The 217,257-nt window shown below is 39.9% G+C and overlaps 17 protein-coding genes and 1 long non-coding RNA gene across 24 annotated transcripts in view; 8 read left to right on the top strand and 10 right to left on the bottom strand.

Moving 5' to 3' along the window:
• Positions 1-2,520: 2,520 nt before the first annotated feature.
• Positions 2,521-5,059, top strand: LOC310951059 (protein Bouncer-like; the record flags this gene model as incomplete). The annotated part of the gene is made up of 3 exons (XM_083919133.1): positions 2,521-2,575; positions 4,486-4,653; positions 4,786-5,059. The coding sequence occupies 3 exons, from the start codon at positions 2,521-2,523 to the stop codon at positions 5,013-5,015; spliced, it is 453 nt and encodes a 150-aa protein (XP_083775259.1). The 3' UTR covers positions 5,016-5,059.
• A 403-nt stretch (positions 5,060-5,462) lies between these two features.
• Positions 5,463-17,338, bottom strand: msh5 (mutS homolog 5; the record flags this gene model as incomplete). The annotated part of the gene is given in 27 exon segments (XM_083918481.1): positions 5,463-5,583; positions 6,064-6,137; positions 6,233-6,370; positions 6,599-6,745; positions 8,601-8,675; positions 8,950-9,099; positions 9,801-9,927; positions 10,138-10,256; positions 10,945-11,012; positions 11,116-11,203; positions 11,309-11,401; positions 11,405-11,416; positions 11,418-11,555; positions 11,559-11,671; positions 11,805-11,877; positions 12,003-12,131; positions 12,223-12,285; positions 12,403-12,611; positions 13,298-13,334; positions 13,338-13,343; positions 13,438-13,525; positions 15,160-15,269; positions 15,498-15,619; positions 15,727-15,780; positions 16,102-16,182; positions 17,041-17,164; positions 17,249-17,338. Coding segments are annotated over 27 exon segments (2,649 nt in total).
• A 2,076-nt stretch (positions 17,339-19,414) lies between these two features.
• Positions 19,415-22,294, bottom strand: LOC310950164 (SPRY domain-containing SOCS box protein 4; the record flags this gene model as incomplete). The annotated part of the gene is made up of 3 exons (XM_083917826.1): positions 22,156-22,294; positions 19,644-20,456; positions 19,415-19,545 (listed from the first exon to the last, which is right to left on the bottom strand). The coding sequence occupies exons 2-3, from the start codon at positions 20,386-20,388 to the stop codon at positions 19,415-19,417; spliced, it is 876 nt and encodes a 291-aa protein (XP_083773952.1). The 5' UTR covers positions 20,389-20,456; positions 22,156-22,294.
• Positions 22,295-24,319: 2,025 nt separating this feature from the next.
• Positions 24,320-26,843, bottom strand: LOC310950251 (H-2 class II histocompatibility antigen, E-S beta chain-like). Its single transcript, XM_083917952.1, has 5 exons — positions 26,709-26,843; positions 26,213-26,473; positions 25,596-25,892; positions 25,405-25,506; positions 24,320-24,983 (listed from the first exon to the last, which is right to left on the bottom strand). The coding sequence occupies exons 1-5, from the start codon at positions 26,758-26,760 to the stop codon at positions 24,940-24,942; spliced, it is 756 nt and encodes a 251-aa protein (XP_083774078.1). The 5' UTR covers positions 26,761-26,843; the 3' UTR covers positions 24,320-24,939.
• Positions 26,844-27,517: 674 nt separating this feature from the next.
• LOC310949971 (H-2 class II histocompatibility antigen, A-U alpha chain-like) lies at positions 27,518-29,140 on the bottom strand. Its single transcript, XM_083917607.1, has 4 exons — positions 28,873-29,140; positions 28,497-28,760; positions 28,130-28,411; positions 27,518-28,044 (listed from the first exon to the last, which is right to left on the bottom strand). The coding sequence occupies exons 1-4, from the start codon at positions 28,943-28,945 to the stop codon at positions 27,923-27,925; spliced, it is 741 nt and encodes a 246-aa protein (XP_083773733.1). The 5' UTR covers positions 28,946-29,140; the 3' UTR covers positions 27,518-27,922.
• A 1,902-nt stretch (positions 29,141-31,042) lies between these two features.
• Positions 31,043-51,838, top strand: fam171a1 (family with sequence similarity 171 member A1). Of its 2 annotated transcripts, XM_083918129.1 has the most exons (10): positions 31,043-31,334; positions 36,884-37,111; positions 37,728-37,820; positions 40,286-40,444; positions 41,053-41,229; positions 45,710-45,826; positions 46,090-46,204; positions 47,209-47,326; positions 47,622-49,207; positions 50,046-51,838. In XM_083918129.1, exons 1-9 carry the CDS (start codon positions 31,229-31,231, stop codon positions 49,179-49,181), a joined length of 2,673 nt encoding a protein of 890 aa, XP_083774255.1. In that variant the 5' UTR covers positions 31,043-31,228; the 3' UTR covers positions 49,182-49,207; positions 50,046-51,838. The 2 variants fall into 2 exon arrangements, with proteins under 2 accessions (XP_083774255.1, XP_083774254.1); XM_083918128.1 differs by having other exon boundaries at positions 47,622-51,838.
• A 1,133-nt stretch (positions 51,839-52,971) lies between these two features.
• On the top strand, positions 52,972-61,323 carry nmt2 (N-myristoyltransferase 2; the record flags this gene model as incomplete). The annotated part of the gene is made up of 12 exons (XM_083917825.1): positions 52,972-53,081; positions 53,555-53,672; positions 54,782-54,923; positions 55,863-55,981; positions 56,362-56,453; positions 56,569-56,685; positions 56,794-56,964; positions 57,064-57,172; positions 57,268-57,438; positions 57,537-57,704; positions 57,936-58,073; positions 58,991-61,323. 12 exons carry the CDS (start codon positions 52,972-52,974, stop codon positions 59,009-59,011), a joined length of 1,476 nt encoding a protein of 491 aa, XP_083773951.1. The 3' UTR covers positions 59,012-61,323.
• Positions 61,324-61,988: 665 nt separating this feature from the next.
• On the bottom strand, positions 61,989-66,176 carry rpp38 (ribonuclease P/MRP 38 subunit). Of its 2 annotated transcripts, none has more exons than XM_083919215.1 (2): positions 66,059-66,176; positions 61,989-63,609 (listed from the first exon to the last, which is right to left on the bottom strand). In XM_083919215.1, exons 1-2 carry the CDS (start codon positions 66,094-66,096, stop codon positions 62,757-62,759), a joined length of 891 nt encoding a protein of 296 aa, XP_083775341.1. In that variant the 5' UTR covers positions 66,097-66,176; the 3' UTR covers positions 61,989-62,756. The 2 variants fall into 2 exon arrangements, with proteins under 2 accessions (XP_083775341.1, XP_083775342.1); XM_083919216.1 differs by lacking the exon at positions 66,059-66,176 and adding an exon at positions 64,754-64,853.
• Positions 66,177-66,322: 146 nt separating this feature from the next.
• Positions 66,323-68,532, top strand: acbd7 (acyl-CoA binding domain containing 7). Its single transcript, XM_083918665.1, has 4 exons — positions 66,323-66,408; positions 67,424-67,541; positions 67,638-67,700; positions 68,094-68,532. The coding sequence occupies exons 1-4, from the start codon at positions 66,397-66,399 to the stop codon at positions 68,165-68,167; spliced, it is 267 nt and encodes an 88-aa protein (XP_083774791.1). The 5' UTR covers positions 66,323-66,396; the 3' UTR covers positions 68,168-68,532.
• A 2,804-nt stretch (positions 68,533-71,336) lies between these two features.
• Positions 71,337-81,303, top strand: crot (carnitine O-octanoyltransferase). Its single transcript, XM_083917668.1, has 17 exons — positions 71,337-71,436; positions 72,529-72,655; positions 73,957-74,081; positions 74,188-74,369; positions 74,476-74,600; positions 74,695-74,803; positions 75,403-75,496; positions 75,615-75,740; positions 75,851-75,952; positions 76,306-76,389; positions 76,761-76,868; positions 76,965-77,095; positions 77,188-77,311; positions 77,412-77,490; positions 78,365-78,458; positions 79,559-79,678; positions 80,020-81,303. Exons 2-17 carry the CDS (start codon positions 72,541-72,543, stop codon positions 80,138-80,140), a joined length of 1,839 nt encoding a protein of 612 aa, XP_083773794.1. The 5' UTR covers positions 71,337-71,436; positions 72,529-72,540; the 3' UTR covers positions 80,141-81,303.
• Positions 81,304-82,157: 854 nt separating this feature from the next.
• abcb4 (ATP-binding cassette, sub-family B (MDR/TAP), member 4) lies at positions 82,158-100,055 on the bottom strand (the record flags this gene model as incomplete). Its single annotated transcript, XM_083917824.1, has 27 exons — positions 82,158-82,430; positions 83,784-83,930; positions 84,644-84,850; positions 85,414-85,611; positions 85,707-85,863; positions 87,083-87,223; positions 87,323-87,423; positions 87,565-87,768; positions 87,870-87,953; positions 90,156-90,233; positions 90,656-90,760; positions 90,880-91,026; positions 91,262-91,453; positions 91,584-91,745; positions 92,764-92,934; positions 93,026-93,229; positions 93,837-93,962; positions 94,059-94,169; positions 95,285-95,398; positions 95,532-95,703; positions 96,350-96,474; positions 96,585-96,756; positions 97,788-97,979; positions 98,242-98,290; positions 98,378-98,540; positions 99,732-99,801; positions 99,994-100,055. The coding sequence occupies 27 exons, from the start codon at positions 100,053-100,055 to the stop codon at positions 82,224-82,226; spliced, it is 3,861 nt and encodes a 1,286-aa protein (XP_083773950.1). The 3' UTR covers positions 82,158-82,223.
• Positions 100,056-107,564: 7,509 nt separating this feature from the next.
• On the bottom strand, positions 107,565-110,976 carry LOC310950918. Its single transcript, XR_014593310.1, has 3 exons — positions 110,845-110,976; positions 110,425-110,574; positions 107,565-107,726 (listed from the first exon to the last, which is right to left on the bottom strand). It is a non-coding gene; the product is annotated as an uncharacterized lncRNA (long non-coding RNA).
• Positions 110,977-117,086: 6,110 nt separating this feature from the next.
• On the top strand, positions 117,087-128,611 carry rundc3b (RUN domain containing 3b; the record flags this gene model as incomplete). Of its 4 annotated transcripts, none has more annotated exons than XM_083919098.1 (11): positions 117,087-117,196; positions 120,435-120,550; positions 122,254-122,387; positions 123,072-123,157; positions 123,357-123,446; positions 124,250-124,330; positions 124,530-124,704; positions 125,081-125,238; positions 127,587-127,733; positions 128,268-128,389; positions 128,466-128,611. In XM_083919098.1, 11 exons carry the CDS (start codon positions 117,102-117,104, stop codon positions 128,609-128,611), a joined length of 1,350 nt encoding a protein of 449 aa, XP_083775224.1. The 4 variants fall into 4 exon arrangements, with proteins under 4 accessions (XP_083775224.1, XP_083775222.1, XP_083775221.1 ...); XM_083919096.1 differs by having other exon boundaries at positions 117,102-117,196; positions 128,274-128,389; XM_083919095.1 differs by having other exon boundaries at positions 117,102-117,196; positions 120,435-120,561; positions 122,211-122,387.
• An 887-nt stretch (positions 128,612-129,498) lies between these two features.
• On the bottom strand, positions 129,499-136,565 carry slc25a40 (solute carrier family 25 member 40). Of its 2 annotated transcripts, none has more exons than XM_083918903.1 (10): positions 136,413-136,565; positions 134,976-135,077; positions 133,441-133,500; positions 133,238-133,344; positions 133,030-133,097; positions 132,561-132,685; positions 131,012-131,295; positions 130,801-130,882; positions 130,371-130,451; positions 129,499-130,280 (listed from the first exon to the last, which is right to left on the bottom strand). In XM_083918903.1, the coding sequence occupies exons 2-10, from the start codon at positions 135,067-135,069 to the stop codon at positions 130,147-130,149; spliced, it is 1,035 nt and encodes a 344-aa protein (XP_083775029.1). In that variant the 5' UTR covers positions 135,070-135,077; positions 136,413-136,565; the 3' UTR covers positions 129,499-130,146. The 2 variants fall into 2 exon arrangements, with proteins under 2 accessions (XP_083775029.1, XP_083775030.1); XM_083918904.1 differs by having other exon boundaries at positions 130,143-130,280; positions 130,965-131,295.
• A 1,665-nt stretch (positions 136,566-138,230) lies between these two features.
• dbf4 (DBF4-CDC7 kinase regulatory subunit) lies at positions 138,231-142,993 on the top strand (the record flags this gene model as incomplete). The annotated part of the gene is made up of 12 exons (XM_083917823.1): positions 138,231-138,285; positions 138,415-138,581; positions 139,120-139,323; positions 139,439-139,489; positions 139,574-139,643; positions 139,755-139,834; positions 139,960-140,005; positions 140,101-140,146; positions 140,237-140,362; positions 141,161-141,275; positions 141,923-142,041; positions 142,168-142,993. The coding sequence occupies 12 exons, from the start codon at positions 138,231-138,233 to the stop codon at positions 142,991-142,993; spliced, it is 1,905 nt and encodes a 634-aa protein (XP_083773949.1).
• Positions 142,994-146,365: 3,372 nt separating this feature from the next.
• On the top strand, positions 146,366-205,989 carry adam22 (ADAM metallopeptidase domain 22; the record flags this gene model as incomplete). Its single annotated transcript, XM_083918884.1, has 29 exons — positions 146,366-146,609; positions 146,892-147,052; positions 150,657-150,733; positions 166,126-166,192; positions 171,670-171,752; positions 175,657-175,720; positions 189,497-189,563; positions 189,677-189,753; positions 190,279-190,353; positions 191,328-191,399; positions 193,232-193,398; positions 193,485-193,569; positions 194,503-194,593; positions 194,704-194,755; positions 198,978-199,077; positions 199,156-199,227; positions 199,549-199,641; positions 200,144-200,224; positions 200,647-200,697; positions 200,788-200,851; positions 200,994-201,099; positions 201,187-201,306; positions 201,571-201,739; positions 202,513-202,624; positions 203,368-203,458; positions 204,053-204,106; positions 204,818-205,018; positions 205,433-205,533; positions 205,919-205,989. The coding sequence occupies exons 1-29, from the start codon at positions 146,513-146,515 to the stop codon at positions 205,987-205,989; spliced, it is 2,721 nt and encodes a 906-aa protein (XP_083775010.1). The 5' UTR covers positions 146,366-146,512.
• On the bottom strand, positions 183,093-187,528 carry cldn12 (claudin 12). The gene is made up of 3 exons (XM_083918883.1): positions 187,392-187,528; positions 185,319-185,566; positions 183,093-185,211 (listed from the first exon to the last, which is right to left on the bottom strand). Exons 2-3 carry the CDS (start codon positions 185,535-185,537, stop codon positions 184,363-184,365), a joined length of 1,068 nt encoding a protein of 355 aa, XP_083775009.1. The 5' UTR covers positions 185,538-185,566; positions 187,392-187,528; the 3' UTR covers positions 183,093-184,362.
• A 9,379-nt stretch (positions 205,990-215,368) lies between the features above and the next one.
• Positions 215,369-217,257, bottom strand: part of gtpbp10 (GTP-binding protein 10 (putative)) — a 6,098-nt gene continuing 4,209 nt past the window's right edge. Inside the window, exon 10 of the mRNA XM_083917880.1 lies at positions 215,369-216,085. Coding sequence (XP_083774006.1) covers positions 215,874-216,085 — 212 coding nt within the window. The 3' untranslated portion in view covers positions 215,369-215,873. The remainder of the gene's footprint in view (positions 216,086-217,257) is intronic.

The raw sequence follows: 217,257 nt of genomic DNA, 5'->3' as shown, positions 1-217,257 counted from the left end.
ACACACACACACACACACACACACACACACACACACACACACACACACACACACACACACACACACACACACACACACACACACACACACACACACACACACACACACACACACAGGCGCAGAGAGGTAGAGCGTCTACATTACTTTGCTTGAAGAGGTTTGGTTAAGAGGATGAGCCAGATTAGGTCTTAAATTAGTCTTTATCTTATCTCACACACACTGTAATCTGCTCTTTATCTGGGGAAATTGTTTCTTGGTATAAACAAGTGAAGCACACAAGGCCACTCTCCTCTCGCTCAACACCTACAGCCCCGCTATAAATACCAGCTACTGCTCTGTGCACATGCAAGTGTGGTCTCCAGTATCAGTGTTTTACTGTAATTCAACTTTTTTGTTTTAATTCACTGTGTCAGCTGCTCAGGATTCTCCCTTGTCTCGAATGCGGTGAGGCAAGATCTTAAAAGAATTTCAATCAGATGGTGGATAGAAAGAAAAGAGCAAAGACTGAAAACTACAAAAAAAAGCAAAATCTGGTAAAAAGCTGTTGTGAGTTATTCCTGACGCAGCTCAACTGAGAGAAGCGATCCTATGAGTCGTGTAACTGAAGCCTCACTCTCCCACCATCCCGACCTATTCATCTCCTCTCGCTTCATCATCCCATTCCTACGCTTTATTCAAATATCCCATCCTTCGTCTCAATCTGTGACTTTTTAAAAAAAATACAGCAAAACAATGCAGACAAAAATGTTTTTTTGGGGTCTAATTAAGCGAAAGCGAGCGTCTTTGAACAGTCTGAGAGGTAAAAATGGGGTAAGATTTTAATTATCCCCAGAATTTTCTCCTCTAGCCTCTAATTACACAGGGGATAAGTCTGAAAGGTTTTTATAGGTGCTTCAGGACCGCAGAGTATTTCCTTGTTGTTCAGGCCCATGCTGGGATCCTGCCATCCAGATGAGGACTGAGACTGAAGCGTACAGTAATTTGCAGCCACATATTTCACTCACTAAAAACAGAACCCATCTCCATCTTACACACACACACTCTCAGAGACTGTACAGGGTTTTGTGTTGATGTTATATATATATATATATATATATATATATATATATAAATATATATATATATATTTCAGCAGCAGGTATGTGTCGGTGAGATGTGTCTGAATCTTGACTATATCTTGCAACAGCCTACTTCGCACCTATCGCTGAGGAAAAGCAGCTCTCTCCTCACTCTCACACATACATCCTTCCCACTGTGAGAGATGATCTGATGTGTGTACTTTTAGAGGGAAAGACGTCAGAGCTGCAACCAAAGATCATTGCTGATCTGCAGACTAATGTCAAATCGTTTTGTCTGGACTCAAGTTGCCAGTTTGTTAGGTAGACCCTGCTTAAACTAATGAGGTTTAATTCCAACAGTCCTGAAATAAATCCTACCTTCATGAAGGTTATAATGTTCAGTTTTTGTTGAAATGTTCCAATTGGTCAAAGTTTACTATCATATTGAACAGAGGAGAAAAGCAACAAATCTTCACACTGCTGCTGAAAAAACGACTAACCACTTCAGGCATCTCTGTAGCAGTAATCATTTTTGCTTCAGCTGCTTCATATCCATGTTGCACACAGTTTTTTTTACCAGACATCAATCCTCTTTGAATCTGACACCGAACTGAGCGGAGGGGATTTCAAATGCTTTAACACGCATGCAAACAGCCCTGCAGAAACGCAAATCCAGAAAACCTTCAAGGTTCCTCACGTGTTTGTGTGCGTGTACAATGATGACGTTACATAATTCAGCAATGCAAGTCTTTTTTGCAAAAATGATGCTGCATTGAGAATATAAGTGAATCGAATCTCCCCTCTGAGAGGCGAATGTGTTCGTGTTGATACATATCTAAGCAGATGGACGGGTGGCTGTAAGCTGCTTAACCCGACCTGCGCTGACTCAGGACAATTCTTCTGTTCCTTAAAAAAAAAAGAGAGAGAGGAGCTATGATCAACATTTTTTGGTATTAAAGGACGCGAGTGACTGAGCATCAACCAGAAGGAAGATGCCAGTTTAAATAACACTTTAGTGTTTAGTTAAAAAAAAGAGAGATGAGAAGCATCAGCTGGGTGGAGAAATGTTTTCCACCACTAAGGAGGAATTTTAACCTTTATCCACATCTGGCATTCAGTATTTCATTAAAACAGAGGGACCGGTTACCAGCTTTTTATGTTACATTCACATAGAATCTTTTGTTAAAACAAGCTAATAAACCAAGTGACATTTTCTGACATTTAAAGAGACATAAAAATCTTTCTGGTGGCCAGACTCCACGTCCCAACCCCTTCCGAGTTTTCTAATTTGCAACTATTCCTCTCAAAACTTCCATTGTTTGGTCATCTTTAGCCTTTCTGCGGCTGTGATCGGTGCAGGACAAAGAGCAGGTGTGTTTCTGACTAATCCAATTTCAGCAGCGCTTCTGGTCTCCTCAACAGTCCTCATGGTGCAGTCAATGGAAGAAGTGTCCCGCTCAAAATGAAAGGACTAATGTTCTGTGTTTTTGCCGTCATGATGCTCACACCTGCTCAAGGTAAGATGATGCAGTGCCTAGGTTTATAGTAGGTGTACCTCGTCTGTCTTACAGCCTTGAAGCTGCTAGAGCTTTTATGTTTTACTCCTTAAAGACCAACGACTGGACATCAAAATGGTATTAATCTCTGGTTGATAGTTATTCACGAGCAACAGATTATTACTGGTTTCACAACATGATTAATTATCTACTTACTTACTTAATGTGAATCACAAATCAATAGCCTTCTCGACTTTATTTTATGACCATACTGCCTAATACAACCGCCCTGCAATAAATTAGGGCTGCAACTAACAATTTCCATTATTGATGAATCTGCAGATCCTTTTTTTTTTAATTTTTGATTCAGCTGTGAATTATTTGTTCTATAAAGTGAAATATGTCCATCCCAGTCTCCAAGAATCCAAGGTGACATCTTTTTTTTTTTGTCTAAAACAGAAAATTATTTCATTAACTATAATGTATGACAATGAACAGAAGCTAATTTGAGGAGTTAGAATCATCACATTTTTGGACATATTTGCTAAAAAAATGACTCCCAAGATGAATTGATTACCAGAATAGTTGTGGATACAGTGCAGCTCTGATGTGAATCCTAACACCATCAAGCTTCAAATGTTCAGTTGTTGAAACTGTTTTTAAATAGTGTTATAGTCAGTTGTTTGATCTACCCTCACTAATATAAACAGCGTTAAGAAAATATGAGAAACAGTTCAACAGCAGCAAAACAGTGCATGATACGTGATCGAGAAGGCAGGATTTACTGCAGGACAGTCGCATTAGACTACACCAGTTAGGTTTACCTAATACATTGGCAACAGATTCAGTAGGTCTGCACTTTCCTCACAATGAACCCCACCTGGCTATGCTTTTGTTTGTCCATCCGCCTGAGCTAGCACGAGCTAACAAGATGAGAGGGGATAAGGATTGAGTCTCACTGAAACTCATCTTATGACCAGAGCAGCAGATTAGTCATTTTCCAGGAGCAGCAGCCTAAAGCAGCACTGAAGCGAGCCGTTTGCCAATCTGATGTGTCATCCAAAACTACCTGGATATTCACGTTTTTGTATCCAGATATGCCGTATTTACAGTTATTTGGATATAAAAAGGAATTGTTAGTATGAGCTTGAAATGAGGACTTCAACTTTAAAGGGATTTTCAGTCACAGTTGATTCGAAAACGTTTCTGCCCTGTCACCTATTTCACACCACCAGTAAATCACTGATTTTAGGAAGAAGTCTCTCTGAATTTCAAGAAATAATATGTCACATAAATTATATTATTTTTGATGGACTGTGTTGTACAGTATGCTAGGAATAACTAAAGGTTTTGTCCCATTTCTGCACTGCGTTCTGCTGCCAACTCTTTCTATTGATTCCAGTATCTTTCTGGTTAATAAAAACACGATGCTGCCCTAAGACTTGGAGCACTCCCTAAATAACACAAGTCATCCACTCAAAGAAACTAATTCCAGACTGCTGCAGAATAAACAAAATATTTCTGAGATGTTCAAGTGCTCGGAAGACTGTGGCTCATCAGTTTGGCTTGATGTCCAGTACTCCAACACTTTCACACGTTCAGCACCCTGTGAATAATAAATGTGTCCAACAGCACATTACGTAAATGCCTGGAAATCTGAATAATTAAAGATTTTTATCCATTAAACTGTTAATAAGTGAATATTCTCTCTTCTTAGCTTGTTTGTCTATTTAACATTTTAACATCCTGTTGTCTTGGATTTTCTTGCAAAACAATATTTGTCAGTTTTACTTCGTATCCTTGACATAATTTCGATAGTACTTTTTAATTTGTTGTTAGAGAGTTAGAGGTTGTATGTTCTGTCAAATTTCATGCCACTGAAGCTTGACTTTATCAAACTGTCCCATTTCTATGTCGTTTCTCAGGATCAGGTGAGGGAGAGGAGCAGCTAGAGCAGGTCATGGAGTCAGTGGGATTTGAGGAAGAAGAGGAGTTTCTGGAGTGTTTCCGTTGTGACCTTGGCTTCTGGGATGCCTGTTATACTACTGAAACCAACTGTAGCTCCGGGCAGCTCTGCTACACGGGCCGAGGGAAGGCAGGTGTGTTGGATAAGAATGTATTTTTATTCTATTCATTGATATCTAAGCATTGGAAAGAGTGTAAAGGTCATCATGATACATTTTAATTTGATTAGGGATGTTGTACTGTATACCATCGTCTTGTCTCCACAGCTGACACTCTGGACATTAAGACTCTGGGTTGTGTGAGTGCAGACGAGTGTGACATGGAGACCAAGATGGAGCTCTACTCTAACAACACCCTCTTTGTTATGACCAAACACTGCTGCAACACTCCCTTCTGCAACTCGGCGCACAAACTCCCAATCGCCACACTTTTGTACCTCACTGTGGCTGTTGTAAGTACCTGGCACCTCACTGAAGCCTTGACGGGACCACAATAAACAACCTGCATTCATTCAGGTTGTCAAAACAAAAAGACTGTGAAGTTATGCTGTAAGGACAGCAACCATATGGAGAAGAAAAATCACCAGCTTTGCATAGTTTTTGTTTACTTCATGAGAAACTACAATTTTATATAATAGCTTGAACATATTCATTTAGGAAGATATTGATCCAACCAAAGTGCAAATCTACCTGCACCATATCTAACATAGTATTTCAACTTCACTTTTGCCACAAAATAAACCGCTGTAACATACGCAGTAGAATAAATGTTTCGGTCATACTGCAATTTAATTATGGTCATGTATTTAGATATCCAGTATCAGTACAACCCTGCCTTCTCCTAAAACCAGCTGAGATAGCATGTAGATACCAAACATGAGATAGTGAACAAACAAACTGACCACAGAACTGTAGAAACATGTTTGCAGTAGCAGCAGAACAGTTCAGCTGCGGCTCAGCAGCTCCCCAGCAGAGGGCAGGAGCTCTTCTTTCATGAAGTGCTGAAGGTCCAAATGTTTGTCCTCCAGGTCGAGGCTTAGGAATGTCTCCACCACAGACCTGCACCTGTCAGTCACACACACAAACATGTCTGCTTCACATACACTGGAGGTTTTGTTAATTATGCACATTAGGAGACATTAAGAAAAATGAAACCTTTTATTCTGCATTGTCCTTATTTTGATGAATTTAGAATATCAATATTACATGAGGTCCAATCAAAATCCAGAAATGTTTTGGTGCACCAGCGATGACTGGGATGAATGGAATAGTTGTTTAATTGTAATGCTTATAGGTTGGGTACCTTTCCTTTATAAAGCTTGGGGAAAAAAATGTCAGAATGGTTTACTTGTTTAGTATTATTTGTAATTTATGCTGCTACTCTGGTTTCTGCTGTTTTTCTAAATAACAGTGTCTTGTAAACCTGTTTGGGCTGTGTGTATTATTTGTACATGAAAAAAAAAAAAAAAAATCAAAATATGATCCCAACACTGCTTTCTTGTGTTGGTTCTCTTTGTAGTTCTGTGTTTCTGGAGCTCAACAAACCTGTTTGCCTGCTCATCTGATGATGCTTTGTCAATACGTTTGATGAGCCTTCCAGTCCTGTACAGTTCAGACACCTGGCCAAACGCACACCCACAGTCAGTCTATGTAAACATACTTCTGTGGATCTCAGTGTGTGTGTGTGTGTGTGTGTGTGTGTGTGTGTGTTTACCTCCACTCCTCTCTGCACAAGGCTAGTTGGCAGGCCTGCCAGTGTTGCAATGTTGGCAGCATAGCTGGACTGGCAAATTCCTTCCTTCAGTTGGTACAGAAACACCAACTCATCCCCGTCCACTGCTGTCTCTAGAGTCTAACAAACACACATTTATACATAACCACATACACAATAAAATAAACTTCTAATGAGGTAAAACAAATCAGAAGTGAAGTCTCATTAGCTAGGTTGGTCATTTGGAAGTTTTGCTGTCAACATTTTTTTTACAGCACGAGTTTATCATGATGAAACCTCACAGAACATTCGCAAAATGCTTTAGGCTACATTTCATCATTGTGCAACTTCAGTCGAGGATCTCAGTACCAGAAGAGACAGCAGGCCAGAGGAGGGTATCAGGCCCAGCTGCAGCAAACTGTGGAAGTTAGTAGCCAACAGGACATGAGGAACATCCACTGGAGGTTTTCTCAGCCAATGAGAGATCGATGCAGCCAGCAAGGACAGTCCATCCACCTGAAAAACGTTATACAGTTGGCTGTTTTTTTTGTTTTTTTTCCAGCACGGATGAAGCTCTTAGGTCAAACTCTTCAGTCGTATTACAGGTTAAGCTCTTTATACAAACCCTTAAGAGCCTGATTATTTTGTTGGTGTCACAAATAGACCAATTAACAGAACATTCCTGCCTATTGTTCTGCGGATGGAGGTCCACCCACCAGGTGACCCCTTTTTTTCGTGCTTGAACAACAGTATTACAAAAACAAATGTTAGCTTAACTGACGCTAATGTTGTGACCAATACATGTTTCAATGCCGACAAGAATAGCAATTATCTGGAAAGTAGAGTCTATTCTAAATTATAATAATAAAAGATTGTTTACATAGAAACTTTTGTTGTACAAATAGGTTGCATATTCTCCATGCAACCTATTTGGGGAGACGCTTTTAATGTAATGGAAAGCAGCAACAGCAGCAGCAGTAGTTTAGATCAGCAGACCTAGACCTTTTTTGGGGGCATTTTGCATTTATTTCTGATACTGTACGGTAATAAGATCAACAGGAATTGCGTGGAGAGATGCAACAAAAGTACGAGATCTTGTGGTTATATAGTATGACCTATACAGGAAAGATACAGCAGCTTAAGATTTAACACATGCCTCACTCGCAGGTAAGAGTGTTACTGTTTTTATGCTTAACTTTGGGGGTTTTACATTTAGCATTGTGTCTGAGATTTCAAATTAAAATCATCTTTATTGGCATGACGGATCAGAAACCTATATTGCCAACGCAGTAAAGACAATTAATAATGATTAGCAGACGGTTAGCAATAAATATACAATAATGCGCAAACATCAACAATCTTATCAAATACAAGACAATAAAGCCTTTAAACACTGCTTAATTATAATCAGAACACTTACAGAGATTATTTGTCTTATATTATGACAGTCAATATACTTTGCTGCTAATATTGCACACTGACTTTTCTCTCCTCTGAAACAAGTTGGAGACACAGCATTGACATATTATCACCTTTTAAGTTGATTTGGTGAATTTGTTAGCAATCAGTTACTTATTTACACACCCAGCAGTTAAGGAGCAACATTATCATTCATTTTCGAGTCACGTTTCTGACTACCTGATGACTCAGCTAAATCCTTCATTATGTTCACCAGCTGGTCACTAACTGTGTCTGTCTGCTGTTTGCTGCTGAGCAGGTAGTCTACAGTTGTTTTTCATCATTAACATCTGTGAACCGGGCTAAGACTGAACTCATTCAACCTACATTTGCAATTTTCTTTTGTTTTTCTTCTGGCCTCTACCTCCCACAACTGTATTTCTTCTTTAGACAAATAAAATTGGTTTGGACCCTCTCTGTCCCTCTCCAGAGTAACCTGGCAGACAGTGATGGAGGACAGAGAACAAAATGATACTCAGAGCAGAGTGTCTTTTTTTCTCATATAAAGCAGAAAATACACCCCAGATTCCAAAACTGAAACATCGAATGTGAAAAAAATTCACATGAAAGGGATGAATCCCTTCAACGCACACAAGGAGCAGCAAAGGAATAACAGCAGTCACTCTTTGCCTGCAGGTTGCACAAGTTTCAAAAGGGTTAGTTCTCTTGCCTGTAGATGGCGCACATCAACACCTCTACAGTATATCTGCAGGCCTGAACAGCTGCTGCTGTTTTCATGCTGATAGGTGGCACATGTTGGGCTGAACTGAAGGTCTGTTCGTGCTGCAGCTCTAAATTGGATAATATTGGCTGGGATTGCTTTCAGGCGCTTCACATTAATGACACTGTGTGTCCTTGTTATGCGTATACATATGTATTTAATTCACAAAATGCTGGAACACGTTCTTCTTACCGTGTTAGTTCCCTTTCCAAATTCGTCGATGAGAACTAATGAGTTGCCAGTACTGCTGTTGAGAGCCTGGGCCATCTGGAGAATAGAAACACACAGTGTTCACTATATCTTGTTTTATATTGTGTGTGTGTATGTGTGTGTGTGTGTATGTGTGTTATTGCTGTAGGCAGTAGTTGCTTTATAAAAAATGTCTTGACAGGTGGTGAGTGGGAGTGGAGATGGAGGACAGTAGTGTTGAAAGTTCATATCTTTTATTTTCGCACCCACACACACTGCACACTGACATACAAACAAAAACATAATAGCGGGCGTGTGTGTGTGTGTGTGTGAGAGAGAGTGTGTTAGATACCTGGTTGAGGTCTATCATGAAGGTGCTGAGGCCGACAGACACAGACTCTCTGCTTTGCATGCGGGTAAAGATCCCATCCACCAGATCAATCTCTGCCTCCTTCGCGGGCACGTCTGAGCCAATCAGAGCCATGAAAACAATGAGACCCACCTGACAAAGTCAAATCCGAACAAGTCAGGGTTGGATGACAAGTGCTGTGGTGTGAACTTAACCAAATGGGACAGTGGAGTCACATCAGCCTGGAGGTACAAACCTTTCACCTAATGGAGTGTAAAATAAAAACATTCTCATTAAGAAATGTTATTGTCTCCCTCAATTACAGTGCTCTAGATGTGTTTTCTGATTAAGTTGTAAATTATAGCTTCAGGCTTCTTCTGATACCAGTAACTAATCAAGTTTGAAAGTTTGTCTAGGGGAAATATAAGTCTTGTACATCATGATGTGGGCTACCGCTGGTGCTACAGAAAGCAGACGCTGTAAGTAGATTATTTGCAACTATGCAGATTTTTTTTAACCAGCATTGTCTTCCTCTTGTAAAGCTTCACTGGTCTTTTGTTTTTATTAAAGCTTTCTATTCATTTTGCTGTAACTGCTTGCCTGAACACAGCTTATCACTGGGTGTAAAAAAAGAAAAGAAAAGAAAAAAATCAAACGATGAGCCAATTTTAGGTAAACAGGACAATGAAGCATGAACACACTGGGTCACATACAGAAACAGACATGTCAACAGTGTCAGATTGGCAAAGTTACACAAAAGGTAGAGTCAATTAGAGCAGTTTATCATTGTAACTGTTACTGATCAAATGTGTGTGTAATTGTTAAGAACAGAGGGTTTTCTCTGACTTTTCCACCTGTTTGAGGTAGATGCTCTTGCCAGATGAGTTGGGGCCAGTGATGACCTTGACTCTGCCCTGTGACTCTGAGCTCTGGAAGGAGTTGGCCACAAACACAGGAGAGCACAGCTCTAACAGCGGGTGTCTAGAAAATGATAAAAAAAAAACTGACATTTGTCAATCCTGTAATGCATCCTCATATTAAATACAACTTATTTGTGTTTTTGTGCTCTGTGTGTGTAATTAGTAATCAAACTTATGTTATAATAGCTTACATGACCTGATACTTTAATGGAAAGTTTTCAATTACAAAATTAACTGGATAACTGTTTCCATCTAGCGTGTGAGCGCCTACCTGCCCTGTGTGACTGTTATCTTCCTGTGTCTGGCTAGTTTGGGTGAGGTGTAGCCGTACTCTTGGGAGGCGTTGCTCATAGCCATCAGACAGTCCAGCTCAGCAGTGAGATCCAGAACCTACACAACACACACATTGAACACACTCACTCTCCTAAGTAGGGCTGTTTTGACAGATGAAAGATCAGCAAGTGTTCACATACTTGAAGCTCAATTGGGTGGAAAATATGAGTATTTGAAACCTACTGAGCACACGGATACACAACAAAGAAGTGGATTATGCTGCAGGAGCAGCGTGACAATTTTCTTTGTATGTTTTGGTACTTGCTATGGGAAATCATTGGAACCACGGGGGTGGGTGAGTGTGAGTGTTAAATTCTCAAAAGACAGATTTTGGGTGGAGTATCACTTTAATAAAGCTTAGTAAGTTTGAAACCCTGCAAGTCTTTATCTAATTGTTTCTTCAACATTAATATCATTGCCACGTTGCAATTATAACGAGAACATTTTACTACAGCTACAATATTGTCAACACAATTATTCATCATCTGAACTGAAAGCTCATTCTGCTCTCAAAAATAACAATAAAATGTGAAATTACAGCCTGGGCTCGACTCTGATCATAATGGGATCAGGACTCATTTCATAATCAAAATGTGCAACCCAACCAAGAAAAAACAATTATAGCTAATCAGAACAAACTCCACCTACAAACATTAACAGAATTACTTTTCACGCACACGATTATTTTCATCAGAATAATTATTTAAAGACTGGGTCCTGGAAGTGTACAATGATGCACACCAACCTTATAAAGAGCGGCGCTCCTCTCAAGGATTGTGTTCTGCAACTGTGTCATTACTGCCGTCTCCATGTCTGAGAAACAGGAAGTATACACTTAGGACAGCCATCAGTGGTTTTGGTCATTTTTTAACAATGTCAGGCACACAGGTAAAAGTTAGTAAGAAGGTAAAAATACCTCTAATGTCACAGTGCAAGTCTCCTAGGAGGTCGTCCAGCTCCTTGGTTCTCTGGCTGCGGTAGTGCAGACGGTCCTCTGACAGAAACTAGCCCACATGCACACGAGCAAAAGCTGTTACAGCACATGAGCATTTGTAATTTTGAAGAAGAGAAACAAACACAGTAACATGTTGACAAGATCATATACAAACCATAAAATCAAGCCCCTCTATTTCAAAATCCTCTTTCTCCACCATGCTGGGCAGGCGAGGGACAGAAAGCAGGAATCCAATCTGCAAGGAGAATTAAACATATAAACACTGATATATGTGATGCCCCAGAGTCACGGTTTTCACCACATCTGACTGTTTGAACCCCATCAAATAAGAAAGTAGATGTGAGTTGAGTAAATGAAAATGTCGCTTGAAAGATCAGCCGGTAGCTGTGTATACATAAAGCTCAGACCAGAGGGATGTAGATGACGCAGCAGGAGGGAATGCGAGCGTCCAGGTGTTCCAGCTCTCTTCTGGCTACATCTGTCAGGAAGTCGGACAACCCCATCATCCTCCTCTTCTCTGACAGAGGGAGGGAGAAAAGCAGGCTTTAAATCAACCACCATATAAACATATCAACGCAGGCTCATAAAACATGGAGATTTCTGATCAAGCCTTTTCCCTCATATGACTGTTCTAGTTTTGAGTCACTTACTCTCATCGATTGCCGGGTCCACATTTGGTTTGATGGTGAAGCGGTTCTCAGCTATGCTGGTTTCAAAATCCACCTACATGTTCCGAATCAAAGATGGAGTCAAATCATTAACACTGCAAAAGAATTGTGATCTACTGGCAACAAAAGCTGAGAGATTTCTTGTATTTGCTGCTGTTTATAATTTTGTTTGCATCTCACAACTCGGCTGATGAGGGAGGCAATATGGTGGAGGTCATCAGACAACCCTTCACTGATATCACGAAAGAGGTGAATGGACTGAGGTAGGTGTCGCACAGTGTCCCTGATACACACCGCGTTGTACACCGTCTGACAAACACACACAAATACAACATTTTGCTCTCAATTAACAGAAGCTGTTAAATGGATAAGGTGCGTATGGTAGTACTGTAGCTTCAACCTTGTAGAGACTCTGCCAGTCGGACACTTTGGTGTGAGAGAGGGACATCCTACGCAGAAGAGTCTAACACACAAAAGCACACACAGAGTCTTCATTTCTGTCCATGTGGTGACACAGCACGTCAGTGGATAAATGGTCACACGTGGAGAAGAAAAGGAGGTCATTGGTCAGAGTTGTTACTGGTATGTTGCTGATGTTGCGTAGCGAGGACTGCAGGGTGCTCAGAGCGTCAGAGTTCCGAGGTGATGTGAAGAAACGTATCACTTCCTGTCTCCTGTTTAACACGGCCAGATCCTGTGTTGGCCGCAGAAACCACTGGCTGAGAGAGGAGAGGACTTCACTTATACTTCCATAAAGAAAATAGTACAAACTAGCAAACTTTAAATTTTCTGTTATCCAGACACTGTGTGTAGGCAAAAATATGGTTTTATATATAAAAAAAAAAATCAGTATTACATAAATGTACATTCCCACAATAATCCCAGCATTAAATCAAATCACATAATATAATTGGTGATGGTTCCAAAAACAGATGATGCATCATGTGGGAAAAGCTGAAATATTTATCTGGTTGCCATAGATACAAGCAGCGGTATGCAAACCTTGAAATTCCTGAGACAAACACAATTCCTTTTCCTGAGTCACAAAACAGCAGTGCTGTAGTTCCTTTGTAAACACTTGACACTTTCATTTTTATTGTTTTGGTAGTGTTTGTTTCTAATGCACTGAATGTTGCTATTAATAAATCAACTTTTATAAAGAATTAGTTTTGATTCAATAATTGTTATATTTAGAATTATTGTCTTTATGCATAATGTAGAGCATTATAAATGTATTGTTAATTCAATCTGCTATGAACTTGCCCCGCCTATTAGAAGTAGTCACACTACTACTACTATTAGTAGTGGTGGTGGTTCAGCATTACAATAGGTATCTGAAATCAATCACCCATATCAACTGCATACATTTGGCACATCTGTGGTTTAAAAAAAACGTACCACAAATTAAAAAAATAATTTCCTTCAGTATTTTTTTTGTTGTGTGATTGGACTCAAGATTGAGAGGTGTTCCTTACCGCAGCAGTTTGGAACCAAACTTGCACCTGCAGCGGTTCAGTATCCCTGCAACAAATAAGAACAAGAAAAGAAGCTCATACACGTAATAAGATAAGACAGAGTAATAATGTCTTGGATTGCTAACTTAGAAGCCACGCACCATAAAGACTGAGTCCTTCCTTTTCACCTGAATGAAGCTTATACACTGATGGGTGAAGTTCTGATTTGAAGATCTGCAGTACACTGAAACAAATACAAAGTCCATTGTGATCTCTCAACCACCACTTGTCTCTTTCTGTATGTTTTGCCTTTTTTAAGAAGGCAGTAGGAGAACAAAACTAAAATAAAAAGATCCTAGATAAGCAAAGTCTTCTTATACAAGTAAAGTTGAATTAAAGTAAACAGTTGCACTATCATTATCAGCATTTAATGACATACTGTATATAGGACAAAGACCATTTACCTAACAGAAAACACTATTACCTGTAGGTGTCTTGGTCGATGCAGACAACACCTTTACTTTATTGGGAAGAAACAATGAAAATTTAATTCAAATCACTTTTAATTCATGAAAACTTCTGCATCACACAAGGTAGCACTTTGAGATTGTTGAATGTAAAGTGCAATACAAATCAAATGTATTGCAGCCTGGAGAGGGCAAACGAGCTGCACAGATTCTTCAATAGGTTCAGCTCACAGCCTTCTGTCGTCTCCATGACACCTCCAGACTCCCACACACCCTCACTGCCCCAAATGCTTCCTCCCCTCCCCTCTCAATCCCCTGCTGTGAGCTCTTCTGTGCAGCACCTCTCCTCCTCCTCCACCTCCTCTGCCTCCTCCTCCTCCACCTTCACCTCCTCGTCCTCCACTGAAGACACCAGCAGCCTCCCCCGCATGACTGTGACTGCAGGCCAAGTTAGGAGACAGCTGGAGAGATGTGGAGGCGGTGGAGGATTACAAGTACCTGGGTGTTACCATCAACCACAGACTGGACTGGAGATCTAACACTAAAGCTGTTTACAAGAAGGGGATGAGCAGACTTTACTTCCTGAGAAAGCTGAGATCCTTCAACGTGTGCAGCAAGATGTTGGAGATCTTTTATCAGTCTGTGGTGGCAAGTGTACTTTTCATTGCTGTGGTTTATTGGGCAAGCAGCATTGGAGCCAGCGACACCAACGGACACAACAAACTGATCAGGAAGGCTGGCTCTGTGATTGGCTGCAAACAGGACACTCTGGAGGCTGTGGTGGAGAGGAGGACACTGAAAAAACTGTATCCATCATGGATAATCCTCTCTACCCTCTCCAACTCACACTGGTCAGACAGCGGAGCACCTTCTCCAGAAGGCTGCTTCAGCTTCGCTGTCGTAGCAACAGATACAGGAAATCTTTCCTGCCACAATTCATCACTGTATATAATAACTCTCTCACCTCTGCCTGACAGAGAACTCTGCTCTCTCTACTGTTTTGTTGTATATATTATTATTGTTTATAGCACACTGTGCACTTTATATATACGCTATGTATATATTGGATTCTATGTATGTTATGTACAAAATGTTTTATTTGCTGACCCACTACTGCTGTTACAAAATAATTTCCCAGTCTGGGATCATTAAAGTAATTCTATTCTATTCTATTATTATTATTATTATTGGGTTGAGTCTGCTTGTTGATAGTTCAGAGAAAATGCAAAACATGTACTATATGAAACACAATGCAACAAATGAATGCCACTGCTGCCTGTTTGACGGACTAAAACCTGTGTTGCTGAATATATAGTAAAAAAACATTCCTCATTGACAAAACTCTTTCAAGGTTCTCATTGTGGGAAATGTGTAATCACAGTCTTGTGGGCAAAGCTACATTAATGTGTGCCTTACAGCGTGTAGGCGTGGAAATGTAGGATAGGAACTCCAACACTGCTGTCTTCCAGCTCCACTCCCACTCTCCTCCTGTTCAGACATTTCAGCAGAGCACCCACTGCCCTCAGCTACCCAGCGGATGTACACACACACACACACACACACACACACACACACACACACACACACACACACACACACACACACACACACACACACACACACACACACACACACACACACACACACACACACACACACACACACACACACACACACACAAATATGAAAAAAATTACAGTTCATGATCAGATCCTGGACTGATGGATAGGGTGACATGTGGGCAGCTGGCTCACCATTAGGGGCGAGTCAAAGGAGATACAGGAGGAGAGGTAGGACATTTTATCTCTCTCTGAAATGGAGTCAGGAAGGAAAGGCAGATGGGCAGAAAGGAGCCTCTGCTTAGCGACCTCCAGACCTTCATTGTGGGAAAATAATGCAAATTGAATGAAAAAAAAAATAAAAATAAAAATCCTGCCAAACATTGATGAGGGTATTTGGATATTGTGGACAGCTTCTGTTTACCAAAGTCAACATATGGATAAGTAACCACCTCTGGTTTGTAGTGTGGGTTTGAACCTGGGATACAAAAGAAGAGAGTTTAAATTTTTTTTTAAATAGTCTGTATAATAGATTGTTGTTTGAAAGAAAATGTTAGTCATGGTAGTTGTTTCACATGCCATGAGTGTATCACTATAATCTCAGTAAAAGCCTGTTAATGTGTGATGACAGCCATACAATCACTCTTCTCCCTTATCACACTATCTTGCTGCACAGTCAAGCATTCCTAATCTCATTTAATTCCCTTGACCCAGAAACTACTTGTCTCGCACCATATCTAAACAAAACTTTTTTTTTTCCTGCCCAATGCTGAGATAATGTTTGACTCCCAGAACTCACCAAGTCTTTGCAGGAAGTGGGTCATGCAGCGCTCCTGCTTTGCACTAGTAATTATAACATGGGGACTAACCTCCTGAATGACTAACCAGAGAAAAAGGAGGTAAGATGTTCATACAGTATAGTAAGGCAAGCACAAGTGTCACTTTATGCACATAATTATCATTTCCGAGCTATTGAAAATACATGAGAACTATAAACCTTTGAAGAAGGGACTGAGATGATGTAACTATGGCAAGTGTTTTTAACATTTAATTGTATCACAGTCCTATCTGTAATTACATTTTAGATGGCCATTTCTCCTAGTCAAAATCAGATTATTACTAGTCAGAATGATAATTTAAGATATCCACAATGACATTCTTCCTATCTACAATTGTCATTTCAGATATCCATAACATTATTCTTACTAGTACAAATTAAGTCACTTTTGCTATTCATGTGTATTTGGATTTCAATTCTAGACATCCACAATTGCATTTTGGAATTCTAGGATCTAGGATAAAGATTCTGGATACATGTAAAATAATCCTTACTAGGAAAATCCGTAATGACATTTTTAGCCTTCAGAGTGTTTTGGATAGTCAAAAAAACATTATGTATATTTGGAAGGGTTTCTAATTTGGGATATCTTAAAATTAAAATTATGACTACTAAAAATGTCATTACCGTTAGGTACAACTGCAATTTGACTAGTAAGAACTATATTACATGCATCCAGAATCTTTATTCTAGATACTGAAAATGTAATTCTGGTTATCTAGAATTGAAAACCCAATACAAATTAATGGCAAAAGTGACGTTATAAGTACTAGTAAGAATTACGTTGTGGATATCTGAAATGCTCTTTTTGACTAAGAAAATCGGATTTACAGATATCTGCATACAGCTACTAAATGCGAAAACATCTTGCCATGGTGGAACAGGCTGTGTTTTGTTTACCTCTGGCCAGCAGGTGGAGCTCGTAGTTGTCAGGAGAGTCTCTCATGTAGTGTAAAGAGGAGTCCCTGCTGTCATAGTAGCAGAGCCCCATCTGTCCATGCTGAGCTACAACACTCAGTAAAACCTGGTGATAAATAAATACATAACATGTGCATCTGACTGAAACTATATCCTTTTTTACCAGTGTGATTGTGACGTCTGAACTTACCGCAGGTGAGTCTTCCTCTTCTTCTTCATCTGCATTTATGCTCGGCGGACCAAAAACTAAACCCTCTCGCAGACTTCCTAGTGCTGCCATTACAACTTAATTCTAGAAAGGAACAGTCAAACTTAACTAATAATTCAATTGAGCATAAATTAATTGGGTGTATTAAAACGTGTTTAAATTAAACTTTCACAAGACAAAGGCTAGCCAACAAAGTGGAGTTAATAACCCAGGTTAGCCGCCATTTAACGTTAGCTAGGCGAGCTAGCTAATGTAAGCTAACGTTACCTAGGATACAGGGTAACTAGTCTTCATTTACGGTAGTTAACTAACATAAAGTTACAGGGCGGATTCGGACTTTTTTAAATAGTTAATCCTAAAGTATTGCTTGTAAGGTCGAATTTGTAATTATAAGGTGTTTATTAAATATTTTCTGTTACCCTCACCTTCACGTAGTATGACGCTTGTTTGCGCGCACGCCGCGTTTGTACCCACTTGCCCCTCTGTTGTCATGACAACAGTGTTCAGTTGCCATGAAGTAAACATGTTCACTGTATTACACTTCTCACTGTCTAGAGGCTGGCTGTTGGGAAAACATGCTACAGGCAAGTTAAAGTTGTATTTATTTTATTAAAGTTGGTACTCTAGCTGCTGAAGAATCGGAGTAATCTTTAATCTAACCCTACAGATGCTCATTTAAAAATAAAACTGAAGAAGTGCGTTACCATTGAGCAATATATATGAATACAGAAATTCAACTAATTCATAGTTTTGTTTGTGAAGTATTAATTAAAAATATACGCTGCTGTACCCTCTTGCCTTAAAGTGAAATTCCGGGGTATAATCATCCCATGGTCTTTTTCGGCAAATACACTCATCAAATAAGCCATTTTGACAATTTTTTTTCGGGTAACAATTATTAATGGAGATATCATGGACAGCCGCCAACAGTCAAATGCGGTAACACAGATTAGCTCTGGGGGAACAAGGTGAAGGCATTAAAAGTTTTTTTAACCATTAATAACACCAAACCTCTGCAGTATCATGATAAGAGTCCTTACACATTTAACGAAGCACCAACAATGTAGTTAGTGAACCTGGAGTTTATTAAAAGAGTGTTTTGAAAGACTGACCTACTGGCCCCGGTACCAGCTCCTCTCATAGCTAAGTCCATTCAAGTTGAATACTAAATGATATCCAAAAGGAATGAGCCCATTGATGCTTCCTTTTATGTGTAAGGACTCTTATCCTGCTACTGCAGAGGTTTGGTGTTATTTTGAGCAATATTGGTGGTTAAAAAAGCTGTTCTAATGCCTTCACCATAATGCCCCGAGCTAATCCGTGTTACCGCATTTGACTGTTAGCGGCTGTCCCTGATATCACCGTTAATAGTTGTTACACAAACAATTTGTCTCGAAGGCTTATTTGATGAGTGTATTTGTCGAAAAAGACCTTGGGATGATTTTATACCGGGATTTCCCTTTAAAGACATCAGTAATGTGTTTCATGTTAGTCTTATAACTGACACGTTAATAAAAATGTTTAAATACCAGATCTAAGGATATCTTATGCTTTAAAGGTATCAGCACAGAACATTTTCTTACAGCTGTTTTCTGGTCATTCCTTAACCTGTTGGGAATAATCATGACTCTCTTTTATTATTTATTAGTTTTCAGTATTACTCCATTATCTCTACCTGTTTACCAGGTAGGTTTTCAATCAGCAAAAGCATTAGTACGTTTATAAACACTGCTGTGCTGCAAAAGGTTTTGGCTGCTTAATATTTGTTGTTAACCTAAGGATCGCCATTTCTTAAAAATAATAATTCCCTCCCTTGTGACTGCTATTCTCCGTACTTCTAACATTCATAAAATGATTCAAACAGTAAAGCAGCAATAGTGACAAGAGCAAAAAATTAAAATGGGAGTCCAGTTTATTTCATACACAAAGAAAGAAACAGAAAGAAAATTACTCACTGTCAATGCTTGGAAACATCAGTGAAATACGTATATATTTTATTGTAATAAATAACATAAATAATACATACATTGTCTTTTGCTATAGTACGTGTGTACATCATTCTTATAAAAATCCATGAATTCTTGGCACACTTTAGAGATTGACAGAATGTTTCCTATTGTTTGTATTTGTACTAGTATAAGTAGGATATTATTGACTAGAAAGCAGGTAGTGCTGGAGACAAGGGGGTAGAGGCAGTTTGTCCATTTGATTCTGTCTCTGTTGCCCTAAAAACTGACAAATTGACAGTCGACATAAAGCCATCAGGGGAGGGGGATCACCTAGGAAGGAGAGAGAAAGAAAAACTGTTAGATTTTGTGTTTTATAAGACTCAAGTATATCTTACCAATGCAGATCTGAGTAAAAACCTGATGCTTACGTGTAGCACCATTCAGGTATCGTAGTCGTATGCTGGCTCCTCCTCTCACACTGCTTACTGCCGGGAACAGCTCCACTCCACGAGGGAGGTCTTTGAAAGCTTGACCAAGGAAGCTGCCATCAATAACGAATCCCAGAGTCCCTGCGTCAGCATCCAGAACCAGCAGGACGCGCTCAGGGATGGGGAGAGGTGCCTGTGCCAGCTTTGTGTCTGATGAAGTGGAAGACTGTGTCCTAAAATCCTCCACAGGCCCAGTGTGGCACCTCCTCCTCTTCCCTGGGTAAAGTCCCTGACTCTGTCCTGCATGCCAGAGCTGATTTGTTTTGAGTTCCCAGCCCCAGGACTGTGAGTCTCCGCCAATCAGCACATTGTACCCTGAGGCCTGCAGAGGACAGCTCTGCCTGGAAATGCCCATCACGGCATGACTCCCTCTGTGGTTTGGACTCCACAGCACCTCCCAGACATGAAGCCCACTCTTCACCCCTATCTCCGCTCTAACACCATCACTGCTCAGCTCAGCGGGTGAACGTGTCGCTTCCTGTTTGCAGGCAGAGAGCAGGAAGTGAGGAGAGCGGTGGACCGAGCTCCAGTGTGAGCGACTGTCTCCTGGAACAACAGGAGAGGAGTTCAGAGTGACAGCGAGGCGAGAGGATGTAGGGACAGCTAGTGGAGGGAACGCTGATGGAGATGAGGGAGGGCTGTCGTCTGCCCTGCTGTACAGCCACACTGACAGTGAGACACCCATTGGTGCAAACAAGTCTATAGGTGAACACACAGTCAGGGTCACCAATGCAAAATGATGTGAGAGAAGAACTGTGGAGAAGACAGACGAGAAAGCACAGAAAAACACAGCTCCGGTCAGTTTTGTTGAATGTGGCCAGGACGGTTGTGTAGAGCAGATTTAACTATAAGACAACGGGGTAAAGTAGAGAAGTATGGTGGAGCAAAGGACAGTAGAGTACAATAATGTGGAGCGGAGTACAGCAGAATAGGTAAAAGTACTGTAATTGAGTGAAAGTATTAACAGTTCAATTTACTTAAATAACAAAAGTAAAAACAACCTACAGAGCTATACATATTATACCATTGGTTAAGATTACCGATGGATTCAGCATTTTAATGTAATTCAAGGGGAATTCTATATATTTTATAAGCCTATACTGTTGGTGGTTTTAATTTACTGTTATTACATTTCCAGTGTGTCACAAAATATATTATCATTATTGGTTTTTAAAAATCTAGCTGTCAGATAAGAGGAGTAAAATAAGATAAGATATTCCTTTATTAGTCCCACAAAGGGGAAATGTCCTTATTACAACAGCAAAGTGGATAGCAAACATAGAAAAGGTGTCAATAAGAGACAATAAAAAAAAATATATAAGAATAACCGGAAGAATATATACAATGTTTTAAATTTACACCAAAGCACAGAGGAAAATATTAGTATTGCACATTGAGATTGAAATTCACCTGAGCTAATGAAAATGAAATGAAATGTATTGTATTTGGAGTTTAAAGTAACTTCAAATTAAAATACTCTCCTACAAGTGCCTCAAAATTGTCCTGAAGTAATCTAAAATAAATGCACTTAGGCCTACTTTCCACTACTGGTGAGGTAGAGTACAATAAGATGAAATATTGTATATAAGAACATGTTGAAGTAGATATATAACATATAACACAAACATATAAAGATGACTCAGGTTGTTTCAGGTGTTGAAGCAGGTCAGTAAAAGTGTCCTTCACCTGAGCTAATGAAATGAAATGTAGTGTATTTGGAGTTTAAAGTAACTTGAAATTTAAATTCTCTCCTACAAGTGCCTCAAAATTGTCCTGAAGTAATCTAAAATAAATGCACTTAGGCCTACTTTCCACTACTGGGTGAGGTAGAGTACAATAGGATAGAGATATATTGTATATTAGAATATGTTGAAGTAGATATATAACATATAACACAAACATATAAAGTCTCCACATGCACACATATAAAGATGACTCAGGTTGTTTCAGGTGTTGAAGCAGGTCAGTAAATGCGCCCTTCACCTGAGCTAATGAAATGAAATGTAGTGTATTTGGAGTTTAAAGTAACTTGAAATTTAAATTCTCTCCTACAAGTGCCTCAAAATGGTCCTGAAGTAATCTAATTGTACTCTACCTCTACCTCTACCTGACTCGGGTTGTTTCAGGTGTTGAAGCAGGTCAGTAAAAGTGTCCTTCACCTGAGCTAATGAAAATGAATTGTATTGTATTTGGAGTTTAAAGTAACTTGAAATTTAAATTCTCTCCTACAAGTGCCTCAAAATGGTCCTGAAGTAATCTAAAATAAATGCACTTAGGCCTACTTTCCACTACTGGGTGAGGTGGAGTACAATAAGATGAAATATTGTATATAAGAACATGTTGAAGTAGATAAATAACATATAACACAAACATATAAAGTCTCCACATGCACACATATAAAGATGACTCAGGTTGTTTCAGGTGTTGAAGCAGGTCAATAGAAGTGTCCTACCGGCTCTGAATCCTCCTCTGTGGTCTTAAACCGCGGGCTGCTCCCAAACATCCTCTCTTGGTGTGTTTATAGCGGCCTCTTATCAACCGTCTCCTGTCTTATCGCGGCTCGGTAACGTAACCGTTCCGGTGTTATGGTTATGTTTTTTGGGGACGACCTCCGAGACGGGAACAGCACAGTCCCTCACTCCAGATTGACGCCAGACAGAGCTGCGGAGACAAGGACGAGAGATCAACTGACGTGTGTGTGAACAGGAAACCATGGTGACGGCACACATCCGCTGTCAGCTATCATCTATTTATGTTTTTATATTGTTTATCCGCGTTATCGCGCTCTGTAATGAATGTAAACAAAAATGGCGAAACACAAGAAGAGGATTAAACTCGGGCTTTTAAATAACAAGAAGAGAAAAATACAATAGAACCCAAACCGACTCATTGTTACAGTGCGCATGCGCATGAAGAGGGGCGATGATCAGCCCTGCACGCTGTCTTGTGAGGCACATTTCCATTTTTAGGTAAATAAAGTGCCAAGGGAATTTAATTTTTATGTTTTTTAAGAGAAGGATACCAGTAGAATCTTTATTAAAAGCTATATTAAAAAAAAAAAAACCATGGGGCGTTATGACGGGTACAGAATGAAAGAATTGCTTTTTCATAAAAATATATATTTAGTCTGAATTAATAGTTTAAGAACATTCTGACGGGTTTGACAATAACTTTCTGTCACTTTCTGTTTACATTTTACCAGTCATTAGCTGGTTGCCAGGGTTGTCTGTTGTTTGGCCCTGGGTGAAATCGTTATTTGTCCCAGCAGGCTAAACGAGAGTCAAGAGACCAAGCATTCACTCGATGGACTGAGATAAAGGAGTTCAATTGCATTAAAACGCACGCCGAAATGGCTACGTTCCTCCTTGATCGGTAAACTTTCATGTTTACTTAGCTGTAACGGTAACTGTCAGTCAAACTTCTCTGCAATACTTGTTTTTATGGTGCAATTTGCCGGAGGGGACGGGTTCAAACAGGCTCCGGTCTCTAGTAGGCGACTGGGACGGGTCTGACCAACCTGACAACACGACTGCTGGAATTATTTTCTGTTGTTGCGACTACGATCTTGAGACACTAGATGGCGGTGTTCTGCTCATTCTCTCTGTACAACCTTTAAAAGTTCAAAATATTTTGTTAAATCGTGGTAAATATTTTTTGGGGGGAATAATTGAATCAGAATTTAATTTATTGTTACTGTAAGTACATACAACACATTTAAAAATGCTACAATATGGTACAGACATAAAACCACACACATATACATAAAAACACACATTCACATAAACATCAACAGAGTAATATGAAGATAAAAAAATAGAGAAAATAGAATAATTTAACTGTATTGTGTATTATATAGGTACCATTTGTTCTATAAAATGTTCAAATGGAGCTGAAGGGGGCATCTTTTGAAGCTCTTGTTTTGTCAACCAGTAGTTAAACACCCAAATTAGTCGTACCTTGCCAGACCTATCTGGCTGCATGAGTTATCGCTAATTACAGGGGAAAAATGCTCTGGCTTGTTTGTATTTCTTAAAACCAATTACAATTGTCAATGCAGATGCATTTTGAACCAGAAGGAAATGCAGCACCAGTGTTTTATTTTTCAATTTTCAATTATTAATCAATTTTGAAATCAACCGATTGATTAATCAACTAATATTTTCAGCTCCAAGATGAAAAAAATTGCAAATTTCCCTTTCCTACCTGTAACCCTATAACCATAAAGTTAACCTGTAATCCGGAAACCACATTACATGAACACAATAATAATGGGAACTAAACTCAACATTAAGAAAGTAAACCCGTCCATCTAGCAGAATATAACCCATGCAGCATGTTTGCCTCACAACACCCTGAAACAAGGACGTAACAGGTCGGTTTTTGTTGCTTTTTATTGTCTTTCTGGTTACTACTCCCAGTTGTTTTCCTTCCCCATATTTCTTGTGAGTAGTAAACAAGGTTAGTGTGTCTAATCAGTGTAACCTTGTGGAGGGCTACAGCCATGACCGAGGGCTGCAATGCCCACAAGTCTGACCCACTTAATGAAAGTGGGTCATGTACAGTAGAAAACCACCTCATCATCTTCAGAAGAAAACCAAAGTGCTTTCATGTTTTGGTTTTGTTCTTATTGTGATTTTTATGATGATGATGATGAGGCAGTGCAAATGCTCATACAGTCACATTTTAACAAAATCTGAAACCCGTCTCCGTCCTTGAGTTGACATGTGATTATTTCCCAGCCCATGGACAGGCATTGGCTTACAAGACAGCATACGAATGTATAAACCAGAACCAAAGTGCTGAGTCTTGATTTCCAATCAAATCCAGAATACTTCCCCATTCAAGCCTTCATTTTCCAAAACAAACTTTACAAATGACTGACAAATGCATTTACAGCAATACATAGTAATGGAGAAGTCAAACTAAATAGCAGGTAAAATGTACTTCTTGCCTTATTTTTCAGGCTTTGGGGACAAAGTTAATTCATTCAAAATCAACAAACCTTTCTTTTTTGATCATTTGAACACCATAATGCAACACTCTTATTAATGTGTACAGTTTAAAAGAAAGAGTAGGTTTTCCTCAAACTTGAATTAAAGCTTACTTTTAATAGATTTATCATTAGAACATACATTTTCCATGTAGATACTGTATATACAGCTTATCAACCTTCTCCGGAAGTGAATGAAGCTCTTCATGCAGACCTTCGTGACTTCACATGAAAAACCTTATTTACTCAGTCCTCTACTCGACTTGGACTTGTTGGTACCAACCTTCGGCCTAGATTAAAAAACAAAAAGAAAAACAAAGTCACACATAGTTGATTTTGAGACACAATAAAACTACAAGGGCTACATGAACTCTGATGGACTCTGGGATGTTTATGAGTTGCACTTCAGACAACAGTAGGGACTTTAAGTAGCGACAGTTGAAGGGACGGCTACGGCGTTCTAGAGAAGTACGCCAAACCAGTCGTTCTCCCGTAGTAGACAGTTGGGCTAGAACGTCAAGAACCAATCGGAATGTTTCTCGAAGGCCGTACCGTCCCTTCAACCGTCACGGCTAAAAGTCCCTACTGATTTAATATAACAGCAGCATCAAAAGCAGCTGTTTGTTTCTTTGTAGTCTTTAGATAAGGCCTATTTATCTCTACACACTCTTTGCCTCAGCTACTAACAGTGTTGGTTCATTTGTCTCTTACCAGCAGTCGTGTTATTGTAGTAAATCAGCCCAGCAACTGTCAAAATCAGACCCAGCAGCAGCCCTGCCGTCCCGACAGCAATCTTTTTGTTAGATGTCGGGTCTGAAAACACATTTATCACAAACACTGAGTCCTCTAGGGTAACTCTGGTCTATTCAAATTTAGGTTTGTAACATTTCTGTTAATCTGACCTGTCACTCTCTTATCCCACTCATAAAGCTTGGGCTCCATGAGGCTGGCATGCTCCACCTTACAGGTGATTTTGTCTCCAGATGTGGGTGTAAACTCCAGATATGAGTGAAGCTGGTAGAACCAGTCCCCATTGGGCAGTTCCTCAGTGGACGTCACATCTGTGGTCACCTCCTCTCCGTTCCTCAGCCAAGTCACTCTGATTTGTTTGGGATAAAAACCATACACGTTGCAGAGCAGCATGCCTTGATGTTTGTTGCCCGTTGCATCAACTGAGCTCAGCCTCACCGAGGGCTCCACTTAGGGAAAGAACCGACAGACAAGACAAGTTGGCATGAAATAGCAGTTATTTCTATTATAATCCATGTACCAACAATGCTGAGAGTTTCAGTGACACTTTAGATTATAGCCTACAAATTACAGGGTACATACCAAATACACCAATTAAATACTTACTGGGTGTCAATGTAAGGCAGACGGAAAGAAGTACAGTGAATAAAAGTGTAACTTTGTAACGTCCTGCTATATCAAGTAAGTATTGATAGCCCCTGTGTACTAAATAAATATAGTGTAATTTACAAACTCTAATTTAAAGCTTAACCAGTTTCAACACACTCACCTGATCTTGAAAGGAGATCAAATACCATTGGGATATTGGATTTGCACAGCTCTTCATTTTTTTTTTCTTGTTTCAAAAAAGCAGGGCTTTTGTTGAGGCTATCTGCAATTTCTTGTGCTTTCTTTGTGTAGCCCTTATAGATTCCTAAAGTGCCGTTGTATTGCAGCAGAAGCTCCTTATTGAAGTAGATTTGCTCCAGATAAACGGCGTCATCAGAGGAAGTAAACTGGCAGTGGATCAAACCATAGCCGAAAAGGGCATCTAACATAAAATAAAGCCAACAAGTATATGGTCATCTAGAAAGATGTATTTTGTACATCTTGTTCATTACCTACATACACACACACACACACACACACACACACACACACACACACACACACACCAATAATAAGCAGTAGCTTTTTAATTTATTTAGTTGTTTGGCTCTCCAGTGTGTGCTGTTAGAAAAGTGACACAAATAAACAATGACAGCTTATATTTTAATTTTACTTACCGGCTCTTGAAAATAACAGGAGCTGCAGTGATAAGAAGCTGCGAACACACATGTCGACATGAGAAATGACCAATTGAAATCGGAAGTAAATTTCACAAGGAAGTGAAGTAGCAGGGCACTGAACAACACTTTTGTGTACGGGTGTGGCATAAAACAGTGCATGCCAGTGATCCACAAAATTTGCCCTGCCTGTTACAAGAAACTGCCGCTCTAGTAATATGACACCAACACTCACTCACCTTTATTATGTAAATGATTGAAGAAAGTTATAATTCGATCACAGCGTTGATCGACTCATTTCTAAAGTATCTTAATTAATCTTGGAATAAAGCAGCTAAAGTCACCTTTAGTGGTTTGTTACAGAAACTTGAATAATGGTCACACAACATCTACTTTGATTTGTTACATTTCCAAGCATTAGTGCTTAATGTCCTCCCATTTTATTTAGGTTAACCCTCAAGAAGACAACAGTAAGCAGCTTAACAAACTATGCCTTTTGTATTTGACATGAACGTATATAACGTGCATTTAGAGATATAGATACTATCCCGCACTATAAAAACATTACAATACAAATCGTGCATTCAGATTATTACCTGAGTATAAGATTTTGTGCTGCCTATTAAGTAATCATTAAGTACGTTATAAAATATGCTTAAAAAGAGAGCTCAATAATTTATAGTTAAAATGGTTAAACAGTAACCAAAGCTATTTTTGTACCTCAAAGTTGTACTTTGTACTTCTTCTTAACAACAGCTTGAGGACAGGGAAATGATAACAGTCAACCATGATGTCTGTTTTTATGGAGATATTCTTTATTGCCTTAGCTTAAAACAACTTTACACTTTATCATCGTGCTTTGAGGAGATAAATATCACACGTACTATTGTAGCCTACTACATATGAAAAAATAAGATGGTCCTCACTAGCAACAGGAGAAAAACATTGTGTCCTTTTTATTTATAACAAGCTGCCCCAGTACATCACTACACATTATTATATTTTAATCTGTTGTACTCTAGTCCCTTTTGAAACCGCAAGTTAAATGTACACTTAACAGTCTGTTACATGATAATAATGTTTGAATAAACAACACGGCACTAACCTAAAGACAATCAGAAATGCCAATAAATTAACTGTAAAGAACTTAGATAAAAAGCTTTATTCAGAACATAAGGCCCTTTCATATGTGGATAATCACTCTAAAAGAGCAATCACCGTCTCTGGCGTCCCTTAACTATTAAAAATGTTCCAACTGTGACTCCCAACAAGCCCAGAGTCAGGCCCACTCCACAGTAAACATCTGCTCCAAGACTCTGATGATGAAATTCAGGTTCTGCGGAGGAATGTCAGAAAATATTTAACAACAAATCAATGTATTATTTCCATATTGAAGTGGCTTCGTAAGATAAAACAATCACCCCAGATCCTTGTTTTAGGCCTGTCCAGGGCTGCATGCTCCACGGTACAGCTGTAAATGTCCCCCTCCCTCGGTGTGAATGTCAGGGTTGAGAACTGGTGGAAGGTTTGATCTTTATTTGGATAATATCGACTGAGTGACACCCCCTCCGACACCGGGCGATCATTTCTGGTCCAGCTGACTTTGATATCAGGTGGGTAGAAATGATTGACAAAGCAGATAAGGCTGTTTTCAACCCCCAGCTGAACTTCTTCTGAAGGGTAGAGGATGCTCTCAGGAGGGTCTTTAGTGGGTGAGAGAATTAAAAACCCCTCATAAGCATTTAATAAAATACGTCTCTACAGAAAGAAAGGTTGAGGTTAACTTACCTGTATTTTCTGATGGATTTTTCAACTCTGCTTTCGCGAGTGATATTATTGCTGTACATGCGCGCTTGCCTTTCTTGGCATTGGAAAATAAATGTATATTATCAAATATTTTACTTGGGTCATCCACAATCACTCTGGGCACAGAGTAAACAACCTCCTGTTTGTCAAAATCTGCATATAAAACCTCGTCTGCATCAAACTCGTACTGTACTTCAGTCGTCCCATTGTCAAAGCAGGCCACGACATAGAGAATTTCATGGGCAACTGAAAAATAATCAAATGAAAAGGAACATTTTATTAACCTATAACAACAATTATCTTTCAGGCATTTGTGTTCTCTTAGTCATATTAGTAATGAAATTTGAAACATTCTTACTTTGTGAGGAGGCACAGCTGATCATCAGGATAATGAGAGCAGAGAACTTCATGTCGGCGCTGCAGGACTTCATTATTGGAGCCTCTCAGTCTGAGCAAATACTTTTACAGCCTATCTTTTGCCAATCTGTCCTTCACAAGTAATCACATGACCACACATGCAAAAAAAAAGAAACTGGAGGAAGAGTGGTGAACAATCATGGACCTGCATCGGTGTACCTACCGTTTATCAAAAACATCAGACTGAGAAATGTAAACGTGAACTTCCCTGTTATGTTGATGTTGAGAGGAAACAGAGGTCTGACCCGTTTGACAGGAAGGAGATTCTCTATATTTGGCAACGCTTGTGGGATTGCAGTGTAAACTGTGCAGATATTTATTCTTGAAACCAGAAAATTTACTTAGATTAATTAATGAAATCCCATAATCTACTGCATTGATTCCCAACCCTTCAGGCTTTAAAGTTACTCAAATCACGAATGCATGTTATGCAATCTGTGATGACAAGTTGTGTGTGTGTGTGTGTGTGTGTGTGTGAGTGTAACTTTTTTTATTTCCTCATAAGAAAGTCCCCATGTTGAACTGCAAGTGGTGCTGGAGGTCTGTCTCTGAGGAAGAGTCTGCCTCTGGGTTTTTCTCTGGAGCATGTTAGTAACTACAGACTCAGGAAAGTCACATGACTTTTGGGTCGTTCAGAAACAACAAAAGTAGAAAAGGAAGTGAAAGGGTTTTCGAGCATTTTCAATTCACATCAGTGATGAAGTAAATCCAGGACTTATTTAATATAGTCTTTTTACAAACTGGTAAACTATAAAACATTAACATTTGTCATTATATGTTGTATATGATGTGTATCCTTACGTGTGTGTGTTTTTAACTTTGCTTGTGTAACTTTTAGTAAAGGCCTAACCAGGGACAGAGGTTGCAAATTAGTCTCAACTTAAAAACATGTATGCATGGCATCTATTTTATGTTTTATATGAAAAAATGTACAATGTATTTGTCCCTGCTCAATAAACTTCTAATCTAAACCAGGAGTTGGGGGAATTAACTTTATTGCTTAAACAAGTTTGATATGATGCCATTTCTTCCATCATGGCCAAAGTCCAAAATTAGGAGAATGGCATTCTTTGTTAATACTAAAAAATGGATGGAATTGAGTGAGTTATCGGACAAATCAAAAATATAACAGAATACATAGGCTACAATAAATAATATCATCAGTTAAACAATTGCAGTGGAGGGTGAAAAAATAAATAAAACTACTTGAGTTTAATTAATTTTATTATCTTATTGGTGGTTAAGAAAATGAAAAAAGCTGTTTGTGATTCATGCAGATTTATAATTCTTCGGTTTGCTATCTTTATATTATTAATATTAATATTTATTTATGAATTTGGTTATATTTTTGAGAAGAATGGCCCTCAAGAGCTTTCAGAAACTTCCTGTTGTTTGGCCTGCAGGTGGAGGACGTCTTTAAAGGTCTTGTTTTGTCAGAACAGTAGTTAAACACCCAAATTAGTCGTGCATTGCCAGACCTACCTCTTCACAGCACCGGAAAAAAATCTGGTTGTGTGAGTTATCATTCGTTATAGGGGGGAAAATGCTCTGGCTTGTTTGTATTTCATCAAACCGACTACAATTGTCCATGCAGATGCAGTCAGACTCAATTACCCAATTGAGTCTGACTGCATCCAATTGAGTCTGACCCAATTATATATATATATATATATATATGTTACAGATTTTCTTTTTTTTCAAATTGCTAATATTCACATTTGTAACCAAAGGGGGATGCAGAACCTGTGTTTTTTGATGGATTTACATAGGTTACAATAAATATTATCATTTGTTAAAAAATTGAAAAACGAAAAAAAGCTGTTTGTTATTTGTACAGATGTATAATTCTTCTGTTTGCTATTTTGTTCAGTAATAGTTATATTATTTATTGATGAATTTAGTTGTATTTTTGAGAAAAGTGACCCACAAAAGCTTTCAGAAACTCCCCGTTGTTTGGCCTGCAGGGGGCGCTGGAGGTCCGCAGACGTGTAACGGTGCTGCGTGTGTTCGAAGCCGCCTGTTGGTGCTGTTCTGGGGGCATGTGGCTCGGAGGAATAGGGGCCGGTCTTCTTCCTCTCTGACCCGGTGAAAAAAACCCGACCGAGCGGCACACACAAGGGCCGGGGGGATGCAGCACAACGGAACAGAGGAAACACGGTTTACTGATGCTGCTGGACATGGAGTGCCGCCTCCTTTGTGGAATAACCCGAGTGTACGCTGGTGTGGCCGGTCAGTGAGGATTTAAATAAAAACATTTGGCTCCTACTTTTGCTTTTAACCGTTGATACACATCTGCAATGATGCGGGCGGCGGACTGGAGACGAACCGCTCTACTTTGCCTTTTGGGATACCTTGTCTCCAGAGCTGTCGCCAAAACATTACCGGAGGCCACAGCAACGGAAGGTAAAAAGTGTTTTAAATATTTATCCTTTAAAAAAGAATAAATTAGCTGTCTGTTTGGTGGCTAATGGTAGCCAACTCTGATGCTGATGTGACCTAAAGTTAGCATTAGCATGTTAGCTGCTGGCAGAAAGAGAGAGAGCACGAAAACTTCCCTGACATATTTGTTATCCAGCCTGGTTTTATGTCCCTGGATACCATTTAAAATCATTTTAAGACAGTGTTTCTTCATTGCAATGTAGTCACATCTGTTTAAAATACTTTTCAAGTGTTAGTGACTGAAATTATGTTTTAATATTGTCATAATATTGCAGTAAAAGGAGTCCAGCTGCTGTGATTTGTCATATTTTAGCTTTTCAGAAAACACACACACTCACTCTTATCTAAGAAGGGGTGGCTATGATTGCACCATCATGTGCACCTCTTCTAGTCTAAAGGGGCTTTTTTGTGGAAGGAAGTTGCTGTTTTACTGTTTCTGTGCTTTTAACCAGAAGGTCCTGGTTCCAGTCAATGGCAGCAGCAACCATCTGCCTTGTTTAGGTGTCAAACAGCAAGTAGATGAATACCAACAAGATGGAAGTTTATACTTGGCATTTGAACTAGATTTGTTTTCTTGATTATTCAAGTGATAAGTTTGTCTGTAAAATTTCAGAAAATAGTGGGACATCACTTTTTCCCAGACCAATCTTCATCTTCTTGCTTGTTTTGTCCATGTTTAGGTCATTTTTTTAAAGCAAGATTGCCAAAGCCTCTCTGGTTCTAGCTCTTGTAGTGTGAGGATTGGATAAAAAGTGAAAGTTTGATTAATTTTATAATGAAAAGAAACATCCCTACCTCAAGAGCCAGGCCAATATTACCTGCCAATATTGGCCAATCAAACACACATGTATCTGTATCAGCATATATGTTTTTTGCTGTTATTTATTACAGAAGACATAATGCAGAAAAAGATGCTGTGAATCACAATTATCTGTTGGCAGACATTCAAAGCTGCCCTGTCAAAGTAACTACCAAAGTGAAGATGCATCTGTTGAATCTGTCACTTTTATCTTTCGCTTGCATGCATAAGCACACACACATCACAGTCATCTGATGTTACTCACATTTTTTATCTGACTAACATTCGGTCCTCTCACTACAACTGGGTTTATGGTACAAGTATGAATGTAAATATACAGTAACTAATGCTGTAAATCAGTCCGGGTGTTTGTTTTTATTTATATTTTATAATCTTACGACTAGTGCAGGACTTAAGCTCTGCTTTAAGGCTTGTCATCAGGTATTTTCCGCATCACGGCAACAACAAGATCTGATAAAGAACAAGGTATAGTCTGTCCTGGCCTGTCTTTGCTCTCTGTTTTCCCTTTCTTTCTCACTCTGTTGCTCTGGTGTTCACTTTGCCTCAGATTGACCTTCAGTTATCCCTCGGGGGGTTGGAGGGAGGTTATGTTCAGGTCGATACTGAGGACTTCTCGTGGTCTGTCCAGCAGAAAACATGGATGAGTGCAGCCAGACAGACAATCTACCTGCAGATATAGATCTCACTCACATTACGGCTGCCCATAATAGGCATGGCATTGCATCTCCTGCAATGCTGAAGCTGGACAAGGCCTGCCAGGAAGTAGACCAATCCAATCACATTGTCACCAGCCCGCCATGCTTGATTTTAATCACAAGATGCTGGTGTGAGCACTTACAGCAGATCCACTTTGGGGAAGAAATAACAGGTCATGGGACAGGGGGGGTTTCAACAACCTCCTGATCCAGACAACAGAACAATGTTATATAGTACAGAATGAAGACTGAAATATTTATTGTAGTAAGATGAAGCGTCCGTTTGCGCTCCGGCTTGAGACATGATGATGTAACCTAATTGCTTCATCCACTGCTTAGTTAATGGGATTGGCCATCACTATCTTTCCCTCTTTTAATCCAGATGAGGGAAAATAGCAGGCTGAACACCTATTTATAGCCCCTTTTGTTTATTTATAATGGAAGGGCATCAACAGACAGGAGTATGTTTGTGTATGCTCCACATGTTGCCTGTTGTGGCCGGTTTTACCACCTTTCTCTTTGGCCCTGTTGATGATGACTCATACTTAATTGTATTGAGTTTTTGTGAATTCCTCATTTTGTTCCCATAATTTCATTTTATTTTTTGTGTTTGAAAGGTTATTTACCTGAATGGTAAACACATAGCATAAGTCATTGTGCTTTTCTTTTTGCAGTGGTTGAACAAGTTATCATCTCCAGTCTAGAAACAGCTTAGAGTTAAAGTGACATACAGTACATTGGTGTAGGTTTGAATCTTTAAATCTGGGACTGGGCAGTTTATTTTTTTGGCATTGTTGGGCAAAAAATCCTTAATAATCTTTCATTGTATTATAATTCAAGTGGTCTGAGAGGAAACTAGACCACCTTCTTTTGGCTCTGTTTTCAGACTTTAAGTTTTAGTGCATTACATTCTTTTTGTTGTACACATATAAAATACTATTATAATATTTACTTGTATTATATTTCTTATTGCAAATGTTTCAAGAGCTTTTGCGTTCTTGTCACATGATGTCTGGCTCCTCTCGTACTTAACCATCTGCTCCAGGGAGAGCTAGTGAAAAATAGGCTTGCTTTTACCGTCTCGTCACACTCCTTAAGATTGTGGTTTGTTTATGATTTAATCTTTTCTAACAAACCTGTTCCACATGTTGAGTATGTTCTCCATTAAATAATTTCAGAAAAATAAGAGGGAAATTAAGTTCAAGTAATCAAGAAAGTAATTTAAAAGAGCGCCTGTCAACCCTGAAATGATGAAAAACTGTACAAAACATGATGGAAATATGGCATGTCTGTTTCATGCATGAGATTTTAACCCAAAACTTGTGATAAGTCACAAATTCCAATAAGTGGCAACTGTGTTGTACTAGTTGTTGTCAACAAGCAAGCGCTCCACTCAGCCTCATGTGCAGAAAGCATCTGTTTTCCCCCCTCCTCTGTTTGGAAGAACACCAAACCCCCTCACACACCCAATGGATGCCAGCCATACCGTGCATTTCCAGTTTATCACACCTCACTTTTATGGTGCAGAAATGCTTCACCTCCCCGTAACTTCTGATTAATACCACCAAATGCACATTAATTCAAGCTCTAGTGGGCTAAAAAAAAAAACATCCACGCAGTCATTCAATCTTCCCCTGTTTCTCCTCTCTTTCTACTCGATTCAAACAACCACATCCACCCTGCTGCTTTGGCTTCTGCTGCCTTGGATAATTGGTCTGAGATAGCAGCGTCCGTCAGGCAAAACTCAGTTTGATGCCTTTATCCTCCATATGGTACTCAACACACTCAGATAAGGAGTCAATACAGCGAGGAGGAGTAAAAAAGGTGCTGGTTTAGCTGCAGAATCAAGGTCGTGTGTCATTCTTCAGGCCGAACATCATCTCCTCTCCTGTGTGTCGGAGCAGAGCGGAGACTCCTAGCTTGTTTAACAATGATGTCATCACAGAAGTGATTTATTGGATGAGGATTGGGGAGGGGGACTGTTGCATTTGTCAATCTGGAGTCTCCCAGGGGAGTTCTTTTTAAAGTGAGCACAGCTGGTACCCCTGACAACATATCAGTGGGAGTGGGACGGGAAGTGAGGTCATGATCACACACACCAAACCTTATGCAATGGGGAGTTTCTGTCGGACATCTTTTTGTATTGCAGCCCCTCTAGCTGTCAGTGCAAATATAATAACTGGGAGGAATGAAGTGAAGGGTCAGAAAGCAGCCACAGAGCAGATCTTCACACCAGACCTCTCAGAGTAATGATGTGTGTGGTTTGAAATTGACACGTTGCTCTGCCAAACATCCTAACATCCACCCAGGCAAAGGTATCATTTGGTGCAGCGCTCTGTTTTTTTAGGTGGAGCCTGCTGCACTCGGGCTGAACTCTCACCAGATTTGTCAGAGTGGTTCCTTGCTGACCGCAGGATCCCTGAGTGGGGGGAGGGGGACCAGTCTAGCCAGGAGTATGTATGTGCAGCGTGTGTGTCACAGAGGGTGGGGTTCCAAGAAAGAGTTACGATGAAATTCACAGTTGTAGTTAGTATGGGGGTGGTGGGCATGTTGAGGTGAAGGGAGAAGCAGGGAGAGAAAGCCTTTCAGCCTTAATTGAAAGGTCATCATGGGTCAACCAGCAGCCAGTGATCAAACAGGTTTTAGGTTGTCATGTGTGCAAAGAGAGCGTCGGCTTGTGTGCATGTTAAATTATAGTGTTTTTGTACCAAGTTTGTTTTTATCATACCTTTTGGAGAGGAGACTGAAATTATCTTTTTGTTTTTTGTTCAGCTTGTGACATAATATACCTCACAGTGTTTGTCCTGCCTCTCTGCAGATGAGTAATTATATGTGTGCATACCTTGTTTGGCAGTGGTGGAGAGTTCATTTACTAGTATTGTACTGGATAACATTGAGGTACTTGTCCTTTTACGTGAGTTTTTTAATTTTCTGACACATAATATTTTTATGCCACTACATTTGAGAGGCTTATATTTTACTTTTTACTCCACTACATTCATTTGATAACTTTAGTTGATAACTTTTAGTTTGCAGCTTTAGATATTGAATACGGAAATTGAATCAACAAATAGGTTCTAATAAGATTAATTTGATATACACATTAATGCATCAATAATTAAATCCAGTACACATTCTGAAATGGTCCACAACAAGTTCTGTTATTTTTGGTACTTTAAAGGAGCTCTTTTCGACATGCAGAACATTAATATGGCAGCAGACAAATATTGGCTATGTAAAGATATAGTGGAGTAATGGCGTCCTGTGCAGAAAATGAAGACATCTGATTGTGTGTGTTGTAATCTGAGTTTCTCTGTTGTTTGTCTTGATAGCCGGTCCGGCTGCGTGTTCATGTGAATGCTTGTGCGTATCAGACGCTGAAGGTGACAAAGCTGTGGTATTTGACAAGTTGGGGTCTGTCAGAGCTATGTGGAGGCAATCCCTTTTTTTGCAGTATTTTGAGTACTTTTGTACTTTCAACTTTAATTTGCCGAACATTTTATCTGCAAATCATATTGGCCAAAGACATTTGATGCGGCCAAGGTTTTATTGGACCCATCTTGCACAGTGGTACATAGAGTGAACTGTTATCCTACAGTCTTCAGCACGAGTGTTTATCAATCAACAGGCAGTCTGTGTCAATTATTTTATTCCTCCCCTCCGTTACAGAAGGTGTTTATATGCAGTTGTTTTTTTCCCCCGTGGTTCAAGGCTTCTTTGAGAGACGGAAATGGACTATTGTTTTAGAGAGGAAGTGCCATTGGCAAGAGTCCAGGAAATGGTCAGATGGCTGTCTCTTTGTGATTGGACGGGATGTGGAACGCCATCTCTGTGGATTGAAAGGCAAAGGGCCTGGCACCGTAAACAAACGCAGTTAGAAACAATGACTGTATTTTGGACAGCACTAATTATAACTCCACAGTGTTTTATGTCTCTACATTCCTCGTCCGTGCAATCTCTTCACACCAACGCTCAGTAAACACTCTGTTTGTTCACAGAGGTGACTCTGAAGGTTCACCTGAGCGATGCCAGCACTCACCAGCCCCTGGGAGGAGCCACCGTACAGCTCTTCGCAAACCACACCTCTGTAACCACGGAAACCTCGTCACCTGATGGCAACACCTACCTGCGCTTCCACTACCGCCTTGGGACACCATTGGTCGTCACCGCCACCAAACAGGGATATGTGCCAAACTCTGTGCCCTGGAGTCCCTCCAGATTACCTGGTGTGTGTGTGTGATATGTTGGGACAAATGCAGGAGGGATATTATGCGATAGCCACATTTAGATTGGGAGTGTGGGCTTGCAGGTTATTGATTTCCAAGTGTGCAGCCAGTTAGTGTGAAATAGAAATAGTGTGAGTTTGTTCCAGGTGTGAGAGCTAATGATGAGTGGAGTGCTCCATTACTAATTTATTACAATAGATGCCAAAACCCAGCAAGGGGGCTGCTTAAGCTTCCCTTTCACTAACACACACACTTGCACACAAAGTGTCTGTAAATGTGTGTGGGGGGCAGTGGGAGATGCACTGGGGGGGGGGGCTAACAGAACAGCGGCCAATTGGATTAACACGCTTACCAGCTCTGAACAATGGAGGAGTGAAAGGAAGGAAGGAAGAGGAAAGAAGTGCAGTTTGCTGGGTCAGACTTATGTCCTGCACAACAGACAGGATGAAAGCAGGACTATTAAAAATGTATAAAGATGGTTTAATGACTCGTTACATCTGATAGCAATCAGTAAAGTGGCCAGGTTGATTGCTTAAGTTTGTTTCTTATCTGATTGAGGATTTATTTTGTCCGTTAATGTAGTGTGTCCACTTTGTGGTATTTATTTGTGTTGCAGTATTTTCCTCCATCAGCCTGGACCTGCTACCAGAAAGAGCTGCTACTCTGATGGTGTATGAAGATGTTGTGGAGATTGTGTCAGGTTTACAAGGTAAATGCAATGTGTGACGATTTTTTTTTTTGCCTTTGTGTATTTTGCTCATTGTTTTTAATCGTAACAGTTTTCCAACCCCCCAAAAAAGCCCCCTTTAAAAAGAGCAGATTTGATTAAAACCAGTTTCACAGTTTGTAAAACAGTTTCATCTTCATATCACACAATCTTCCTCTGCAGATAAAGTTGAGCTTGAACTCAATTTCCACCCAGATTTTATGGATCCACACATCTAAAAGTTGTGTCTATTAGCTGCAGGAAGACTTTGAATGTTGCAGCTCACAGTAAATTATGCTTTCTACACAGCTTAATACATAAGTGAGGTGAAAGAAAGTGAAGATAAAACCGTGTGCGTGCGTGCGTGCAAGACAAATACATTGTTAAACTGGAGTCATAAACAGATGTTTAACCAATTTTTTATTACAAAAATAAACACTGACACACCTACCTTTGTATTCAGTGGCCTACTGTTGAGTAAAAATCTACCCTTCTCTGTCCACACACGCACAAATGTAAATCATGAGGCTGTCTTTGTTAGTCAGCCTCTTTGTTAAGGTGTGTGTAATTATATTAGATAAGGCTTTCTCTCTCAGGCAGAATCAATATAAATTCTTTGTCTGCCGGATCTTTTGTGTATCTGTGACTGACAAGGGACTAATTTAACATGTCAGCTGTGCTGTCTGACTAAAAAAAACCTTCACAGACCCATAAATATACAGACACCATTAACATGTAAACCTTGAGTGCACACTGCCCACAGCACGTGCCTGAGTGGAGTGTCTGCCTTCTGTCCGACACACTGTTTGTCACAATGCCGTGAACTTGGGCGCCCAGGGGAGTGATAAACCTTGGCATGTTGCATGAGGAAAGAGAATAAAAGAGGGGGAAGATGAGGAGGAGAAGGATGATACAGTTTGTGCTGGAAAGTAGGGTTGTGGGTGGAGCAGTTGGAGAGAATAGGGGAGAAAGGGGGATGGGCAGAGCGGTGTCCAACAGAAGGAGGAACAGATGAGGTGAGAGGAAAGTGGAGGGAAAAAAGACAAGAAGATTTGACGAAGGGAACACACAAAGAACAGAAACCGGGTCATTTCCTTTCACAAAAACAGAGCCACAGAAGGGAAATAACACTTCATGAACAGAAACATGAAAGTTAAAAGATGCACTCGCCACAGAGTCAAAATCCATGTCGAGTACAACTAGAAACACAGTGAACACTCGTATACAGCTGTGGATCTGTGTCTCACTGCTCAGGAATGTGCACTCGGTACAGTCGGACCACAATGACATCACCTTGCTGAGTCCAGCTACATACTGTTTTCACAGTTTATTCCTCTTTACATATAATTTGTTAATGGCAGGCACAGAATGGATGAGAGGCAGTGATGAAAAGGCAACTATTAATTGTACAGCAAAATATCAGAAAGAAGAATCACACTGGCTGAGAGAAAAAGTCGAGCAAGGCATTATGTCTACTGTATTGATCCGGAGTTGCCTCCATTAAGCCTAATTTGATGGCTAGATTTATAAAAAGGCATTAGGCAAGGATGGGGAGTAGAAAATTGCCTTGTAAAACATCATGAAACAACATCAGTGTGCAAGATGGTGTGTTGCTGCCAGGTGAAAACCTCCTGACTCAGATTTCCCTGTTGAATTTAATTAGGAAAATGAAGTACATATTGTATGAGCGTTTGACTTGTATTGAATATAAATGGGGAACTGGTGATTTCTTTTGAACCCTTGTGTACTTGTGCCAAATGCCATTTATGAGTGGACAGCATTACACAGCCTACTTTGTTCAATCCAAAAATCCAAATAAGAGCCCATGGGACCATTTTCAAGGACATGTTAGCAATAAGCAATCACTAGCTTCATACGTCAAGATGCACTGAAGAGATCTGATCTGTAGTTTTTAATAAAGACAATATTATTATTAGACGTTTTAAAAGACAAAAAGTGACTAATATACGATTTGCAATACGGAGCAAAGTTACATAATGGCTAGGGGTAAAGTTCCGTTTCATAGAGGATCTATGCACAGGAATGATAATAATAATAAGAATATTAATAATAAGAACTACCTAATGCAGTTTTTTATAACGCACAGAAAAACGTTTTGTTTTGGAGCGGTAGTGCACCTTTATGAGAGAGAGGTCCCAAACACTGCGGTCACCAGGACAGTGATAGAAATTTAAGAGACTAAATAGAAAAATAAATGATATTGGGATCCTTTTGGCATGATGGTCGAAGATGCATACCAATTCATTGCAATGGTATTGTTTAATTTCAGACCGATAGATCGCATCTCCCCATGTGTCCTATCTATCTCAACCTTCTCAACAGAAGTAAAGGCACCCAAAATCTTAAAATAGCTATTTGAAACTGGTTGAAAAATGAAACTTTAACAACACTGCATATTCATTCAGCATGTCCATGTTCTGATGTTTCTCCGTCTGTCACTCTTCAAGGTTTGAGGCATCAGCCCATCGTTCATTTCCAGCGCAGAGCCCTGACTCTTCCCTCCAACACATCCTACGCCAACCTAACTGCTCTGCTCACCGTGGCTAGTTCCCCCTCACACATCCAGCACTTCCCACACCTGCAGGTCCTCAGCGGCAATGGCACAGGTAAGTGGCTCGAACTGTAGGATGGTCACATAATCGACCGTAGAAATAGGGCCAAGGAGAGTTGGGCACAGATGACAGAGGAGAAGGATGCAGACAAGGGGGAGGTGGGGAGTGAAGAGAAGAAGCACATCACAGAGACTCTACCCTGTAGAGGCCTCTCTATCTGACCTCCTGAAACACAATAACCCCTGTGTGTGCTCTGTCTAACGCAGGCCTGCACGCTTTCAGGCATCTCATCCACATCTTGATGTGTGTGTGTTGTATGAATTTGTGTGTCCTTCAGCTTGAATACTCCTCAAAAGCCCCCTACCCCCACCCCACAGCATGTATCTTCTCCCTCCTGGCACAACAAGCATACTTGTGCTTTGTAACACTTCCACTGTCTGACTTTCAGCTTTTTCACTCTCCACCCTGTTTCCTTCTTTCCTGCCTTTCCATTCTTTTCTTTCCTGTCTGTCTTTCCCCTGACAACTCTCCTTTATCTACACTTTTTCATGTTCCCCCTGCTGTCTGCTCCTTTCTCTGCTTCCCTTCCTGTGCACCTTACTCCCACTCGCTTTCCTTTCCACTGCATTTTTTCTGTCTTACACTCTACTGCTCTTTCACAGGGACCGAGAAGAGGTTTGAGTTGACTCCTGTGGTGGCCATCTCTGTTCACTTATTGGCCAGCGACGGAGTGGAGCTGCAGGTGAATGAGCCAATCACAGTCTCCGTCCCCCTGCCGGCAGACAGTGGCCTGAAGGAAAATGATCACATCCCCGCTTGGAGATTTGACCCGCGCTTGGGTATGTACTGACAGAAACCCAAAAGCTTTTCTGACTTTCTCATCTACATATCTGTTTGTATCTTCCATTAATAGTGCAGTGCTGTGATATATGATGTAAATGAGGTCTACTTGAACTTCCATGAGTGAATGATGTATGAAATGATCAGAATAGGAGCATTAATACAAACCATGTGCCAGAGCACAACACTCTAGCTGTGTCTGAGTAATGAATGAATTTATTCATAAAAAATGACCAACATGCGGCGCAACATTAATCTGCAAATCAAAACACAAATGCTGCCACACATCACAAGATCGGACCGTGGATGTATAATCTGCTGGAGCTCAGTTAAATCTTGAACTGAGCAAAACAATAGCAAAGAGCTCTGCGGTGCTGGCTCCTACAGCAGAGACCCTTCAAGCTTCACTGGACCCACTGATTTATTTCAGCAGTCTTAAATCTGTGTTGTCAGATGTCCCGCACTGTGACACACCCAGTTCTTCTTGGACATGCGAGCTGAAAGACTTCGATTAGATCATCAGTTGAGTCAGACGGGTCTGCACAACAAAACATCCTTCTCTGTGTACATTAGTCTCACATTGCCAGATCTGCTGTTCATTATGTTTGTGCTCTGTCAGGACCTATTAAAATTCTTCTGGTGAAATGAAATGTGCTGGGTTATTTGATATGGAGCTGAAACATTTAGCAGATTAATCGCTTAGTAGTAAAAGGCATAATCCGCCACCAATTTTATAATCAATAATTTAAGTACTTTTTTTTAAACTGTGGGCAGCAGACAAATAAACTTTAATCACAACTGGGTCATTTTTTAAGATTTTTTTCCCCGGATTTGAGTTTCTTATTGAATATTTTAAGCTTCTTTCCTCCTCTGTCGGTAAACTAAATAGCTTTGAGTTGTAGACAAAACAAGAAGTTCTTAAGAAGTCATCAAAAGCTTTTCGAAAACACTGATCAACATTTTAATCATTTTCTGACACATTGTAGATGAAACAACTAATAATTGACAATGGAAATAATCGTTAGTTGCAGCTCTAGTATTTAAAAATTCAGCAGACACAGAGCAACATTTGCATTCATTAGTAGTTGTTATGTTCACCAGTTTTTAGCTAACTGTGTCTGTATGTTGTTTGATACTGACCAGGTCATTTACAGTGAGATTTTTTTGTTGCTCTCTGTTGCTGAAAATTACGCTATGAGAGCGGAGATAATTAACCGAAATAGTAACATTACCGGCCAGAAAACCAAAACAATGAGCTGAAAGATGCTGAAACTCTCCATAAAGCTGAGGGGAACTGTTGTCAGAGTTACTCCTTTATAAGTTAATATTTGCTGGTTTCTTTACTCTTCTGTGGCGTTAAACTGAATGCCTTTGGGTTCAGCACTGTCAGTTGACGAAATATGCAATTTGAATATGTTAACTTTGTCAAGAACAAATTGTGAAGAACATTTTTAACTATGTCACTTTATTATCTGACATTTCTGCAGATTCATTGAAATTGAAAATAACCGTCAGCTTCAGCTGAAGTTGATCCACTAAGTCATTCTTGTCAAGGGCTTAGTTAAAGTTGTACTCCGTAAGAAATGACATACCTTGTTTCTAGCGGCCTCTTTGGCATTAAGATGTAACTGCAGGCGAGCCATTTCTTTCAGAGCCCTCCATCTTGTCACGTTCATGGCCACTGTATGTTGACTTGTTTTTTTCTCTTTTGTAAACTATTGAAACACATTCACCTCTCTACTTCCAGTCCGTTCCCTATATGTTACCTTCTTGAATCCATACGCACACACATGTTACTATTATGCTTTTGCCCTTACTACAAGCCTGACTCAGAAGTTAGAAGTTCCAGATTTCCGATTACTAATGAACACAACATAGTGACGATCTGGTCCAGCGGATCAACCGCTGTCAGCAACGTCACCAACATGGCAGGTTATTTACATCTAGAGAGGGAATGAAAAGACAGTTAAATAGATGAAAATATTTATAACTTTAATAGACTGTTACATCATTTTGAAACATATTCTCTTTTCATATCCATGTGATACAAATAAAATGAATTCCCTTTTATGTGTCCAACTAGAAGAGAAAGCTGCAAGAAGAAGTAAACAGTTGTTTCCAAATGGACTGAGACGTCCCCCTGCAGTCCGCATGAGATAGGCTGACATGTGTATATATGTATTCTTAATTAAACATGTTTTGATCTGAAAAGACTAGCATTTTGCTAAATCTACCATGAAAATATTCCTGCTAAGCAAGGAACAAGGAAGCATTTTATTGGTTCAATCGCGATGCTTTTAAGGTTCAGTTTAAAGTGCCCAAAGTATCAACATCCAGAGCTTATAAAAGGACTTTGATAAAAGCTGAGAGAGAACACACACACACACACACGCAGCCTACGCACAGCCGTCACAGTGAGTATTTCCACAACAGAAGTTATCCCCGGACCCCTCTCTGGGCTACATCTTGTGTTCCTTAGCAACCCACCAAATAAATAACACAACAGAAAGGCCCGGCTCCTGATTGAGTTTCCTCACTAAGCGCTGAAGTGTGTGTGTGTGTATGTGTGTGTGTGTATGTGGTTATGAAAGTGTTAAACTGAGGATAGAAAACAGCCACAAAGAGAGTCTTTTGAAATCCCTGTGGAGCCTTTTTTAGAGGAACACTTCAGGCCAATGAAAGCTCCCTCACAAAGAAGCTCAGTTTTATTTACAAAGTGCGTGCATAGACGACACACGCACAAAAACCTGTTTGACTTGTGTAACTGACAACTTGGGGCAAAATTATGTCATGTACGAACAGATCAAATTCACCTGTTTATGTGTGTTATTCGTAAACAGACGCACCTTTACCCTGAGAGCAGTTTGATGATGCAAATAAGCTTCTTCAGATGAGCAGACCATGTGAACAAAATAGACCCAATGTCAGCTGTGTTGACTTTGCATGAATGGGCAAGAAGTAATATGCAGGCTCTATTGACATTATAAATGTTTGCATTAGGTTGAAGCAGTTGTAGGAGAGTTCTGCAGTGTATTGTGTTTAAGCGTGGGAACAGAGTCATTAAATGTTGCTATTAAACAGCCCAGTCACATGGAGACAGGACTCCCTTATGGAAACAGACAGAAACAGGGTGAATCCAGGCGTGTGCGTGTGCGTGCGTGCTTGTGCGTGCGTGCGTGCGTGCGTGCGTGCGTGTGTGCGTGTGTGCGTGTGTGTGCGTGTGCGTGTGCGTGTGTGTGTGTGTGTGTGTGTGTGTGCTGAGTCACCTAGCCTCTCTCATTTCTGTGCCTCTGTTTCCTTGTGCCTTTTTCATTCTCTCTCCTTCCATTCCTCCTCTCTGTCCAGTCCTGTTTCCTCTCCCTTTTTTTTTTTTTACTTTCCAAGCTCTTTCTATATTTGTCTTTCCTCAGTGAATATCCCCTCCTTCCCCTTTTTTTTTCCATTTCTTCCCTCCTTGAGATCGATGCAGATTCCTGACCATTTGATGTTGTATAACTGGGAATAAACAAAGAAACAAGAGCCACTCTCACCATGGTAGCCCTGAGACCCAAAGGCGGGGAAGTGTGAAGGCACAACTGAATGTTTCCTCTTGGAACAGATTTACTGTGAACCAATCAATCAGTGACTCTGGCTTTGTTGTGGTTTGTTTGGTACTGGCACTGCTAGAGCTGCTATTGTGCTCCTATTCAAAGAAGGCCCTGGGTAACACTTGACTGAGAATGCTGCCTCCCTGTGGGCGAGTTAAGTACTGCCAAAACACTCTGCTCTGTCACACTACTGAAATTGAATCTGCGTCATAAATAAACCTTAGAAGGTATTGAAAGGTCTGACATTTAATAACAAAAGTAAGAACGTAGTTTATGAAATGTTTTTGCATCTGATTGCTGTTTGTCAGAAGATATTATGAGCTAAAAGTGGGATTGTTTCAGCAGTGGATTGTGCTCGCAGGGGGGCGTTTTGTCAGCATCATCAGACCTGTGGCAAACGTTCACTACTGCTGGTCAATTAAAGCAATCGAATTTGTTAATCCATCCATTTTATGCTTGTTATCCAGGTCGCGTTATTTAAATTAATTTATCCTTAGAAGTTAACGTTATATACTGCTGGCAAATGCTGAAATTATATAATACAAAATAAATTTTGCTGGTTTTCCATCATTGTCACACTGAAACGGGTATTAAATTGCACATATACAGTATTCAAAAGCTCATAGAAAGTCTTAAATGTAACTTGCTGAACCCTGCTGTTACCAAATTTCTTCTTAAACATAAATAACGTAAACGTGAGGGACATCTAAATGTAGCTAAGTAGAGTGGTGCTTTGTCTGTACTGAGTTAATGAGAGCCAGGTGCTGCGGGCATTGTCAGTTGTCACTTTGACGCTAATGCACTCTGTGAACTGGCACACTGGTTCTTCTACGAAATAATTGTTGACAAATTTAATTTCAAACCCTACACTTGTGTGTGTGTGTGTGCACAGGTGCCTGGATAAAGAGCAGTTGGGGTCACGTGCAGCGTGAGGGCAACCAGCTCAGTCTGACCTACATCGCTCCTCAGCTGGGATATTGGGTGGCCGCCATGTCCCCACTACACTCAGGTGAGAGACTGCTTTGACACAGATTATATTTACTGTAAAAAAAAAAACACAAAACATATTTTGTCATGTTGTATACTGTATGTGCTCATAGTCTTTTGGAAAGAGTATAGATATAAGATACACCTTTTATTGACATTTGGAACACAGTACAGTAGAAACAACAGATGAGTATCTGTCAAATACTGAAGAATTTTGCCAACTTTACAAAAAAAACAGTTTTATATCAAAATAATTTTCTTTATGACTTCTTGTCTGTCCAACAGGTCCGGTGTTTGCGGAGGACATCAGCATGTACCACACCGTGTTCCTCTTGGCTATTCTGGGAGGCATGGCTCTCATCCTGCTCTGTCTGCTCTGCCTCCTGTTGTACTACTGCAGGTTTGTGAAAAACTTTCCATGGCAGTATGCCCCATCTTAAAGACAGCTGGAAGTTGACAGATTTGTCTGCAAAAGGAAAGACTTTTTGACAGTGTCAGGAATAAACAATATTATGAGTCAAGTTCTTATGACTGGTTGTGTGGATCATGGGAATGTACAGTAGCTGACTAATTAGCCTTTTTTTTTTCTTGACGTCCAGGTTATACTAAATATTTAATACACATAAGCGCCTGAATCTTTTGTTATGACATTAGTATTGCTTTTATGACACATTTAAAGGTGGAGTCTGTAATTCTAATTTAGTACATATTTTTCTCAAATCTGGCAAATAACTTCCGTGAGCTGTCCATTCTGCGTCTGCACTGGAAAAGAAATACGTTGTTCGTACACAAAATTAACAAAGTTGCTCAGACCGAGCCACACAACATGGTTGTGTAAAGAGAAAGGCAGTGGGAGCGACAAGGATGGTAAATCTGGCACATGCTAATGTTCAAAGGAGTTCAAATATCAACAATCTTTTTCTATAATGGCTCCACATTTAATTCAACATTAACATATAAAAGAGGAGTTTAGGTTTCTTTTGATTGTAATTTATTATTATCAACTATTATTATCAACTAAGAAACTCCCTTTTAGATCTCTTCAGTGTCTATAATGTAATGTTCATCCAATAGAATAGTGTTGTAACACTAACTAAATGAGCCGTTTAAGGGTTCATTATGTTCTTCTGCATTTGGCTCATTCTCTTTGTACCAAAAAAATCTAAATTAATGTGGTTGCAGCAGAAGATGTGTAGTGACTCAAAATGGTTGGTTAATTAAATGTAAACAAAGCAGACTGATACTGCACATGTACTCAGGTACCGGTGCACTCTGGGAATTCTGTTATACAATTTTAAGTGCCTGTTTTATATCTCAGATTATTTTTGTAGGGTAGAAGCATTTAAAGTCAAACAGATTCCTCAGATTTAATCATAATCTCTGCTGTGTCTCTGTGTTGTGCAGGCGTCGCTGTTTGAAGCCTCGAGCGTCTCACCGCAAGCTCACACTGTCCTCTGGTCTGGACGGCAGTAAGAGGGACCAAGCCACCTCTATGTCGCACCTGAACCTCATCAGCAACGAGGTCAGTCTGATTTACAGAAAACGGTTCAATCACTAGTCTACAATGCAATGTTCCAGTAAATATCAGAGGAAGTACTCTTCCTAGCTGAGGGTTGAATCCTTCATCTAACATTCCTGTGGTGGGCAGGAAAAAAAAAATTACTTAAGCTATGAAGAATCAATCAGTGTTGCAAAACTGCTCTCTTATTGTGTCTGTGATACAATGTATTTAATGGATAAGTTTTTATTGCGTTATATCTCACATTGAGTATATTCAAAAGGTTTCTAACACTTAAATGTTTTGTTTTTGTCTTTAGGTTCAGCTGGAACTTGTTTCCACAGCGACTGAGCCCGACATGACCACACCAATGCTGAAGCCTTCTTCATATGAGCACCAAGACAATCACCGTCAACACAGTCTCATCCATCACAGCAAACACAGCCGCTCCTCTCTCGGCAACAACAGTCCCCACGGCTCATCTCTTGGCAATCTGACGCCTCGCAGCAGAGACTATCGGCAGTCTGCGGAGACGTTCCAACTAAAGGCCGCCCTTTCATGTGGAGCAGACAGAGGTTACCGTCAATCATATACCTCTGTCTGCTCATCAAGCAACCCGATTTCAGACACACTGTCCTCAGCCAATCACGGTCAGGTGTTGGCTAATCAGCTGAGCAGTGTCGGGATCGTCGATTGCATCTCCCCTTCCTCTCCTCCTCACTCCCCCAGTAGAGGGGAGGGATGTGAGTGCAGAGCTCCTGACTTCCTTCTGTCCCGCTCTGTGGACCATCTGGAACGTCCCAGTCCCCCGTTGCTCTCCCGGCCGGGCCAGCTGCTCTGCTGCGGCTCAGTGGACCTGCTGAGTGGAGGAGATGGCTACCCGAGGGTGCGACCTACACTGGTGATCCCAGCACACTACATGCGCCTGCCTGGGGAGCACCCTTTGTCCGGTCAGGCCCTCCTGTTACAGACTGACCAGCAGAGTGACTTGGAGACCATCCAGGCTGAGCTCAATGCCTCACATTCCCAGCAGCCCCTGGGGCAAACCGCCACTAACTCTGCCCCACGTTCCACCAAGCAGGGTGACCGAGAACGGCTCGGCCTGCCAGAGTCTATGTCTATCCCAGCAGCGCTTGGGGAAACGGGTCTGGTGGAAATAAACAGTGAGGACACCCTGTTGGCTGAAAAGACTTTAATGGAGCTAAGAGGAGGGAAGCCTCTGCCTCACCCACGGGCCTGGTTTGTCTCCCTTGATGGACGCTCTAACGCTCATATTCGCCACTCCTACATCGATCTCCAGCGGGCGGGGTGCCACAGCAACACGCCAGGTGGAGGAGGTCAGCAAAGTAACGGCAGCCGCGGGAGGCGTGGCAACGATGCCAGTCTGGACTCTGGCGTGGACCTGAACGAGCCGAGAGTGGGCCGCAAGGGGAGAGAAGGAGTGCGGGAGGTAAGAGAGACTGAGAAAGACAGGTCAAAAGGCACAGCACCAGCCATGGCCTACACTCAGCTGGTGTATGTGGATGATCTGGACGGGGGAGGCAGCGAGGAGGAGACGCCCAAATGCAGCCCACAGGACAATAAAACAGGACCCATCCTGTCAGACAAAGCAGAGGGTAAAAGAGGGGATCAGGGGGATGAGGAGGAGAAAAGGGTAGAGGGGATACAAATACAAGAGGAACCCCCCTCACTTTCCTCCTCATCCCCTGCTTCTCCTCCTCCCCTTCCAACACCAGAGGGAGAGACGTTCAGGACTGATCATGCGCTGCTTTCAGTCTCTCCTGATGACGATGCAGCACACGAGGATGGAGAGGAGGAGAAGAAGAGTCCGTGGCAGAAGAGAGAGGAGCGACCCCTGCTGGCCTTTAACCTGAAATGATCCACAAATGACCACTTCAAGGATAGGTTCACATCTTTTCTTCATTGAATACTCACATGCCCATGCATATGTTGAAAGGTCGCTGTAATTGTTCTTCTTGTACATACTGGCGCTTCTTAAAGCGATTTTAATATAAGTATTGGGGAACAAAATTCAGGCTTGGAGGCTTTAGCAGTCTGAGTTAGTCAAATCACGCGGGGATCTCACAAAATTACAGTCTTTTTAGATGGATGGAGAATTGTGTTAATCCCAATTGGAAAATGCAGCATTCCACCAACAAAAAAATAAGTGGTTATAAGTACATTAAGTAATAAAAACAAATATTTAAAATCTTTAAAAAATCTGGTTTACTGCCACAATTTGGTTCAAAGATCGAACTCTTCTTCTTTGAGTTATAGAGTCATACTTTTTTTTTAGATGCAATGTGACTTACACGTCCTGTCATCCTCGTCACTCATGAATAAAGGTCTGTAAATCTGTAAGCCAGAAGAAAAAGATGCTCCTTTTAACTTTTAGCTCCCTTTTAAATTTTAGCTCCTTTTAAACTGCCCAAGAATCATCACATTTTTCAGTTTTCTTCAGTATCAAAGTAATCCAATGATAGTTTTATGTACTTCCGTAGATAAACTGCAAATGTTGCCAAAGCAGAAATGGATTTGTCCCCCATCTCTTACATTGAAATCACCAGCGGAAAGGGATCTGATAGCTACTGTAGTGTAGACAGCAGGAACAGTTTTGTACATATGGGCATGTCGGGTTTTATTTTGAGGTTTTGAGAAAATGTGCACCTATCTTTTCCTCTGCCCAGAACGTAACGTGAAGGATACAACCATTTCAATTGAAGCCCTTTGTTTTTCTTAACAGAGCACTGAGAAAACATTTCAGCACTGGGATACTTTCTAGTCCAGAGCATGAAGGGACAATTCAGATCCTTCACGGACATCCAGATCCCGTTCATCTAATCACCACTGTTGTACTCCACTTTGTCATCCTCACGACACACTACATGAACAGACCCCTTCATCAGGATTGATGAAAACCTCGCCTGAGGGAGACAAATGGATGTCGGAGGCAAGAAATTAGAATATTTTATGCACAACAAATATATGCCTTTTTTTTTATAAATAGCCTTGTAAGCATAAATGAACTCTTGTAGCAACGGAGAATGGGTGGTTCTCGCAAATGAAAGACTTCAGGAGCCTTTTTTTCTCGAGCCATATTGGCCTCAGTCCACCGACTGTAAAGAACACACTACTCTTCTTTAAAGTGATGTTATAACGCTATTTTTTAAGATTGTGGAGCATCTGTGTAAAATACAGCGAGGGATTCTACTATTTTGCCACAGTCTGTTTAAAAGTCTTTCAGCTCATTTCTGCACATCAATCAGCCCTGACATTAACGTGTCTTTAAATGGTTTCGAGTATGTCGCTGGAACTGAATCTAGCGCGTCAGGATGGCTGTATGGGTCCCCCGTGATCTCCACAGGGGACGAGGTGTTTGGACTGAAGAAATTAAAACCACTACCCGCACTGCAACAGATAATGTGACACGCCACTATGTTGGTGGGTAAGGATGTAATACCACTACAAAACTGCAGTTCCACCCAAAACAATTGTAAGATGTGAAGGGTTTTTGTAATTGTTGAACCACTGACTGGCATATTTTTTGCTCTGGAGGCTATGCATCACTTTTATACGGCTGCTTGAGATGCCTTTTTTGTAATTTTAATCACTGATTTTAATTGCCAACATGAAGTATTTTACCCAAAAAATAGGCTATTTTTATTTCTTCAAATATGTTAAGGGCTTTTCTTCTTCACCCGCCTTATTGTTAGTTCAAAAGCAATCACATAACTGTATAAGTTTTGCCTGAAACCAAACTATTTTTGCATGCTGTGTTTCACCTTTATTTGTTTTTAACCATTTCCTCATGTTCCAAGTGCCTTTGAACAACCTGACTCTACATTGAATTTGTGGAACAGATGACCTTATTTATTTCTCACTCTTTGCCTTCAGCTTTTCTCCTCTACCTCAGTCCTCCCTTTCTCACCCACTTGTGAAGGAAAGCATGCAGTAAACTTCCCTCAGCACTAGCTCATTACAAGCTACACTGCAGACATCTGAGCAAATGTCTACCAGCCGCTGCAATCGTAAAATCCTCTACAGTAATCAGCAACGCACCAATCTGTCTTAGAGTAAGCAGTAAAGGATTTACAGAAGTTTTCAGTGTAGCACGCGATAAATAAAGCTAAGTGCAATTGTATGTGAAGCTAAACTGCAGGTCATTTCAGTGCATTTTCTGATTTTGTTAGTAGAGGGTGAATGCTTGTCTTGAATGTGTGTATGTGCACTTGCGTGGCGGCGGTGGTAGTAGTCTTCATGTGCTGGCTGTGAATTTGTGTCCACGTGAGAGCGCTGACAAATCTTCAACATACATCCACTCACGGTTCATATAGTCATAGCAATCATATTGCAGAGTGTGTATAGTTCTTTCCTTTCCTTTCCTGGTCAAAATGATGTGTGAGTTGGTGTTGTGAATGGCCTATTCTCTTTTAGTATCTCACAGCGACCTCCAGTTCTAGGGTGGAGTTGCAGAACAGCATCCTGAGTGTGTAACTTGGTTGCTTGCATTATATTTGAAGCCTATTATTCTGAATAAACAGCCAAACTGGAATGATTTGTGTTTTTTTCTGTGTTTTGTATTATTGAACATCTCATTTGCAGCCTCAGAGTTTTTAATTCTTCAATTTTCCATGTCATGTAAAAGGAATAAGATTGTGTCCTCTTTATTAGAAACGCCGTCCTAAAAGAAGATTCAGTATTGAGTTCTGGCAATATCAAACTTCTCAAACCTTAACGTGTCAATATTTTAGGGAGTGACAGTGATTTTAAAAAGTATTATAAATAAGATTAAGTGTTATTGATGGTGAAATAACTAAATGGTTCATCCGTGTTTTTCATTTTGTCAATTGTCAGATAGTTATATGTAAATTAGATGTCTTAGGTTGTTATCATTATATCAGGTGTATTGTACATATACATTCTGTAATGCTACGATGAGCAAAAAATAATTTACTTGATTGTTATTTTCCCATTATTTAAAAAAATATGTTTGGAATTTGCACCATTAAGATACAATATAACCTAAGACAGGTTTTGAAATAACTGATATTATGAATCTGTCTTATAAATGTGGTTTAAATTGAATTGTTATTGTGCTCACATGCTTCGTATTGCTAAATAAAGCTGTTGAATGACCACAAACGGACACGTAAAAACTGGGATACTGTTAGTGGTGAGAATTATTTTATTTCAAAATTAGATAAAGGTTAAATTTGGCCTGTTTTTCCACATTGAAGTGAAAACCGTGATTTTAAGGCATATATTATAGTAACAGTGATTTTGAGGCATATGAACAAGTGAAATAGGTGAAATAACTAAAAGATTCATCTGTATTCATTTTCTTAATACAGTCAGATGGTTAAATGCAAATTAGAGGCCTCCTTGAAGTAGTTTCTACCACTGTTTGAGTAACTTATATTCCATTGTTTTGTCATTATTCTAGTGTGTGTTTAGTCCACATATACACATATATATACTTGTATCTGTAATGATTCATCTGGGCTGTTTTTCACGGTGTTAAATATGGGAGTTTAGCGCTGCTGTTCCTCCACTTGGCCTCTAAGCGGTGCAGTTTCCTCCCTCCACTCTCTTTGTTTTTCCATCTCTCGCCCGTTGCCCGTGATCTCTATCTTATACGGTGGCTGACAATTATTTAAAACATTTTTATGATGGCGGAGGACAGTGAATCCGCGGCCAGTCAGCAGAGCCTGGAGCTAGACGACCAGGACACCTGCGGGATAGACGGAGACAACGAAGAGGAGAATGAGCATATGCAAGGGTGAGGATGGCCTGGGCCGGGTCCGGGTTTGGGGAAACGCAGTAACGTTATTTCAGGCAGCCTTGTTTGTGCGCTGCCCGTTTATGTGTGTGCTCGGTGGGTAACGGCTAGTTAGCTACCGTTAGCCGACACAAACACAGCCAGGCTTTTTGCCACAAGGCCGTTATTTCAAGCTAGTAACCACAGGAGAGGCGCTGACTTCAAAGCTCTCATGGTGTTGCCATTTTTGGTGTTTTTGCCGTGTTTTTGCCTCCAGGTGCAAACGTGTACTCTGAACTAACGTTAGCATCCTGATTGAATGGCATGACAACCGTTAGTTCAGCGAACGTTCGGCTAGCTCAACTGTCATTCTGTTGCTATGGTAGCTAACGTTAGCTCACTGCTGTCTTGGTCGTGTCTGTGAGAGAGAGTGTCAAGTAAAGTAAGCCCCTCTGTTTAATAATGTGACTGTGTGTTTGTGTTCACTTCTGTAGGAGTCCAGGGGGAGATTTGGGGGCCAAGAGGAAGAAGAAGAAGCAGAAGAGGAAGAAAGAGAAGCCAAGCTCGGGAGGAGCCAAGTCTGACTCTGCCTCTGACTCTCAGGAGATAAAGGTGTGAGGATGACCCACTGAAATGTCCTAAAAAAACCTAACCCACTAACCTAGTGGAGTCAGTTGCCAGGCTGGTGGTAAACAGGCTAGTAATATGTGAAGGGGAAACGCAGAATACTCTTTTTAGACACAAGCATAAACCCAAGAAAGTCCTGTCTGTTTACCATCATTGTGATCCAACCTTGGGCTAGACTCTAGATGTTGCTACCCAGCAGTTACTGAGGTAACCCTAATTATAATATGGCTGTGGCTTATAGTCAAAGAAACCTTGAAACGCCATATACTGTAAATTTCAATGGACATTACTGCCCCAGTCATATAAGCCCTAATGCAAGTTTGGAGAAACACAGATGTTGTCTGCTACCAGGAGCATGCCGATACAAAACTGGGATACTGTTGCTTTACATCTTATCTAGGTCTTTGATCACTGTCTGGCATGTGGGCAGCTGAGTTATGTGAGCAGTTATTCACTACAGCAAAATACACTGACATTAAAGTGTAGTCCGACACCCCCCCCCCCCCCCACAAGATAAATCTGAGGAGTTATCTTAATCTAATCTTTGCTTTTTTTCATGTAAATTATTGGAAAATTGTACCTGACTACAACTTATTCAAATAAAACCAGAAGAGGGTGTGGTTGACCCCGCCATAACCTAGAGTAGTGGTTTCGACATGGGGGTTTATTTGGTAAGGCGAAGAAATATAGTTCTGCTGCACTGAATAGTTTTTTTCTAAATTACCAATTTTACTCACAAGTGACTTGGTGAGTTTTACCAAATGAAAGAATGGAGGGATTAGTGTGTTTGTGAGCAGTGATGATCCAGTATTTATTAGTTATCAATAATCCAGTTATGAACAGTGAATAGGGGTTTAACTTGTGCTCAGCGTCTTAGGCACTGGGTTTGTAAGGGCAATGAATCTCACACATGCTCTCTTGGGTATTTATGGCTACATTTGAGTTATGTAGCACACTCAGATGATATGCTCAAACTGTGTTACAAGTTGCTGCATGTCATATCACACATGAAGGGAAAGGTCCATTCACGTTGCCTTCGTAGTTAAGTTCTGTCTTTGTTCTTATTTGTGTACATGTGCCTGCTCTACATGTAGAATCCTGGCTTGCCCATTCAGAAGCTGCAGGACATCCAAAGAGCCATGGAGCTGCTGTCCTGCCAGGGTCCAGCAAAGAGCATCGATGAGGCAACCAAGCACAAATACCAGTTCTGGGACACCCAGCCCGTGCCAAAGCTAAGTGAGTACCCACTTCACTTAAGCAGAGTTAGCAAGAGCATTGTTTATTTGATATATATAATATTTTTTAGTGCTGAAAAAGTAGTCCATGTCATGTTTAAACAAAGCGTTTATCAAGAAAAATCATGCATTTGCTACCTCGTAAGCTCTTAACGATTGAGTGGTTATTAATCATAAGCTTGGCCACTGGCCCAACTCAAACAGTTTAACTTAAGCTGTCAGCAGCAGTGGCTTGATTGATGTCTTTCTTGTAGACTGTTTCTGTGCACCAGTGGCATCTGCTGCTTATAATTTGTCACATTCTGTGCCGCTCAAAACCAGTGTCCCAAAACATGTCATCTGTGAAGTTCAGTGAGGGTCCAGGCATTTTAAATGGATATGCTATATGGCATTAGATCGAAGGTATAAGTATCGCTTTGTAGCGCTGTTCAGTGAGGGCAACCGCATGAATCAGGGATAAAACCTTATTTTCTAATTGTTTCACAGCGGTTAAGGTCTAAAGCATAAAGTACACACACATACCTTCTCCGCACAACCATGCTGGAAGGTGCTGCAATGTCGGATTAGGAGTCAATGCAGGGTTAGAGTTCAATTTCTCAATGATTGAGAAGGATTTCTTTAATTTTGGTTTTAAGTTGTTGTTTTTTTAAGATAATGCTACATACCATACCATTAAGCTGTTTCCATGACAACTATTTGCTTAAGAGTCATGCCTTTGCAGGAGGGTTGCTGCCATGTACTTGCCTGATCTACACGGGACCAATGGAGACAAATTTCTTTGGGGGTTATTAGTATAACTTATAATAATATAGCAATTCAAAAGAAGGCTCAGGATCAATGCCACCTGAACACAATGCCAAATGTTCAACTACACTGGAAATGGGGTGATTTACAAAATGTTTTTTTATCATCTTTGACAAGAGCTGTGCTATTTTTACAGATGAGGTGGTGACGAGTCACGGGCCGATAGAGGCAGACAAAGAAAACATTAGACAGGAGCCATATTCCTTACCTCAAGGCTTTATGTGGGACACTCTGGATCTCAGCAATGCAGACGTAGTAAGTACAGTGTTTGTCTGAGACAAAACCATTCGTTGGCTGATTAATTATTTTCTTAATAAACTGATTAGTTTTGTGGTCAGTAAAACATCAAACCCATCACACTATCCCAGAGCACCAGGGGTCTCATCTATGTCTTGTTTTGTCTGAACATAAGTCGAAGAGGAAGTGGGGATTTTTACATCTGAGAACTTAGACATTGTTTTGTTTTTTTGTTTGTTTGTGTTTTAAAAGGACTTAAATGACTTATCAGATACCAAAATAGTTGCCTTTTCATTTCCTTTGATTGACTAATTGATTAATGGCCAATAACTGCAGCTGTAGAAATACATTTTGTAGAAACCATACACAAAAGAAATTGTTTGCTGTGTCTATTTCAGCTGAAGGAGTTGTACACGTTGCTTAATGAAAACTATGTGGAGGACGATGACAACATGTTCAGATTTGATTATTCACCAAACTTTCTGAAATGGTAAGCTTTAATTTCTCATGTTGTGCTTGTTTATTGTGTTTCCTATGTTTAATTCAACTTCTCACCAATAATGTTTGTGTATATGTATTAAACAAAACATTTCCTCCCCTCTCAGGGCTCTGCGTCCACCCGGCTGGTTACCACAGTGGCATTGTGGAGTGAGAGTGTCCTCAAATAAGAAGCTTGTTGGCTTCATCAGTGCCATCCCTGCAGATATACGCATCTATGACACGTAAGCCCTCATTACTGATCATATATACGTTTGGAGCGGAGCAGTGGTATGAGTCAATAGAAACCCTTTTACTGTGATGCACAATTTCTTGTCGTTCTGCTGCTCCAGATTGAAGAGGATGGTTGAAATCAACTTCCTGTGTGTCCATAAGAAGCTGCGTTCAAAGCGTGTTGCTCCAGTACTAATCAGAGAGATCACACGAAGGGTGAACATAGAAGGAATATTTCAGGCAGTATATACAGCAGGAGTGGTACTGCCTAAACCTGTGTCCACATGCAGGTATGCCGTATGCACTATGCCAACATGAAACACCTAAGACGTGGTGTCAGAAAGTCATTTAAACCAATGCTTCTTTAACTCTTTCTCCGTCTGTGTCAGGTATTGGCATCGTTCTTTGAACCCCAGAAAGCTTGTGGAAGTGAAGTTCTCCCACCTAAGCAGAAACATGACCCTGCAACGAACCATGAAACTCTACAGACTAGCAGATGTAAACACTTATCACCTGTCAGTCCTGGACCTTTCTTTACAATTCTTCTTAATGGCAGGAACTTATATCATCTTTGCTCTCTGCACCACGTACAGAGCATCAAGACCCCAGGTCTGCGGCCGATGGAGAGGCGTGACATCCGCCAGGTCACAGAGCTGCTACAGAAGTTCCTGAGACGTTTCCAGCTTGCACCTTCTATGGGTGAAGAGGAGGTGGCTCACTGGTTCTTGCCACAGGAAAACATAATTGACACATTCGTAGTAGAGGTATCTTGAATGACTTTCTATGCTCACACTAACTGCGGCCTGTCTGCTGATTCTTCTATTTGTTTAAACTATCTGTTGGTGTGTCTGTGTATCCTCAGGGTGCCGGTGGTGTGCTGACAGATTTCACTAGTTTCTACACTCTGCCCTCGACCGTGATGCATCACCCTCTACATAGGAGCCTCAAGGCTGCTTACTCTTTTTACAACGTTCATACACAAACTCCACTACTGGACTTAATGAATGATGCGCTGATCCTGGCCAAGCTGGTAATGATACTCTTAATGGAGGGTTGTTATAAAACAAGTCACTACCAAATAATGAACCTGCTCTATTGTACCATCAGTTGTTAACTTTAAATTTAGGAAAAGGAAATGAGCTGCAAATACATCCAGGGCCTCAAAATAAATATATCAAGATTTTTTTTAGAGTTAAACTTTCTTGCTACTTTGTGATTCATCATATTAAGTTTGTGCCTTATTCTTCTATGTGTTTAACAGAAAGGTTTTGACGTGTTCAACGCCTTGGATCTAATGGAGAATAAGGTGTTCCTGGAGAAGCTCAAGTTTGGCATAGGAGATGGAAATCTGCAGTATTACCTCTACAACTGGAAATGTCCCCCTATGGACCCTGATAAGGTCAGCAGCATGATTTGTAAGATATAACGATCATCTGACTCTGGTGTTGAGACCTAATGATGAGAGGTTAAACAGGTCTAGATTTATTTTATAGACATAATTGGTAGTATTGTCTGTTATAAAATTCCTGCTTTAAATTAAGCTTGTTATGCCATTCATTCTGTAAATTGCCTGATCAGATCGTGTGGATTAAAATGCGGTAGTCAATGGGATTAGTAATACTGTAGAAAAATGGGATTAAGTTAGCTTTCCAGCCCACAAAGGCTCTGCTGTGGAGTATTTGAGGGGTAATAATATTAACAGCATTGCAAATTTATAGAATGATTTGTAAATTCTTCACTAACTTTGAAAAGTCCCTCCTGAATTATTTTGTTTCAAACTAGTGATTTACAGGTTGTACTAGAACTGTAGCATCACCAGCTGATTGACCAAATCTTTACAGTTAATCAAAATGTAGTTTAATAATGGTGTGAAGTGTCAGGTCAGATTTGTCAACAATATTATTCTTTTACTACCCACTCTAAAGCGTTATATATTAGCATGCTAATAATATATATATATATACAGTATATATAATATTTTGTCAGTTACCTTATTCAGTTAGCTTACTACCACAACAGCTAGTACACCTGGCAGATAGCTGGTGTAAACATATAATCAGTACATAATGTATAACATGTAAATCTCCAGTTCCAATTAAGAAAGGTTTGAACTAAGGCTTAAGGAAACGACAAACTCTTATATCCCAATATAGATAATTTTATATCTTGATAATGATATATATCACAATATAGCATGATTCCACTGATAGACGATAAGCGTTCATGTTGAATTATGGCCTAGCCCAAGTTTGAACTGTGTTTGTATTCTTCTTGTTTAAACTCATCTAACAACTGGTTCCCATCCGTGTCTTTCAGGTTGGCCTCGTCCTTCAGTAGCAGGTCTCTTCACGACTGCTACACAAACACTGATCAAGAGGTCGCTCTTGACCTCTGGCTATTCCTTACCAGGACATACAGGTAGCTGAAGCTAGACAATGAAAACTACAACAGTCAAATCACCCCGGAGACTGGGAGACGGTTCAAGAACATTCCCAGTTCACCTGGAGGTGAAAACTTAAATCATCAACATCCTGAATGTGAAGTCATGCTATGCCTGAGATACTCATACAGTACAACGCTCCTGTCATGCACTCACATTTAAAAACATACCGGTTTGACATACAAGAGGATGCCTTGACATTGTGAATTATGTTTAGTTCTTTTTCCTCAGCAGACACCTTGTTACAAGGGACTGGCATGTCATTTAATTTCACTGTAAATGATAATCAACAAGTAAACGTGACCACAATACCAGACGAGAAGTTACTGTGTCCCCACTGCAACTGCAGTATAAGAGGGTCTTAAAGGCATTTAAAGGGTTATTATTCCTGTCTCCTTCTCATTCCATAGTGGTCAGAAGTTTCTCTGCTGGCTGTTTTTGGCCTCGGTAGAATTAGAAAAGAACGTGTTTCTTTGATAGTTGACGTACGGAAGAAAATACTGTTTCCCCTCGAGCATTTATGAGAAAAAAAATATCAACTTAACTTTTCACACACAGAAACACAAAACATCTTCATGGAAGGACTCATTCAACTGGTGCATCGATCTACATGTTTTTTTGTTTAAATATATAGATACCTGTACATTTAAAGCCAGATCATATTTATTCCTGTAGTGTGAGTTTGGGGGTTCGGGAGGGCTGATCCAAAGTATTTTCCTCATAGGTAGTGTAGATGTCACTGAGTTTGTTCAGACAACGTGGGTTTAAAGTGGTTTTTGATGAAGAATGTATTGCATCAATGAAGCACAATTTTTGAGTTCCTAAACAAGCAAAAAGGGTTGTTTTTGTTTTTTTTCTATTAAAGCGTCAGATTTCAAATCGGATGGGTTGTGGTACAGACTGTACAACTTTGTTTTTTTACAAACAACGTGAGGTGTTTTCATGTCATTAACCGGTTTCTAGAGTAGTTTTTTTTTTTTAATAGAACATCTAAACCGACGTGCTGTTTGGTTACATTCACTGATAACACATGGCAGCTTCAGGTTATCCGCATGCGGACGGTGTGTTGAGTTAAAAGGCTGTTGAATCAGAGTTACAGTTGTTGAAAAGAGTAAGAATGACATGCTGAGCGCACGAGCAGGGCACTGAGAATCACAGCATCAAAGGCTGAAGAACAAGAACAAATACCAGTTAAACAATAACCAGGGTGGATTTTATTTAGACTTTGTGAAAAAACAAAAAGGTTACAAATAGACAGACTGTAGTTTTATAGCGTAAAAATGGCTTACTTAGTTTAAAAGAGTAATGTTCTCAGTTAAGTCTCGTTAGAAGCAGTCACGGTCATGTTTTTTTGTTTGTTAATTTAGTCATTGTCACTCACAGAAAGTGAGAAACTGACCTGTGAATAAGCAGAAACATTTCTCTTATTAATTCATACATAACCATCAGTTTCCTCGCCTACAGTATGATGTTAAACGTGTTCTTTATTAAACTGTCTCTTAAAACAAAGAGGCCTCAGCGCAACATTTAAAGTGTCTGAGGAGTAATTTAGCAGCATGTATTCAGAGCACAGCGGCTGAACGAGCAAAAGCCTGCCAGTATCCGCATCCATTTGAAATTTGAGCTTTTCGTGTTTTCCAGGTCCATTTTTATTGACTCCTGGATTATTCTTTTTTTAATGGTACTGTATTTGTGTGTCTGAAAAATATACTGTGGGTCATTTTTTAAGTGTTGTGCAGCTAAATTAAAATTCTTTGAACGGTTTTGATATTTATAATTGTACTTTGCAAAAATGTCTTTTTTCTTTCCAGTATTTCCCTAAATTTTCCAGTTAAGTCGGCAACTTCAAAACAGATTTTTGAGGGTTTGGGCGTTTCGTGAAGGTCCTTGATGGAAAAACAGACCGGTCGCTCCGTGGCGGAGTTTCTGGTGTACTCAAAAGTTTTTTTTTCAAATTGTCTTCTTGCTTTTGAGTTTGTCACTTTGTGTTTGACGCTCCTGTTCACGAGGCTCTGCATAACTTAAGAGGTAAAGGCTGCTGCCGTTCTTGTTGTTACTTTTTCTGTATGTGATGTAATTCTCTTCTCATCCCTTTATACATTCGCAAGAAAAGGACAACCGATGTGACGGTCAGTGCTTCAGGGCTCAAAGATTCTTTTTTTTATACCATTAAAAGGTTAAATGAATTACATTGACAAAGACAGATGCTACCGGCATTTATTTAACACTGATCCTGGCTGTGGAGCCAACGGTGTGCCTCATGGATGTTGATTGTGTCACAGATGTGTTGCCTGCAGCTGTTTGAATGAACTTTGAGCATGTCAGTTTTGCTGCTGTGATGATTTTTAGCGTTGATGTTACTAGCCACACCCTTTAGTGAGAACTCAACCCGAAGAACCTGCCTTATTTAAAAAGATGTTTTTGTTGGGGGTGGGGAGGGGTGTACTTTTGAAACGACATACAGCTTTCTCTAACTGAAGAACAATATTTTTATTCAGATCCATTGTAAGCTGTGAAAAAGCTGAAGAACCTGTACCAGCATCATTTAGACATGACCCCCATGCAAATAATCTGTTTCAACACACGTCGGCTCTACCAGCATGGATATTTGATTGAATAAACTCACTTTAAAAAAATGGGACAAGAGTATTGCACTTTTTTTTTTAACATGATACAAAGCATTTACCTTTTCTGTACATTACCGTTTTAACTCCAGAGCTTCTGAATGGACTCTGACAAAAACAGGTTTAATTGTTGGAGCCTGAAATCTTTGTTATATTAACATGACACCTATATCATCGCACACAGTTGAATAGGTTTAATTCAGAAACACAAAAATGTTCATGTGCATTTAAAGAATCATACCAAGGCTCATCTTGTAAATTTTAACAAAGTTATTCTAAGCTAAAGGGAATCCTCCAGACCACAAATATTAAGAGTTTAAGAGTTTTTCCTCCCCTTCATGAAGCTTCTGGTTTCCATTAAATTTAATTCCATTCCAACAAATAATGTCCGCTTCTATATTTAACTGTATTTAATTCAGTTTTCTGTTTTAATGCTGCTTTACCATGCAATACTGACATTTCTGACAAAAATAAAAGTTGACATGGTGTGAAACGTAGGGCTGAACTAACACTTAGGTTTTAACATTATCTATTAATCTGCCAATTACTTAGTTAGACTCTTGTCTATGAAATTAAATATACTTTTACTTTATATCTCCAAAAGGCGTACAAATGGTTTGTGCCAACAGTCCAAAACCACAAAGATATTCCATAAACTTTCAAAATAAAAGCATCAGATCTTCCTATTGAAGGAGCTGAAACCAGAGACTCTCCTGTCGATCGACTAATTGATTTACTGTTTCAGCTCTAGTTCACTGATGTATTATTCTAACTTCACTTGATGTGAATGAGCTAAAACAGTGGATCCTTACTTTAGGGTCAGGAGGTGAAATAGCAGATATTTTAAACTCTTTAGTCCTTAAAAATGACTGAGAAGGACAAATGTCTCATGTCCACACTGAGGCAACAAAGGCTCATAAGCCTCATTTTAACTGGTCAAAAAAAACACTGGAAATCTAAAAAAATATATATGAATGGTCCTTTTAATATCTAGGCAGAGTCTCTTCCACCTGACTGTCTATGACTTAACCTTTTTCTTCTTCTTTGCAGGGTTAGCAATGATGTTTTTCACGCTGAGAGGATGAAGAGTGCAGGAGGAGGTGGATTCTGTGACCTCCTCAGATTCACTCTCAAGTTTCCTTTTCTGGCCCTTCTGCTCGCCAACTCCCCCCTCCTCCTCCTCCTCATCTGCTGCCGCCTCTTCCACGTCAACGGGGTCTTTGGGCGTTGCTCTGGGTGCTGCACCTTGTAGCCATGCAACGTCCAGCGAAGGCACTCTGGGTGCGATGGCATCAACGGTGTCAGTGAACACCTCATGATCTCTGGAAGCACACCGTCTGAACCCCAGGGCGAGGACACTCTTCAGCCCCAGTGGCTCCGACACGCTCTGGCTCAGACGAGGTACCTGGCAGGCAGGCACACCCCTGGTTGCACTGAGCGCTATCAGGTGATCCGTCATGTGCTTCGGCTTGACGGACTTGCACACGAGCAACAGTTTGAGCTCGTTCCTCTCCAGAGCTTTGGTGACCTCGTTGATACCAATGGCCAGCTGTCTCCTCACCGCTGCATCCGTCCAGCCGTTTTTGGGAGAATCCTGCGTCTGTTCGTCACGGCTCACCTGGGGAACGCTTTCTGATGTGGCAGCAGGGTTCTGGGCTTTCTTTTTTCTCCACGGCCGAAACACTTTCACCTCTTTCTTCTCGAGACCCGTGGAAACGAGCTTGTCCTTCAGGGTTTTCAGGATGAAATGCATGTCCTCTTGGGGCAGCGGGCCCCATTTTTGAGTGAATGGTGAAGTGATGGAGGTCTTGGGTAGAACGGGTCTTTTGCTTTCCTTTTTAACGGCCTTTCCCACCGGGGCCATACTGCCTCTGAAATAGAGGCGAGAAAACAAGAAGAAAATAAAACAGACATGCCAAAGACAAAAGAAGTGTCTCCACCCATGATGTAGTTTATCCACCAGAGTTTATTGTTCAACTGTAAAAACTAGTTATAACTTTTATCCATAACATATAATCTTTAACCGTACAGCACAAAGTAAAGAACACGCTGACAGGTAGACACAGTAAAGATTTATATTTCAAAAGAACAATAACTGTTTTAAATTATACTGATGGGACACATTGTGTACCAGACAGTCGGACAGGATTTGTCCCTTTAACATTTCCTAGTGAAGCTGAAGAAGATGAAGATGAAGCTTCTCTATGTTCACAAAGGTTTTAATGTTTGATCTGAAATATCTGGACAATCAAACACTTGGTGGTAGGACATCATTTGTGAGGATCGACCAATATGGATTTTTTTGGGCAGATGCCGATACTGAGTCTTTTACATCAGCCTTAGCCGATGACCGATACGGACTGACACTTTTCTTGAGCCGATATTTTGAGCCGATACTACGTTTGCTCCCTCAATTTACATCATAAAAATGACACAATGATGATAAAAAATGTTACGAGTCTCAGTTTGAAAAATAGGAACATTCATTGAACTGTTGTCGGGGGAAAAACGGCGAACGCAGCATCGGTGTATCGGTCTATCTCTACTTATTTGTGCATTGTAGAGAGAGGATACAGTCTGACAGAGTTTGTATCCCCCTGTACCTTTTGTTAGTAAAGATGAGGTATAAAATACTTAAAAGTATCACCATATATATAAAAAATGTAAGAAATGTTCTGGGCTTTTTCAAAAGCAGTACAGAGGGAAAGGAGGAGTCTGAGTTACAGCAATAACACACATAAAAATACTGTAAACAAGATATATACAAGATGGATGCAGGAATATACAGATGACCACAAAAGGCCAAACTATACAAATCATTTATCCATTAAAATTTAAGGGATCCTGATTAAAAATGATAAATAGAATAATGAATAAATAAATACTTATGTTTTAGTGCTTGTTAATGCAATAGTGTGGCATCGTTTCGGGTGTGATCATTTGTATGGTGAAGTGTCAAACTGGTCTTATGAACGCACCAACAACACAAACACGAATGGCGTTTAGTTACTTTACCTGATTCTTAAACAGCAAAAAAATAATTTCCTTTCCTAAAAAACAGGTAATGAGCGTCTCAGTCCAACAGCACGGGTGGAGCACAGGGCGCTGCCATTTTGTTTGAATTGAAATAACTTTATTTAAAAACAGCAAAGACAGAAAGGGGCCCACAGCGCCCCCCAGCGTTCACCGGGCAGTGTGACGTTTGGGGCACGTGTCCACAAATATAACGGACTCACATGAATGGATTTCTTTTTTTTTTACATTTTTCTTTATTATTTTCAACATTTAACAATTCCAGACATTTAAACGGATACAAAATAATAGTAATAATAAAACAGAATTTTTTAAAGAAAGAAAAATGAATAATAATAATAATAATAATAATAATAATAATAATAATAATAATAATAATAACCACCAGTTGAGGTGGTTCGGGCATCTAGTAAGGATGCCCCCTGGGCGCCTCCCTAGGGAGGTGTTCCAGGCACGTCCAGCTGGGAGGAGGCCTCGGGGAAGACCCAGGACTAGGTGGAGAGATTAGATCTCCACGTGTATAGGTCCTGTTTGTGCATGTGTGTATTTCGGTCCTGTGTGTGTAACATGATTAATAATAAGAGTGAAAAAAATTAAATTTCCCCGTTGCGGGATAAATAAAGTAATTCTTCTTCTTCTTCTTCCACACTGGTCTGGGAACGCCTCGGGATCCCCCAGTTAGAGCTGGTTAATGTGGCCCGGGAAAGGGAAGTTTGGGGTCCCCTGCTAATGCTGCTGCCCCCGCGACCCGACCCCGGATAAGGGGATAAAGATGAGATGAGAGATAATAATAATAATAATAAAACAGGTTTTTTTTTTTAAAAGAAAGAAACATTAATAATAATAATAATAATAATAATAATAAGAAGAAGAAGAAGAAGAAGAAGAAGAAGAATACATATATGTAGAAACATTTATATACAATAATTAAAATAAAAACAAAAAAAGTTAAATAAGTTAATAAGTTAAAATAGAAAATAGAAAAGAAATAAACAAATTAATTAATTAAAAATGAACTATGGCCACAAAACACACGTCTCTCCTTTTCCTACAGTGGAGTCAAATCAAGGTCAGCGGGCTAGGTCAGGTCGTGGTCAGAGCTCCATGAAAGGTTCCCATGTTCTCAGAAAGTATTACATAAACCAAATTAAAATTAAAATACAGTGTTAAATTTAAGCCAAACATGACACCACCACAAAATAAAACCCCTCACCTTCAAGTCCTGTGTTCATAAACGCACTGAGGTAAAAGCAGACATGACCTTACTATTTATAGAAAAATACTTACAGTATCAAGTCAATGCAGACAGTAAATGTGCAGAGCATATATTCATTATTAGTAGAATATTAGCTCGATGCCTTCATGGGTAGATAGGATGTCATCTGTTGTGGCAGGTTGATGTTTTGCTCATTTTAACTACTGTTGGCTCGTTTATAACTAATATTTAGTGAGAGTGCAAGGAGCCAATCAGCTCCTGTGCAGCGCGCTGCTCCCTCCCCTGCAGGCCTGCCCTTGGCCGCTTTATAGTGCATTGATCAGCTGTGCTGTGGTCACAGCTGCGCAGAACCGTCCCGCTGACAGCCGAGAGATATCCACTGCACAACTACGCGGCTGCATCTGTGAAAATGTCTCCTCAGGTAAAAGATTCACTGCTTCTGTCTTCATCTCGTGTAGCGGACAGTGTCCCAGATGCGTTATAAGGCACGGATAACGGTTGTTGTAGCAGCAGGCGGTGTCCCCGTCTCCTACTGTATGATAAACTGTGGTGTCATCCATCTTTGATAGTGTGGGATGGGTGGTCTGAATGCAAGAACAGCGAGTCTGAACATATTTGTCAGCTGGCTCTCTGTTTGCAATCAGATCCCTTAAAAAAGACACAAGAAAATGATATAATCATAATAATAATATAGTAATAATGATAATAATTATAAACTGGAACTGACTTTAATTTAATTAAGAAGATGAAAAATATGTAACCGGCCATAATAAAATGCACCTTTCAACTAATACTTAAGGTTTAGAGGTGAATCTTTGTTGCATTTAAAATGATTTCACAAACATCTAAATTCACTGAGAGTTTATGAGTGTTTTCAGGTTTTCTGTGGTCTATAATTATCTGTTCTGCAATGTCCTAGATCCCTTGTGAAGTAGATTATTCAAGTAGGCACAAAGGCACTAGAGTCCTGAATAAAAGCCCATTGTTTATCCGCAACTTGTGCAACAATAGATCTCCCTGGCTCTGCACCATGACTGGAATACTACGCTCAGATTTCTTAGTCAGTGTATTGAGCTGATTAATATGCACATTCTTGTATTATGTGACTACACTCTGCTGTACCGATTACCTCAGACTGATTGACCTGTCACACTTGGCAAAGAGCAGAATGACCAAGCCTTTATTTTACTGCTAGCCTTTGCGATCCCAATCAGAAAACCTTTATAGTCCCCTGCAAAAAGCATTGGAAATGTTTCTTAGACGTGTGCAATAAAAAAAACACAAGTTAAGAATAACACAATTTAACATAACATATAGATAGATACAGAATGACACAGGTAAAGTATAGTATAAAATAACCTTAAAAGAACATAATTGTTTATCTTTTAATCATTTATCAGGAGTGACGTCTTTCTTTACCGTGTATTTATCTGCAGGCAGAGTTTGAGAAGATGGCCGAGGATGTGAAGAAGGTGAAGACGAGGCCTACGGACCAGGAGCTGCTGGACCTGTATGGCCTTTATAAGCAGGCAAACGTTGGGGAAATCAACACCGGTATGCACCTGCTGCAGAAAAACAAAATCACTTTTTCATGCAGTGTTCCCTGAATCCTGAACATGTCCTCCTCTCTGTGTGCTGTTGTGACTGCAGATAAACCAGGGATGCTGGACTTAAAAGGAAAAGCCAAGTGGGAAGCCTGGAACTCCAGGAAAGGTAACGAGTTAAAAATGCTTGTATAAGAAACACCAACACGGTGATATTATATAATAAGAGTGTCAGAAAAGTCAAAGTATGGATACTGTTCAATATCCACATGTTTTTAAACAGTACAATATCAACATGTCAGTATTGAAAGTAGATGAAACAACTTGGAATAAAAATCAGCTGTGTGTTGGTTTGTGTTCAGTCGCTTTTTGGTGAACCAGCACCGCGGGCAGATCTTTAATAAATAGATTTTTTGTGTGGCAACAACCTTTTTTGGTATCAACACAGGTATCGAGCATCTGTTTATTTTTTTATACTTGTATTATATCGAAGTTTTAATTTCTGGTATTGCGACAACCTTAGTTTTTAATCCAAATATTTTGTATTTACTCACTCTTATAGGAATGTCCAAGGACGATGCCATGTCAGCCTACATTACACTCGCAAAGGAAGTCGTCAGCAAATACGGCTTGTAAGGCTCGCAATGAGCTGAAGAGGCGGATTTAGTGCAAGAACGACAGCAGTCTGCTAACTCAATAATACATACTCAGTAACTGAAACAACGCTGCTGTCTCTTTAACTAGCGGCCTGCTTTCACAGGCCATAATTATGCAGGAAATTTAAAATGAGCTGTGGTTTCTTTTCATGTTTTTTTTTAACATAGATTATTAATCAAACAGCTTTTATGCAATATTAAATGTGCTAATTGGTATTTTATCTAATGTATGTACTTTGTTCTTGTAATCCACATATGCACGGCGACAAACGTGCACTTTGACATGTTGCTCCTTATCAAAACAGGACACACTAAATCCTGTCAAATGTGAAAATAAAACCTCTATGTACACTGTTTTGTTCTTGTTTTTATTCAGCCGGCCACCATTAACATGAATGGGATGGTCAGAATAATAGAAACACCTGTGTAAGGTAAAACAATTCAGCAGCACCACAAACGGCATCCTCCAAAATTAACTACAGTTGAATCAACACCTCCGTGAAACAGGTTAAAAACTGAACATTACAACCTGGAAGAAGGTGTGATTTGTTTGACATTAGACGCTTTGTAAAATGTAAATAGAAACACATTGTGATGATTTACATAACATTAAACCCCTATATTTAATTGAATATTAAGATGCACAAAGACAACATAATGTGCAAACTGAGAAATGTCAATGTTTTTTGAAAATGATATGCCCATTTTAAATTTGCTGCCAGCAACATGTTTCAAACAAATCGGGACAGGAGCATCAGAAGACTGGTAAAGGTGTGAAATGCTAAAAGAAAAGTGGAACAATTCACAATTAATTAGGTGCCAACAGGTTAGTAACATGTTTGGGAGTTAAAAAAGAGTATCTGAAGTAAAGTGGGGAGGGGTTCACCAATGTGGAAGACTGTACTGATGAATAGTGCAACACTCACTCACTCACTCAATAGTGCAACAATGTAACAATGATGGTTATCAACGTTATAATACAAAGAACTTGGGGATTTCATCATCTACAAGGCATACTATCATTAAAGTATCTGCACTCAAGTGACAAGGCTGAACATCAATAGTGGATGTTGGTGATGGGCTACTCGTCGTTCCTAGATCTCCAAAAGTAGAATGGGAGGCAGAGCCTTCAGCTACCAAGCTCCTCTCCTGTGGAACCGACTCCCAAGTGTTATTCAGGAGGCAGACACCGTCCCCATATTTAAGAGTAAATTTAAAACTTTCCTTTTTGATAAAGTTTACAGCTAGGGTTTACGAGCCCTCAGCTATGTTGTTAATGATCCTGCTATAATCCTAGTCTGCCAGGGGATAATCCTGTTCCTGATACTCTGAGCTTCTCTCCTCTCTGTTTGTATCATTCATGTCTCATCAATGCATTTTACTAATCCAACCTCTTCCCCGGAGTTGTTTGTGCTTTGTCGTCTCACAGGTCTCGGCTGATCGTGGTGGTGTCTGCTGCCGTGGTCCTGCATGACATTTCCTGCTACTATCCGACGTTCCCGACGTTTTTTGGAACAAACTCCCAGAAAACTGCTGCAATGAATATAGCATCTGATCAGCAATATGTTGGCAATTCTTTCCTGTGAAATGTCTTTTGATTTGAATAGATTTGTATTGTTATGTGCCCTGTGATAGACTGGCGTCCTCTCGAGGATGTACCTCGCCTCACGCTCGATGTCAGCTGGGATCGGCTCCAGCCCCCCTGCGACCCCGACAGGGACAAGCGGTTGAAGATGAATGAATGAATGAATACCACTTTATCAATGAATTGTATATTTTTGATATGATGATTTTATTTTGTGTTAACGTATTAATATGTTATGCTTTGGCAATATTGTTTATATAACATTCATGGCAATAAAGCCAATTAAATCGAATTGAGGATACAATATCAGTTGAGTTTCCTTCTGTTGCAATTTGTTCAACCGTGACCTAAAACGACTAAATCAATCCGCAGCACATACGCACACAGTCTGCAGCACACACACACACACACACACACACACACACACACACACACACACACACACACACACACACACACACACACACACACACACACTCACTCTTATCTAAGAAGGGGTGGCTATGATTGCACCATCATGTGCACCTCTTCTAGTCTAAAGGGGCTTTTTTGTGGAAGGAAGTTGCTGTTTTACTGTTTCTGTGCTTTTAACCAGAAGGTCCTGGTTCCAGTCAATGGCAGCAGGAACCATCTGCCTTGTTTAGGTGTCAAACAGCAAGTAGATGAATACCAACAAGATGAAAGTTTATACTTGGCATTTGAACTAGATTTGTTTTCTTGATTATTCAAGTGATAAGTTTGTCTGTAAAATTTCAGAAAATAGTGGGACATCACTTTTTCCCAGAGCGATCTTCATCTCCTTGCTTCTTTTGTCCAACTAATAGTCCTCCTAAACTAACCTTAACTTATCAAGTGTTAACTTTTCCATAATGTTTAGGTCATTTTTTAAAATCAAAAATGCCAAACCCTCTCTGGTTCTAGCTTTTGTAGTGTGAGGATTTGACAAAAAAAGGAATTTTTGTTTTTGTTTTCTATTTCTTGACATTTTATTAACCAAACTATCAATCGAGAAAGTAATAGTTTCACACACACACACACACACACACACAGACACACACACACACACAGCCATGGAAGGTGAAAAAGTGTTTTAAATATTATTTTGAATATGTTTGGTGGCTAATGGTAGCCAACTCTGATGCTGATGTGACCTAAAGTTAGCATTAGCATGTTAGCTGCTGGCAGAAAGAGAGAGAGCACGAAAACTTCCCTGACATATTTGTTATCCAGCCCGGATATGATTTTTAAAACAATTGCAATGTAGTGTTATCTGTTTAAAATACTTTTCTAGTGTTAGTTGCTGAAATTATGCTTTAATATTGTCATAATAATGCAATAAAAGGAGTCCAGCTGCTGTGATTTGTCATATTTTAGCATTTCAGAAAACACACAAACACACACGCACACACACACACACACACACACACACACACACACACACACACACACACACGCACACACACACACGCACACACACACCAATCTCTGCCTGTCATTTATTTCACTGATAAATGTAGGTCAGGTGCGCATGCGCAGTGGCTGCTCATAGCCGGGCTAACCCGGGTCAGTGTGGTAAAGGGAACGGACCCGAACACACTGACCCTTCCGAGACACTGCTGCTGTGTGCGGCTGCCGTGAGCTGGAGTCCACACGTCCTGAAGAAGGTGAGCTAACACACGGCACAAGGACGGGACCACAGCGTGTCCGTCTGTCAAACACTGTTGTTGACAACAGCCACAGCCGTTGTAATGGTACTAACGTTAGCTAAACCTCTTTGTTTTCATCAAAATGAGCCAGTAACGGTAAAACGGTCGGCTGCTCTCAACACGCAGGTGAAAGTTAACTTTGTTGCCTGTATTTCTATTTGAATGGGTGCCGGAAAAAGCTCAAGTTACACTAAAAACTTTTATCGAGCCTCTTTGTCGTAGAAGGTTTTTGAATGAAGTTGCATTGATACAGAAGACATTAACACTTATACACACACACACACTAACGTTATAAGCTACGTTCACAGTGACATTCAAGCTCTTGTGTTATAATGATACTCTTGTTTACTTTCTATATTTAGCTATTTATTATTTATGTTTCATTTTTCTACACAACTGTCTTGGCGGGAGTCATCCCAAAGGGATCAATAGAGATATGCCTAAGTCTTATAATGATAATAATAATTGTTATAATAACTTTGTTTATTATAGCACCGTTAATAGACAAAGTCACAAAGTGCTTCACATGAGAAAATAGTGAAAATAGTAAGAAAAAATAAACACTAATGGAATTTAGAAAAAAAAAAAATTACAAACATGAGACAAAGGCTATGTTAAAGAAGTGATCTTCAGCTGCTTTTTAAAAGCATCAACAGAGGCCAAACTGAGATACAAGGTGTGTGTGTGTGTGTGGGTGTGTGTGTGTGTGTGTGTGTGTGTGTGTGTGTGTGTGTGTGTGTGTGTGTGTGTGTGTGTGTGTGTGTGTGTGTGTGTGTGTGTGTGTGTGTGTGTGTGTGTGTGTGTGTGTGTGTGTGTGTGTGTGTGTGTGTGTGTGTGTGTGTGTATCATGTATGGGAAAATCTAGTGATCACTACTGTAGCATTACTCTCGTTTTAATAAGTGGATTTAAACTATTTATGTGACTATGGTTAAAATAACCCTTAAACTAATGCAAGTGTTTGATTTTCTTCTAAGTAGCTTCCATGTCACATTTGATTTAGGACATTATAATTATGTTTATAATTACATGTGTTTGTTTTGTGGGACCAGTCTGGAGGAGAAATGGACAATAATCTGTCAGAGTCTGTGGCAGAGCGGACCTTCCAGCATCAGAGCAGCCTGCCTCCGCTGCCTGTCCCGCTGCTGGAGCACAGCCTTTCAAAGTACCTGGATGCAGGTAGGATCGGTCACTTTGATCAACCTCCTGCGCCACGAGCTCTTCTGTTTAGGTTTTTTTAATGGGCAGAATTTCAGATATATAATCAAATACTGTAGCTCTGGGGCAGCCGACCCTGCTCCTGGAGAGCTCCTGCCCTGCATCCCTGACTCGAACACAGCTGATTCTAATGATCGGCTTGTTATCAATCAGCTGCTGCAGCTATTTGCATTCATGTAAATAATTAATGGTTTGTGAAATGTGAATGGTTATTCTGTAATTTTGCCCTTTAGCACTGCAAAGCCCTTATCTTTGGTTTTGACCTGGTACCTAACCAAAGATAAGGCGCAATAAGGGAAATGGACAACAAGTATCTTCCAAGCTGGACTTTATTACAAAAATTAGTTTGTTAGAGAAAAATAAAGTGTTGTGAGTTTGGATGAATACTGAATTTATAATTAAGTAATGTCACAAAGTCCAGTATATTGGAGGTGTTGTTATTTCCCATTACCAATATTCAGTAGGTATTTTACTCTGAATATAGTTCACGAGCAAGCTAAGATGTGTATTAGTTTTCATGTAAGACTGCGTTTTTTTTGTAAAAGTTGTACTCTGTAAGATGGATTTAATTGTCTTTTAAGTTACTATCTATCAAAGAGTGAGTTAAAACAATGGTGATTGATCATATGACCCACTAATGACAGCACTTCTACTTGCCTTTCTGCCGAGTCAGCTTTATTGTCAATTCTTCGATGAACAAGACATACAAGGAATTTAAATTTTGTTTCTCCCTCTCCCATGCATAGACTAGACAAGACAAAGACAAGACACAATTATTATTATTATTTTTTTAATATATGTGTCTGTGGAGACATTCCCTCTCTAGATGTAAATAAGCCGCCATGTTAGTGACGCTGCTGACAGCAGCTGGTCTGTCGGCCCTGATCGTTACTAACGGGTTTGCTGCGTTCGCTTGTAATTGGAAATAGGGAACTTCTAACTTCTGAGTCAGGCTTGTAGTAAGGGCAAAAGTGTAATATGAACGTATGTGTGTATGGATTTAAGAGGGTAACATATAGGGGACAGACTGGAAGTACAGAGGTTATTGTGTGTCAATAAACTTTATATATGAGCAAAAAAAAAAAAAAAAGTCAACACAGTGACCGTTATGACAAGATACATCTTACCGCCAAAGAGGCCGCTAAAAAAAGGTATCTCAATTCTTACGGATTAGAACTTTAACTGTACATGTAAGCATTTTGCAGCTGCAGTAAATCCACAGTTTCTGAAAGTCATTTTTGCATTGCCATGTTTTCCATCAGTTCATCCATTTGCTTCTGATGAAGAGTATAAGGCCACAGTGGACATTGTGAGCAGGTTTCAAGCAGGAGTTGGCAAAGAGCTGCACCATAAACTACTGCAGAGAGCCAGGACAAAGAAGAACTGGGTGTGTTATTGAGCTGTAAATATATTGTTTTTGGTTTTTACAAATGTTCTCGTCATGGATGTTTTGTTCAGCAGTTTGTTGTTGTTGTTTTTTATTTATTCTTCAGCTGGAAGAATGGTGGTTCGATGCTGCATATCTGGAGCCCCGCATCCCCTCTCAGCTGTATGTGAACTTTGGCGGCCCAGCGCCCTACCTGGAGCACTGCTGGCCTCCTGAAGAGGGAACTCAGCTGCAGAGGGCCAGTATCAGCACATGGCATACACTACACTACTGGAACCTGATCCGCACGTAAGACATGTTCACAAGCTTTGTCTTTGTAGTGTGTTACAAAGTAGAAGTGTCTCAGGTATACTGTGTATGTAATTTATGTTTTTTTTCCACTTGCATGTTTTAGAGAGAGGCTGCCTCCTCAGAAAGCTGGCCACGAACCGTTAGATATGGACCAGTTCAGAAAGCTTTTCTCCACCTGCAAAGTGCCTGGAGTGAAGAAGGACATCCTTCTTAACTACTTCAAGACAGGTAGAATAAACTTGGCTCTTATCTCTAACCTTCAGAAACACCTGAATACCTTTGAGCGCACTTCTCAGCTTACATATCTTGTGCTGTCCCACAGAGAGCGAGGGTCCGTGCCCCTCCCATGTGATAGTGATTTGTCGTGGAAGGTTCTTCGCATTTGATGCAGTCTGTGATGGACAAATCCTCACTCCTCCAGAACTATTCAGGTAATGATTACACAAAAGTACACGCTCCACTCAAGAATTTGTTCATTCACGGATGTTCTGTACCAAATTCAGTGAAGATTGTTCAAAATTTAGTGAAGATGTGAAAAAACAAAAAAATCAAAATAGATGAAATTGATCTAGATGCAAGTGGGCGTGGCTTATATGGATATATTTCTCTGAACCCACAGAATCTGGAATAAGAGACTTATGGTTCAAAAAGTACAGGCCAAAAAAAGTCAACTTTGTTGTTATAGTGCCACCATCTGGCTAAAAAGCACCGCATTCAACAACACTCCCTTGAGGCCCCACCAATACACCCGCACAATGTGAAGTAGATGATTAACAGTTCTTATGAAATGCGAAGGCAACATGAGAGAGAGCGATGGTACGAAGAGACGTGAGAAGACATTTTAACCACATAATCATAGCGCACAGCATCTCAGCTGTCTTATAATATATAGAAATAATCAAGTGTTGTGACGCCAAAGAATATGACTAATTGAACAGTCGATTCAAATTGTTTATTTTAGTGTGTTTGTTTTAGTCAACACATATATTAACTTATATCTGTTCTATCTATAATGTGTGTGTGTGTGTAGGCAGCTGAGCTATGTGAAAGAGTGCTGTGAGGGAAATCCAGAGGGAGACGGAGTGGCTGCTCTCACCTCAGAGGAGAGGACTCGATGGGCGCAGGTAGGGCTGCTCACGTTTGGAGACTTTGGTGTTCATCTTGGAGACTAAGATTCTCATACTACACAAGCATACTTTAGGATCAGTACTGTCAGCATTTATGTGTTAACTTTCTCTGCAGGCCAGGGAGTATCTAATAAGCATCGATCCAAACAATAAGACCATCCTGGAGAGCATCCAGAGCAGCCTGTTCGTCGTATCTCTGGATGAAACTAAACCCTACTCCACTCCAGACAACTACACAAATGTATGGGCTGCACAAAGTGGAATCAGTTATGATTTGACTTACTGTTTGTTGTTTCCTTTTTGAAGATAATAGTTGTGTCTTATTGTATTACTTTGAAATTGTGAACACAGTTGACCTTGGAAGCCCTTACAGGCGACCCCACCAACCGCTGGGGTGACAAATCGTACAATTCACTCGTGTTCGCAGATGGCACTTTTGGATGCAATTGTGATGTGAGTGTTGAGACACTAAATGACACGTTTTTAGATTCAACATTATTCTTAAGGCTGAATTTGGTAACTTTCTATGAAAATATGTTTGTTTTTTTTGGTCATATTTGAGAAAAAGACAAAAGTAATTTGAAAAAGTCAAGTACCTTTGCATCGAGCTGCTTCTGTCCGTCGGCCTGTCCACTGACAACAACCAATCGGACTCAATGCAGAGGTACATGACTTTATCTCGTGTTGTCAGGATATAGAGACAATTTCAACAAATATGAAAAAAAAAAAATAATGTATAGAAAGTTACCAACTTCAGTTTTATGGGTTAGAAATGGTAGATTAAAAATTGTAAAATTGTTTTGCAGCATGCACCGTTTGATGGCATGATAATGGTGTCTTTGTGCTGGTATCTGGACCAGCAGATCAAACTCACAGAAGGCAAATGGAAGGTAAACATTGACTATTTTTTGATTCTTTACAAACATTTAAAGGTGCTGTACTCGTAATACTAAAGAAAAAGTGCCCCACTCGGGTTTCACCATGGCCCTCTGCATCTTTTATCGTTGCACATGGCACTCGCAAGCACACGTGGCTTGAACAACTATCAAAACAAACACAGAAACTGGGATAACAACACACACAGAGGGAGAGTGGCTCTATTCTGCTCAGGATGTCATTACTCCACTAAAGCAAATATTTGTTTGCTGCTATATAAATGTTCTGAATATACATGACACATGTAGTCACTTTAAATAGCTCTTGGTCGTTTGATTGAAATGTGTCCATCCACTTTTCACAAATTGATGTCTATGCTTTTCAGGGCTCAGACGTCGTCAGACCTGTTCCCCGTCCTCAGGAGCTGGTGTTTACTGTGGACGAAAAAGTCCGGAGTGACATCAGCCACGCCAAACAGCAGTACCTTGAGTCGGTGAGCCAGTATTAAATAGCAAACTACAATAGAAATAGTCTGATGCAAAATGACTTGTCCATAGTCACGGCTGTGTGGGTGTCGCTGGTTTCGCAGACACAAGACCTGCAGCTGGTGTGTTACGCCTTTACAGCGTTTGGAAAAGCAGCCCTCAAACAGAAGAAGTTGCATCCAGACACCTTTGTTCAACTAGCAATGCAGTTGTCCTACCAGAAATTGCACAAAAGGTATGGGTCGGTTAAAAATTTGAGCGTGCCTTTTATGTAGTTTGAGGAATACGAAGGGAATGCCTCTCAATGTGTTGTCTTAACCGTCACAGTCCAGGAAGTTGTTACGAGACAGCGATGACTCGCAAGTTCTACCACGGCAGGACAGAGACGATGCGACCCTGCACTCAGGAGGCTGCGAAGTGGTGTGAAGCCATGATGGACCCCACGTGTGATGTGAGTGTCTGTCTGAAACCCACTGTGGCAAAATCACACAGAGGAAGGAGGTGGAAGCTTTTTGTTTATTTCACAAAGTACATAAACCTTTTTCTGTCAGGCTGATGCCAAGAGGAAAGCCATGCTGCTGGCCTTCAATAAACACAACAAACTGATGGCTGAAGCCCAGGAAGGAAAAAGTCAGTTCACGTTACACACATGCTTGATATTTCTACATATCACTGTTTAATAGTCCACTCGAGCACTCAACACATTTGTTGGACCTAAGGGAAATGCACAATGCATTTCTGTGAGAAACACTGAATGTAAACATGTTTTTGGTATGAAAACTCTACAGAGCAACTTTCAAGATGCCTTAGAAATATAACAGAAATAAAGGCAGGCGTAAAAGGACAAACATGTTACTACTTAGAATATTGTGTTAGTGATACATTTCCCTCGGACAGACGGTAGAACGGCTAGTTGGATTAGCAGTAAACTGATGGCATGCAGAGAGAGGGCAAGGGTAGGGTGACTGCCCACCTCAGATTAGAGGCTGTTAACTTTTTTAAATTTGATGACACAGGGACGTCCCAACTGGTCGACTCTACCTCAGCGTTTGACTTGCAAGGTTAGGGCTGATTTAAAACAGTAGGGGGCGTGTTGAGCCATTTACAACCCATTAAATGCTGATTTCTTAATAAATTTGCTGAGAAATTTCAGTATTAACACCAGCATCGATGTGTTTCATCACAGTACAGTCATATCATTCCGTTTACAGCTCAAAAAACACATTAAAGTGTGCAAATCATGAATTTTTAATCATAAAAAACAGCTGAGAGGACCATGGTTCAACAAGGGCAAAATTGAAACTAGATAAATGCCCGGCATTTTTTTAATTGTTAGAATAATAATGTTAGAATATTCATCTGAAACTGACTGCTGGTGGCAAATGAACATTCTTTTCATTGGGAGTATTACTGTTTGTTTGGCTCAGTGTTACATGTTTAGGTGTTAATGTCCGTGTCTCTGGTCACCCGTCATCAATCCGTCATTTTGTGACATTGTTACCAGGTTTCGACAGGCATCTTCTTGGGCTGTATCTTATCGCCAAAGAGGAGGGACGTCCCACTCCAGAACTCTTCATGGACCCCCTCTATGCAAAGAGGTACTTTTGAAACAGTGTGTCTGAACTGGTTATATGGTTGTCGTACATATAGGAGTACATGTGATCTAATAATACAATCACATACTACTTTTGATTTACGAATTTTAATGAGCCCTACCGCAAAATCCATGCAAAATCCATTTAGTTGACCTTCTTCACAGCATGTATAGAAATTGTCTCAGCAAGAAAAGCACAGGTGTCACTAATAACGTTAACAATGTCCTTGTAAGACAGCCAACATGCACAACTGACTTACCCAAATTTCAGATAGAGGACAGGATGTGAACATATGCCGGAAAACTAAACTAGTAAGAAGATATTAACTGCAGACAAAGATCTGTCTTCGATCACGAAAAAATAACCCTCAGACATCTCACAGGATACGTCGAGACACAGGAAATGACACTGACAGGAACGGGTGAAAGTTCAACTGAAAGGTCAATGATTTCACATAATTCTTTATTTACATGGCACTTTTCATACTTTTTACAGTATTAAGGCACTTTGCCTTACGCAAAACAAAACAAAACATTGTTATGTTTTCGATGTGTGGAATAAAAGAGAGCTCAGAGTCAAAAATCACATCCAGATTTTTTACAGATTTTGAGGGTTTAAAATCTTGTAACATTGGTAAATGTCTTGCCTTCAGGACCAATGACTAAAACCTCTGTTGGTACTGGTTTAGCTGCAGGTAGTTTGCTGCCATCCATGACTTGATGTCTACAATGCGTCCGAACTCCAACAGTTACTTACACATAGCCACATAAGTTACATTTTTATTTAGAAGTCTTGTGTAAAGGCAGGATGTAAGGGTAACTTTCATTCACTGTATGTTTTGATAGTTGTTCAAATATTGTTCAAATATCTAATTCTTTTTCATAACCAAATTTGAGGAATCGCTGCGAAACATTTACAGTTTTGGTAAATTTTTGACGCAAAAATATGGATATTAGCCTCAAAGTTCACATATTGGTCAAACTTTTATGTGGATGGAAAAACAGGTGTTGGGGATGAGGACCATCTGATAAATTGAACTGCATTACGGAAATGATCAAGCAGGCTTTTCTGTCTGCCTGTAACTGAGTTGTTTGTGTCTGCAGTGGTGGTGGTGGTAACTTCGTGCTGTCGTCCAGTCTGACGGGCTACACTACAGTTCTGGGCGCTGTGGTCCCCATGGTGCACCATGGCTATGGCTTCTTCTATCGCATCAGAGATGACAGGTGGGCAGACAAGACATGAGCATCTTTCCAAAATGGCCCTTCTGAAAATCTTTTGCCCAAACTGCTGCGTTATATGTGTGAGGTTGAATAATAATAACTACAAAAATGATATAACATTTGAGCAGATCAAACCCCTTTTAAAAACCCAGCGGGTCAAGCCAAATCCAAAGCTGCTTTTTGTAGTAGATTTTCAGAAATCGTAATGATGTACATCAGTGTCAGTCAACTGGATGAGTTAATTTCAATACATTTTTCACCATTAAAGTTTGAAATTGTGTGTTCCTTCCTGCTTTTTCAGCAAGCACACTCATCTCCGCACTACCTCTTTTTTCCCCCCTCAGGATTGTCATATCCATTTCGGCGTGGAAATCCTGCCGTGAGACAGATGCTGCGACACTATTCAACAACTTCTCCAGCTCCTTGCATGAGATGCGCCACTTGGCCACCATGTCTCAGCTATAAGTACTCGCACCGACACACTGTTCACAAAACCTCCGTCAGTAGCCGACAGCTAGCGATAGTCATGTTTGTTCTGAGCACAGATCAATGCAAAGATACAGAGCCAGCTTAGTGATAGCAATATGAAAGAAATCTATCAACTCTTTTGTTTCTTGTAGCAACAAATAAGACTTTTTGTGTAAATTGTTCTTTTCTGAGTATATATTTTGAATGATTCCTGTGTTAATTCCATTGAGATTGTTTAGTTTTAATTCATGGCCGTATTAATCTACATTTAAGCTAAAAGGATGCTAAAAAGTCCTCATGACATGGGTAAATATTCAACACTGTGACTGTTTTAAGGACAGCTGAAGAAAATAACTTGTAGCTTTTTTTAACTGTTAGATTTTCTGTGATATTAAAATGCATTCCAATTAAACATAAAAAAAATTAGTTAAATAGAATTGATTTGCCTTCTTTTATGTTTTGAAGTTGTAAAAATCTGCAGTAATATGCAACAACAGTACTCAACTAATAAAGTTGGACTGACTTGCCATATGTGATTCAGAAATAGAAAAAGAAGGAATTAAAGTTTTGACAGTTGGCAGGCACTAAAAATAGTTTGTAATATGCATCAGTTCCTGCAGGCGCACAGGTCTACCGCGGGTTAGCTGTTAGCCGTTAGCGCCTTACGTTACTCTGTGATTCTGTTCGGGAGTTTATTTGAATTGCTGGGTAACATACGTCGTGTAGGGGTCACATGACTACCAGTTGCTGTTTAGTTTTATGCTCTTTTTTTTTTTTAGGATTTGCCATCACTATATCAGGACTTATTAAAGAAAGAGACTAGCTGGCTTTGCAGGAAGTAACATTACTACTGTATTTAGCGAGTTGCCACCACTTGAAACTTGACTTTTTGAAACTAAGGGTTGCCTTCCTATCTGAGATGCTGCACATTGTTCTGTATACCATCATCGTTAAACCAAAACCTCACTCACTTCCTGACTTACGTTCTTGGTCACTGTACCTTATGTACACTATGCAGCTTTGCTTTATGTGAAGTTAAAGATGGTTGAATGTTCAAAGGAATATAAAGTATTTTCTGGTGACTGCTGTAAAACATACGTACAAACATTGTACTTCTTTTAAATATTCAGATAGCTCAATATTTTAAAAAATGTAATACATTTTTATTACTGCAAAATGCTAACTGTATGTGATTTTTGGAAATGTAGCCAACTGTTCTAACCAATAAAGTTGAGAGATTCCCATTTGTTTGATTGTCCTGTGATGGTAAAATGAGGTCATGGTTCAATAACTGGATGTAAAACCTTTAATAGTTAAATACAAGCATAATCTACTAAAATGTTAGTAAGTCTTTGCATTTGTAGAAACAAAATAGGATCGTTAGTGATTACAACAAATTTTCACAGCCCAGTGTTTACAATATCTTCTGTTCAGTCACTGCTATAGAATTTATGTTGCATCACGACAAAAAAGTACATATACTATAGAACATTTGTGATGAATTCAGTGTATGTACAGAGGTATACTTCATGCACTATGATACATTAAAAATCCAGTCTATTACCTTTACTGTACATTTGTCAGAAATATTTAATGGACGATGGCACCAGAAATCAACAGCTAAGGCTTTTTGTCGGCACAGACTAAGAAAGAAAAGAAGAGTGAAAACATGAGGGTGGGTGGTACAATAGGCCTTTTTCAAAGCAGACATTTTGACTTGTGATCGTAGGAAAAACGCAGGTGTTACTAGTAACATTCAAGTGTCCCAATATGAGACAGCGAGCCAGCATGGACAATAACAGTAGCCTGAAACTGAAGCAGCTAAATGGCATTCAGTCATTCGTTTTTATTATTTACCTGTGCTTTTCTGTTACATAAAAATATGTTCTGCGAAAAAAAGGCCTATAAAAGTGACGGCTAATGAACACTAGTACTTTGCTTATTGAATGAAAGGGGACATGTCTGATAAGGTCCCAAAAAGCAGGAACACATCCAGGCCCCCGTCTGTTCCACTAAAGGTGAGCAGGGAAATGCAAAGATCAACAAAAAAAATCGGCGTAGTGTCAGTCACTGTGTCCTCTTATTCTGTCCCATGGCCCATTTGTTTCGTGACCAGCATGTGGTACACTCCATTCTGGGCCAGCAGCTGGTGATGTGTCCCCTGTTCAACCACCACTCCTGACTGGAAGACAGCGATGCGGTCTGCGTTTTGGATGGTGGACAGACGGTGGGCCACAACGATACAAGTCCTGCCCTTACTGGCTGCGTCCAGTGCGTCCTGCACCACCTGGAAAGAGCAGTGATGGCAGTGACATCACATGAACTTACAGTACATAAAACATTTGGGGACAGGTAGAGCTTTTTCATCTTTATCTATTGATTTGTACATGTCTCCCTGTTTACTTTTTTACTGTTTCATATTTATAGGGTCGGAGGGTTGATGCATGTTGAATTCATTTGGATGCATTTTCCCTTAATTTCCAGTGAGCATTGAGTGCACTTTGTGTCCACTTTAACACTGTTATTACATACACACTGTATGGCATTAATACTGACTGAAGTTTCAATTTCTTTTGACAACATGCTCCAATTTGGAAATAAAAAGTACTCCTTCTACTTTTTAGCACACAAAAGGCAGACATTTTTCTTTGGTGTGCAAAATCTGCTATTAAAAAGGGTACATTAAAGACATTGTATCACACTACACACTCCATAAACTCTTTCTCCACTTGAGAACGCTGTTCTTTTAACTGTGTTACTGCTTTTGCAAAACGTCTTGTGTTATAATCTCTGGTGTAATTGTCGTGGGTTTTTATATCTTTTGTAATCTGTGTTTGTTGATTATGGTGGGAGTCATTTCCATCATTTTATAGAGGAAAAATAAATATCAGGGCCTGTATTCCCAAAACACATTTTGGCTAAAAGTAGCTCCTAACCGCTGATTTAGGAGTAACTACAAAATGGGCGAGTCAGTCATAATTCTGGGACACCTACATTTTTGGTCTAAAAGTATTTCACAAAGCATTTTAGCGCCAAAAGCAGCTCCGAAATCTGTGAAAAGTTTGTAGTAGTCGAGAGAACTCGTATGTCACTAAGAGCAAGGGTTTGCAGTTATCTCGACTAAGAACTTACTTTAAATAATAGAAGTAGAATAAAAGAATAAAATAAGCAAAAGCTGTTCTTCAGCCATGGTTAATGTAGTCAGAAAATGAGTTGTCAGACATAGAGGCTGACAGTTACCTGCACATATACTGAACGAGTCTGCAGCCTATATTACTTTGTTTCATGTTAAATCAGTGATGCTTGCACTATTTTAATTCTTTATTTGGATATGGCCACACACATCCTACAGTATTTCTAACAAAAACTCACTGAGACCCAAAACAGCCAATCATAGTCAACCCAGACTTTATTTTAGCTAAAGACTTCTCCCACTTACTTAGTAAAAGTTGGTATCAGCAGCTTTGTGAAAATGGTGTAAGTGGACCCTCTTAGTTAATAACTTTTAGTGCTATTTAGGAGGCTCCTCAACACTCCTCGTGTTAAGATCAAATGTTTTGAAAACATGGGCTTTGCATCATATGGAAGGATTTATTTAGGTCTCGGGGACTTTGTTTAGCCCTCCTCCCCCAACACTCACCTTCTCGCTCTCTGTGTCGAGTGCAGAGGTGGCCTCGTCCAGGAGCAGCATTTTGGGGTTGCGGAGCATGGCTCGAGCTATGGCTATACGCTGCTTCTGGCCCCCTGACAGCTGCGCTCCCTTATCACCTGCCTGAGTGTCGTACTTCTGCTCATACAAACAGAGAGAGAGAGAGAGGGCACATGATATTTGTTATATTGCCAAAATAATGACAATAATATAAATACTTCCTTTTGAAGAAATTATCCAGCAACACTTGATTGTACGGGTCAGTAGTTTCCTAGAAAGAACCATGTTATTGGTACTTTGAATAAAAAGAGAGAAATAGATCTGAGACTATTATACTGGAACTGCTACATTTAATCTCAAGTCAAATATTCATTAATTCAGCAATTAAACTTAATTCAATATTTAAATATATACACATACTTAACATTTTTCCATGTTTTAGTTGGTAATTAGTACTAAATTGCATATTTCATCCCAGAAAACTTCAGAGGAAATCATTAAGAAATTATGGACCCATAAAAAAAGTTTCACTTGTTGTGAAAATAGATATCTCTGTTTAATTTTTAAATAGTTTTCAATGCTGTGAGCTCAACAAACCAAAGTCCATTAACAGAGGTGGAGAAAGAAATCGGATATTGATGGACATCTCTAAACCTGGACAAATAAAGCCCAATCGACAGGTGAGAAATCCCCTTTGGTAAGTTGCATTTTTTTTGACACACTGACAGACACCATTTCCCAGAGCAGAGGGATGTTGTGAGATGTTGTAATGGTTATAACTGCTCACACTGCCCTTTTCATTTCCAGCCATCTCTGAGAACAGAGCATTAATGAAACATCACAGCAGTTACCTGTGGCAGGCCATCTATGAAGCTGTGAATGTTGGCCATCTTAGCAGCTTCCTCTATCTCCTCCAGCGTAACAGTGCGGCTGTTGTCTCCATAGGCGATGTTTTCGGCCAAGGTGCAGTCAAACAGCACGGGCTCCTGGGATACGATGCCAATCTGGGATCTCAACCACTGGATGTTCAGCTTTTTTGCATTTGTATTGTCCAACATCTGAAGGAAAAATGTCAGCAGTAATTATTATAGAGGGAGTGGATGGGCTTGTCTCCACCAACTCGTGAGTAAAATATGTTGCTCTTTAGCTGCTAAATACGCCACCATGTTCACCAGCTAGTTGCTATCTTCGTCTGGGTGCCATTAGGTGCTGAGCAGGTCGTGTGCAGTGGGTTTGTAGACTAGCCTTTTCGCTGGAAATTATGTTATTATGAGCTGTGAGCGTGAACCAAAACAGTCCATTTGTGGGCTGGAAAAGCACAACAACAAGCTGAAAAGTTTATAAAGCTCCTGTGGACTACCAAAGGGAAATCCGATGATAATTATCTGTGTGTTTCATCTAAATGTCTTGAAGTTAAGAAATCCATCAAGATAAAAAGAAACGGTTGCTGGAGTAAAGGTAAAAACACACTTGATGATACAAAGACCTCACACAGTCTCACCCAGTATAGTGCTGTCATAACCATAAACACATAACCCATGGTTTGCTGACAGTAGGTGAAGAGGCACACGTGTGAGTCAGCTAGTTACACAAAGCTTGGGCGTGGTATTTGTCTCCTCACCACTCTCCCCTCTCTGGGGTCGTAGAACCTCTCCAGCAGCTGGATGGTAGTGCTCTTTCCACAGCCACTGCTGCCCACCAAAGCCAGGGTCTCTCCCTTTTTAACCTTAAGATTCAGCCCTTGGAGGATGGGCACATCAGGGCGTGAAGGGTAGTTAAACTTCACACTGTCAAAGTGCACGTTACCATCAAATTTGTCCTGAAGAGATGACACAGAAAAGTGATTTGTTAGCATGCGTGTACAGAGCGGTATTGTAAATGTTGTGTGTGTTTGTGGGGCTTTGTGTTGTGTACCGGGGTCTCTCCTTCGTGTGAAAGATTGTCAATGGCGGGCACTTTGTTCAGCAGCATCATGAGGTGCGAAGCTGAAATCTTGGCCTGAGCGTAGTTTGGAGCAAATGAGTTGGCCTCTCCTAAAGCCATGGCGCCGTACAGAACAGCTGATACCACACTGGGGGAGGAAGTAAAACGCCTGTTAGCTTTTCCCATTTAAGAGGCAAGGGCATGTTAGATGAGATTACAAAGGGCTGAGCTAACATGGACCGATGACACCTGAAAAGGCAAAGATGAAATATCGAATAGAGTTAGAGTTCAGTTAAATGTTGAAAAGAGGACAATTTACTTTTACATTTTAGCCACCTAACATCGGCAATATCACCTTTTAATTACCTTTAATTGGATTCAAATTAGATTTGGCATTTTTTTGCATGGCCTTAGGGATGGCAATGATAGTCGCTCAGTCGGTCCACCACTTTGGGTTCAGACTGAAATATCTCAACAAATTTTCTTGGTGCCCAGAGGATAAATCTTACCGACTTTGGTGACCCCCTGACTTTTCCTGAAGCCACGAGGTTGACATTTGTAGTTTTCAGTGAAAATTCTTAACGAATATTAGATTGCCGTGAAATGAGACTCATGATCCCCTTCATTTTGCCCAATACTTCCTGCAAAACTAATAACGTTCCCACCAGCCCCAGCTGCACTTTGTGTTTAGCGCTAATTAGCTAATATAAGCATGCTGACACAAAAGTGATCATAATGTGCCTGTGCTTTGCTGATGTTAGAATTTAGCTCAACTCACCACTGTGCCTAAGTGAAGCATCAGCAGTCACTGGCTGTAGAGTCTTGTTACCACACCGATAACAAACAATATCATGTATTCTGTTTCTGCTTGTTTATGGTTACACTTAGAAATGTTATATTCTTGGAAAGACAATCAAAATTAGGGTTTACAATGCATGTGGTTGTAAAAAAATTTCCAAGGGGGTGAGGGGTTAATATTTCTGTATTTTATAGTTTTATGTTACTTTAGAGGCCCAAGGTGTGACGACCTCTGGACTTCTTCTTTGTGTAACAGTAACAGCAGAATATGAATGAAGGAGGTGGCTCCTCCTCAACAATGACACACTGAGTTGAGTTAGCGTCCTGAAACACGTGAGTGTGTGTTTGATCACCAAAGGTACATGTGCTTTGCATGAGTATGCCCTCTGGGTCTGGAGCCTGTCATAGTCGCCCCTCACATACTTCAGGGTAATGATTAAAAGCCATATAAACAGCTTCTCTCCCTTTGCTTTGGTTGATGTTACCGGCTGTAACCTACGACCGCACGCAAACTGTTCATCTTATCTATCATAAAATAAAACTCAAAGTCACGCTGGCTGTTTACTCACAGGAATACTCCTTCAACATCCATCCTTCCTTCTTTAATGAGCCATGCTCCAAAGCGGAAGCAGCCTGCATAAGCGAAGTAGATCATTGCCTGGCTGAAGGAGAAGGTAAACCCATGAACATGGGCTTTTTTCTGGGAGTTCCTGTCCAGAGAGTGAGGGAAAGATGGCATCAGAGCGAGTACTCGTCAAATGAACCCAATGATGATGGCTCTGTCGTTTGAATAATGTAATCTCTCGTACTTAAATGGTATTTCGAGGTTTTCATGATACATCGATTCAAACTTAGGTTCTCTGTTGAGTGAGACAACAGTGCGGATATTGTCGATGGCTTCTGTAGCAATCTGTAGAGACAAACCATACAAACACTTTATCTTTATATACTGAAGATTCAAGGTCAGTGGTTAACCAAATGGTTCTTATGCCATAGAGTCAAAAAAAGGAGTTTGCATGGCACTCTGGCAAATCCCATACTGAATCCTTGCCTTTCCAGCCTTCTCCAGCTCCTTCTTGTCTTTGGCAGCATGTCCGGTGAGCGCCCGCATTTCCACAGCTCCAGCCAGTACCATGAAAGGCACCACAGCCAGGATGAGCAGGGTCAGCTCCCAGCCGTACACGAAGGAGATGATCAAACTGGTGCCCATGTTGGCTATGTTCTGGGCCAACGTGGCCAAACGTACTCCTGTGGCCTGATCAGACATGAAAGAACAATGAGAACAAAGCAGACGACAAGATCACGGATTCTCTGAGATTCATTAGTCTTGTGTGTGTGACTGTTGTTGAGACTTACCCCTTGTACTTGGGCTGCGTCTGCGGCCAGTCTCGTAGTGAGCGCTCCAACACTGTTTTTGGGGTCATCAAACCAGCCAAGGTCCTACAAGAAAACAGGGATTAACATTTTCCACTGACCCTGAAAATAAATAGAATCAATTCATTCATTCATTCATCTTCAACCGCTTATCCCGGGGTCGGGGGGGGGGGGGGGGGGGGGTTGGGCTGGAGCCGATCCCAGCTGACATCGGGCGTGAGGCGGGGTACACCCTGGACAGGAAGCCAGTCTATCACAGGGCACATAGAGACGAACAGAGACAGACAACCATTCACACCTACGGGCAATTTTAGACTCATCAATTAACCTAACACGTGCATGTCTTTTGGATTGTGGGAGGAAACAGGAGCACCCGTTAAAAGGCTTTTAAAATGCAACAGCAATCAGAAATGTGTGCCGCATTGTTCTGACTTAAACATTTTCTTAATAATCAACAAAGCAAAACATTATTCGTTATTATTTCTTAGGAGTTTCTGATCCAGACAGAGATGGCATAGGAGAGTAGAGAGAAAGAGAGGCAAGACTACGACTCTGGGTTATTATTATTATACACTCAACAAAAATATAAACGCAACACTTTTGTTTTTGCTCCCATTTTTCACGAGATGGACTTAAACATCTAAAATTCATACCAGATACACAATATTACCATTTCTCTCAAACATTGTTCACAAATCTGTCTAAATGTGTGATAGCGAGCACTTCTGCTTTGCTGAGATAATCCATCCCAACTCACAGGTGTGCCACATCCAGATGCTGATCTGACATCATGATTAGTGCACAGGTGTGCCTTAGACTGTCCACAATAAAAGGCCACCCTGAAATGTACAGTACATTTTTTTGCTTTATTGGGGGTCTGGGGACTCAGAACCAGTCAGTATCTGGTGTGACCACCATTTGCCTTATGCAGTGCAACACATCTCCTTCGCATAGAGTTTATCAGATTGTCAATTGTGGCCTGTGGAATATTGGTCCACTCCTCTTCAATGGCTGTGCGAAGTTGCTGGATATTAGTGGGAACTGGTACACGCTGTCGTATACGCCGGTCAAGAGCATCCCAAACATGCTCAATGGGTGACATGTCCGGTGAGTATGCTGGCCATGCAAGAACTGGGACATTTTCAGCTTCCAAGAATTGTGTACAGGTCCTTGCAACATGGGGTCGTGCATTATCTTGCTGAAACATGAGGTGATGTTCATGGATGTATGGCACAACAATGGGCCTCAGGATCTCATCACGGTATCTCTGTGCATTCAGAATGCCATCAATAAAATGCACCTGTGTTCTTCGTCCATAACAGATGCCTGCCCATACCATAACCCCACCACCACCATGGGCCACTCGATCCACAACATTGACATCAGCAAAGCGCTCACCCACACGACGCCACACACGCTGTCTGCCATCTGCCCTGAACAATGTAAACAGTGATTCATCCATGAAGAGAACACCTCACCAACGTGCCAGACGCCATCGAATGTGAGCATTTGCCCACTAAAGTCTGTTACGGCGACGAGCTGGAGTCAGGTCAAGACCCCGATGAGGACGACGAGCATGCAGTTGAGCTTCCCCGAGACGGTTTCTGACAGTTTGTGCAGAAATTGTTTGGTTATGCAAACCAATTGTTTCAGCAGCTGTCTCAGTGGCTGGTCTCAGACGATCTTGGAGGTGAACCTGCTGGATGTGGAGGTCCTGGGCTGGTGTGGTTACATGTGGTCTGCGGTTGTGAGGCCGGTTGGATGTACTGCCATATTCTCTGAAACGCCTTTGGAGACAGCTTTTGGTGGAGAAATGAACATTCAATGCACGAGCAACAGATCTGGTTGACATTCCTGCTGTCAGCATGCCAATTGCACGCTCCCTCAATGCTTGTGGCATCTGTGGCATTTTGCTGTGAGACAAAACTGCACATTTCAGGGTGGCCTTTTATTGTGGACAGTCTAAGGCACACCTGTGCACTAATCATGATGTCAGATCAGCATCTGGATGTGGCACACCTGTGAGTGTGGGTGTGTGGGTGGGATGGATTATCTCAGCAAAGCAGAAGTGCTCACTATCACACATTTAGACAGATTTGTGAACAATGTTTGAGAGAAATGGTAATATTGTGTATCTGGTATGAATTTTAGATGTTTAAGTCCATCTCATAAAAAATGGGAGCAAAAACAAAAGTGTTGCGTTTATATTTTTGTTGAGTGTAATTTAGCATCCCGTGTTAGTCGCTCATTTCAGCTGGTTACACTCACCTGTCTCATCATGGCCTTAAAAGCCCCGAGTCTCAGTTTAAGGGTCAGAATCTCTCCAGATTTACCAAAACAGTAGCCCTGTTAAAGGTTCACAAACAGAAGATATGAGCACAAATCATAACAAAAATGATATCAGGACACCCTCCATATAAACCACACTATTTGATTTACAGAGACACAACAATTCCCCCATGAGCAACAGTGGCGAGGAAACCTTCCTTTTAACAGGCATGAATGTCTGACTTTCATTCACAACTATGATAACAGAAATATGACTTATAATAATTATGGCAGTGGATATACTAGAATGATATGAAATATAACTATTTAATATCAAGGTTTCCATATTTTAAACATTCTTGTTTTTAGTTTTAAGGTTAAAATTAAATTAGAAGTATTTTTTGGTTTATGCATATATGGAGTTTGACGCTTTGGGAAATTTGCTCACTCATGCCTGAATCTATGTGAACGTGCAAGTGTGTGTGTGTGCCCATGCATACCTGTAGAAACATGGCTACAAAGGTTACGGCTCCAATAACGATAAACATCAGAGAAAAGAATGTGGCTCTTTGCCGGACAACATCTTGATCTGGATTGGCGAACACCTGAGAGAAGAGGAGGGCACAGCCAATTTGTAGATTCCCTACAACATCTGACAAATGTTGCAATCAACATGAAGCATTAAAAAAACCTTTGTGGTACGCAGATACTAAGAGTGACATACAGTGATGATCTTGGAGAAGATGACAGCGAACGCTGGCTGCATTGCTCCGGTGATGATGGCGCAGATGGTCCCCAACAAAATGTATGGCCACTCCGGGCCGTTGAGACTCATCAATTTAGCGAAGGACACAGGGGGGACATCTTCATCCTACAGAAAGAGATTCATAAAGTCAGACTATATTGAACTGGATTTAGTATGTAACTGCTGGAATGTAGGTGAAGATGGAGGAAAAGAGTGGTTAGGAAACAGAGGAACATAGCCATCTAAGGACTTCAGGTAAAACTAATGGACTATGACAGTACAACATATTGTATAGCATGCATAGACCAAGTTGTCCTTGTTGACGCAGCCACTCAAACCCTGATGTTGCACGGCACTTCACCTCTTCTATCTCGTTGTCCTTGAACTTTTCTCTCTCCTCTGGTTCTCCCTCTGAGGCAGCGAAGGAGGAACCTCTCGTGGACTTCCTCCTGCGTAGAGAGACCCGAGAGGGGGACTTTACTAACTTGCTCTTCTCACCCTGAGACCGCTCCGGTTCTTCCTCCTCCTCTGACTCATCGGCTTTCTGAAAGGTCTGTGGCAGAGAAAGATGGGAGGAAACCACAGAAACAAACATGATCAAAGACTGAAAGTTCTGAATTGACAAAGCGCCCCAGTTGAGATGACAAATGGTGTGTCAAAGTATTGATGTGTGTCTGTGTTACCTGCATGGTGACAAGTGTATGGTAGACTCCCTTTTGTTCCATCAGTTCGCTGTGAGTCCCCAGCTCTACAATTTGACCATTCTGGAAACCAGCGATGACATCAGCATTTCTGATGGTTGAGAGGCGGTGGGCAATAACTATGGTGGTGCGACCTTGTCGGGCCTGCACACAGAGAAATGCATACATGTGTTCAAGTTTTTGTATCTTGACTTACATTTACAAGAAGGAGCTAAATTGTACATATGATTTATGAGCATACATTGCAGTTGACACATTTTAATATTAGTGAGAGACCCCACGGCTCTATTAGGCTGAAATTAGGCACAGTGGTGCTTTGAGCATGCTGCTAACACGCTCACAATGACAGTGCTAACATGCTGATGTTTGCTGTGATATTTTAGCAAATCTGATGCTAACATTTGAAAATTAACAGTCAACAAGAAGTACAACTGAGGTTGATTGAAATGCCATTAGTCCTGCCAGTATTTAGTCAATAACTTGAAGTACTTGAAGTTAAATTTCACTTGCTGGTGGTGCTAGGGAGATATTAAGAGCATCACAAATGTACATCCTCAGGGCACAATGCATATATGTACTTTATTTCGTGGATATCCATCCAATATTTGTAGAGGCCAATCCTACAGGGACAGTGCTGGGCAGTGAGGCGATTATAGGTCGATAGAATTTGAGTCTAGAGGAGCTGTGATGACATAAATGAATCCCATTAATGTGTGGGGGGGACAGGAAGTCTCTGACACGCTTGCTCTTTTGGAGAAAAAATGTAACAGCGTGAAGAAGCCCACAAGCTTTTATAGTAATGAATGAATGAAGGATGTCGGAACTTGCTAAGCAGTTTTTCTTCTTACATGATGGTCGAGCAAATTTTAAAAAAAAACCTGCTGGTGGCGCTAGACGCAAAAGTTAGTAGGATTCAGCCTCTGGGGACCATGAATGTCGTATGATATAATGATATTTCAGTGGTGGGCTGACCGACAGAAAGACCAAAATTGTCATTCTTTAGAGCCACACCATTTCTATCGCTGAAGAAAGTAGTAAAGTCTCATCTTATGAAACATTTTAATGCTTTTCTCTAAAATGTCTGCATCAGTGCCAAAGTGCAACAGAAGCCCTAAAGCTGAGTTCTGAATGAAGCAGAGAAAGTGTCTGCGTGTATTTGTACCTTGTCAAGTGCAGCTTGCACAATGGTCTCGCTCTCAGCATCAAGAGCAGATGTGGCCTCGTCCAACAGAAGGATTTTGGGATTGCGGACAAGAGCTCGTGCAATTGCAATCCTCTGCTTCTGTCCTCCACTCATTTGAGTCCCTCGGTCTCCGACCATCGTCTCAAACTTCTGCTCAACGATAAGAATCTCAGTGTCAACAAAGTGGTGGGCAGAGTTCTGGATAAGCGCAGTGGAAAGTGAGTCATAAATACACTCATACATCAGGAAGATTCATGATGAAGTCGTAAGCGTTAGCCTCCTTGGTAGCTTGTTCGATCTCCCACGGCGTCACGTCGGGTCGGCCGAATCTGATGTTGTCAGTGATGGTGGTAGCAAAGAGGACGGGCTCCTGACTCACCACTCCAATCATTTCTCTCAGGTAGCGGACGTTAAGAGAACGGATGTCGTGACCGTCAATAGTCACCTGAAATGGTGAAGACACATTATCTAAATCTAAACAAACACAGCCATTGTTGTTAAAATAATAATTAGGGAAATATGATTATTGGCTTTCTTGCAGAGAGTTAGATGAGAACATTTGAAACTACTCTCATGTCTGTGTGATTAATATGAAGCCGGGGGCAGTGGCTACCTGGGGTTTCTGACAAGACCTCATTTCAGTATAGCATGACAAAAAACAGTATTTAAAAACGCAGACATGATATTCAAATTTACTGCATTTAAAGCAAGTTTTAAGACTAATGTGAATTTTCACATTAAAGCTATTCTTACCTTTCTGGCATTTTGACACTTTTCTTTGGTAATCTTAAAATGTTTCTAATAAGCGTATTACATTTTCTGAGGGAAGCGCTGAGTATTTCTAACTGGAAAATGCCAGAACAGGTGTAGCATGCAGGGACAGAGCATATATATGGTTTGCATGAACCTTATATGAAATCTGCTCTTATTAAATGGAAAACTGTTATAGGAGTGCAATACTAAATTGTTTTATGTCCTCCTCAACTATAGTAGAATGGGATATGATGTCAAATGCTGAATGAATCATTTCAATGAAGTGAAATATAACTTACGGATCCTTCCAGAGGATCGTAGAACCGCTGCAGCAGCTGGATGGTGGTGCTTTTACCGCAGCCGCTGCTACCCACCAAGGCAATGGTCTGTCCACTCTTCACACTCAGAGACAAGTTGTTTAATATCTACAAATGATAACAATAGTAGTTATGAGATACAGGTTGAAGTGATATGATGTCTGCTTTTAGAATTCAGTAAACAGTGTCTGAGGGGGAACGTACTCTGATGTCCGGCCTCGAGGGGTAGCTGAAGTTGATGTTGTGGAAATCTATGTCTCCTGTGATGGAATCAGGCTTGAAGCCGGCCTCCGAATAGCTGTCGATGATTGGTTTCTGTTGAGACAGCAGTTCATCATATTTCAACTTTCCAAAAGCTCTGTTCTGGTTTGTAGTTTGTCCACAGTTGGATAAATAATCCGATACTTATCACAACTTCAAACAGACAATGGGAGGAAGGCTGTTAGCTCCCCCTGTTAGGGTGAGCGTATTGAAAAACGCTCATGTTTTGTCACCAGCTCCGTGTGTTTTCATTACTTCTCTTGGTGAGGTTAAACACACACACACACCACTATTCCCTCCCTTGAAGGTTAAGCTCTATATTGACGGAGAACGACAGACTGTTTAATGTCACTCTCGTGGGCCTCAACCTTCTGTATTTCAGACTACACAGTAAAGTGAATCTATAACAGACCTTTCTGGATCAGATGTAACAATGTGCTTCACAATAACATACATAAAACAGAGACACAATATAAAAGTAATTAATAAAATAGGGAGGAAATTAAAGCAAGTTGTCCATGGATGTTAAGTCCAATGGTAGAGAGCTCTAAGCATGGATTAACTAAAATGTCCTGAGAGGAGATCCCACACTTTTTCAGTTTTGCTTAAGGCTGTGTGCTAACAACTAATTTGGATTTAGGTGTAAATAGATGTACCAAAAGTACTGTTTGTAGACTATAGTTTCCTGTGAAAGGTGCTGATAAACTAATTGGAGTTTGTTGTCACAGTGAAAGACTAACAGGCGCACTGTAAACCAAATACAGGAATGTGACACAGTAGCAAACAGCTTCTCAGGACTCCGTCTCAAATCCGCTTAGAAGTAGTTCACTTCAAGAAAATGATTGTGCTGCATGTCTCTGCAGCTATATGGACCATTTTTAAACTCCACAAACATCGAACGTACAAGCTGCAGTACATGTGACGCCTTATTTAACTTTCATTCACAGTAAATTCAGGAAGGGGAGCGCCACAGCTCTGCACTATCAACCAAATGACCTGACAGCAGGTGCTCCAATTAGAGAATAATCCAACATCTCTGGCTCCGAGCTGCTGGCTTCATCAAAGCGGTTTCCCGTTGTGCCGGAGCGCAGCAGTGCATGTTCAGTAACACAAACTGACAAGTGTCCAGCAGCAAAAAAAGATCATTCAATCAATGTTGCATTCCTTACGTGATCAATAATGTTGTAGACTTTATGTGCAGCTCCCCGGGCGCTGGCAAAATTCTGGAGGTTAGGAGACGTCTGTCCCAACATGAACGCTCCAATAAGCACGACGAAAAACACCTTAACGCAAACACACACACACACACACACACACACACACACACACAGTTAGCTGCAGCAACTTTCCTTTTCAGAGTCTCTTATCTTGAATGGAAAAGATTACTAGAAGTTCTGTAGTAATGAGTCTACTCACGGTGAGTACAGTTCCAATGGTGTACTCCTTACTCAGGATGAGTGTACTCCCGTACCAGAAGGCCAGAGCGTAAGACAGGTAGATCATCAGGAAGGTGAAGCCCATGGAAAAGTTAGCAGATGCAGCCTTCTTTATTCCCATGTTCTTTGCATCCTCCAAGTTCTTATTATATCTGTGGTGCAACGCACAGAAACAAGCATGAGTGCTGGTTCAATGGAAAATGAGATCAGTGGAAACCACTAATCTAATTCTATGTTTTTTTGAACAGGTTTTATCCAGTTACAACCTTTGCAAGGGCTATTTCTGGACGTTGCTTGATTTAAAATCAAGATGTATTTGCCCTGCACAGATGTGTTGCTTTGTTGAATATAAAATAATTATTTAGTCTCAAAGCTTTCCACCAGATTAGTGCAACGTCGAAAATCGTGTTGTAATTTAAGAGCAAGCACTTCGGATATGAGTAATTCAACACTCATTTTCAGCTACCAGGTAAATGACTGAAAATACCTAGAAATGACTGATACTATATTATACCTCGCACACCCACACTATTAATCTTTTCATTTTATACTATCAATCTTTTTTTAATGTTTCTACTCTTTGCATCTGCTTTTGTAGTTCATGTTTTCGTTTGAAATGAGCTATGCAAATAAAGTCGTATTATTATCATTTTTATTATAATCTCAGATCTGTGGATGACTATAACTAAACACTTCAGATTTTTCACACTTTTGAGAGAATCCGTGTCATTGTATCCACTCAGTAATACGTTATGAATCAGCCGCAGACTACCTACAAATATAACATAGTGTACATACCTCTTGATTTCTCTTTCCTGACCACTGAAGGCAAACACCGTCCTGACAGCAGAGAGCACTTCTTCTGCCACAGCTCCAGCTTTTGCATATGCAGCCTGCTCTTTAGTAGTGAAACTCGCCAGCACCTATGCAGACAGGTAGATAGAAATAATGTTGTTAAGAGCACCTGCAACGTATGGACAGCGAGAGAAAGGCGGTAAAAAATGGGCAAAGAAAACGTGAATTTGATGCTTACCTTAGAGAAAAGCCCGGCAGAGAATCCCAGCACAGGGCTGACAGCCAGGATGACGAGAGTGAGTTTCCAGCCTTTGATGAAGCCAATGATGAAAGCTGTGAGGAAGCTGGAAAAGGCCTGGAGAAGCCTCCCGGCCTTGTCGCCAATACCCTCTTGGATCTTATAGACATCACTGCATATGCAAATATAAACAACAAGTATGTATTATGAATGAAAGGAAAATCCATTTGCTTCATGTGAAATCTGTGAAAACGTCCTACACCTTTTCCAAAGTCAAATTCAAACACTCTTTAAGCATTTCAAGGTGCATTTTCAAGTTTTTCCAGCACCTTACAGCCGTGGTAAACTACATATTTGTATACTCAGTAATCAGTGTACAGATTATTGCACTTGTTCATCACATTACAATAGATGTTATTGTCCTATAAACAACCAACATGCTGTTTTGGGACAGATTTCTACAGAAGGACGACAAATGAAAGGAAAACTAACTCGAAATATAATCATCAACTATTTTCATAATCTGTTAATCATCAGAAGTCATTTTTCATGCAAAAATGTCACAAAATGTTGTTTTCAGTCCCTCAAATATGAAGATCTTCCTTTCTTTGTGTTATGTCATATATGCCATCCCATATAAACTACATTTCAAGCAGTTTCAAGCACTTTATTAAAAATCCAAGCACTTTTCAAACCTTGAAAACCCCACCCTAATATTCACGTGTTTTCAAGGATTTCCAGCAACCCTACGAACCCTGTCTATTGATCCTGACTTAAATGTTTTAACTTCAGATGAAATTTTTATTGTATGATAACGAAAGAAATCCTGAACACAAAGATGCTTTTCTTTTCAATGTCATGGACGAGACTTTACAGAAGAGCTGAAATAATTAAAGGATTAGTCCATCGACAGAAGATTTTTCACCAAATGTTTGAAAATCATTCAATTGACATTTTTTTGGGAGGAAAAAGATGCACAAAGTTAACTGCTTTCAGCTTCTCAAATGTAATTATGTAATTATTTGCTGTTTTTGCTGTACTTTATAAAAGAAAACTGAATATCGTTTGGTTCGACTGTTGGCTGAGCAAAACAAACAAGATAAATATGACAAGTTTTTAAAAGCAAATTTTAAAAAGTAAACGATTTGTTGCAGCCCCAGCATGGCTGCATATGAAACAGAGCGTGACTCGTCTGTTACCCACTCTGTGAGACGTGTGTTGAGCTCTCCTGTCTCAGTGACATCGAACCAGCCGATGTCCTGCTGCATGATGCGGTGGAAAAACAACTTGCGGATGCGTGTGGTCTGCCGTCCAGCTGACACAGCCCAGAAGGCCACCTGCCCGTACGCCACCACCAGCACGACGCAACCCATGATGGTGAAGTTGATGGCAAACCTGAAAGAAGTATTGTGACACATGACTTTTAAACTTCTGCTTAGACCTGAAGAAGCTGTAAATTATCTAAACTGCCCGATAAGGTGGAAGTGGGCAATATATTATTTGATGCATGGAGAAGTTCCCTGCCCTTCCTGCACTTATGAAACTCTTTACAAACATAAAACCCCAACCGTTAGCATTAAACCCAACATTTTTGAGCTATGTTCACCCAACAGCAGCAACAGCTTGCTGTGTTTCTGCTGATCATGAAAAGCCTTACTTCCTCATGTCCTGCTGTAAGGTGTTGTTTCTGGGTACAAAGCTGGAGTCTGAAGGTAACAAAAGACATTGTTGTAAACATCACATCATAATAAAATATTTCAGTTGTCTATGTGTGACCATAACAGAACACTCACTGAGTTGAGAGATGTTGAGTTTGCTGATCATAGAGTCTGCTACAAAGCTGTCTGTCATGTCTCCAAACACAATACACATGAGAGGAAGCACTATGCCGTGGACCGTGGCGCAGACCGTCCCAGCCAGGATAAACACTTTGTCCAGGCCATTTGCAAACCTAAACTAGAGTCGAAAAGAGCAAAGACAGAACAGCAGAAATCAGCACCTGTACGTTGTGGATGATCCTGATCATTTGCTGGGTGTAAAGAATTTTGAATGATGCAGCAGTGGACTTTTTACATTTACATTTACATTTACTATTTACCACGTACATTCACTCGTGTACAGTTTTGAAGTATTTGCACTTGTGTATTTCCATTGTTTGGAAGAACAATGTTGTCCTTCTTACGACACTGTGTTTATTTGACAGCTTTAGTTACTTTGCAGATTTATTCATTCATTCATTCATCTATAACCGCTCCATGGGGGGCTGGAGCCGATCCCAGCTGACATCAGGCGTGAGGCAGGGTACACCCTGGACAGGACGCCTATCACAGGGCACATAGAGACGAACAGAGACAGACAACCATTCACACCTACGGGAAATTTTAGAGTCTTCAATTAACCTAACACGTGCATGTCTTTGGACTGTGGGAGGAAGCCGGAGAACCCGGAGAAAACCCACGCAGACACAGGGAGAACATGCAAACTCCACACAGAAGGGCCCCAGCCGGGATTCGAACCAGTAACCCTCTTTCTGTGAGGCGACAGTGCCACCACACCACTGTGATAATGATAATTTATCATGTGATATTAATGCAGCTTTGACTTTTTTACTTTTACTTAAGTACGCCCGTGAATCCAGGACTATTTTTCTTACATTTGTTGCTACTTTTACACAAGTAAAGGATGTGAATACTTCTTCCACCACTGGAATTATTCAATCACAATGGGGAGAGACTTCAAACTTGAGCAGCTATTATATTCTCACAGCAGGGGGACAAACTCAAACAACAGGAGGATGTGTCACACTCCCATCCTCTCTCCCTGCCTCCTCCTCTTACCTCTCTCTCTCTCTCTCTCTCTCTCTCTCTCTCTCTCTCTCTCTCTCTCTCTCTCTCTCTCTCTCTCTCTCTCTCTCTCTCTCTCTCACACACACACACACACACACACACACAAACGCACGCACGCACACACACATACACACACACACACACACACACAGCCTTACCAATAATTAAATTACATTGTATAGCAATATAAAAACATTAGAAAGAATCAGTAGAAAGTTAAATAATAATAATAATAGTAATAAAGCTACATATATAGCTTAAAATAATAGTTAGATCAGGTCAGTGTGATGACCGAGCTTACCACATCAATGGGGCCGACCATGGGCAACTTCTCCTTTTTTTCTTTCTCCTTTTCTTTCTTCTTCTTGCTTCTTGGATGATATAAGCATGAATAGCATGAATTTAAAGTCGACTTTATTATATATATTACTTTATTTATATTTTTCTGGACAATTAGCTAACAAACATATTACTTTACAGCCTCCTTATTTATTTATTAATATGATTGTCGATTTTGTTTGTATGAAATGGCGCTGGATACGGATAGAATTTAAAGTTTTTACCTTAAATTTCCATTTTGGTCCTGATTGGCTTCCAACATTTCCATCTCATCCTTCGCATCCATGTTTGGGTCCTGACCTCTTAGGGATTTTCACGTTTCAGTTAAATCAATTTACTTTATGATCCTCTCTGAGAAAAAAATAAAAATGTCCCCATCAAATCACCAACGAGCAGCCTCAGGATCCAAAGCTCATTGGCTGATTGTAAACTCATAAATCTATGACCATGAGGCGTTTCTGGGAAAAAAGCACCAGTAGATTTATCATAAAAAAAACAGAACAAACAGAAATAAATACAGTGAATAACTACAAAAAAATGACCCACCGTTTTCTCTGCCGACCCCTCCGTCCTCCAGCCTATTTTTGACAGAGGTAGTGATCACACGCCGGCCTGTCAAGACCTCCTCCTCCCACTTTTCTCCCCTCCTCCTACCACTTTTCCCCCCTCCTCCTCCCACTTTTCCCCCCTCCTCACGTGTCTCTGTCATTTCCGTCTCTATAGAGAGTGCAGGACTTGTGGTAAAAACCGAAGCACTTATTATTATTATTATTATTCTCTTAGCGGCTTCTTCTCCTTCCTGCGCATTCCTTCTGGCTCTTTCTTATCCTCCTTTTAATGCCGACATCAACACTTTTTCTGAGTTTATGACCAGTCCAATGTCCCATAGTGTAAAAACTGAGATTTCCATGTCAGTTTTGTTTATAAAGCAGGTCGAGCTGCTACATTAATACTGTGAACTTTTTATTATTATTATCACTATTATTAGACTGTTTAGTCGCATGGTCATGGGAAATCAGGAAGTACTTTTAACTATTTAGTGGGAAAATTTCCCCCTAAAATGTAGCAGAGTAGAAGTATAAAGTAGCATGAAAAGGAAATACTGAACACATTAAAACTGTAGCTGACTCATTAACAGAGTTACTGTTTTTGCTCTAGCGTAAAGACAATAGGATGACAATAGCGGATTGTCAGTTGAGCTCCCCCTCGGCCCTCAGGCTTTACATTTCTAACAGATAGACCATCAGTTTAGACTGTCTCCTTCTGCAGCAGACACACCCTCCATCAGTTCCTCACATTTTACACCATTCAACACCCCAACACAGACCCACTTTTCTTTGAAGTTTGAGGTAATTATGTTTGTTACATCATCTCTTGTCTGGCTCTTGGTTCCCTGAACCCATTTGTGACAATATATGGATACAAAAGTATACAGGAGGAAGTATTACCAGTGCTATACCTTCAAAGAAGCAGGCAACTGGTCAACTGTGCAGCTAGTATTTTGGGTTGTCATTGTAATTTTCCTGAGGCAATGTAGTACTGTGCATGTAGAGAAAACCAGCCAAACCTGTTGTTGAAAAAATATTTACACTCATCAACAAATAGGAATTGTCTGTGGGCTTAATGTATCCAACTATTCCCGAATTTTGTAAGGTTTTTGAAAGGTATGATTTTTTTAAAGGTAGTGTCAGATCATTATTTCAAATAATATGAAATGAAATCGATAAAAAACAATGATTAAATGAAACCTGAGATGTTATAATCCAAGTGTATATGGATGACCGTGGGGCCTATGTCAATATTAGACTGTGGAGACAAAAGAGCTTAAAGCTTATGCTTGACGTGAGCACACAGAAAAGTGAAATGCTCGCCTTAATATCAGGAAGTACGCAGTCTGTGATCTAATTTAAGATCACTGGAGATATGCTAGCGTCTTTAAGTTGTCTGCATTCTTACTTATTCTTATATTAGTCGTTATCTTTTATTATAGAAAATGTTTGCTGACTGAATATGTAAACATTGTGGTATACTATTTCAATGCTTTAATGTATGTTTTAGTAAAAAAGAGCATGTCATAACTATGAACACGGATGGGCAAAGAAAAAGGAGAAACCAAACTGGAGACGTGAGTCCTCGTTTCACTGCCCCTTACGGTTTGGGAGAATATTGGTTTGCTTCATAAAAATCCGCACAAAGTGTAAAAGATTCAGATGTTTCCTCGCCACAAGTTCACGTAAGCTCATGTCTGACACTGGGGCTTCACACTTTTGAGACTCCATGTGACGATCCAGCTTACCAATGAAAGATAACAAGGTTTACAAGGTACAGGGAAGAAGAGGGGTATGACAAACCCCAGGGTTCTCACATTTAGCCGTACTTGTCATTTATTTATTTTTAAATAAGCGGTTATTGTGTTGTTTGTTGGTTAGTGTTTGTTTTGTTGAGCGTATTAAAAAAAAAAAAAAAAAACAGGATACACAGGAAGTAAGAAAACCTATAGTACTAGGTACTAAGTGTAAGTATTATTAGGTCGGTAGCTAGGTAGGTTTTAATAAGCAAATGCTTCTTCCCACTCCTTTAAAACATACAAAGGGTTTTAACGACAAATGCTTTAAGTGTAATTTATTTTTCACATTTAACATGTGACAAGTCACATATGACTGGCTGGGAACCGGAGGGTCGCCGGTTCAAGTCCCTGTCTGGACCATGAATGGAGCATGGAGTGGTGGCTGGAGAGGTGCCAGTTTATCTTCTGGTGCTGTTGAGCAAGGCACTGAACCCCCAACTGCTAGGGGCGCTGGTCACTGGCAGCCCCCACGCTCTAACATCTTTCCATTAATTGCATGTAAATAGGTCCTGTCTGTGCATGTGTGTGTATTTCGGGCCTGTGTGTGTAACATGAATAATAATATTAAAGGGGAAAAATCGAATTTCCCCTTGCGGGACTAATAAAGGAATTCTTCTTCTTCTTCTTCTTCTTCTTCAGTGCTGAGCCGACTAAGAGGTAGAGTATATGGCTGATATCAGTGGGAGTGATGATAACAGCTGATGACGCCCATCCAATGGGTTGATAACGTTCAAAGCAGGTGATACAGTTTTGTGAAGAATCCTCTCCCGTTAATCATCTTACACCCCCTCATATTTATATTTTGACCCTCTAGAGGGTCCAAGATAAATATCTTGTCCAGTGGTTTCCATGTTGGAAACCACTGGACTAGAATACCTGATATAAAGTAAATAAAACCGGCTCCACTTTAAAGGATTACAACAGAAACATGCGTGGATCCAGTATCAACAATAATAATCAGTTGTTGTTCTGCACAGTTAGTATTTTTGAATGAAGGACATACACTGGAGATCAAAATTAGAGAACAAAGTATTAATACTTGACTCACTGTAAATTTTAACAAGTTGAGTTTACTTAAAGAAATTTAGGAAACCGATTACCTTGGGAAAAGTAAGTAAACAAACTTAATTGTGTGAAGTACTGTAAAATTATTATATTTAAGTGAGCTTTACGTTGTTTTGAAGTTGTGAGAACTTAATGTATCTTACTATAGTTAAATTCAAATCAAGCTGTTACAACTCAAATACTTTGAGTCATATTAACTTAGTATATTCTGCCAAAACAAGTGGGCATCACTTGAAATTTGTACTACACTTTACTTGAGGTATCTTAGTGTAATCCACTTCAATAAAGTTGACAGGAACTCAATAAAGATGAGTCACATTAAGTTAATATTACTGTGCCATATTAAGTGGACAGTACTTAAATTTAAATAAATGCACTTAACATACCTTAGTTAAGCTAACTTTAAAATAAGGATTCACAAAATGGCATTATGAAAATGTTTTTTTTTTTATTTCAGTATTTGTAAACAACAATAAGAACAATCAACATGCTGTTCATTCTGAAACTTCTCTAGACAGAGACCATTCAAACGTCAAGTTTGGCTGAACAATTTACAGGTGATAGATGGAAAGTCAGACCATCGCTTTAGCACCACATACACTTTAAACTTTTTAAATGGGGTTTACCTAATTTGACCTTTATCAAAACATTACATATACTGTACTGTAATTACATATGGCGATTTTTGCTAATACTGCGATTAATTGTTGAGCCTTACTCCAAACCCTTCTGTTAGCAGAAAACCAGGCCAGTCAATGCAGGGGAGAGAAAACGGAGAATAAATGATGCTAACCAGTTAGAGGCTAATCCTTCTTTGCCGTTTGCTGAATAATTCCTGCTAAATTATGTCTTTCTCTAAATTATTTCTTCAATATTATGTGTTTGTGAGAGAGACTGAGTATAAGAGCATGCATGTGTGCGAGTGAGTGTGTGTGTGTGTGAGTGAGACAGAAAGCGTATGTCAGTATGAGTGAAAATCAGTATGTGATGTATGACAGAATGAGTGAGACTTAAGAGTGAGAATGAGTGTGAGTGAGGTGTAATGATTGGTCTGGATGTAAGCTAACAGAAGGCTCTTGATTCACAATGGACACTTTCCTGAATGTCTCACAACAACAAACAGACTTTGCAACATTTAGTCTGTAAAAGTTTAAAACCTGAGTAAAACCCGATAATTAAAACTGTATTACATAGAACTGCACTTATACACACATCTTCAAAGCAGCTTAATTAAGTCAGCTCTTTAACAACTTTGATATATTCAACCTGTGTTACAGAGGCACACTACATTTTAATACTAAACATCACAAAATGTACGCCCTATATAACAGTTTTAACTCACTGGAAATTACATAACACCTGCACTGATGGCAGGGTCATGTGACCTGCATAAGGATGTCTTCTGCTGCCTTTAAACAAAACAGCAAACAAATACAACAAGCAGGTATCTCAACAGATACTTACAGGTTTACTTTTGGTCTCTATTAACCTTTTTTTTATACTGTGGGCTCCCCAAGTACCTGCTCCCTTTCTGAAATTATGAGGTAGCAGTAACTTAACACCCATAACGTAATACTGAACCAGATCAGTACGGAATGAAATGAGGCTGAACCAAAAAAACAAACAAAATCAAAACACTGCCATTCTTTTGACAGTTACTGTGACGATTATACATTTTTGTTAGAGGGAACACTGTGTTGTGTATTAAACATCTTTTGTTATTTCTTTAAAAAAACAACATTGATACCTCTGCAGCTCCACAAAAAGAGGCTTTCACGGTTTCATTATCAAAACATTAAAAAAAATGCAAGTGAAACATAATATTCAGTACAATAAAAATAAAAGTACGAAGTATTCAATAATGTTTTGTTTCAGCCCCATCAAACCAACACTCATTCACACACCACACTTATGTAGACAACTAGTATAGCTATCCCTAGCCACAACATCTAGCCCGAAAGAGCATTTTTTAATGTTTGCAGTCTTGGGCTGAGCTTTTGAGGTCCGAGGTTCAACAATATCTTCTGGATGAACTCAAATGTGTTCTTCATACCTTTGGGGTAATCCAGATGGAGTGCATATATTAAGCCGAACAGAAGACAAAGTGCTTGAGAGGTTGTGGGAATCTCATCCATGATGATGTTTCCTTCAAGGATGATTGCAATGCTGTTAATCACTGGTGGCGTGTCCTCAGTCATGACTCTGAGAACCCCAACAGGCACCTGGGTGAAGTCATCTGTAGTGTTCGAATCCTTCATTAAAAATAAAAGAACACAAATAAATTCAGGTAGGATGCTAAGACTCACAGTTATAGTGTGTTCACTTTGATGATTAAAGTGTCTGCACAAAATCACATAGAACAAACCACAACTCTGGAATACTGTCTTAGAGAGCTCTTTAGATTATAAGCAGGTAGAAATGGCTGCATTTCAGTACTAAACCTGCACAAAAAGCATTAAAAAAACAGATTTGGCTCAAACTTTGCATGCATTGAAAATCATTTTAAACATAAATGTGTAGTTGCAATTTAGTGATATAACCCTCTAAACCAAATTTTATATCAGGAGAAATGGAAATAAAACATTTTCACCATAGACTAAGATGGAAAATTGCTTTCCTTGAGCATCACATGTGAGACATCAAATTTGTTTGTAACTCCCAACTGATTAAAAATATGTCACTTGTTAAATGTTGTGACATCCCCATTTAAATATGTTTTGTTTGCAAAGTGTGAGTACAGGCTATAATACCTAACTTGATCTCAGTTTGGGGGATATTGCTATATAGAATGCTGTTTTTTCTGAAATGAACCGAACCTGAGGTCTGATGACGTCCTAAAATGTGCACTGTACGATGATCATATCATTACCATCATAAATGTACTTACTCGGCAACTGAGGAAGAATTCGCCTGACTTATCACCAAGAAACAGGGGCAGACATTGCAGGACAGCAGTGCGTGTTGTGGTGATGTCACTCGTCTCATGGAAAAAATGACAAAAAACAATAAGCAGAAGACTATATGAAAGCAAACTTATTTGGGAAAAAATGTCTGTGGATGAATATGTGCTCAAGTTACAATGTTAAATTTTAAAGAATTACTTGTACTGTAGTAGCAGCTGTAGGCCTAGTTGAAGCTTGCAAGCACTCTACCATAAGGTGGTAATGATTAAGAAACTGAAACAACACTTACTTGTGTATTGATTGGCTGGAGGAGGCGATCAAGTGATTGACCGACAACTCCTTTTTTGGATTTGAAGAGGTCAATGAGACGAGTGGTATGGTGGTCTAGAGCTTCGTAGAAGTCTTTCTTGAGGTTCTTACTAGCGACTCTGTAGAACTCGGCAAACACCTTAAGAAACAATAAAACACAGTCAAATAGGGTTAGGTAGCTAAATAAGGTCCTTTGGATGTCATATACAATACATTTCTCAAAAAGTAATGACCAGATTTACTCAATGATAAATCAATTAATCATTCAAATAATGAAACAGAGTAATCTATAATGAAAATAATTATTACTTGTGGTGTGGTTCAGTGTAGTGCAGTGTCAGTGGGACATACCTGACTTTCTGTGAACAGCGCAGGCCAGCGTTCCATCATCCTTTTAACTGGAGGCTGTTCTTCCACGATTTCTTTACGTCGCAAAGAAAATGTCTGGTTCATCATTTTCTTCACATCAGCTGAGTCCGGAAGCCTTTTGATTGCTTCACTTTCAGGCTGTCTTCTAACAGACTCAAGAGTATCTGCATTTTCACCATCAGGAAAATTTGGCAAGAAATTTGTCTCACTTCTTTTTGCTCTTTTTATGTTACTACATGATGGCGCTCCTTCAGGGAAATCCCTATTCCTCTTGTTGCCATTCACCGTGACATCGGCCATTCCAGATCTCCTCATTTTTGTACGGAAATTCCCCATCTTAAACCTAATGCTATTTTTCCATCCACAGTATCCAGTGGGTGATCCAGCTTCTTTCAGACAGGGATGTTTTGCAATCAGTGCAGAGGCCACTTCTTGACAGTTTTCCTCTGTGGGGTATGCTGTGTATTTGTACATTGTCTCTGCAAGTCTTTCTAAGATCACATGTTTCATGTCCCGAGAAACATCCATCCGAGTTCCATCCTTCATGTAGGCAAGGTCTCCCTGTCTCAGTCGGAAATTTACATCCACAGAGAATTCTGGAATATCAAATGCAGACGGCCAAGGATCCGGCCTCATCAACTGAGATTTTTCTTCACTTGTATACAGTATCTCTGTATCAGATGTGCTCGGTGAAGACAGTATGCTAGAGACTAAGGAGAGGGACTCAAGACTTATAATTTTCAGCGTGGCTCGATCTGGCAGTTCTGACACATCTGTCAGATTGCAGAGGGCGTTGTTAAACAGTGGGTCTTCAAACTGTAGTTTGAAATCATATGGTAGTGCCAGTTTAACTTTCAAGTGTTCCAAAAGAGACTCAAGGTTGTCTGGTTTCTGATCAAGACTGATTCTTCTAATGTCACAATCAGTGACGATGACTCTGATTGGCCACTTCTGTTCCATAGTCCTACAAAGAAGAGAGCCATAAAAGTTAGTGCGGCTAGCATAATATGTAATGTTTCAAAGAAACAAACAACGTGCCTCTGACTCGGTATGCCGACAAAGGAAAAACATCATTGAACTCAGTCAACTGAGAGGCAACCAAGCCTGCGCTGCTTTGTGTCAATTCATAGGCACGAAGATGCTCATGATACCATGCAATCATTGGTTTGCACAAGAAAACAATGTCTGTATTAATCACTAGCACTTGCTTAATCTGTCTGAATCCTGGAAGCCCTCCACATGAACCTACAGAAACCACCATATCTGCAGCATAGTTCATTCCATCAATATTGACAGACACAGCTGACAGGACTGTGTTTTGGAGACCACATCTTTGGTGCAAAATGTCTTGAATGTTCCCTGGGAGGGAAGAAATCATTATGCTCTTGACTTTGTTTGCTTGGAGTGCTGGTTTAAAAAATGAAGCACAATCCAAATGGTACGCCATCATCTTTTGATGTTGCCTTGCCAAAGTTAGGGGAACATTTTTGAAGTTCTGAGTTTCATGGATGACTTTTTTGAAGAACTTGTGCTTCCCTTTCGAATCTCATTGTCCACATGTCTATGAGAGGGCCAAAGACTTTTGTCAAGTGGGGATAATGCTCGATATAGTGATGCTTTGGACGGAGTCTGCAAGCTGGAAAAGCATTCAGTAGTAACTCTCTGTGCTCTGACAATTTAGACTCTAAATAGAACAAAGACTCATCTGTGAATCTTGGAGACACAACCAATTCAAGCACATCTTTTAAGACCATGAGCACCTCCCATGTCTCATCTCCCTCAGGAACAAGATGCCCAATCATTAAGGGAAGCAGTCTGATTAGACACCAGTTTTCATGGCCATTCCCTCCTATTGTCTTCCTTGAGGCAAATGTCTTTGGAACTGGTTGAGGTTTGTCAGTTTTGTCAGAAAAGAAATATGGGAATTCTTTGATGGCCTGATTTAGTGTCTCAAGAGAGATGTATTTCTTTTTTTATCAGATCTTGAATGCACAGGTGCAATTCAAATGGGACCACTCCCTCCAAAAAATCATGAAGAATATCTGGAGGAAATCCATCTACAGCATGAAAATATTTCAAGTTTTCACCAAGCACACATCCACCTTTGACTCCATAATGTGCTACTTTAGATGGGTCCTGCTTGACTTCCTGAACCTGTCTGTCATGGGCATCTTTGGTTCTCAGCATGTAATAACCTGAGTTGACATTTTTTGTTTGGATTTCTTCTCGTGTGGCCATACAAAACCTGCACATTCGCTGCACAACAAAGCTCTCTTGAAATCCCGCCAATGCATGGGCAGCCAAGTTATCTGCTGCAACATACAGCACAGTCCCCTTAATGCTTGCTCCCAACTTTTCAACATAAACTCCATTCTCCTCAAGTGATGCTAGGTCTTCAATAAGTGGACGTAGGACTTCATAATACCCCTTCTCCTTAACGGTGTTTACCTTGCATAAAACAGCCAACTGTATGGCATGAAGGGATGATCGGTACTTTGGGTGTAGATTGGCAAGAACCCAATATACTGCACACAATTTATGCTTCTTCTTAGATGTTCCGAGTGGGTTTGCAACCTCAAAGTCATCAATATACAACCCCAGGGTGATTCTGAATTCGTCTTCTGATAAAATGGCATTTTCACTAAAGTGAGAACCATCCCTATAGTTACTATATCCACTTCCTTTAGAGCTGCTGGTGGTGAGAACCTTGTCTAAAACATCGTCTTTGCTCAACAGTGCCTGAAGCATTTTAATCAATGGAATGTAAACTATATTTTGACCCTGCTTGTCAGTGACAAACTCCACAGGTTCCACGACAAGAAATTCTTTCGCTATGTAAGTTGCTCTCCTATTGGAAGTTGAAAGTGAGCCTCCAGCTGATGTGTGTTTCAAAAATACATTTGTGTCAGTCAATGCACAGACTACCTCCTTAACAACAGCATTATCAATATCAGGATAATGGCGTCTGAGTATCTCCTCAACCACAGAAAACATCAGGGGTTCTGAAAGTTGAAATACCTGTCGTATTTGCTGGATGATTTCTTGGAGAGCACTTTCAGATATGTTCAGTATTGTCTGCATTTTCAGGAAAAGTGAGGCTAAATTATGCTCAAGTTGAGAGTTGAGGTCATTGACATCAACACCAACATCTGTCAGATCCTCTTCTTCTAAACTAGTGACATCTTCAGCTGGGACTGGTTCAGCTGGGACAGAGGTGCTCTCCTCAGTGTCACAGAGCTGCACAGCTATTCCTGGTTTGAACTGAAGACTAGATGCAGAATACTTCGGGTCATGATTCCTATTTTTGTGTGTATTAAAAGTAGAGTAGACATTTGTCTCAAAGTCACAGTCCAGATAGGGGCACTGCACTTTCTGCATCAACTTCAGATGCTTGCGTAAATGAGTAAAAAATTCATTTTCACTGCAAGGTTCGTTAAACTCACACACTTGACAATTAAATGTTTGCACATAATCTTTTTCACTGACCACCTGTGAGTGAAATCTGGATACATGAACCTTCAGGGCATTAAATTATTTGAAAGTGCAAATACACTGCTGATAAAGACATGGTATTGGGGAGGTTCTTGTGAAGCCACCATGCTTTAATCTATAATGCTTTAATAGCTGGCCTCTTTTTGGAGTGACAAAAGTGCAGAACTTACACGTCCACTGCATCCCTCTTCCAGTAGACACTTGAAAGATGGGTAAGATGGTTATCTGGTACCCTGGTGGCCAACACAGTCTTGGTGACTGAGGGAACCTTTTTTCTAACTGCCAACAACTTCACTGCCAGAGACACCACCTAAGGTACACTATATGGAGAGAAAAAAATAAATGTAAAAAAATGTATTAAATAGTACAATTTTAAAAAGTCATTTTTAACAGCCATGTGTATTCACATATCCTTCATATCTAAGCAAGATTAAATGATGAACAGATTAATATTATTTCAATAATGTTTACAATGTTGTGTATTAAAACAGATGACAGGTACTATGAAAAACTCCTTCCAACAAAATGTATTACTTAAGCATTATTAATCTGACCTGCATTTTGAATTTCTTTATGAAAGCGGTGCCCACCTTGTCTCCTTTTCTTCTGTGTTGGTTTGTTGGTTTTAGTATGTATCAGGGTCTCATACCACCTGCATGAAATAAACAAAACTGGGTAAAATCACTAGTCAGTGCCAAGTGACACCATTAATCAAAAACAATGTAGTTATTCAAAGAGAGTCAAACTATGTTTTATCTAGGTGTATTCAACATATCCGTGTCCATAATTTCATTTGAATGTGCCCCCCCCGCACCCACCCACATAACGCTTCTCTCCCACCACAGCCCGTTAAGCTAAGCTAATTAGCTAACTCACAAACAACAGCAGCTAACAGACAGGACTCGGCGGAGACATGTTACATATTAGCACTACACTGGGGCTCAAGGCCGAGTCAAAGTACTTTTATTCAGATTCGCTCATGTTGAGCTGCTACTAACGTCTGCTCTGTGAACGCCCGGGCAGACACACACATAGGCTAACATGCCAACAAGAAGTCGAAGAATGGGCTTTAGTCCAACAACTCTCATTCCAAACATTAAATCATATTGACAAGATTACGAACAAAAGCTTTACACTTACCGAAACCACCGTAAGAGCCAACGTTCCGTGAGAGCACCGGGGCCGTGTGCATGGCTGGCTTTGACCGCTTGCTTGAGTTTAGATGCGCGCTAACCGGAAATGGACATGCGCACTGGGTGTAACTGACGTCTCATACCACAAACCATGCTACTCACTCAGAAAAATCCAGTTCATATTACTTAATGAAACAAGTATGCAGTTAAAAAGTGCAGAAAACTCGGTGTAAGAAAGTAAACTTTAAAAACTAGCATGTATTAAGTTAAATGCACTATTTATTCTTAAGTCAGGACATTGTTTGCATTTACAGTGCTTATTCTCAAATACTGTTATTTTGTATCGCTCATAATTTGATAGAATATCCGCTGTGGCTATAACACTTCTGTACTAGCATGTTTTTTGGCACTTCAACAAAAACCTTTATTTTGTGAAAAACACAGTGAGCAAAACTAGAGAACAGTAACCGTTGTGTCAGAAAAGAAGATGTAAACAATGTTTTCTTAGGGCTATAGGATTAAAAAATGAATAAGAAGTGTAGAGGACGTTGCTTTGAATGACTTCAGCACATCTGCGCCCACATGACATCGTTTTTCTCACACTGCTCTAGTTTGATCTTGGTCCGTTGTTCTTCTTCTTCAGTCACTTCCACAGTTCAGTAACTGTAGTTGGTTTTTTAGACATTACTTTGTTCCCAAAGATTTTCCAAAAATTCTCTATGGGGTTTAGATCTCCAGTGTATACTTGTAATGAAGTTTTTTTTACATTATTGTATTGGTACTTTTACTTAATGTGTATTTTAATTAATAATGAAGTCATATACATGAGATTCATGAGGATACCAGAGGAGGATGGTATATAACATTAAAAATGCTTTAATATAATCTTGTAGCGGACTTCACCATAATCTTTAGATATATAAACAGAATGATTTGTCTGATGTTTTCCTTTTGCACTGACACTGACAATTGGACACTGGTTGGTTCCCTTTCTTACACTTGTTCTGTTGTCTTTAAACAGATAAAATAAACGACACACTTGTTGTGAAGTCGAAGATAGAAGTTGTTCGTCACCATTCACCTGCGACTTCTACAATCAATTGATTCTTCAGTACCCACTATCTTTATATCGTTATATTCGTACAGTATATCAACACAATCGTAATGCTATTTTATTATAATCTTATAAAATGAGATACTTTTTATCCATTTAATGTTTTTAAATGGTGTCCTTTCCCACGATTTAATTAAATACAGTGATGTTTTCATCTTGTGTGTTAGCAAAAGGCAAAATATTATGAGAGATCCTAGTTTAAAAAAACTCCAGGAATCAAATGATAATCAAAGAGAAAAGCATGCGTCAGTTAACAGGTGACAAAAGTGTGTGTGTGTGTGTGTGTGTGTGTGTGTGTAAGGGGTGTTGAATCATCACATTACTGTCATAATGTCGTCTCAGTGTGGGTCAAAGGTTCAGTCCGACGAGTCATCAGCAGTTATCCATTAACAGCACAACAAGACACACAGGTGTCACTGAACGGTTGTGTCGGTGTAATCCTTAAATGTCTTGGACTTAGAGTTGAGACATATAATTTGCATAGTGAAATACCTGTTGAACTCTGCCATTTTTGTTGATAAAGTACCATAAAGACAGACTTTTACCCTCCAGATAGTTTTAAACTATGTAACTTTTATGGACCGTGCTCTGTTTTCTCTTTATGTCGGTGTCCTGTCTCTCTGGAGAATGAAAGCCCATGTCTCAATGAGATTATATAAAGTATAAATAAGGTTAAATGAAAATACAAATATCATGTCACATTTTGGGATAAAAGCTGGACCCAAGTGCAGAACACAACCAAGGGAAGTGTGAAGTTTAACTCATTTACTGGAAGGTTTAAACATTGATCAACTGATGAGACTTCAGAGGGAAATGTTCTTTTTTTTTACTCCATTGAATGTATTTGACAAGTGTTGTAAATTACTTTCCTGACTAAGATTTTAAAAAATTTATAAAAAATAATTTATGATAAACGTGTAATTGATTAGACCTGTAGATCTAGTTGCTTTTTATTGTTATTATTATTAATAACAATAACAATAACAACAATAATAATAGTAGTAATAACCAGTAGGCCTAGTTGCTTTTTAATAATAATAATAATAATAATAATAGATTTTATTTTTGGGTGCCTTTCATGACACCCAAGATCACTTTACAATGTATAGATAGAAATATACTCAGCAGATAAAAACAGCAAAGCATGATTATAAAGAACAAGGCAAACAAAGACAAACATGTGTAAAAACAGTTACACTTTTAAGCTTTTAAGCTTTGACAGAAAACCGTCTCTTGTTGTTTGTCACCTGTCCGTGGGTTTTTAAGCAGTTAAGCACCAAAGAGCCGTTTTGTCCCTGAACTTCTCAGATGGTCAAAAGTCAAAAGTAATGAATTGACAAAATAGCACTTGTGACCCTCAGGAGCGGGCCCTTACTGTGTGTAAAATATAATATATCAATCAGGCCGAAATGGGTTTTCTCAGGAGGGTGGCTGGAGTCTCCCTTAGAGATAGGGTGAGAAGTTCAGCCATCCGTGAGGAGCTGGGAGTAGAGCCGCTGCTCCTTTGCGTTGAAAGGAGCCAGTTGAGGCGGTTTGGGCATCTAGTAAGGATCCCACTTGGGCGCCTCCCTAGGCAGGTGTTCCAGGCACGTCCAGCTGGGAGGAGGCCTCGGGGAAGACCCAGGACTAGGTGGAGAGATTATATCTCCACAATGGCCTGGGAACACCTCGGTATCCCCCAGTTAGAGCTGGTTAATGTGGCCCGGGAAAGGGAAGTTTGGGGTTCCCTGCTAAAGCTGCTGTCCCCGCTACCCGACCCCGGATAAGCGGCTGAAGATGAGATGAGATTTGTACAATTTTCTGCATACTGAGTGTGCTTTGATACTCTAAGTGTATTTGATGATAAGTCTGTACTTTTACTCCAGTGGGGGTTTTTAATCGAGGACTTTTAACAGAGTATTTTAAAAAGTTTTCTTATTTTTTCTTACTTAATAAAAGATCTGAGTACTTCTTGGATAAAATGAACCAAAAACAAAGACTCGAGAAACTACAGCCCTCAAAACCAAGACAGGATTAACGTGTTAGAGGACGCCCAGGGCAAAATACGAGCTGTTGGTTCCCCGATAAGAACCTTTTTAATTTGGGAGGAAACTCAAACAGAACGGGCTGTTTTCTTTGGGGCCACTGGATGGTGCTCTCCTCCTTCAAGATGACAAACACAGTTAAAAGACAATAAATGATCTAAATGTGAATAGAAGCATGAAACCAACACAGGACTGTAACATGCGAACACTTGTACGGTGAATTAAGGTATATTTACATTTTTCTTCATGATATTTTAAAATTAATAAACTAAAACTAGTGGAGTGGTCAAAACTATTTTTAAGAAATGTTTGATTTGGGACACAGACTTATGGGTGTAAATGAATGTATTTAACCGTAATTAAAGATGTTAAATAATGGGTTTGTTATCCATAAATATATCTTTGAGGTTATGCATTATGTGTGATCTTCTGATTTGGTTAATTTTCCCTGTTTGTTCACTCTCCCTTGGCCGTCCTGTCTCTTTCCTGGGTGTCATCCTGTTCTGCAAAATGAATTAGTTTCATGATGAGAACAAACTCATAGATCAGAAAGACCTACACCTACATACATTAAGGTTAACTGGGCCACTAGGCTTTATGTTGCTATAGGTTGCTTCATTGCTCACTTAATATTAGTCATATTCACATTATAGGTCATATTCGCATTACTATTGATATTATTATAGTTACTGGAAGTGTGTCTGTCTCTGTCTTTGTGTCCGTCTTTGTCTTCTCCGTCCATCTGTCCGTCTTTTCTTTCTTTCTCTCTCCTTTTCTTCCTCCCCAACCGGTCAAGACAGATGTCTGTCCTCCACAGAGCTGGTCTGTCCGACGTTCCTGCCTGTAACAGGGAAGGTTTTCATTGCTGGGTCTATGTAAATCATAAATAAGTCATAAAGTGCGGTATCTACCTAGTCTATAAACTGTCCTGAGATAACTTTTGTTATGATTTGGCACTATAAATAAAATTGAATTTAATTGATTTTAATTGAATTGAATTAACACACAAGGCCAACATATGCCTTTATTATTACTAATTTATCAGGATATTATTGACATAAAAATAATCTAAAGCCCACTTTACACAGCTCTGTTAACAGCCTTTTCACAACATTGATGTTTGGTGTTGTTATAAATGTGACTTTTTCACTTTTAATCAGGTTATTTATGACTACAGCTCTTTTAAAACAGACATGGGCACTGGGAAACAAGGTGTGAAGTATGCTTTGTTGACACATAAATTAAATTAACTCTTGAATGTGAAGTTTAAAGTGAAAATTATAAGATACAGAATCTTTACATCCATTGTGTTTTGGATGAATCGGCTTTTTAACGCTTGTGAATTAAAACAGACACGTCATTCACACGAGATCATTTTAAGCAGCCACTCACACCTCTTTCATTTACCCTTCAGCTCACATTGATGACAAAGATGCTGCTAAATCTCGCATCCCACTGCTGTCAGCGCTCTCCTCACTGCCTCATACTGGGGCTGGACAGATCTGCCTTCAAAATAAAACTGGGCCAAATTAACATTTCAATCAAAATCAGTATTTAGTGGAATAGCAGCATGAAATATGGGGGCGCATATATTGCACGTGACATAAGCTGTGAAAAGTGGGATGTGGACAGGAAGCCATTTGTTTAAGCCAACATTTTTCTATGTAAAAAGTGGACATAAAAGAACATCTTATCTTAAATGCAATTTTATTTACTGTAGCTCACATTTTTATTTTTCTAAAAGTCTGCAAGAAATTGTACTATAGTAATTGTACTATTACTATAAAAAGATAATAATAATAATAACAAAAATAATAATAATAGTTATTATTACAATAATGATAATAGTTATAGTTATAATTTATGTCCTCTCTTACAAAATCTTACACATATTAAAAACCTTTTAAAAAAAAAATTAATTGACACAATTGGAGTTTTAGGCTAAGTGTGATGTAATCTAATTTTAACATTGTTTTATTTATTATTTCTATTATTATTATTATTATTAATACTACTATTATTATAATTATTGCTATTATTCTTATCATAACAATTATTATTATAATCAAAATTATTGTTGTTGTTATTATTATTATCATCATCATCAATATCATTATTATTATTATAACAATTATTGTTCTTATTGTTATTATCATCATTATTATTATTATATTTTTATAAATGGCACAATTTGAGTTTTAGGCTAATGCAGATGTAATCTAGTTTTGACATTATTTCGATTATTATTATTATTATACTCATAATCACTATTATTGTTTTTATTATTATAATAATTATTATTATTATCGTTATTATTACTATTTTTTATTTTTTTATTACGACGCAGTAGAAGCTGCTAGTCTGCCATACGGGCTTTTATTTTGAAAGGCCCAGCCGGCAGTCCTACAGCATGTGTCTTGACGGAGGTTTGTTCAGCTCCTCCTCCAGCTGAGCGGCGTGTGCTGCTCCGGTGTGACGGAGACACGGTCCTACCCTGGTCCTCCCCTGCAGCAGAGAGAACAGAGCCGGGAACAGACGCACCGCCTCCGCCAGCAGCCACGGACACGGGCCCGGGGATGGCGTCGCTCGGCGCGGGGCTGCATCTCACCCGCAAGCGGGCAGCGGGCAGGAGCGCCGCGGTGGAGCGGAGGAACCTGCTGACGGTGTGCAGGTGGGAACTCCGCACTCTGGTCTTTCTTCTCACGACAGAGAGGATGAAACAGCGTTTGTTTGAGGTTAGCTTGGGGGAGCAGGACTGCGACCCCGGGCTCTTTAGCTCTTTAAAACATATGACTTCATACGCACACAGATGAAAGTCAGTGTGTGTCTGCAGGATGAGGTGCATGAGCATATTACTGCAGAAATATCAAAATATCCGCTGACTTTGACATTTCTCTATCGTGTGTTTTTCCACATTATTCGCGTCTCTCTTTTTTTAATTCACTCAAACACACATTCACGCCCACCCCCAGCAGCCTCTGTTAAGACTACTGCAACCACATTTCACTTTTCAGTTTCCACATAATCAGCTCAGTGGAGGATTAATCCCAGTTTATTAGAAATACTCAGGTCACGAGTCCAAATTCCTCCATCACAACCGCACCCCAATGAAAATGTTTTTGTTTAAAAAAAGAAAAGATAAAGACAAAAGAGAGAAGTTTATTCTAATGGTGCGGACATGTACATTTTAAAATGGTTAAAGGTCTTGAAGCCCCTCCACTCTACCAGGAATATAGTTCATGTTTTTTAAACTATTGCCTGAGACTCAACTTACAGTTATTTTCATTATCAATCGATCTGCTGATTATTATTATTTGATCAGTTAATCGATTAGTTGTTTGGTCAATAAAATGGTAAAAAGCCTCCCAAAGCCCAAGATGATGTCCTCTAATGTCCCTTTTTGTCCACAACGCAAAGATATTCAGTTCACTGTCACAGAGGAGGAAAGAAACCAGAAAATATTCACATTTGAGAAGCTGAAATCAGAGAATTGCGACATTTCAAACTCAAAACGATTAATCGATTTTCCAAAACTGTTTAATATTTGACGACTAATCCACAATCAACATCGTTGAAGCTCTAAAGTTCTGTGTTTTTGCGATATTAACATTAAACATCCCAATGCATTCATTAATTTCTGGATTCATTCATAAATTATGGCTGGATAGATGCTGAGGTGCACACACACACACACACACACACACACACACACACACACACACACACACACACACACACACACACATACATGTCAGTTGGAGTGAACAGAGTATTGATTTGTGGTCCTATCAGAGCTGCTGACAGATGTCAGTTTCTGCCTGAATGTCCCTGTGGTGCGTTTGAGACAGAGGAGCAGAAAAGGTCAGAGAAAGGGAAGGTACAGAGACGTTTCATTTATTTTAAGTGTAACAGATTAGAAAAACCACCTTGACAATGCTCCACCTGCTCCAGCTGATGTCTGCTCACTTTACAAAAGATTAAACGTGATTTTCAGGTTTCAGAACGGTGTCAGGTGTGACTGCTGCGCCTGGTTCCCCCTCCGTTAACGCCGCTCGAATCGGATGTAAAGGGAGAGTGATCAGACGCCCGCCCCCGTCTCTTTCTGCCTCCGCTCAGATTGGTACAAGCGGAGGAGGGAGAAGACGAGGGAGGGAAATAAATGTTAGTGGAGTTAAAGGAAGACGGACGTTCTTGCATATTTTCCTTCTTTTGTTTCCTCTTAAGTAGCTTTAATGTTGTTGAAATACGTTTCTTCTGTCAACTTTAAAACAAAAATGCCAAATAATTACTTCTTCTGAAAGGTGATTTGATGCTTTTCTTGTTATATCTTTAGATATAAGTATAAAAAACCATATTACAACTTTATTTTATACTGTTATGGAGCCATATTAACGTATATATTCTGCATTGTCTTGTTGCAGTGCTTCCTAGTATAAACTATTCATGATGTTTAACGGTGAGTGAAATATCATTTTAGTTGGTATACAGTATTTGGTATAAGTTTTGGGTAACTTGAGGACCTTTCAACCACACACACCCGTCGCTGAGAAGATGCCAGTTGTTTTTCTAATTTCTAATCTCTAATCAGTCCAATCCAGATCATGTGTATCTTAACTTGTTTGAGATGCTGTGATAAATTCCTCTGGATCAAACACTTTTTCTTAATATTCAGTCTGTACGCGCAAAAGGCCTGTTTCACAGCAGACATTTGGACTTTTCATAGTCGCAAAAGCAACAGGAAAAATAACAAACGATATTCAAGTGTCGAAAAATAGATCAAAGGGCTTTCTATTTAAACGATCGAAATTAAAAGCAGGGCCGATTCATGACCTTGTGGTCCTAATGTGGTACATTACAAAAAATATACACGGCAGTTATAAAGAAGAGCCTTCTTAAAGGAGGATTTGAAAATGTGAATGACAGTTGTTAACAAAGTCCACGTGCCCAGATTTCTGTGTGAAGGTTGAAAAAAGTAAGAATCGAGACAAATAAGAGCGATATACTCAACAACACAGAGAGCAGAGTTTTTCAAAGTGTTCAATTAGCTGAAATCTGACTGTTTTCATCTTCTTGGACAAGAAGCCCGCAATCTGTGGACACTCTGCTGCTAAGCAACCGGATAGAGAGAGAGAGATGAAGTCAGATTATTTAGCTGCCGTTAAGGACTACACACGATTTGCCAGAATACACACACAACACACATTGCAGCCTTGTCTATTAACTCTACTTCCTGTCTAATTAGTTGAAACCAGATTAGACAGTCAGTCGATGCGGTTGAGTGTCATAGTGGGCAGCTCATTATGGCTTCTTTTATCACAGGATATTAATCAAAGCTCATTATGACTATGGAGGTCAGATGTGTTCATTGAATGTGTAATTAAAGAGATACATGTTAAGTTCAGAGTAAGAAAATGAAATGAGATGAGCAGTGTTTGTTTCATGACTGCTGTTTTTGTTTGTGTGTTTTTATGTTCATTCGGCAAAAACGTGCATTACAACACAGCAACAAAGAAAGTATTTTCTCATTGTGCACACTCATAGGTGTAGAAACATGGAGATAGGTAGGTAGATAGGTTATATAAGCTTGATATATACCCAAATAAATAAATAAATTAATTCATAGATCCCTCGCACATTTAAAGTAATACCCATGTCCCTAAAGTTGGAAGACTCACAAGAGACAGATTATGGAAATAAAAAAGCAGCAGGGGCCAAGATATCCTGAGTTTTTTTGTTTGTGTAACTGAAATGCTGCATCCTATAATTCCCACAATGCATCCAGTAGCGTCTTTTCATTCCTCCTTCCTAAATGCTTGCAAAGCTCCCTGCTTTGGTGAAGTTGACCTTTTTAAGCTGCAGGACCAATGTCGGATTTTAATACCAGTGTGTGCATCGTCTTTTGTCTTCAGGTTTTCAGTGAAGACTCTGCTGGACCGCTCCTGTTTCGAGACAATTGACGACACATCTCCGGAGTTCGTTAACTTTGTTTCCATCCTGGAGCACATCCTCAGTCATGGACTCAAAGGTAAAAAAAACGTAAGCAACCCTCATCTCATGCACATGAAGGTAATTAACTTACACACACACACACACACACACACACACACACACACACACACACACACACACACACACACACACACACACACACACACACACACACACACACACACACACACACACACACACACACACACACACACACACACACATAACATTTAAACTGCCTCATTTGGCTTTGCTGACAGGAGAGCAGGGAGAGGGATGATATGTGATGATGGTCCTCAGTCGGAAATGAGCAGCAGACGTTGTGGTGACATGTGTCTTAATACCATCAACCCCCCCCCCCCCCCAAAAAAAAGAAGCTGATTTCTTTTGTGATATTGTGGTGATAGATATCACAAGTTTCGGTAGTAATGGACATTTAATCTCACTTTATTGAGCTTTGTGTGAAGTTTGTACAGTGGTTGAAAATATTCTCAGTATTAAAACCAAGTATGTTATTATTACCATTAAACTGGTATAAATACTGACCTGCTAGTATAGTTGAGTGTACAGAATAGACCAACATAATACAATTACAATATACAGTAGAGACTCCATATAACAAAATGATACATGAACTGTGAACATATAAAATCAGTGAGTAAGAGGGAAGTGAGCCAGTCATGGCATATCTGCATCAGTGGTTAAAACAGAGATTATTATTATTGCAGGATAGGAGTTCAATCCAGAAACAACTTTGAAACTGATTTCCCTTCAACCACAGGTTTTGCCCACGGCCATTTTCTCAGTTTTTGTTCTTGCTGAAAGTTTCCACAAGTTGGAAGGACTGTGAATCTTGCGATGGGATCAAACCGACCGTGACGCCAAATAGGACCAGTGGCGTAAAGTGGTGAAGCAATGGCCCCTTCCCTACTTTCTACCCCCCCCCCCCCCCCCCCCCCCCCTACTTCTTATCTTTCTTTGCTCAGACCACAACCATCTTGAAACTCGGCCTTCATTTTGATATCGACTACACGCCTGCGATGTTTCTTGACTGCATCTTGCACGGTTGAGAAAAATTACGGTCGCAGTTACACAGACAGTCCAAAGACAGACAGACAGACAGACAGACAGACAGACAGACAGACAGACAGACAGACAGACAGACAGACAGACAGACAGACAGACAGACAGACAGACGGATAAACACCCGGCAAAATTCTCAAAACCGTCTCTGTGTTAGTTCCTGCTACAATGGTTAGACTCCAGGACCACACTGTGCCTTGGTGACACACACACACACACACACACACACACACACACACACACACACACACACACACACACACACACACACACACACACACACACACACACACACACACACACACACACACACACACACACACACACACACACACACACACACACACACACACACACAGACTCTCAAGCTGGTAACAAAATATGGGTCCAGGAGGAGGTCAAGCAGCTTTCTCCACCATTACCTGGAAGGCAACAGGCTACACACCTTTAACAGCCACTGAAATACATTAAAGTCCAGTGAGTGCACATTTTATGTCACTTCAGTGGGATTTCTGGGTAAAAAGCCCCTTCTGTATAACAAACCGTATCCACCAAATCAGTGTATAACAATCTTTCTTTTTGCATCTCTAAAATTCCGAGCAATATAAATGCAGATTCAAGCTTGTAAAAACTGTTTCTGTCTCTTTTATCTCTCAGGTCAGACAACTTGGTTTGGATATGAGAGTCCTCGGAGTTTCTGGGATTACATCAAAGCCTCCTGCAGTAAAGTCCCTCATAATTGCATCCGAAGCATCGAGAGCATGGAGAACGTGCGATCGTCGAGAGCTAAAGTGAGGATAAAACCGTCTTGGGATCAGATTTAATTACCCGAGTCAGGATAAAAACCGAGCGCTTGATTGAAAGAAAAAAGTGTAATTGAGCCAAAAAAGTAACTCGGTATAATCACACAGCACGACATCGTCTAAGATCAGATAAGATATTCCTTTATTGGTCCCACAAAGGGGAAATTTTCTTTTTACAGCAGCAAAGGGGATAGCAAACTTAGAAGAAGCATCAATAAGAAAGCAATATAAACGAGGAACTATAGAAAAATATGAGCAATATAAACAAAAGGAAATATAAACGCAGAGAAATATAAAGTATAAGAATAATAGGAACAGTGTATATACAATATTTATAAATGTACAACATGGCACAGAGAAAAATAGTATTAGTATTGCAACTTAAGTCTACTGTGAGTCCAAAATCATCTTGACCTACAGCACACACATACTTCCAAATCAGGGGTTTGTTATTGTGGTTTATCCCCTCAGAAAAAGAACAAAGAGAACAAAAAAAAATATTAAGAACACTCATGCACATAAAATGGGACTCAGCAAACAATTGGCGCTTATATTGTTCTACAATCAGGCTTTAGGTGAGAACAAGACACACACAAACACTCTCTCTCTCTCAGGTCATGAACTCAATAAGCTTCCACTAACAGCTCTGTGCTCTTGTGTCTCTCTCTGCAGGGCAGGGCATGGATCAGAGTGGTCCTGATGGAGAAAAGATTAGCAGAATACATCTCATCTGCACTGAGGGACTTCAAATCTACCAGGTCCTTATATACTGCAACACTACTGTTTCCACTTCAACCCAATTATAGATGTTTTGTTAAATCGAGTGTATTTGGAAAGGGTTTTATCTCCAACATCAACATGAAACCGGATCATTTAGATGTTTTTACAGCAGTCGATTATCAAACATCAGTTGACTAGACGGGTTGAATTAATGCCAATGATGCGTGTTGACTGTAGGAGGTTTTATGAGGACGGAGCGATCGTGCTGGGAGAGGAGGGGGGGCTGCTGGCAGACACACTCATCGCCCTCAACACCATAGACTTCAGGTACTAATCACATTCTGCTATTTCTTACTGTAACTCTTCAGTCCTGCTTTGTGTCCCTGCTGCTCAGTCCTTGCAGAGCTTCCTCATTTTATGCTTATTTTCAGGTTTGTGCTTGTATTCTGGGTTTCTACTAGAGCAGAGGTTTTCAAAAGGTCTTTTTATACAGAAAAGCTGTCACATTGGCGGCCAGGCAAAGGCGTGAATTTGCCGTCCTGTCCTTGTGAAACCGAGGCGTGATATTCCTCTTTTCCTCAAATAGATCAATCAAGTAGAACCTGTCTCCAGTCTCTCTCACACATTTGTAATTACTTGCAGGTTGTTGTAGTGCCTTAGATAGATATAACATTTACGATAGTAAAAGAGGTCTTGAATACTCAAAAGAAACATTTGAATGTATTTAAATCCAAAAGAATAAATACAAAATCACAAAGGATTGGAAATGAGTTGAAGTTCAAATCTGTGCATTTTGTAAAGGACTAGTTTGGACATTTTAGATAAAATGAGAAATTCTTGAATTAGGTAGAGATGCTGATGAGAAATAAACCATCATCTGACCCTGCTGAAAAAGACTTATACATCCATATACTTACACATCTATCACTATGGAAGCTTTCACATTTCACTCAAGAAAAAAAGTGATAACTCTACAAAGTGATTGAAATGAATTAAAAATATAAACAACAAGTTTGCACATGTTTGCACAAGTATCCACCTACTTAAATAGGACACACCTAATTTATCACTGTTTGTGTAAATCTGCTAAAAGATGAAACAGTGCTTTGATTTTCCACCCTGTGTTTCAGCTTCTGTCTGAAGGGAGAGGGTCTGGACGGCAGCTGCCCCGCCGTGATTGACTACACACCTTACCTGAAGTTCACCCAGAAGTATGTGAGGACAAATAGCACCCGTCACACAGTTCATCAGCAGGGCGCTGTGTAGAGGGAGTCACTTTTGTTTGGGATTCACATGATCATTGTATTTACAATGTTATCTACAGCAGAGTGACAGACGGTTTTAACTAAGAAAAGCCAGACTTCAGCTGGATGTGCACTAATATGAGGCTCACGCCGGTTCCCTGTGCAGTGCAGACAGCATCAGCAGCGACGAGGAGGAGATGAGGACTCTGGGGAGCAGCGGCAGTGAAAGCAGCACCCCCGACAAGATGGCCACCGCCGCTTCCATCTTCACCGAGCAGAGCAACTTGGTCAGCAAGTGCAAACGCTTTGAGCAGAAGTACCAAATGGCACTGGAGCAGAAGGTAGTGTGTGTGTGTTTGTTTATTTGTGTGTGTGAGACATTAATGTTAGTTTGGGATAAACATATTGGATGGTAATATATGCAAATGGGACATTTTCCATGATGTCTGCATGATCATTAGAGACTCGAACTGTGAAACACTGGGAGGAAAACATTCAGCCTGATGCCATTTCTTGTAATATACAACACCCGTAGAGTTGCTTCCCTCTGTGGCTTCAGCTGTTCAAGATGATGGAGCTGCCTGTCTCTGCTCTCCGGTTAATTTGTTTGCTTTGAGCCAAAACAAATAATGTATACATACACATCGGAATTATTTGTTGCCTTCATGGTATCAGACAAACACATGGAAAACAGTGGGTGTGTGTTTGTCGTCTCAGGGCTACCTGGAAGAGCTGGTCCGTCTCCGAGAAGCCCAGCTGTCAGAGGCTGTGTCTCATAACAAAGCCCTTCAGCAGTGCCTAGCAGACACACACCTCTCCCACACACTGGAGAAAGAACAGCTTGAGTACATCGTACTGGAACTACAAGACCAACTGTAAGCTTGAGTGTGTGTGCGTTTGTGTTTCTTTTCTGTTTGCCAGTGCATGTGATGTTGCTGACGATAAGGTGGAGAGGACTTTGCAGCAGATCCTGCTGTGAGTTTGACATTCAAGACACAGCGAGAAGTCAGGACTGTTGCAGGCGGGTTGTTATTTGTGTGTTGTTGTGGAATCAATTGCGGTTTTTAGCCAAGAGGAAAAGCCGCACCAGCGAGGTATCAGCACGGCTTTGTCTGCACCCAATGACTTATTTTTTAACAACCACTAGAACTCGACTTATTGACACAACAATGCCTCTAGTAAAGTCGGGGGTGGTATGCAACCTCAAAAACAACTGTTGCAATCTGCCATAAAAAGGAAAGAAGAAGTGATGTTGAGGCTACACTTGGATAGATGAAATAAACACGGCAGAGCTGCTCTAATACAGCCGCAAATCAGAGCGAGAAGAATAAGTAAAAGGTAGAATTTCACTCTGTACTACTAGTATTATTAGTAGTATTACGACCTCTGGTCTGAGACTTTGAGAATAAAGTTATATTACATAGGTTTCTTTAAGCCATATTATTATTTTTAGATTTTAAAAACATAAATAAAGACATTTACATCATAAACTGGTGCATAAAAAAATCCACCGAATTGCAGGAAATTAAGTGTTTGACGCTCAAAACGTTCTCTGGGAACTAATCAGTGAAAAAAACACTCATTAATTTAATGTAGGCTGCAAAGTCTGTCAAGAGGATTTGTGTCACCATCTCTGGAAACGAAGCTGCAGTCTCAAACCGGTGTGATGAGTCAGCGGATGTTTTCAAATGCAAATAGAGTGAAAAGCAAAGTCAACGTTGGTGATGACGGTGAGAAACTGTTAGAATAACAGTATGTGAGGGGGAGAGTAATAAGTAGAGTGAGGGCTTATTAAAAGGCTGTTTGCAAGAGTGTCCAGGCTGAGTAGAGATCTAATAGATAATCTCATAAGGACTTTTTTTCACTCAGGATCCCTTAAATGTGGATATTAAATAATCACGACCAACATATATATTTATATTTATCAGAACTTATTAATACCAAAAATGTAACCACTCCTCTTCAGTCTCCTCTTTTTCCTTATAGATCTATTTATTCCTGTATTCTAATATTCTTTTATACACCTCTTAATTGCTTTCTCTTCTATGTTTTTTATATTGCTGTTTTTAATTGTGGGCGGCACGGTGGTGTGGTGGTTAGTACTGTCCTATCCAGGGTGTACCCCACCTCACGCCGACGTCAGCTGGGGTCGGCGCAAGCGATACGTATGCAATACAATGATTATAAAGGCTGTTCTATCAATATTTAGTGGGGTATTTATATATTTGAAAAATAAACCTCTGTAATGGTGACACCTTTTTTCTAGTATATACAATGGCTCTAGTAGTGTCTCTGTGTCAAATAGGCATACATTGATCTATTACGCATAAATTCCAGTTGTTGATCAGTACGTGTGTGAGTCTTCGGTGTCTCAAAGTCAGAGATCCTCTTTAAACCATTTCTTGGTGACTGTTGCTGCTAACAGGACGTAACCAGTCTTCACATCAAACACTCTTCCTTGTCAGATTGCCTCGATATAACACCACAAATCTCTCCGGTAATTCATAACCTGATATTGCTTTTAAGTCTACTCATACATCATGCCATTTTTTTCTCATCATCATACATTCCCATAAATGAGTGTGATCTGCACTTTTCTTTCCACAGTCTCCAGCGTGTCTGTTCTGTTTCTGAAAATGTACTTTTTTTATTTTTGGGAGTAATCTGAAGAATCTGAATATGGTGGTTGATTTCTACATATACTATACCGGTCTTCTCTTCACAGTTATATTTTGCTTTCTTTTCCCTGTTTATCTCTAATATAGTGTGGAGATTCTCTTGCTAATCACTGTCCCTTGATACAGTTTTGAGATCCCTCCACCTGTATGATTTTTGGAAGCTTTACACAGTGACGGTCCCTCTGTTTTCTTGGTTCTCCGAGTCAAATCATTGAACTTTAACAGGATTTCATTTAGCCTTTGTCCATTATTGTGCTTAATTCTTTAATGTTCTTGTGTGGCCATTATTCAAACCTGTTATCAAGTTTACCTGGTTTAAATTTGGATCTTTTTCCTGCTCTAATAGTCTTTTTGCTTTTACTTGATAATTGAATTATTATTGTACATAATCTTTAAGAATTGTGTCTACATCATGTGTTTGGAGTAGCAGCCTTTTTGCGTTAGGTGACTGCATTGAACGACTTCATTCCATTTTTTATTTCAAGATTTTATTTATTTATTTAGTCAATAAATTGTCCCTAACTCTGAACGTCTGTTGTCTTCAGGACGGTGCTGAAGAACAACGATTTGCGGTCCAGACAAGAGTTGACAGCCCATCTGACCAATCAGTGGCCGTCTCCTGTTGCCTTGGATGCCAACGCCGTTGCCTTGGACACGCTGCTGTACAGAAAGAGCACGGGACAGTGGGAGGAGTATGTAGATGAGTTTACATCCTCCAGTGTATTGTGCTTTATTTTATAATGATTTTTTTTTTTAATTGTTCACAAACATCTTTGGCTATTGTACAGACATGAGTACAGAGCTTTCTAATTTATTTGGCAGCTTGTTGAAAACTTACAGTATCTCCTAATTGTAATCTTTGTAACTCACATCAGGGACTTTCCTGTTCCCTACAGTCATATATTTTTGGGAGAAGTGATTGGATTGCTCTTACCCTGCTGCACAAGTAATGTAAATGGGGACTCTAACTTGTATAGTGGAAAATGCCTTAAAGATGAATTTGGTTTTCTCTGACAGTCTCAAACCCAATGGTATTACATTTAAAGTGATAAAAAGAAACCCAAGAGAACCAGAAAATCATCAATTTTATGAATCGAGGGCCAGCAGGTTATTGATTGTATTAATAAATATCAGAATGTGCGTCTATTAGTTTTCTGTTGATTAATTGTTTCAGCGCTAGTTACAGTTTGTGCGATCTTTAGAGACTCTCTGTCCTCTCTTTGCAGGAAGAGTTTCCAGAGTCTGGAGCAGCTGTCTGCAGACATGAGTCTCTCCCAGACGTCTCTCGAACCGTCTCACACACTGAGTCTGGAGGCCAGGCAGCCCGGCACGCACTGGCCCCACCAAGGTACGTCCCTTCTGCGTGTAGGTTGCCAAGGAGTGCCTCTGATGTGAGTACCGATCATGTGCATCTTGTCACTCAGGTAAAGAGGAAACTCCATCTCTGAGAGGTCTGTGCGGCTCGTTGACCTCCGTCGCCAGTTACAAGTCCTTAGCCAGCCTGAAGTCCAGCGAGTGTTTGGCCAGTCCTGCAACAGAGATCAGCAGCCCGGGCTTCACTCCTTCATAAGGAAAAGTAAAACAGATCTCCACCAGGGCCAGACAATCCAGGAACTCTCTAAATCTTCTGTATGACTGCAGAGCTTTAACAGATTGAAGTTGAGAATGTGACGCAGCATGTTCTCTGTGTTAAAACTCAAGAGCAGCTCCATCAGACCAAATAACATCTTATTAATGTACCATTCAGCTGAAATGACCTCTTGTCTCTTTAAAGAGAATCTCCTGCTGTTACTTCATCAATATGTGAGAAATTAGTTTGCTTTGTTGGTTGTTTTTTTGTCGGTGGAACATCAGTATTTTTATTTCCTTTTCTAGGAAATGAATTAAAATAATAGTCAGTTAATTTAAGAATTGAAAGGCCTCCCAGGAGATCACAGCATGCTTAAAATACTGAAAGCCCCGGTGTTTAGTATTTTCACTACGCATCATTTCCTTCAGTTCAGAGTCTTTTATTATATTCTGTGCCGTTACTGCTGCACTGAGTTCTTTTGATTTATGAATGTTGCTCCGTGTTATCAGATTTTTGCATAATGCCATCCCACGTTCTGTGTAAGATGTAAATGTTTTGTTTTTTAAAATTTGATCAGTGTTAAGTTGTGAATGCATAATGCAGTGTCACACAGTTTTGTTCTCAGGTAATGATCCCTACGATTAGTATTCACCCTTTACTTTAACGTTCAGCTTTATCAGACACCCGATTATTCCCTTTAATTATTCAAATGCAGTACTTTAATGGCTAGGCACCTCAAATAGAGCATTCCTAAAACTAATGTGTGTTAGGACCCAGTAACACTGAACTTGTGACTTTGCCTTTAGCTCGTTCCAGCAGCTATTTGGACGGACACTCAGCAGATGTTTTATTGGATTTGTTTGCCTTTTTATCCTTCATTTTGAATAAACTGCACTTAGTCAAACAGTGAGAATTTGTTTTATTGTCTACAATGGACAGGTGTGGTGATAAAGCTTTTATAAAGTCAAGGAATGAAAATATTTCACACTTTTAGAAAGTTTACATGTGTCTCAGTGGTCTTTCACAGTTCATCTTCAGACTGTTATGACTTTGTATTGCGTTGTCGAAGTCAGGGGAGAATACACTGACTCAAAGTGACACACAGAGGAATAACAGAGATTAATCTTTTATCACTAATGTAACCACTTCAGGCACATGGCTCAGGATCCCAGTGAAACAACCACATTTGGAACCAAGAAAATCACATAACAAAACAGTGGCTGCCATCTGCTGGCGGTTAAATACATCAAAAAGCGTGTGATTTGAAAACCAAAGAGACAAAACATGATTTTCTTTCAGTTGTGGCACAGGATCTGTAGCGGTGAACATAAATTCAAAAGAATATTAAATCATAAATACTAATAAAAAGTAATTCCATATAAATCTTGTAATGCAGAAATGTGTCAAATACTTCATTATTTCTTTTACTTCCATTTCTGCTTGGTTTTAGTTTGGCGACATGAGCCTTTTCCCCCTCCAGGTATAGTATAGCAGTGGTTGTGATAGGGTTTGGAGTAGATATGACTGGAAAACTATCAGGTGTTACTGGTCTGCAGCGGCCCGAGTATCCTCTCCTGGTTATGTTTGCGGAAAAAGGCTTTTCCAAACTCGTAAGTGCTGATCATAATTGCGCAGGCCGGGGCCACTTTGATCAACCTTGGGATGAAACCTGGCAGAGAGATAACGGAGAAGAGGAGTGATTACATGAATTCCATGTAGTTAGGTATGAGAAGTCAAAAAATATCACAAAAGTACCTACCTGCAAACAGTCCACCAAAGCCGGCCTGCGCCACAATCCTGCTCATCACGCTGAAGGTGGAGGCAGAGACCTGACATGACACTGATGAGACAAAGACAGCAGTCGACATCAAATGAATCTTAACTAACCACAAAGTTACACAATAACAAAGAAACACGAGGCAGTGGGTTAGCAGCAAACCCCCATGTTCTGCGAGGTAAAACTGTTTTTGTCAAGTCTGGTGGATTTGATGAGAGCATAGGAGGGTTTCAGTTTGCCTCGCGTAAACTTAAACGGGGCTGTCTGGCGGCAAGGAAGATTGCTTGACTGCACAATCTTTCCAAACAAGTTCATAAGTTTCTCTGTTTGGGAATCCACCGATGTACAATATTTGCAATCTTCAGAAGCATTTACTAATGAATATAATAATAAAGAATAATGGCATAATTACAGTTCTTTGCTTGTAGTTCTCCCAGCTCCACCTGCCTTCTCGTTTTGACGACATCAAAAGGTAACGTGACGATAGAAGCAATCTGAATAAATAGAAAGGTAGATTATTACTAACTTATTGTTCATTTGTGATTTGTGATATTTTCTGTCGATTTCTGTCCCTACAGGTTAAAAAGCCATTTCAGAGGAAACAGGAGGGCGGATGCACTCACAGAGCCAGACACCGCTCCAGAAATGAAGGTAATAGTAAATGATGGTTCTCTGGTGTTATACCGCTCACACAGCAAGCTCTTGCCCTTCTCATAGTTGTACCAGTACATGGCTGAGAAGGGCACGTCTCGGAAGAGTGTGGGCCCCAAACCTCGCCACAGAGACCGCCAGCCCTCGGTCTGCACTGCAGAGCGGATGTAGTTGGTCAGCTCCCTGTACGACTGTTTCTGGGACTGCAGCTTCGTACGGATCAGCTCCAGAGGGCTGATCACAGTCGCTGAACCCACTGGTGCACACACACACACACACAGAAACAGTTCAAAATACATCTTTTATCGCTGGACGGAATAGGACAAAAACACAGCAGGTGATAATGACATTGAAGACTTTTTTTTCAGTTTGGTGGAGCGTTTTAATTGAAAAGAGTCGTATCTCTTTATGAATTATTATCAAGCAAATTGAAGTCGTCCTCATCAACTGTGCTTTTGTAAAACTCTCTTTTTTAATAACTGCACACTTCAGGGTCACAATGTCAGACTAGGTTTTCAAAATGAAATCTCGTGTTGGAGGAAATTAAAGATACTCGGGGCTGTAGGACAGTAGGTACGGGTGGCTGCCCTTGAAAATTAATCTGGAAATTAAACCACCAGTATTATTAAAATACTGCAATAAGTTAACCATGCTGAAAGGAACTCTGACTCAAAAGATGCCTTTTCAACTTGTACATTTTTTTAAATAACTAATTATTACACAGCTTTGTGGAATACTTCATTCTGATTGGTCAATTAAGGCAATCTACAGCCTGTTATTAATGACATGCAGACCGCTTTTATGAATAACAGATTGTCGCTATGGACACAGTTCTGACCATAGACTCATATAATAATTTTTATATCAATATTTTGTGCCAAATTATTGATTTCTTTAGTACGTAGCTGTGTAATTAGTGGGATAATGTAGACCTAGAGACTTAGACTTCTCTTTATTGATCCTTTGGGATGACTCCCGCAGGGAAATTGAGATTCCAGCAGCTTACAGAAACACAAGGGAGGTAAAAAAAAAGAAATACAGTATAGGAAAACCCATAAACTCTCAGCTAAATAAATACAGAAAGTATTAAAAAAAACAATAAACGGAGTTAAATATATATGAGGTCGATTAAGTTATTGCACAAAAAAGTAGATTATTAATTGCACAGGGAGAGTGAGCGGGTCATTTTTATGACTTGAACCCTCACAGGATGATGCAGGACTCCAGGTGAAGCCTGAAGGAGGTTTAATTCACAATAAAATCCACCTCACTCGACATTATCCCGTTCATGTTCCAGTCTGTAAAAAAAACTGAATGCAGACATTCAACAATAATTGATGTTAAAGCTTGGGGCAGAGCTGGAAAGCTGTACTGTTGACTGTTGCACTCTGTCACATTAAGTTAATTGGTTGATTTGATTTTCTTCCCCATCTTTGTATTAAAACTGTTGCACAATAATTTCCCTCGGGATAAATAAAGCTTCTTGAATCTTGTCTTGACGTGTGACAGCGGTCAGCTCACCTCTAGCGATCGCTCCTGCCAGAAGAGGAGCCTCCTGAGCGTAGTCCCCCATCCTGATCCTCAACGCTGCACACAGCTGGTCGTAGCAGGTGAAGTAGATCACTGTAGCTGGCACTGCCATCACACTGGAGATCACATATACAGAAGATTATGCTTACATCAAGATTATGCAAACCACAGAAACAACACCAATAAATGAATGAATCTATTAAAGAAAACTTAATTAAGATAATATTTAGCATAAAGCAGTCGTTGGTAATCAGCCCTCAAACATCAACAACGACAACAAAACAACGTAGGTGGTTTGCCACTAATTGGTACAACTTCAAATGAAAGCAAGTGCATCAGCTACAGGCTAAACGACTGCAGACCAACCACATTTGCTCAATCAATAACTCGGCTCTAAGAGGAGAGCAGGTAGCAGGAAGTGCAACGAGGGAATAAAAGACACTGAAGAATTCACACTCACAGGGTTGGAGGTAAACCGCTCCATAATGCCTTTATTCCTTCATGGCGTACTATCTTGACAAAGGCATCCTGCAGAAATACAGAGCAAGGAATCAGTGTAGGAAGGCGAGATAGTTGGCAGTCGGGACAAACAAGCTAGGGCACTTGTCTGATAAACTCCAAAGCTTTATATTTCATTTTGACATGCAATGGGTATGTGAAATAGTTACCAGTGTGCCACTGAAGTGACCGGGGGCTTTGTACCAGGCCCTGGAGTTGCCGTTTTCACACACACATATGTGGTCCATGAGTCCATTGCAGTAGACAAAGCATTTCCCTGAAAGAAGTTGAAAATAAAGCAAACACATGTGGTCATTTAACGTGTACTGTATTTAACACAACACAATACCAACACAGTTCATGATCATTATACCTTTGGGGAAGGGATTCTTCTGCGCCTGCAGCCTGATTTTCACAACATCCAAAGGAGTAACTGAAAAAAACGTGAGATATCGCATGAGCCTCCATGTTTGTAAATTAGGTACACTGGACAAATGTTGCCAAATGTGATGTTGGAAATTAAAGATCTACTGCATTTATATAATGCACAGATGTTTGTACATGTTTTGCACTGTTAGCAAAGCTTGCCAGGTGAGGTAAAATGCAACATGACACGAGTGTTTCTGCATATTGTAGCCTCTTGTCACAAATCACATTTATTTCACATCATTATCAACTATGTTCAGAAGCAAAATAGATTTTTGGGGTGTTTCCCTATTTCAGGCAACCTTTGGTTATCTTTCATTGCAGCACACTATAACCATTTTAATCTTGATCCAACTTGTGGTTTGCTCATCGGGGAGTATAGGAAATAGACCTACTCCATAAGGAAAATGTCCTGAGAGAACTTTTGTAAAGATATGACACTAAAAATAAAATGTTATTAAATTAATTCAATCTGTCAGTCACTTACTTTTTATTAGTGAAAGCAATAAAAACTATATAAATAACTTTCATTAGCATTGAACACACAACTTGGACAGACTTTAGACGTTTTGGCTGTCAGCTTCATTAACATGGCGAGAATGATACTATACCTTTATCATAAATTAAAAAGAAACAGGATGTTTACTGGGGATTACCTTTAGCACACTCGTTTGACAGGTTATTAGGTACATATCATGACAATATTATGTTCAAGGTGGAACTGTTTTAGGTGTTGATTCATTTTGGAGAATGTAGTTTGTGGTGCTGTTGTATTTGTTTGTGATATACAGAGACGCGTTTGCTAAGAGACACTTTTCAGTATAAAACATCACAATTCAGCAACAGCACAATGTACAGCCTCCTAAAATGACCAGAAACTTGAGTCAACACCACTAAAATAAAATACTGTAAAACAGTAAAGTATTGTTCTACGCTACATTCATTTTTTTAGCTATGTGTACCTAATAAAGTGGCAACTGGGAAGTAGAATTTCAAGTCTTTTAAGTTGATTTTCATAACATAATAAAATTAGTAAAAACCTGTTTGAAACCGTTGACTGTCAGGATGTAAAGGGAAACAAATGTTGTGTTATGAGAAGTGATTAACATTAATGTTGCAGTAATGTGGAAGTAAAACATCATCTCAGTTATTTTAAAGAAAAAAGGCTACACATAGGAGATGATTAGTCCTACGTATTCCACCACCAACATTGTGAGAGGTATTTAGGAAGAAAGAAGACAAATGTGTGAACGATAAAGAAAAGAAAAAGTACAATTTGATTTATGTTACAAAATAATTCAAATAAGTGCTCTCAGTTTGTATTGCATTTTCTCAGAGTAGCTTATTTGTTTGGAAGGATATAGGTTATTATCATTATGATTAGAACTTGTATTTATTTAGGTTGTTAGTCATTTATTTATTATGTAAAGTTAGAAAAATAAACACATGTATAACATATAATATATACAGTATGTGTCTCACCAAACAAAGATGTGAGGATTGCTCCAGAGCAGGACGCCACCATCTGTTGAAGTGGAGTAATGCCATTACAGGCTGGAGGACTTTGACCACTCATGCTGTCTTCTTAAAAAAAACAAAGATTTGACATTAGACGTATTTTAATTTGTATGTTACGTAACTGTATTAGCCCTATCGGGACAGGTCTGCTCTGCCGCGGTTTCTGGTCTTTTCGTGTTGCTTTTACTTGTTGATCGCCACCGAAGTGCAAGTAGAATTAATTTACACACTTCCAAGAATCTAAAAGTGAGGTTTCATATTTGTACATGAACATTTACTTGTCAAATTAGTAAAATAAAGTGACCTTGATGAGAGAAAGCAGTAAGAACTTCTGGGCGACGCTCAGCCTGAGCTCAGGTGATGGTTTACATTAAAAATGGAAACTAAGAAGACATTACGGTATATTTTAGAACTGTCAAAGCGTGTAATTGTATTGTGAAGGGCTGAAGTATGGTCCCGGATGTTTTGACAACATTGATGTTAATTTGGACGACCAGTAGCTCCCAGTGTTTACGACGGGGAAATCGGGGTGTCAGCATCCCTTTGGCCACTCTTGTAAACACAAGGATATATGGTTACAAAGTTAAGAAGTTAGAATTTAGTTTAACACCATTAAATTAACTCCAAACATTACACCATAATTTATATTCGTAGGTTAAACAGAAAATTTGATAGAATTTAGCCAAAAACTGTATCTTCTTTGTCAAAAATGATGGATGAAAGGGATTTTACAGTAGAATAAATATTGCACATAATGCCTTTTATCAATGCAAAATAAGGAACTTTGAGGCTGAATTTCTCAAACACTATACAATAAATATGCTTGATACTGAGTGAGTGAATAGACAGGAAGGCTGAGATCAACTGTATCAACCTTTGTCAGAAATTATGGATGAAAGTGAATTTACAGCACAGTAAATATTGCACATAACTCCTTTTATCAATGCAAAAGAAGGAACTTCGAGGCTGAATTACTCAAAAAACGAACTATACTTGATACTGAGTTGGCAAGCAGTAAACGTAGTCTTGAGGTGCAAAATGTCCTTTATAGTAAGAAATTAGCATGCAAGCAACAAATTATAGCGTTTTAGTTATATGGTATGTCTGTTGTTACTGCCTTCGATAATCAAGGTTTTATTTTGAAAACCGGAAGCTTGCTTGCTCCGTTCATTCAGCATAAATTCTGTAATACGGGCGCACTTGAAATGTTGGTGCGGCTGGTTTGACCACGAAAAGATAAACAGCGGCTCACTTATGACTGACTGCTGCCATAGTTCAGTTAGTTATCACTTATACAGAGCTTGCTTTGCCACATGAGCTTAAGTGCGTCCACGGAAACGTTAGTGCGTTATTACATTTAAACATGTGGGACGTTGAGAGGAGAGTTAGGTAACTACTTACCTGCCAAACCGCCTCAGCAACAACGTTTCCCATGAACACACACATTCATAGTCACATAGATCGACAGTCACTACTGTTCTTCAGGCTCCAACGGAAGCATATCTCTAACACATGTGCATGTTCTGGCCAGGTGTTGTTGTAACCTTAGCTAGCTGTTGGTTCACACACCAAAGATTACATGATGACATTTCCTACGCAATAGCAATTTCAGCACAGCACATTCGTCAGTTTTTTACGCGACATTAATGTAAACACAGGGTAAATATATTAAGAAAAAACTATACACTGAGTAAAATAAATATAGTTTTACACATTGAAAACATATTGTCTAATTTTAAATTTATCTATTCATTTATTTTTATTTTTACAGCAATGTAGAAAGATCACACGCAAACACAAAGGGGGCGTTTGCTTATTTTCGGTGTTGCCAGGTTTTAAAAGTTTCCGTAAAACGCAGTTTCTCAAAGGTATGGAAAGGATTACATTGACGTTCATCAAATAGATACGGGTTACTTATAAGATTATAATCTTAATTTAATGTTATAACAAAACTGCTAAGAGTCTAACCTGGGAATTTAAGTAGTGCTTTTAAACGAGACAGTAGTCACTTGACCGGAAAGTGTCAAACATGGCAACATAGAGTTCCTCCTCCACCATTGGGATTTAAAGCGGGAAAGACAGAGACGTTTGTGATCTAAAAAGTTTGTTCCAGCTGGATAAACAGTCGTAAAACCCTCCTGCCGGTGGATACTTTGTTGTCACAGACGCGTAAACGCAGCTCCTCTGTTGTTTATTAATGTTAACTTGCGAAATAATGTAACGTAAGTTTAGCAAAGCAGCTAACCGACAAAGCTGTTTGTCCGCCGGGGAACCGTTGACGTTAGTTACGTGACGTTAGACGGTAAGGTTAACGTTACCGTCAGTTAAATATGATTAACGGGAGAACAGTAAACACTAACATTATGCTAACGTTACACTGTTAATGCTACTATTCAGACCCCCTTTTTCCTTCGTCTTTATCTTCTTTGTAAATAACCTTTTCTTTGTTTACACACAGACAAACAAGGACGTCTGGTGCTAATATTGACTCAAGGCAGCGTTTTCTCAATGAAAGAGATGAAATGAAGCCAAAACGCACCCAGAGGCGCACAGGACCCACATGGCGAGGTAATACTGTTATTAATCACTACTGGTGTAACTTTATAATAAGCGTTTTTATTACCGAAGCCCGTTTCCGTGTTTTATAGTTAACTTAAACTTGAAATGTAGGGTGAGGGCTAATTAAACCATAATTATTATTATTATTATTATTAGTAGTAGTATCATCAACATAATTATTGTCATTATTATCATCATCATAATTAATATTAGCTATTATTATGATGATGATGGATATTATCATCATCATCATTATTACTTTTATTATTATTGTTATTATTATCATAATTATTATGATGATTACTGTTATTTTCATAGTATTTTACTATTTCATTATAATTATATTATAATTACTATATATTATTATTATCATCATTTTTATTATTATTGTCATAATTGTTAGTATTTTATTGTTTTGTATTATTATCATAATTATGATGATTATAATAATAATAATTATTGTTGTTGTTATTATTACCACTGACTTTCTAATCTCATGTTTAGAAAAGAATAGAAATACTTTATTGATCTCAAGCTGGGAAATTGTTTGTTTTTGTTAAAACTCTGCTCCCAATAAAACTAAAAACATTTTCACGTATATTTAGAATATTAGATCCCCAGCTATTTTCACTTAATGACTTTCTGCACTTAAATGCAGTCATGCCCAATTTTTACAGTTGTCCTGTTGCTCTATTGAGGATCAATCTGTTCAGTGGTAAGATCAGTGGTTTCATTTGTGATTGATCACTCAGTTGAATAGTGACCACTGTTTCAAGCCCTTCAGCAGTGATTTACCGGTGGATCTCCCTCTCTCATTCTTGGACTTTACTGATTCCCTCTTTAGCGAAAGGCGTCAGTGCTGGTGACAAGGCAACGCTGAGCCAAGCTAAGCCGACATGTGTGCCCTCTCCTGCTCAAGTCAAACCTTTTGCTGGGAAAGTCTTTTTCCTGGATCTGCCGTCAAACAGAATAGCACAGACTTTGGAGAATGACATCAGAGACCTGGGAGGGGTGAGACAAAAACACATTTTCCACATCAGAATCAGAAATACTTTAATTATCCCAGGAGGAAATGGTTTCATATGTTGTTTTTATAGCTGTCAGAGAGGTTCACATCTTTGTCATTTCCCCTGTGTCAGCTGGACATGAAGTTACATAGTCATAAGTTAGACATTTGCGTACGATGCCTGAGTTTTGGTTTCAATATTTGCAGACAGATATATTTTCATTCAACAAAATAAGCCAAACTTTTCAAAGATAAAATGTTGGCTAAATATAAGCAGCAGCACAAGACTTTGTCTTACATTTTGAGGGTCAAATTCTAATTTAAATGACAAAATATCTGATCACAAAAACTGTAAACGACATAACAGCTTTGTTACTTGACAGTTTTGGATACTCTGCGCTATGGACACATTTCAGTTAGTACCAAAACTGTATATATGTTGGATTTCAACCCTCTCCGACACTATTTACATACTCTGTGTATTGCAGTTGGTATAAAAGTCTTAGAGCTTTCCCCCTAAACCATATCCTGTTTGTCACTTAGACTGTCGAGAAGTTCTTCAGTAAGGAAATCAGGTATCTGGTATCCAACAAGAGGGAGGCTCGATATGTGCATTGCCTCAGACAGGACTCTCCTGTCCCCAGCCCGGAGTCCGGCCCAAGTTCACCTCACCCTCAGTTGAAGCAGCACCAGCCTGGCAGCCGTGGGGACAACATCAAAAACAAGTCTCAGGGCCAAACAGACGCAGTGAGTTCTCTTTCATTGTTTCATCAAATTTTTCTCACTTCTTACCTGTACAATTCCCTTCCAGATCATTTTTACTAGTTATTAATGTCATAGGTTTTATCTTTTGGTTTTGCAGTTTGTTTCAAGTCGAGGGAAGTCTTTGGTGGAGAGAGTGGTGAAAGAGCAGGTTTGTTAAGTCAACACTAATGAGTTCAGTCAGGAACTTTGACTACTTGTGTCTTTTCTGTTCTAATTCTTTGTTTGTTTTCAGGAGAGAGTGAAAATCAACAAGATCTTGTCAAATGCTCTGGAGTGGGGTGTGAAAATCCTCTACATAGATGGTATGTTGTGAATAATGGTTGATGTATGCAACGCAAATTGATATATCCTCTGCATTATTTGAATGTTTAGTAATGACTTACTGTGTTTGTTTTCGTTTATGACACTCACAGATATAAAAGCATATGTTCAGAAGAAGAAAAAGATTGCCAGCAGCCAGTGTCCTGCTGCCACTACTGTCAAAAGCTTAAAGGTCAAAATTCTTAAATGTGTTCTTTGTAAAAATAGAATTTCATTTTTGTGTTGTTATCTTAAAAAGGATGGTTTAAACATGGTAAAATATTGTTTTTAAATGCTCTTTTTTTTTATTCTTTATAGGTCAAAGCTGAGCCATTAGCAAAGCAAGGCTTTCAAAAATCCAAAGGTAAATATAATGCAGTTATTACCCAACCATTGTTTTGGATGCTTTCTAAATAGATGCTCAGATTTAAAACTGACTATCAATGATGTTTGTTCCAGGGGGGCGAGTCAGTAAACCGTTCATCAAGGTTGAGGATTCAAGCAGGTGAGAGACAGTAGATCAAAAGAAGCAGACATCCTGTCTTGGAGTTGTTTACATCTATTGACCATACAATGTTAATGTTCCCCTCCTCAGACACTACTGTCCACTCTACCTGACTATGCCTCATACACCTGAGTTCAACCTGAAGACCATTCCTCCCTGTAGTCCCTTCTGTGTCGAGGACAAGGATCCCCCTGGGAAAAAACATCCAGGACACAGGTATGATGTTTCTTCTCTGCTTTGCTTTTAGCTAAATTAACATGTGGACACACAGTATTATGTCACGGTTACACAAAGATGACCCATTTTAACCACTGGAACTAACAAATCCCAACTGAAATTCTCCTTAAGGAGCAACAAAGATACTTTAACTAATGTCAAGTGCCCACTACAAGACTTTCAAAGTCGTTAGTTTGCTGTACTCTACACACTACACAACTTGTGTCTTTAAAAGTTTGTAGATCACGCCAGAGCTCCAAGCACAGAGCCAACACCAATTTGCCTCCGATCTGGGGCTTTTTGGGGGAGCGCCAAAAGCTGTCGACAAGTGGAAAATCACGGCTAAAGTCAAGTAGTGGGCACCTGTTGTTTTTTCAATCATCTGTATCTTTTACAGTGTTGTTCATTGATGTTAATGTCTTTTCTCAGCCAACCATGTTGCCTTGTTTTTGATTTATATCGCACAGGGAAGCCAAAAACAAACTGATCATTGTGGAAAAATTGAATAACCACATTTTCATCTCTGTATTTTGACACAAATCACTGCACTGTGTTTGAACTCTATTCTACTTATTCATCTGTAATTCAGTCAGATGTGTTTGGTGTCTTTTGAAACTTTAGGATCTTGAGTGGAATTTAAAGTTCTGTGGGATTGAAAAGTGCTTGTCTGCACAATTTGAGTTGGTACTGATGGGGCCACTCAATCAAGACTGAATGAAAAAGTATCAGAATGCAGAGATCCAAACTGTTTTCAACTTACAGTAGTTTTTTTTTTATTTGTGCAACCTCTGGGAACAGAGGTGCAAAAGCCTCATCCAGTGAAGAGCGAGCAAACGGCCGAAAGAAGATCAGAGACAAGAAACGAGGCGGCTACTGCGAGTGCTGTATGGTCAAATATGAGAATGTCACAACAGTAAGTTATCAATTTTGTAAAAGTGAAAACTGATTGTACAATAATATATGGTAATGCCACATAAGTCAAAACACACACGACAACAAAGAGTTAAAGCATGGTGTTTCAGTAGTAATCACTACACTGCTCAGTTAATTAGAACAACTTCCTTTTTTAAACCTATATACGCAAGTCTGAAAATGTTTTCATCAGAGTATACCTGTGTCTAGACGTCACTTTGCTGTCATTTTTGTGTGCGTTATGAAATAATATTAAATGAAAACTCAGCATCGAATAAACTTGCAAACTATTAAACTGCTGGTGCTAGTTGATCAGTAATTCAGCCTTTAACGATTTGAACACAGTGATATGTAAGGTTTATGGAAAACAGCAAAATATCCATACCATCTGTAGTGTTGTACAACACTATTGCCACTAATGTATAATGATACATGATATACGATCCAGTGTCAAGTAGTTTCAATTTAATGAGACTGAGTCTATATTGATGTATTTGTGCTATATTAGTTTCTAATGTGGCAGAATCTTGAACAAGGAAGATTTATTTTTGTACTTAGTTGCTTGTGTAATAGAGGAAATTGGCAGCTCAGTAGCCTCCACTGGTCGCTGTAAATACATAATTTAACTGGGTAATATTTCCCGTTCAGCATCTGAAGAGTGAACGTCACAAGGCTTTCTCCAAGAGTGACGAATACCTCGTGTTGGATGAACTGGTTTCAACTCTGCAGCATTGCAACTTCATCCACATCAAAACTCAAGTTAAAAGGTAATTTCTCCACGCTCCTTTCACAAGAAAGAAATGCATGTAAATTAAATTAGCTTCTGACAGATCCAGGTCTTTTATCTTTCTGCTACACTCTACTCATGTAATCTTTTCTTTGTTTCATGTTAGACCAAAGTGCAGTGTTTCCTCTGTTCTGATTGTTCCTGGACCATGTGGGAAAACTGCGCCAAGACACCAGGGAGCTCTCGAAACCACAGAGATTATTAAAGAAGAGCAGCACCGGACTGTCTATGGGCACAAGGGACCTTATTCAGGACATACTCTAGAAATCAGATCAGTTACTGGTTCTGCTCCTCTGATTCACAAAGAAGGGGAGAGGAGGAGCTATTCCACTCACACAGACAGACCCAAGAGCAAATCTCTTGCACGTAAACGGATGTGCAGACAGAATTCTTTGACTTCTTGCGCTCAAAAAAGTGAGCTGGCTCAAAGTCCTCAGCCCAACACGGAAACAGACCCCTCTAGAGATGAATGTCTTCCCTCTTTTCCCTCCACAGGTCCTCATGTCAACAAGGTGGACCAAACAATAACCGAAGACCTAAACAACTCAACCTCTCACTTCCATAATCACAATGTTCAGAGTGAAGCTTCCTCAAAATGCCTTAATGGTTTAACAAATCAACAAGAGGAGACTGATAAGAAACATGGTTCCTCAGTGCGTGAGGCTGTTCAGGAAGGAAACCTATTGCCTGACAAAATGACTGGAAACGTCCTAACAGAAAGGGAAGAAGCAAGCTTTCCTTTACAAAGCTTCTCTCCTGAGCGAAAAATACAGAGGAGGGTGAGAGTTTATAAACGCAAAAGACGGAAAGTAGACGCACATGTTGAATGTGTAAAACCAAGTGACATTCCCGACAACTCCATGCGTGAACTTTGGGAAATTTTTCAGTCAAGTGATGACATGAATGTGGAATTTCTTGGGTTTGAGGACTGAGAGTGGAGAAATGAACTGAAGGAATAAACTGCACTATTGCTTTTTCCAAAACTTCTATACATAACAAATTCTGCGCCATGCCACCTTGTCTTCAGTTTGAAGATGGCAGAGTGACGTGCAGTGGCTTATTGTTTCAGGGATGAAAGGCAGCTGTTGATGTGTGTGAATTTTGTTCACAGCATCTTATAAGATGTGAAACATTTATAATTCTCTTCACAGTAGCTTTAAAATGACATTTTGCAAAAATGTGTTAAATACATTTATTTAGCATTTAAATCATAAACTCAACACGCATGACTGTCAAAGTGGACTGTAAATAAAAAAAAATATTTGAAACTAATATATTCCCTTAAAATGTACAAAAAGTAGTGACATCTTGATATTGATTTGCAGCCTTTTTCACTTAAACCAAATCTCTGTTTAAAGTTAAAAATACTTTAAACAAGATGAGTTAACCTAAAGCTCCTTTGTGGGTACACTTGTAGTCTAATGTGATCGTATACATCATCTCTGCCGTATATTCTGCCTTTACAAAGATAGTAATGTTCAGTTTTGATTGACACAGAGGTTTGAATTGAACTCCATGTTTAGTATTGTCGTAGTTTGCAGTGGTGTTGGACTGAACTGGACAGCATTATATTGAGAGTTTACAATATTTTGGCCACACCATCTACGTACACCAGAGGGCCAGAATATTAGAAATTATTACTAACTGAAAAAAACAAGCTTTGCAAAAGTAGAATTTATGGCAGAACAGTTGAACTGGTTTTTTTATTCCAGTGTACAACATTAAGTGGCCTGTGTGTAGAATTCCTTGCTATTCTCCAGATTCATTGTGAACTAAAATATCTACCATTACCCATGTGTCTTAGTTGCCTCACTCCTGAAATCGTTCCATAATGTATTATTCATTCTTCAGTTTCAGACAGAAGATGTTTGAATACATTATCTATTATATAAACATCCAATCGGAATAAATGCAGTTCAGCCTTTTAAACTTAAACACACAGTAACATGTACATGCTAATATTACAAAATGCCTTTTAAAACAATTTCACAAATGTGATGCATTTTATTGCCACTTCAAATTCTATGAAATATAACCGAATTCATATTTACAGAAGTGTTCATTTCCATAGTTTCCACTGAATGCTGTTTGGTGAAAAAGGGGCAGCAAATGGTGAAAATGGCAGCTTTAGTCATAATAATTGACTATATATATGACTTGAATCTTCCCACACATGGTTGTATATGTATTAAAAAGACATCTTATTGTTGCACATGCTTGTTAATGTGACGACCTGCAGGTAGGATGTGTGTTATTATATATGACATTTTAGGGATTTTTCCTAAGTGCACTTTTCATGACCTGCCTTCATGTGCTTTTTCTGATGCATTAGCTCAGCGTCTCTCTTTCCCCTGCATTAAGAGCATTAGCATACTGCCCTTGTTCCCACTGCTCTCAAATGGATGGTGAATGGGAGTCTGCGTGACTTTTAAGAAAAAGACTTGAGCAATAATGTGTTCTGAGGTACAAGCACAGATGCAAATAAACTCGCAAAGGCAACGCTGAAGACACACATTATTTTTTTTCCTCCTCACACAGATCATAGTGCACAAACTGTTCCTGCCTCATACAAACTACGGTATACCACACATTAAAGGTCCATCCATTATATATACCTGTTTATGTTTTGCAGGGGCTGGAGTCTGAATACACCTACAAGCTTACATGTCTTTAAACTTGTGAGAGAAACCCTGCAAACACTGGGAGAACATGCAAACCTAAAGGCCCGAGCTCTGACTGGATGGGTTTATTGTCGTGTAAAATGTCTAATTTTTTTATTTAACAGTATAATTCCGACATAACATTTACATTTGAAATAGTTTTGGGCCTAGAAGAAGAATTAAACGATGCAAACTCCATTTGGTCCCCACAGTGTTACTGTTGAAACCATTTGAGCAGTCAGGTTCAGTTCAGTTCACTACACACTGGAACAGTTATTTTTCTGTTTCCTTTGTCAAAAGTTGTGGATGGTACTGATACCACCCTAGCACACTGATCAGACAATAAATGGAAGAGCTTGAAACACTGCAGCCCGCGATTGGTTTTAGCTTATTTCTAAGCGCATGGCTGTCCATGGTGCTTACATCCAGTAATAACCCCGCCTCCATTTGAGCAGCATATGCGGGGAAAACGCCAAACAACACGGCTCAATCTTACCCTCTGACCCCTAAAGTCATACACACTATGTCACAGACTCACCTTTGATCAATTTTCTCTTCAGGGACCTCCAACTGAAAATGTTAAGAACAGACTTATTTTGCCTTTATATACATGTTAGTTGTCAACTACAGTGTTAGAGATAACCGTGTAGTTAGTGAAAGATCAAAATCACCACTCTTGCTCACAATTGGCTCATGAATTAAAAACTATTCCCCATTGTTTTGGAGACCCTAGAACTCCCTTCAGGACCCCTGTGTCCCCAGACCCCTGGCTGACAAGCACTGCCTTAAACGAACCTATTTCTATCTTGAAGTTTTAGGAATTGCTTTGCTAAGGCAACACTATTGTGAAACAGGAGGCTGTTCCTATTTAAACCTGCTTTCATTTTGATGAGATGATTTATTCTTATTGCCCTTTTCATTGTCAGTCTGCTTGAATCATTGTACAGCATTTTGTTTTCCAATCTACAAAATATGACCTGTTTTGGCCAACCCTTCAGACAAGATAACATATTTGTAAAGGAGACTTTCTGCAACCTTAATGTATAAAATACTATATAAACACTGATGTGTGTATAGTGTTGAATAGTCTGTTGATGCTGCCTTGTGTCAACAGTTTAAAGGTTTTGTTGGAAATAAACATGTCAAATATATGAATGGGAGGCATCCCTGTTTATGCTTGGCTTGTTACCATGATTTTCTAAACATGTTTTATTTTTTGGAGTGACCCGTGGTGATAACAGGCAGATTTGGGCAGGGATGGCGCTCCTGCAGCAGTTTACCACGGAGGAAGCCGGAGGAGGCGGGCGTTGAGCCGGTCCAGTGGTCGGCCCGTCTCCACTGCTCGCTTATATTTATGCATTAGGCGTTTCTGCAGTGAGCCGCTGGATATTGATGTGTTTTAAGGAGGTGTCCCCAGTCTCTCTCTCTCTCTCTCTCTCTCTCTCTCTCTCTCTCTCTCTCTCTCTCGCTCTCTCTCTCTCTCTCTCTCTCTCTCTCGCTCTCTCTCTCTCTCTCTCTCTCTCGCTCTCTCTCTCTCTCTCTCTCTCTCTCTCTCTCTCTCTCTCTCTCGCTCTCTCGCCTCCTCCGTGCTGCTGATCCGCGGGGTCTCTGTGCGCTCAGACGCGCTCGGCGTTCAGACTCGTAAGGACCCCGATGGCCCCCAACCAGAGGGACTGCGCTAACCAGACGACCAGCGGCGGCTTTGATCTCCCCTAGCGAAGGCAGGACTCCGAGAGCCTGCTCCTGGAATACCGCATTGTTTTATAATTTCCACCAGGAGAGGGAAAGGTGATGGTGCTGATGATGCGCCCGCGATGGTGGATTTCCCTTTTGTGCATCTGTGGATTGATGCACGTCGGTCACCAGAGCATCCCTAATGCCCAAAATGGTAACTGATGCTATTTTAGATATTACATTAATTATAACGGCGCAAACAAAGCCTTAAATTCCCATTAACAGGCCTGTGTTTGTTTTGTTTTTTTGTATAGCTTCTGCCACTTCATGGTCTCCATCTAAAATATGCATGTAGCTGTTTCGTGTTATCGAGGCAAAAAGGACCAATCGACATTTCAGATGGCGGTGTTTGTGATAAATGTGTCTCTGTATCACCTCTGTTTCCCGCACGGAGGGACAGGCGGGTAATGAAATCGGTGTTTTCCTCTCTGTGCAGGAGACGCCTTGTCGAGCTTGAAGGCTCTTCGTGATGCAGGCAGGTTTGTCGGGAAGGAGGACACGGTGCCTCTCCGCCTGCTCTACAGCAGGCACAACCACAGCCAGATCACAGAGGATGAGCTCAGCACCAGGGTTAAAGCCGGCTCCGGCTCCACACAGGTAGCTTACATGCTGTTTTCCTTGTTGTCAGGAGGGAGAGAGAAGTGTGTGCTGCTCTCTTTTTCCTTCATGTTTATGTTTGCATTGATTCATCTCCTCCTCTACCCTTGTTCTCAAAGGGAAAATTAAAAATGAGTTAATTACTAAGAAAATAGAAGAAGCTTTTGCAAATTTAGGCAGGAACAGGCCGCTCTAATTGGACTGTTTACAGGTGCTATATGGGTCATCATTGCCTTCATATGCCAAAAACAGACCACCGCCTTTAAACTGATACCAAATATTCAGCTTAAGTTTTGACTGTAGGAAATCAGATATATTTATCTGGTCAACCGGGAAAATTAATAATTTAGTGATAACTTGCATCTTGTGTGTCCAGCTAGGTTGCTGTCCCAGCAGCTGCCTCACCATGCCCGTGTCCCATCAGCAGCTTTTTTCACTTTAGTCATGAATGAAATTCACCAGAGAGTTAACTGTTAGAGCCTGATTGATTAATCTGAGTGGACAATATTATCAGTGGTTGTCAGCTTATTACAGATATACTGTGTCAGTGTATATGACAGCCAGTATGTACCCGGAAGCTGCAGTATAGAGAAATGCCAAAGTTACACTATTTTTAAGGTAAATTAAAAACAGTGTTGCCATAACAATCTGTCCACCAGAGAGCACTGATGTTGAAATTTGTTTTCCAAATATGTTGTTTTATGTAATGTGTTTATGTTAAACCACTTGGCTGATCACTATCACTCAAATATTTAGATCGCAGGGATGTACGATTTATATTATGTGTTATTCCAATAATGAAAATATAGCAGATTAATTATACAAAGCCAAATGCTTCATCGACCTAACAAGCACAGAATCTATACACTCTGATACAATGGGTGGTGGTATACATGTTTAAAGTTGGTTTGCGATCTGCAGGTTAATCCGTATTGAGTTTACATTTAATGTGTTATTTGACAGATGATGTCAAAAAAGTTAATTTGCAAGATGTGCAAGGAAATGAAATTATTGGTCATCTTATCTGTATCGGTCATGAGAAGCAGGTAACAATAGGTTATATAATCCGTATTGTGCATCTTTACAATATCTGTATTTGCCTGAAGAATCCAGCATCTTCTTGTCTGTAATAGCTGAATATCTGAATATTTACTGTGGTAATCTGCAGGATATGTGTTGTAAAGAGGGATGGAGTCCCAAGATCATGTATTCCTTTAAATATGTATACATTAATTCACAGTTATTTTATTTTGCAAACAAAACAATGTAGGCTCATAGAAGGCTATCCATTGGGTTACACTTGTTTTTTCAGTTGACACGTACCTAATTAAACCATTTAACAAAATTATGCAGACCCAATGGACAAAACAACGTTATTTGACAAGAAAGCCTACTAGTCCCATTTGGCCTCGTCTGTTATAACCAATACAGTACCGTAATATTCATAATCACTGTAAGTGTGTTCACTGACTCAGTTCAGTGAAGCAGCGTGTCTGCTGGGTTCATTTCAAGAGATGAGTCAATTAGCTTTGCGCAAACCTGTCATGCGTTTTTAATTTGTGCGGCTTAGTTTTGTGTAGGCTAGCCTATTCAGGGCTCAGAGAGTGGAGAGGGCCACAGATGGTAGCAGGCAGGGAGGTGTTAACCCTTTGTCTCTCTCACACCTCAGGCCGAGCTGCAGCCTGATGGGTAAACAGGCTAACAGGAACCATCTGCTATCGGATATAACTCTAATGTTTTCATTTTGAAGCTACTCTTACCTTTCCTAACTCTTTCTGAATGACAGTTAGAGCAAGGGAGATCATTTCTGCACAGCAGATTTTTACTTTCTACACAGATTCTTAAGAAGACTCGAATTGTGTCACATCATGCCTGAAACGTACCTACTAAAAGTACCTTCACTGGAGCCAGTTTAGATAAGAAATGTGTAATGCCTGAATTTACAGCTCAGGAGAAAATGGTATTGTGTCAGCTTATGGTTTTTAAACTAACAGCAATCAGGTACGGCCTGACAGTTCTTATTATGCTGCAAAATATACATTCCTAGTGAGAAATAGATCCAGGGTAGGATGAGGGGGAGACAGCTGCATCTTTGATCAGATGTTTTGATGTTCCGAGCCTCTTATTCTCCAAGAGTTGAATCGGCAATCAGTTGTGATGTCACTTGTACAACGTTTGATCAGTTATTTGGCTTTTTTTTAGACCAACAGCCTAAAAACAAATCTGTCAAATACTTCTGAAAATGTGTGACACACAGATATTTATAGACTTCTGCTGCCTATTTTCAGTCTCAGACACAAGTGGCTTCAACACTGAATGAAGAGGGGAGTTTAGCAAAGTGCTCATGTTGTTTTGGTGAAAACAGGCGTGTGTGTGAAGAAGACTCAAGTGTGTGTTGGATTGTATGTTTGCCTAACTGCCTCTCTGTCTGTGTGCAGTGCTTTGATAGCACTTACAGTCATACTCGGACAGTCATGAGTGGAAAGTCCGGCTTGCTATAACTCAGAAATCAATGTAAGAAGAGTCAGCAGCGGCCTCAGAATATTGGCCCGGCTCAGTCAAGCTGGGATGTGCTTTCATTAAACACAATTACTGGTACCTCCTCCCATCATGGATCCAATCTGCCAGATAAGATTTCATCACAAGTGTGCCATGGAAAGGGATTGCCCTTTATACATGCTAACACTCACAACCGACACACACCCTTTTACTCGCTCATATATGCATTGGCCATGCACAGACACACGCCTACAAACAATTGAGTCTGTGGTCTATGGGGACCTCACAGGCTAAGGTCATCCATGGGTGAGCACAGAGGCACATCTTGAGATGGAAACAAAAAAAAGACACACCCCTCCTCCCCTCGTTGTCATGCCGTGTCCGGTCTGAAATGAAGGCAGCCTGCGGGCAGAGTCTGGGGGAGGGTCAGCTGTTTTTTAGCTCAGCTCTGGGATGCCCCTGGACCTGCACAGGAATGATTGTGGGGAGTTCTCATTGACCCTAGATTTGTAATAAGGCTTGCACCATATGTGCCCAGAGCTGGGAATGAATCAGACCCTCTTCCAGCTGAATCAATCACACACAGCACATGCAGCCAGTGAAGAAAGCGCATTTGAAAATATGATTCAGTATGGGTTTAAGAATTTAAATAAATTCTTGGCTTTGTGACACCAACAAACCCAGTCTGGTAAACAGAAATGCCCTTGGTGTTCAAGGCAATATAATATGTTCATGTTCAAGTGTGTGTTTGTGTGTGAGGGGGCATTAGTAAACTTAATTCTGATTTGTAGCATTGAAGTGTTGCATGAGATTGCTGTGCTGACCCGTTCTCTCGCCCAATACATTTCATTTTACTGTTGGCGCGTTGTAAACTATGACTAATTAAGTAAAACTGAAACTTGGATCCTTTCAGAGGAAGATAGTCCTTGATGCCTTCATGAGAACAGTCTTATTCTTCCTGCTGATTGTTGCTAAAAAAGACAATACAGCCACACGTCAATGTTGATGAGAATTGATCCCTGCATATGATAACGGATTGATCCATGAATATTGTAATGGCTGCCTTTAGTCAACGTAAATAACCTGTCTTCTCTGCTGTTTTTAGGTGAACCATGTGGCCCAAGCAAGCTTTCAAGTTGATGCTTTTGGCAGAAAATTCATCTTGGATGTGGAACTGAACCAGTGAGTATTACATTATCCAATCTCCCTGCCTGGATAACTAGCTAATAGATATCTGTCTGTCTGTATAGCTGCCTGATGGTCTGGCGTTCTCAGGATCCTATGTCTCTGGATATGATATGGGTTAGTTTTGCAGTTCAAAGGAACAAAGGGATATGGACATTTTAAATGCAGTATGAATGGTAAAAATCTGTTCAGCCACTGTGGAGATATCGCTGTCAAGAAAACAAGTCAAACAAATTTGAGGGCATAGGTCTCAAGGAGTAAAACATCCGACTACGAGCTGTAGGTGGGAGATTTCAACATATTGACCCAGGGAAACAGTATACATTGAACATTTGACCTCTGGAAAAAGCATGGCTGAGAACATGAAACCCTTTTGAAAGGTCTCCTTAATGAGTCATATTAGGTGGACATTGAAATAGGGAACAAAGACAGACCGGAAGCATATCGATGTTCCCAGCTCTCTGTTTGGCTTAGCTAATAGTGATCGGTCTGTCAGGATATCTGACAATCACAATGTCAAGGAAGGTGGGTTATTTTTTTATTCCCTAAATGTAAATGTAATTCCTCTCAGGCCATAACAACACTTTTTCTTGTTTTGTGTAAAACCCCGACTCCAGTATTTTAACAGATGTTGGTCATTGTAGTTCTTCTGGACAGAGGTCATAGTTTCCTGCTCTCTGCTGTTTATTGGCTGTTTTTGGGAATGCACTCTTAGGACATAAATATCTAATGCTGGTGTGTGCCGAAGTAGGCAATTGTATAAATTAATGTATATGTATCTATGTGTGTGCATGTGTGTTTGCAGCAGGTCAGTTATTGTGTGTGTGTTTGTGAGTGTGTGATTTAGAGCCCCCTTCATAATAGGAAGTGATTTACGGTAAAGGCTGGAGCACTGCCCTGTCAGACACTGATATTGATCACAGCACTGCTGATGGAAAGCGAGCAACTCTCCCTCCTAATTTTCTCTCTTGCTCTTCCTCCGTCTCTCACTGTCTTTTTGCCTCCACCTCATACAAAACCATTCTTCTTCTTCTTCTTCTTCTTCTTCTTCTTCTTCTTCTTCTTCTTCTTCTTCTTCTTCTTCTTCTTCTTCTTCTTCTTCTTCTTCTTCTTCTTCTTCTTCTTCTTCTTCTTCTTCTTCTTCTTCTTCTTCTTCTTCTTCTTCTTCTTCTTCTTCTTCTTCTTCTTCTTCTTCTTCTTCTTCTTCTTCTTCTTCTTCTTCTTCTTCTTCTTCTTCTTCTTCTTCTTCTTCTTCTTCACACCTTTCCGTGTTTGTTTTGTTTCTGTTTCCCTCTGTCACTTTTGAGACCATGGCTTGTTTGTCCTATTTAGCCCAGAAACAGAAAGCCTGTGAACACACATACAGCGCCGCTGCTGGCTCACCACAGTGGAAGTCACTCCCCTACTGAGTAAACGTTACATCAGAGGAATTCCCACGTTTAGAGGATACGTTTCTGTGAAACCTGCAGCCCACTGTGTGACGCATCAACTGGTCATAAACAGAAACGTGTCGTCTGCACACGACGGAGCAGACCTAGATTAATGTATGCACACGCTGTCACACAAACACCAGCACTTGGTGTGATGCCGAGTCATTATTCATGTGTGACATTGTGTGCATAGGGTCGATCAGAATGTTGAAACATTACAGTGAAATCCTGTTTTTAGCTTTCTGAGAGTGAAGTAGCCTCAATCCAGACAACTCTGGGCAACAGTTTGACATGTGTGGTTCTGAATAAGAATGAGAGACTGAGATCAGTGCGATAGAGCATTGCACTGTGTAACATTCATCTCTTTTCTCTAAAAAAAATCTTTGCACTTTTTGTAAATCTTGTAATTTTTAAACAAAAATATCAAACACTTTCCAGTTCCAGCTTCTTGTGTTTGAGGATTTTCTGCTTTTCTTTGATCATAAACTGAATACTTTTAGGGTTTGGACTGTTGGTTAGGGAAAACGAGCAATTTGATGACACCCCTTGAGCTTTGGGAAACTGCGATAGTAATCATACAATTGTTTTATGATCGGTCAATTGATAGAAGATTAATCTGAAATTACAACTGTATTTTGATAATCAGTTAACTTATCAAGCAAACTAGCCAAAAAAAATGGTGGTTCTAACTTCTTAAATATGAGCATTCACGGCTTCTCTTTGTTTAATATAATTGCAAATTAAATATCTTTGAGTTTTGGACTGTTTTTGGAAAAAAACCCAGAAATTTCAGGCCCTGAGAAATCAAATTCAAACTGAAAAAAAGAGAAAGACATTCTTTTTTGGCTTATAGTTTTCCATCCCTCATGGTGGCAGATCTCCAGTCTGTCTCTGTGGAAACTGGAGAGTACACAGATTCCTCTCCTCTCTCATCATCATCATCGTTCTCTACCTCACTTCTCTGTGAACCGATCCCCCGCTTGACAGTCACACTGATTTTGTTTACAGATGGCTTTCATGCCAGACAGATTAAACCCGGTTGATGTGTGTGGGCGCAGGAGTGGGAGGTATTTTAGCTGAATGGGCCAACATTTGTTTTGTTTTTTGACCTCCAGTAACAAAACCTAGTTCTCTCATTTTGATCAATGACTGACTTTGCCGCTGTGTATTTTTTTGTGTTTAAGCTTTGGTTGTGGCTGTTTCTCTAGTGCTGCAGTACATATTATCATAATCATCTCCTCTGAGCAGCCTTCTCAGAGTCTTTGCCTATAAGGCTGTAGACAGTGAATAATAGGAGTGTAGGCGTTTGGTTATAAAATCATATGTCCTCTGAATTGGACACATGTTAGTTGTTATGTGTACATTTTCAGTTTAATACTCTTTATTTCACATGTGACTAATTCACTTGGTATGTGTTTTCCCCACTAGTTTCTTAGCAATGCTAGCAGCTCTATGGATTGTTGGACGCTAGGTCCACCCCTTTGGTCCAGACATATCTCCATAACAATGAGAAAGATTGCCACGGCATTTTGATCCCTGGTGATTAACCGTACTGACTGAGGTGATCTTCTGACTTTTCCTTTAGCGCCACCATGATGTGAAAATTTCAGTTTGTTCAGTACTTTGTCTTATGACTGTACCTGAAAAACAGATAGACATTATAGCTGCCTATCATGAGCATGCTGGTGTTATTTACAGCCTCACAGAATTGCTAGCATGACTGAAGACCAGTTTCTTCTGCTACTTATTATATTACAGTGTTTGTTTTACAAAAAAATGCATTGCATGCTATAACACATCATCCATCCATCCGTCCGTCCATCCATCCGTCCATCCATCCGTCCATCCATCCATCCATCCATCCATCCATTCATCCATCCATCCATCCATCCATCCATCCATCCATCCATCCATCCATCCATCCATCCATCCATCCATCCATCCATCCATCCATCCATCCATCCATCCATCCATCCATCCATCCAGGGTCATGCAGGCTGCCTATCCCAGCATGCACTGCACAAGAGGCAGGGTAAAACCTTAAGATGTTACTGTCCTATCACAGAACCTGCACAGAGACATTTTGCTTGGATGAGAAATTAATCAAATGAGTATCCTGTATGGTGAGAATATTCAAGAATATTATCTTTCAGGAGAAAAATGTCATATTGACACAAGTCACCCATCTGAAGTGTGCCAGTCTGTGGAGAGGAAGTCAGAGGGGGTTGGTGGGTCATGGGGTCTTTATTCCCCCCTTTGTCTTTGTCTTCCTCTTACTCCTCCATCTCAGCGGCCGACTGCAATTTACCATTCATGGGACTGGAGTGAGCAGAGAATGTGCACAGAATGGGGGGTTGCCTCTTTTTTTAAATCATCCTCAACCCCAACCTCAGCACACACACACACACACACACACACACACACACACACACACACACACACACACACACACACACACACACACACACACACACACACACACACACACACACACACACACACACACACACTCACACTCACACAGACAAGTCTCCATCCTTGATTGCCTCCACCCTCCACGCCCACTCTCTATTCAGCCATAACCCTACTACCCCTTTTCCCCTCACCCCTCCCACCTGCTCTTGCTGAATAATAGATGGTGCTTTAAGATTAAAGAGGTGTGTGTGTGTGTGCGTGTGCGTGTGTGTGTGCGTGTGCGTGTGAGTGTGCGTGCATGTGCATGTGTGTGTGTTTGTGACGGTTTCCGGCTTGTCCATCATGAGTTGAAAGGGAAACACTGAGTAGGGAAGTCATATACTGTATGTTCTATGTGATTAGATAAGTTGTTTGATAATTCAGCGAACCGAACCACTAAGTGTAGGGTGGGGCAATACAATCAATATTACAATAATTTCCTACTTTTTGATGTATCATTGTAATATATCGACAGAAAATTCTTCAGCCAGAGTTTTAATAATTGACTCATCATTTAACTGATTTTTATCAAGCAAATATGCCGAAATATTTCACCTTCAAACTTTTCAAATGTGAAGATTTGTTGTTTCTCTTTTATTTCTATACAATTAAACAGAATATTATTGGAGTTTGGACTGTTGGTTGGACAAAATAAGGACATTTTATATGCCAACTTGGGGCAACTTTCAAGATTTTCCAATATTTCATCAACCAGATTATTACCACCCGCGACAGCGCCGCTAGTATGGTTTAGTTATGAAAATTATTATTTGCAACTTTTCTTTGCAATAAAACAAATGTATTCAAACTTTTATATGAAACTATCAAATTAATGATGTCCTCCAAAATCATAATTGACATCAATACTTTTTAAAAATTACAACTTGCTTATATAACATAATATGATTACGTCGTTATGATACAAAGTTAATTCAATTTAGATACTGAATTGATTCCCAGCCCCAACTTTTTGTATTGTTGAAACAAAACATTCACCTGGCTGGTCATATTTTCATCACATTTATTAGAAACAATAGTATTCCTTCACATGTATTCAAAACATATATTCAACAAACAAAGTTTCTAATGACTAACTATTACAAGATGGAAAATATAGCTTGGCTATCTGTGCTAAGGAAATGGTGAATGAACAGAGTGGACATGTGATTGTGATTTTGAATTCATACAGTATGTAGGTTATGTACGTATGACAGTGTGTGAGAGAAGAACAGGTAGACTCAAGCGTTTCATAACCTCTTTAGTGTTACAAAATAGTCTGCTGCAGCAGCATAAAGACAAGTGGGCTTCTCCCTCTCCTCATATGGGATGTTGACACTATGTATCACTATTTCTACTACTGTGTCATGTCAGCTTTCCCTGCATGCACACAAATACTTTATGCAAATGCTGAGGGTCAATTGCAGGCAATGCTAGATGAATTATTCATCTTTAAAGGGAGGTGTGTGTGCACCAGGGGATGACAGCATTAGTAGGGAGGGGGCTGGAGGTGACAGAGCACTGATATAACCATGGGATCCTTCGTACTGCCTATGTTAGGCAAGAAGCTAACCAAACATCCCAAGGTTCAGTCGTCTGATGAATGTGCACATACAGTATGTGTTGGTGCTTCTGTGTGTTGGGCAGGAATGTGTGTGTGAAGAGGGTTGTTCCTTCCATCGCAGTCGTCAATATGATGTGAGAGGCTGCTGCAGAGTCTTTGTGTGTGTGTTGTCTTGTTGGGCCCCAGGTGCAGAAGAGGCACGAAAAGTGTTGTCTTAATTAGAGATAACAAGACTGAATCGAAATAAATGAGGCTCAGACGGAAAAGGGGAGGATCAATACTTAAGAGGAGGAAAACGAATAGAATTAGGCAAACAAATAAAGGCAAATTACTCATCTGGTTCTTTAATTTTTAAGTATTCACGCTTGTTGGTGATTTTAAATGAGTTTAATGAGTCTTGATCACCTTTTAAAGTGAACTAACTTGCATCTTATAGCAATTATTCTTTGTATTGTTAAACACAGGGATAGTGAGGATGTGTAATCTGTCAGTAAGAATGAGCAGCCTCTTGAGCTGCAGGTGTCAAACTTTCTTACAAAGTCAGGTTTACATGTATTGATATTCACCAACATGTAATATGTGAATCATTGGAGCCTCACGACTACGTTGACAGCATTTCCTTCCTCATGCAACATTTGTGAACCATAGATTTTTTCCATCCATGTTGGCTAGCAAACAGGCGTCTTCTTTTCCTTTGTCGGCACATTTACTTTTCTTTGTGTTTTACTGCCGTCTGCAGATCATCAAAACAACCTGAAAACCGCGTCCAGACTGGGGTCAAAACCTCCAGGGTACCTTTTAATAAGACAAAATACTTGGGGTAGAAATGGCCATACTTCATATCAATGTACTATATTTTCTGATTTAACACCTTGGTATTGACCTTATGACAACTGCCATTTCTATTTATTTTTTGTTTGTTCCATTTTTGGTTTTGTCTTTTTACTTTGGGTGGCTTATTGTTGTCTGTATTAAACTCATGTCAAAACAAATTCTCAAAGCTGTGAACACATCACCACGTTTTTAAGGAGGTCATATGACCCCATGCCACCACACCTGCTGCAGATATCGTATTAAAAAACACCTCAACTAGCTGACTCACTCACCTAGTCTACTGCTTTGTTGCAGCAGCATATTTGCTTGATGTGTGTATTATTATTTATATATTTTCCATTATCCAAACCAGCTATTTTCTAACATCTTGCTCATTATTTGTATTGATGACTCAACTTGGTGAGATCCTTGCCCATCCGAGCCTGAGAAACCGCTCTAAATGCCAGTCATCTAACAGAGTCTTTGTATGAAATAAATGGGATATTTATTTTGGAAACATCTCCTCCTAGTTGTATAGTGGGAGGAGTCGTTGGTTCTACAAGTATTTCTTATCCAACAATAATCTCTTGTTCACTTGTTGGACAAATATGTGCATCAAAATGCCATTCAGCTGATGTCATGTCCGTGTTGACCTCAAAACTCTGCCTGTGTTTGGGTGGATTTGGCCATCTTATCCCTAAAATGTGTGTAGGCGTCCAGCTGCCTTGAGCCGTGAATGGCACTGATGCTGTGGTGTTATTGGCGCTTATCCCTGTGCTCTGTGTGCGTGCCCGTGTGTATCTATGGGTATGTTGCCTGTAAGTACATGTGCCTGCGGCCTTATATCTCCACATATATGATTTAACTCTCTCTCATGCCCCATTTGAAGATAATTTATCATCTTCCTGTGTCTCGCTCCCTGCATCCTGACGTTGCTACAACCCAACTCTGCTCTTCCCCTCCTTTTCCACCTCCATCTCTGTCTCTTGTCCACCGTTCCCAGGTCTGTAATTTATTGCAGAGAGGCGTGATCTGAGTTACTGTGGACTTAATGAGAAAAACACAGAGAGGGGTTGTGTGTCTGTGTGTGTTAAAGAGATAGAGAGAGAGAAATAGTTAACATAACGATGAAGAGAAAGAGGACGGAGAGAAAGAGAGATATGTGAATGTCCTTCATGCACCCTTGAGTCTTGGTGGGTGGGTTGAGTACGTGCAGGAGATAGGGAGGGATGGAGAGAAGTGTGTTAGTGTATGTATTAGTGTGTGTACATGCTCGAGGGAGGTAACTACTTGAAAGCAGTACCCTATAAGGAAAATAGTTCCCCGCTTCCTCTCCTCTCTCCTCTCTCAATCCATATCTCCTACTTTCTTCTTCTTTTCTCGCCTCAGGCAGGGCTTGTCTCTCTGATCTGTGTGTCATCTGATCACACACACACATGCGCACACTTTAGCACATAGCTTTAGCTATTACATTGGGAATTATGTTTGACTGTCTGTGAGAAAATGCAGTGCTCACAAAACAACAATAGTGTATTACAGATTTTGTTTGCTAAGTGGCTCAGCGTCACATCCAGGACTGAGTATACACAGTATGTCCTGGTAATATAAGTGAGTGAGTGCATGTTTGTGTGTGTTTGTGGTGTGTGTCAGGAAGGTGGATACAGATTAACTTTATGGAGTTGAGCGGGCCTAATTTAGAAGAACAAATAGCAGCATGGATGTTAGCAGCAGGCCCTGCAGGAGTCCTTTAGGCATTTTGTTTTAAGAAGAGAGAACAGTTTGAAAACAATGTTAAGTTTAAATTAAATGACAGGGGCTTCATATACGGTAACTGCTTGTCTTCATATTACAGAAGAAATGCCTTAACTCATGGCTGTGTCCTGACCTACAGTATCTCACACCTCTTATCTTATCTTAACTTAAGAAATCAACTATAATTGTAAATTTGATTATTAAATCTGGACTCATCCTGTCATTCCTGTATCTTTGTTTAGAATCACACTGCTTGAGATGGACAAGCCATAAAATCAACGGCTCTCACTTGCTAGTAAGCTAAATTAATCGTCTTAACAGGCAGTATATACCTGGTCTGGGGGAAATTCAAAGTGTCACCCTACGTTTGAGTAGCCATTCAATCATTGTATTCCAGCATTCATGTTTTTATCCATCTTCATCGTCATTGCTGTACTGACCAAACAACAGTGTTGTTGCTATTTTTGTCAGTTATTTTGAATTAAAGACAGGCTGTGTGACATCTCAATTTAGGATTTGTTTATAACAGTTTTGTAATAGATACATTTCCATCCTAAAATATGATAGGATTGTTTCCTGACGGCAGTTAGGAAAAAACATCATGTAATATCAAAAATCCAAAATGTCATCCTAAACTGACAATTTCAGAAGGAGTTTCCGTAATGAGGCCCTAGGTTCACATTTTTTTCAAATCTGTCTTCAAACAAAACTCAAATATCCATTTGTATATTGAAGCAGGTTTTGGTTTTCTGCATACATCCTCTTGTTCATACTGCACTAGGGACTGTCTCTGGCAGGCAGAAGTCCCTGCTGAACGGAGCATCAGAGATTTCTCTCTGTCAGTTTGAAAATCAAGTGGTTATCTTATCTGTCTTTTTTCAGTAAGAGATCTCTTTTGCTTTGCAAGGAATTTTGCAATAAAAGATACCCACTTGATTCGCCTAACTCTTTTGCTGATTTAAATCCAGCTCTGTGTCATTGCAGTGCTGGGAGTGTTGTGGAAATGGATTTCCTCAATAAAGATCAACAAACAGGATCAGCTTTTTCTCCGTGGTTTATTTTGACAAAGTATTTTCCTCTGCAGACAAAAATACGTTCACCCCTGCCTCCTCACAAAGCCTAGAGTCTAGCAGAAATGAACCCCGTTCCACCCGGCGCTCGGTCTTTTAGAGGAAGAGTCAGAACGCGCTAAGCCTTGGTTGGGTGACGTCTATAGACCAAACAAAAACATGCCTTAGACATTACAATTCTGAACATTCTGAACTTCTCTCATCACAAGGTCTCTAACACAGAGTACAGATGCAGAAATAAACCATTATACCATCATGAGGCAGTTATTTGCATTATCCATTAACAAGGTTAGACAGAGGAGACACTGAAATGCATATGACCTGACAAAACTGTGATTATGAATTACAAATATCCAAAATTCCCACAACAGTAGTGTTTGCAGATAAATGGTGGCTTCCCTCCGTGGCGGCATTGCTCAGAGCTCAGAGCACTGGAGGTTTGCTGAGATCTGGCAAATTAAGTGAAATGCGTCATTCACATCATCACGATCTGCTGAAATTCACCAAATAAAATGAAATGAATGACTCTGCAGACCTCCGCTGCGCCACTCCTAGGGATTTCCGCCATAAAGGCAAGCCAAACATTGTTCACTGCTCACACTTCCACGCCACAGAGCTGGTTTATAATTTGGAAAGTATTCCTTTAAGCCTCATATTAGCTTTGGTGAACTTTAAAATGCACTTTTGTGCAGAACAAGGACTGTGGATTTCGTCTCTCACATTGAGATTGTCTTAGGATGGGATCTCTTCAGGTCCAGTATGAACATGAGTAAAAACAATAACCAAAAACTGTTTCTATGGCAATTCATTCAATAGTTATTGAGACATTTTACTCAAACCCACAATTGTTTACCTTATTGTGGTGTCAGGGTATCACCAAAGTCATTAGGATTTGTCATCTGGGCACAATGAATGTCTGTACAAAATGTCATGGCAATCCATCCAATAATTGTTGGGACATTTCAGTCCGGACCAAAGCAAATGACATCATCATCCTTAAAAATGATAAGGGTTTCTGTTTGTAGACTTTGTAGGGTGTCAAGAATTGAATTACCGGCCTCCCTTTTTATTCCACATCATTCTTTCTCCCCATCTCCTTATATTCCTTTATTTCCTCCAAATCTGCCCCCCCCCCCCCCCCCCCCTTCTGTCCCGCCATCCTGACTCAGTATGGAGGATTAGTGGAGACAAAGAGAGATTCAGTAGCCGACTCTCGCTGAAGACAGGGACGGAAGGAAAGACTGTTGTTCTCTCAGCAGGAAAAGATACTAATGCCACTCTAAAGACTATTGTCTCTTACAGATTACTCCTTTTCCTCTGTCATGCTGAATAAAAATCAATCGAAATGATGGTTTACTGTCAGGAGATTAACTATTTAACTGCTGCATAAAGTCTGATGGAGTCGGTGCAAATCTACCCACAGACGCACGCACACATAACAATGTTAGGCCAGAAGACAGAATCATCTCATCAGCTGAACATAAAAAGTAAACAAGTCGTCATAACTTGTCCCCAAGTGTACGGGGCTCCAAAAGTCTGTCTCTGTTGACCCTGTTTACATGGCGTGAGTTCACTAACAATCCACATGTTGTCACAGATACAGATCTTCATGATTTCCTTGGGGCCAACAAAATCTCTCGCCACTGCATAATTCAGGAGTCGACTCTATCTGGCTTGTATGTTGCGTGCTATAGATGCAGCTGTATAAAACACCCATGATTGCAGAGAGTAGTAATATAGGCTTTCTGCTTGAATCTTCCCTTTTTTATAATATTCTGTTAGCATCAATATTTCTTGTTCTGTGAGCGTCAATGTTCCCTGCGCAATAAGAGGAGGGATCCCAGCGAGTGTGCCGGTGGAATTGCATGTCTGATAAGTGATTGGAAAGTGAATGAATTATAGCCTGGAGACCTTTTAATGAGTCCTCAGTGGGAGGGAGGGCGAAGCTAGAGAAGGGGGTGGTAAGCAGGTGAAAGCAGCTGCAGCTTTCCCCAAAGAGAAACCTCCACCCCCACTCTGTTCTCTCCTTCAACCCTTTTCACATCTTTATTTCTCTTAACCACCTTTCCATATTGCTGCAGCTCCCCATCCCCACCGCATAATCATTTTCCAGTGCACTTTTCCTATCTCTTTCCTCAGCAACCCCCCCATCCTCATTATGGACGCCTGACACAGCACATGTTCAGTCCTTTGTGTGGCGGTGCCCTTTTTTTTATTACCGGGTTAAATGGCAAGAAATCCATATATGGAGCAGAAGTCCATTTGATGACTACTATGTTGCTTTTGTGCAGATGTGTGTGGATGTATCTGATTTGCTTATGTTTGTGTGTTTTGGGATGTTGAGTGTATTAAGAAGAGTCTTTGAAAGCAGCTAGATTGGCCTGTGCGAAAGCAATGAATAGCCTGCTACCCCAACACTTGCCTGCCAATCCACTGTCCCTCACACACACATGCACACATAAACATTGGTCCTGCCAATTTGTCCTTTTTTGTGCTGTTTTTCATCCCAGTGCCACGACGGTGCCTGGCGACACAGATCGTGAGAGGAATTTTAGACCACACGGAAACTTGTTTTGAGTTTGTGCCTGTTTTGCGCCCGGAGCAACTCACAACAAAATGCTTTAAAAGCTGAAGTTTGATGTGACTGAAAGCCAGATGGACTCAGTGAACTCATCATCACTGCTTACCTCCTGAGGAACCACTCAATAAAGTTAAATAAGTCTTTTCAGCACGACATTTTCCCAGCTGAAGTAGCATCTGTGCGTGTGTGTGCGAACTGACTGACATTAAATTGTAGAGAAAGCGAGCGAGGGATGCGATTACTATGTAAATGGATTTTCTGAAATGTTTTTAGCTGAAAGTGGAGCGCTTGTCGATCCACCTCTGAAATCTCCTTCAGGTCCTGATTGGCAGCTGGTTCAGCCAGTTCTCAAGCAAATGTTGCTGAGGTGACGGAGCCCAGAAAACTCTCCTCCGAGCAGATTATTTAAAAATCCAATGAGCTGAGAGAATTAGAGTAACAGACACTGAATGAGCAGGAGAAGAGTGCGCTGCTCACTTAGTCTCTGTTGTAGCCACACATCTGCTCTGCACAGATGCCACGCAAATATGTCTGACGTGAGATAGACCACCATAAATAATATTACTTTTCAGCTTTTGAATGGTGTGATGATGTGATATTTCATTGCATTTATAAACATAATTTCTTCTTTTTCAGTTTTCCCTTTTTTCAGATTATTCTTGTTAATGAAGTCCTCAGCGTCGGTTTACAAACCGCCTCCCTCTGATCATCGTTTATGTGGAAAGTTTGCAACATTTATGCCCACAGAGATAGATCACATGCAAACAGCGCATGAGAGTCTGGCAAAGGGGTCGCTCTGTTATACATATATCTTTGCATGCATGTTACCAGGAAGAGGTGAGTGGGTGTTGGTGGGGGGATCTCTACATTTGTGTGTCAGTGTGGGGGATGGGCTCGGGGCTGAGTTTGCGTCTTTGTCTGTCAAATAAATTATTTAAATCCTGTAACAATTAAAGCTGAAATCTGTTATCAGCATCCTCCATTAGAGGCCCGTGTGTCTGCCTTGCTACCTCAGTATGCTCCTCGCTTGCTCCCCCCTAGTCTCTGTCAGCGTGGGGCCGGATAAAGATCACAAGCTCTGAATCTTAAACACACATCCCAGCAGAACAAAGGCTAACAGCGCACGCCTGTGACCCAGGGACACTTATGCACACACCGAACGTCTTCATCTCAGGAGCGTGTGAATGTTCTGACAGTGATTTTTATTTTATTTTATGCAAAATGTTGATAAAGTGTTTCCTGTGTCTAAAGAGTCAGGGCGCGTTTAATTTGCAGGATGTTGTAAAAAGTCTGAGGTGATGTTCGAGATGTGTGATCTGAGGTTGGGGGGTGTGAAGTGTGTACAGTGGGGGTTGCCTGTTTTACACGTACCGGGTTTTCTTTTGCAAGAGAGAGCTTCAGGGTGATGCATGATGGGAGATCTGTTAGAGCCCTGATCTTTGTATTATTCACACCTCCCTCTTTTTAACTTTCACCGCCTCTTTCCTTTCCTGTCTCATTATGCCCCCCTTGACAGCCATTCTCTCCCTCTTTCCATTTTACCTCACCCTCTCTCCCTTTTCCCCTGCATATCTTTTTATTGCTGTAGCAAACTGCCCATTAGTCATCTCAGAAAGCAGCCTCCCGTGCACGTGCGCGCTGATGTTAGGGTTTTCGTTTGAACAATATACGGCACACCATCTTTGGAAACCTTTTACTTCCTGAAAGAAAGCTCAGATGATATTTCAAAAAGACGTGATGTGTCTGCCTTCAAACGCAAAACAATTTCCTACCATCTGTCTCAATATGACTCCTTTCAGAGACTGATTCTTCTTTACTTTCAATGGGCTGACCATTTGTCGAAGATATCACAGGTTTTGAAATAGTGCATTTCTCAATTCTTTTAGCTGATGACAAAATACTTGAAGAATTACATCATCGAGAGTTTGATGTGAACATTGGTACAACTCTCATGTCTCTGCCAAATATGAAGCCACAGCGAGCAGAAAGCATAAAGACTGTAAACAGGAAAAAAACAGCTGCCTGGCTCTCCAGAGTTAACAAACATGTCCAACAGCAGCCCAAAACATAAAATCCACATTACCGTGAGCAGCACATCCTCGTTATTAAGAGCTTGGAACCATGAAATATTTTCTGTTGATCGGCTAATATTTCTTAACAAATCTATTTACTTTTTGCTTTTTTAACTAAAATTTAACATGCTATCTTGTTGAGTATATTTACTGTTAATAGGAGGGTTATTGAAAACAATAATATAAAGATTAAAACACTAAACATGGATGTTTTCTTTGCTTAATTATTATTTTTTATTAACGTAATGCGTTTTTGCCTCTTCCTTTTTTTAAAATGTTCTCCAATTTATGTATTTTTTAATACATCACACTTTCACGCACATCTTCCCTACATCAAACTGCTCATGTGACACTGAAAAAGAGGCTGTTGGTGCGTAAACAAGGTGGAGATTCAATCCCACCTGCTTGTCTCTTGTAGATGATTGGATGTTGACAGGAAGATGGATCTCTCTGATTCAGTGAGGCTTGTGGCCTGTTTATATACTGCACACTGTTTCAGTTGCACATCTTTTTGTCAATTCCTGTACCAAATAAACACCGTAGCCGTGTTGTCAGTGATTTCGTTGTTCTGGACAACATTTCAAGGCTACTGATTCAGAAAATGATATACTAAATTTAATCTTGTAATAAAAAAAGAGTTTGCTAGGCTGATTTTACCATTTGAATTTGATCTTCTGGTGCAAGTTTTGGCTTTAGTTGTTCTCAGCAAAGAAAAGCCCACACTGCGTTTTGTTTTTGTATGCGTGAATGTGTGTGTGTGTGTCCATGTTCAGTTCACCTCTTTATGAGATAAGAGGGGAAAGAGAGGCTAAAACCTTTAACTGCAATGTATTTTAAAATATGCTGAACAAGGGACGAATCCCCCTTCATATGCCGCATTCCTCTGTGTGTGTGTGTGTGTGTGTGTGTGTGTGTGTGTGTGTGTGTGTGTGTGTGTGTGTGTGTGTGTGTGTGTGTGTGTGTGTGTGTGTGTGTGTGTGTGTGTGTGTGTGTGTGTGTGTGTGTGTGTGTGTGTGTGTGTGTGTGTGTGTGTGTGTGTGTGTGTGTGTGTGTGTGTGTGTGTGTGTGTGTGTGTGTGTGTGTGTGTGTGTCTTTGTGTATACTACAGCTCATACATCTCTGTCTCAGATTGGGCCTGCAGTGTGCACCTCCGTTGGGATTCTTGGGTCCAGCTCTGCTGAGAAAGCACACACAGAATGATTTCCTCTTATTTATGCCAGTCTTTCTCTTCCTTACGCTCTTAATTTATTTCCTGCCTCTTTCCAATTCTGCCCGTGTCACTTCTTTTACTACTTACTGACCTTCACATGTCCTTCATTGCTCAGACACACACACACACACACACACACACACACACACACACACACACACACACACACACACACACACACACACACACACACACACACACCAGACTTTTGCTAGAAGGCAGGATTTGTATAATTGTGTTTGTGTGAGTTTGTGTGCTGGAAATAGCCTCGTCCCTGAACGCTGGTCATAATTAGCCAGGCTGATGGTCTGAAGCTCTGTGTTGCCAAGTCCGAATACAATCATCCCATAAAATATAAGCACGCCTGCATATCCCACTGACACTTGAATGAAAATCACACATTTTCTAACTTTAATTCTCTTTTTTTCTTTCCCCTTTGTTCCCAGTGATCTGCTGTCTTCAGGGTACGTGGAGAGGCATTTGTCAGAAAAAGGGAAGAGCGTCATCACCAGTGTAAGATTCTGCAAATCATCTCCCCTCATTCTCACTCACTCTTTCATTGTTGGACTATTAGCAGTTGGGATGGAAGCTAGAGTGTTTTATTGTGCTGTGGTCTTGACTTTAAGACTCATTTAGCCCTGGTATTACCATGCGATCTATATCTGATTATGTGGATAAGGATAGAGCATTTTAACACAAGCTGTAAATGCATTCAGAATGCTATTGAAGCAGCAAAACCGCATCTGGAGCTGGTCTGGTACACTATCAAAGTTATGTGGCCACGCCTGTCCACATAATTTTTGTGTAATTTTCATAGTTTGGGCTAGCCAGGCCCCTTTAGACAGCTGTTCCCTCCTGTTTCCAGTCTCTATGCTAAGCTAAGCTAACCAGCTGCTGGCTCCAGCTCCATACTTAAAGCTGAAGACAGTTACTTTCTATGATTTTTTTTTCTTTGTTGTTGTTTTTTTCCAATTTGAAATCTGTGAAAATTCATGTATCTCTATCTCCAGAGCCCCAAACCGAGCACCACCCAGCAGTCTACCGGTCCAGATAAACTTTCTCATTTTACAGCTAAACTGTACAATGAAATATGTTTCTAAAAAACACATTATGTGAGAAATAGACAATACAGAATCTTGATTCATATTCAGTCAGTCCAAAAGTTTCATTGGTTGTCGGTTGGGCGAGGTTGAATCTTTCAGATGCTGTTAGGAGCAAACAGAGAGAAGAAGGTGGAGGTAGACCTATGCGACTTTTTCACAGATCATGTGTCTCATTGTGCTCGGGATATAGTGACGGTTTCAGCAAATATGAAAAAACTGTATACTTCAACAGCTTTAACACACACACAAGTTGCATCTACCTGATGAAAATCTCGATAAGAAAGCGTGTTTCCCAAAATGTTTAAAAATGTGAATTGTGAACAGATGTCAGCCAAGTTTAATTACAATTCTGAGCAGTTTGAACACCTTCTTTAAGCTGCTGTAATCGATATTTTTTTTATTTCAACAGTGGATAAAATGATCATGTTTAATTTGAAACCTACAGAGATTTATCAGTCAGCTCCACGAAGCATTTTAACATATTTGAGCTCATTGTTTTGATTGTTCTCTTTAGAGTCATTCTTACTGCTTCGCAACGGTCAGCGAAAAAAATCACATAAACAGACTGCACATGACTTGCTCAGTATGTAACGGCATACAGACAAAGGTAGCAACTAGCTGACAAACACACACACACTGTAGTTGAGCATTTAGCAGCTTAAGAGCCGTACTGGGTCAGTAGAGAACCAAAGCGGAGCTGAAAGGAGAGACCATATTGGGATTCTTTAGGTGGACAGGAACACAACTCCACACGAATGCTGATGTTGCTCCTTTTCTGCTGGATGCTTTACATGGAGATGATATTTAAATGTTGTGTTTGCCCCCAAGTGGACAAAAAAATCAGTGAATACAGGTTTAGGGAAACAATCCCTCAAACAAGTAGAATGAACCGGCTACACTGTTTGTTCTCAGCTGTGTGTTGTACAGCTGTGGTTTCCTGCAGACCCCAAAGGGTCATCTCCCTCCCCCCTTGAGCCTTTTATTGGTCAATCAATGTGTTACTTTGCACACACAGAGAGAAACCTCCGCCCCATCCAGTCTTATTCTGCTTAGTTTTCAGACGAAGTTGAACTGTAGCTCTGACCTAAACCTTCAACTAACATGAAGATCAGTGTGATAATCCTCTGAAATCTGGACTTCAGTTACAGGACACCCACCGAGGCGTCATGTTACATCACATAAGTGGAGGGATTATAATGTTCAGGATTTATTCAGCTAAGCAGCAGATTAGTGAGATATAAGATACCTTACAGAGAATGATCCAAGTTATTACACCACATTAATGATGGAAGTTTCATATAAAGAATTAATTCACCTTGCAGATGAATATCCAGAATGTGTCCGTCGTTTCTTTTATAAAGCACTCATTTTTAAATAGTGGAAAGAACAAGCAGCACTTAGCATCTTTATTAATGGCTGATGTTCAGGAAGGTTAATACAGGACAAGCTGCTGTTTGTTGCTCTGCTCACTGTAGAGGTCAAAAGCCATTGTAACACAGCAGCTGTTCTCGTAGATTTACCTCAGAATCCACTCTGTTAATGGAGTATAAAGGTAATACAGGTGGTATATACTCTGCTAAATACTGTACAGCTAAATGTAGTTGTTCCGTTCTGTCCACAGCTAGTTAATTGCAATGAATACGGGAAAGGAGTGCCTGTTTTTGGCCAATTCACCAAATAATTACTAGAGAAATTAAGGTTTTTAATAAGTAAGTATTTTTAATCACACTGATACATCAATTCTGTTTGTGATTATTTATTTGGGGGGTACAATGCACATTAATCAGCACAGAATTTTTTTTTAATGTGTAGGGGTTAGCATAATTTTTGCCTGTAGTCACAACTATAAAAAACTGATCAGTGAAAACAGATAAAAAACATTATACACAGTGTAGCATAGCATTATACAAAGTACACTTAAATAAAGGAAATAAACTCTTCGTCCTAACATTTTTAATCAAACAATATAACCAACAGGTTAGATATACTGTTTAAAATGTTCCATACTGGATAGATTATACCTCATAAAGATATGATGATGGTGTTACTAACTGAGTTTGTTAGAGTGTACTTTATGTGTTTGTTTATAGAGTGAGTCTACTGGCCCTAATACGGAAACTCCCATCAGCAGTGCGGCTTATTAATCTTCAGCACTGCTCACAACAGCCTTATATACCCAGAGATGTTCCAAAAGTATTGATAGAGTACATCAGTACAAAACCGACAGCTTAAAATGTTTATTGGTTCATTATCATATCACTCAGTCCTGTGCAGAATGTAATACATGAGTGGTCAGCGGGGTAGACTGAAGTATACTTCTTAAAGTGGTACATCATGTGTGAATACTGTAGCCTGGAGTCTGCGTAACTCATGTTTCATTTGTCCAGGCAGATACGCCTGTCTCCTCTTCTATTCAGACAGATTTCCAGCAGCTTGACAATGTGCAGGCCAACCACAGCCGTTAGTCTCATGTGGGGTGGGTTTAAGAGGATGATTGACTCTGCAGAGCCGTTCAGCGCATTATACCAGGCTCCTGAAACTCAGATCAAACTGATAAACTAGGCAGCGCTTGTCAACATAAAACTCAATATTCTGTTAATGTGTTGCTCATATAAAATATTTTCAGAAACACATTCAGTGAACCGTTTGGCTTTAATTGGAGAAAGTTTGTTACCAGGCTGCCATTATTTTCCATTGACCAAGCACCACAGATTCGCTGCTGTGATTGGTTATAGGTTTATCCAATTCGGTACAGTTTATTTTGCTGTGCATCGTTGATAACGCGCCTTGGAAATGAAAAATGAACTAAGAGGGCCCACACTAATGCGCACTTCAGGTTATTTGATTTTTATACTGGTGACGCCAGGCTATGAATACTGTACAGTACAAATAAACTATACACACTTTCTGTCTCATGAATAGTGACATAGCCTATGATATACAGTATATTTGTGTAATGTCCTTATGCCGCTTTTACTATTATCTAATTTCCAAACTGTCACTGTCATTCAGAGGGCAGAGTGTCCTACTTGTTTACCAGCTGTCTGACCTCGACCTTTTCAATGGGCATTGTGTTGTCCAGATTAGATGATGAATTACTCTTATACGGGTCTAAGGAGAACACAGTTCAGACCAATTTAGCAACACACACACACATACACGCACACACACGCACACACACACACTGAGGATGCACCCACATTGCTGGGTCTTGGGTGTTTCTTGCTTTGATGAGAAGTGGAGCAGAAGGTGCACGGTGACACGGGAAGGAGAGACGTTGGGATAGTGGAGCACAGCACCATTTATAAATAGCCCTCTCTGTCTCTTCATCTCACGCTCGCTTTACGTTCCTTTTACCCAACCTCTCTCTTTTCAACTGTAGCTCCATTTAGGTTTATCTAACTTGTACAACTTATTTTGTTGCAGCCCATTCATTGTTTCATCTCTCTGTCAGTATATTTATATATTATATTGTTTTTTATGGTGTGGGCTCACCAGTCAATTTGTCATTTGGGGAAATGAACTATTCACTCTCTTCCTGTCTGTATGCTTAATATAAAGCCATGGAGATGGTTAGCTCAGCTTAGCGTCAAGGCTAGAGATGGGGAAACAGCTATCCAAAAGTAAGTAAATCCAGCATCTTAAAAGCTCACAAATTAACATTATATCTCCTTTGTTTAATCCACATACAAACAAAGTGTAGTGACTTGAGTGAGTGGTTATCTAGCAACCTTTTGGTGATGACAAGACTTTTCGTTACCTTTGGACAGAGCAGGCTAGCTGTTTCCTCCTGAATTCAGTCTCTATGCTAAGCTAGGCTAACTAGCTAACTAGCTAACTGGCTCCAACTCCTGACTCCTGACACACAAACATGTGAGTTTTGTCCATTTTCTTATCTAACTCTTTGCAAGAAAGCATATTTCTCAAAATGTCTAAACTCTTGACTAAATGCCACAGCATAAAATTATATTTAAAACAATCTGCTTCCAACTTTACGGCAACAGTATTGGGGAAGGTCCTTATTGCACAGCATCAGTAATGCTCTGGTGGCTGAATGGGAGCAAATTCCCGCTCCATGATCTTGTGAAAAGTCATCATCATCATTCCTGTAGTTCAGTTTTTCACATATTTTTGGTTGTTTAAAAACCACATCAAATGAATACATGCACTTCACACATACCCATTAGTCGGGCATGTATCGGGATGGAGTCCACAGAGAGAGTTGGAGGTAGAAGTAGACGGAGCGGTGCGTTGCTGTGCACAGCAACAGACTGCAGAGCAAAAATTGATCCTTTGATAAAAGCTGAGTTTCCTCAGGGAGACCGGCTTCCTGCCTAATGGCTGTTAGGCAGTGAGAAATGGACCAGGAAGAGATGGCCTGCAGAGCACTTAGACACTTAGACATCATACACGTCTATAGAAAATAAATGTGTGTTTACGTGTGCAGAGAGGGGAAGAAACGCAGACACATACAATATAGAGAGATAGAGAGTGATGAGTATGTGTGGTTGATGGTGAGTTGTGACAGAGATGGAAAAACTTTTACAGGTGACCGATGCTTTGGCCTCCTGTTGTTGGTAGAAGTTGGGACGGAGGACAGAGTTGTCACAGAGCAGTTAACACACAGATGGTGTAAAATGGATTAAGATCAAAGTCTAAAGTACACACACACAAACATACAGTACACGCACACGCACATTCAACACCAGATCATACTTGGTTGTAAATGAATTCTGTGTGACTGATCGCTCTGAACTAATTTCCTGATGGAACATGTTAATGAGAGCACCGGGGGACATTTCGCTCTCTCGTTTTAGGGCATGAGACATTTATGAGGGCAACCATGTGAATGGTCTTAATCTGTGAATGTTTGTGTTTTGCTCAAAGGGAGGAGAGCACTGCTACTATCAGGGGAAGGTCAGAGATATTCCTCACTCCTTTGTGGCCGTCTCAACCTGTCACGGACTGCAGTAAGTACTAATACGATATGACTTTATATGTGTGCATGTGTGCGTTTCTCAGCCATCATTGCTGTTCTGCTGCTCCTCTGTGTCTCCAGGTCCTCGGCCATGCTCCCATTTATCCATTAGGTCAATGTAATTAGTTTTAGCCAGCCCTTCTTTGTCTGTCTGTCTGTTATCATTCACACAGACAGGTGCTGCTCAGACTTCATCTCTTCTCTACCTAGCGCTGGTATTTTTAGAGTTTGTGCCCTAAAGCAAAGAGACGGGTCAGAAACAAGGCCCTACGGGAGGAATGCATGCACACTGTATATGAGTTACTATAGTATAAGTGTTTGTATGCACTGTATATATCAAGAAAATAGAGTTAAAAATCTATTTTGTGGTACTGAATGTCATTGTGTGCGTACAGTGCAACACTGCATAAAAAGACACCTATGATTAATCAGGTATAACACAGGTTACAGTTTTTCACAGTTGCTTCTACACATCTCCTGAAAGGAAACAGCATTTCCCCCCAAAAAAACTGCTCTGCTTTGGCCAAACCTCTGATATTTAACACACTATATGGTATATTTTGCACTTTTTCACATTATTAATTGAGGTGTCTTTAAAAGTATTGCAAAAAAAAAACAGCCCACCATTGAAAGCAGACTTTGTAGGGCTATTGCTATCTGTAAACAAGTAAGGAGAACTAGAATAAGCTCCATCTCAGTCTGATCTACTGCTCATTCATTAACATCAATCCTTCATAGGTGTTTAATGTTTTTCATTAAGCTTGTTAGTTGTAATGACTGATTTTCATATTGAACAACAGTGATGACTCAGGAAACAGAGAGGTTTGTGTGTGTGGTGGTAAAACAGCATTGGAATAGTCTGTATATTGTTACAAATCCAAGGTTTGAGCTGAAAAGAGCAATTCGAGCTTTATTAGTATGAATTTGCTATAATACCAGAGAACACCATTCACATCAGATATGCAGATAGTTGACATTATACACTATTTCATCTAATTATCCCTTTCAGTTGTTGTGGAAACATTATGAATCATTCTCAATCCATTATGCCTCAGCAAAGCTCGAGCCTTCGACATCACATCAGGCTAAATAAGCGGTGCAGAGAAGTAAATTAATCTTAAAACGCAAGTGGGTGAATCAGATTGATACTTGCTGAATAAGCTAAACTAAGCTCGGGCTTTTAATAACGTCTGCATATTTCATGTGATTGTGGCAACATGTTGGGAAATGTGTCAGCACAGCAAATTATGTAAATAATAAAAAGTAGGGCATGAATGAATCAAAGACAAACAAGGTGAATGTGATGCACATGCATTACAGCCTCATAGGACAGAACAGGATGTGACAGACAAGAGCAAAAGTGTTTCCTGCAGACTACAGTCTGTTATTATTTATTAGTTAGTTAGACTACATTTTGATGTGTAACTGATAATTAGTCCAAAAATTAGTGTTGCATGTTGTAATACTGCTGCCATGTATGTCGTAAGTTGTAATACACCATTAATATAAGTATGATACATTTAATTGATTCATTTTATTCCCAATTTTCTTGATGTGAGTCAGAAATAAGCAAGCTGATGTTATAAAGGAGACTGTGTGTGTGTGTGCGTGTGCGTGTGCGTGTGCGTGTGCGTGTGAGTGTGCGTGTGCGTGTGTGTGTGTGTGTGTGTGTGACAGGGAGAGACAGTAAAAGCGAGGGCTTGCACAGTGGTATCGAGGGGTTAGACATTAGAGGGAGAGTATTTCTCTTATGCTGAGTCAGGTATTTATAATATACATCCTGCTCTCTACTTTACACACACACACACACACACACACACACACACACACACACTCACACTCACACTCACACACACACACACACACACACACACACACACACACACACACACACACACACACACACACACACAGAAACTTTACCCTGCAATACAAATATGGCATTAGCACCATACAGCAGAGTGGTGCTCTCAGCAGACAGTTAACCATTGACTCAGGTTTCTGTTTAGAGCATCCTGTTCACTCCGTGTGTGACTGAAATGCAAAACCTCTTACTGATTATGAAATTATCAGCCTGAAGAAAAAGTTCAAATGTTGGGCCAATTAAAATCTGCTTTAAATTCACAACATCAATGGGCTTGATCTGGGACACTTCGGATGTTGCCGCTAGCGTAAAAGTATGTGGTTTAGCTTTAAAGCCCCTCAAATGCAAAACATGTAGTTTATTTTCCCCACATGAGCATAAATATCTACTTGTAAGTGTTCTGTCTGCTGTTTGGTGCTGAGCAGGTAGCCTACAGTGGGATTTCATAGGTCGACTGAAAACACATTCCTGCAGCAGCTAAAAAACAACACTATGAAAGCTCTTTGTCCCCAGTTACCTGAGGACAAGGTGGCAAACATTTTAGGCTTAAAATAGTCTAGATTGTCTCGACTAACCTAGCAGAATATATACTGTAAGACTAGTCTAAGAGTAAAGACCAGTCGAAAATATCTTTGTGAAACTTGCCCCTGATTGGTGCACAGAAATATGTGACATCACTTCTTTCCAACTGAGCCCTGCACACTTTAAACCAGTGAGAGGAGTGCAAACTTAAATACAAACACTCATTTCTTATATGAAAAAAACAGAATTGTTCTAACTTGGCATAAAAATAGTATGTCCATGCAGGATACCATCACTCATTCTCAGCTGATTGGAAAAAAAAGGTTTTCACATCCTTTGAAGTTCAGAAAAAGGTGGAAGAATTGTGAATTTGTTGTCTCAGCAGAATGTGTTTAGTTTGCCACTAAATCTATATTAAGAAAAAGCAGTTGAAATCAGTATCACTCATTTCTTTTGTGAAGTCCAAAAAGGGTTGCATGTTACATTCTGTTTCATACTGATGTAGAAAATTACACTTTCTTTATTAAACAGGAGGACAAACTAAACAATACAGGACATTTTATAGACAGAGTAGAACACAAAGAACCAAAAGGTTGAAAGCAATATACACTTTGATATTGTGTTTTTTTCTGTGTGTAATCTGCTCTAAGTGCAATGCTGGACCTGGACAAAGAGTGTGTTGAAGGTGAATTCTGCGTGTTGAAGGCCAGAAAGAGGTAGAAAAAAAAGACAGTTGAAAGGGAAAGACAGATTGTGTGTTCCTGCAGTGTTTACCCTCACGACTTTACAGTTTGACCTGACCAATCTCCTGAAAGCTTCAGATAAAGTTAATTAATGGATGACGTCCGTTTTTGTGCACATGCGCACACGGAGGCGGGGACAGAGACGAGAAGACCTTCACCCAACTGCTAGATGAGAAATTGATCTGTGACGCTTTAAAATGATTGCCTGGTCAAAATGATGTGTGTGTGTCATGGCCTCCTTCTCTTCTAACGTCATGTGATTAAGGTATTTAGAGTTTTTAAGTGCGTGTGAAGTCATTACATGATTCAATAAATGTGAGGGAGGAGCTATAATGCATCCCTTTCAAAGAAGTCTTAGTCATTGCAACTTGTGGTCAGCCAGTTCAAACTCTTCGTTATTGTTCCAGAGATAGAATCCTGAGGTGACCTTTAAGTTATGCTGCAATGGGGTAATCTCTAAGATGATTGGATGACCTTTTGTTTCGCAAAGCCCTCGCCCCTCCTAAGTCGTGCACATGCCGAATAGAGCAAGGCAGCCGAGGATTCTGTCCAAAACTGCAGCATGTAGGAGTGCATTACAGTTATTATTCTGACAAATGCTCCAATAATACAATAAAAACCCTTGGGCAAGCGCTGAGATGGCTAATTTATCACACTGATGGCCGAGGAGGAGTTGAATTCAGACGCATTATTCCATTTAGTGATGAATAAAGACGGCCGACACTGGTGTTCATATGTGCTCTCCTCTCTCTCCCTCTCCCTTTCAGTGGGATGTTTTTCGATGGCAATCACACCTACATGATTGAACCTGGAGGACAGGGCAGTGGCAATGTAAGTACTCTAAGTGTCTGTTCTTTAATGGCTCATCTCGAGGGGTTTATCAATTTCCCTTTCTTCCATCTTTTCTTGTCCAGCCGCCTCAGCCCTTCTGAATTTTCTGTGGTCAAATGTCGTTACATCATTTTTTAAATTTTCCCTAGGGCTTGTGTCCAGCTGAGAACCTCCGTTTTCTCTCACACTCTTCTCCTTTACCTCTATACTGTCTTATCTAATAATGGCAAAAGTTCCCCCCAAAATGTAGTCTTAAATATGTTTATATTATCCTTGAATCATCAATATTAAGACTCGGTTAGGTTTTTTTTCAGAAGGTTTAGTCAAGTTTTCATCCGTACTAGAGGTGGTTTTGAGTATTTTGCCAGATTTCTGTGGACAGATTTTGTTGCCGCGATAGTGTCACAACCTCTCAGGATACAGTCATGAAACTTTACAGGTGCGCAGTTGAGAGCGAAAAGAAGACCGAGTTCAAAAATGGGTGGGGTCCGAGTAAGGGCGGCTGAAGTGGGGGGGCAGAAAGTAGGGGAGGGTCCATTTCCCCAGGCCCCATTTGACGTTGCAGCTCGTGTGATCTCTAGTAATTTGTGTATTTGTTTTACTTCTAAAGACAAGTGTGTGAATATATATTCAAATCATTATTTTTCAAATTAGCTGACCTACTCCACTATCTTTCAGTACAAACCTCACACACCTCTGGCTGAAAATCACTGTGCTACAGGATTGTTTGCGCAGCATATGATAACTGAGAATGGTTTTCTCAGTATTACAGGATTCATACAGAGGCCAGTTATTGTCCTAAGAGGAGGTTGGGACAAATTCAGAATCAGTTACAGATCACACACCAGTCGTCGCCACTTTTTCTAATGAACTGTGAGTGCGGCCCCTCAGGTCCCAGGACTGAGAGATTTGCTGGGTTACAAAGCCAGCAGACTGCAGAAAAGCCTACAGACAATTAGATAATAACAATTACAGGCATTATGGTTGGAACAAAAGGACAGATCTGAGATTGGCTAAAGACGCCTTGAGCATGAGAGGGAAAGAACAAGTCGCTGATACTGTGTGTGTGTGTGTGTGTGTGTGTGCGTGCGTGCGTGTGTGCGTTTGTGCGCGTGTGTGCGCGTGTGTGCGCGTGTGTGCGTGTGTGCGTGTGTGTGTGTGTGTGTGTGTGTGTGTGTGTGTGTGTGCGTGTGTGCGTGTGTGCGTGTGTGCGTGTGTGTGCGTGTGTGCGTGTGTGTGTGTGTGTGTGTGTGCGTGTCCTTTCTGCTCTAATTAAATGTCCAGAAGTAGTGTGTGTCTGGTGTTAATCAGTTAGGGACGAAAACAGAACAGATAAGAGAGGTCAGGGATTTGTGACTGTGTTTTTGTCTTTGTATGTGTGTGTGGAAGTGTGTATGTGCACTTATGAGTATTGGTAAGTGGCGGCCTTACTGCTTAAGACTCATTCCCATGTGACGGTTTAAGTGCCAACGGTGTTAAAAGAGTGGCTAGGACAGGAAATAAAGAAATGGACGGATGTGAAGTGCAAATGAAGATCTGAAAAAAAGAAATGTTTACTGAGGAAAAAAGAGATGAGAAGGAGGCAGGTATACAGGGGGAGGTGGAGCTGAGTAAAAAAGACAAAGATTTGGGTAATTTAAATGTAATTATATTGTTTTTCACTGTATCTCCTGCAGAGAAGTGGTAAAACAAGTTTCTATGTCACAGTTCACAAAAATAAATGACATTTGAAATTAAAGCAATAGAACATTCTGAATGTGGAAGATTAATAAAATAAGATAGAGGACAGAGAAAGAATGAGAAACAGCAATGCTTCAGCCCCATTGGTTTACTTCACATGTGTCACGGCTCTCTCCTTCCTTACACTTCTTCTTAGACTTCCTCCTTTTCTGTCTTCGTCTCCTCTCTGCCTCCGTCATTCCTCTCCAGCGTTTTTCTAGAGGGACTGAATTATTCAAGCGGTGAGAGAGAATACTGCTGCAGCACTCGTATTCAGAGATACAGTATCTTGGTCATTCACACAGGCACAGTGACGTAAAATGCAAATAAAAATTGGAAGAGATTCTCCATGATTTTAGTTTTTAAAGGCGTCATGCCAGACATTTGGCCAAAACATTGCTGCTTATCAAATATGGCAAAAAATAGCAGCACATATACAAAACCAAAAGAAAGACACCCGCTGAGGTGACAAATGTGTTTTCTAAATTAGTTGCACCAAATTGAGGAACTTAAAATGAAATTTTACCCTGATATATTCCTCATTTTCATGTAACTGTTTGACTTAAATGCTTGGTGTGTGAATAGCCAGCTCAGTGTTTGTGCATCGTACATATTTAAAAAAACAAAAAAAATGATGTCTTATGTTTTTATCATACTTAATGTGTATAGAGTAAAATATCACTGAGATGGCACATTGGCGGTGGTGGAAAGCTACTGTAATGTTGTTAAAATGTACCTTTACTTTATAGTTCAGCTTCAGTTACTTTGCAGTTGCAGATTTTATATACAGTACAAAACATATAATCTTCTTATTAAGTACTTTATTAAAGATTAGAGTACACAATAAATATAAATCCGTTAAATTAGGTCGACCTTGATCCACTATTTACTTAATGCTAACAACTGTATAACACTGACATGGGTTATTTTTCCGCCTAGTTTTTTGATACATTGGTACATTTGTCTGACAACACTGCAGACTTTTTGAACTTGTAGTTTAATATTTTTACGTTGCGATAATACAGCTTTTGCTCAAGTCAGTATTTACACATTGAACACATTTGTGCTTCTTCTTCCCGTGCGACATATCGTTCAGTTCACCATTTAGTCTAAACACACAGAATTCCCACTGGGCTAAAAAATCTATGCTTCTTAGATACATTAATTATATAATATCTGTACTGTGGCATAAGCACTAATGTGTTTCCGGAAAACATTTGGCATGTAGCTCCATTGCCGGTGTTGGTTTTGGCATTTTAGGTGGGAGAATCCTGTCTGCATGTCAATGGCTGCCCCCGAGTCCAGCAATAGCTGTCAATTTGTCAGCACTGAGCTCCGGACGTCTGATCCCTGCGGGCGGTGGTCCACACAGACTGTCTCTCACGCTCATCTCAGTGTATCTCTTTCTCTATTTCACTCTCGGTCTATGTATATCTTTGTCTCTTTGACAGTCTGCTTCGTCTGCAAACCGTCCTCTCATTTTTGTCACACAGATGTTTGCTGCGAAAACCTAAGTGCTCCTCATGTTTCCTTTGTATCAACACACACACGCACACACGCACACACACACACTCACACACTCACACACACACACTCCGAGACACAGAAAATAGATGAGTAGATTTTAGAGGGCTCTCTCGTGTTAAAAGGTTGTTTGCTCAATGTTCCTGTTATAACATGAAGCAGCCACTTATTAGTTAGTATTAAATGCACAGGCTTTGCACCCCATTATGCTCCACTAATTCCTGCTGTTATGATCAAGTTGAAAGTAATAGAAGAAGAAAAAAAAACATGGCAGGATGGGGTGTGTGTTGAGATAGAGTCGGCATGACTCCCGATGACCATATGGTAAAACCATCTGCCCTTCTTCCACCAAGGCAGAAAAAGTTATGCAGGACATTACCTGTAAAGTGTGTCCCGAACAAGCTGCTCCCGTCGCTCTGTGCAGCTGAACTGGGTTGAAAGTGTCTTATCGTGTTGTGAACAAGTAGACTACAGTTGTTAGCATTACAGAGCGCCAAAATTCAGAATGCGATGTACGTGGCTGAGAAATCTTGCACTTCTCCAGTGTGTAAGTGTCAGTGTGAGCGTGTGCATGCAGACAACTTGGAGGGAGGACGTGTGATGCTGACTAGCATATGCAAAAAACACCATATGTTGAGCGCTCTTGTTTTTTCTTGCGCTCTTGTTTTTTCTTTTCAACCCCACCTGCACCTCAGGGCCCCTGCGGCTACATCCCAACAGCTCTGTCTGTTTGCTCTCAGGGAGGACTGACACAAAGCAAAGTGCTGTGTTCCCTTGATGGTGCAGTGTGTCACAAATCTATACTTCATATTCATTTCAAGCAGGATTGTTGCATGCAGTGCGTTCACATTGGAAAAGTGACAAAACGAGGTATACTCACACCAGACAGCATGCACACTGATACTAATTAGTTGATTTTTGACTTTGCTGTTGGTGGACACTACTCCCACAATGCAGTGCACAAAGCAAATGGCTGATCCCTGCTAAGAAAAACAACTATAACAGTACTTATAAATAAATTGTGGATGGTGGTTTAACTCGCAGTTAGCAAGTTAAACCACCATCCTGCTAAAACAGTTGGCCTGTACAATCATGCTCAGTATGTAGTACACACTGTATAACATGTGCTAATGAACATCAACACAAAATGTGGCTGTGGCTGGGAGGATATGGAAGCTTTTATTCTTATTTTTTAGCCTTTTTTTCCTACAGATCGGAGGTGGTAAAATTTGGACAAAATTATACAAATCAATAAAAAAGAAGCCACAAATGTTACGTTGCTCACAAAATCACCGGAGGCGATCCACAAATATGCCAACCCAGCTTCAAATGTAGAAATGGGTCTGTAAATGCGTATGTACGTATGACTACGTATTTCAGATTAAGTGATATATATTTGCAAATGAACAAATACATATTTTTGGAAAGTCAAATATGTTTGAGTCGTACTCAACATTTACAACATTGATGTGCTTTTACAGATACTATTGTCCAAAAAAAAGCTTCCATAGGGAGAGTGCATAGTTTTGTACGTGTTGGACAAAGTGGAAATTTGACCTGATGGATATTAAGGGATCACCAACATTATTACAATCCATCCTCTGGGTTCTGTGAATTATTATTATTTTTGAATGAAAAATTCAAAACAGCCAATATCTTAATCCTTCACACAGTTGTTGAGATATTTCAGTCTGGACAAAAGAGGATACTCTGATTCCAGCTTCTCAAATATAAGAATTTGCAGCTTTTGTCTGACTGTTTTAAATAAATGTGTCTTGATTTTAGGTTCTCTTCATTTCTGTAAAATATTCCCAAATCTGGGAAGAATTAGGAAGAGGGGGGTGGGGTTGTTGAAGGATGAAGTGTTGATGGGGGTGGTGGCAGCTTGTGGGGTGGGGGGTGGGAGCATTCAGTGCCAAGATTATAGATAGATTTTTTTTTATACTAGCTCAAGCTGGCAATGAAGCTAAGGGTGAGTTGGAGCTGGGGTTTTAAAAAAAAGAAAAAAAGGGGTCTCCCTGTGGCCTCAAGCCAACTTCATGTTACTAAACCTGGACCAGTTCATTCAACACACACACACACACACACACACACACACACACACACACACACACACACACACACACACACACACACACACACACACACACACACACACACACACACACACACACACACACACACACACACACACACACACACACACACACACACACACACATGCAGGCAGAGAGCAAAAATGAAATGTGTTACCCCTCCCTGCTTTATATTCATGAGCCAGTCTGTGTCTGAGGTACCATCTCCCCTGGCAACCCAGGCTCCACCCCCGTCTCTCTTTGTAGCATAACATATGAAAGCCATCTGTGTTTAGACCCTTAATCTCCATCTCTACACACTCCCTGCCGACTCTATATGCTGTGGTTGTGTTTTTAACTGAGATGGGAGTGATTACGTGAAGAACAAAGAAGACTAGGCTTTATTATAACAGTTAATTCAGGAGTAACTGCTCTGATAATGACGTGTGTATGTGCTACAAATAATACAAAAGCTGCTGTGACACGTTTGTTAATGATGGTGTTATTATTCAACTCTCAGTTAACATGAAAGTGTCCCATCAAAGAAGGAGCTGGTTCCCATTATGACTGTTGCAGTTTAGGACGGTGTCTGTTAATTCAGACGCTCAGTCCACTTGGGCTACATCAAAGATAAGACAAAACACTGGAGTGCTAAAGGATTCATTTATTTAAAAAGTACTCACTGTTCTTAATTGTCTCTGGTTTCTCTCTGAAGTCAACGATGTGATAACTCAAAAATGTTCCCACAGAGAAATCATCATAGTTCAGGGCAACTGTCAGTGAGTTTTTTTTCCCAGAGTTGCTGCAGTGTGAAGTTGATGGTGCAATGACCACGAGTTCAGCGCATTTCAGCCAAACAAAAGGGGAAGCTATGCTGTTAGATAAATGATTAGTTGAGCACATTTGCTAATTCCACTATCTGGTTCCTGCGTCTCCAGAATCATGTGTGAAGCTGCTCTGATGCACATCTTAGTACATTTAATGTCTTTGGTTTTAGTCGGTGGGGCAAAAACAAACTCTCTGAAGACTCCACCCTGGGCTCTGAAAGCAAGAATATCATCCTAGAGAAGTAAAATGAACTTGAATGGTATTGGCCTTGCTGATCTTTGAATAGCGTCAAAATAATTTTACTGCAAGTGGTTTCGAGGTACGTTGGTATAATATCATCATGACAGTAGAAAATTAGCCTGTGTGTTTTTAAGGATGAACATATTTATACCTTTTTACTGTTAATCCATTAGTTTGATCAGAAAATGACCAATACTTTTTTTGTAATATGTGAAAGTGTAAAAGTAGGGGTTTTGAGGGAAGACCAGCCAGATTTCTTCAAACATTTTAACGTCCGCTCATCAGATATACAGATCTGAACAGTTTGACTACTCGACTCACTTGGCGCAGCTGAACAAATGTAGCTCCTATTTTAAACCTACACAGAATTGATGCCATTGAACATAGATTAGGAACGAAGCTGCTGACATTCTGTTGTCTGGCATTATGGAAAAGTAGATAAATCTGTACTGTAACTTAAACTACCTTTTTTTTTTAACTTTTACTGTTAGTCACCTAAAGGCACAGTCCTTGACAGTACGTGAAAGTAAACCAAACCAAAAGGGTGCTGGGCAGTGTTAACCTGGACACCACTGGTGCAGACAGATACTCAACTTTAATATCAAGTCATCATGAAGAGATCACAGAAGGAAGTGCAACGTTTTATGGCAAAACATTTCTGTGAAACCGGAACCTCAGGAGTCATTGATTTTCTCACACAGTTTATCAATTAAACTGTAAAAAGTGGAGACAACCATCTGAGAGCATAACTGGAACAGATATGAGCCGACTCTCTTTGCCAGTCGGTAATTCAGTCTGAGTGAAATGTTGCTTAATTTCATCTCTTAAGTCTTTTGTCAGATCCGCGAGGACGGATAAATGACTTCACATGGATTCTTTCAGTAGCTTTATTCTGTCTATTTTTGTTGCTATTATGCATATTACGTTCTTTATAGCAGTAAGTGAATATTTTTTGTTACCCCAGCACATAAACAGGCATGCACATACATTGTGATTTATCCTTTAATAAAAACAACGTGGGAAAAAAAAGAGTAGAAAATCATTTGACCTCAGCATTGTAGAATAACATCGTGAATACATGACTTTGTAGAAATGTTGATCAGTGCTCATTATTTAAAAATGCATTTAAACTGCTTGTTAAAATTGGCTTAATCGCACATCCACCACTGAACAATGTTACACTTTCAGCTAAATTGGCAAAGGTTTTAATCATCGGCAGATCTTATTCCTGCCATTTCTGTTAGTGTTTTTAACATTACAATTCATAATTAAAATGTTATTCCACACACTGATAAAAATCTGCATCTATACATTGCATTTAACAAGGCTAACACATTTCTTAGTGTTTCATAGTTTTTTGACATTAACACTTCAGAAAAGAAATTAAAGATTAATATGTTCGAAAATACTCAAGGCTACAACAAAGTCGGTGAACAAAGGCAATGTAAACTGGCACAGTATTCACATAATTAGTGCATTAAAAACTTCCTCTTCACAGGGCCATGTGACATTAACAATTCATGTTGAAAAACAAACACAAAGTACACAAACAGGTGAGTCACTTAGTAGCTGTCCATTCAGAACCACAGAAATCTAAAGTTATGTTTAGTAGTGAAAACAAAATACTTTATACTGTACACAATAGTAACAAGTTATTTTAATATAATTTGTCCAACATAAACAAATGTAACATAAAACACATTTTTTGCTGATTAGCTGTCACTAGCTTTTGGCAGCCATCATCAGGTATTATTTAATCTAACATATTAGTGGGAATTTCTATCCAGCCTAATACTAAATGCTTATAATTATTTGTATTTAGCTAGCAAGTTGGTCCACTGGCCACTTCAGCGAGTTGGGGGTTTTTGTTAAGTGGTGCTCTGCTGGTAAAATGGTGAAAAAGGCGACGTGGTTGAGGTGTCTTTAGGTATTTTAGGCTGGAATAAGTTTATTTTCTTCCCTTTTTACAATGCTAAGCTGAATACAGTGTTCGCACCAGTTATTTAGTGAACTTCGTTTTTAATAAAATCTCATCCTTCATATAGTAGCCCCAGGGTTCTTATGACTGGGTTTCATCTTCTATATTCTGCAATTTACAGTTTTGAAATGATTGATTGAATCAATCTTGGGGCTGTAAATTACTCTCATGTTATTAACTTCTATCTATCATACTTTATTAGTTTAATCAGTGTTGAACTTCAGGAAGGTTCATGGACAGAAGCCTTCAATGTGCGAGTGTTATCAGCCTCTCTTCTCTTACTGCCCCTGTGTCAGCACAGGAATGTCGATCTCTATGGCGGACATCCGTGAGCGGGAGGAGTAGCGGTGTCCTGCGTAGTTGGATGTGTAGGCCTGAGATGGTGCGTAGCTCTGCGAGGGTGCGTAGGCCTGAGATGGTGCATAGCTCTGCGAGGGAGCATAGCTCTGCGAGGGAGCGTAGCTGTAGGCCTGGGTCCCTCCCACCTCTGAACCGTAGCCTTCTGGAGCAGAAATCTGAGACATGTACACCTGTGGTGGTGCGGGGGCGACCACACTTTGTGCGTAACCCTGGGAGGTCACATATGGCTGGGCTTCGATCACTGTGGGTGGATATGTCTGTGGTGGGAAGGGCTGAGGACCATACACTGGGGAAGGGGGATAACCGTTGGCAGTGAGAGGCTGGGCAGAAAGAGAGGTAGGCATGGAGGGCAGGGGCAACCAGAAAGGAGAAGGCAACTTTTTACACATACAGTACCACATGAACATCAGCAGGGCGGCCAGCATCAGTCCTCCAGAGCAGCCTATCGATACATACACAGCAAAGCCGTCTGAGAAAATGTTATCATATCTGATGTTCATTTCCTTGGTGCGGAACAGGAACCACACTGAGGGTGCGATGGCGATAGCTCCGCCAAGGAACAAGAACGTCCCAGCCACCAGGTGGCAGCCTGCATTGTTGACCAGGAATCTGATGGTTTTAATGTCCGGTTCAGGCTTGTCTGAGCAGCAGCAGGTCTTACACATTCCTGCCATGCACAGCAGCAGGGCTAGAGAGCCGAACATCAGGCCTGCGGGCAGACAGAACTGCAGGAGCCGCAGATCCAGCTGGTCCACTTTGGAGTACCACTGGAAAAATAAGAAGATGTGATTGTGTTATTGTGTTGTGTTGACAATTTAGGACAGAACAGAAAGAAAAGCAAAGTCAGAGCAGAGCCCATTTCTCAAAGTAATACCTCTGAATCATAGTAGTAACATCCTGAATAGCCATCCTGTTTCACACATTTAGCCCACAGCCCATCATACACGCTGATATTCTTGGCATTACGATTGAAGGTGACAAGTCTCGTTACACGCCACTGTGGGATTAATGCTGCCACAGCAATCCCTCCCACAGACACGAAGGCAATGATGAAGGCAAAAGCATTGGTGGCGTGGATGTCCCGGCACGACATGGTGGTGCTGACGGCCACTGGGATAGTTCCTGTATGAACAGATAAAGAGAGGAAGTCAGACAGAATTACCGTACAGTGGAAAGTGACGAGGGCAAAATGTGACTTTAGTAAATAATTTGAACTCCTGATCATAGGAAAAAGGCACGGTTATACAAGTTTGGCCCCATTACTATTGAAGCAAGCTAACTATGCCACAGTCTGACCTAGCTATGGGCAACCCCCCTGTATTTCTATTCACCACAGCGTAGTTGACCCAATATCTGCTGTCCCCTAGAAACAATGCTCTCATTTCATTAGCACACAAAGTGACTATGACTTGGGGACTGAGGGTGCAGGGCAAGCGTGTCTATACTGCAGTGCATTACATAGACTGTCAAGCTAAACAATGAGCAATTGAATTAGATGCTTGAGGTCTCTTTATGTTGCAGCAAGCAATGACTGACGTGGCTGTGTTGAATCTTTATATTAAGAAACTCCTATGTGCTTTAATACCATCACATCTAGATATTTGCATTTTGATTTTGACTAAAGCCAAACATCTATTTTATGCCTTAAGATGATTTTAAAAAAACGCAGTTGCTCTGCTTTAAACAAATTCAGAGACACGATCAGATCACAACTGTTGTGGCGTCTCTTCAGTGGTTACCAGTCAGTTATAGAGTTATTTTAAATTCACTGATGACATTTAAAGCACTTCATGGGCTGACTACTTGCTCTTCTGGAGGTTGTTTATAACAAATTCTGGTTCAAAACTAGAAGTGAGCAAGCTTTTTGCAGTTAGGGCCCCTAATCTCTGGAGATCCCTGTCTGAGGATCTAAGACTTACAGAGTCTGCAACCTCTTCAATGATTATCAGAAATATAGATTTGATTCTTTTGAATTACTTTTTTCACTCCTAGCTGATACCTATTTTATTGTTGCATGATTTATTTTTTTTAGTTGCCTGATGTCATTTTACTATTTAATTGAATGTTTATATCTTGATTTACTCACGTTAGCATGCTGCTTGTTTGCCTTTGTCTATACAGTCATCATCCCAATAAAACTGCTAATACACTGACTAAGGCCATAATAATATAACAATAATAACTTTATTAATATAGCACCTTTAAAAACAAAAGTTTACAAAGTGCTTTGACAGCCAGAGCAAAGGCAAAAGCACATAGAAATCCATACATATATATATACATATATACACGTCAACAAGGCGAGATATACAATAGGACAATTTTAACAAGCAGTAAATACAACAAATAATAAAAATTTAATTAACAGATGATAAAGTTAAGACAGTGTAGATACAATAAACAAATAAATGGATAAAATAAACAAAAAGACATAAACATAACATAAAAGAGTATAAAGGTGTGTTTTAAGCAGTGATGTAAAAGATTTAGATCCTCGGGCGGGTCGTGCCATGCTATTATACTTATACAGAAACTGATATTATATAGAAACCTAATTGTATAATTAATGTACCATACCACACCATAACCAAGTAATAACAGATGTGTGTGAAGATATTAATTGCAGCAGCAGGTGACGCCTGTCTGAGTCGTTTCTCCAGCTAACTTGACTAACTTACTAGTTAGATTTGCTCTATTAGATAACCGGAAACACCTGTAACGTCATTTATAGTTTAGTACATTTTGTTCGATAAAATCTACCGTCAAAATATGAAACAATGAAGACGAAATGTGTACGATAGGCTGACTAACCAGCATCTGATGCTAACGTTAGTTCGTTAACAAAGCTAGCTGAAAGCTAAAAGAGTTAGCATCATAACAACCTGTTGCCTCCTGAAATCCTTTAAGCACAAACAAAGCGACTACATTAAAAAATAGACTACAATACCTTATGTTAACAGCAGTTGGGTGGTGTTTTAGATCGAAGGCGGTGTCATTTCAGCCTGGTCTTTGATTACACACTTGGTCCAGACCACAGCAGAGCCTGTGCACCGGAGTACAGTAGAGGAGAGCGTCAACAGGATGTGGCCTGTGTTTCTGTGTGTCTGCCCTCAGTGCTGTCTCACAGGTGTATCACGCATGCGCACAGAAGGTTAGAGAGGGCAGTGTTGGTAAAGTTAGACATAGAGCACTTTAAACTAGCCAGTGGTGGAAGAAGTACTCAGTTTTTTCTTAAGTAATAGTATAAATACTCTGTTACAAGTAAAGTAAAGGTTGAATATATAGAATTTTCATTAAAAGCTATATATATATATATATATATATATAACTACACCCATGGAGTGTTTTGAGGGGTAAAGAATGAAAGTTGCTTCTCCATAAAAATAAAAATAAATTTAGTCTGAATTAACATTTAAACTTTTTCTTTTTGCGGGTTTGACAATGACTTTATGTCACGTTCTGTTTACATTGTACCAGCCAATAGCGGCTGGCATTGCGGGTTGCCAGGTTTGTCTGTTGTTGGGCGCAGCTACTGTCGGCTGGCACTGGGGAAATGGAGTTTTCCAATCCTGCAGCTGCGTTATTTGTCCCACTAGATAAGTGACCACAGACGGGCAAAAACCAGAGTCAGTATAGGTCAAGCATTCACTCAATGGACTGAGATAAAGGAGTTCAACAGCATTAAAACTCACGCACAAGTGGCTGCGTTTCTCCTCGATCAGTAAGCTAACTTTCATGTTTACTTAGCTGTAACGGCTAACGGTTACAGTCAAACTTCTCTGCAATACTTGCTTTTATGGTGCGATTCGCCTGAGGGGATGGGTTCAAACAGGCTCGAACAGACTCCGGTCGACTGTAGGCTCCTGGGCCGGGCCTGACCAACCTGGCAACCTGAGTGGTGGAATTATTTTTTGTCGTTGCGACTACGATCTTGAGACACAAGATGCCGGTGTTCTGCTCATTCTACCTATTCAACCTTTAAGTACAAATACAAAGGAATTAGTATAAATGATGGACTTAATGTATAAAAAGTAAGAGTACTCATTATGCGGAATGGCCCATTTCAGAATCGGATTATAATTGTTAATAGATTCATGTAAATATCACTTTTAATGTTGCAGCTGATAAAGGTGGGGCTAATTTAATTTACTGTATATTCTGCTGTGTAGCTTAATCTAAAACAATGTATGTTATTTAATTGGTTGACAATATTTGATATTAATAATCTTAATCTGTAAAGTAACTAGTAACTAAAGTTGCCAAATAAATGTAGTGTAAAAAGTACAATATTTCCTCTGAAATGTAGTGGAGTAGAAGTATAAAGTAGATAAAAATGGGATTACTCTGGGCGGTCGGTGGAACAGTGGTCAGAGCAGTCGCCCCATGTAAAGAGCTTGAAGGTCCTACAGGCAGCGACCGCAGGTTCGACTCCGACCTGTGGCCCTTTGCTGCATGTCTTCCTCTCTCTCTCTCTCACCCGATGCCTGTCTGTTCTATCTAATGAAAGCGTTGAAAACTGCCAAAAAATGATCTTGAATAAAAAAGGGATTACTCAGTATTAGTTACTTTCCACTACTAAAAGTAGATGTGATAATGAGGTAAATAAAAATACAAATAGACAATTCACAAATTTATAGAATTGTTCAAAAATAGATTAAAAAAGTATTTTGTAACACTGCAGAGGTCGACCAAATTCTTTAATTTTCGATTTTAATGCAACCACATGTGTCTTTCTGTCCAATTAATAGTCTTCATTTGTGCGACAGGTGTCGACTAAATAGACTATAAAGACCTTTTCAATGGAATTCCATTGCTAGGCAACAGCCTGGGTCCTTGTTACCTCCATGCCATTGATGTCATTCATACACACATACATACACACTGCAACATGAAATAAACTGGGACACATTGAATCAAACAATCAGTGTATTTGCCTGGGTAAAGACCTTAGAATCCGTCCAATTCTGACAGAGGCTAGCAGCAGTTTCAACACATCTGCTTGATTTGTCTCACTGATGAACTTGATTGAATTCTGCTTTTTGTGTCTTCCAGGGAGATGTCCACATTCACATGATATATAAATCTGCAGGACATGAGGGACTAAATGATCTCCTCAATGGTAAGATGACGACTGAGGATGATCATAAATGGTTAAATCATAAATGGTGTGTATTACTGTTTTGGATATACTGTATATGAATATTTATAGCTATGAATGTTTCTGTTTCCTAGGTGATCTTCCAGAGCCGCCTTTTCCCAGCCCTCCATTTCCAGGGTCAAAAATCGTTCACAGGAGAAAAAAGAGACAGGTATGACTCCGCTGCAGGCATGTTTATTGGAAAATGATCATCATTAGCAGAGGGATACTAATGGACTCATGTTGACTTGTTTATGATGTGCACCTGAGTATATTTGTTGGTGTGAGATAATTATGTTCTGGATGCTGTTTGTCCAAAATCACGCTGTTTCCCCGCCCGTATGTTTTATGTAAATTCACAAAGCTAAAGAGAGAGTGCCGTTTCCTCAATCTCCTCCCACACAACAGCACTCCACCCATCTTGCTTTTTTAAATTCTTTTTCATGAAATATTTACCTTCCGAGCAGAGGCTGCTACCTCGCTTTTTTCTCAGACACAGTCAGACGTCTGCAGCTGTCGGTCTCTCAGCCCTCAGACCTGCTCTTTTCTTTATTTGGAATTTTGAAAAAAAAAAGACTGACCTGGTTTAGCTTTGCAAAGTTCATCCTTATTGATTTGTTCTTTCTTTTCTTCTCTTGGTGACACATGAGTTGATCTTTTTGTTTACTGTGTATGCTTTTCTGAAATGTCTTCTCAGGCTCCACACGTGTCACACAGTGTAGAGGATGAGACCAAATACATTGAGTTGATGGTGATCAATGACCATTTAATGGTAAGTAGATATAGATATACAATTAAGATAGAGAGTACACTGTGAAATTATACATTATACAAATAAATCCAAATAGTACCTTTATTGTACATGAAACAAGTGGTCTTGATTAGGGCTGCACAATTAATAGTTTTAGCATCGACACTGCAATCTGCGCATGCGTGTTAGTCACACTGCAGGATGCACAACCTCAAGTAAGGAAAATTAACTGAAAAACATCATACTACAACCTTTTTGCTGCTTAATACAAAAGGAAAAGTTGCAGGGCTCATTTTCCATGACTAATCTACTGTTTCCGATTAAAAAAATACTTTGCCGTAGCTCTGTGTCATCACAGTGTGTGCAGATGAATGGTTTGACTTTCCTCCATGGCGCCAATGCGCAGAGCTCTCCCCAGAGCGTAGATCTAGCCACTTTTCTCTCTCTCGCAAAGTACACCAGACTGATACCTTTTCAATTGAAAAGTACAGTGAAATAGTCTAACTAGCTCCGTGGCCTAGCTTGTTAGCCTTCACTAACTTGGAGCTTCGAGTCACGCTGCATTGAGCCCCCCCATTTTTGGATTAGACGGTGAAGTCATGACACTGTCAAGATGACCATGGTCGGAACCACGGAGAGCGTCCCACTTTGAACTTTATTTTGGCTCTTCAGAAACCTATGGGTGACACTGATGTCACACAGACTACATCCATTATTCATAGAGTCTGTGCTTTAGACAATATGAGAAAAATAATGTGAACAATAAAGCACATACAGATGTTCTAGCAGAAACCCAAAAAACAAGTATGAACCTGAAAATGAGCATTATATGTCCCCTTTAAATGATTTATACACAATAAAGGTGATATTTGGAGCGAATCAAATGTGCACACACTGGCTCCTTTCACACATTTTAAATGGCTTAAAATGAATTTGTTCCAGATTATGATTCCCACGTTTGTCTTCTCTCCATCCCCCTGTCTCTCTCTCTACAGTACAAGAAGCATCGGCTTTCCGTTGGGCACACGAATAACTATGCTAAGTCAGTGGTCAATATGGCTGACATGGTAAGAATTGTATTGATCCTCTTCTTGGAAAGCTTGCCACAAGCACTCCCAGGCATTAGAGCTGAGCACACATTGCACTGATTTCTCATTTAACCAACCTCACTCTCTACACTTAAAACCACTCCTGGCCCATAATATGCTGCGTGCAGTCATTAACCAGCCAGTCAGGAGTTTTCAGAGGACTGAAACACCAGTGGCATCCCAACTGTACTGAGGCAGATATTTCAATGTTTCATTATTTGTGGCCACATCTGTTTGCTGTGCTCCTGAAACCTGAACTGCCACAGGGTCATGTCTGAAAGCTGATAGGCTGGTGAAGCCGAGGAAAGGTCATGCTTTTTGTCGTGCCCTTGAAGAGGATCATATGAAGCAGACTCTATTTGGGACGGACACATTGATTTCCATGTGCAAGTAATAGTTGCCTTTTTTCCCGTATGCCATGATGCAGCCACAGCACCTCAGCCACATTCACAGTGGCATCAGATATGATAAACATTATAGCAATTAATTATATATTACAGTAGGTATCAATATACATACAATTCATTAGAGTAACATTTTTATAGTTTATAAAACGTGTGCTTTTCGGTCCTTTACGGTCCTTTTTCCAGACCACTATCCACCAACTACCAGTTGTCATATGCAGGAAACATCTGTCACCATGGTTACTGACACAGGGCGATTGATGGCTGTGATTTTTAAACCCACCATGAAATGTGTAGCTATAAATGTATGTGCATTACCGACATAATGTTTAAAAAGTAGCACAATCTAGAAGATGCTCTCTCTATTATTCACACATTGGGCTGGTTTTGGATGTTTCTAACTCCAGTTGGTGCCTCTAATGTTTTACCTTTTACCTTTAAGTCAAAAAGCTAAGTATCCCATCTCTGAAAAAAAATACATGTGATCTTTGGAAGAAAAATAAACAACAACAGTCAGTTGTTTAACAAGACTTAGTGCTCTGAAGGTATTTCCAGAAATCTCAAAGACTCATACAACCGTCTGGATGCAAAAATATTCCATCCTCTGCGCAATAAAAAATATTTTCAACCAGTCTCTCAAGTTTTAACTGTTGGTGATTTTCTAAGGGCCCGCTGTTGTTTATGTAAACGTATAAAGCAAAGCTCACTTTTGCTTAGCTTGGTGACTCAAAAATGTGTACAGGCAAAAACTAGATATAGGATGGATCTTAATGTGCAACAACAAGTGGAGCGGACAGAGTGAGGTTTGGAGGCTGCATTGGGTTTGAACCATGCATATATCAATAAACGCTGATCCTCAAAGCAATTTCACTCAAAAGCAACTGGACTTGGTTATTTGTCTAGAAAGTGGTTTCACCTCTCATCCAAGAGGCTTCATTAGTTCATGTACGCATCTGACCAGTCCCAGCCTGGACCAGTTGCTGGTGACCTGGACAAATGAGAGCATTCACAGACCCACTAACCACTTCCTCACTGCTCTCTGTCAGCTTTGTCTTGAGACTACTGGCATTCAGCTTAATCAAAGAGGCTTTGCTCTTGTCCTCTTCTCCAATGTGTGTTTCCTACCCCAATAGATTTCCATCTTATGAAAGCAAACATCATTATTTGCCAGTCCGCTCCCTCTGTGCCCTTCAGACCGCTGCCCTTATTGACTCCGTCTTGCCGCCTGTGATGTGCTGCTGTCTGGTGGCAGGATCAGGCTGATCACACTGACTGTGTCGCAGTTGATGAATATGAAGCGGCCCTTGTCACTTATATAGATCGATCGGGAGATGTCGTTTATTTATTCATTTTGGGCACTTTCAATAGATGAATAACTGATATTTAACCCTACTTTTAATTTCCCAGATTTTCAAAGAACAACTCAATTCCCGGATTGTGCTGGTTGCCATGGAAACGTGGTCAGCTGACAACAAGTTCAACATCGACGACGACCCCATGGTGACGCTGAGGGAGTTCATGAAGTATCGAAAAGACTTCATCAAGGAGAAATGTGACTCTGTTCACCTCTTCTCGTAAGTCAGAATATTTAAAATGTCTTTCTTGTTCACCCAGCATCTTTTTATTTAATACAACTTTCTTCTTCTTTTTTTTTTATCAGAGGGAATCGTTTCCATAGCAGCTGGGGAGGAGCTTCTTATATGGGAGGAGTTTGCTCCTTGACTAAAGGAGGGGGAGTCAATGAGGTGAGTCCAGAAGATACAAATTGACTTTTTAACAGTGGATTTTCTTTAACTTTAAATATCATTCAACTGAAAAACAAATATAAAATGTGATAAATGAATAATGAATGTATTAAGCACAATAAATAAATATATAATATAAAAATATATACATACATTTAAATAAATACTTTAAAAATAATAAAATAAAACAAATGAAACCAAAATGAATAAGATCAAATATACTTAAATAGATCAAATATACTTAAATAGATCAAATAGCTCCTAAATATAAACTCACATTTAGGTAAACTAACATATTCCAGTTACCGCTGTAAAAGAAAGGTGGTGCAAAAGACAAAACAAGAGCATCACTGTGACACAGAATGATGCACAATTATCATTTTATCTAGATTATCTTTTTTAATCATCACTGTAAGCCAAATGCCGAAATGTGATCAATCACCCAGCTCTAAATTACTTATCTTACTACTCTTATTATTATTATTATTATTATTATTATTATTATTATTATTATTTGCTATGTTTATACTGTATTTGTGTTTATATTCAGATTTTAGTTATGTCGAAGCACTATGTAAACTGCTGTTTTTAAAGGTGCTATACAAATAAAGTTATTATTATACGATTATTATTATCAAAGGAGAAGTTAATGAATCCTAATCTCAGTATCGAACACCACCAGCATGCTCTCTTTTGTACTATGCATTTATTCCTGAAGTTTCAGTTTATAGACATTTAGTTTCTGAGGGTGTAACACCATTTTTTTCTCCTAAGACTTGTCTAATATTTTGTTTATTATCTGTCTTCCTCCGTCTCTCTCTCTCTCTCTCTCTCTCTCTCTCTCTCTCTCTCCTCTCTCTCTCTCTCTCTCTCTCTCTCTCTCTCTCTCTCTCTCTCTCTCTCCCGCTCTCCCTTTTTCCATCTCTTCATCAGTACGGGAAAACAGATGAGATGGCCATAACCCTCGCTCAGTCTCTTGGACAGAACATTGGCATATTCTCTGACAAGAAGAGGATCCTCAATGGTATACAATTAAACCTCTTAGTTAGTTCTTACTTTTCCAGCACACATTATTTTTTTTAAGCCTCCTTTTTATGTGCGGTGGAAACATTTCAATGTTTTTTTCTTCTTTAGGCGAGTGCAAGTGCGATGATCGTTGGTCAGGCTGTATCATGGATGATGTTGGGTAAGTTACTTTTACAGAACATTTTCTCATCAAGTCATAACCTTAAAGCCACAACAAACAACTGTTTCCCCAACAAATTTGAATCACAACATCAGAGTTCAATACAATGCTGTACTTGGGCTTTGGGTGTAATCACCAAAGAGTTAAATGAAATCTAGAATAAAGGTCGTCAAAAGTAAATTTGTTTATAATTTAAACTAGAATATATTCTCCTATGTATCACAAAGCAGTTTCATTTTATAAATGGAATAACTTACATGTTTGTTAGAGTACCAGCAAAACACACACACACACACACACACACACACACACACACACACACACACACACACACACACACACACACACACACACACACACACACCATCAGCAACAAGTGTGTGTTAGACAAACTATATGGGTCTTAATCAGTGTAAATATGCTGATATCAACTGTTATTGTAGTTCAATAGTTCACCACTAGGTGTCAGACTATGTGTATTTTCCATACTTTTTACATAACACCATCTCTTTCTCTTTCATCTCTTGCTAAGATTAGAAAATAAATCAGTCGTTGTATACTTTGTGTTCCCTTTAGATACCCTTTTGTCCTAAAATGTGCACATCTGCAGTGTTTATACTCTACTGGCTCGCTGTGAGCACACATATGTGACTGTGTGTTGTGTCTGTAAAATCCTCTGCGATATGTGTGTATGTGTGTGTGTATATACCCCTCTTCTTAAATACTTCTTGCGTTCCCCCTCTATCCCGAATGGGACAGCAGGTGAGCAGAAGCTTGGCTAGAACGTTGCCTGTGCTGTTTTGAACCAACTGGCTGCCTCGGAGGGGTTGTCAGTCATCACAACCTTCACCATCTCATCCAACAGCACTACAGCCGCTGTGGCCCCAGCTTCTCTTTTTTATTCAAATGACATGAACAAATACAGTTTGATGTCCCTTTATTACACACTGGCTGTATTTTTCATGATCATTTCGTACAATTTCACATGTACTTCATGTGTATTGAGTTTTTGAATGTCACCAGCTGATCAGCAGAGAAACTTTTAATGATTTGATTTTTGTAATTATCAATAGACTCCTTCTCCCTCCTGATCTTTGAAAGTCAGGACTTTTCATCAGTTCTTTTTATCCATGTCTAACCGATTGATACAGTCTGCAATGTCATTCTCATCTTAGACCAATATTTAACTACCTCATTTCCCTGTAATGACAGCGCACTCCCCTAACACTCCCCGTCCAGGTTCTGCTCTATTGGGTCATTATAAACCTGCTATAATGTCATTGACACATCACATGACAGAGGACAGGTGACACTGCGCTCTTATGAGTCTGTCACCTGTGAATGGACCTGGCCCAGATCTGTATTCTCTAAAGTAAAGTCAATGGTATTTCAGACGCTTGTATTCAATGAGCAACCTCAGTCATGTCCAATGGCGGACGTTTATTTTTATACCTCAGCACCTGCATGTCTGATCAACTTAACCTGACTACTACTACTACTACTAACTGTCTCACATTTCTCACAGGGTCACTGTGTGTGTGTGTGTGTGTGTTTGTGTGTGTGTGTGTGTGTGAGTCGAATTGTCTGTCCATGTGTACGTATGCACTTATTGTTTGAACATGCATTACGATCGGATTTAGAATTGTATTATATGTATTTCTGTTCTTCTCATGAAATAATTGACTTTGCCATGAACAAACCAAGACAAAATATGAGTTATAAAAGGTGTAATAGTGGCAAATTTGATATTTTCTGATCTAATTAATCAATAGTATCAAATATACTGTTAAAAAGACAAACAGACAAGTGAATGATTGTGCTTCATAGTTCAGACAGAGCCATTCCTCCTAACAGCCACTAGAAGGAAGGAAGGAAGGAGCAAAAAAAGAATCAAAGAAAGAATCAAATAAATCAGGGTTCATACACCTTTTATAAAGTCAAATTCACTTTTCAAGCGCTTTCAAGGTCCATTTTCAAGCTTTTCCAGCACCTTACAAATTGCATTATTACATATTTCTACAAATACATACAGATATTGAAAATTATATATATCCTACAATTATATTATATCACCTTTTTTCCATTGAAATCACGTTAAAAGAGATTGTATTATGTTATCAACACCAAAGATGTTTCCTAACACCAGAAGGATAATACATTAAATTAGACTTTTATTCTATAGCTATTTGTTGTGAAATAAAAAGAAATATGAATACAATTTCAAATAGTTTCAGGGAGCATTCAAATTTCAAGCACCTGTACGAACCCTGATAAATTATCAAAGAAAGAATGAATAATGGATGTTAGCGAATCTTTTTACCATTTATACCATGTTATGGGTAAATACTTGATTCTGATTGGCTGTAGGGTGCCCATTAAGCAAGTGATAATGTCCAGTGAGACGTCCATTATCAGGAATTAATGGATGACGTTGAGTTAGATTTTATTTTTATTAGGAATTCAAAGCACAGCGACTCAAAAGGAGCATTACGATGCAATAAACCCAGAGGACAGCACTTAAAAGCATTACTAAAAACACGTATTTCCGAAGTGGTCCTGGATGGAACAACAAACACAACACATGGAAACATACTAAAAGGAGGCCTGAACCGTCCAGCACACGTTTAAGAACCATAAAGGATGGTAATGATTGTTCCAGCTATTAGTCAAACAATCAGGTGCACACAGTGCTTGTGAAAAACCCATGGTTTTATGGGCTGTGAAATAAAAGGTCTGTATTGTGTCTGAATAATAATAATATTTGTACATATGGTAACGACTGTACTTCTCCTATTGCCTAGGGCTGGGTATCGTTCCAAACTTTTTAATACCGGCTTGAGACGATACCTCGACTTCGATACTAGTTCCTGAACGATACTTTTTTCAATACCAATTATTTAAAAATCCATTTCAACAAAAAGAGATTACAACATTACACATTACGTTACAAATCTCTCTTTTTATTTTCAGCTCCCCAGTCTCTCTAAAAACAACAGCACACGTTTCAAATGTTTCTCCTGCATGCCTCTATAACACGTAACGTTAGAAAGCCAGTCACCAGCATTATTAAATCTTGGTAGAAGCATGCTGCATGCTTATTCGCTCACTGACGCTGAGGAGATTTACTCCTTACTGTTGGTAAATTGAAACAAGACATTTTACGATACTCAATACTGTGGAGGCAGTTCAGTCGGTGCCTATAAGTATTCAGTACCCAGCCCTACTGGTGACCAGTGAATCCTTCAAGCACATTTCATCTTTCTCTCATTCCTTATTCCTGTTTAAAAGGGGGATAAACACTACAAGATTTTGACGAGAATAAGCAGTACAGCGTATATTTAGAAATCACAAATTGCAATTCTCTGTGATAGTTGGGACACGTTTAAACCTTTTTAGTATAGGAAATCTACCTGAAAATATTGTAGTGTGCTTCATCCATCATCACTGCCCCATTACTGACTCTTTATACAACCATCACACTGTAGGTGGCTTCGTTTAGCCACATTTCATATCAAACAAATATCTGTTATTGCATTGTCTCCCGGTGCCGTCCTAATGACCCAAACTACCAGGGGCACTCTAATTAAACACGTGCCAGCAGCATAATCTGTGACTGGTGGTGCACAGTTGCTCAGGTTTCTCAAGGTCAATTTTTTGTAATACTTCACATGTTTTTTGGGCTTCAGGTGAATGTATCATCAAGCTGGATTTTTATATTCTTACTCTAAGTGAATCTGTTCTGAAAATCTGGTGAAAAATTGTTGAATATTGATGTGATCTTTTTAGTTTCACATAATAATGCAATAACTGTGTTTGTAAATCAAATCATCCACAATATTCAAATTAATTTCTAGGCAAAAACAATCATTAATGCATCTCCATATGATCCTCACAATCTTAGCTCTATTGTATATCTACCTCCATGTTGTAGTAAGGATCTCCTCAGAACTGTGAGTATGGTAAACCTGTGGTAAAACCTGAAATATTCATGGTATGGTGTAAGAAATACAAATTTTATTAAATAAGACACACCTGCTATGGTATTGTCTGTTGCGTTGAAACTAAATGTGCAGTATGTCAATTGGTGTGGGTATAAACACTATTTTTTTCCTGTAATTTTTTTTTTGTGGAACAAGCACCCGTCTCTCACAGTATTATTTGAAGATGCTGTCTGTACTGTGTCCACGGTAATGGCATAATATGCTGTGGTTGTGTTAAACAGTTTCTACCTGCCCAAGAGGTTCTCTGACTGCAACGTGGAGGAGTACCATAACTTTCTAAACAGCGGTGGGGGAGCCTGTCTGTTCAACAAACCTCTGAAGGTATGTCACACTCACACACACATAAACATGTGTCTTCTTAGTAATAATAATATTAATTCTGCCCTTTTCCCCCCACAGCTGTTGGACCCCTCGGTGTGTGGAAATGGCATTGTGGAGCCAGGAGAGGAGTGTGACTGTGGCAGCCCAGCGGTAAGCTCCAGTGCTGTAGATGATTGGTTGCTAATATAGAGGTGTACTTTCATAAAGGGTTAACTTGATAATCATCCAATGTCTAAGTGGTGGGCTAATGAACCAACAACAAAACCACCTGCTGTGTCAGACTAAAAGGAAGCTCATGAAGTAATGAAATAATGTGTTTGGAGAAATCCAGGTGCTGCATACACAGTGATGTTAGTTCTAGAGTTTGTCCAAAGACCTTTGTTTAAATAGATTATATAGTTAGATGAGCTAATATGTTGCAAAAATAACTCAAAAGAAAACAAATGAGAGCAGTTTCTGTTTGTCTTTTAGGAGTGTGCCAAAGAGGGGGAGGCCTGCTGTGACAAGTGCACCCTGACCCAAGGCTCCAAGTGTAGCAACGGACTCTGCTGCAAGAGCTGCCAGGTACAGAACATGACGCAGATGCACCTTTCATCCTCTGCTGGGGTGTTGGATTGGGTAAAACAGAGGTACTAACTACTCATGGCACAAAGCTGAAGGAGGAATCCAGAAAGAGTATCCCCTTTTTGGTCTTCAAGGGACTATTTCCACTTGGATGTATTCTAATTTAGAGATGCTACTGTAAAATCTGAGACCGACTGTAGCAAATGAAAAAAATAATACATTTCAGCCACGTTTCCCTTGACTATACTAAACCACAAATGTCGTCTTTGATCTTTCTTTCCACCCAACTGCTAGTGAGATGGCATGGCAGCCTTTTAACTCTCTGAAATAAATAAATGTTGAAGAGTTCTGGATAGGTACACAGACTTTGATGATGGACTAATGGTAGTTTGGGATGTGAAGAGTAAAGAGAGAGGGTACCTGGAGCCACCAACTGTTCCTCTGACACAAAGCCTAATGATAAAAACTCAGTCTGTTTCATCTCTTTGGTTTGCTGCTACAGATGGAGTTCATGGGAGTTGTGTGCAGAGATGCAGTGAACGACTGCGACATCCCTGAAAACTGCACAGGCAACTCCAGCCAGGTGAGCATGAGCTTCCCTCACACAGTTTTCTGCAACCAGAGCTAGAAACCTAAAAGTCCCATATTGTAAAAAGAAAGGCTCTTTTTTTTTTATTATGAAGCAAGTCGAGGTGCTATATAAATACTGTTAAAGTATCAAAATGCTCAATCCACGGAGAAATGCACACAGCCCGTATTCAGAAGCTGTGCCGAGCCGTCAGGACTTCTGCAGGGTTGTGATGTTACAACTATACTATAGATAGGTAGAAAGTGATGCCACAGTGCTGTTACAGTCATTCCCCAGCTGCAATGACAGTGTTGATGCGGAAACGCTGACCAATCGGAGCAGAATAGGCTTTTTTAGGAGGAAGAGACAGGCGCTAAAATGAAGCTTGTACAGTGCATCACAGTATCGCTGAGGTTTTCTTTGTTTTGTTTTACCAGTGTCCACCAAATGTGCACAAGATGGACGGCTACACATGTGAAAAGGACCAGGTAAGATATTGAGATACTTCACACAATTACAATTAAGTCTTTACCTCTGCACAGGTAATTTTTTTGACACCTCTATATGTCACTCTACAGGGTCGCTGCTTCAATGGAAGGTGCAAAACCAAAGACAGACAGTGCAAGTACATTTGGGGAGAGAGTAAGTGGAATAATCCTATGTGCTCATCGATTCCGTGTTGACAAATCTGCAAAAGAGTACATACATCTCTTAAAACACATTTGGCCGGTTAAACCCCCTAAAACTGTGAATCCTAATGTTCATCGCGTTGCGTCTCCCTCAGAGGCAACAGCAGGCGACAAGTTCTGTTACGAGAAGTTAAACATCGAAGGGACAGAGAAGGGAAACTGTGGGAAGGACAAGGACACCTGGATCCAGTGTAACAAACAGTGAGTCCTTTCTGTGACTGTCTTAAGCAGTTCTGTAATCATTTTATTTTACTCTCAATGATTGTTTGGTTCCTCTTTGTGTTTCAGGGATGTTCATTGTGGCTACCTGCTGTGCTCCAACATCTCACCCTCCCCGCGACTGGGAGAGCTGCAGGGAGGGCTCACCTCTTTCTCAGTAGCCCGCCACAGTGCTTCTCTTGACTGCAGGTACACATCATGGAGGAAAAACACTTCCTAAAATACAAAAAAAACCCAAACCAACAGCAAAAAAAAAAAAAAAAACACCAAAAAAAGACTGTTGGTGAGGTTTATCTCTGGATTAGTTTTGTTCTTTGGTTCAATATTTCCAGCTGTTAAAATGAATGTGCAAAGTTGAGAAAAGGCCTTTATTCCAACATTTATTTGAATTCAACACATATTCTCTCTGTTAAGTTCTGTTTGAGTGACTCATGCTTGTTTTTTTTTGTTCAGCGGAGCTCACGTGATGATCGACGGAGACACTGATCTGGGATATGTCGAGGATGGCACAGCCTGCGGGACAGACCGCATCTGTTTCAATCACAAATGTCTCCCCATCCAACAGTTCAACTTCAGCACCTGCCCCGGGACCACCGACAAGATTGTCTGCTCTGGACACGGGGTACACACACACACACACACACACACACACACACACACACACACACACACACACACACACACACACAGGTGAATATAAGTTGGTCATACTTTATTATCCAGAATAATAACAAGCGCCAAACGGTTTATACTGTTGCTTAATTGAGTTGTATGAAAAACATACTGTATCTCAAGGCTGCTCTACAATGGTATGTTATTGTCCGTTCAAACAAACAAAACTGGTGAAAATCATTCACTTTTAATGTTTTTCAATTTCAGTTGACATCAACTTTAAACTAGTGTGGCAATTTAATAGTTTCCATGAGTGTTGTAATACGTTTTATTCAAATTTTAAACCAAAACTTTTTTTTTCATTCCGTCCATTATGGCACTGTGTTGCTTTAAGGTCAAACACCCTAAAGTGTACCCCACAAAAAGACATTACAAACATATTTTTACTAACTGGAATCATAATGTGTATCATAGACGATTAATAATATTGAACAGTGGCACATTATTTGTCGACCGGATGTGTGGCACTTTTTTTAATTTCACATTTGCAGCCATTTGAATTGCTAATTTATTTTAATAACAAAGGGAATTGACCTGATCATGTGTTTTAATTTGCTTGTTTGGGGATATAAGCATAAACTTTGGCTATTATTTATTTTATTTAATTCAAAGCTGATTATGGGCTAATCTTTGTTATTCAGTGCTGCTGGGGTTCAGTGTCCAAGACACCTCGCAGTTAAGGGACAGAACCAAATCATTTTTTTCTTTAATTTCATGCTGCAGGTGTGCAGTAGTGAGCTGAAGTGTGTGTGTTACCTGGGCTGGGCAGGAGAGGACTGTAACTCCACGTCTCCTCTCAGCTATCTTGTGGTCGGACCCACTGCTGCAGTTTCAGGTGAGAGGTGTTAACTCTCTCCCTATTTGTTGCCTTTATCCACACCTCTCTTCATCTCACACTTTCTGCACCTTTTTCTCCATCCATTCTTCTTCTCTCAACTCTTTCCACCCCACTTCATCTTTTTTAGTTCCTCTGTTAAACTCCCCTTCTTCACCGATCCCATTCACAAATATTATTAAGCTTTTTTTTTCTGTCTTATAGCTTCTGTGTCGGGCTTCATGTCTGCTCATTAAAACCAGCTGCATTTGTATTCACTGAACCATGCATGTCATTCTTTTTGTTTGTCATTATTTTCACACTCATTCTTTGTCGACAGGCTGATGTCTTTGACGGAGTGACTTGAGGTCAGATTTGCGTTCCTTTTCATTGTATTTGTCCTGTCTTTGATGTCATTTCCTGGTCGTCTTCCTCTCTCACCCAAACTTCAGCTTCACCTCGGTCGGCTTATTCTGACCATTATTCAGTTCAAAAACAGACCGTTTGTAATGTTATCCTCAATGGGAACTGACTACACATGTAAGTTCCCCTCAGAGTTATGCTGAAGGGTGACTACATTTGAGTTGTTCTCAGTTTTACGTCCTCCTTGTTCTCCTTTTACACTTTTCCTGCTAAGTGTACTGTGTTTTTGTGTTCCGCTGCAGTGTTTTGTGGTATGTGTATCCCCTTGTGTCCACATGATTCAGGAAACGAGAGACACACATTCAATTAACTCCCCACTTTCCTCTCACCCTCTGTCTCAGGTATCACCAGTACCAACATCATCATCGGGGCAATCACAGGCTCTATCCTTGTCCTCGCCCTCGTACTGGCTGCTACAGCCTGGTGTTACAAGTGAGTGTCCTTGCAGCCTGCATGTGTGACGCTTTATATCAGTCGTTTCCAACACGCGAGGTTCGCTGGGTCGTTACTTGTTAGATGATTGACAAGGATAGGAAAGAAAAAAGCATATAATTAATTATTGCTACACTCAATTTTGTTTGCCTTATCCTTTTCTCTTGTGAATTACACAATAATCTTAGACCTTAAGGGCTTCTAGAAAGAATTCAAACTAAGCAAGAAAAGAAAAATAAGGGGTCATAAGCATTGTAAATATTGCTTTATTACTTTTGAGAGGTCAACAGGGCTGGTAATCGCTACATTATATCATGCAATACATTGAACAATTTTTTTATTAACAGTATTTATTGATTTTCAGACTTGTTGAATTAGACAATTCACAAAACACACTGTATATTTCACCTTCAAGTTTCTAAAACATCTCCAAGATCAAGAATGTAAGATTTGGTTGATTTTTTTATTGTGTATGGTAATTTTTCAAGGACAAGACATGCAGACAGTTCTTTAAGCCAGTTATCAACAGAAGGACTTTTTACATTTAACAAGTTATATTATTGTTGGACTGAGGATTTATATTTCTCTTCACAGGAGCTACAGGCAAAGATGCTATGTTGAGTCTGAAGTTCACCGAAGATTCTGCCGGTTTGTGTGCCGCATTTAAGTTGATCTTACATTGTACATGTGTTTGAGCATGTTTTGAGAGTTAGTGTACTGTAAATAATGTAAATAGTGTTGTTTTTATCACAAATGTACACAACCCGTTTTGCCACTATGTTTTTTATTTTTTGTCCGATGGTTAATAATATAAATATACTGTATATATAGATAAGGTATACCATTGAAACAAGACCTCTTTTTCTTAAATTATCCTCAACCCAGTAAAAAATCTACATTACAAATCAGCTGTAGGAAGGAAAAAAAAATATATATATATATATTATATATATATATTGATACGAATCTGTATCAAAGAAAGGTTTCATTACACCATTAGCACGGCTGTTACTGTAGTAGCAGTTTCACTAATACAAGGTTCAGATTTAAATGCAACACACTCACAAAATCTCACCAAAAACATATGTGTATATATATATATATATATATATATATATATATATATATATATATACACATATGTTTTTGGTGAGATTTTGAAAGTATCAAAGGAAAATGTAAAGACACACACAACAGGCTGAGGTTTCAACTAATAAAGTAAAATACAGTTCAAAGTGACAAAAATAAGCTGTAAACATTATAGATTTATAATAAATAGCTTTGTAAGAATAACTGGAGGGGGGTTATTCCTGTAATCACTGTGATTTTATGTCTAAATGCATTCTTCTGTATTTCCAGACAAATGCCCCCAGGTGACTATGTAACAAAGCCTGGGGATGCAGACTCGTTTTACAGCGACATGCCTCCGGGTGTCAGCACAAACTCAGGCTGCAGCTCCAAGAAGAGGTCAGCCTGCCTGTCGCACCTGCAGATTTGCGCCCTGTCCTTCACTCCCTCCATCCCATCCATTTCTCAGAACATCTCAGTGTTTGGCTTCAGGTGTGCCATCTCATCATCACTCATTCATTTGCTGGCAATTGTGCGTGTGTTGTGTTCTCTAAACCACTGTTGTGTTCATGTCAAGGTTTGTGACTATCATAGCTTTCATTATACGTCTCTTTCTATGATCATTTTGGAGTTGAAAATGTTTTCAGTATCATGAACATTTTTGCTGTTGAACTGAGCAGAAAATACCTCACTTCTACATTTATCATATCATGTCACATTCAGCTTCCGTGATATTGTATGATGGCTCATAATGTTGCCTTCTGCTGCGATGGTGTCTTCATCTTCAGCCTTTCCCTCATCTGCACGAATGCTGCAGGAGCAGAAGCGTTAAGTGACTTCTAGAAGCATGGAAGAATGAAGTTCTACAGCCAATATGTTGTCCCTGCCGTGTTTGTGTTTGTGTAGATCAAACGGCCTATCCCACTCATGGAGCGAGAGAATCCCAGATGCCAAACACATCTCTGACATCTGTGAAAACGGGCGACCAAGGAGCAACTCATGGCAAGGTAGCACACAAATGCCCACTCAAACACACAGTAAGAGGAGACAGTTTTCCTTCTGCTGCACTGAATTTCACATGGGTCAAAAAGAGAGGCTGAAATGTTTGATTCCCCAAAACAAACGCAAGAAAAGGGCGGGACGTGTGGTAAAAAAGGAACATAAATGACCTCATGTGTTGAGCAGTATAGTAAATTATATCTAAACTAATGTAGCTAAGATAAAAAAGCCTTTACCAGAGCCAAAATAAGTGCAGCCTTTTTCCTGAATTAGTTTTGGGAAAACAAACACATTGCAGTTCAACTCATACTTGCATTAAACATCGCCCCAAAATAAATATTTTTGTAATTGTATATGTTTGAAATTAAAGTTTCTGTTTCTGTTTCTCTCCAGGAAATCTGAGCGGTAATCGTAAGAAACTGAAAGGAAAGAAGTTCCGTGCTCGCTCTAACTCCACAGAGTAAGTTTTCTTCTGGCGAGCTGTCATGTTGTGAGGTCGGATGTGCAGATAAGGAGAAGCTCCAACTAAAAATAGACTTATTGGGTTCTTAGAGGATAAAGCTGGCGTTGTGCTTCTTTTTTATGTAAACAAATACCATGAAAAGACCAAAACAAACAATTTTATAGTCTCTGAAAACTTAACCTTGAGTTATCTTTATTTTGTTTTCAGCCAAGATTAAGAATACGCCAGGAACCCCCTCACGTTTTTCCTGTGAAATTATTTGATGCGGCATATTTTCACAATTTCACAGTTATAAACAGAAACATCCAAAATGTGTCCCAGTTTATTTCCTGTTACAGTGAATGTGAATGACATAAACCGACAGGAAGTTAACAACGACCCAGGCTGTTTCCTAGTAATGGAATAAGAGTTATAGATTTGTTAGATTAAAACTTAATCTATGAACTATTGTAGATTTACAAATTAATATATTATCTGTTAAACTATAAAGCCTAGATAATTATATAGATGGATAAATAGATAGATGGATGGATGGATGGATGGATGGATGGATGGATGGATGGATGGATGGATAGATGGATAGATGGATAGATAGATAGATTGATCATTTTATTGATTCATAGTTGATTTTGTTTTTTCATTAGATTTGTTGACAGTAACAAAATAAAGAATTGGGTTGGTTAGGTGGAGCGTAGCTGTTCAAAAACACAACTCTGGAGGAAATGCTTTCCTCATGTTGCGTATCAAAGATAGAGAGAGGTATAAAGAGTATGTTGCCTTGAGTAAGCTAGTCACAAGACTGTGAGATCACGCTGTTTCTTGCAGTGTGAACTCACTGCTCTTGCATCTTTTAAACTTACCTGTGAACGGATAAAGTATTGCATATATGCCTGTTAACTGTGAATAAACAGTGTGCATTGGCTGCATCCCAGCCTGGCGTCTTGGTTTGTGGGTTTGAAGGTCTTGGCAATAAAATGGTCTACAGCGCACCTGTTCTCCTTACAAGCATGAGACATGACTGCTAACTGCATGGAATGATGGGATTTGTAACCGATATACAACTGAGCCTGTGACACACGACGCAGTTGTTTGTGATTTCCATGGTGCCGTTTTCATCTGAAACCACACAAAGGTCTGTCCTCCCATCTTCTCACCATTTTTCTCAAGTGCATCTTGGTGTTTGTTCAGAATATCTTTGCTCTGCTTCCCTAAAATATATCCCTTTCCAACACACACACACACACGCACACGCACACACACACACACACGCACACGTACGCACATGCACGCACACACACACACACAAACACACACACACACACACTTGCTTATTTCTGGAGATTTGTCTGTCCTTTTTCAATTTCTTTTCCTTCTTTCTTTTTCTCTCTTCTCCCCCCTCCTTGTGTTGTGTCCATCACCCCCTTCCCCCTCCCACAGGTATTTAACCCCTCGCTTCAAAGAGTTTTATGATGTAACTAAATGGGTAGAAGATGTGAATAAAAACACTCAAGGACCTTACCTTAGGTATATCCTCAGACAATGTTCCGTACCCCACACGCTTGTCTAAAACCCCCTCACTTTTGGTTTGGTTTTTGGCTTGGTCAAGGAAAGTAACAATTAGCTCCGATCTGGATGTTTAAAAGTAATATCTCAGAGAAAGTGTTATAGACAGCTGGCATGTTGCGACTTGGAGTTCCTAAAATGGGTTTCTGCTGAATATTTTAAAATTAAATTCAATTAAATTTTATTTATAGTGCCAAATCATAACAAAGGTTATCTCAGGACACTTTACAGAGCACACTCTATGACTTATTTATGATTTACATAGACCCAACAATTCTCCCGTAGAGTACGGTGGCAACGAAAACCTTCCCTATAACAGGCAGGAACTCTATGGAGGGCTGACATCTGTCTTGACAAAATCATCTTAAAAATAACAACATAGCTAAGGGCTCGCAAGCCCTAGCTGTACGCTTTATCAAAAAGAAAAGTTTTAAGTTTACTCTTAAGTATGGGGACAGTGTCTGCTTCCCAAAGAACACTTGGGAGTTGGCTCCACAGGAGAGGAGCTTGGTAGCTGAAGGCTCTGCCTCCTATACTACTTTTGGAGACTCTAGGAACGACAAGTAGCCCTGCATTCTCAGAGCGCAGTGATCTAGTCGGGTAATACGGTACTATGAGCTCTTTAAGATACGACTGAGCCTGACCAATAAGAGCTTTGTAGGTAAGGAGAAGGATTTTAAATTCTATTCTAGGTTTTACAGGTAGCCAGTGCAAAGAGGCTAATACAGGAGAAATATGTTCTCTTCGATTTGTTTTTGTTAGTACTCCAGCTGCAGCATTGTGGACCAACTGGAGACTCTTAACAGACTTATTGGAGCAGCCTGATAATAAGGAGTTGCAGTAGTCCAGCCCAGAAGTAACAAATGCATGGACTAGTTTTTCTGCATCTTTCTGAGACACAATGTTCCTAATTTTCTCAATATTACGCAGGTGAAAATATGCAGTCCTTGTTGTTAGTTTTATGTGAGAATCGAAGGACATAAAAAATTGTTGTTTTTCCTGCTTTACATTATAATATATCCTATTTTATGTCATTCTTCCTTTTAGCTTGAGTGACGACATTCATTTATTTTGGATCAGCTGCACTTTACTTTGCAGATTTTTATTTTCAGCAAATCATTCTGCAAAAACAACACTGCTCTTACTGCCTGTGCTAGTTTGACAGTTATAATCCAGTCATGTTCTTCCTAATTTCTCCTTGTTCCCTTCTTTGCTTCTCCCCCTCCGTCTCTTGTTGCCTCTGCATGGTGCGTGTTGTCCTGTCAGTAAGTGTCTATGTGTCGGCTCCCAGTGACCTTGCGTGCCTTCGCATCAGCGTGATGTCACTGCCGAGCCAAACATTTTGGGTGCTGCTCTGACATCATCACTGTGTTGCTGTGGCAAAACTGTATGCCACCACTCTGATTGTGTCCAAGGTCTTTAGATAATCGCGAGCCTAAAGGTTTCTTTGACAACAACAAGGAAAGCTCATGGGCGCCCTGGATAGTCAAGCTTTGGTTCCATGTAGGCGTCGATGACTGTAATCTATAGACCTTCACTGTGTCCTGGAGCACGTTCCTGCCCCTCCCCCTGTTGTACTGAAGGACAGAAATGGTCCAAAGCTGTGGAGACATGTAGAGGGTTACTCCAGGGAGCCCTGGTTCCAGAAGTAATACTAAAGACAACATAGCGTTAGGACAACAATACATAACTGACTGGCTGATTTTTTCCAACACTTAAATTGACACAAAGCTCTCAGGACAAGAAGGGAAAGGGAGAGCTGCAGGAAGACATTTCACTTCAATTTGTTGATGTTTACCAGGTTTACCATCTCAGTTTAGCATGTTAACATACGACAAATGCAAAACAAGGTTTAGGTCGATGGGATTGTCTTTAATTTGTTCAGTTATTTGGTCATAAACCAAAGTATTGGACAAATTAAAAATGTGTTCACCAAAGTTGTTGCAATTGATCCTGAGCTGGACATGAATTGAATGTTTGTACCACATCATGGCAATCCCCCCAATAATCTTCTGACTCAATCCTACACAAACGTAAACCTTGTGAGGAAAAGTCTTAATTGATCCAATATGTTTGGATATTTCAGCCTGGACAAAAATGGTGCACTGACTTAAAAAAAGCTTTATTCATCAGAAAAGCATAGCCAAAACATTTCTGTCAATCACTGAAATATTTTCGGGAAATTCTCGAGATATGTTGAAGTTTAAAAAAAAAAAAACATTAATATGGAAATTTGTTGTGAGAAAGAATACTTCAGGAACCATTGGTGCGTCCCCTCTCTCCACTACTTTGACCAATCAAGGTATTTCCAATCACCAAACAGCGTTGGTGTAAACAAGCTACCGTACAGGGGCAGTTTCTCTGGCTCTTTCACAGGACAGGACCTCTGTTCTCACCCAGCTCCGGTTTGGTGTGCGGTCCCAGTCGCCTCATCTTACTCACTGCTCCCAGAAGTCCTCATTTAAACACGCACACACACATACACACACTGATCGAACGGTTCACATCAGCACAACAGAAGTTATCTTCAGCAGCATTTGACAGTGGCTAAAAGTGAATTTCTGCCATAATTCTGGCCTGTTTGTGTGTCAGTGTGTGCAGGGTGAAGAATGTGAGTTGCAGGAAACTATGACTATGCCCATACCGCTGCTGGGAACTGTGTACTGACGTGTTCAGAGGTGTATACTATGTGCAGAGGTTGCCCCTAAAAGCTATGCTATGCTCACACTTGTTTATGTTTTTTAACAGATTACACAATCTATCTGTCTTTGTACTTAGTGTGAACAGCAGTAAGAGCGTTTAAGATCAACCTCTCTGTAGGAAGGTGAATCATTAGAATCAGCTCAAGGAGGATTTTGCCCAAAGTCACAGAACCAACATTAGTTCCTGAATCTCTCCTCATTTACCCATCTGTGTCTTTGGCCAACTTAATCCTAAACCAAACAGAACGTAAGAGCCAATATTTTAATAATGCCACTTCTCTTTTCCTCAGGACGCTATCCCCTGCCAAGTCTCCCACTTCCTCTACAGGATCTATTGCATCCAGCAGGAGATACCCGTACCCTATGCCCCCTCTCCCCGATGACCAGAGGAAAGCCAACAGGCAGAGCGCCAGGGCAAGTATCAATCAGGAGCACATTACATCGTTCAAAGACAGATTACAGATTACATTAATTTAGCCAATGGAGACTGAATTTCAATACTATGGAGATTCTGCACAAAATAGGGCAGGTCATTATGGAGTACTTTTAAAGTACGAAGTGCTATCAGTATCAGTCTCATGGATGGATTTTTGTACGGTCCTACCAGGCACAGGCCCAGGGGCACATAAAGTCAGGGGCCCTGACTTATAAAATGTCACACAAGAGACAAAAAAAAACAACCACAGAGATGCTACATAGCTGAAATTAGACACTAAACGACCACACGACCGAGAGAATCAAAACAGTGACATTGAAAAGTAAAATGTCTATACATAGATGCACAACCACCAAAAAAGATGCAAAATGACTAAAAACAGATTCAAAACAATACGGAACAATTACAAAGACATAGAAAACAACTAAAAATGGATGTAAAATGACCAAAAAGGGAAGAAAAATGACTACAAAACAACTAAAAGTAGACCCTTTGAATTTAGGTGTCCTTTCGGTGTTCATATGTAGACAGAGTGGGGGGCCTCTTACATGTCTGTGCACAGAGGCCCATTTTCTCATAATCCATGATCAAACTGCGCAATATTTTGTGTAGTGCAGAGATGTGGACTTGAGACTTGGTGACTTGGACTTGAGGTGACTTGAGTCGCTGTTTTGATGACAGCTTGACAGAAAATAAAAGACTTGACTTGAGTCATGATGACTCAAATGACTTGACTGTGTTCATTTTATGTTTCCATTTTAAATATTATTAAATATTGTTGACATTACAAGTGTGTGTAACATTACCTGGTGTCTGTGAGGGTTAAACAATAATCTGCTCCATAGCTAACAAGTAATAGCAATTGATATCACTAATCAACCTTATTGCCAGAATAAAACATTGGCATTATGACAGAGAAGAAATTAAACAATAAACATATTTTTGTTTGACTGATTACATTGCAGTCTGTCAGTGGGCTATTTCACTGTATAAAAGTGACAGTGAGCATATTTTTCTTTTATCAAGAAGAAATTAAGAATTAAATAAGCTTTTCTAAAGTTATTTGCTTTTTGTTTGATTGCATTTATTTTTACTGAATATAAATACTTGATAGATAATACAAATTTGATTCATTATCATACTTTTTGAACAGGTTAGATAAATTGGCCAATATCATTATTAGACAGGTACCATAACCTTGTCTTTTCTCTTTATAAAGAGATAAATGCAGGTAAGTGACTTAACTCGTGTTCAGAGTTTTACAAAGACAAAATTCTTCACACTGAAGTTGCTCAAACACTTTCTAATGAGGATCATCATTAAAGGCTGGTGCTCTGTTTTTATCATTTGTTATCATAAGATCATAAAACGATAAAAAAATAAGACCTTATCTTTTAAGTACAAAGCCAAAGAACCAAATGTGTGTAAGTGTGTGACTAACTGAACCCATTTTCAAATGTTTTATTTAATTTTCTCTTCCCCATCCTTTTCTCTTTTCTGTGCTTTTCCCTCCTTGTCTCCTCAGCTGTGGGAGACTTCAATATAACAGCCTCCTTACCCACTCTGCAAAAGACCTCAAGGAACTCCACTTGTCTCTCCTTTTCTATGAATGAAAAACACAAAAATGAAACAAAATTGACTCTAAGCGATTTAAGAGAAAGAGAGAGAGAGAGCCCCCCCCACTGGAGTGGAAACAGAAAAAGGTGTGTGTGAGTGAGTGTGTACAAGCATCTCCGAGGCTGTCTTGCCAGACTGCGTCATTCAGTTCGACGCGGAGTGCCGGCGGAGAAACCAGCTCCACATCTACTCCAGACCAGCTGGAGCTCAGGACTGAGCTGTCCCTGTCTGCTCCGGCCTCATCTATGGGACCGGAACTCCCCCTCCACTCCGACCCCCTCTTACCCGTCCTTAAACCTCGACACAACCTCTCTACACCCTCTCTCTTCATACTTACTTCACCGCCCTCCCACCTCCCTTGTTTTGAGCTCCACTTTAAAAGGAGCAGCGGAGCCAGGAGCAGCTCATCATATCACACTGCATCTCTGGATTTGTTGGATCATTTTTGACGCACGTGAATCACTGTAGAAACTCCCAACACAACATGCATGAGACAACCCTGATTATCAGCAACCTCCTCCTACTGAAAAGACGAGAAGAACAGTGGTCTGATCTGAGAGGAAAGCATGCGAGGGGGCAGTGATTTTATACCTTCTGTAGGCTTAGACGCTTTCTCTCCACTATAGGTAAACCATATTGTATCACCAGTTATAGCCCGTAACCTATGACAGGAACCCAAGTTGGCCCCACTCTGCCCTTCCTCCCCTTTGGTTCATCTGTGCGTGTAAATATGTACAGTCAAAATACACACAGACTACGTTTTCAGTTTTTATTTTGAGACATCTCTTTTCTGCTGTATTGTGTTGTAGACAGAAGCGGATCTCTGTAGATAAGCGTGAGAGACCCCGCACTTGTTCTTCTGTCTGTGTTTCAATTCTTCATCCCCATTTCTCTCCACCCCCCACCAGCCCACCAGCCCCTCGGCTTTTTTCCCTGTGTGTCCGTGACCTCTATAGCTTTTTCTCCATCCACAGCAGAATGTAAAAGTGTTTTTTTCAATATATATTATCTTAGCACTGGTTTTCATCCATCTCAGGGTGAAATACAGTCAGTGATGACCGAGGAGAGATGCTGGTTGTGGCCCATTAAGAATGTTGATGGAAGCAGCTGTTGATGAGTATTATTTAGGAAAAATTGAAATAGTTTAATGTGCCATTCCTGAGTGAAATGAATGGGATGTGTTTGGTTTAGTTATAGATATGCCACTTATCACTCATGGTGGTTTATTTTGGAAATCTCCCAATTGATAATGTTAAGATGTGTTTTAGTTCCCCTCTGATTCTACATTAGGATGTTTAACACCAGTGCGCTCCCATTTTCACGACGGCAGCACACAAAGTCACTCAGATGAACGTGAGAATACAAAACGTGTGTGCGGTTGATGACCTGACTCGGGTGAAAGAAGAATCTGGAAACTATGAATGAAATGTGCATTTTGGATTTAGCTGTGATGATCGAGATATTTAGCCTTTGTAAATGATTAACTATGCTGTACAGTGCTTGCTGTTTGAGCTTGTGAAGACCAACAGCATGACAGTTCTATAATCAAATTAAGTTATTTCTCCGGTAGGCTATTTGTGAGACCATAATGGGAAACGAGCATGTCACTTAAAAGACAATTTCCCCTCATTGTCTATTTGCTGTTGTCTAAATGGGTTTGCTTACCACAAACCGCACTGTTGTCAGCAAAGTGGGGATAATCCACGGCAAGAGGTCGCAGGGTTCATAAGTGATTGAGAATGGCGTTTTTGTGCTGATGTCATGCCAGTGTAGCTATTTAAGGTTTTGTTTTGTTTTTTTAAGCAAACTAATCCCATATCACTCCTCAAAAGCAAGTTATTTGTACAGTTACAGCTCATTGATCTACCTTGTGTAAAAATTGTTGTCTTAAGGCCTCCTGTTTGTCATTTTACCGTTGTTTCTGTTCCCGTGTGGACACTCGTTCAGGTGTAATTCATGTATGCATTAGGACTGTATAGGTAATATGATCTTCACAATATTGGACTAATAGTGCTACTAGTATCTTTTTTTATTAAGTACCTTTGTAATGTTCACTTTTTTTCTCAGCGTTATGTACAGCAAGGATTCAAAACAATATGTAAGTGCATTATTGTATTTGTGTGTTGATGAGTTTGAATGGTTATTTGAAACACATTTGTCCCGGGGCCAATAGCAGCAGTCGCTCCTCTGGCATGTGCTCATCTTTATCATACAAGGTTTGGACAACCATAATGTTGTAAATGAGATCTGTATGGGTTCATGATTCTGCCTTTTACCAGAGCTTTCGTCTTTGCTCTGGTCTTCTTAAAAGTATTGGTGTCCAGTGGCCCAGTTATCTTCCCGGGCTACGTGAGGCTGCGGAGAGCATTATCTCGGAGCTCTTGAGTAATATTTTAACATAATACCGTGCTAAAGCGAGACATTCGCCTGGTGTCGTGGACGTTGCACTGTACTACATTCTGAGGACTCTCCGCTAAGGATGGGACCAACGCAGGCTGCAGCGATTTCTGTCAATCCTCCAAACATCTGCCTGCACACACTGCTGCACCGACGCATCCTGACAGGATGACTTTGGAAAAACGACCCCACAGATGAGCTGGCTGTCTCTGTCTGGCCGGAGACTTGAATGTATTCCGTGTACCACCCGCTCTCAACCATGTGGTCCCATCCTGCCAGACACAAGAGCAGTCTGCTGCGAGAACCTTGAACCTCCCCCCATATGTACTAGTTCAAATATAAATACTGCAGTTGCTCCTTTTTTTAAATCCTAATTTTGCCTGTAAGCTGTACAAACTGATGATGCAAAAATCAACCCCCATATTTTTTCCCCTCTTAATCATTCAGTATTGTAATATATTTAATATAAAATAAAACTTTCATCAACACATCTGTCTATGCTGACATTTCTAATAAAGAGGAAAAGAAACACTACAGGTATACTGGAAAACTGACTTTATTAATTGTTTTGTATCGCAATATGGCAAATGAACGACACACTTGGGATGCACTGATCCAATACTGACCTATTACTCCGCTGTGGTGGAGAAAAGGTTGGACCGGTGCATCCCAAAAATCACACATAAATAAAAAATAAATACAATCTTAATATTTGTGAGCGATCGTATGAAACAGCAAAGAAATGTCTGTTACACCTGGTTCACTTTTCCTCTCTTTCAAGAGTGCTATTTATATTCTCTCTGATTTAATGTACCTGGCACTAAAGCTAGTGCTGCTTTTGCATATAAATCTGCTGCAATGTATAATTTCTAAATAAAGAAACACCTTGTTAAGTGTGGCTAAGATTTTTGAGAACAACTTCTGACCAAACACGCGACTCTTTGAAGTGCAGATTAACTTGCTGAACTGGAGGCTCACAACACCGGATGTTTCAGTGAGAAAGTCTTCCATCGCTTCAGTGGACAATTCAGCACTGAAACGGCACAGTTTCTGTTGTCGTGGATGTTTCTCAGTGGATGGTGTTTGCCATTAAACCTTTTTGGCAGACGACTCATCCGTCATCGCACACTGTAAGCCCCGCTGGAATGCGTGACACGATGTCCCTGTCCATCACAAATGCTCGTGTGATTGGTGCCTCAGCGCCTGCAGTCTGTCTTGATGCATGGCTTTAGTTGCCATTTCTGCATCTTCATCGATCGATTCCCGGATGCAACTTTTCAAATGGTCGATTCCAAACCCGGTGGAGGCAGAGACAGGAACCACGTGTTTGAAGGTCATGTAGTTCTTTGGTATCATGTCTTCAGGCAACAGATCAGAGAACTCTGCAGGAAGGAAATAAAAACAAAACAAAAGTGTTAATGTGCTGTTAAAATGTTACAGGAAATACAAATGTATTGTACTAAATGGTCTTAGTTTTTTGGTTGTGATCACTCAATATGCAGGTTTAATGCTGCACCTTTTGGGGTCATTGTCATACTATATTTTTTAATTTTGCAATTTATCCCAATTTTAACTCTTTTTCCATATCGTCATCGAACTAAGGTCGTCCTTTGTATCGATCAAGGCAGCCCCAAAATTATAATTAAAAAGTAGAATTCAGATGCATAAAAGAACATTTCAATTTTGTAATGAAATTATAAAATATCTGGATGGGAAAGCAGTTACTGTAGTATGTTAGCCTATATTTTTCCACTACAATTGTTTTCTCAGTGTGATAAATGGGTTACACATAAGTTATTAAATGTTTTTGTTGCTTCAGTTTCTCTGGGCTTGGGTTAGAAATTGAATAGGAAAAGAGCAGCAGATTGAACCTAAAATGACATTTTTATTTTTGGCTTTACAGTAGCAACCCGAGTATGATTATGCACCAAATTTAAACCACTAAACAAGATGCATCTTGTGACCCGACTAGCGCCGTTATGGGTTCAATTCAATTAAATCTCTCATACATTCCATCCTGTTTCAGAAAATGAGCAGCTGTTATGACGCAACAAGGTGATGTCTGGTGTGGTTGCAACAGATTAGCTACTGCATCAACATCGTCATCCTTTATTTTTTATAGGTGCTAGTGTTTTCTATAGCACCATTGTTGCATAATGATGTTTTGGGCTAAAATGTTTTTAACAGTAGATTATAAATGCTGCTTTTTACATTTAATTCCGATATTCTATCTCCTGAATATGACACTATGGTAAGACTACATAATACAGCCTGCGACTTAGAGTGTACCTGCCGCTCACTTCCCCCGTTTCCCCCGTGCATTTACAGTGTAACTCGCTCATTTCCCCCACTAATTTCCTCGCGTTTTACAGTATAACTAGGCTGTGTCTTAGAGCGTGACTCCCGTACAAATATGTGCTAGTTTGCCTGGACTTACAGTTTAACTTTCCCACCAATCATTTTAACTGCCGTGGGCAAAGTCTGATAGATACGGTTCACATGTTAAAAACACATTTACAGCGGGAGAGAAAATGCGGGTGTGAGTCGATCGACT

Source organism: Echiichthys vipera, assembly GCF_963691815.1.
Source record: "Echiichthys vipera genome assembly, chromosome: 8".
Classification (NCBI taxonomy): domain Eukaryota; kingdom Metazoa; phylum Chordata; class Actinopteri; order Perciformes; family Trachinidae; genus Echiichthys; species Echiichthys vipera.
Note: the sequence above shows the minus strand (reverse complement) of the source record. Positions and strands in the feature narration are given on the sequence as shown.

What these genes read in the sequence shown, in the direction of transcription:
- LOC310950251 (XM_083917952.1), bottom strand. Translation starts at nt 26,760, where the DNA reads ATGTGTGTTCGCAGCTTCTTATCACTGCAGCTCCTGTTATTTTCAAGA. An exon ending in TGATCTCCTTTCAAGATCAG is followed by an intron (nt 25,893 to 26,212) that starts GTGAGTGTGTTG and finishes TCTTTCCCTAAG; the next exon opens with TGGAGCCCTCGGTGAGGCTG. An exon ending in GTGGGATAAGAGAGTGACAG is followed by an intron (nt 25,507 to 25,595) that starts GTCAGATTAACA and finishes ATGTGTTTTCAG; the next exon opens with ACCCGACATCTAACAAAAAG.
- LOC310949971 (XM_083917607.1), bottom strand. Translation starts at nt 28,945, where the DNA reads ATGAAGTCCTGCAGCGCCGACATGAAGTTCTCTGCTCTCATTATCCTG. An exon ending in CAGCTGTGCCTCCTCACAAA is followed by an intron (nt 28,761 to 28,872) that starts GTAAGAATGTTT and finishes ATTATTTTTCAG; the next exon opens with TTGCCCATGAAATTCTCTAT. An exon ending in GCCTAAAACAAGGATCTGGG is followed by an intron (nt 28,045 to 28,129) that starts GTGATTGTTTTA and finishes ATTCCTCCGCAG; the next exon opens with AACCTGAATTTCATCATCAG.
- fam171a1 (XM_083918129.1), top strand. Translation starts at nt 31,229, where the DNA reads ATGATGCGGGCGGCGGACTGGAGACGAACCGCTCTACTTTGCCTTTTG. An exon ending in GAGTCCCTCCAGATTACCTG is followed by an intron (nt 37,112 to 37,727) that starts GTGTGTGTGTGT and finishes TTTGTGTTGCAG; the next exon opens with TATTTTCCTCCATCAGCCTG. An exon ending in GATTGTGTCAGGTTTACAAG is followed by an intron (nt 37,821 to 40,285) that starts GTAAATGCAATG and finishes TCACTCTTCAAG; the next exon opens with GTTTGAGGCATCAGCCCATC.
- rpp38 (XM_083919215.1), bottom strand. Translation starts at nt 66,096, where the DNA reads ATGCTCTGCACATTTACTGTCTGCATTGACTTGATACT. An exon ending in GTCTGCATTGACTTGATACT is followed by an intron (nt 63,610 to 66,058) that starts GTAAGTATTTTT and finishes CCTCTATTTCAG; the next exon opens with AGGCAGTATGGCCCCGGTGG.
- acbd7 (XM_083918665.1), top strand. An exon ending in CGTTGGGGAAATCAACACCG is followed by an intron (nt 67,542 to 67,637) that starts GTATGCACCTGC and finishes TTGTGACTGCAG; the next exon opens with ATAAACCAGGGATGCTGGAC. An exon ending in AGCCTGGAACTCCAGGAAAG is followed by an intron (nt 67,701 to 68,093) that starts GTAACGAGTTAA and finishes TCACTCTTATAG; the next exon opens with GAATGTCCAAGGACGATGCC.
- crot (XM_083917668.1), top strand. Translation starts at nt 72,541, where the DNA reads ATGGACAATAATCTGTCAGAGTCTGTGGCAGAGCGGACCTTCCAGCAT. An exon ending in CCAGGACAAAGAAGAACTGG is followed by an intron (nt 74,082 to 74,187) that starts GTGTGTTATTGA and finishes TTTATTCTTCAG; the next exon opens with CTGGAAGAATGGTGGTTCGA. An exon ending in TGAAGCCCAGGAAGGAAAAA is followed by an intron (nt 77,491 to 78,364) that starts GTCAGTTCACGT and finishes CATTGTTACCAG; the next exon opens with GTTTCGACAGGCATCTTCTT.
- slc25a40 (XM_083918903.1), bottom strand. Translation starts at nt 135,069, where the DNA reads ATGAGTGGTCAAAGTCCTCCAGCCTGTAATGGCATTACTCCACTTCAA. An exon ending in AGCGGTTTACCTCCAACCCT is followed by an intron (nt 132,686 to 133,029) that starts GTGAGTGTGAAT and finishes TGTGATCTCCAG; the next exon opens with TGTGATGGCAGTGCCAGCTA. An exon ending in CTTTGGTGGACTGTTTGCAG is followed by an intron (nt 130,281 to 130,370) that starts GTAGGTACTTTT and finishes TCTCTCTGCCAG; the next exon opens with GTTTCATCCCAAGGTTGATC.
- cldn12 (XM_083918883.1), bottom strand. Translation starts at nt 185,537, where the DNA reads ATGTCGTGCCGGGACATCCACGCCACCAATGCTTTTGCCTTCATCATT. An exon ending in GTTACTACTATGATTCAGAG is followed by an intron (nt 185,212 to 185,318) that starts GTATTACTTTGA and finishes TTATTTTTCCAG; the next exon opens with TGGTACTCCAAAGTGGACCA.